The sequence below is a fragment of the Phyllostomus hastatus genome, unplaced genomic scaffold, assembly GCF_019186645.2.
Source record: "Phyllostomus hastatus isolate PE091 unplaced genomic scaffold, TTU_PhHast_1.1 phas_contig_34, whole genome shotgun sequence".
In the NCBI taxonomy this organism is placed as follows: Eukaryota; Metazoa; Chordata; class Mammalia; order Chiroptera; family Phyllostomidae; genus Phyllostomus; species Phyllostomus hastatus.
In genome coordinates, this window is record NW_025333857.1 from 53,945,339 (window position 1) to 54,233,696 (window position 288,358).

General features: G+C 41.2%; 7 protein-coding genes and 2 pseudogenes across 9 annotated transcripts; 4 read left to right on the forward strand and 5 right to left on the reverse strand.

Annotated features, from left to right (window-relative positions):
* Positions 1–945: 945 nt before the first annotated feature.
* LOC123819611 (olfactory receptor 13C8-like) lies at positions 946–1,909 on the forward strand. Its single transcript, XM_045840007.1, is given in 2 exon segments — positions 946–1,473; positions 1,475–1,909. Coding segments are annotated over 2 exon segments (963 nt in total).
* A 16,501-nt stretch (positions 1,910–18,410) lies between these two features.
* Positions 18,411–19,350, forward strand: LOC123819612 (annotated as a pseudogene).
* A 7,706-nt stretch (positions 19,351–27,056) lies between these two features.
* LOC123819613 (olfactory receptor 13F1-like) lies at positions 27,057–28,016 on the reverse strand. The gene has a single exon (XM_045840009.1). The coding sequence runs from the start codon at positions 28,014–28,016 to the stop codon at positions 27,057–27,059; it is 960 nt and encodes a 319-aa protein (XP_045695965.1).
* Positions 28,017–43,072: 15,056 nt separating this feature from the next.
* Positions 43,073–44,035, reverse strand: LOC123820034 (olfactory receptor 13C9). Its single transcript, XM_045840710.1, has one exon. The coding sequence runs from the start codon at positions 44,027–44,029 to the stop codon at positions 43,073–43,075; it is 957 nt and encodes a 318-aa protein (XP_045696666.1). The 5' UTR covers positions 44,030–44,035.
* Positions 44,036–59,690: 15,655 nt separating this feature from the next.
* Positions 59,691–60,653, reverse strand: LOC123820035 (olfactory receptor 13C7-like). Its single transcript, XM_045840711.1, has one exon. The coding sequence runs from the start codon at positions 60,651–60,653 to the stop codon at positions 59,691–59,693; it is 963 nt and encodes a 320-aa protein (XP_045696667.1).
* Positions 60,654–78,927: 18,274 nt separating this feature from the next.
* Positions 78,928–84,016, forward strand: LOC123820103 (olfactory receptor 13D1). The gene is made up of 2 exons (XM_045840815.1): positions 78,928–79,836; positions 84,011–84,016. The coding sequence occupies exons 1-2, from the start codon at positions 78,928–78,930 to the stop codon at positions 84,014–84,016; spliced, it is 915 nt and encodes a 304-aa protein (XP_045696771.1).
* Positions 84,017–93,658: 9,642 nt separating this feature from the next.
* On the forward strand, positions 93,659–103,686 carry LOC123819956 (protein NipSnap homolog 3A). The gene is made up of 6 exons (XM_045840578.1): positions 93,659–93,850; positions 96,819–97,029; positions 98,961–99,119; positions 100,812–100,961; positions 102,705–102,791; positions 102,886–103,686. Exons 1-6 carry the CDS (start codon positions 93,791–93,793, stop codon positions 102,960–102,962), a joined length of 744 nt encoding a protein of 247 aa, XP_045696534.1. The 5' UTR covers positions 93,659–93,790; the 3' UTR covers positions 102,963–103,686.
* A 3,183-nt stretch (positions 103,687–106,869) lies between these two features.
* On the reverse strand, positions 106,870–226,647 carry ABCA1 (ATP binding cassette subfamily A member 1). Of its 3 annotated transcripts, none has more exons than XM_045839983.1 (50): positions 226,417–226,647; positions 205,721–205,884; positions 194,435–194,528; positions 190,477–190,618; positions 188,798–188,916; positions 173,041–173,162; positions 170,876–171,052; positions 164,221–164,313; positions 160,799–161,039; positions 158,897–159,036; positions 158,460–158,576; positions 154,255–154,452; positions 153,314–153,519; positions 152,547–152,723; positions 150,789–151,011; positions 148,624–148,845; positions 147,314–147,518; positions 146,124–146,237; positions 144,131–144,302; positions 142,975–143,106; positions 142,039–142,181; positions 141,677–141,814; positions 140,566–140,786; positions 139,153–139,231; positions 138,230–138,432; positions 137,046–137,094; positions 135,896–136,009; positions 134,672–134,820; positions 132,921–133,045; positions 131,598–131,696; positions 128,949–129,138; positions 127,803–127,897; positions 126,730–126,762; positions 126,317–126,422; positions 125,430–125,504; positions 124,790–124,959; positions 123,334–123,511; positions 121,196–121,311; positions 120,942–121,086; positions 119,309–119,432; positions 118,124–118,253; positions 117,741–117,861; positions 117,207–117,269; positions 116,233–116,339; positions 114,016–114,157; positions 113,501–113,635; positions 112,442–112,545; positions 111,781–111,873; positions 110,906–111,149; positions 106,870–110,306 (listed from the first exon to the last, which is right to left on the reverse strand). In XM_045839983.1, the coding sequence occupies exons 2-50, from the start codon at positions 205,784–205,786 to the stop codon at positions 110,166–110,168; spliced, it is 6,792 nt and encodes a 2,263-aa protein (XP_045695939.1). In that variant the 5' UTR covers positions 205,787–205,884; positions 226,417–226,647; the 3' UTR covers positions 106,870–110,165. The 3 variants fall into 3 exon arrangements, with proteins under 3 accessions (XP_045695939.1, XP_045695942.1, XP_045695940.1); XM_045839986.1 differs by lacking the exon at positions 139,153–139,231 and adding an exon at positions 139,259–139,331; XM_045839984.1 differs by lacking the exon at positions 226,417–226,647 and adding an exon at positions 207,581–207,756.
* LOC123820324 lies at positions 116,526–116,732 on the reverse strand (annotated as a pseudogene).
* Positions 226,648–288,358: the final 61,711 nt, after the last annotated feature.

The following is a 288,358-nucleotide window of genomic DNA, read 5'->3' on the forward strand; positions in this document are numbered from 1 at the left end:
GTATTGCCAGCACACAACACTGAGCTCTAAAACAAAAGGCAACCACACAGGACTGCATTATGATTTTGATGGGTCCTAGAACTTGGCCATTACAGGCCCTTTCCTGCATACAATAATATTACATGTTATATCTGCATTGGCATGAAGATAACTATAGTATCTATTAAAACCTTAAAATTCATCATTTTATTCAGTTTTAAAAAGAAATCAAAACATTGTCATAGTCTCCTAACAGTATGGGAGGCCTACTGTGCCTAGTGGATAAGTCAGCCTGGCAGCCAGGGGCCAAGCATTCAAATACACACAGGATTCTGACAGCTACTAATTGTTACTGGGACCAACTGGCAATAACATGTTAGTATTCATCTCCAGTAGTACACAGACAACAGACAGAGGAGGGTATCCTGGTAGAACAGAGAACATACTTCAAATCCAATGGGTCAGCTGTAACAGAACTCAGTGATAGAAATGGATCCAATGTTTCCAATAACTATAATTTGTTCGAAGATAAGCTAAAAACACAGATTTTATACCATATCTCCTGCTCATACAATGCTGACCTTTAATTTAAATTTAAAGCACAGTGCACCAATCACTGCTAAACAAAGCACATCTGTCTGCTGCATCCTTGCTATAGGACACTGATTTGTGGTCAATGCATTAAGAGGCAGAACCACTAAAATGGCAATAAACTAGTTTGAGATCCAAATAGCCCATAATCAAATGTGTTTTCTCTTAGCCCCAAGAAAATCAGATTAGAATTCTTGCTCTAGTGACATGGGTTTCCAGTATGAAATTTGTCCCAGAGTTATATTGTTGCATCCAAATACAGCAGTACAGTAGCATAGAATATGATTCTTAAGAGAGGAGATGTTATCTCCACTATTTTAACAAGTTTGTATTCTATCACCCACAGAGTGTTGTTGGAAAAAGAGTATATGAAATATGGGAAGGACCAATGATTCCATAGTGACAGAATTTGTCCTGGTTGGACTTTCTTCCCACCCAAAGCTCCAGACAGCTTTCTTTGTGCTAGTTTTGTGGATGTACCTGATGATCCTTCTGGGAAATGGTGTCCTTATCTCAGTAATCATCTATGATTCCCACTTGCACACCCCCATGTATTTCTTCCTCTGTAATCTTTCCTTTCTGGACATTTGCTACACAAGCTCTTCTGTCCCACTAATTCTTAACACCTTTCTGACAGTAAGGAACAGTGTTCCCTTCTCTGGGTGCATGGTGCAAATGTTTCTCTCCTTTGCAATGGGGGCCACAGAATGTGTGCTTCTAGGCATGATGGCACTTGACCGCTATGTGGCCATCTGCTACCCACTGAGATACCCTGTCATCATGACCAAAGCTGTCTACACGCTCATGGCAGCTGGGTCCTGGGTCTCTGGGCTTGTCAATTCAGTGGTACAGACATCTCTCGCAATGCAGTTACCATTCTGCGCTAACAATGTCATTAACCATTTTTGTCTGTGAAATTCTGGCTATCCTAAAACTTGCCTGTGCTGATATTTCAATCAATGTGATCAGCATGGCAGTATCAAATCTGATGTTTCTGGTTATTCCATTGCTAGTAATTTCTATCTCTTACACTTTCATTGTTGCTACTATTCTGAGGATCCCTTCCACTGAAGGAAAACGTAAGGCCTTCTCCAACTGCTCAGCCCACTTGACAGTGGTGACTATATTCTATGGAACAGTTTTCTTCATGTACTCAAAGCCCAAGTCGTCCAGGTCTGTTGGCACAGATAATCAAGACATCATTGAGGCCCTCATCTCCCTCTTCTATGGAGTGGTAACCCCTGCACTCAATCCTCTCATCTACAGTCTGCGGAACAAGGATGTAAAAGCTGCTGTGAAGAACTTGCTGGGCAGGAAAAACTTCTCTGATGGGACATGAATGAATTCTGATTTACTCTGTGTGATTCACCATTCAAAACTGCGCAGACACAAAATTCAAGTAGAGAAAATTACCATGTGAAAACAAATTCACCATGCCATTCAAACCATATTATAGAATATTTCGGCTGCAGTTGTTACTATTAGTTTTTATTCTGGGTGCAGAAAAAAACACACTTTGGTTTTATAAAACAGTTTATGGAATGCAAAATGTTGAAAGTCTCTTGGGAAGGCCCAGCAAAACATAATCATTCTCAAACCTTCAGAAAATAATAAAGGCAAAAGGTGTTCTAAAAAGAACTCAGTAACCTAAAATAAGTGCATTATTTGTCACTTACTCAAAGTGATCGTTAATCAACATATGATATATTACATACTTACTTTTAATTTGTTCATTTATTTACTATTTGTGTCCACCACAAATATAAACTCTATGAGAGTGGGGACTTGTCTCTTTATTACCCTGTAACAACCCAAAGGCCTAGAATAGAACATGACATCTTACAGATGATCAATATATATTTTACAATGAATAAACCAATTATATCATGTATAAAACTAGAAATATATATCTGTCATAACTGAAGTTAAAAAGTTTATCCAAAAATATTTGATCCACCCTGGCTGGTGTGGCTCAGTGGATTGAGTGTTGGTCTGAGAACCAAAGCGTCACTGGTTCAGTTCCCAATCAGGACACAGGCCTGGGTTGCAGGCCAGTTCCACAGTAGGGAGCACACAAGTGCAACCACACATTGATATTTCTCTCCCTCTCTTTCTCCCTCCCTTACTCTTTGTCTAAAAATACATTAATAAAATCTTTTTAAAAAATTGATCCAGTGTAATAGTATCTAATTTACCTGTATTGGCATTCTGGCACATGACACCCTGAATAGTTAAACTGCTACCTCCCTTATACAATATGTATTATGTGATATAGAAGAACAGGTTTTATTTGTAGCTGTTATAACTTTTCTGGATTTGATACACAATGAGACTAAGATAGCTGAAAGTGTCCCTTAGTAATGCACTATAAGTTTTAACCTCATAAAATAGAGGTGACATGGTGCCACAGAACTCTTCTTGGATTCTTGAAAGAAACTGGGCTGTAATGAAGACTTCTTTCCTAGTCTGCATCGAATCACACCATTCCTAAACAGCAGGAGAGCTAGACAGAACTGGTAACTGACAAAAACTGTGATAAGAGGAGTAGAAGTGGCAAAGGACAAAGAGTCAAGTTGTTCAGTAAACTGAAGGCTATAGGGTTCTGGAAGTCCCATGGCCATTAAAGGAACTGAGTCACATCTAGCCCTTTGGGGAATCTACAAGAGTTTAAATTTAGAACATAAATCTAAAATAAAAGACTATAGCTACTTCTAAATTGTGAAAGTAAGCCCATAAAATCTTCCTTTCTTGTCAGCAGGTAATTATTGTTTCTTCATAAGACTGAATAAGTTAATTCATGCATAGCACTAAAAAGTGCCTAAAACATTAAATGTCCAATAAACATTGACTGTTTTCTTATTGTTGTTGTTGGGTGTACTATAATAGGCCATAAAGCTTTGAGTAGGCACAAGACTATCATCCTCACTCTTTATGAGGTAATTTTGATAGGATTAAACTACTGTATCTCGGCTTCCAACCCACTTTTCTATGCTCTGCTTTCTGAGTAAGGATTGGCACCTGGAAACCACATTGCTCCTTTGCTAGCTAGCATCTGTTAAATTCTTCCAAAAGAGTTGCAAGAGAGAGAATTGGAGGTTGGATGAAAATAAGAGACCTCCCTATGCACTTCTTGTTCCTGTCAGCATCATGTCACATATGACCCTTCACCATGACAATGGCAGCTCCTTCATGGCTTACAGTTCTGGTTTTAGTTTTCATTTTTTCTTTTCTATAACATAGAGCCAGCAGCTACCACTGCCACCTCTTCAGAAGTTTGTATGTGTTTCTCAGCTCTTTCTTCTGAAATGAAAAGGCCTGTGAAGTCTGTAGCCTGTCTTGAAGATCTTTCAAAGCAATAACATATGCAATTCTCTGCTTCAGAAGTACAGTGAATTAGATAGAGTATAAGCAACAGATTTCGTTAGATTATCGTTTTCATACACAACTAAATAACAAAAGGTAGTGGGAAGATATTTGTAGTTCTTCAGCTGTTGCTTTCTTGTGTCTAAAAGTAGATAATGAAAGCTTCTTTAGTGTATACTAAAATAACATGATAATAGTCATATAGTCCAATGAAAGGAAAATATTGAGTAATTATACCAGACCCTGAAATAGGAGTGAGAAGGGACAAACTTAGGACCTTGACACAAACATAACCATAACTCTTTTCTTTTATTAATGCATACCTAGCACCTACCTAAGTTCTAGCCCTGGCACAAAGTATGCTATTTCTATAAATATGTTAAATTAATTCATAGGTAAGTAAATAAATGAATGAGAAAACTTCAGAAGGGTACATGTAGTTTCCAAAATAATTTATCAAGCTCATATTATTGGATCCTCATGATAACTGTTCAAGTAGCTAATATTGGCCCAACTTTATATACTATAAAACCTAGTTCCAAAATTACAGAAATAGCTGAAGTCACAAGCAGGACATGGGAAGGAATTCATTTGAACAAAATAATGAACAAGTATAACAACTTAACTATTATAGAATACACATTATATACTCTTCTAAAGCACATATAAAACATGTACAAAAATTAATCTTTTTTTAGATTGAAAGCACAAATCAGCAAATTTTAAAAATTATATTAAACAGTCCATATTCTTCCAATTAAATTACAAGTAACTAATTTTAAAAACCCTATAACCTAAGGTAACTCTTCTAAATAACTAATGAGTAACCATATTCAAAATATCTAGCAATTTCTATGACAAATAATCCAATAAATCAGAATGAATGCCTGCCATAAATAACCAGTGTGGCTATAGTGATATATGCCAGGTAAATTTCAGCTTTGCTTTATACATCAGAGAAAAATTACAAAAAAAATTAAAATCTCATAAATCTAGACCTGACCTCATACCCATTAGTACCACAATGCCTGTTGTTGATAGTGAGTAGTCATGCTGATTGGATGATAAATGTGATATAGTCTTTATAAAAGATATTTTCAATATCAACCCTGCTAAGAAATAAAATATGACTGAATACTGTATATTAACATTCACTAGGTAGAGAAAAAGTAGTTGAGGGAAATTTTCATTTTTAAGTTCTTATAGGAAACAGTTGCATAAAGAAGAGAGAATGAAGGAAACAGAAACAGAAGGATAAGGATAAGAAACTATAGAATTTGAATGCAAAGCCATATGCAAAGCATTGTGCTGTGTATTCACATCTTATTTCCTATGAAATCATCCCTATAATGTTGGAAAGTATATCTCCTTGCTCTTAACTTATAAATGAAGAGACCAAGACTCATAGAAGTTAAGATCATGCAGGTTCTAATTAGTAAAGCTAGTTCCCCAACCATGGTTGTGACTATGAAGACGTGTTATTTCCTCTACTGCCTACTAGTATTAAGGGTAAATATCCCAAAGTCCAGTTGCACATGAATTAGGAAACTAAAGATATGAGAGGGCAAGAAAGTTGAAATAGCCTAAATGAACTTAACCTCAGAATTTCTCCAAACCTATTAACTGGATATATCGGTAAATTCAGGGGACTATGATGACAAACTTCTCAATAATTTTAGCAAAAGCCATGAATAAGAGTGAGTAATACTTTGACTCAGTATTATAACATCCTCCTGAGAAACTCACTGATATCCTTGTGCTTACATATGAGAGACAATAATCACAAGGAATCAAGTGTCTTAACCAAGCAGAAAACTGCTAAATAAACCTAGGGTCATGGTTGTTCAGTGTGATGTACTTTAGGGATGAATTCTTAGGGTTCAAGGATTTTTAGTTTATAGAGAGGCAGAAAACATTACTGGTTAGGAGAATAGACGTGCAATTAACTATTGAGACAAATCTCATCCCCACATCTACCATAATAATCTATAGCCTAGGCAAGCAATTTAACTTCTCTGAATCTCACTTTTCTATTTATTGTAAGGACTAAATATACCAGCTCATTCATCCATACTTTATAGCACTTCTCACACTCTAGAGAAAGGGTCTTAATCTGAAAAACCAAAGAGCCAGAGGAATAAGGAGAGTTCAACTATAACCATGTTTGCTGTGGTATAGTAGGTCACCAGGAAGATGTAGTCTAGCCATTAGAAGAAATGAAAAGTTAAACACTAATGATGAACATTTCATGTGATGCTGTAAACGGTGTGATTTTTTATCCAAATATTATAGGTAATATTCTTGCAGTATATGAGGAAGGCAGAGCAAGAATTACAACTGCATCCACATTTTAGGGAAGAAACAATCCTTTAAAACTGCTGAAAGGAGGAGTAAGTTGGGAGAAAGAGAATGAAGGCATGGATACATAGACTCGCCAAGATCACAAAAGGGGAAGCCTCCAGAACCTTAAAAGGAAATATCCTAACTCTAAGAAAGGAAATTGGAGATACGGGACTGTAGGGAACCAACTGATTTGTTTTAAATTTGACAAATGTGACTCAGCTTTGTATGGAAAACCAACAGGAGTAAAGTGGCAGGCAGGAGCCAGAACTTCAAACTGGGTTTTCTCCTGGGAACCAGGCCTAGAAAATGCAGCCAGACTGTTATGGCTTGCTCTTGCTAAAACTCCCTCACCCTGGTCTGAAACATACATGTGTATTGCCTGTCTTCAAGGTAATCTCCAAAGCTTGTGTCAATTTTCCCAAGGACATAGCATATTCAGCTGCCCATCTTTCCCCTCTGCATTTGTTATTTTCATTTCCTTGGTTGTACCTAATATATAGAAAATAACATTCTATGTAATAGATCATTAATCCTTCTTTGATGTAAGACCCGAGAGAAACAATAAAAGCCTGTCCAGGCAAGGGTCAGGGTGCTCTCCCCTTAAGACAGTGGCCAAGCCACTCCACCCTTGAGAGAAGTGACTGCAGGACTTTCCTCTTAAGAGACTATCTGTACTGTCCCTTTTGCTCCACAGGACTCCTGTAGTCTGTGTGCATTGGTTCTCGTCCTCAGCCACAACACACAGACTCTGCTGGCTGGAGTCTGCCACAATGGGCATTGGCGATACCAGGGATATTAATGTGCAGAAGAGAGACTGTGGCTCAGTTGGGTCAGGAATGGCTCCTTGTAGGGCAGCTGGAGAGACACCACTGTTAAGGCCAAAGGTGTCATAGGATCAGTAGGACCATAAACAAAAATAAAAGAGCAATCATTTTATGGAGCCCAGAGAGAAAATTCTCATGGCTATCTCTGGATAACACCCATGAGGTTTCCCAGAGAAATGGGAAAAGGAAGGAAGAGCCCTCCTCCCTGTTGCAGATGGATTAAAGTCACTGCTTCAGTGACTAAGGTTTCATGGAGCTCAGGGAAGGGAACACGTTAAGCATCACTTCAGTTGCAGATACACTTAATTCTCATGAAACCCTTAAGATATACATAATTTTACATAATAAGGAATGTGGAGTCCTCAAAAGTTATACAAAATGCCCTGGGTCACACAGATAGGAGATGGCACAGGGGAGATTGGAGCACAATTAAACAGACTCCAAAATTCACACATTTCCCATCACCACGTCACATATGTCATTTTTGACTGCTGAAAGACCTTCCTATTCATCTCTTCAGCAAATAGACAAAGAATGATTTGCAGCTTTATGTGACTTCTGATAGAGGAGAACACAATGGGTCCAAAAAGGCCAATCGGCCTAGGAGGACACCATTTCTTTTCTGCTTCTTATCTCGTAACCTGGTAATCTCCTCCCACAGGAACACAAAACACAGTCTGATATTTATAACTAAGCAGAGAACTACATCTCAAAGGACATCATTAAAAGTTGACTGACCTACTTGTCTCTGATATCAAGGTACAAATAAGTTACATAGGGACAGGATCCCATGTGCTTGCAACAGTCTGAAGTCAAGCTTGTTAAAGTGAACTTGTAACTTTTTAACAACACTCTTCCCTCCACAAGTTTTCTGGAGGGAATCCAGGATTTTCCTAGGAGAGTCAATTCTCCACCTTAGTTGCCAACAAAACACAAAAGTAAAGAATGTATGAGGTCATCACATGGAAATTCTGAAAGTGCAATCTGTTTATTCTGTGAATAGAAAGCAGCTCCCTGTGCACTTGCCATCACCATGCCATTCATAAAGTGTAATTACACAGGGTAAATAAGACATTCTAGTGAAAACATTGAGTGGACAGTCTTGATAAACTGGTGGGAAGGGGATAATCTAACATGTACATTCTCTTTAGTCAAAAAGAATTCAAGAGATAGCCACAGTCCTCACCCCTTCACCTTGATTACACTCAACTTGTTTTGCTCAAGTACATTAATGGCACAGCAGTGAAGATACTTGAGTTTCTGACTTCCAAAAGACATAAAATCATGCAGATAGTCCATTTGCATTCTAGGAAATCAATTGAAGGCCCATCTAATTAATGTTGTCATTTTTAAAAAATCATTACAGTTGTTTGGAGGTAGAATACTCTTACTTTTAAAGCAGAGAGGCCTTCTTTTCTCCCATATTCACATAAGCCCAGGACAACCATGGCTCAGGACATTACAAAGGAGAATCTTAACTAGGATTCCTCCTATCCAGAGTAAACTTCAATCAGTATTAAGACTTTTTTTTTCTAACTCTGAATTTAAATAATGCATAATGACATTTAAATATAGTTCAGATCAGGTGCTCAGCACAAGGCCAGTAAGGTAATTAATGGCAAGTAAACAAAAATGGTGATAACTAGTCATACTAATTAGCACACCTTTGTAATAGGACTGTTCATCACATCAATTCAAAATCACTGTGAAATAATCATCACCCTCAAAGAGCAATTGATTCTACTATGGTTCTTTTGGAGGCAGTGAACAAACTATTTGTTCATCTGCATCTAAATATGGGAACATTTATTGCAGAAATTTTAATATATTGTTGCCCAAGGTTTCTAATAGTAGCTATGTGATCAGATATCTTTAAGCTGAGTCATTAAGAATATATTTGTACTGATTATAACACAAATGTAAGTAAGGGCACGAAGGCTGATTAAACCACTTTATCTTTTTTGAGATTTTTTATGATTGCAATCTAATTTTAGAGGACTCAGATTTGAAATGTCTCAAATAAATATGTCATCTTAAACATTACCTAGAACTTATTGCAATTAAAAATCTATCTGTCCTTTTGGCATCTGGCAGCACTGGACATAGACATGTGTGGTGAGAAGGAAACTGGGCCAGACTGATCTGCCAACTCCTGTGTTCCTGTGATACCTTGTTCTTTACCCACCATCAAACCACACAAAGTTCCAAGAAAGTAGGATAAGCTACCCTAGTCTTGGCTACAAATGAAATACCCAAAGATGATCATGGGAATTACACCCTCAATCCTTGAGAGTATAAGCTCTGCTTCTTCCAAATATTTTCTACTTTGTTTTATAAGAACCTGTGAAACATGAGAGTCAGACAGAGCATATTTTCACGTCTTGAGAAAATAAATATTATCTAGAATATAGTCCTCACAAGACATCAAGTTGTGGTCATTTCCCAGTTTACTCTAAGTGTGAAACTTGTCCCTAACAAAAGACAATATGCAAAAAAGTATTCAACAAATAAGGCACAGGCAACAACAAATCACAACAGAAGCACAGCTGGGGAAACATATTAAACTATAAGCAGAGTGGTGGTGATATGTTCTGTATCACATTTTAAGGTGATCCATCATGCTGCTGTTTGAAGAATGTATTGAAGGAAGGCAGAGTGAAAGCCGAGAGACCAGCAGGAAGCTGTTACAGAAATGCCATTTTAAGCAGGAGCTCATGACTTGTCAGAGCTGTACACTACTCAGCTTGGTGTTTCCCACAGCTCTTTGGAATACCAATGTGCCTGCTGAGTTAAGTTGACTTGAATACATATATCCAGAAAAATAAGACTCCTCTAATTTAGATGGAATTATCTTAAAGACTTGCCAAGGCTTTGTATAATCAAATTCAATAAGTTATATAATGTTGTCTCATACAGGCAAACAGTATTTTCTTCAAGTCATTAAGGAACAGACTATATTCTTTGGTGGCAGTGATTCATTTTGATACTCTTCTTACTGATTTTTATAGCTTCATATTGAAGCATAATGATTAAGTCTTTTTTTTACCAGAACAAACTGAGATTATTTATATCATTAACAGTAGGCAAACTATACTCAGACTCACTGATTTGTAATTAAATATAATAATGCTAACTCTCTTTCATGGAGTGCCTATCAAATACCAACAACCAAGTACTCTTGGCAACAAGTACTCTTTATCACATAACAACCCTGTCCACATCTGTAAATACTTGAAAAGATGCCAAGAAAAAGGAGAATATGGAGAATATACTTATTTTTTGTTGTTTGAAATGGAAAGATGAGTTGCATACAAAGAGTTATGCATATAAAGAATATTCTAAAAATGAGAATTGTCCTAACATAACCTGAGTGGCCTCATGAAGTGCTCTAACCATCACTGGGTTTGGGAGCAGAAATAAGATGAATGTCAACCATACTTAGATGTGTTTCTGTCATTTCATAAGTGTTACAAATAGGTTAAGTAAAAGATAAAGATGATTTCCAGCTCTAAGTTCCAATAATTTAGAATGTGACTATTTTACTGGTCTAAGTGTATAAGAGTTTACATTTACCAAGATATCAAAGTTTCCTGTCATTATTTTTTTAAAAAAGGTTTCCAAATTCTTGTTCTTTCTCTTCTAGTTCTGACATGCCCATGATGCAAATGTTGGTATGCTTGAAGTCATCCCAGAGGCTCCATACACTATCCTCATTTTGGGGGGATTCTTTTTTCCCCTTGCTGTTCTGAAGGAAATAGACATAATAAGTCCAGGAAGTACAGAGAGTCCCAGACAAGATAAACCTCAAGAGGCCCACACCAAGACACACCATAACTAAACTATCAAAGGTTAAATACAAAGAGAATCTTAAAAGCAGCATGAGAAAAACAGTTAACTACAAGGGAGCTCCCACAAGACTGTCAGATTTCTCAAAAGAAACTTTTCAGGCAAGACATATTTAAAATGATGAAAAGCAAGGACTTACAACAAAAATTACTCTACACAACAGCATTGTCATTTAGAACAGAAGGACAGTTAAAGAGCTTCCCTGACAAGAAAGCTAAAGTTCATCACCACCACATTAAAGAATGGACTTCTTGAAAAAGAAGAACAACAACAACAAGAACAAGAAGAAAGAGAAGGAGAAAGAGAAGAAGAAGGCAATAAATACATATCTATCAACAATTGAATCTAAAAACAAAATTAACAAACAAGCAGGACAGAAACAAAAATATAGATACAGAGAACATTCTAATGGTTGTCAGATGGGAGGGAGGTCAGGGGGATGGGTAAAAAAGGTGAAAGGATTCTGAAGCACAAATCGGTAGTTACAGAACAATCATGGGGATGTAAGTACTGTATAGAAAATAGAGTAGCCAAAGAGCATATATACATGATCCAAGGACATGGACAACAGTGTGGGGATTGCCTGAGGGAGTGGTGGGGATGTGTGGAGAGAGAGGGACAAGGGGAAAAATGAGACAACTATAATAGCACAAACAATAAGATTTTTAAAGTATTTCTAATAAATTAAAATTAATCAATTTTAAAATTTAGAAGAATGTACACTTAATTATTTTTATCTCCACTTTCATATGGATGGAACAAAAAATCAAATCACAGAAGAAAATACATTCATATTTTTAGTGATTATATGAAAATCTTACCTCAATGGAAATTAAGATAACATGTCAAAAGTAAGGAGGGAATTCACAAGTTGGAAAAGTATTTGCAAAAATATTAGAGTACAAAGTGTATTGAGGGCTTATGCAAATTAAAAGGAAAACTATCCAAATACCAAGAGATAGTTAAGCAAAGGATTGTTAAGCAAGGGATGTGGATAGGCAACAAAAGAGTAAATAAATACGTGTATAAGTAACAAATAAAGATGGAAGAAATGTTCAAATTGACAATCATAGACATGATTGTTAATCACTAAAACAAAGTAATGTTTTACCCAAATAGAAAAGAAAAAAACCTTCTCTGCTTCTAGAAAAAATACAACATTGGGCAAATACATTGATAATAGTGTAAAGTATTAGTTTGGGGACAGTTATTTTACATGGGTACTAAGAATTCTCTCAGTTCACATCCTTCTGTTTTATAATCCTATCTGTAGAAATTTACCTTATTTCCAGTAGAAGTAAAGCAGATAGTGTGATACATACAGAGTAACAGTCACTTTATCAAAATCTCAAAAAATTAGAAATAAATTAAAATATCCAATAATATTAAAATTGCAGGGTAGATTTATAGCAATCACACTTTATGAAATACTTTTCCATCATAAAAAGGGATATTACAAGGACTATGAAAATCACAAAAATTATTGCTATAAAATGGCACATACTAATTAAAATGTATCTGTACAATGATTAAACTGGCTAAAGAAAAATCATATGTGTTGTAAAATTAGCAAAATTATATAAGATTACAAGCTATGAAACAGGTGAAATGACTTATTTAGGATACAGGGGCATTGATGCAGTATTATATTGGAATAAAAAGATAAATTCCTGAAAGACAAATATTATATGATGTACATCATTATATGTGGAATCTACAAAAGCTGAATTTAAGGAAACAGAGAGTAGTGGTGGTTTCTGGGGCTGGAGGAGGAGTAAATGAGTGATGGTGGTCAGATAGTACAAACTTCCAGTTATAAGATTAGTAAGTCTTGGAGACCAAATGTACAGCATGGTGACTATACTTAATATGTATTGCAAACTAGCAAGTTGCTAAGAGAGTAGATTTAAAGTGTTCTCACCACACGCACAAAAAAGCAACAATGTGAGATGATGTGTGGTGTTCACTAAGCTTAATTATGGTAATTATTCTGCAGTATGTACATACATCAAATCACCATGTTGAATAGTGTAAACTTATCATTACATAATATAAATTATATCTCAATAAAGCTGTGGGGGACAAATTCTTGGGGAAGTTTAACTTTTCTCAGAACTTTTGGACATATTCTAATTCCAGGCCCAACTTATACTGAAGTCATAAGTCATAATATGTGATGAATACTCCAAGAAATGTATGGGAGATTTTCTTTAAGTCAAGGTAATTGGGCCTTTGCAATGTGCAGAAGTAAAGTCTTTGTCTGTAGGGAATCCTGAATTTCTGACTCACAGCCTTAGGGACTGAAGAAGATTGTAAAAATACGTGCTCAATTGACTGCCAAAAGAAGTCCAGTCTCTTTCAAGTAGGTGTCAACTTTAGGGCAAGTGATGTAAAACTAGAGTTGCATCATTGATCCTTATTTTTAATATGTTTTATTTCCTTGACACCTCTTAAAAAGATTCAACATTGCCTAACTATGGCGATTCTATCCCATATATTTCCACCCCTAAGGAAGGAGAAGCAACCATCTCTAAAATTGAGAAATTTCTGGTCTCACCTGAAAAATGCAAATAAAATTTAAATTCCTGTGGACTTTTCCTATTACTTAATAGAGTGGATGGTGTGGATGACTTTAAAAGCCCAGTCACAAGGTAAGATAAAGAGATTTTTATTAAAATTATTTCAAAAGAAAAACATTTTGACAACAGATATAAAGATTTTGAGTACAGGTGATGCTTGTTAGTAGGATTTTGAAAATCACATATATACACATATATTTATAGGCATAAATATATACATATATTTAAATACATATGTGTAAAGGAAAAAATGCAAATACATAGACATCATTTTCAAGACCAGAATATTATTTGAATTTATATGTTAATCACAAAATAGTTTATGGAAGAGACTAGGGAGAAAGTCAAAGGTGCTTGCAACATTAACAGACCCTCATAAATAATAGGCCAATGACTACTATATTCAACTATCCAATTCACTAAAATCTTAAGTAAAAATTATCTGCAGCAAGAGCCCATGGTGATTTATATAATATTCAGACATAAAATATGTTCAGTAAGAGTTCAAAAACACATGTAGTGAAAGGTGTTTAGGGGAAAATAGGATTAGAAACAAAAGTATGTAACAGAGGGCAGAAGTAATTACAGCTGTTAGTCTGAATCCCAGGAGGTGAAGCCAAAAGAAAACATTAAAAATGCTTGCATTTTCATTTATTACAAATCAAATTCCACTACCCCCTGCCTTAATTCTCTCCATACTAGTCATGAAAGGAGTTTGGGACATGTTTTCATTGGAATTCATTGTTGTGATACATGTCTTCATAAGAGGAAGACAATGTCTTCAATGTTTTCAAAAGAGGTAAATGTACTTTCTGTCTCATTTGAAAATCTGCCATACATTTCTTGGAGTATTGATCAAATATTTATGACTTCAATATAAATTGGGCCTGGAATTAGAATATGTCCAAAAGTTCTGAGAAAAGTTAAACTTCCCCAAGAATTTGTCCTCCACAGCTTTACTGAGATATAATTTATATTATGTAATGATAAATTTACAGTATTCAACATGATTTGATGTATATACATACTGCATAATTCCCAAATGAATTCTTGATGAAAGTTAATTGTATATGATAAAGTATAATTTTATTTAAAAAATTTATAAATAGTAAACATTGAGGCATAGAGGGGGAAATGGAGATTAGGGGTCATAGAAATAAGGGTTTAAATTTGCTAACCATAAGATATTTATATTGTACTTAACCTTTGAAATCTCAGATTAATTTCCTCATAGTTAAAATAGTAAGAATAATATTTGGGTTACTTTGAAGACTAAATGATAAAAATTATATAAAGTGCATCATACTAGGACCTCACATGTCAATCATTCTTCTTTCATTGAGCTAAAATAGTACACCTTTCCTTGTAGTATATAAATCAAAGATTAGAGTTTTTAAAATCTATAAATTGAGAGTTGGCAAGTCCATTAATCTTTGTGCAGTATCATGAATGGACTGAATTAATCATTTTAAAAGAGTTGGAGAGGATAATAGGATTATTTCCTATAGGGAGAATTTAGAGTACAGATGGCATAAGTTTTTCATTGAAAAATCTTAGCACTTTAAAAGTTAGATCTTTAAGTAGCTAAGTCAATCAAACAAAACAAAAGGGAAAACACAGAAAGTTAGGGGTCCTTCTACAAAGTTAGAGTTTGACTTCTGAGTTGGATAGGAAAAAAGTCACAAACTTTCCTAGGTCCATTCCAACACTGTAACTTCATGTCTGGACCTGCATGAAGTCCCAAAGCATTGAACCAGAGTGGTGATTTCTTATAAAAGACCAGGGCTTGGAAGAGAGGAATTAGAGGGTGGCTAGGATCCAGGCCATTCAGTCTTTACAAACAAGAATTTCATCTTCTAGCAACAAATCTGTTCTAGAAATCAATGGTCTGCAATCTTTTTATAATATATGATTAAGTCAAGAACTCAAGTTGTTTATGTTGGTGTACCTCCTAAAACAATAGACATTCTTACAGGAGGATTTTGAGGGTAAGGATTATAAATGCTCTGGGTCCACCAGAAACAGTGGGTTCCCACTGATACCTGGACACCAACACAACTTGGGCTCACTGTGTAGCCTCTAGATACCTAAGACAATTGGTGTATAATTTATATTGTTTTAATATTTTTCCTGAGTTAATCTTCCTAATACATTGGATAACTACTTCAGTGTTTTTTTATTTTATATTACAATTTTTCTTCATGCACATCTATTTTAGAAATTTGGATAAGTCAGAAAAACAGATAAAAGGTCTGTAAGGTAACCACTAATGTATTGGATATGTCTTTCCAACCTTCGTATTCTGTCTTGATTATCTGGGTGGAGGTTTTGGTTTTGCAAACAATGCTGTGACATCATGTTCATATTTACACAAATTCCCCACAAATGTCATATTAATAAGTATACAATAACCCATAAAATAAGTGTACTATAATTATTTAACAATCACCTTAGTGTTAGCCAAAAATGAAATACTGTTTTACAAAAATAATATCCAGTAATGACAAAGAACTAGGAAAAATTGAATTATCTAATATACAGATCTCATGGAAAGTAATTTATTAGAAATTATCAAGAATCTTAAAACTGTTCATTCCATTGTTCCCAGGAATACATATAGGGAAGTAAACATAAGTGGGAAAAATATTTCAGACACAATGATATTCAACAAAGTGTTTGTTGAGTGCTTCTTAAAAGTTACACTACCACTACAAGAGTAATGAAAATAACTTCTTTTATACTGCCCATTTAAAAGAATTAAAGCAGATTGGTGGTTTCTCTTCTAAAGGCTTGTAAGTGATTTTTTCCCCAGCAACTATCTCAGGGTTGTTAGAAGTCCAAATGCACACCATAATTATTATCTGCAACTTCCAAACAGGAATCAATTTTTAGGAGATGTTTTTAGAAAAGAAAAAGAGAGGACATTTAACCTAATTCTCATCTTTCCTGGAAAAAATTCAGTACAGACCCCAAATGGTTGATGTTCTTTCACATCCTCTATATTATTCCCACATTCAGAGTAGGTTGATATACACACGTACAGGTAATCAATTCACATCTTTCATACTCAATTCATGTATATCCTGGTCTACTCAAGCCTTTCTACCCTCTTTGTAATGTGTGTCTACAAATCAGGGTACAGTTTGAATTGCATGGGAATTCTCCTTTCCATAGCCAACAAATACATAAACATTCTATTATGCTGATTAACATGTCTCACAATTATAAACTAGAATTTTCATAGACAGCAACATGATATGGTGGCAAATGACTCTCACAAAGAGAAATGGCAAATCCTACACCAGAAACACAGCCATTAGTTAAAAATAGTAAGTAGAAACTAATCCATTGAACTTTTTTTTAATCCTCACCTAAGGATGTGTTTTCTGATGTGTGAGAGAGAGACATCAATCAGTTGCTTCCTGTATCTGCCCTGACTAGGAATCAAACCCACAACCTTTTGGTGCATGGCACCACACTTCAACCAACTGAGACAACCAGACAGGGCTCTCTAGAGATATTTTCAAAGCTTCAAAGCTAGGTAGAATACCTTGAGGATGAAGGAGGTGTTTCCAAAATTATGTTTTATAATTTTACTATCAAGAAGAAGGCCAACTACTAATATCTATTCTTTAATTTTTTTCAAATTAAAGTCATTTGTTCCATGCTTTATGGTACATAACTCAGATACTTGAGCTAACCTCCAATTCCTGGTCTGAAAAAATATTGATCCTAATTAAAAACTCAACAAATGACAGAGGGGTGATTTTTACATGGGCAGGAATAAAAAGCAGGCTCTTTTGTATGCACTTTGGTTATTTGATTATCTAAAATCTAAAGGATACAAAATTTCTTGCTATATACTTACACAGAAGTCTCACCTCCAACTCACAAAATGTTCAGTTTTGCATTGTCTACTTTTCAATTCAATTTGACAAACAATCAAAGCACCAATGGTGCTCTCCAAAGGTTTTGAAAAAATATGGTCTAAAAGGCCTTACTATTCATGTGAATTCTGTAGAGAAGCAGCATCAACAGCATCTGGGAACTTGTTAATAAATGAAGATCTTCAAATCCACATCAGACCCACTGACTCAGAATCTTTTACACAGATTCTCTATGTGATTCATCTGTTTACTAAAATTTGGAAATATTCCACTAGACAAGTGGTTCGGTTCCTCAGTTGCACATGAGGATCATCTGGAGAGCACTATTAAAAATATATGACTGATTCCTACCCTTAGACAACTTGCATAATTTTGGGACAGCAATCAGCATGTAATTAAAAAAGGAGGTGGGGTAAAGTAAGAAAATGCAGATTTCAGTGGTACATTTTTATATATATATTTCACTTATTATCTTTTCATATAAATTTCCTCTTTGAATTTTATTTCCTTAGGGAAAATATTGTGGTGATAAAATACATATGATGTGTGAACCCTATTTGTAAAGTATAAAACCCTAAACCAGTGGGATGGTTAATGAGTGGCATGGTATAAAATCAAATAAATATATATTTTAACACATTATGAATGTTCTTTTCAAAATAATAATATTTAAAGTGTGTTCCATGGGTTCACTGAATCAGAAATGACAGCCATTTATTTCAAAATGCATTATAACCTCAGGAATGGAATACAGAAGACACCTGTAGTTTTAATAAGCAACCAATGTAATTATCATATGCCTTCAATCTTCTTCCTTACAAGCTAGAAGGGGAATTTGTAAAGCTAAATTCAAAACTGTTACCACCATTCTGGCTAGTGCTGATTCACTTGATGCCCCTCCTACAACAATCTCCTGCTTCACATCTTAATACTCTACAGACTCATTACATTAACATGCAGTTTTCTCTTTTGGATTAGTCCAGGTATAAAATAATCAAATGGAAAGGACCAACTGGACAGAGATTGAGTTCATTCTGCTGGGACTCTCTGAGTATCCAAGAGTTGAGAAGGTCCTTTTTTGTGGTGTGCTTGGTGATGTACCTGGTGATCCTCCTGGGGAACAGCACCTTGGTCATCCTGACTCTCCTGGATTCCTGCCTCCACATACCCATGTACTTCTTCCTTGGTAATCTTTCCTTCCTAGACATTTGGTATACATCCTCCTTTATCCCCTCAATGTTGATACACTTCCTGTCAAGGAAAAAAACCATCTCCTTCACTAGATGTGTTGTTCAGATGTCTGTCTCCTACATTATGGGGTCCACAGAGTGTGTGCTCCTAGCAGTGATGGCATATGATCGGTTTGTGGCCATTTGCAAGCCTCTGAGATACCCCATCATCATGAGCAAGGCACTGTGCATTCAGATGGCTGCTCTCTCCTGGGTAATGGGCGTTTTCAACTCATTAACAGAAACTATTCTTGCAATACGATTGCCCTTCTGTGGAAAAAATGTCATTAATCATTTTCTTTGTGAAATGTTGGCCTTTGTCAAGCTGGCTTGCACAGATATCTCCTTGAATGAGATTACTATCATGTTGGGTAATGTAATATTTGTGTTTTTTCCATTGCTGTTGATTTGTATCTCCTACATTTTCATCCTTTCTACTGTACTAAGAATCAACTCAGCAGAAGGAAGGAAAAAGGCCTTTTCCACCTGCTCAGCCCACATAACAGTGGTGACTGTGTTTTATGGGACAATCCTTTTCATATATATGAATCCAAAGTCCAAAGATTCTGCTTTTAACAAACTCGCTGCCCTTTTCTATGGAGTAGTCACCCCCATGCTCAACCCTATCATCTACAGTCTGAGGAATAAGGAGGTGCATGGAGCTATGAGAAAACTGATGAGTAGACACTGGTTCTGGAGGAAAGGATAAGAAACTTAATCTTTGGGTTCACTCAAAAATAAGCTCAAATATTGGAGCCAAGTTTTTTTTAATATAACTGCAACAAGAGAAATAAAATTCCTAGGTAGATACACAGAATTTCGGAGTTGGGAATAAATTTCAAGATAATAATCTAACTTTATCTTTTTAGGAAAATGACACAAAAACATAGAGACAATTGGTCTAAGAAGGAAGATTAAACTTTTAAAAGCAAGAAAAATTAAATTAAGTTTTTCCAAGTAAATCCAATACATAAGTCTAAACAATGAGAAAACATGTATTTTTCATTCCCCTTTTTGAGAGAACTATTTCATTCATGTTTTTCTGTTTGCTTATTGTTCATTTTTGTTTTACTCTGACACTTGATTTGGCCCTCACCTAAATTTTCATGTACTTTTGCCCTTTTTCTATTCCTACCCATTTTTCTGCCACCCCCTGTACATATTCTGTGCTTCACTCACTATGTAGTTATTCAATTGCATCAGGTCCTTTCACACCTAAGGTCAATAGCATATGCCATTTCATTCCCATTATCACATTTCCCTTTCTATGGTGACATCTCAGCATGCTCACTAAAGACAATACAAGCATTATATTTTCTGAAAATCCTTCCAAAATTTACCCAGAATTAGTTATGCCCTCCTCTATACTGCCTTGAACTTTATCTCTTTCATAGCAATTTTCCTTTCACTTTAATCATTTGTTAACTTCTAAAAATCTCCCCTAAGGGCAGAATTCACTGTTCTCTTTATGAAGTTCTTCATGTCCTCTTTATGAAATTCAATGTAAAATTGATTAAAAACAGTAGGCAGTAATTAACCATTCAACTAATTAATTAAAAATTTAAAAAAAGAGTAAAACACAGTCTGAGTACTTGGTATAATACAGGGAATAAGAAAACTTGAATTTATGTATTATTTAATTTATCCAATGACAAATCCAAGAGCTAATTTTAAAGACAGATAAAAGATTGAGTAAAACATAGTGAAGAGGTCATTTGGTCTGGATAAGAAAAAGTCATATTGGTGTATATTATCCTCTAATAAGCAACTGTTAAGGAAAAATACATCAAGTGTATAAATCCTTAAAAACACTGACAATTGCACTTTTTCAGAAGCAATAGTAGACTCATTATAAATATTTCCTTTTGCAAAAACTCTCTTTGAAATGTCAAATGAAGAATAGTATATAGTTGTATTTTTGTATAATATCATATCACATATTTCTGTGATATATAGTTGAACTGCCTGGTACAATGTCACAGCCTGAGCTGGATAAACAGAGCATCCTATGCTCAAGTGCCACCTGGCAAAGCTTTTAGTAACCCAACAGTGTGCCGGAGGGCACCTGTGCTTATTCTGCCCAGCATGATGTTCTGAAGCCCTTATGCAGGAAGTGGAATGTCAATGTGGAAGGGAGGCCCAGTGCAGGTTGATGGAACACAAGCAGAATGAAGAGGATGTCCACAGAGCAATTGGCCAGCGCAGGTTGACAGAGCCCAAGCAGGATGAAAGAGGCCTACACAAAGAGGCAGAATATGGATCCCAGCACCTGGTTGAGGATCACATCTGTAAAGGAAGGCTGCCTAGTAGAAGATATCAGAACACACGTAGCACAAGGTAAACCTTGAAAAGCCAGGGGAAGGAGTGGGGCAGGAGGCCCTGAATTAATCATCAGGGCCTAAATGGGTGAGAAAGGCCTCCACAGGCTGATAATTCAGAGCATGGGTGTCCAAGTCTAAGAGGGCTGAGGAGAAAATAAAGACCTCCATGGTGTGAGAAGAGCATACCTGAGGAGGGGGGAAATAGTCAAGTGAGTCAGATGGATTAGCCTCACACAGGCACCCTTAAAGTGAGACAACCTTGCCTGAAGTATTAGGTCTCAATCAACTTAAAAGAATATTAGTGTAGGAACAGTGGGTTGTAGAGAGTAACGTGAAGCAAAAGAAATGGGAGGTCAGTTATTTACAGTGGATAAAACAAGTAACAATTAAACATATTGAGACCAGTTTTCTCACTACCACAGAAGAAGTGACAAATATGGAAAGACAAGAAACTACGATAGAATAAATGATATGGTGTTGGATTAGAATTGGAAACTGTGAACTCATGGCTTTCAACATGTATAGATAGACTGATACGCACGTACATGTGGAAAGATTTAGACAAATGTATAGATGTAGATATATGTATAAAATTAACATGGATGTAAATGTTTGTAAATGTGTGTGTGTGTGTGTATACAGATGTACATACAACTTCATACATTTATTCCCCAAATATGCTCACTGACAGGGCCTGGGAGCAATGGTATGTGAGGAATTATTATTATTATTGTAATTATTATTATATCTGGTACCATAACTTAATTTCTAAAACAGTTTTGCACTAAAAAGGAACCAGATCTGATTCTAGGAATAATGTAGAGAAAAATCTTGATTTTGAAAGACATGTACTTTGGGTGTAAAATTCTAGATAGACAGTTTTTTCTTTCAGTACTTTAATGATATTGCTCCATTGCCTCTGGTTTGTACTATCGAAGGGAAGTCTTATCATGCTTAGAAAGGAACACAGAACTTTTTCAGAACCACAATCTATCTTTTTCTTTCTTTCTTTTCTTAAAGCAACTTAATTATCATGTGCCTTGATTGGTTTTCTTCCTTTCTTATTCTCTTGATTTTTGAATTTCCATCTCTGTATAGTTATTGTTTTCACCAAATGTAGAAAATGTCCATCATTATTTTTTAAGTATTCTTCTGTCAATATTTTCTCTTCTTGGCCTTCTGTTACTTGTGTAACAGACCACTTCAGCTGTCTCACAGCAGCTAATGGTCTAGTCACTTTTTTTAGTTTTTTTATTCTCTGTGTTTCATTTTTAAGTTACTATTGCTCTGATTCCAAGTTTACTAACCTTTTCTTCTGCAGAGTCCAGTTATTTAATTCCACCTAAATGTATTAGGTACACTCCTGTTCAATGTAGTCTTCATTTCTAGATCTTAGATTTTGCCTTTTTTAAAAATCTTCCATATCTCTAAAGTAATCTATGCCTCAAATGACATGAATGAGTTTTTATCTATCTTCTTGACTCTATGGGATATAGTCATAATAACTTTTTAATGCCTTGTCTAGTAATTCTATCAGTCATTTATGTGTCTGTTGTGTGTGTGCGTGCGTGTGCTAGTATTATACCTCCAGTGGTTTTTATGTCTGTTTTTTAAACTTCTTTTTTTTCAGCTTTATTGATATATGATTAACAAATAAAATTGTATCCATTTAGGTTGCACAATGTGACTTCTTTATACGTGTACAATGTGTTGATTTTATTTTCAGCCTTGTGTGAGCTCTAAAAATCATTTCTTTCAATCCTCTTAAATGATTCTTTCCTAGGACTCAGTTAGTTTCCTCATATACTTGCACTAATCAGTACTCAGTTGAAGATTCAACAGCCATCCCCTTAGATCTCCAGAACTCTTCTTCTCTGTAGCTTTCTCCTCTTCAGTATTTTGTTTTTGAAAACTAGCTGCCTTGTTCTCCCTGGATTCTCAACTCCATCCCCTAAACTAATACCGATTCCACACAAGTTCCTCTCTCTATTGCATTACCTAAAAACTTACTCAAGGAAGTAAGCTGGGAAAATTATGGGGCCCAATTAATTTGCTTCTCATTTCTCAGGGCTCATTGCCCTATGTTGCTTGATGTCTGATACCTTAAAATCAGTTTTTCATATTTTCTCTATTTTGTTTTATTGTTACAGGAAGAAAGGTAAATCTGGTCCTTGTTACTTCATGTTGTTCAGAAGCAGACATCTAAATCCTTACCACTTTGATGTTCTACCCCCAGAAACGGGAAAAGCACAATTCCAGGGTGCATATCTATGGAGTAAAGCTGGAAAAACAACAAACAGTTATATTGGGGTATTTTTTGCTTAATCCCTAAGTACTGCCATAGTGATAGGCTTAGACTTGTAATACACTAACAGGTGTTGCTCAATACATTTGAGATCACAGGTAAATTCAAACTACCTGAAGCTAGAGTCTAGCCATGAAAAAGGGATCAAAAACTGTATCAAAGGGATAAGTCCATCATCCCTATTTCATAGGAGAGGATATTGGATATGGATGTTTAAGAAATTGACTAAAATCACTCAGCTTATACAGAACATCCAAATTGCAATTCTTCACTCCAGATCACAAGTGTACTGTTTTTCCCCTATATCATAGCTCTGACCATTCACAGGAAAACATAGGCAATCACTTTATAGACATTTGTCCTAAACTTCTCCCTAGAGTACATCATCCACATCTAGGGCTCAGTTTTCTTCTCTGGACTTTGCAATGTATTGCTTTAGTCCTGACTTCTCTTCTTGACTTCCCTAATCTCTTCACCCAGAAGTCTGGCCATCACTACATAGTCAACCAGTCAACCAGCTGACTGCCTTATTTTCATGAAGTGATCATCTTTAAGCCTCTCCTCTCATCTAACCAATGGTTGCATCAGACTTCTTTACTTAGATCCATGGAGTCATCTTTGGTGACTATCTATCTGAGAAATCCTCCAATCCAGTCCTACAACCCTATAATTCCTATATTCATCCTGTCTTTCCCGTCCCATTGTTTCACTAGTCTTCATTGTCTCCATGGGTGCTGTTGCAATGGGCTTCTAACTCATTCTTAATCAATCCTTCACACTGTCACAAAACCAGTCTTTCTAACCAAACGTTTAATATGATTATGTCAGACAAGTGGGAGAAAATCTGCACTGACTTTCCATTTTCTACCAAGACCAATATACAAGATTATTGAAAATCTGCCCTCATTAAACCATTTCACCTTCATCTCTTAAATGAATGGCAACAGTCTTGAAATAATCTCTCTAAGCCCTTGCCTTTGATAACAAAAATTGAGGCAACTGGGTATGGGTTTGGGATTTATTTTCTCATTTGGTTGTTGCAAACAACCTCATGATACAGGCATTGCTGTGTCCATTTTCCAAATGAAGTAACCAAAGCACAGAGAGGTCATACTCAGTTTTCCTAGGTCACGTAGCTAGGAAGTAGAAAAGTAGGAATTCAATCCTGAGTTCTTTGGTTGTAAAGACCATGGTTTTCCATAATACCACCTCACTACTCCTGTGGCAGCAGTTACTATATTGATAGGTATTGATGTTTTAAGTGAGAAATAGAATTTTTTCCACAAGTTTTTACCTCTTCAACAGGAGTATGTAGATCTTTAGGTAGAATAATATGCTTCTTGATGTTCATTGAGAATCAGGTTATCATATACCTTATTTTATTGTGCTAATGAGGATTCAATGGAAAGGATGATGAACAGGATTTTTTGAGTTATTATCCATTCCCATTCACATCTCTCCTTCCTTTGTTCACACACCTTTTTATTTGCTATGATATGCCCCTTCATCTTCAATGGGGCAATGCCCCATATTGCATCTGCAATTCAGTGTAGTCTATGTGTTAACATTAAAAAGTATTGATTATTTTATATGGAATCTACCAATCTCTCCTTTTCATTGTGAAATGGAAATAAAAGAGAATGCTAACACTACCATGCTATTTAATGTATTAAAATAATATATGAAATATAGAAATACCCAATCATAGGCAATAAAAGAATAAGAGATCCCTGGTAATCAGGTATGTGTGCTACTGAAGTTGATTCAAATCAGGCAGAGCAATTCACAAGACCAATGCCTGTCATCCTATCAAAAACTTTAGGAGGTCTTCACAAAGTGAAGGCATCATCATAAACTTATATATGTTTTGTGAACTCAGGCTCAGAAAAGTATCCATTTGGACTTAGTAAACCCACGGCCAGATAACAGAACAATTTAAAGGGAATGAAAGCTTTACTTAGGAAGGCTCCATATAGAAATAGAGGTTTGTGAGGCTTGGATGCTTTCTATCTACTTATGCAGAGATCATATTCACCCTGCCTTTCTGCAGGGAGTGAAGGCGAAATCTCTGAGGGTAAAATGAGTACCTATGACTAGTTGTATTAATCAGCTTGAACTCATGTTAGCTGTGTTAGCTGTTGCTTATATTTACTGCTACTCTCCTACCTATTACTTCCACTCCCTCCCCTTTCCTTTACACTTTCAATGGCCACAGGTCATTGCCTTCAAGGATTATCATGGGATAACAATTGGTCAGTTCCTTGACCCCAGTATATCTACCTGTACTGAAGTTGTTACACTTTAGACAGAATAGATATATTCTGAGACAATATTCTCACATGCCCTAAAGTTAATCCAAGTTCTTTTCTTGTATCTTCTACACCAATGGGCAGCCTTTAACCTGGATCTAAATCATCACAACAACTGTACTGACTCTCATGACAACTCCATGATAAAGAGCAAATAAATATTGCACATTAACCCCACACTTAATCATCGAGCCCAGAGGAGAATTACAAACACTATAAATGCTGCTGAGTGTACATTTTTAAATTCCTCATATATTGTGTTTACATAATATTTATATAATAAGATATATTCATATGTTTTAATAATTTATATCAATTTAGTGAATTTGGGGTATTATACATTCTATAATACAGATACCGTCTTTTTAAGTGCTAATGTGTCCCTATACACCTGTGGATTTAAGAAAACAGCTGTCAGGAAAAGGCACAGTTAAAAGAAAGAGTACTAGTAGTTTCACTGATACAGTCTGCAGCTTCCCTGAATTTACAAAATAATGTCAGCAGCATGAAGCCAACAGCATACGGCCAAACTCTCTAATACTGTTTTTCCTGCCTGGCACCACTCTCTACTCACTGCTATTCAGGATGTATTTGTGCAGACTTTTTGCATTTGTACACAGACATTCACATCACATACATCTGTCTGCATGCACAAACATATCAACACATGTAAAACACAGCCACACATTTAACAAATATGAAGTGATTTCCATTAAATGTAACCTCTGTTGAAAAGAGGTTGTATTCATGTGCTAACTGCCTGAACAAAATTCCAGAGTTTGAGTGGCTTAAGTAACAAAAATTTATTTGCTCTTAGTTCTGGAGGCCAGAAGTCCAAAATTAAGGCGTGGGTAGGCTGGATTTCTTCTGAGGCCTCTCCTTGGCTTGCAGATGACTGCCTCCTCACTCTGTCCTTTCCTCTGTGTGTGAGCACCCCTGGTAAATCGAAGCATGTTGTAGTTTCTTCTTATGATGACACAACTCAGATTACATGCGGGCCCCCAACAACAGCCTCATTTTAATTTGATCACCTTTCTAAAGACTGTATCTCCAAGTAAAGACACACTCTGTGGTGCTGGGAGGTCAGCACTTCAACCTAAGAGTTCCAGGGAGAAACAAGTCAGCCTGAAATAGAACTTAACCATAAATTAACTTTTAAAAATCTAGACTTATTATATTTGTATATTACATCTCTACCACCTTGCATATCCCTTGTATTAACTTTTAATGTTTATTTTAAAGGTACATTCATATTGTGCAACTCAGAACAAAACTTGAGACTTCAAAGCATGAGACCTATTGGTATAAGATACCATATATAAACTTATATGCAATGTATCTATATTATCTTCGAGTTTCAGAGGTTGGTCAAGGAAGAGACTTAGGAAATCCACACCTCATTTAACATGAGTGTCTTCGCCCACTATCCCAAAGTTCTGGTATACACCAAACACTAAACACCCCTTAACGTTTATTGATATTATTTGCTACTGTGAAAGAGAAGAGTACAAAGAGGGTTCTTAATCAGTAGTTTTTTCACAGCCACTTTCACCTCTTTGTTTCGTAGACTGTAAATGAGAGGATTCAACATGGGAGTTAATCCAGCATATACCAAAGCCATAAATTTATCTATTTCTTGTGAATTGACAGCTGAGGGCTTCAAGTACATGGAGAGAGCCGTCCCATAGAACAAAACCACCACAGTTAGGTGGGCTGCACACGTAGAAAAGGCTTTGCTTCGACCCTCCCCTGAGGTGATTCTTAGGATGTTGGTGAGGATAAACGCATAAGAGATACAAATTAGAAGCATCGGCATAGGAAGAAGAAGTATGCTGACCACCAGCATGATTAACTGCACTTTGGAAGTGTCTACACAAACCAGTTTCAAGACAGCCAGAATTTCACAAGTGAAATGATTGATAATGTTATTTCCACAGAGAGACAGATGCAGCACAGACATAGTTTCCACCAGGGACGTGAGGCAGCCTGTCACCCAGGAGCCAGCTGCAATCTGCACACAAACCCTCTTGTTCATGATGGTGGGGTACCTCAAGGGCTTGCAGATGGCCACATATCGGTCATATGCCATCATGGACAGGAGCACACACTCAGTGGAGCCCATGGCAAGAGAGAAATACATTTGAGAGGCACATCCTGAGAATGAGATGGTGTTTTTGCCTGACACAAAGTTGGCCAGCATTGGAGTGAGAGCAGAAGAGGTGTACCAGATGTCCAGAAAGGAGAGGTTGCTGAGGAAGAAATACATGGGTGTGTGTAGGCGGGAATCCAGGATGGTGATGCAGATCAGAACGATGTTACCCAACAAGGTGACCAGGTACATCAGCAAGCACAGAACAAATATGATGATTTCAACATTGGAGTAGTGAGTAAATCCCAGAAAAACAAAATTTGAAATGACTGTCAAGTTTGTCTTGACCATGTTATTCCTTCTTGTTCATCTGCCATAATGAATAAAAATATCATTGTGTGTACTTAAAAATTTAAACTCTACCAACTGATAAGGGGTTTTTGTTAGGGGTACTTTAAAAGAACCAATATTCTAGCAATACCATTTCATTATTCATCCATTCATTCAACATTTATTGAATATGCTACAAGTCACTGAAGATCCAAAGCTGCTCCCAGGCAACTCATAATAAAATATGAGTAGAGGAATAATGGTGGAGAGGGGAAGGGACTAGTCAAAGAACATGTATGAATGACCCATGGGCATGGACAACAGTGTGGAAATTGATTGTGGGAGTGAGGGGTTGGAAGGATAGAGGAGGGAAAAGTGGAAAAAGTTGGGACAACTGTAATATAATAACAATAAAAAATGATTAAAAAAGAGAAAAACAACAGGCCTAGAGAGAAAAAGAAAAGCAGAAGTTTAGTTGTTGAGCTAGGGAATATTTTAACAAGAATTTGCCTTCTTAATATCTTCTGTTATTTATAAAGATGAAGTGACAATTCAAAAAAAATGAGACACAGTCAAGTAAATAAACAATTATAGTAAAATTATATAAGTATGTCCCAAGGTACTAGGTAAATATGAAGTAAGAATCCTAACTCTATGTTGGGGGCAATTCACAGTAAGAGACTTTGAGAATTAGTTTAATAAAAAAAATGTATTGGACCTACTCAAGTTAAGGATCAGGGGAGGTTTTCCAGGCAAAGAAATTTTTTATAAAAGCTGCAAAAAGAAAATATTTGGTAGCACTTCATGAAACCGCAAATTATGTAATATAACAGATGGATACACCGCACCCTGAAAAATATAAGTAGAAGATACACAAGACTCCAGTCACTATAACACTAACTGGTTTCTGACTTTAAGAAGGCACTTTTTAACGTGGAATAATCATGAACTTGGGCTTTCTTAGAAAATCTCTTTCAAAGTAAGCATTTTATAATGCAAATCAAATTACTTGCAATAGATCTCACAATTCATCACACATGGCACTATGTTTAAAAACTACTGTCCTACAAGGTAGAGTTCAGATGAAATCAATCTCAAACACACAAGCCTCACATTTTCATCATTGCCTACTTCTCCAACCTCATCTCCCAAGACTCCATATTCTAGTTTCAAACAAATAGCCTGTGGTTCCTCATACTTACGATGCCATTTTATATATTTTGTGGCTTTTATTTACAGTTTGTTCACTTAGAGTTGTCCTTCATTCCCAGCTCCAATCTGTTTTTCTTGAATATTTTATCCAGCCATTAAAACTGTTTGCCATTGTCTCAAGTACACTTAGTTATGTGTACACACTTACGTTACCCAAATATATCACACTGACCCACAGTCAGATGTGCACAACCACTGACTCAAGAGCTTATTCCCCACAATACTACCAAAGTAATAATGCACATTTAATATTTTTCATGACACAATGCTGCCTTGAACATGGTAAGTTTTTGATACACGTTAAAATAAGTACATTTTCACTATAGTTCTGTGTCAACATAAAAGCCTGATTTCTCATCCTGTCATCTACATTTGAAATCTTATCTGCAACATTAAAAAAACAAGTTGACATAAGAAATATAGATCTTTAAATATTTGATACACAGTGATGGGGTCAAAACAATGACCACTTGACTCCCAGAGGAGGTAGAAATGTTTTCCAATCACTCTCTGTAGGCAGCTAGAGCACTAGCCTCAGAGTGTCAGGTTTGGGCTCTAAATCCAACCATGCTACTTACCAGTATACAAAATTAGGCAAATCACTTGACCTCTTTGCAACTTGGTTTTCTAACCTATACAACAAGGATGATCATTCCTATCTTTTGCAGATGTCAGAGATCTAGGTCAACTTCTTTTAAATTCTCCTCCCACTACAATTCCACGGCTTCTCTAAAATTTTCCAGAGTCACAAAGGGTTTAGGTTGCACAGTCTCCCTGCTTTCCAGAAACATAACTGCCTGTGTGCTCCTCCAGTCCTGGCCCACATTGATTCACAGGAAATAAATTTGCACCTCTTTAGTATCTAGTAAACTTTCAACCCCCAGTCCATAGGTGAATATGAACCCTTTAGTGATTATTTCCAGGAGGGTGAATGTTAGACATGTCTGGTCTCTGATGTCCACTGACCAGAGCTCAAGTTCATTTTTGTCAGCACACACCCTCTATTTCAACTGAGGGTTTCTCAGTGGGTCTTCACCCAGACAGCATCCAGTCCTCTTGCTCTACCTCTGGCTCCTATCTCCCCTCTCCTTTCACATCTCTCCACCACTCTCTTGTCCTCCCTTTCAGAAACAAAACAATGAAGGCTTCTCTCATGCATATTCAATCCCTACTCATTCCCTTACCCATATCTTACATGTTCTCCAGTCTCACCTATCCCACTTTTTATTTAGATATTTTTTATCTTTATCTGAAAATTCTTCTGATAACAGTGCTAAAATAATTTGATGGTTTCCTAAAAATTCCCCCTTTTTCAAATGTCAGGGCCAGAATAGACTCAGAGAATTTATAATCAAGCCCTCTCACTTTGAAGTTGGCAGATGGCTGGAGAAGTTTAATGCAATGTCTGAGGTGAAGGGCATAACAGTGCTAAAAATTCTATAACAATACTGGGTGCAGCAAAAGTAGGTTCACAGTGGTTCATGTGGAAAATGAAACAATAATTAACAAATAACAACACAAGGACAGACTGTATCGCACACTCACAACTGCAAACGCGCCTTTGCCCCACCCTGTGTATCATGACTTATTTCTTCAACTCAACATTTTCCTTCCAACTGGTACTTCTTTTTAAATAAACCTCTCTGTTCCGGTTTCCTGGCCTAACTGAGACCTGTCAGTAAGTTCTGCTAATCTGAGAATACAATCAGAGGTGCACAATGTCTGCTTCCATTTACCTTAGAATGTAGGATGAACATGTTCCTTTTGGCTAATGTACGTTTCAATGTTTAGGGTTAGTTGTCTTCAGCCAGTCCTTCTTATGAATCTGGTACAGTTCTCAAAAGAGTAAAAGATTCTGAATTTTAAATTACAATAATACCTTATGAAAACTATATTAAACTCAGTTGTGAAGAGGCATTTTTATTCAGAAGTTTGCAGTGAAAACCAACATAGATGGTCTTAGTTTGCAAAAAATCAATTCAACTCTTGCCTAATTCAAAGTCTCAACATGCATAGCTCCTATTAATAAAAATTTTAAAAATAACAAGAGAAATCATGACATGAAGATTTGTTCTGCTACAATCACCACCTATGATCTGCTCAAAAAAACTTCCAAAGGGTTACCCCTGGAACTAAGACTAATAAAGTCTCTTGTTGCCCTTAGGGGCCTTCCAATTCCCTTAACAGTTTTAATGTTTTGATTCAGAAACATAAAGTTAATACATTTCCTATTTCTCAAAGGTATGCTTCTCCAAGTTACATTAACTAATTCAGGACCCCAAAATATTAGGCAAATTTTTAAAATTATTTCAAGTCATTTGGCCCAGTAAAAGACCTGACTTGAAAAGCATTTGAGAGCAATGAGGAAAAAGGCTGGCAACTGTCACTGAACAGCAATCAAAAAGAAAAGAAAACAAAAGCATTTGAGTAAGCAGAACTAGAGAAAACTATTTGCCTATTCTATTCATTCTGTAGATTGCCCAGGAATCATACAGCAAATATTGCAATTAATAGCACTGTGGAAATGCCTTCCCATATGACCTTTGAGCTTATACAGTGATCTATTTATTTTGAGAAATATCTAAAAATAACTCAGTTATCTGAGTAATAGAAGATGAAACATCCTTAGTGAACTTTTAAATCACTGTGAAGTGAAGTGAAAGCATCGATCTATCACATAGTTTATTATTACCAAATGCCCCTTGAATAGACTGGGTCCCTAGTACAGTTTGTGATTTTATAAAGATTATGTAATAATCCCTGATGGTGTAGTCATTAGAATGAGTATTGGACTTAAAGTAAGAGCTATGGATTGAATTTCAGCTCAACTACTAAGTGATCATATACAGTTGTACATTAATTGCAGTAATGACCCCATTTACTCACTTCTTCCTAGACCAGCCTAGTCTGACTTTGGACCTAGGCACATGACCCAATTTGGTCACAGGGGTAGTAGCAAACAGGATGCATGCAGAGACTTGTATAGTTAGGCTAGCCCTATTTCCTCCATCTTTGCTATTGTTATGAGAATATGTCCAAGTTAGTCAACTGGAGGATGAAATGCACATTAAGCAGAATTGAATTTCCCCAGTCCCCACAGTTGAGCCAGGTCTCAGTCAATGCTCAACAAATTAGTGGGTGTCAAAACAAGCCAACTCACAGCTGATTTAAGATGCAAAGATAATCTAGTTAAGATCACTTGGCTCCAGTCCAGATAAACTATTATCTCATAGATTTTAATAAATATTTATGTTGGTATGACATTGAGATTTTATGATTGTTTATTATGTTGCATCATCGTAGCAATGTAACACTGATGTAGCAAGAAGTGCTTTCATTACCTATTCAACATTAACTCACTTTGGACACTTACCCTTCTTAAAAGAATCATGATTGCATTCATTTTTTTGTCCTGTTTTTATCCATAGAAGGTCCTGATTAGCTCAAGCCTCTGACCTTACTTTCTAGAAATCTTACATTTTATCTTTAATATTGACATATAGAATCCATCTGGAATTAATTTTTGTGCATGTATGAAACAAAGGTCAGGAGTTATTTTTTACTATCTGGGTACTATTTGACTCAGCATAACTTAGTGAAAAGATCCCTTCATGACTACATTGTAGTGTTACTTTTCACATAAACTAATTGACTATTTTTGTATGGATCTGTTTTGGGCCTCTTGTTCTGTTCTGCTGGTATATTTTTCTAAATTTGCACTAGTACTACAACATATTGTTAACTGTAGCTCTATAATAAGTCTTGATTTCTGGTCCTCTTAATTTTTTATTCTTTATGGATGGTTGGCTTGTGTTAGCATTCATAATCTTTAGCATATCCTTATCATTTGGCCAGAATTTTGATTGTGATAGCCTTGAACTTTCATGTTAACTAACATCTTTACATTATTGAATCTTGTAATCCATAAGAAAGATATATCTTTCCATTTATTTAGATCTTTAATTTCTTTCAACCATGTGTATTGGTTTTACTTGTATAAATGTCTTGCACATATTATATTAGATTTGTTACATAACTTTATGTTTCTGATGTTATTATAACATGCATTATATTCCATTTTCTACTTTTTGTTGCTGGTATATAATGATTTTTGTATGCCAAACTTGCATTAATCAATCTCGCTAATTCACTTTATTAATTCCAATAGTTTGTAGACTACATGGTAAATAATGACATATTTTTCTGTTTCTCATTTATATCCTTTGTCATTACTTATAGTATGGATTATGACTATCACTACAATAGTGAATGTAAATGATGACATCATGTGTTTTTTTTATTTATTACTTCAGTTATTGTAAATACCTACATATATAAGTACATATATATATGTGTGTGTTCTTATCTAATACTTCACTTTGTTTTCTATTAGTCCCAAATGTCCTATTTTATCCTTTGTCTCTCCTTTCATCCTTCCTTTGAAGCAATTGTCATTTCCCCTTCATTTTTAAAACTTCTTTGGGGGGATACTAACCTTATAGATAAAAATATCTATCCCTGATTTATAAGGTTATAATATATGTAATATCATATATAACATATATGTCAATTATCTCTTTCTAGAAATGAAATCCTTTAACTCCACTTAGCCATTCTTTGTGATTGTTGCTTGTTAAACTTGACAGTCCCTTGGATTGACCCATCTGTTTGTTTCTGAGATAATTTTCTTTTCACTTGAATAGTTATCCCTCTAGAATTTTTTTAAGGCAAGTTGGATAGAGACAAATGTGTGTGTGTGTAGATGAGGATTTAGGGGGCAAGATCTGGAAATGTCTTCATTTTGTTTTTACTTTTGAAGGATATTTCATTGAGTATATAATTATCATTTGGCAATTATTTTTTCAACACTTTTAAAATGCTCTTCTTTATATTCTAATATCCATTGTTTCTGTTGAGAAGTCACATCTTAGTTTTGTTGCTGCTTCTTTGAGGAAAAGTGTCTTTGTTTTAACCTTTGATTGTTTTTTAAATATTTATTTTTACTGTTGGTTTCAGAAATTTTATAATGAAGTTCTTAAATGTTGCTTTCTCTTTAGATATTGTAGATCTCCTTGAGTTTGTGGGTTGACATTTTCTTGAGAAAATCATTCAGTATGTCATATTCTCTAATGCCCCATTTCTTCTTTCTCCCTTCTGTATAAGTGTTCAGTTGTATAAACCTATATATGTTAGAATTTTCCAACAGGTTCCATATAGCTTTTATAGTTCTTCATATATTTTCCTTCTCTTTTCTCTTCCATGCACCAGTATGGATGTTTTCTTCTCATCTATATTCAGTTTGCTAAGCCTTTCTTCAATCTTGTCTAATCTGTTATGAAATTCATCTATGTAGTTCTTAATTCCAGTTGTATTTTTCAGCTTCATAATTCGTCTTTGATTTTTTACATAATTTCTAATTCTTGGTGAACTCTTCATCTGTGTCCAATTTGGATCACTTAAAGGTATTCAATTTGTCTGTTCTTGTCTCTTGATCTCACATTTTAATATACCAGTAATTTTTAAACTTAATGCCAGATTTTGTATATGAAAAAATGCAGAATATCTGGATGATGTTTTATTTATACAGAGAGAATTACTTTATCCTCAGGTAGAAACCTAGAATAGGAGAGATTGTAATACATCAAAGAAAGATTGAGGTAAATTAGTGATGAATTTCAGGTTTCATAAGGTTTAGGCAAAATCTAGATTATCTCCTTTTTAAGATTTACCTATCTAGAGTCTGAATTGAAAACCAGGAGTTTTTATGAAGAATTTTCTCTCTCATGAGTCCAAGATCTCAATGTTTATCTCATAAGTACTGTGGGACTGCTAAAATCTGACCTAATGTCCTTAGTTCCTTTTTGCCCAGTTTATAAGCTTCTTACTGAGCAGCCTAAGAATCAGCAAATGCCTCATGTGGAAAACCAAATGTTCACTGTTTTTCAATTTTCTTTTACATTTTTTTAAAACACGTCTTCTAGAGTACAAGCCCCATTAGAGAAAAAAGTGTCTATCTGTTATTTCACCAATGCATTGTGTGTACCTAGAAGGCTGCTAAGAAAATATTAGGTATGAGAAAATTGAATTGAATATCTTTTGAGGACTCAGTACATGATCTATTGTGAAAGGAAGATTGCTTCCAGCTTATTGCTCTGTAAATGTCTAGTAATTTAAATTATATTATTTGAGGTGGTGAACACACAATATGCAGATGATGTATTATATAGAATTGTGTACCTGAAACCTATATAATTTTATTAACCAATGTCACCCAATACATTCAATTAAAAATAAATAAAATAATAAATAAATTATAATATTGTTTGCTCCCTGTGCTACACTATTCTGTTTACAATAATCATTCTGGGTTAGGAAGAATTTCTTAACCCTGGGTATAATTATTGCAGAGGTCATCAATAGTTACTATTACAGTGAGTATTCAGGGGCTGAGAAAATAAGGTAAAATAAGAGAATTTTATTTGAAAAATTAATTGTTGCCTGAAAATGACTATTAACTATTTAAATCTAGGTTTAATATTCATTAGAACATTAAGATTCCCCTGTAACACAAACAAGCAGATTGCAGATAACAAAATATTTCTTGCTACAAATTATTATAGAAAATATATATCCATCTTTTTACTATCAGGAATAAATGAGCTCCCAGGAATCCTATAAAACATATTTCTAATAATGTCAGTGAGATAAAATCAAAGAAAATGAAAATAAGAAAAAAAAACCTGGTCATTATCTCATGTCTAGTGAGTATAAAGCAAGTTACAAATTTCAAAATAAATTGTGGAAAACATCATTATAATATAGTTTTGGTAGATGTGCTCTGCCAATAGATCTACAGTATGAGCAGATTCTGAAACAGAATGACTTGATCCAAGGTGATGGAGATCCAAGACCTCAGTAGAAACCTTCACATATTTTAGCACAGACCAAAGTCCATATTCCTAAAGATTTTATGTAATAAGCTACTTTCTTCCAGGGGTCCAGATAATGGGCCTGCACATATCATAGAGCTTGTTTAAAAACTTAAGGTGAAAAGAAATGTGCCCAAGAATAAAATTCTTCATTTCCAGAGAAGATGACAAATTCTTCTGATCTATATCAATTGAGTCAATGTTAGTAATTGTAGGCTGATATCCCTTCAAACTGGATCCAAACATTCAAAACTGGGTATACCTATACTCCTCAATAAGTATGAGTCTGCTAATTTATTCAACATTCTAACAAAATTTACCAGCAGCTAAATGGGTAACAAATTTAGGATTCCAATATTCATGGGTATCAGGCAGACTATAGACATCAATTTACATCTGTCCAGAATAACATTCTTTGTGACTTATGAGGAAATTTGTTGGGAAAACATACTAGCTTACTTTTAGCCTTAGTTAATCTGCATTCACTCTGTGTGCAGAGCATGGTTTCCCAGACCCTAAAAGTAACCAAAGAAAGACAGTTAATAGTCCATTCATAGAAACCTGAGAAACTTGTTACTCTTCAGAATCCAAGATATTTCATATGTATGGTAACTCAAGATCACAGTAAATAAGCACATTTTGTTCAGGTTAATCCAGATCCCAGAAACTCATTTCCCCAGTCTAGTGGAGAGTAGGAAGTTTGGTTTTTAGTGTTAGTCTTTTCAGAGTAATGGCAGACACATCTTGATATTTTCAAGTTTCCTCAGAATTAATAAAACCATGAATGATATCTCATTTTTGAACATTCCTTGATATGTAGCTTTTAAAATAATATGAAAGTCAATACAATTGAATAAAATGCAGCAGAAAGAAAGAACTCCTACCCTTTGTGATAGTATGGATGGAACTGGAGAACATTATGCTAAGTGAAATAAGCCATGCAGTGAAAGACAAATACCATATGATCTCACCTGTAAATGGAACCTAATCAATAAAACAAATGAGCAAGCAAAATAGAACCAAAGACATGAAAATAGATAACAAACTGACAGTAACCAGAGGGGATGGAGGAGGGGGATAACAGGCAAAGAAGGGGAAAGGTCACCAAGGAATATGTATAAAGGACCCATGGACTAAGACAAATGGGGGGAGATTAAATGTGAGAGGTGAGGGTGGGTAGGACAGGAGGAGAGTAATGGGGATAAAATGGGAACAACTGTAATTGAATGACAATAAAAGAAAACAAAACAAAACAAAAAAAAAGTCACCTTCCAAACCCTGTCACCTAACAAACAACTCTCCTTTGTTGGAGACGACCAATATTAACAGTTTTTTATGTATCCTTCTGAAGATGTTTTATGCATAAGTTAGCAAAGAGGTTGCAAACTACTGACAGTGATCTGCACCTTGCTTCTTTCACTTAACAAAATTTTAGAGATCATTCTATGATGCGCATACTGGCCGGCAGTATCCATCTCTGCTGCGGATGCTCATTGAAACACGAGAAAAACATACACAGAGACAACCAAGCCCTGTGGGGAAATAGGGACAGAATGGTCACTCTCTCTAGTGGAGAGTGTCATGGCCACTATCTCTAGTAAAGAATGCCCAGTCTCCATTCCCAAGCAGATTTTTATTGAGAATACAAACTTAGTTTGTGGATTCACAGTCTGGCAGAAAAGATCAAAAGAAGTAGATGACTTACAAAGGTGCAGACAGAACCCCCACTGTGATTCTGGGCAGAGCTTGGGGTTTTATCTAACAGGGCTCAAAGGGCTAGATTTGCTTTCCCATCTGTACCTTCAAATTCTAATCTAATAACATCCTCCAGCAAACAGATCTCACAGGATCTTGGATATTCTACGTCCTAGGCCTGATTACCCCGGGGGTTCTGCCATTTCTGGTCTGGGCTGCACCACCCCTGCTATTTCCGCAGGCCTGAGTTAACAGAGAAAACAAAGGCAGCCAGGAGACTTGGATTACTCACTTCTAAGAACAAGGACTCAGGCTTTGACAAAGCTGAGGGGGTAGGGGTTGATGTCCATCACCCCTTCATTTCCACCGCCCCAAGTCTCTTCCCAGAAGCCTCCATGTGATTATGCCTGTCTTCGGCAATTCCCTCCATGGGAAATCTTACCTATCATTGGCTAACTGATCAAGCTTAGGAGGACAGGCATAGAACAGGCAGCGTTCATGCCAGGGAAATAATTTTTGTCTCCTTAGTGGCTCTTGGTCCAGAGGTCTCTCACTCAGCCTAAGTCACGGGGGGTTACAGCTTCCTGAGACCAGGCAGGGTGGTCCCCAACAATTCTACATCAGTGAATAAAAAAACTTTCTCCTTTTAATTAATTAATGTGAAATTCTATTGTAGCCTTAAAAGACCAATAGTAAGAAGAATACTAAGAATGTCTTATAAAAGAATGTCGTTAAGCAATGAAACATACAAATAGAATAAAAGAAAATCTATGTGCACATGTTTAAGCATAAGGCAATTTTAGGTAACTGTTGAGCCCCTAGCAATGGTGGTGAATAGGGAAGTATGTGAAATTGTTCCTATTTGCCTGTAGATATTGCTCCATTAATATGTTAATATTTAATGTTCAAAAATGAGTAATCGGCCAAGGGTTTCAAGCTCAAAATAGACTTCCCATTTATACTCCTCATCTCAAAAGAGGCAAAGACAACAAGAGTGATCTTCTGTGCTAACATTTCCAGTGGGAAAACTGAATTGCTTTGCTTTGGTCCCTCGTATTTTTACTTGTTATCTATCACATAATATTTTAGATGAATTGGTTGCCATTCCTCCATACAAAGAAAAAATCACAAAATTTTAATAAACAGATGATGAAGGTTTATTATCCTTTTACCAGAATAACCACTCTAGTAAATTATTGCTTAAAAGAAAATCTATAGATTCATATAAAGGTTATTATGGGTGAACACTATATAATTTTTCAATAAAATTTAAAATCTAATTTATAGCACATTTGCCAAGTGAATAGTATCTTCTAACTTTCCTTCAAATATCACCAAACTCAATAAAAAACCCACTCACTTAATTTGAAGTATCCCAGGGAGTATCTCACATGTGTCCATTCTGTCCCCCTCGGGACACTGCCATCACAATGTTATGATGTGCTGTTGCTATCACTTCCCTGGAATTTGATGCTCCTCTTGCCCCTAATAGGCCCTACTCGTTAGGGTCATCATGTATTAGATCACCCAAACTAGGATACTTTTGACAATGAAAGGGAGAACTATCACTAATTACACCAGGGATTACCATCACCCAAAAACCGTACTGTTTTGCCCCTGCTGACAGCAACTACTTAAGCTTTGGACTGCACTTCCACAGAAACTAAGTTCATGAAGTCAGGCTGAGGAAAAAATCCTGGACAGATACCAAGCTTTCATGAGACTCAGGACAGCAATACATTTAAGATATAATTCTAATCTGAGGCAGAGCGGACCTTATTAACATAACAGGACACCAGGGGGTAAGGAGAGAGTTGGAAAATAAGTTACCTTTATAAAAGCTTATGTTGGAGTTTAGGAACAGTGAGATCTAATGTCTAATTAGGGTCTTCTTTTTTCCTTTTCAGCATTATCATGCCTTTATACCTTCTCAAATCCTCATTCAATTAGTAAATGGAAAAGCCCTGAGCTTTTCCACTGTAGTTCAAAAAATAAAGGTAAGGTATACCTATGCATGGGATGAAACAAACTGCAGAAAGAGCTGTATCAACAGTGATGACATTAAAGAACAGTCAGCCCCTGGCTGGCGTAGCTCAGCAGATTGAGCGCGGGCTGGGAACCAAAGTGTCCCAGGTTCGATTCCCGGCCAGGGTACATTCCTGGGTTGCAGACCAGAACCCCCAGCAACCACACATTGATGTTTCTCTCTCTCTCTCTCTCTCTCTCTCCCTCCCTTCCCTCTCTAAAAATAAATAAATAAAATCTTTAAAAAAAAAAAGAACAGTCAGAAGTGACTAGCAATAAAACCTACATAGTGATCTGAAACAAGAGGTGATCAGCTACAAACAGGAGGGACTGCATCAAATTAAAAACTTTCGCACAGCAAAGGAAACCATCAACAAAATAAAAAGGGAACCTACTAAATGGGAGAATATATTTGCCAATGATACATCTGATAGGGAGTTGAAATAAAAAATTTATAAAGACTTTGTATAACTTAACACTGAACAAAAACAAACAATCCCATTTAAAAAAGGGTAAAGGACCTGAATAGACACTTCCCCAAAGAGGACATACAGATGGTCAATAGACATATGAAAAGATGCTCAATGTCACTGATCATCAGAGAAATGCAAATTAAAACCACAATAACATGCCACCTCATACCTATTAGAATGGCTACCACCAATAAGTCAACAAACAAGTGTTCACAAGGATGTGGAGAAAAGGGAAACTTTGTATACTTTTGATGGGAATGCAAATTGGAGCAGCCACTGTAGAAAACAGTAATGGAGTTCCCTCAAAAAAATAAAAAATGGAGCTGCCTTATTACCCAGCAATTCCATTTCTGCAAGTATACCTGAAGAAACCCAAAACACTAATTTGAAAGAATATATGTACCTGTATATCATTGCAGAGTTATTAAAAATAGGCAAAATTCAGAAGCAGCCCAAGGGCCCATAAATAGAGCAGTGGATAAATAAATGCTGTGATACAATTATATAATGGAATCCTACTCAGCCATAAAAAAGAAGAAAATCTTACCTTTTGTGACAGTCTGGATGGACCTGAAAGGTATTATGCTAAGTGAAATAAGACAGTCAGTGAAAGACAAATACCATACAATTTTGCTTATATGTAGAATAAATAAACAAAATAAACTAAAAAAGTAGAGATAGACTCAGAGAGAACAGACAGACAGCTGTCAGAGAGGAGGGGTGTTGGGGGGCTGAGAGAAAAACATGAAGGGATTAAGAAAAAAAGAAAAAATACATCTCATAGATACAGAAAACAGTACGGTGATCATCAGAGGAAAAGGCGGGTGAGGGAGATAGAAGAAGATAAATGGGGAGAAATGGTGACAGAAGGAGACTTGACTTTAGGTGGTGAACACACAATACAATATACAGATGATATATTATAGAACTGTAGATTTGAAATCTACATAATTTTATTAACCAATGTCACCTCAATAAATTAAAAAAAAAATTTAAAGCAACCTGTGAACCTGTATACAAAATCTCTACTGTGTTTTGTTAAATCTCTCATGACCTCCTTGGGTATGCTGATAGCTTCTGGTTTGAGACAAATTTTGGCTCAGTTTATCCAAATCTAATAGTTTTATGTATTGGAGAAACTACATCTTAAAACATTTTATCCCTCATATAGTTTAGGAAAGGATACAATTCCATGAAGTCAGTTAGGTCTTTCTTGTGGTTCACTCAAATTTCTTGGGGGACATTCTCAGAAAATAATTAACAGAGCTAAAAGACTATTCAAGGACACAGTGGTAGAAGTAGGATGACAATGAAACAGAAGACCCATTAAACTCTCTACTTCATGGTGTGGTGTTCTATGTAATGCTCCTTGCTGCTTCATTTCTGAACTGTAAGAGGGAAATAATTTAAGCTAAAAGTACTCTTGATACCTATATCATCTTATTAAAGTATTGACAATTTCTAGGGTTGGCAAAAAAGTAAATAAATACAAGATTTTTTTAAGAATCTAAAGGACAAAATATAAAACTAAGAATATTTTAAAATCCAAGTTAAAAAATTAACAATTATATGATGTGGAATTTCAATTAGCATTAAAAAGCTAAAGCAATCAAATAGAAATAAAAGAATAAAACTAAGAATAAAAGCTAAGTTTTCTAAAATTCTAAAACAAATATAAGCTAAACTACATAAAATTTAAAATAAAAAAATTTTGAGGCTAACTTGATAGCAGATAGAGAAGAAGAAAGATGTAACATTAAAATAAGCAGTAAAGTCTAACATAAAAATTTTAAGTGTGAAATTCACTCAAGAGGAAATAAAATGATAAACTTTTTAAAAAGAAGGTTACCATAACAGAGAAAAAAAATATAAATCTTTATAAAAATAAAGTGTAAAAATCATGGAAAAGGGAGATCTAATAACAAGGTAGAGCTAATAAAAATGTATATTAGTATCAAATTCCTCTTGGATCAGCAACATGCTTCATGGATAAAGAGCCAATGGGAGAGGGGAAAAGATGTAGCTCTACTTTTTTCAGTGAATATTTGACACAGAAGTTATTTACATTTAATTTTCAAACAGCTTTAAAGATCAGTTGTTTGGTTCCAAGTCCAAAGTAGTTAGATCCCATGTATCAGAATATCTTTGGAAAAAAGAATACCACAGATATATTAAAAGCAGAAAGCAATAATTTAATGCCTCATAGTTAGAGATGAACAAAAAGTTATAGTATTTTAGAACCCAAAATTTAATAGTATACAGCTACTTAGATATAAGATAATCATCATTACACAATTGAATAGACCTCAAATAAATTAAATTATTTCAGTAAGTACAGTTTTGGAAATTCATAATTTTAACTGAGTTTTAAAAATCTGAAATCAGATTTCATTCTTTGTTGTAAATAAAATGTAAAATTGGTTTTGGAAATAATCATATCAAAAAATTTTAAGGTTTTAATACTAGTGTAACTTTTCATCTAGAAATTTCTCTCCATATTCCACCATCCCTCCACTTGCCCTCACAATCAGGCTCATCATAACAACAGCAAACTACAGTCATTGACTCCACTCTTAAAACACTGATGTTTACTTACTTTCATTGTGCACTGCACCAAAAAAAATATTTTAGAGCTTGAAAGCAGCAAGAGGTAAATTTGACACAATAGCAAGGACCTACGTATTTGACTTGGATTTCCTCATTTCCTCACTGTGATTATAAAAATCACATGTTCCTTTCCCATTTACTTGTTAAAAACTTTTCTTTTAAGTAGGTGTTTTACTGCTTCCTTCACATCTTTGTTTCTGAGACTGTAGATTAAAGGGTTCATCATAGGAGTCATCACCCCATAAAACATGGATACAAGTTTGTCAGTAACATCCAAGTCATCTGAATTGAGTGTCTCTTTAGACTTGGGCTTCATGTACATGAAGAGAATGGTTCCATAGAATATTATCACCACAGTCAGATGGGCTGAGCAAGTAGAGAAAGCTTTGTTTCTCCCCTCTGAAGTGTGGATCTTGAGGATACTGGAAATGATTAATGAGTAAGAGATGACAATCAAGAGCAGGGGCATCAGTGTGAACAATGTCGTGGCCACAAGCATGATGAACTCATTGTCTGAGATGTCATCACAGGCCATCTTCATGACAGCCAGAATTTCACAGGAGAAATGATTGATGACATTGTTCCTACAAAAGGTCAGCTGTACCACAAATGTAGTTTGTACAGCAGAGTTGATAACCCCTGCAAACCAGGACCCAGCTGCCATGGGCAGATAGGAATTCTTGCTCATGATGGCAGGATATCTCAGAGGGTTGCAGATAGCCACATATCGGTCAAAGGCCATCATGCCCAGGAGCACACACTCTGTTGTCCCCATGGCCAAGCCAAGGAACATCTGCACCGTACAGCCAGAGAAAGAGATGGTCTTTCTTTCTGAGAGGAAGCTCACCAGTGTGGAAGGGATGGAGGTGGTAGTGTAGCAGATGTCCAAGAAAGAGAGGTTTCCCAGGAAGAAGTACATAGGGGTGTGAAGGTGGGAGTCCAAGATGCTGATTAAAATAAGGGTGCCATTGCCCAGAAGGATGACCATGTACATTATTAAGATTAGCACAAAAAAGAGTAGCTCAAGACTTGGGTAACCAGAAAGGCCCTTTAAAAAGAATTCCACCAGAATAGTTTGGTTCTCCCATTCCATTTTACTTTTCTCTTTTACCTGTGAATATTCAAATAATTAAAAATAATAATAATTTCTTTAATATGATAACTTCAAGTTCATCAATGTATAAATATAAAAGTTTGCCATGAACCCAATAAGAAGAAGGAAGAGAGAAAATAAGGAAAAGAAAGAAGAGGGAAAAAATGGTGAGGGAGTAAAGAAACAAACAATACAAAGAAGAGTATGAGGGAGCTTTCTAACAATCACTCTTTCTGCACCAGCAAGTTCATGAGGTTTTATTAATACATTACCTCATTTAAACGCCACAATCCTTATCATTTTAAAGATAAGAAATTTTTCTAAATTAACCTAAGAGAGTTTATTTTAGCCTGAAGTTCTAAAATTAACATGTAGCAAAGCCCAGGATCAAACTCCAACTTGACTGTCTTCCATAATTATGGGTTTTTATTAATGAACTATAAAAGCAATACAGAATGAATTACATTAGCGATTGGGTTAATTAACTTGTAAAGACAACCCAGCTCCCAGACCAAGAAAACTCAGCAGTAATGCCCTGCACATTAAAACACTGAAAGACATGTGTCAGTCTGATGAGAGAAGGTCAGCAATAACACCAGGCAGTGTTTATTGACTGATTGCCAAAAACAAAAACAAAAAAGCAGGTAAAATTCATGGAAAGCCCAATAATATGTTGCCTTTTTATTACAATGTTTTATTGCTCTTTAGCTATCAGGCCCTGACTCAGAATAGGCCCTCAGAGTTCTTTGTTATCTATTGTTTGATCCTTACTGCCTGACAATGATTAATGAGCTTTACCTGTATTCTTGTGCAAACAAACTCAATAAAAACCCATTGAGGAAAAGGCTCTTGGCCTTCTCCTTTGAGAGATCAGCCACCTTTCCTCCCCAAGCAGATCTTGTCTTGGTAGACTTATTCTCATTCATGGCAGTGGGGGTGGGGGGTGGGGTGGGATGGGGGGGCAGAAATATTCTTTTTGTGTGGAATATAGAGTAATTTTTTAATTTTTATTTTCTAAATCATCATACAGTAAAATTGATTTTGTTTACTTTGTTATACAGTTCTGTAAATTTTAAAACATGTCTAGATCATGCAACTACTACCATAATCAGGACATGGAACTCTTTGATCACCCTAAAATCCCCATTGGGCTAACCCTTTATAGCCACCGCTTTCATCCACTCATAAATTCTATCAAGGGCTAATTTTTCATCCCTACAGTTTTACCTTTTCCAGAATGTCATATAAATGGAAATATATGAGCCATTGGTGTCTGGTTTCTCTTAGCATAAAGCAGTGAGATTCATTCAAGTTGTTATTGCTGACTAGTATTCCAGTACACAGTTTATTTATTCACCTATTTAAAGACACTTGGGTCATTTCCAAGTTGGGGCAATTATGAATAGAGCTGCTATAAATATTTATGCCCAGATTTTTGTGTTAACAGTTTTCATTTTTCTAAGGTAAATGTCCATGAGCAGAATACTGGATGTTATGAGACATGCATACTTAAGTTTATTAGACACTGCAGTTTTTCAGAATGGCTATGTCATTTTTGCACTCCAACCAAAAATGTATAAGATTTCAACACTTGGCATTGTTAGCATATGTATTTTTTACACATTCTAATATGCATGCTGTGATATTTCTTCAAAATTTAAATTTGCATGTCCCTAATGACTAATGTTTGGGGAATTTTTTTCATTCTTATATTCCTTTTAGTAAAGTGTCATTCATGTTTTTGCCCATTTTTAATTGGGTTGTTTGTTTCCTTATTGTTAAGTTTTGAGAGTTCTTTATTGAAGGTGCTCTGCCCCCCCATCCCACCCCACCCCCCACCCCCACTGCCATGAATGAGAATAAGTCTACCAAGACAAGATCTGCTTGGGGAGGAAAGGTGGCTGATCTCTCAAAGGAGAAGGCCAAGAGCCTTTTCCTCAATGGGTTTTTATTGAGTTTGTTTGCACAAGAATACAGGTAAAGCTCATTAATCATTGTCAGGCAGTAAGGATCAAACAATAGATAACAAAGAACTCTGAGGGCCTATTCTGAGTCAGGGCCTGATAGCTAAAGAGCAATAAAACTTCTGAGGAACAAACTCACTTCTTGCTTGGACCCTTATTTAATTGAGAGCATTCCAAACAAAGCAGGTTTAACAGGATTTTACATATTCTTTCTTAGGCCTGATTGCCTGGGGAACCTGCCCTTTCCAGCACTGGGCTGCCCTCTGTCATTGTTTCAGGCTTGAGTCAGGCAGGGGAAGTAAGGCAGCCAAGAGATTAGGAGACTTCTCGCAAACAGAATGAGGACTCAGGCTTTGTCAAAGCCACGGGGCGAGGGTCCATCACCCCCTTTTGCAGTAGCCCCCCAAGTCCTTCTTTGGGGGCTTCCCACATGATCATGCCTGTGTTAGGTCATTCCCCCCTTGGGGAATGTTACCGATCATTGGCTAATGAGCAAGCATTGGGGGCCAGTTATGGATGAAGTAAAAGGAGCAGGAGCAGTGCTCCTGCAAGGGAGATAAGCTTTGTCTGCTTAGTGGCTTCTGGTCTGAAGGTCGCTCCCTCAGCCTTAGCCTTGCGGGGGCGGGTTACAGCTTCTGAAACCAGGTAGGGCGGTTCCCAACACCTTATATATTCTGGCTATGAATCATTTATCAGATATATCATGCACATATTGTCTACAAGTCTATGACTTGTCTTCTAATTCTCCTAATGCAAACACCTTTAGTTGCCATTTTTATCAGTTGCTTCTTTCCTTTGTAAGATTTTATTTATTTATTTATTTATTTATTTATTAGAGAGAAGAAGGGAAGGAAAAAGAGAGGGAAAGAAACATCAATGTGTGATTGCCTCTCACCCACCCCCCACCAGGGACTTGGCCAGCAACCCAGGCATATGCCCTAGACCAGGAATCAAATCAGCGACCCTTTGATTCACAAGCCTGCACTCAACTACTGAGTCACACCAGCCAGGACTAATTAGTTGCTTCTTAAGTCCAACTGAAAGAAAGATGATGACCAAAAAGACATCTTCCAAAAGTTCACTGACACCTCTTACCTTGAGTGAATACTCAGGGAAATAACTACTGCCATCACTCAGGAATCAGAAAGGGTAGGTTTTTGCATTCAAAGATCTTTACTCATAAAGTCTCAGGCCATTCCTGTTCTTTTTTTTTTCCAAAATAGTGTCTCCCCACACACACACACACTAATTTCCAGCAATATCCTGGTTCAAGGACACAGAATCCATTGAAAGTGCTCTAACCCATTCACAAAACAAATAAGCTCTTAGCGTGTAGACTATTTCTCCTTATTCAGGAAGCTTGGAGGGAATTTTACATCTGAACTGAATACTTTTGACATATTTCAACTAGCTTCTAATTACCTATATTTACCTTTGGTCATTATTAGGATACTTATTTCATTCTATTTTGTCCTTATTCCAATCAATTCTACACTTTTTACTTTGAGATTCTTTTATACCCTAAAGATATATGCTTCTTTTACTCTGAGGCCCAGATCACCTTTGTAAAGCTAGCCACCCAAATCCTAATCCTAGTAAATGATAACTGAAAGGCAATCTCACTGTCTCACAAAGCAAGCTCGCTTTGCCTATTAAAAAGAACCTGAGTTTTTTAAATGAAGTTGAGATTTTTACTGACATGCAGATATGCTTCTGAGCAAATCTTTCTACAGAAAATGTTCTGTAAATGATAGAAAACTTCTAGCATGAAGTCACGGGATGTTAAAACTATTACAGTACAATAAATACAATCGGCTCCTCCACAGCTCCAACCACAGAGAGGAGTAGGCCGCTATCAACTTTGGAGGGGAACATGCTGTGAGATGGCTTTCACAATTAACAGGGAAAAGCTCAAGCACTGCCCAACAAAAGGGCATCGTGCAAGTCTGTGCTGTAGATGGAATCACCCACAGGGGACTCCACCTCCTGTTTCCCCAGCTTTGCTTCTTTCCAGCCCTGTCCTGCCTGGGGGCCTGCATCAGCAAAAAGCTGTAGCTTCAGCCCACATTGCTCCCTTCAGTCCTCACTGAGAGCCCTTGTTCAGGGGATTGGATGAGTGATGACAGGCCTCTGGTTATGCACAGGACACATACTCTATATGCTTTCTATATGAATTAAACCTGCCTATGGCCAGCAATGTCCTCAGGGCTAGGGTCCCTTATCCATGTCCCCACTGCTTGCAAGGCCAGTAGCTAGCTTTGTGACCTTGAGCAATTTGCGTAACTTCTGTATCTCAATATCCTTACATTTAACAGAGGATTTTAATAGCATTATCAAGTGCTCTTGGAAGGGTAAATAAAACAATGCCTGGAAAGCACCTAGCACATGGTAAGCACTGTTTGGTTTCCTTCGTCTTCCCTCAACTTTTTCTTTTTTCAAGGCCTTTTACATTGTGGGTCCCAGTTTCATGCTCTTACAAGAGTACCTTTAAATTTTCACAATCAGACTTATTCCAATATCTGGTCTCTTCTTACCCAACCAACCTACTAATAATTCTCATCACATATGGTATGACATGGGTGCACATTACACCAAACTCTATTCACTTTGCAATGAAGAGCATTATACAAGTACAGTATAGCAGAGGCCAGTGCCACTTAAAACAATGAACTCACAGGTTGGCATTATTTTAAAGAGGGGCTATTTAAATTCATTCATCTAAAAGTTAGAGTTAAAGTGTGACAAATATTATGCCTCAGTTACCATAGAAATACATTACCACCACCACCAATGAAAAGAATTAAACACACTCAAAACAATTTTCAAGACTCATGCATACATAACAGTGAAAGTCAAATTCTTTCCTATTAGCTAAGAACTCATCGCTCTTTTTTATTTCCTTTTTACACTGATCAAAAGACGTATTCAAAAACATGTAATGAAGTTTTCAAACAGCACTCCCAGTGGAGAGGCGCCGGGACAGGGACTGTCTGCTCGTGATTGGTACTGGACAAGCATTTGCTAACTGAACCAAATAGAAATGGATTGGTGCTGTGAGGTAAATTGTTACAGAATCCAAGTTTTGGTGACACCAGCCTACTTTATGTTCTGGATCAAGAGTACAAATCTGCTGCCTATTGTACAGCAACCTCGCTGGACCAGTGAGAAATGACACCATCAGATATGTAGGCACTTGTACTAAGGACCAGTGAACTATATTCTGACTAAATGAACCTTTATTTTCTGTAAGATAAATTCTACACCTATATATCCATCTTTTTTGACATTTAAATTACTTTATATTTCAAATTACTTTTTTGATCATATTTGTTCAATTTTTCTTCATCTTCTAAATATATACAAGAAAATCCACTCAGAAATTTTTTAGTCCTATTCTCTGTAGACTCTCTGCGGTAAGATATATTATATTCCAAAACATATATCCTATATCAACTCAGTTCATTGGCCTGACATCCCTTGGATTTGTGTTATTGGTATGTTTGCAGCAATTACATCTAAATGGAGGGTTCACTCACCTCCTAGGTTGCAACACACAGAAGATTGTTTTGCCTTGTTCTTCTATTTGCAGGCTTTTAAATGAAATTTTCTGTGAGGTTGAACTTCTGAAGGTGTTATCACTGAGAAGACAGTGTCATAGGACTTGTTTTCTGGAAAACATTGATAGCAAAGGTACGATTTCAAAATTTTTTTAAAGCCTATATGGTACTACCAAATATCATTGATTACAAAGGAAGTATACAGTATTTTGGTTATGCTAGTTCAAAGTAAGAGGAAAATGAATATTTGAGAATATGGACAATTTCATTAGCTCTTCAAGCCCAGGTGGAAATATTGCCCCATTCTGAAGACCCAGGAAATGCTCTAAAGAATCTTCTGCAGGCTCAGGAAAGCCATTTAAATATTTCTTGCTCTCAGGGACTTATGCAATTTTGCAAGCCACAACTTTAAATTGCTTCAGGGGAAAGGTGTTCAAAACTTTTGAAAATTTAAGAATAATCCCCTAAAGACTTAATTATACTGGATCCATTACTATATTTCAAATAACCAGTCAGAAGTCTTGAGGATGTATCTTCTATTCTCAGTCTATTATCAGATACTGTTGCAATCCTCAACCCAAACATATTCTAATTGGTTTGTCCAGAATTTTGTTCATTTTACCATACTTTATTGGTAATATAGTAGAAATACTTCATTTACCTATCCTAAGGCTTAGTTATTAGTAAGAAGAATAAGAATAAAAATATATAAGGTTCTAGACTTTGTTTTAAGAATTCTATACATATTGATATTTAATTTTAATTAGTTAAATTAGTGAGAAAAGACAAAAGGGTTTTATTTTACAAAATAATGGAAAATCATTTGACTCAAGCTCAGAATTTATATGTGCTTATGTGAATGAGTGGCATTTTGAAATTCACAATAAATTCAAAATTTTGAAACCATATAATGAAAACATAGAAGGTATCAAAGTATTTGGTTTCCTTATTGTAACTGTACAACCTAATTTGTAACTCAGTCCCACTCCATACTATAGGCATCTCCAAAGAATGCACCTAAACAGACAGACCTATCACCCAGATTAATTGGCATAAAATCACCAAGAGGTAGGATAGTAAGAAGCTAAGAAAGTTCATGGGTAAGTGCAATGGGGAAGCTGAGACAAGAAAATTAAACAAGGCCAAACAGTTTGAGCAACTTATAGACAGTTGTGTGAATCCCAAGAACTTATCTCCCCTAACCAAGGACACTTGAGAGTGAATGGTTTATACCTCTCCTCCCTAACCAGTGATCACCCTGGTCTGGGACATAGAGAACAGAGACCCAATTAATGTCATTTGTGCCAGCTAAACCCAAGGACAGATGAAGTTGGGAACAAATAACAAAAAATCCCATTAAAAACCAGACAGACCCAAGATAAAAGTAAAACCAGACAGACCAAAGATATTCTTTGGTATAACAGACCAAAACATATTTCCAAAACCTATGCACTCATTTTAACACATCAGCATATTAAAAATGTAGCTGGAAAGCTGATGAATATACTGCTGAAACCATCCCCTAAGATTCTAACCTGCAGAAAAAAAAGATAAAAAGCCCTCAGAACAAAGACTCAGTGTGGGCTCACTCTAGAGCATGCCCTTGCCCCTTGTTGGACATGAACTTTTTATATCCTTTTGAACTCTAAGGGTTTTAAGGAGTCTTGCAGCCAAGGGAGCAGTGGGCAGTGGCAGCTGGACCCAGGCTTACCTCCTAATCCTGTCTCCAGGGGGTCAGCTTTTTCTCTGACTTCCAGGTGAGCTAATAGCAGCCCAGTTGTGCTCACTTCTTTCCTATAACTTTTCTAGGGAGCCAAAGTAGCCTCACCTAGGCACTCTCCTTTTATGTCTCCTACCCTAAGTCTTTCCTTTGTTTCACTGTCCCCAGCCTTAATAAATGTATTCTCAAAATCACCTGAACTTGTTCTGTGAAAGCTTTCCTGTATGAAGTCAGGAACCCTGCTACAGCCTGAGGCAGAGCACTCCAGGCCTGTGTCTATCTGGTAACAACGACCTATCTAATTTAAACAATTAGGACATGTGCTCAGTCATATTCTATTTGGCCAACAGTTCTGTTTAGGGGTTTTTTTTCTGTAAAATAAAAGACAAAGTTTTTATTTTCACCAATAACTTTATTGAGTTGGATATTTTGAGTATGCTGGCTATCTCCCACATGGTATAACATTGATTATTCTCAGTTAATGTCTCAGCTTGATTGCTATCAACTTCAACTGGTCTACCTGACTATGGAGCATCGTCCAGTGAGAATATCCAGCATGAAACTTGGCAAACTACTTTTGACATGTTCAATCAGTCACAGCACAAATCTTTCTTTGCATTTCAGTTTTGTTTTTACCTTCCTTGAAATAATAAAGCATAATATACCAAAAATATTGCATATTTTCTTCCATCTTCAATATTAAAATGGCTACACAAAAATTTACCAATTTTGGTAAGTTTTTTTAATGCATGCTGATATAACAGCTGTCACAATACAATCTAACAAAATTGTTTCAAATGAAGTTAAAGACAACTAAGCACTACTTTGGCCAGCCCAATACTTCTACAGGCAGTGCTTGCCTTTTCTTGAACTGCTTCACCCAAGTAATGAATGCAGTTTGTTTACCATAAAACCACTAATCCAGACAAAATAGATTTTTGCTGAAGTCTAAAAGTATGGGGAAAAAATTACAAAATGAATAGGAAACAAGTTAAAACTGGGTGTTTAACATTGTTTCTGAAATTCAGTGACCTGATGACAACGGATTGCTTCTCAGACAGTCTTCTAGGCTTGTTTCCCAAGAGCAGAGCTCTTTACCCATGTCTTCCTTTCTTTACCGTAAGTCACAGGGGATCCTTAAAATCCTTTATCCAGCATTGCATAAGTGAAGCACCCAATTAAATCACATCAGAGCGATGTTTCAAGCAAATGAAATTATTCCTTTACTTTTCTTGGCAGAGAAGTTTTAGTTGCTACTTTTTTCAACCTATTGCATTAATGCTGGAACATGGGTGATAATTTTATAAAGTTAAATAAGGCCCCACACCAAAAATAATTTTTTAAGCTATAGTTATCTGTTATATCATCACCTAGGATATAAAAAATGTTCTAATGGGCATGTAGTTCAACTCAGACCCAATGTGTAATCTCCAGGCCTAAAGAAATTGCTTAAACAATTTATTTTTTCTGTCTTTTTGTTTTATTGTTGTTCAAGTACAGTTGTCTCCACTTTCCCCCAACCACTCCCCCCACTCCAGCCATCTTCACCTCCCACCCTCTATCCTACCCCCCTTTGGCTTTGCCCATGTGTCCTTTATACATGTTCTTTCATGACCCTTCCCCTGCCCCCCCCCATTATTCCCACCCACCTCCCCTCTGGTTACTGTCAGTTTGTTCTTTATTTCAATGTCTCTGATTATATTTTGTTTGCTTGTTTGTTTTGTTGATTAGGTTCCACTTATAGGTGAGATCATATGGTATTTGTCTTTTACTACCTGGCTTATTTCACTTAGCATAAGGCTCTCTAGATCCATCCATGCTGTTGCAAAAGGTAGGAGCTCCTTCTTTCTTTCTCCTGTGTAGTATTCCACTGTGTAAATGTACCATAGTTTCTTTTTTTGATCCACTCATTTACTGATGGGCATTGTGCTGCTTGAACATTGAGGTGCATAGGTTCTTTTGAATTGGTGTTTCAGAATTCTTAGGATATAATCCCAGCAGTGGTATTGCTGGGACAAAAGGCAGTTCCGTTTTTATTTTTCTGAGAAAATTCCATACTGTTTTCCACAGTGGCTGCACCAGTCTGCATTCCCATCAACAGTGTACTAGGGTTCCCTTTTTTCCACAGTCTAGACAGCACTTGTTGTTTGTTGATTTGGTTATAATGGCCATTCTGACCTGTGTGAAGTGGTATCTCATTGTGGTTTTAACTTACATCTCTCTGATGGCTAGTGGTGCTGAGCATTCTTTCATATGTCTATGGGCCCTGTGTAGGTCCGCCTTGGACAGGTGTCTTTCAGACTTTACTTTTTTTTCCACTATGAGTGAACTTTTCTAACACAATTAGGCACCAGCTGATTTTAATATTCAATCAAGCATGAGAACCACTGATCTAGTAGAGAGTCTCTCAAACTTTAGTACATTAATAGATTTTTGTAAGACATTTACTTTAATAAAGCTGGCCTGCAACAGCTATTTTCTTGAATGACAATGTAATAATGTGGGGTAATGTATTATTTTCATTTGGTCCATTATCATTAGTGACCATTTCTGTTTCCTATATTTTCATGATCTGTGCCATACTGAGAATCAATTCAGCTGAAGAGGGGAAAATAAAGCCTCTTCTATGAGCTCAGACCTCATAACAGTGTTGATTCTTCTTTTTGTACATAAAGCTGAAGTCCAAAGACATGACTTCAGACAAACTGATTACCTGGTTCTGTGGGACAGTCATCCCCATGCTCAATTCTATCATCTATAGCCTGAGGAGCAAGGAGGTACATGCCTGGAGCTATGAAAATTAATGAATAGGCCCTGTTTCTGGAGAAAATTTTAAGAAATTGACATCTTTGAGAGTTCAGTTGCATGAAAAAAGCTCACATATTTTGAGACATGGGTTTTAAACATAAACAGAACAAAAGAAGGTCATATGTTGACTCACAGTTTCAGAGTTAGAAGAAATCTCAAGAGCTTGGAGTCCAATTATATCTCTTTCTAAAAATGACTGTAATCTCATAAAAATGTAGGGCTAAGTAGTCTTAAGAAACACAAGTAAACTTATGGGAACAAGACAAAAGAATATTCAAAATTAAGCGTTTCCAAAAACATATGTATAACACATATATATTTATATATATATAAAATATATATATATATATAATTTAATGCTACCTACTCCATGCTACCCTAACCCTTACCTCCTACAGCAATTTTCTTCTATGCTATAACCATGTGTTAGCTTCTGAAATCTCACCAATGGCAAAACCATGACTCATTGTTCTCTGTATGAAAACTGAGTGCCAATTAATAAAAAATACTGGGCAATCATTTTGTTAAATTAATAAATTAATTAAAATGAAAAGGGAACAGTAAAAATCGAGGTCCATATATCTGAAATATGACACAGGGAAACAAGGTAAATATATTTTAAATAATATGTCATCTCTCAAACAAAAATTCCAAATACTTTTGGAAAATAGCAGCTAATCTTTAAATGTAATGGAAGATAAAGGAATGAATAAAAGATACAGAAGAGATCATAAAAACTCCTTTGAATGACTATTGAGTTGTAATATATAGTGGCATTTTTTAAGACATCATTGCTCCTCTGATTTTATATTTCTGCTCCAATTCTGAACTATTAACTCAGATTTTTTTAAAGATTTTATTTATTTATTTTTAGAAAGAGGGGAAGGGAGATACAGAAACATCAATATGTGAGAGACATCAATCAGTTGCCTCTTGCACACCCTCAACTGAGGAGCAGGCTCACAACCCAGGCACTCACTGGAAATCAAACCAGATGCCCTGACTGGGAATCAAACCAGTGACCTTTAGGTTTACAGGTTGGCACTCAATCCACTGAGCCACACCAGCCAAGGCTCAGATTGTACTTTTAAAAACAATTTTAAATTAACTCTACATATATGGTGGTGATTTCTAAAGAATATTGTTGAAATGCTGTGCAAAAGAAAAATTTATTGTTGTTTTGTTTTTTGCCACAAAGGAAATTCAGTTTGTAGCACAAACAAAAATATCCTGATTTAAAATCAAAATTCAAAATCAAAATTGTGATTCTCCTTCAGAAAAATTGTACATCATTAATAGGCAACCTTTTTCTCACTTTTAAAGAATGTATCACCATTTTTCTTGTCCTCCTGAAATATCTCTTGATATTTACCTTACTCCTCAAACATATTATGAAATTTATATAGGAAGCAGAGACAGACAATGGACTTAAGTCTTAGCTGCCATTTATGACCTATGTGACTTTAATATAAGCCTACAATTTCTCGTCTACTTTAAAGGCCATATGGAACTGATCCTTGAGAGTAGGGACAATAGCATACCCAGCACTGAATCTTCAACCCCTAAAAGACACACACACAGTGTTGAAGAAATGCATGAAGTAATCACAAATTTAAAAAAGAAAGGCAACACCTATTAACACTACCTATTATTATAAATTAATAAAAACAATTTTAAAAGATAATATATATGAGACACTTAGCAAACCAGATAGTATTTATCATTATGCATTAATTAAATAATAATGCCTTACCCATGTACAGCCTTCCTCATTTGTTCTCTGATTCTTAAAAATAAGGACACTAAGCAAGAATTCCTGGGTATCTGTATCTAAATGAAATAGTAAGTTACTTTAAAATAGTGTATATATATAATCTCATACTAGTATATATATTTATTACCTTATAAATAGCATGTGTTAATTCTGCATTATTTAAATATTACTTTTTATCTCATCACTTACTTTCCTAATTTGTTCATTGTGGATCCCTGGATGTTTACAATCAAATATGGCACAGGAAAGGAGGGAGCCTTAGCAGGAGGTGATGGAAGAGGATGATGTGGCTAAAGGGGATGAACTCTGGAGGTCAGGCTTCATTCTGTCTGATCAAGGGAGGAATGGACTAGAAGCAGATATTTCAGATATTTTATCTTTTCATTAACCATAGCATGATAAATCCACTGCTTCACTACTATTAATATATTCTAAATTTAGTGTACTCAGCCAATTTTTGTAAATCAATCAACTAAACAAGGTGTGTTATATTTATGGGGCTTGTGTTATAGACCCAAAAACACATAAACTATGGTATAATACTAGAATATAGTGGAACACAGAAGAAATAAAGGATCTAGTCCCTGCTATTAAAAATAAATGAGTGAAGTTATAATTTAATATGTCTCATTTTTCTAATATTTTAAGGTTTTCCACTATGTTTACATAAAGGATCTCACTAGCCTTCCACTTCACATTGACCAAGTGATCCAAGTTGGATTTTAATAATGATGAAACTGAATTTCAGACAATGAGTGAATTTAGGGATTGTCCAAAGTCATATTATTTCACTCCAGGTCTCCTTACATTATATCTATATAATGTAAGGCATATATATTATTATATAATATAATACCTTATTATATAATATAATATATTACATAATATATTACATAATGTAATATAATGTAAGGCATTATATATATATAATGAGGGTATATATATATATGTGTGTGTGTATATATATATGTGTGTGTGTGTGTGTGTGTGTATATATATATATATATATATATATATTTGTGGGCACAAATGAATACATGCAGAGCAATGTGAATACTGAACAGCTAAGGGGAAAATGGTACAGAGTGTTGGGATTAGTCAGTGACATGAGAACATACATTAAGCACCTAAACCTAACTTTAGAAAGAAGGAACAAAAACATAAGGAAAGAATCAAGGAAAAAGCTAACATCCAGCAGTTAAATTGGCTCTCTGCACCACAAGAAGTATTTAAACAATACCACCCTCCACTAACATAAAGTAAAATAGGCTCCCAAGCATTGGAGGCATTTTTTTTTCTCTTAGACTTAGGTGCTGAAAAGATCTTCCACTAAAGAAAAATTACTTGAAGTCCTAGGAAAGATGCAGAGGTGAATATATATAGTCAATATCTATATATCAAAGCCAATTTTGGTAATGCCTAGATTTCCTAATCCTGTAGAATGTTCTCATTCATGTTACTTTCTTTTTATTCTCTGTTGCCTATATTAATTACAGTGAAACTTTAAACCAAAGGATTATGAAAGTTATTTGAGAAACTATTCCACAACCAGTCAGGAAGAAAACAGAAACTCTAAAGAACTGGGTAGGTCTCAGTAACGGAAGCCTACAGGAAGGAAGATAAGATGAAGGCAGTGCCTAGCCAAGAAATATGAAACAGCTCTGGGAACTTATCAGAAAGAGGTATAGCACTTTATCCTCCCCAGTGCCAAAATGATCTTTCTAAAACACCAATCCAAAAGCACCAATTTCTTTCTTATAACTCTTACTGAATTCCATTGCCCACTGTAGTGTTTTAAAACTTTTCCTAGCAACAGAATACTTTTTTCCAAATAAAATATTCTGTGGAACCCTGGGGCATATAAGACAGACAAAAGCAGAGCCAGGTAGAGGGTTAAGGGTATCAGAGATGTGACTTCTTGGAATGTGCTAATCTGTGTGGTAGCCCTGATGCATCCTCCTGAGTCCCAGAGAGTAGAGGGTGACCACTTCAAAACTATATTGAGACATTGACAGCTCAGCATCTGAAGCCCCCACAATTTGGCTCTAGGCTGCCTTTCCAATCTTTTCCCCTATTACTACACCAACAAAACAACCTAAACTCAATCAATCCAAACTCTTAGTATTAGTGCATTCTTAGGGGTAGGGCAATATACATGTTTTATTATCTGTCTGAAAATTTCTTCTGCACAAGAATTTCCTCTGCACCATGGGGAGAATTGTGTTTCCCAGTTCAGTCAAGCAAAAATAGCCCTTTCCCATCCCAGAATTCACCCTTCTAGGGAAAATTTATGTATTCACCTATTATAGTACTTAAGACACTGAATTATAATTGTGACCCACTTAAGTTAACCAATTTTATGGCCAGTGTCAGCATGGTGAGACTGCAAAGCAAACAAAATACATCACCAAATGTCTTAAAAGATGGTACACATCTTTACTCAGATTTTTAAAAGACACCGAGAAAGAATCACCAGCATCAAATCTTCCCAGTTGGCCAATTTTTCTTTTCCTCTATTTTTCCAGTAGCTATTTAGATATCTCCCATATCTACCTTTGAAATCTCTATTATGCAATTCTTTCTTCCTCATTGTATGATCCCCTCTTTCTCATTATCCTCTTTTATTTGTGTCTTAGAGACGGGCCAAGCCCTTTCAGTTTATACCATTTAAACTACTCCAAGTCCATCCATTACTCCGTTCAGCCCAATAAAGACTCGGCATACTATGAAAGCAAAATAGTCAGCTTAGAAGGTAATGGAGAGGAAGATGTTATGAATATCCTTTAATATTTTTGTCCTGAATTAATGTGTCAGTCTGTGCTCCACAAGACTGTGATCTCTTTCATAATGTTTTGGTTTTTGTTTCTATTTTATTTAGTGTTTTGATATCACCAATAGCACATTGCCTGAGACAAAATAGGTAATCAGTAAATACTGGTTGATTGAGTAACTGAAATAAGATATAAACAACTAACTGAATGAATGGAAAGCTAATATTCTATAGGAAATTCACATAACTGAAAAAATATTTAATGTGTGACACTCTAAGCCCATTATCACAATGTTTGTAGAGAACCATGCAACCAATTTCTTTAGAAATCAAGTACTTTTTTTGAATCATTTATCAGTAACAATGTTTTTTCACTCAAAGACACCACAGCTCATCTATTGAAACTCAAGATAGACCAAATTTCCCTATTAGCTGGGTTGTCTGCACCAATTCTCACATTACCTCAGACATCTCTGAACAGAGGTATGCTTGCCAGTTTGTAGCCAAAAGAAAATCAACCCTAGTAAGAAATAGCTTCATTTTGCTACTCTTGTCTCTCTATGACATATACATAGGTCAGGCACCTAACACCCTAAAGCGCTCACCCTTTCCCTCTAAGTGATCAAAGACTACCTCATTATGAATTATTTAATGTTGAGTTCATATAATACTCTGCCCCTTAACAAGGCACTTTCTACTTCTTAAAAAAAAAGATATGAGACTGGAAAACTGATTTACATCGAAAATAAGTTCAGCTAGTAAAATAATATTTCCTTTTACATAAAATTATAGAACTCATCATTCCTGAACTAAAATCTGTTATCCATGGGAAGGTGAGTGGTTTGGATGACAATCCTTTTACCCATAAATTTCTGTCCCCTTTCTCCTTAATCCAGTCATAAAGGGAAAATGTAGGCCCTAGATTTCTCTCACCTTGAAATACCAGGAGCAGAAAAAGAGGTTTCAGGGATTAATGGTACCACTAACATTTATTTTTATTTTGGAGACTTCAGGTAAGAACTAGTCCTGCATTCAGAGTAAAAGAATTTTTTAAAATAAAAATAGCATTCACATTCCCTCTGAGGAGCATTTCCGACACAGTATGTTCTTCACAGCTGCCTTCACATCTTTGTTCCTCAAACTATAGATGAGAGGATTAAGCATAGGTGTTACGACTCCATAGAAGAGAGAGATGATTTTGTCTGTGACTTGGACTTTGTCTGCACCGGAAGAGTCTTTAGCTTTGGGTTTTGCATACATGAACAGGATGGTTCCATAGAATATGATCACCACTGCTAGGTGGGCAGAGCAAGTGGAGAAGGCTTTGCGCCTTCCTTCTGCAGAAGGGATCCTTAGGATGGTGGAGATAATTAAAACATAAGAAACAAAGATGAAAAGTACTGGGACAACAAGAAAAATCATATTAGCAACAACCATGCTAATAACATTTATGGAGATATCAGCACAGGCCAATTTTAAGACAGCCAAGATTTCACAAGTAAAATGATTGATGACATTATCCCCACAGAAAGGAAGCCGCATTGCAAGAGAGGTTTGCAACACAGAATTGACACTCCCTGCAATCCAGGACCCAGCAGCCATGGGCACATATGAAGCCTTGCTCATGATGATGGGGTATCTCAGAGGGTTACAGATGGCCACATAGTGGTCAAATGCCATCATGCTCAGGAGGACACACTCTGTGGCTCCCATAGCAAAGGAAAGAAACATTTGCACTCCACATCCAGAGAAGGAAATGGTTTTCTTTGAAGTTAAGAAGCTGCTGAGAAATAGGGGAATAGAAGAACTGGTGTAGCAAATGTCCAAGAATGACAAGTTACTGAGGAAGAAGTACATGGGAGTGTGCAGGTGGGAGTCACAGACACTGACAACGATGATGATTCCATTTCCCAGCAGGATCACCAGGTACATATAAAGGACCAGAGCAAAGTAAATGGCCTCAAGCTCTGGGTAGCCAGAAAGCCCCAAAAGGACAAATTCTGTTACATAAGACTGATTGGTCTTTCCCATGTTAATATTTTTCTTTCACCAAAAGGAATTCTGCAGCATCCAGAGTACATGTGGATCTGTTAAAGAGGTGTTCATAAGAGTTGTGTCCATTCTTCAGTGGTTTCCCTCTAGGTAATATGGACCTATAACTGGATACACAGATAGAATAAGAATGTTACAATCTTCTAAGCTAAGACCAGTTAGACTTTTAGATCTCATAAAAGAGATTCTAGCTCAAAAAAAAAGTCTGTGTTAAAAAAAGATTCAGAACACACACAACTGGGTTAGAATTAGTATGTTACTTACATTACGAATTTGAAATTATTTTGAATGCGGTGTCACCATAACATTTTGACCAAAAAAATCTAAAATATATAAATTATTATTGGGGATATATATATTTCCTCCACAACTAATATGTTAGCCTTAACAAAAATCACTCGTCTTCAGCATATACATGCACACACAATGGTCTATACAAATCCTGCTTCAATGGTAACAACTTTGGTTTTACAAAAGATTTGTGACTAAGAGAACAATTCAAAAAGATACATATTTAGAAAAAAAAGAACTTTTGGTTATTTCTAATTTGGGGAAAATGTATACCTGCAATATCTTAAGAGCATTAACTAGATGCATCAGTGATGTTTGTAAAAGAAAACATTTTTAGATAAAATTGTTTTTTCTGTACAAATTGGAACATTTAGGTAACTATCCTAGCTCATACATATTAATGAATGACAAGTTGATCACAGAAAAACTCTAATGGATATGTCTCAGTCTAGAGCCAAACCATAAGTTAATGTATAAACTAAGGATTTAAGTGACAGGGAATTTACTCTTTTACTGCCAAGTATGAGAAAGCACGTGTTATCTTCACCTTACACAGAAATCAGCTCCCTCCACTCCAACAGCTGCTCTGCTGACCCTCCTCTCTCTGGATATCCAGATCACCCATGATAAAGCAGGGTAAGTCACTCAAAGTATTATTAGCATTAGCAATGTTATAATTATTTGCATCCCACTTCACTGGAATATAGAATATTTCTATATTAAAATGCCAGAAACAGAAGTCCTACTATTTTATGAGATTGCTAGTCTCATAAATTCCATCCCAATAAGTTCAGTATGATAACTAAAAGAACTATCTGCTTCTTAGTTTTCATTAACATCAAGTAGCTGCCATTACTATTGTTAAAAATAATAATAATTTACCAGTGGTGAAATAGAACAGACTTCCAATAAAGATGAAAGTCGGGCTCTTTACAGTCATTTCACTATGAGAGGCTCCTTTAAAGAACCAGCCAACAGAACACCAAAGCAACTTGAAGTTTTTGCTGCTTTGAGGATGTTCCTAAATCCCAAAAGCAATTTAAAGTTCACAATGTGGATTGAATAGAATTTAGAAACTTTCTAGTACTTTGGGGATGAAATCCCTTAGCAGCAATTAAAACAAAGTTGCTAATACAATTTAATTGAAGTGTAACTCACAAAACAGAAATAATTCTTCTGACTTTACATTCCCTGGGAAGAACAGAGTTAAAACTACAACCCTGGTAAAATGGAATTTCAAGACATGGAAATTAAAATTGACTATATCTGATGGAGAGATGCAATAGTAATCTGTGATACATGAGTGAAAAATGATGCTTTGTTCTTAATAAAATTATTTGCTAATCACCTTTATTTTGATCTCTATATCCTGGAGTCTCAGAACCCATAAGCTTCATTCTGTTATCACTGGTCTCCCTAAAGCAGCCAGAGTCATATGCACAGCCACTTTAACTGTTCTCACTCATGTTCTCTGTTCAAATGGAGGATGTGGCAATAGTAGGTTTACAGTTGTGAGTTCACAAAACAGAGTTAATTCTTGTATTATTATTATTTGTGAATTATTGTATTTTCTATATGAACAACTGTAGACCTAGTTTTGCCCCACCCTGCACACACACAATGCCCCAGGCTTACCCAACCTGTCCTTCAGTCAGGCCCACACTGGCTTGAGACAACACGGAGCAGACCACATCAGTGATTTCCATGGGATGAGCAAACTGTACTTAGAACAATAAAAGAACTTCTGACTTAAAGTGGATAATCCTCATGACCCTTGTCATGACTATCTTTTGAAATCAATGTCAAATCTTGAAGAATTAAATCATTATACAGGGATATTATGAAATACTCTTCAGCATTAAAATAGTCCAAATCATTGTGTGTGCTGTTAAAAAGAATGGAATAAAATTTCACAATAGCACTTGCTATTGTCAGGGGACAACATTTGTCAAAAGTTTTTGAGCAAAAGATGTACCATAATGCTGAACAATAGGAAAGCAACTTATGCCATGAAAAATGGTATTATATGCTTCAACAAATCAAATTTGAAGAGCAATTCTCAGAGTTTCTAACTTTATGCAAATACATTTTCAGTATACTGGCTCGTAATGCAAATGTTGAACATGTTTTCTCCTTAAAGAATGTTCAGTGGACAAAGGAATTAAATAGTTTTGATTTGGCCACAGTAAAGCTATATTACATTGCAAATATAACTGCAAGAAATTTTATGGGCAAATTATGTATAACAAAGAAATGTTAGAGTAGAGCCAAATAATTACAGAAATAAAATTAAAGCAGTACGTGATATAGATACTTATAATTTATTTCAGATAAACAAGTAATTTTTAGTATAAGTATTTCCTATGCAATATTTTCTTTTATCCCAGTGTACATATGCAAAGGCATTTAGGAATAATTCAAATTTAACTGAGTGTCATCTATTTTTATTTGCTTACATGGCAACCCTAACTTGCTGCAACCAGGACTTACATGGACCCCAGTGCAAGCCTGCATTGCCCCACCCAGCATCACTGCTAGTTCTGGCCATTCCCAAAGCCCCAGTGTCTGGGCAGTACTGCTCACAACAACCCCATGAGACAGTACTATTTTAGAATTTTTAAATGAGGAAGAGAGAAGAATATTTAGTGTATTTCCCTAAGCCATTCTAGTAGATACATGATTGTATATTGTTGTCTCAAATGTACCCACCCACCACATAAATATCACCTATAGCTTCAACCTTCTATCCTTTTCTAGGGCAAAAATGGCAAGAAGACACAACTAGGAAGAACTTATTGAGACACATGATTGATTACTGTTCTTCAACATTCCCAAGCCCTAGTCTACTACCTCATCTTCTCCCTTTCTGATTTCATTCACTCAGTTTTTACTAATTGAAACCTTGTTCCAGGAACTATTAACTTTTTAATCTAATCATTCCATAAAAAACTTATTATGAAAGTAATATATTCCCAGTTCTGGAAAGAGCAAACTAACATAATCTTCTGACTTCTTCCTCACTCAAACATGGAAATGCCATAGAGATAAGATTTAAAATGCACCACTCTGAAGAACAGATTGAAGCTAGAAGAGACCCAAGGAAGCAGAACGTAGCCACTGACAAGATATTGATTGAATAGTTTTGAGTCTAATTCTTCTTTATTTACTGCATCGCCATGGGGAAATTACACTTGACCCTCCTCTAACCCTCACTAACTAAGGCAGACAACATAACATGAGAGTAGCACAGAACTAAGAACAGGTAAAGCTCGAACAATTCACTGTAAGGGCACAGAGAGCAGCCTACCCAGAGAGGTCCCTCCTTCTGCCTTATCTCACTGCAAAACCTGGGATATTTTTATCAGTAAAAAAAGGGACTTAGGAAAGAACCATGTCTAGAAAGAGGTGAAGGAATGTACCCTTAGGTGGTGGTTTCCAGGAGAAGAAACAGATTTGCTTATACACAAATAGGAATCCCCAAACCTTGAACCCACCTCGAGTTAGGGCCTGAACTTTTTCCTTTCCTGTGGAAAATGAAGTCCATAAAGACTAATAATGTGAGAAAAACTATAAAAGACAATAAAACGAACAACCCAAGATCATATGAGGTAGAATTCATTGAACAGAGCAAAAATTTTGAATGAGCAAAATAAATACCCTTAATGAGATATGGGAGAGTATTGGTGGCATAAAGCAGTAAGAAGTAATCACCAAAAAAAAAAAAAAAAAAAAAAGAATCACATGGTAAGACTAGATAAAAAACATAGAACTGTCCAAATAAGAAACTCAGTATATGGAGCAGAATGAATACTACAATATACAATGAGTCTTAAAATAAGCCTCAAATACTTTAAAACAATTTAAATAATTTATTGAATGTCTTTGACCATACAGAATTAAGCTAAAACTTTAGAGAAAATATAACTTAAAAAAATCCCTAAATGTTACGAATTTTCATAATGTACTCGTAATAACATACAGTGTGAGGAATAAATCACAACAAATATAAAACTGCTTTGAAATTAATGATAATGAAGACACTAATAAAAACTTAGAGATTTAGCTAAAGCCAGGGAACACAAGAAAATTTATCATCCAAAATACATGTGTTAGAAAATGATCTTTGAATCTGTCTCTAAATTAGAAAAACAACAGAAAATCAAACACTGTTGAAAGCCAGCATGCTACCACCTCTGTTCTGCTGTCGAGCCCATTCACTGAAATTTTTATTCCATCATTGTATTTTGCAGTTCTAAAATTTCCTTTTCATTCTTTTATTGAATTTATTGCAAAAAAAATGCCTGCTATACAGATGGTGAATCTAATTTTTGCTTAGGTGCAAAGAATAGCAGTTATTCAGAAAATTTATGAAGACTAGCCATGGCAAGAGAAATAAGGAGGCAAAAAGATTAGTACCATATTTTGCCATATATAATGCATGTTTTGCCCAAATTTTTGAGGGAAAAATAAGGATGCACATTATACATGGGTATAATGATTATATACCATGGGTATAATATTATCATCTTATTTGTAATGTGCACAAAGATGTGGGTGTATATTATACATGGCAATATATAGGTATTCTTTTGTGACAAAGATAAAATAAATTTTTTCTCCATTTCCAAAATGAACAAAGGGAAAAATACTTATTAACTCCATATGGAATACAAGTTCTAGGAAAAATGATGCAGATTTTGAAAGCACAAATGAATTTTCTGAACCCATTCTTTTATGATTTGATTAACAAAATGTATTGACATATTTTATAAATTGATATATTGTTAGTTTTTCTTTCTTATTATTTTTTTTCATTTAACTCATTTTAATTTTTCAATTGGAGTTGGCATACAATATTATGTTAGTTTCAGGTGTACACCCCAGTGGTTAGACATTATATAACTCACAAAGTGATCATCCTGACAAATCTTATACCCACATATGCACTCATACATTGTTGTTAGAATATTATTGACTATATTCCCTTTGTTGTATTTACACCCCCATGACCATTCTGTAAGGACCAATTTGTACTTCTTAATCCCTTCACCTTTTTCACCTATCCTCCCAACCCCACTCCCATACAGCAACCATCAAAATATTCTCTGTACCTGTGCATTGGTTTCTGTTCTGCTTGTTTATTTTGTTTTTTAGATTCAATTGTTGAGATATGTATATGCGTGTGTGTGTATTTCCATTTTATTGTTCATACTTTTCTTTTTCTTCTTCTTCTTAAAGAAGACTGTTTAACAGTTCATATAACACTGGTTTGGTGATGACAAACTCATTTAGTATTTTCATGTCTGGGAAGCTGTCTGTCCTTTCATTCTAAATGACAGCTTTGCTGAGTAGAATAATCCTGGTTGCAGGCACTTGCTTTTCAACACTTTGAATATTGCTGCAAAGATCCTAGGGAGAAACCAGCTAATAGTCTTATGGGAGCCCAGTTGTAAATAACTAACAGCATTTCTGTTGCTGCTTCTCACATTCTTCTTGTCTTTAACCTTTTGCATTTTAATTATGATGTGTTTTGATGTGGGCCTCTTTGGGTTCATCTTGTTTGGAACCCTGTGCTTCCTGGACTTGTATGCTTATTTCCTTCACCAGGTTAGGGAAGTTTTCTGCCATTATTTTTTTTCAAATAGGTTTTCAATTTCTTGCTCTCTCTTTTCTCCTTCCACAATCCCCATGATGCAAATGTTCGTACACTTGAAGTTGTTCCAGATGCTCCTTATCCTATCTTCATTTCTTTTTTATTCTTTTTTTCTTTCTGCTGTTCTTTTCAGGTGTTTTTTGCTTCCTTATATTCCAAATCCCTGATTTGTCATCTTCATCTATTCTACTGTTCATTCCCTGTAAATTATTATTTGTTTTGGTTAGTGTAATCTTAATTTTTGGCTGGTTCTTTTTCATGGTCTTGAAGTTCTCACTGAGTTTACCAAGTATCCTCATAAAGAGTGTTTTGAACTCTGCATCTAGTAGATTGATTGTCTCCATTTTGTTTAGTATTTTTTTCTGGAATTTTGTTCTGTTCTTTCATTAGGGACGTGTTTCTTTGTCTCTTCATTTTGGCAGCTTCCCTGTCTTTGTTTTTATGTATTAGGTAGAGCTGCCACATCTCTTGGGCTTGGTAGAGTGGCCTAATGTTGTAGGTGTCCTGTAGGATCCAATGGCATAGTCTGCCCCTTCACCTGAGCTGGGCACCTTCTGTGCACCTGCCCAAGGTAAGCTGTGTATACCTCCCTACAGTACTTAAGCTTTGATTACTGTTGGCACATCAGTCGGAGGGATTTACCTCCAGGTCAATTAGCTGCAAAGACTGGGTGCAACCACCAACTACCTTGAAGAATCAGCTGTGCAGGGGCCCACCCTATAGAGCAGGATTTATTTCAACAGAGCTCTGGTGCCTGCTGAGTTTGTCCTTACATGTGTCAATTGTGGAGGTGATTGGGTGGTGCTTCAATGTGGTCTGAAGCTATCTTCTGGGTACACTGACTCTGGCACCTCCTGGGAGGTATGAGCCAAGGTCAGTGACCTCCTGTGTTCTGCCCAGGGCCACGTGTCATGAGCTAGCTACAAAGCAATCTGCAGATGGCTGCAACTTTTGCTGGGCTTAGAGGTGCCTAGGTGAGGCCAAACTGTAAACCAAGGATGGTTGCTACTAGTGCCAGGCCTGGGGCCACTTAGCAAGAGGAACAGGGCACACCAAGGGCAGATGTTGCTTGTTTGACCAATTTTTAGAAAATCTGAAGCATGAACCAAGACAAGCCATTCGTATGGAAAAGCCATAGGAAACAGTTTGGGTGGGCCCACAGTTGGGTGGGCAGGGCCTCAAAGAATCACCAGGGTGGGACAAACAGTGTGAGCCAGGTTGATGGAACCTCAGTTATGGCACCCACCTACTGGCTCTGTTGGGACAGGACTCATCAAAAGAACTTCTGCCAGCACTGCTGTCTGACAGACAGTTGTCCCCCCAGCTTTCACCCTAATGCCAAAGATTTTAGTTCCTCCCTGTATTCTCCTGGTGCCTTTCAAGATGCTGTCCCAGTGCTGGAGCACAGAGGGAGTGAGTCAGAGTAAGTCCCAGTGTCACCCTTGAAGAGGAACTGCCTGGGACTCCAGAAGCTTCTGTCTCACTTAGCCATAATCCCTGCTGGGTTTTACAGCCAGAAGTTATAGAAACTTCTCTTCCTGGCACCAAAACCCTGGGCTTGGGCCCTGGTGTGGGGTGGGACTCCTCACTCCTCAGGATGTCCCATGCAGCCAAGATATCCCTCTCAATTTTTATCTGCCGCAGGTGGGTGTGGGACCAGCCTGTTCCTTGTCTGTGCCTCTCCTACCGATCTCAATATAGCTTCTTCTTTAAATTCCTAGTTGTAGGACTTCCATTCAGCTAGGTTTCAGGTGGTTCTGAATGGCAGTTTTTCTATAGTTCAGTTTTAATAATTTTGATGTGGTTGTTGGTGGATGTGAGCACTGCATTTACTTATGCTACCATCTTGAACAGTCTCCCTTTCATTCTTATTTATATTTTCTATATATTTTCTGAGAGTTTATCTGTTTATGCCTCCCATTTTCTCATTTGCTTCAAGTGTGTGCAAAATTGCTCACTGAAGTATTTCACAATGGCTGCTCTAAATTCCTTGTCAAATAACTCCAACAACTGTTCATCTTTTTGTTGCATAAAAGAGATTGTCTTTTATCATTCAAATTACCATAAGATGCTCAAATCTTTGTATGATGAATAATATTCATCTGTACATTTTTTATTTTAGAACAATGCAAATCTGAATCTTCTTCAAATATTCCATTTTAGCAGGCCTCCTCTAAAATCATGATGCCCTTTAGGAAAGGGAGCCACTACCTCATTCACTCCAAATGGGATGGAAGTCTAGGCTCCATCCCATATGATCTTCATGGCACAGTAGTGGGAAGATTAATTATCACTGGACTATGGTGAAAGCCCTGACTTACCACTATTCCTCTTCTGAAACCCTGTCTGGAGCTGAAAGAGTGGGAGAGGAGGTAGGGTTGTAGTATTTTTCTCTGGTGTTTATCTGAAATAGGGCAACTATTGCCATAAGACTTTCTGTCTTGCTAAACCACTCCTTTTCTGGCCCTAGAACTCGAGAGAGAAAGGTATTCTGGGTCCTTCTTTTGTTTCCATTAGTTAATTTCCAAGCTGTTGGCTTACCTAGTACTCAGTCTGGAATATAAAGAAGGCAGAAAAAAAAAAAACAAGGAGACCACTCCCTTATGGTTCCTTAGGTCCCAAAGTCCCCTGCTGGTCTTTTTTTACCCTCCATGTTTCAGAGTCTTCTCATGGTTTTATATGTATATAAGATGTCTGGACTTTTAGCTGTATTTAATAGAATAAGGAGAAGTATCTATGCCATCTTGGAATAAGACATGCTACGTACTATGTGTGAAAAATATGCCTCAGAATTCAATCTGACAAAGAAAACCACAAGTAATATTTTGGTATGGTTTCCTTCATATATATATACAATTGTGATGCCACAAAACTTGCTTTTATCACATATTATATTATGAGCATTTTTCCTTATCCTTAACTCTTCTCCAAGATCACAATTTTTAGGGCTATAACAAATGAATTTGTTTTCTCATATATTGTAGCATGTTCCACCACCACATATGAGATGTTCAGCATTCTAGAAAAAAATTACAATGATCCATCACTTGGATATTTCAGAAAAAAGTAATATTAAATAATTATGATGACAATGTTAATAAAGAATCTTTGACTGACTTTTAGGGAAATTCCTGCAGAGTGTCATAATTTAAAAAGCATGCCCATTTTAAGAAATGCAGAAAGTCCAGCTGATATTAATAAATTCAATACAGATTTATAATTTTTTGAATCTTAGCAAATTATAACAGAAGGGGACTTCTTCAACCTGCTAAAGGATACCTATCAAAAATCTACAGCAAGTACCATACTTAATGATGAAATATTAAACATATATTCCTTTTAGTGTTCAAAATAAGATAAAAAATGTGGTTTTACTTCTATCAACATTGGACTGGATGACTAGTCCAACTCCTACAACTCCTACCAAGAGAAATTAAAAATAAATTTTAATGATCCCTATGAAACTTAATTTTCTATACTCATCTATAGTCAGGGTTTTAATTGTTATTCTTGGGAGATGGATACAAGAAAAGGACAAGTGAGCAAAGAAATGTATCAGAAGATTTACAACAATCAAATTCTAAAATAATGAGGGAAAAAAGGAAACAGCAAACTTCTTTGGCAGACTATGTTATCTAGAAAATTCTTTCACCTATTTTTAGCTATTTCTGAGGGGACTACTGGTTCCCCAGTGCATGTCAAATTGCATGCACCTTAGCAATAGAAGTTTGGTGCTTCCAAAAACATTTATTCTTTAATTAAAGTTTGTAAATGGCCCTAAGTCTATGAAGAGGTTTTTGATGATGCTATTCCTCTATATTAGAGTTTCTCAACCTTGGCACTATTGATATTTTGGGCTGGATAATTCTCCTTGGGCATTGCAGGACATGTGGTGGTAACCCTGGCCCGACACACTAGACACCAGTAGCTCCCTCCACCAGTTAGAAGATATCAGTTGATATTATGGAGAATTGCATCAACATATTTTGCTAAATATGATCTTCCATCCCAGCAGTAAATTTAACTAACCAATTATATTCTATTTATAAGAAAAGTTTCTAAAATGTGATACAGAAAGTTGGAAAGTGTATGCCACACAAATCGCAATCAAAAGAAAGTTCTGTTTTAATTAAATTAGGCTAAAAGACCTTGAGGCAAAAAGCATTACCAGAGAATTTGCCAGTAAAAAAAAAATGTCCTTATAAACCTTACATCTCAGCTTCAATACAAACATGCTAAATGTTGACAGAATTACAAGAAAAAGACAAATCTATAATAAAATGGGAAAATTTAATATATCTGTTTCAAACAGGTGAATAAACACACACATACACACAACTTTGCATTGAAACATAAAAGATATTTTTAAACCCAAATGAAATATTTATAAAAACATTAGCAGAGAAGGCAAGTCTCAATAAGTACCAAAGAATCAGTATCATGCAAACCTCAACTCTAGCCACAACACAAAAGTATTAAAAATAAATATTGGAAATATAATCCCTCAATAGTCTTTTAAATCTGGAAATTTAAAACAGACTAAAAATAATAAGTTAGAAATAAACTGAAAAAATCCAAAATATTGAAAAATTAATGATAATAAAATTACTATTACATGTGAAATTGTTAAAGGACATTAAAAAACACAAGTGAAGTCCTGACCAGGAAGCTCAGTTGGTTACAGCATCATCCTCATATGCCAAGGTTGTGGATTCAATCTCCCTCCAGGGCACATTCAAAAAACAACTAATGAATACATAGATGAGTGGAACAAAAAATTAATGTTTCCCTTTCTCTCTTTCTCTCTTTCTCTCAAATTAAAAAATAATAACAATAACCCAAGTAAATTGTGAAGCTCTATTTTGTTCATGTTAGGAAATTAAAAATAAATATATTAATTTGCCCCAATTTTTAAAAATTCAGTGTAATTCCCAGATGATCTCACTTGTATGTGGAATCTAATGAACAAAATAAACTGAAGAACAAAATAGAAACAGAGGCATGGATACATGGAACAGAATGACAGCTGTTAGAGGGGAGAAGGGAAGGGGAAACTGGATGAAAGGAGGGGAAGGGATTAGCTGAAGAACATACATGCATGACACACAGACACAGACAAACAGTGTGGTGATGGCCAGAGGGAAGGAGGAGTGGGGGCTGGGCTGAGATGGGCAAAGAGAGAGGGAATGGGGACATCTGTAATACTGTTAACAATAAAAATAAAGTTTAAAAATTCAATGTAATTACAAACAAAATAAGATAGGATATTTTGCATTTGTTAAGTTGATCCTACAATTCCTAAAAAAGGAAAGGGCCAACAATAGCCATGAAAATGCAGTAGAATAAATGTATACTCAGTATACCAGATATCAACACATAAAGCTGTAGAATTTCAGATAGTGTGCTACCAGTAAAGGCAGATATATGAAAGGAACAGAGTAAAGAATTCAGAAATACCATGGGCACATATGAAAGTTTATCCTAAATAAATTTGGTATTTGAATTAAAATGGCATTAGTAATCAGTAAAAAAATGAATGAACTATTTAATAAATGGCACACGGGTATTAGACATTGCATTGATGTTTTTTTTTCTCTCTCTCTCTCTTTGTCCCTCCCTTTCCCTAAAAATAAAATAAATAAAATATTTTTAAAATAATCAATATATCAACATATTATATCTGAAATTATGAGTGACTTTAATTTTCTCCATTGGGCTTCTCTGAATTTCACACATTTCCTACAATGAATATATATTATTTCATTATACATACAATCTGGGAAAAATTATTTCAAAGGAGAAAAATTGCCTTTTAATAAATAAGGTACAATTTAGGTCTTTAAGGCATTATTTCTAATACATCTAAAAGTTACTATCTTCAGCAAGATTTAAAAGTTCTACTTTAAATCACTTCTGAGATAACAGAGTCTCTTAGAAGAAAGCAGAAGTGTTTAAATTGGCTATCAGAACCACTGGTGTGCACTCTAGAAATGTTCAGGGCCCAGAGGTTAGAGAATACTTATTTGGCAGACAGACTTACTATTGATGTAAAATTATAACATGACTGCCTATTTGGGATGAACACTTTATTTTTGGTCTCTTCCCCTCAGCAGCACTAGCAGTTATCTGGAATTGTGGATATTTGCCTGTGGGCCCTAATATGATGACTATAGATTAAAGAGAAGATAGCTAAGATTTAAACTCATCTAAGAAGGAATACCCATAGAAACTTCCATATATAGAAAGAAAAAGTTACTGAAACACTAAAGAAAAGGAATACTGAATAAAGATACTCATGCTTGTGTCTAAATGGCTTCCTTGTTTTGAGGTTGGTATTCCCAGTAAACCAAGCTACCCATTGTGAGAATTTGAAGATCACACAATGATGCTTGAATGAGACAGACTTCAGCAGATTTGGGCAGAATTATTTTAAGAAAGAAGAGAAGATATGGCAACAAGGAATTCCAAATGTTTTTATTTTAAAAGTTTTGAATAAAAGAGTGAAAAATCATGGAAAATGAGGATTGTTGGGTGAAGAAAACACAAGTATTTATAAATGTTACTTTGTATTAGTCATTTTTCTTTACCATGGAAAAGGAAAAAACGATAGCTCAGGAGTTCAGATTAAACTAACATTGTGCACTCCCCTCTCTACCCACATCTGCCAGGGATGTTATGTTCATCCTCACAACAACCCTACAAAGCAAGTGCTGTACCCCATTTTACATCATACTCATGTTAAGTGTCTGACTCAAGGCTGGTACAGCTACCAAGCCGCAGACCCAAGCCTGAACTCTGGGTCCCCTGACTCCAGCACAACTGTTCTTTCAATTAAAACAGCACGTGTCTATAAAGATAACTTACTGGCAATAAGCACAAAGAAGTGAGGGTTGGGACAGAGCTCCTATGGCACAGCCCCAGAAGTGAGGAAAGTGCATTTTCTAATCAGTCCCAGATGTGAGCCTATTGCTCAAACAGAGGCTCCTATAAGAGCTACAAGACATAAAATATCAGTGGTGTTCCCAGTAACAAAGAATTGCACTGGGTGCCCATACAACAATGTTAGAGAAAAACAAACCTCAGAATAATTCTCAAAACCATGTAGAAAAAGGAGACAAAGACCTATTTCTGACTCATCCAGTATTGCTTATTATCAACTTCTTTTCTTTTAAACCTTCTGGAGGGTCATTTACTTGAAAAAGCATTCTGGATCATTTATATTATGACAAGTGCTTTCTGTATAAGCAGTAGGAAAAAGTGGATGAAGCGGAATATAGGATGCAATATTTAGTGCTGAACATTTCCTCTTGAGGAAATCTTCTAGGGTGAGTGTGCTATATCCTGCTTCAAAAACTTTCTTGGGAGTAAAAGGGAGAAAACTGTACTTGAACAATGATTAAAATAAAATTAAAAAAAAACTTTCTTGGGTTAAAATCAGGGAGTCTGGATGAGTGCAAGTGCTTTACAAACGACTATTCTCTCTAGTTAATAAGCACAGGGTGGGGGTTCAGGGCTGGGGGAAAGAAGGGTGAATGCCTCATGATCCAAAGTCCTCAAACAGAGTTTGCTTTCTTTCCATAGGTGATGCCCAGTGGTAAGGACCAAGCTAAGAACTGAGCCTCTGAAGAGAGGTGAACAAAACCTGGAGAATGAAGAAACTGAAATTTTACTCCTTTATAGCAGAAAAGAAAAGCATAGGTAAAAGAAGTTCCTGATGTTTGCCCATGCTTCCTCCTACCCACCAGGTAGGTATCTCCTTTGTCTTTCTCTTTTCTTGTATGACACTGTTGGGTGCTTTACAGTGCATCCTATCTGCACTACTAAGCTTGGTCACATTCTAAGTGGTAAGTTCTAGAATCCTTTTGCGACAATTGAGGCTCTGTCAATATGTCTGATGATGGTGGACAGATGTGTGAGATTGATTGGCAGAACTCAGAGCACTGCATTAAATTAGTCTATGTAATATAAAGCAACAACTGCCTACCCCCTTCCAGCCACCTGTCCATTGACTGTTTTATTTCCTACTTGAGTTTTAAAGATAATAAGGGCCAAAGTTATGGATGTCCTAGCCATTATTCCCTCCCAAGAAAAATTTGAAAATAGTATTTTTGACATTTATAATCATAAAATACAGAATAACTAAAATTATTTGGAAATATATAAAAATATAGATAGAATTACTAATGCCTCAAATCCCATATTCCAGAGAAACCAAGAGTAATTATTTTGGAGTAGTTTCTTCAGAAACTATAGTGTGTGTGCATATATATATGAAATATATTTACAAATATATATATATTTGCAAACATTATTAGAGCTTCCCTTTTTTGTGTAATATCATATCATGAGCATTATACTTTGTCCTTAACTCTTCTCCAAGACTACAATTTGCACTGGTAATATTACATGTGATATTGTCTTTTCACGTGTATACCATAATCATTACATGCTAGAATTTCAGCATCCTTGAGGAAAAAATCTTACAGCATCTATTGAAACATGACTGAACTTGATATATATTACTTGCAATGTCACTTATTTCTGTTTTTCTCTTCTATTGGATCTTTTAGGAAAAAGTGTAAAATAATAATAATAATCCACCTACAAATGACTTTTAGGAAAATTATCTCCAGCATCTTACCATTTAGAATTATGTTGACCAATAGTTTGAAAGAGATACACATTTCCATCTTAATGATTTATCCTCCTAGCTATAGATTACTAAGAGGTTTTATCAAGAATTAATGTTGTATTCTATCATTGCTTTGGGGCATCTAGTTAGATAACAATGTATTTTATTTTGTTACAAATTTGTTTTGTATATTATATTGATAGATTTCCAAGCATTAATTTAGAATTCCATGCATTAATAAAAACAAATAACATTATTTTAGTATCCAATTTGGATGTACTTTGTATTCTTTGCACATGCATTCATAAGTGGGATTGAACATAGTTTTATTCTTTCTTTGACAGTATGGGTTTTAAAAGGGAAATTTTAGTTGGATAAAATAATTTACAAAGTGTTCTAAAGCTTTTTCACATTGGAACATGTTATATAGCACATACATTATTTGTTTCTTAAAATATAAAATAACTCTCATAAGCATTCTGCATCCAGTGTCCATTCTGAAAGCCTAGCAGTTACAGTGGATCCCTATCATACATCACAGTACATGTGCCATAGTATATGTTGAGTAAAAGAGTAAATGAAGGAGGAGAGCAGAAAGTGCAGGGCTTCAATGATAACACATAGCAGGGGCATCCTAGTTAGACAAAGAGGGAATAAATTGTTCTACAAAAAATAATCCCTAAGTTGAGAGAAGCCCTTTCTGCTTAAGATAACAACATGTACAAGCGCATAAAGACATAATGTAGCACTTAGGGGAGACCAGAAGAAATTCAGCATGGCTATTTTAGGGAATCGAGGGTATCAGTAGTGTCTTCACAATTTCCACGTTAGAGGGGCTTGGGGTGACAGTGTGGTTGGAGAAGTGGCTAGAGGACTTTACTTAAAGTTGTGTTGCACAGCGCGCACCCAGTTTTTTCTTAGCCTGTATTTCTCTGTTAGGATAACTTTTGTTGGGAGTCAGATGATTCTTGGGGAGTAAACCCACTCAATAATTTCTTCCTTGACTCTATTAGGAGAGGAGCAATGGCTGAAGTGGGCAGAGAGGAAACTGAGGGGAATTGATAGGCTTTCTGTGATAGATTAATTGTCCTTGGTAAAATCACTGTTTTTGTTTTCTCTTATTCACCCTGTATTTCGGAAAAATATTCTTCTTCACTAGAAATCTTTTTTGAACAGTGAGAAAGACAATCATTCCTCCTTCACCTGAACCATCCCACTCCCAGGATACAAATTTTTAGTTTACTGCATTTTCTTTAACAGTAAATATTAGCTCTTTTTCCTCCTTTCTCTTCTGCCTCATTCTCTTCCCCTCTCTATTTCTCTTCCTTCATAAGTATCTTCAGAAAATTAAACCTTCTGCCTTATCTGATTTCTTTGTGTAAATTATTCCAATGTGACAAGAGACAGGAAAGGAAATACACAAAGAAGGGAATATTTTCCAACATACTAAGACGTTGGTGCCATCATCGGTTTCTTTCATCTTACCAAAATCACTGTCTAGGTCATACATTCCAAGAGGAAGGAAAGTGATAGGTAGAGGGAGTGGAGAGGAAATACATTGAGAAGCTCTGTCATTATGACTAGCCAAGGAGTAAGCCTCTCATCCATGTCTTCAAACCCTCATCCATGTCTTCAAACTCTCTGGATACAAAAAAGTCAAAGAGGATGTGTGGTTGTTGGGTAAAGGTATGATCAGCAGTATTTTCATCCTACCACCTACTAAACACAAGCTATGTCAGTAGCATAATAATGTGTGGTAGTATACTACAGTATAACATAGTGCTTTATATAAGTCTATAATCATGTTTGGCCATCATAGAGTAAACATAAAACAATTGAAACAAAGCTGGGTTTTTAATATTGTGAAGTTGTTAGATGGCAGGGCTTAGCAAAAGATGACTTTGATTTTTAAAAGGCATAAAAGGCAAGAACTAGGGCAATTACAGGTCTTAAAGTACATACTAATTTACAGAATAAAGACCAAAGTTAAAGGATTCCAGACGTGTGACTGGTAGAAACAACTGTAATGCTAAGGAATCTCACATCACTATTCTTAATTATGCTAACTCTCGTAATTGTGAGAAAACGATGTAGAAAACTATAGACATATAGTTGTGAGATGTTGAAAACTATGGACACCACACTCCAAAGGCTACAGGAAAAAGGCTGTGATCCAGGCTTTAGAGTTCCCCCTCACATCACTTATAATCAGAAATAACATAGGCAAGAAATGCTTGCTATTTCAGTTAAACACAGCAGAGGAACTTTTTTTTAATAGTCTTCTCTTGCTTTGAATCAGTGTCAGAATATGTGAGAGGTAGTCTAGTGGTTAAGAGGGCTGGCTTTGGTGCCAGACAACTGGATATTGGATTTTATCTTTAGCATTTATCTCTGTGACCTTGTGCACATTACTGAAGTTTTGTCTTAGTATCTCCTCCTGAACAGTGGGAGTAAAAGAAGTTATCTAGAGTTATGTTGAAGATTAAATGAGTTAATGAATTCCATATAATGAGCTTACAACACTGTAATGTGCTTACAACAAAGTGCTCCATAAAAAATAGCTATTATCAATCAGACACATGTAGAACATTCATGGACAAAACTTAAAATAATATGGAAGACCTGTATATGTATTCCAAAGTATCAAATATACAAATTGAGGAAAAGTATATATTAAAAAGTACTTATAAAATGATATAAATTTGCCTGGAAAAACATAAAATATACATCTAAGAGGTAAGTGGTAAAGAAAGAATGGGGGGGAGGAAAGCATTGGAAAATCACAAAAGTTAGGAAGAAATGTTATGTGAAGTGACTTATATTAAAGTACAGCAGATTCCAGGCCCTGACTCCCAGACTTTTAACTGGAGAGATGTCCCCTGATTCTGGATCAGATTATTTCTTGAATCAGAAAATATTCACATTCCATTAACTATGGCCTGAAACCTCAATCCCCTTGCCCTAAATTTTTTAAGCAAATTTTTCTTTCCCAGTCAGTCAAGTAGACTTAAAAGTTATAATTTAAAATATGTATTAATGTATACTTAACAGTGTCATAGTGTATTATATACTTTATTGTATTCCATGTTATGTGTAATTTTAGATGACATGTTGTAATCACCTACTATGCCTGTCATTTAATAGATGTTATCTAATTTAGTTCTCACAACAAACTGCCAGAATTATAGCTTTGTCCTGCCCCTCAACCTATTTTACTAGCTAAAATTAGTAGCTGGGGTAGTTGAGACTGAAAAAAAAAAGTAACTTAAAATAGCCATACAGAAGATAAGTGGCATGGTACTGAATATATATACTTTAAATTGGATCTAGCTTTATTAGAATTCAGTTATACTTCAAAATATTCATTAATGAAGAGATTCCTATATATCCACATTTGAAAGTAATTTGTCCCTATATTTTATTTAACTGGAAGGCTGGAACTTTTTTTCAGCACAATTTCCAGCTTCTGCTGTTACATGAGCCTCAGCAGTATGGCTCTCTCAGTGCCTGCTCCATCATTAATAAAATTACTTAATATCCCTATTCTTGCTGATTCCAGGCTCTGTTCTAAGAATAAAAAATTAATGTAAGTGAAAGTCATGTGATACATCTACATTTAAAAAACCAAAATTCCCTGAATCTTCTCCTTTTCTAAGCCTGCCAGGTGACATGGACACATGGAGATAGGGAATTACTCAGCTGTGACCGAATTCTTTCTGGTGGGACTTTCCCAATATCCAGAGCTCCAGCTCTTTCTGTTTGCACTCTGTCTCATCATGTATGTGATAATCCTCCTGGGAAATAGCCTCCTCATTATCATCAGTATCCTCGATTCTCGCCTTCACACTCCTATGTATTTCTTCCTTGGGAACCTCTCATTCTTGGACATCTGCTACACATCATCATCTGTTCCTCCAATGCTCATCATATTTAGGTCTGAGAGAAAATCCATCTCCTTCATTGGCTGTGCTCTGCAGATGGTTGTCTCTCTTGGTTTGGGCTCCACTGAGTGTGTCCTCCTGGCTGTGATGGCCTATGACCGGTATGTGGCTATCTGCAACCCATTGAGGTACCCCATCATCATGAACAGGGTGCTTTATGTGCACATGGCTGCCTGGTCTTGGATCATAGGCTATCTAAACTCCTTAGTACAAACCATCCTAACAATGGTATTGCCCTTCTGTGGGAATAACATCATTGACCACCTTACCTGTGAGATTCTGGCTCTTCTTAAACTCATATGTGCAGACATCTCCATAAATGTGCTTATCATGACAGTGGCAAATATTGTTTTATTGATGATTCCTCTACTGTTAATTTTTATCTCCTATGTTTTCATCCTCTCTTCCATCCTAAGAATTAATTCTGCTGAAGGGAGAACAAAAGCCTTTTCTACCTGTTCAGCCCACCTGACTGTAGTCATCTTATTCTATGGTTCTGCCCTTTTTATGTACATGAAGCCCAAGTCAAAGGACACAAAAGCATCTGATGAAATCATTGGACTGTCTTATGGAGTAATAACCCCAATGTTGAACCCTATCATCTACAGCCTGAGGAATAAAGAAGTAAAAGAAGCAGTGAAGAAAGTCCTGAGCAGATACCTGCATTTTTTGAAACCATGAAAGGACTTGAGACATGTGATATCCTCAGTGTGGGACCAGATCAAATCTTTTACATTCACAAGTGAAGTCATGAACACAGTCTGCTTGTAAACCTAAATGTGGGTCTCCCTTCTTCACAACACAGAACAATCATGTAAAACCTTCTGAACAGTGTCTTGTCTGAGGTATCTAAGTGTAGGTAGTTTTGCGCACTGGTGCCATGTAGGGCACATGGCTTATCCTCAAGATGAATCTCTCTCCTGTCTGCGGTCTCCTTTCTCCTCTTTCTCGTTTTCCTCTCTTTTCTTCTCCATTTCCTCCTTCTTGTCTTTCTACTCCTCCATCTACTTCCTTTCTCTTCCTTGTTTTCCTGGTCTCCTTTTCTCAGTCACTTTGAATTGCACATCTCTTGTTTTATGGTCCAGCATCCCCTCTTCTGGTAAAAGAATGCATGTTTTTTTCTTTGATAATTAAACAGTCAGTCCCTGTAGGTCTGTGTGGTGCTAGATGGGACTGACCCTAACCTCTGGAAATAGTGATAAGTGTGGAACAAAAGCTTAGGCAATTAAAGAAGCAAATCCCTGCAGTCACAGTGATTCATTTAGCATAGCAAGTGAGTCCGCCAGGCTAATTAAACTCAACCCAAGGATGTTGTCTCGGTATGAGAACAGAGGCATTCTTTCTGCTAGAGTTGCTAAACTGGTCAAGTGTAAACCTTAAGGCAATCTTTACCAACATGTGGGGAGAGTCTGGGAGACAAAGAGGTATTGAAAGATGGAGGGAAAGTGTGTCTGATCCTATAACTCCTTGATCCAGTTGAGTCTAAAGTCAAATTCACAATTATTCTTTTTAGTTATATGAGTCGATAAATTACCTTTTTATAAAACACTAATTTTGAATTACATTTTCATCACATAATCAATCATATAGTCCTAAATAAAATATTCTTTTGTGCCCTCTCTCTTTTCACATTTTTGAGGTAAAACAAAAAACATGAGGATATATTACCTAGGTGGTCCCTAGATCTCTAGCCTTTAGGGGCTCCCCTACTTTTTAACAACTAAATAATCTAATTTCCAATCTACAGGTCCTTCGATCATTTCCTTAATAATTTCTAAAGAGTGTTTACATTTTCCTAGTTTCTGGTTTTCTTTTCTATACCACACTACTGTTCTAAATTTTTCCATAATTCCTCTCTGGTAATCCTGTATACCTCAGTGTCATGTAAGCTCCAACAGTACCTTTTATCCACAAAGACATAAGTTTCTTAAGTATTCACATTCAAAGGGCCACTATGTGTAACACCTTTCCTTAGGCTTGAAAATAAAAAAAAAGGATTATTATCAGTAAGAAAAATAAACCAATATTAAATACATTAAATATCACTGTTCTTGATATCTTTTAGCCACTCCCATTTACATGGGCCCTCTGAAGTCCATTTTCCTCTATAGCCCCTGTTCTGCTACAAGAATGATAATGCCTATTCATTTCCTTCTTCCATAAAAATCAGCACTTGTACCAACAAAAAAGAACAGACACTGACTCAAAGCATTCAACATGGTCCTTTCCAAAAGAAATAGAGAATTTACCCTCAAAACAGATTGCAGCTTCTACTTCTGGAGCTACAGGAAAGAAATTCAGAAAATTTTAAAAGGAATGTTTGTAATAGATCAGGCAAAGTCCAACAAACCCAGTTATACATATGTATAGTAACCTAATTTGTTGAGTTTATATGTATAACCAACCCTGAGAGAGAATCTGATAGGCATTTTAAATATAACATGTTCGAAACAGAATCCTTGAATTTTCTCATCCCAAACTACTTCTTATCAAGGCTTCCCCATCTCAGGAAGTGGCAGTGCCATGTACCCACATCCAGCCCACCAGAAAATTCTATCAAACTCTAGTTTACTCTGACTCTGAGCACTCCCATTGCTACCATCCCAGTCCAAACCACTGTCATGTCACCTAGGCTACTGAAGTGGCTTCCCGAATCACATCCCTGATTCCACTTTTGTTCTCCTATAATTTATTCTCCGCACAGCAACCAGACTGTTGTTTTAGAAAAGCACATACTGAAGTTTTTGAACCAATAAAAATTAAAACAGTGACTGCCTGTGTCAGGGAGGGGATAGAGGAAGTACAAACTAGGTTGAGGCATAAGGGAACTACTCTTATGTTATTTTTATGTTCTGTATCTTGATAGAATTTGAGGACACAGGTATGCACTCATCAAAACTATGCATATTACATTAAGATTTGTTAATGATATACATGCTGAAGTATTTATGGAAAAGGGTAATGATATCTACAATTTACTTTGAAATGCATCAAAAATGACATGATTTAATGAGGGAATAAAGAGATGAGTAAACACATAGACATGAGATAAGCAAATCTACTAAAATGTTAATGGTAGAGCCTAGTTGCTGAGTGTATGCTGTTCAATGTAAAATTCTTTTAATTTTGCTTTATGTTTGAAATTTTTCATAATACATTGTTGGACAAAATTATACAAAGCCTGTCAGGAATATAGCTCTTGAATAAATGTTGTTACCAATGAATGAGGAAAGCACAGAAATTGAATAAAAATAAAACCATTATAAATTCTCTTAAAACTAATTTAGGTAAAAATTCTGCTATTATAAAGGCAAAACTTTTTAATAGGCTATGTATGTCTCTTTACAGAAAAGAAATTAAAAATAGTGTTAATGGTCCCTGTGAAACTTAATTTCCTTTACTGAACTCTCTTGTCAGGGTTTCAGTTGCTATTCCTGGCAGATGGGTAAAAAGACAAGAGAAAAAAGGGAAGAAATGTATCAGAAGACTTACCAGAATCAGGTTCTAATGCAATAAGGAAAAAAGAAAAACAGCAAACTTTTCAGTATGATGTGTTGTTTGTCATATTCCTTCATGTGTTTTTGGCTGTTACTAAAGGGACTACTGATTCCCCAGGAACATCAGATTGTATAGACCTTAGGAAAAGAAATTTTGTTTGTTCCATAGCATTTATTTTGCAATTCCTCCTCTTCTTTTTTTTTTTTGGTAATTTTTTATTGTTTATGCTGTTAGAGTTGTCCCAATTTTTCCCCCTTTCCCACCCCCTGTGCCCAGCCCACACCCCTACCTCCACAGTTAATCCCTACACCATTGTCATGTCCACGGGTCCTTCATATGTGTACTTTGACTAGTCTCTTCACCTTCTTACAGCAGCAATTATTCCTTTCCAATATCATTAAGGCCATAAGTTTCCTATGCCATTCCTATATATTCACATGATAATAACCTTTATATCTTGTAATGTTGCTATTCTTAAAACAATCAAGTTGCATAATAACTAACATTTCCCAGGGCCTTTTCTGATCTGAAACTTTGCTAAAAATTAAGAAGTTAAAGTTCAAATGATTAACCTGTAAAATGACTAACCTATTTCTTTTCTATGCTATTTATATTTTCATGTCAGATGTAGGACAAATAATGATTACAAATGTGAGGCATTATAGGTTAAAGATAAAATACACTAACAGTAGTTGTGTTATAATAATGATTCAGGTGACTACAGAATATAAATGTTAATATGTATGTTACAATGCATAAATATTTCAAAATGGAGAATGAGACATTACTCAATATAATAAATTCTACTGGTATTAGTGATAAAAGGTCTGTTGACAGTAAACTGTATGCTTCTGATCAAAAGGTTTAAATTCCAAAGCATTTTGAAAGATAGCATATGTGCACAACTAGGTGACTGAGGAACAAATGAAAAAGAGAGAGAGGATGTAGAAGAGAAAGGATGAGGAAGAAAAGGGGGAGTGAAAAGTGGAGAGATAAATGGAGGTAAAGGGAGAAGACAAAGCGAGAGAGAAAAAGGAAAGGAGAGAGGAAAAGAGGAATAAGAAAGAGAGAAGAAAAGGGAAAAATAAGAAAGAGGGAAAGAAAAAACAAGGGAGTGAGTATGGAAGGAAGGGAAGGAGAAGTGTAAAGATTAGAAAAGGAGAAACAAAACTGTCATTATTGCCTGCAAATAAGGTTGTCTACATAGAAAATGAGAAAAATATCTATAAAAGAAAATCAAAATTTAAATTAATAAGAAATTCTAGAAAGGCTGCTAAATACAAAATCAATACACAAAATTTAATAGTATTTATTGCAGCAGTTATAACTAATGAGAAAATGTACTTCAAAAAGCCTATCTCACCACCCATCAACAAAAGTTAAAAATTTCCACGAAAAAATATAAAAGCTGCATAAGGAATTTTTTGAAGAAAAGTATGTCTTCATTAAAATGCATAAAACAAAACCCTTCACTAATTGAGGAGCTATATTTTGTTCATGTTACAAAATGTTCAAAATGATACTGAAATTTTTTTAATTTTAGAATTTGACCCCAAAATTCATATTGAATAGTAAAAACTAAAAATAGCCAAGAAAAATATGAAAATAAGATGAATGAGAAAGCTATAATAATTCAGATAGCATGGTACTGGTGTAGGTAAAGATATATACATCAATGAAATAGAATGGAGAAGTCAGAAATAGTCTGGGAATATGTGAATGTTTATATCCTAAATAAATGGTATTTGATATAAAATGACATTGCAAATCACTAGGGAATAGATGAAGTATTTAATAAATTAAACTTTGATAACAGACAACCAAAATGGAAAAAAAAATCAAATTAAACCTCACTCTGTGACCAAAATAAATTTGAGACAGATTCAAATACCTAAATGCAAAAAATCATAACTGTAAACATCTAGAGGAAAAGATAGGGGAATGTCTTCATTCTGATAATTCAAATTCAGAAAGATCTATATGGCAAAAATATGCATCACTAAGAAGGTTTAAATAATAGCATAAATGTAAAACTATATCAGTAACAAGTACAGCCAAAAAAGAGAATAATATCAGAATATTTTCTAAATCAGTCAAATTCATAAGAAAGATATGAACAACATAACAGAAGAGTGGGCAACAGATATAAACAGGGACCTCAAAGAAAAGGAAAACAGAATGGCCTATAAAATTATTTTTAATATTCAATAGACATGAAATCCAAGAAATGTAAATTAAATCAGTGAAATTTCTCAGCCCTAAGATATAAGAAATACTAAACTCCCATAAGAATTGTCAAAAATATGGAGAACAAAGAAATCCCATTCACTGCCAGTGAAATGTGAAGTAAATTCACTAATTCCATTTATAGGTATATGCCCAAGGAAATATTTACAGTTATTCACTGAAGCATTATTTAAAAACTAAGCATATGGGAATATTTAAATACCAACATGGGGAAGAATAAGGTACAGTATACACAAACACTGGATTACAAAATAATTAAATGAGGAAGTTCTAACTTCATTTTGTTACCCTTCAATAGTCACTTAGCTTCTTTGAGCTTCATATGTGCTGTCTTTATTTTAATCTGCAAAATGGAAATATCAACTTCACCAGGTGAATGAACAAGAGAAAAAGGATTAAGTAAAAGACAATATCCATGACATCTACATTCTGTCAGGCATGAGAATCTGCTGTCCTCTTGTCTGTGAAATAGGTATTATTCACATTCTGAGAGAAACAGCAATAGAAATAGGATATATGATTTGAGAATTTTAAGTGAATATTTATCAAAAACCTCTTTAAAATGAGAGCACAGCTAAATAGGAATGGAGAAAAGCTCAAAATATCAAATAAGGGCCTCTTATTAAAGAAGTAATCATAAAAAAAGACTCAAGTAGCATGAATCTACCAACATGCCTCAATCCAAAAACGTACAGGCTCAGGACCAGTTAACAATCTATGAAAAATACCATGAAATAGTATTTATACTGAGGCAGCTTGTCAACTTATGACTTTTTACTAACTATTTTCAGTTTCTGGGCTGTGCTGAGAGCTTCAGATGACTCCAAAGGAGTAGGGAAATTGGGAACTATATTTTTCAATATCCAGTGGCTTTATATAAGAAGAAAATCATCTTGAAAATGAAGCCTACTTCTCAGAGAACTATTAAGCTATCTTGAGACATAAACTTAGAATGTTTTTCAGAGGGAATTTTAATCAGTGTAATGTTGATTTACCATAAAATATGTGTCTGTCAGCCTTCATAAGAGACAGAGGGACATTTGAACATGGATCATAACATGTGTTTGGGAAAATCCTAGGTGACATCCTGCAGGACCTACCAAAGGGCAAAAGAGACCACAGACCCACTGTATTTGGACACAGCCTACAAACCCCTTGTATTATTGCCCAGGTCCTCAATACAACATTGAGAATAAATAAAACAACAAAGTATAAAGATGCTGCAAAAGCAATCCATGGTGGTCAAGAGGGCCTAAACAAATGAAAAAGTGAATTGATTACTCACCCAGGAGGTATCTGGGACAACTTGTGGAGGTGGAAAGAGCATTGGATAATTGGATAATTGTTCATTTCAGAGAGGAACTCATGAAAAAAAAAAATGTTACAAATTAAGTGCACCAACGTTTAAAGCAAAAGGTGTCTCAAATTATACCTAGGAAAGAAACCATCCATATTTAGTAATAAAAATATAAAACAAATTGCACAGACCCAGAAATACTTTTCCCAAAACATTTTTTTCCCTAACTTCAGTTTCAAGGAATAAGAATTATTCAAAACAACAGATTTGCAAAGCCTATTTGGGAAAATAAGTCCACTTATTAAAGAGAAGTTTTAAAATATCATTGGCACTAAATTTACTTTCAAATGCAAAACATAAAGAAGTTAATGTAAGATATCTAATGTACTTGAACAACTATTAAAATAAAATTTTTTTAAAAGATATCTAAAAGGTGATATCACGGACACATCTTAAACTCCTAGGTTCATGAGTTTTAGTGATAAAAAAAATTTGATTTGTTGATAGAAACATTACACACATTCTGCTACACTTAATATTAAGCTGCTCACAAACCTTTCCTGCTGTGTGTTGTAATAAGACTCACAGCAAAGAGGCTGATACTGAAACTTCAAGACATGTTGACAAGCTCAAGAAAAGGCATCCAGGTTTTTTTCCTTCCCTGCAGCATTTAATTCAATACTCAACACACAACAAGAGCTTCCACAAATATCCATTTACGTGAGTAGAAAACTTTTTAAAGAACATTGAATGAAAACTGAATTATTTTTATTACCAATTACTTTTATGAGTAACAAAAAGAAACAATCCTACATAGATGATGATAGTAATTTGCTTTTACTGAAAATGTTTCCAATACATAATCCTGTAGCACATGTGCAAAAAAAGTAAAAGGAACTGTAAGCTGACTCCACTCTAAATAACTGATTTCAGTTTTAGATAATCAAAAATAACAAAAATAGACCTGAGCACAATTCGAGACCTAATTAAGGAAAAACTAATCTATACCACCACCTAGTGGTCTCAGAATACAACACTGAGGAAGCACTTAACCCAGGAATGTGCTACTGAAATACAAGCATCTGGAGCTTACACCCAGAGCAACTGCCCTCCTACTCAGTTGGGCCAGCATTGGGTCCCCTTCTTTTGCTTCCTTCTGCAGATCTGCAGATCTGAGCAGAGCCTGACTTATGGACAAGACCACGCAGAAACACCATTAGGTGGATCATTGCCTACGCACGTGATATAATTTCCTCCACCCTTTAATTGATACCTATTTGTTACATGAGGTATAAAAACACATATTTATCCTCATCAAACCAAATAGGCAATAATAAAAAATTGGTCTAAAAAACCTTATCCACTGTTATTAAGGGTATAAATTTATAAGATGATTTGGCACAATTTAGTAACAATGAATATGTACTCAATATATGCCTCATGACCCAGAAATTCCACTCCTAGGCACATACACTAGAGCAGTGTTTGGTAACCTCCAGTACACAGATCCCCAGGGGGTCTACGGACAGAATTCAGAGGGTCTGGAACCTTGGATGGGAAAAAGTTACATCTTTATTGTCATCAACTTCTAACTGAAAATAAGCATTTCCTTTGAATATAAAATATAAGCAATGAATCACAATATTATTAACAGGTCCTTTGTGGCCAATAAACAACATAAATAATGTCAAATTCAATTTAGAATTGTTGCAAATATCTAAAAAAAAATTTTATATCATCACTACTTCAATATTATGATAGCTGTTATTTTAAGAAGCATGCCTATTTCTTTGTCAGAAAGAATTTAGTTGTATATGTTGATGATTCTAAATCAATACAATCTGCTTTCTTTGTAAACCTGTGCATTTGCTAAGCATATAAAACTTTTAGGGTTCCACAGGCTCACAAAATTTTAAAGGGTTTTATTGCACACAAAAAAGTTAAGAATCCTTGCCCTAGATAAGTTCTTAATATGAAAACAAGAAATATCTACTAAAAATTCAAAATAACTTTTTCTATAATAGTCAAATGGACAAATAAAGATATATCCATACAATTGAGTAAAGCAGAGAAATATATTAATTACTGAGACTGTAACAAAATACATAATTTTCAAAAACCTGTGTCAAACCTAAGAATCAAGTGACAGAATATACGCAAACCAAAGCAATATATTTTACAGCTATAGAAAAATGTATTTGAATCTTTAAAAAATGAATGAAGTGATTAACATAAAATGTGGAGTCAAAACTAACTGAAGGAGGCCGGGGAGGGTATCACAGGGAAGAGCATGTGACCAGGAAGGAACATGTATTGGGTTTCTAAGTTACTGACAATATTTTTCTTAAGCTTGGTGGCAGAGGTGCAGGTATTCACTCTACTATTCTTTTTTTAATATTTTATTTAATTGTTTTTATAGAGCGGGGAAGGGAAGGAGCAAGAGAAGGACAGAAACATCAATGTGTGACTGCCTCTCATACAGCCCCCTACCAGAGACCTGGCCTGCAACCCAGGCATGTACCCTGACTGGGAATCGAACTGGCAATCCCCTGGTTTACAGGCCCACACTCAATCCACTGAGCTACACTAACCAAGGCACTCTATTATTCTTCTTAAAAGTGTACAGATACATTATGTACACTTTTGTACCTATGATACATGTTTCCTGTTACCTTCTTACATAGGCAACCTTAGTCCACCCAATCTAAAATAACTCTCCTATTGCTCTATACCATCACATTATGCCGTTTTAATAATGCAGGTTTATCTAAGCTTTGGACTACCTGTCCTTTGATCAGTTGTCAGAAATTTAGGATATACACAGTAATTTTCAAAATGCTTACTCTATGTATATTCTAGGCAGTTTAGGGATTATTTTTGTCACAAACATTTCTTTTTAAATGCTGGTTAAAGGCAATTTTCCACCACAATCTAAACTTACCTAAAAGATTACACACCTTTTAAAAACAAATGGTACATGAGACAGGTTTTACAAACTAGCTTTAAACCCTGGATGTGTCACTTAGCAACACTGAACCTGAGGAAATTATGTCTCAGAACATCATCTTTCTCACCTGGAGATAAAGCTTAACTCAAAGAGTTTGACTATTAAAACCTGTGAGATAGTGAATATGAGTTTGTCTTAGACACCTAGCAGCATTTACTAACATTTTCCCACTCTAAGTTGCAGTCGTGAATTCTAATCTTCAGTATCTGTTAAGTTTTTTCATCTTAAAAATTCTCTCTACCGTCCTGGTGGCTAGATGTGGTTGATGGTGGGGAACCATGAAAGCAAAGCCACAGGGTAGAAGAAACCTGGGGATTCCTCAATTCACCACGTATAAAAGAGCTGTCTGCCAATGAGGAAAACACGTTTTAGATTCTTAAGGAATAAGAAATAAAATCCTATTGTGTTTGAGACATGATTCATTTTGGTATATATTTGTTACAACAGCTGAGCCTATCCTATTTCATACATTCCTAAAAAGTTGAACCACATTCATGAATGCTAGATATAGCTAAAGGGGTTAGACCCAGTCATGAACATATACATAAAGTGAATGGCTGCCCACAAAACACTGAGATATCAGTCTTCCTCCCTCCTCAGTTATAGGAAACTGGCAATAAGGCTTATAACTCACAGATGGGACCCTGCAAGTTTCCTGACAGGGGTAACTGACTAGACTATGAGAAATGATTTACAGATGGTAACAGACAGGAACATTTCCCTTCAATGAAATAGCCCAGTTAGATAATTCCACAGTGATGACCACTATTTGACAGGCTCCCCCCACACTGAAAGAGTTTTCTATTTTTTGTCTCACTTCAAAACATAGCCAAGGATCACAACAAAAAATATTTTAGGAAAAACATTAGTTATCTAGGCAGAAAACAGATCAAATGGTAGAAAACATAATAAAACATAAATGAAACAATGCAGAAGACCTAATACATTAATCAAAAAGCAAAATAGAATTATGTTCTCAGAGATAGAAATATTGAGCCCATGAAACAAAAAGAGGATATCATTTCTAAAAAGAGAGTGAGAAATAAAGAAATCATCTGGGAAAGGGAATCTCTAAAAAGAAGCTACTGAAAATAAATATTGTGAAAGTAGAAGTTTAAAATTCAATAGATAAGTTTGAAAATAAAATTGTACTTTACCCAAAAAAACTTAGACCAAAAAAAGGAGAGGTGCCAAATGGTAGAGGAAAGGAAATTAGATCTAGTGGAAGCACAATGTTTGAACAACAGAGGTTCCAGAGATTGACAAGAAAAAAAATCTAAGAAACACAAAATTCTCAGAATTGAAAAGTGTCCATATTAAGAGGGTACACTAAGTGAGGAACAATGGATGGGGAAAAAATACTTCAACTAACACTGTTATGAAATTTCAGAACACTAGACAAAGAGAAAAACATAAAGGGCTCCAGAGACAGAGAAAAAAATCCTAAGTCACAAACAAAGAATAAGATTCAGAATGGCATAAATGTCTTGCAAGAAGCTATAACAAAATGGAGAATTGCCTTTAAAAATATGAGGAAAATTATTTCTAATGTAGAATTCTATTCCCACCCAAAATATGAACCAAGACAGCTGGCAGAAAAAAAATATTCCTAGAGATGCAAGCCTCAAAAGTCTAATTTTCATATACCCCCTCCCAAAATTAGGAGTAAAACAAAAAGATACAAAATCTTAGATATTGAAGGTCCAACATAAGACAAATGAGATTCCCCAGGTCTGTGAAAGGGGGTCCCAGAGAACTACCATGCCATCTTAGAGAACTAGTCCACACTGGAGCCAGAGAACAAAGGACTCCCCTAAGATATCTCTAGATGAAACTGTGAGCTAATAAATGGATTTAATTGTATTGAGAGGATAGGTATTCTTTTGGCAAAAAAAAAAAAATGTGATTAATAAATGATAGGCCTAAAGAAAACAAAGCAAAAAAAGGTGAAAAAAGAAGATGAAAAAGGAATAGTCCCCCCACAGTTGATTAAGATTATAGGTCTAAACCACACAGCAGTGACTTCAACTAGAAGATGATTTCTCATGCAGAAGTACAGAGATGGGCCGAGTCCAGGGCTCCTGGTGTGGTGTTCCATGGTGTCAGAACCTAGGCTGCTTCTCTCTTATTGTTCTGCTATCTCCAGCACGTGGCTTCTACTTCATAATTCAAGAATTCAAGCCACTACATCCACATTCCAGCAAGCAGAAATAAGAGACAAAAAGGGGAATGAAGCCTCAACACTTCTTTAAGATCACTTGCTGCGGGCAGGTCATACATATACTAACACGTCCCAAAGGCCAGGACTTAGTCACATGGCTGCATGGACCTACATAGGTTCTACTACTAATTTTTTTTAAAGGAGGGGAATAATTGATACTGGAAAATGGCTTGCAGTCTCCACTCCCTCCCTCCAGCACTTTCTGTTTTCCATTTTCTACTTTGTTTTTCCTCATAGTATTTCTTATTCTCTGATATATTTTCTTTTCATTTGTTTATCTGTTCCTCCCAACTTGTAAGATCCAAAAGGACAGGGACTTTGTCTTTTGTTCAACTCTGTACCTGTTTCTGGAAGAGTGCTGCAAGCATAGAAAGGATTTAATAAATATGGGTTGAATGAGAGAATGAATTAACTCCACTGTTGTCTACAAAAATAAATTTAAACAAAGATCCTGTCTGAGCACAGATGATGCTCTGTTTTGTGTTGCTTAGTAGAAATGGATGCCCATCAACTGGGAAAACTGAATTACCCGCTCTGAGAATTACTATTGGGTTGGCCAAATGTCCCTTTAGTTTTTTCCGTAAAAGACACATTTTTCATTTTCACCAATAACTTTATTGATTTGGATATTTTGAATATGTCCACTATCTCCCAGGTGGTATAACCTTGATTGTTCTCAATTACTGTCTTGATTTGATTGCTATCAACTTCAGCTGGTCTACCCAACCATGGAGCATTGTCCAGAGAGAAATCTCCAGCACAAAACTCCACAAACCACTATTGATACCTTTGATCAGTTACAGCACCTTCTCCATACACTGCATAAATCTTTTCTGCGTTTCAGTTGCATTTTTACCTTTTTTGAAATAATAAAGCATCATATGCCAAAAAAGTTGTTTATTTTCTTCCATCTTCAGTATTAAAATGGCTATACAAAAATTCACCAGTTTTGATACTTTTTTAATGCACGCTGATATGACAGCTGTCACAATACAGTAACAAAATTGTTTCAAATGAAGTTAAAGACGTTGTCTTTAAAAACTAAGATGGCTATAGCCATCTTACAGAAAAAAACAAACACACTTTTTGGCCAGCCCATAATTTTAGAAAGCCTCCGTTCCTCTGAAAAGATGATGCCAAAGCCTGCACAAGGCAGCACACACAGGTGATATCCATGTAATAAATCACCAGTCTTAATAGTGTAAGCAGCATTATTTCAATGTAAGCTGCTACACCAGGTAACTATTGTGTATAATTTTGTGTTTAATTATGTATTGTGTGTAACAATATAATGAGTAAGAAAATGTGAATATTAATGTAAATTAATGTGATGATTAACTGTTCTTAATGTGAACACTATCAGATGTGGGAAGAGAAGTGTATTTGGAGGGCGTGGTAGGTAAGAGACCTAAATCCTCATTTTCCAAGCAACACATATATCTATAACGGAAAATATCAAGAAATACCAGAAAATGCCTACAATTTAGGGGAAAAAAGGAAACAAGTCTTAAAAGAAACAGATGAAATGTTCAAAGTAGTTACTCTGGGGACCAATGATCAGGGATAGAGAAGCAACATCATAGGTCTCGCGTTTTGCTTGACGCTAAAAAACAAAACATTCTCTTTCCAACTACATGTTAAATTTGACTTTTTCCTGTCTGGTTCGGTGCCTCCCGTTCCTCTGAGCTCCTGAGAAGTACAATCTAAATCATTATTAGGAGCCTCACAAGGTCATGGTGGAAGGGGCGATAGAAGAGTGCACGTCAAGAAAAGATGAAGGCTCCCCCCGTCGACTTTCTGTCCATCACACCGAATAAAACTTAACCAGGAAATAACCCCCACGATTTTAATTGCAAAGCATTACACACGCACGCGCCCTTACTTCCTTGTCAGCGGAATGTACGAGTCAAATTTAAGCCCCCTAACATTTAGGAAACGTATGCAACTGCGCCTAGGTGACGAAGTGACGGGCCCGAAGGGTGGAACAGGAACGACTTCGTTCAGCATTTGGCTACTCCCAACGTTACCTCTCAGGTTTGGGGCTAGAATGTTTGAGGAAACAACGCGGCGCCCCCCAACGGTGCGCGCTGACACCAAACGCGAACGTGCCAGGGGCTGTAGGGTCGGGCCTGCCGCGACGCCTGTAGGACTGGACCCGACTCCGGCCGCGCCTCCCGGGGCGGGAGGCGGAGCTCCCGCTGCCGAGCCCCGCCCCGAGCCTGCGTCCTGCCAGTTGTCCTGCTAGTCGCTTCCCTAAGCCGCGAAGCTGTAGGAAGAGGAATCTAGTAAAGAATATATTTGCCTTTCTCAGCGCTCCAAGCCGAGCACCATGCTTGTTTTCCGAAGTGTCCTGACTAAGGCTCTGGCCGCGCGGACATTGACGCCTCAGGTATCAGCCGGGGGTTGAGGGGAGGGGGAGGGGAGGGGAGGGGAGGGAAAGGCTCCCTAGTTGTTCGCTGGAGGAGGGAGGGGTGTCTTCCAAAAGCTTTGGAACCCGCACATGCGCCCACCCGCTGGCGCGCCCCGACCGGAGATCCTCGCGCATGCGTCCATCCAACTCCCATGCTCAGACTGCCAGCTACGTGCTTCCTTCCTCGTCCAAGCTAGGGGTCAGGAACCTCTAGCAAGTGCAGCATGGGGCAAAGGTAGGTTTACAGTTGTTTATGTGGGGAGTAATACAGTAATTCATAAGTAATAATACTCTGTCGCATACTCACAACTGTAAATCTACTTTTGCCACAACTTGTGCGATGATAAACTCATTTAACCTTAGGTGAGGAATGTACAAAATGATTCGTGATTCAGCCTTAACTGTTGGAAATTGGTCTAGTCTGTAAATCTAACCAGAGATACTTTTCTTCTTAACGTCTAGGCTTTTCTCCTTACTCTATGGCCAGGCTCGGAAGGGTTTAACCTAGGGAATGACTTTCTGGTGATAGCTAAAGATGAGCCAGTAATGGCCCACTCACCCAATATTAGCGGTACAGTCTTTATTTTGCCGATTCTCAATCCACTGGGGCAGGGCCAAGAATTTTCCTTACAACTTTATTCTTAACTTTATTAAATGTCTACCCAGTGTTCTCTTATACGTGAATTAGAAGGTATTGCTGCAGAAGATGAGCCGGAATTTGGAAAATAAGGGAGCCTGAATCCTTCCCCAGCATAGTTCTACCATCTGGCATGCCACAAAAATCACCTCCTCTCAAGCACACACACACACTTCTCACTGCTGTTTAGCCTTTCACTGGGTTTCCACTGTTACTGTTTCTCCTGCAAAAGGTAAAAATATGCACCTGTTACAGAACAGAAAGTTTTTTCTGCCCGGTGCTAGCAAAGCCAAAAATTGCAGTGGAGAAATATTTATTTTATTATGAATGGTGCCACTGGGGAGAATGGGAAGCTAATAAGGCTCAAAAGCTCCAACTCTCTGATAGCTTGTAAAGCAAAATCACAAGACATTATGGTTTGAGGGGTCGGGGTGGTTCTGGGAGCTTGTTGGGCAGAGGTGAGGTAAAGCTAATGAGTCCTTTCTTCAGGTCTTGAGGTTAGCTTTCTGGTCGGTCTAGTGGGAGAGTAGCCAGGGAATGGTACCACTTTAAAGATAAGGAAATAAAACAAAACTTAGGTCAAGATGTTATCTAGGACCATTAGTCAGGTCTGGGCTATTGTCTTCTGCTCTCTCGGGAGTTGCTGATTATCTGGTGGAAAGGCTAGGTCTTGGAGTGGTAGATACCGAGAGAGAGATTATTTTTAGAGTAGGATTTAAAACCGTATCTAACTAAAGTCATAAGGACCCTCGCTTTCATACCTTTGACCACATATTTGTTTCCAAGTACAAATGCCTTGAGAATCTAAACCTAAAGAGTAGTTGTTACAAATACCCTCGCTGTCCCATTTTGTGATATACTTTATAATTATTTTTAAACTGTAATACTAGGCAGTTTATTTGCATAACATTGTCTTATTAGAATTTAGTTAAAATGGCACAAAAAGCTTGTCATCCAAAAGTAGGAGCAGTTGCAGTTGTTTTTGGTGGGAACACCTGCTTTCCAGAGAAGTTTAGACACTTGGGCAACAGGAACATAACTTTTGTAGACATGGACTGAAACAGATCATTAGAATTATAACATTTTACAGAATTAAATAAATACAAAGATGCTTGTGTGTGTTTTAACCAAAAGTATGTCGGAGAAAGTAGTCTACTGATTTCATCTGACATACTAAGTAGTCAATATAATTTTTGCATAACTTTGTACCAAAGCTTTTAATAGGTAATTCTGATTAATCAGCTTCAGAACATTGACAGATGATAACAAACTTACAATAAGATGGGTTTGTAAATACAAATGCCATGTGCGTGTGTATGCACACACACACAGATATAAATACACAGGATAATTTCTGGCAGGACATTTCCTACCTAAAGTTAAATTCGCTCAGATTTAGGGGAACTAAATTAAAATAAAATTTATGTAGTGAGCATGCAAGTAATACAGAAAGAACTAATGGTTTTTAAGGTATATTTTCATCAATGGGGTAAAATCAGATGTATTAAATACCCTTCTTCAGATTCATCTGTAATTAAACCCAATAATCATTCAGACAGTTCCGACCTGTTGATTTTTTCTTTACATTATTCATAAAGAGTTTTCTGCTAGGAAACACATTTTCATCATGCCTCCCAGAACACCTGCATATTTTATAAAGTTCACTTAAACACGTAACTGTAACATGTATAGTATCTACTAAACATAGACTATTGGCTAACTAAGGTAAAAAACATTTGTAAACTTATTAGAGCCCTAATTGTAGTTCTTGTGTAAAGGACGCTGATTCAGACCCCATTGCCTCCTTATGATTAACCTCTTGTCAAAAGGTAGCTAATGGTGGCCCTCTGCCCGGAAACAGTAGCTATTCAGCATACTTAAGACGAGTTACCTTAGCCCTGGCTGGCGTAGCTCAGTGGATTGAGCGCGGGCTGGGAACCAAAGTGTCCCAGTGTTCGATTCCCAGCCAGGGTACATTCCTGGGTTGCAGGCCAGAACCCCCAGCAACCACACATTGGTGTCTCCCTCTCTCTCTCTCTCTCCCCGACCTTTCCCTCTCTAAAAATAAATAAATAAAATCTTTAAAAAATTGTATGTGTACTAAAAAATAAATTTCTAAAAAAAAAAAAGACTAGTTACCTTTATTGACCTATCTCTAAACAAAGGTCCAAAGAGAGATGACAGCAGAGGTACAAACATAGACTATGAGTCCAATGAGTGTCCCTTATTTCCAAATTCAGGTTCAGGTATAACACAATATTATGAACCATACCTTTCCCAAATACTTGAATTTGCCTTCTCTCTCTTCAGGTGTGCTCATCTTTTGCTACAGGACCTAGACAATGGGATGGAACATTCTATGAATTCCGTACCTATTATCTTAAGCCTTCAAAGATGAATGAGTTTCTGGAAAATTTTAAGAAAAACGTACATCTTCGGACAGCTCACTCTGAACTGGTTGGATACTGGAGTGTTGAATTTGGAGGCAGAATGAATAAAGTGTTTCATATTTGGAAGTATGGTATGAATCATAGGCTTAAATATTCAGTGCAGATTTCATCCTGGTAGATGTTACATGTGACTTAGTTCTTGGATCTATAAATACTATATAGGTTTACTATAGTATTAATACACATCACTATAAATACAGGCTTTCTAAAAGCAGAACAACAAAAATCCCTTGATTACTCCTCCCAGTGCTAGGTATACCTCTAACAACCCCTCCCTCGAATCCTTATGTTATGGAAAATGGCATCTAGCATCTCACATCATAAAATTGTGGGCTAGATTTTAATTCTCAGAAAAAAATTTAAAATAGATTACTATAAAGATGCTTTGAGAAAAATCTAAAGCAGTAATTGTAAGAGCCCAAGTGTGCTATGATCCTAAAAGGAGGGGAGAGTTCTTTTTATTCATTGTTGAAGCTACAGCTGAGGATCATCAGGATTTCAGCGGCAGCAGTTGAGACCTAGGAGCTTGAGGGCGGTAGAGGTTGACAGGGATGATAGTTAACTTCTAGGCAGCACTCAGCTCTGAGATTTAATAATTCGTTATGCATAGGGAACCACTTTTGTCTGACTTGTGCACCCCAGGGTTTCAGGAAATTCACCTTTGTTATGCTGCTCTAGGGAAGTGAGGCAAAGGAATCAGCATTGTCCCCCTACTGAAACTGACCTACCCCTGGCCAGCTTCCTGTAGTAGGGTCCAGGAAGAATGAGTTACTCTAGTGTCAAATCTTTGTGAAGTCCACATCAGGACTTGATGATATCCAAAGCACTTTTAATAATTTGTAGTGATTGGTCATGTAAAGTACTTATATGCCATAATATGAAAGGTGCTTATTCTCCACTTACCATGGCCACAGTTTAGGAATTTTCACTGTTGTAACAGAACAAACCCAATTAAAAACAGTCTATGCTGTAAAATGTACAACTGTGTCCCATTTAAAAATTATTAGTAAGGTCCTGGTTTAACTGAGTTAAGCTCTGATGTGAATGTTATTCCTCATCTACAGCATAAATGATGGAAAACTTTTATGATCAGTCTTTTGGGGCCCTAATGTAAACATAGTGCTAGGCCCACATGTTAGTAAATACATATACCTGTTTGGGTAACAAACAGAAGAGAGATAGTACCGAGCATAAAAGAATGGATGACAGTAAGTACAAGAATCAGCACTGTTTCTTTGGAAGCTGTTTGTTTAAGGAAGATGAGGCCATAACCACACATCTTAATTTCACTGATGTGAAATTTAACTCAAAGTCTACCTCGACCTGACCACCACCACCATCACAACCACCAAAAGAAAATAGTCTTCCCAAACTGCAGTATAAATGTCTCAATTAAAGTAACAGGAACAGTTCACATATGCTGAGTACTAACTAGCTGCCAAAACACTGTTCTCAGCTCCTTTCACATACTAATTCATTTTGTCCTCACGACAACCCTGGAGGTATAGATGATGTATCATTATCCCCATTTCACAGTGAGAAACAGACACAGATTCGATAACTTACCCAAGTCACACAATTACCTACTAAATGGTAGAAGCTATAACATCCACTCATGGCATTATCATTAGCTGTTTACATTTCTACACCCCTTTTAGGCCATGAGAAATATGGGGACATATGTCACATCTGTTTTGGGTGCAGAGGGGTGGTATCTCAACATGGCCTTGATGAACATTTGCTGAATTAAGTGAAACCCAGAAAAGGTCTGTCAGGGATGTCCAACCTTTTGGCACCTCTGGGCTACACTGGAAGAAGAAGAGTTGTCTTGGGCCACACACTAACCACACACACACTGATGAAAACTGGTGAGCTAAAAATAGATGTTAAGTAAATTGACGATTTTGTGCCTCATGCTGCCCGCGGGCCACAGGTTGGACACTCCTGGCACTGATGGTAAAATAGAAAATTTTGACTTTTCTTACTCTTTTTCCTCCCATAGATAATTACACTCATCGAACTAAAGTTCGGAAAGCCTTAGCCAAAGATAAGGAATGGCAAGAACAATTTCTTATTCCGAATTTGGCTCTGATTGATAAACAAGAGAGTGAGATTACTTACCTGGTGCCGTGGTGCAAGTTAGAAAAGCCTCCAAAAGAAGGTAAGTCCTTCTTCCCTCCTGGCCACTTGGAGTCTTGATAAATTACTAAAGATTTCAAACGATAAAAACTAAAGTTTCATTGAAAAAAATATAGCAGTCCTTTTGTCTTAGGAATATACTGTGATTATATACATAAAATGAATTTGAGCTCTTTGCTTCTCATTCAGACAATATGCATTAGAAGCGTTTTTCCAGTTTTTGAAAAGCTCTTAAAGTTTAGGTATGAATATAAAAAGTTGACATGGGTCGAGGAGTAAAGGTTGAGGAATTGGGGATTTACCTCAGAGAAAATATATATATAAGTAGGTGAAGGATAATGTATGAAATTTTGTTGTAATTTGGTGATTTGGTGTAATTATAGTTAATCTTAAAACGTTAAGTATATCTTGGCTTATAAGACTGGGGGAATGAATTAATTTAAACAATTAAGTTCTATTACTTTATTTTATTTTAACTTTTCTGCTTTCTTCTTTCTTAGTTCTCAGTTTGAAAATAATTGCTAAAGGTCTGTCTTCTTGCTGATTTCACTTTCTTGCTGACTTTAAGGAAATACTTACCTCAACCTAGTTTTTAAAAAAGGTCAGATTTTTAAAAAGCATAAACTAATCTGAACATTGTTGTATTTCTCCCGTAACACAAATCTTGTAGTGTTACTTTAGTCTCATTTTGATCCTTGTGCACCCAGGCCTCCCCTCAGCTTTCAGCACTGTCCAAAGAACTGAGTGGCTTCTAGAACAGTGTCAAGTCTTGGTTCTCTTCCTATTTGTTGTTCATAATTCTCTAGTATTTTTACACTTTTTTCTTTTACTTCTCAAATCTATTTGTCCCTTAGTTTCTTTCTCTTTTATCTGCTCCATCCTTCTTACTGGAGGTAAAAGTGTTTTTCAAGTGTTTATCTGGATATTTAGGAATAATAAACCTATCTCCCTCAGTTTTTTAGGGCTGTTTCCCTCAAAATCTCAGATATCACTTTGGGTCCATTGTTTGCTTGCTGTTCCTCTTAGAAATGGAGTCCTATAGAGGGAAATTATACAAACAGAAAGTATTTTCTCTCAGAATTAGAAGAAAGAAATATAGATCAGGAAATTCTTTTCTGCTCTGGCTGGTGTGAATTAGCGGATTGAGTAGCAGCCTGTGAACCAAAGGGTTGCCAGTTCTATTCTCAGTCAGGGCACATGCCTGAGTTTTGGGCCAGGTCCCCAGTAGGGGGCATGTGAGAGGCAACCTCACATTTATATTTTTCTCTCTTTTTCTCCCTCCTTTCCTCTCTGTCTAAAAATAAAAGAAATAAAATCTTTTTAAAAAAAGAAAATTGTTTTCTTACTCATTTCTTACCTTAAAGTGTAGACTTGGGCAGCTCAAAAATCCTAATCCTATTACAAATTCTCAATATTTGTTTTATTGACAAATTTTATAGATTAAAAATATTTCAGATAATAGCATGACATAGCTTCCTTTCTGTTTTGCATAATAAACTTAACAATTGACCCTTAACATGGACAAGGACTTTCTAAACATGAAAGCAAGGAAAAATAATGCAACGAATTCATAAATATGTCCACATAAACATGGATACATGTATGATCCTCCAACTTTGTATATGTATGTTAGCCTTCCACTGGAACCATACTAACCTGATTAGAAATTTCTTGAATATCTTCTGTAAAATAATGATTTTTCTCCCCACTCTAGGAGTCTACGAACTGGTTACTTTTCAGATGAAACCAGGCGGGCCAGCTCTGTGGGGTGATGCCTTTAAAAGGGCAGTTATGGCCCATGTCAATCTAGGCTACTCAAAACTAGTCGGAGTTTTCCACACAGAATATGGAGCACTCAACAGAGGTACAGTTGCCCATTTCTTTTATGAAACTGCAAAAGATATTGGTGAGCTTCTAAGTTCCTTGGGTCAATTTGTCTCTTTTCATTATGGCATATATTTTGATTTTTATTGCCAAATTTTCAGGGGTTTTTTGTAATTTTAAGGGTTGAAAAAACCCGTTTTACTCTTACTATTTAGAATGCTAACACCTTATGAAGCCTGTTTCAAAGCCAAATGTTGTTTTCCATGATACAGATAAATGATAAAATTAAAGTCTGCAAGGAGCCTCAAGAAAATGTCTATTCTTTTTATCCTATAGCCCCCTGAATATACTTTTTTTGATTTTTTAAAAGAATATAACTTGAAGTAGGCCTACATCCTTGTCAGTCACTTGGGGTAGAAAAAAGGAACAGAATTACAAAAATAAAATATAGATGAATTTATTTAACAACAGGACAAGAACTATATTTCTAAGCCAAAAAGCAAATGAAGAAGTGATGCAGGGAAACACATACACCTGCGGACAGCTCACTCTGAGCTGGTTGGATACTGGCACGTAGACTTTGGAGGCAGAATGAATAAAGTGTTTCATATTTGGAAGTATGGTATGAGTCATCGGCTTAAATATTCAGTGCAGATTTCATCCTGGTAGATGTTACATGTGACTTAGTTCTTGGATCTATAAATACTATATAGGTTTACTATAGCATTAATACACATCACTATAATACAGGCTTTCTAAAAGCAGAACAACAAAAATCCCTTGATTACTCCTCCCAGTGCTAGGTATACCTCTAACAACCCCTCCCTCAAATCCTTATGTTATGGAAAATGGCATCTAGCATCTCACATCATAAAATTGTGGGCTAGATTTCAATTCTCAGAAAAAAATTTAAAATAGATTACTATAAAGATGCTTTGTGAAAAATCTAAAGCAGTAATTGTAAGAGCCCAAGTGTGTTATGATCCTAAAAGGAGGGGAGAGTTCTTTTTATTCATTGTTGAAGCTACAGCTGAGGATCATCAGGATTTCAGCGGCAGCAGTTGAGACCTAGGAGCTTGAGGGCGGTAGAGGTTGACGGGGATGATAGTTAACTTCTAGGCAGCACTCAGCTCTGAGATTTAATAATTCGTTATGCATAGGGAACCACTTTTGTCTGACTTGTGCACCCCAGGGTTTCAGGAAATTCACCTTTGTTATGCTGCTCTAGGGAATAAAGGCAAAGGAATCAGAGTGTATATATATATAATATATACCTGTAACACACAAACAGACATACATGTCCATCATATGCATCATCTATCTGTAAGACCTCATTTTATTTTGCTTATATTTTTTAAAGAAAATACACTAAATATTAATAGAAGCTTTCCTTGGGCAGTTAAAATTATGCTTTTTATTCTTTACATCCAAATTTTCAGCAATACAAAATTTTCTTATGATCTTGCTTTTTTCAAAAATAAAATGGAGTAGGAAAAAATGACACCTGGGTCTAGTCTTGATTATCCATGTCTTTTGTTGTATTACCTTACCTCTCCTGTCCAGCTTTCTGTTGTGTCTGTAAAACCAGTTTATTATTCAATTCATCAATATTGCTCCCTCATCTCTTAACCCACCTCAAATCTTACCACTGACACACTTGGTTTTACTTTCTTGATACTATTTTGATTTAAAGAGTAAGAGTGAACATATCTGATTAATTTTTCTGTATTTATTTTTAGTAATGCTGTAGACTTGAGACTCTGTTTTGGGTTTCTTTCTGCAGTTCATGCTCTTTGGTGGAATGAGAATGCAGACAGCCGTGCAGCTGGGAGACACCAGTCTCATGAGGATCCCAGGGTCGTGGCAGCTGGTAAGCTATGTCACTAGGCATGAGCTGCTCTTAGGACAAATTTGATTTAGTCAATAACTTGATATGCCTCTTAATACAATGTTTTGTTTTCCAGTTCGGGAAAGTGTCAATTACCTAGTGTCTCAACAGAATATGCTTCTGATCCCTACATCATTTTCACCACTGAAATAGTTTCCCACCAAAGTACAAAGCATTTTCATTAAATGTCTTAAGATGCATCTGCTAATGGTACTTCAGTTCTCCCAAGCGAATCTCACTTTTATTTGAAGAAGGTGGTAAGTTATTTTGCTACGTCTCTGTATTTTTAAAGCCACCTCTGTTCTTTGTCGTTACCACCTCAGAAAACAGTCCTGTTCATTTTCCCCATGGCATTTCAGTAGCTATTTTACATTAGAAGTAGTTGCAATTATTCATGATCTTTAGTTTTCATTTCTTTCAGGTTATCTCTTATTCTCTATTTTGATGACCCTTGGCTTTATAGCATTTTCTTGTATTTAAGTGATGTTTTTACATTTTTGTGCCTGACAGTACATGCAATGTCTATATTTTCAACATGCCTGTTTTTTTGTGAGATTTAAAATAACTTTTTGCCCAGTAAAGTTTATTTTGTAATATAAGAATATTGGAAAAAATGTGTTTCTTTACCTTGGCAAAGTACAGTAACACCTGTGTCATCTGTATCAATTATGGTTTTCACGTTAATTATTAGTCAATTAGGTCTCTGTTTAAAAAAAAAACTTCAGAAGACTTGTGTCATATGCTGAAATGTGTTCATTTAATTTTATTAATTTTTGTTCATTTTGGATCACTAACAAAGACTCTTGAAACATCAATTTGTTTTTAAAGAGATCTTATGGTTCTGGGAATGCTGCCCTAATAAATGCCTCTGTAGTCATTCTGGGTTTTTCAATTTGCATTTTATAATGGTATTATCTTCCTGAGAGCTTTCACTGTGTTGCTGTCGGGTAACAACACAGTAATAACTTACCAACATAATTGAGAACATTAAGTTACGCTGAGAGACCACTGGTAGTCTCGCCAGGAGAGTGTCTTTAGTGCCACCACAGGCTGCCGGGGCTTTCCCGGAAACACTCGCAGTTTCCATTCCTGAGTGCCCCTCTGCTTTCTGAACTTAGGTTTGGTGCTTCCAAGCACTCTTGATAGTCTGTGTTTACAGTGATATTATTTTACATTTCTAAGACATATTAGAAATAAATAAAATAGTAATTATGAATGAGCTAAGGGAAATCTGGACAACATTCAGTGTGTAAGGTTTCTCATAGGAGAAATGGCTAAAGAACTAAAAAACAAACGAAAAACAATCAGAAAGGCGAGATATTGCTCAGTTGCAGCCTATATTATTATAACAGACAAGAATCCAAATAATCCAGCTGTTCTCATGTTTTCTGCTTCCCTTCAATGCAAGACTGTAGAGTTGAGTATATTCACCATCTTCCCCTCCTTACCTCTTATTCTTCCAAGTCCCTCAAGCCTACATCCTTGTCAGTCTCTGAAATGACACTTCTGAGGGTCACTAGGACCTTTGTCTTTCCAAATTCAATGGCCTCTCACCACGTGTAGCTGGCTCATCTTCTCAGCAGTGTTGGACACAATTGACCACTTCTGCCTTCCTGAAACACTTGATTCTGAGCATCCATCTCTGGTGTCATACTGTTAGATTTTCTTCCTCTTCACCTGTCCCTACATGTCCCTCTGTTTCCTTCTGGCTTCTCTTCTAAACATGGTAGGGCCTCAGAGCTCAGGATAAGCTCATTCAGTCCCCAGGTTTAAATACCACATAATGTGCTCATGATTCAAGCATTTTTATCTTCTTTCCTATCACATCCTCTGAGCTCCAGTCTGAAATACAAATGCCTTTTTAACACAACCACCTACCTAGTTTTTGGGTTACAAAGTAAAAAGTCTTCTTGACAGCTTTCTCCCTCGTCACATCCATGCAGCCTGTCAGACCCTGAATATTCCTGTTCTTCCCTGTCGTGACTACCCTCCACCACCGTTACCTTACTTAGCCTCCCTACTGTCCTTTCTCCCCATACAGCCAGCATTCTTTCTGAAAACAGAGATTAGGTCAAACAGCCACCTTGTTTAAAACTCCCCAGTGGCGCCTCACTGCACTGACAATACAATCCAGGTAGCTTACCACGGTTCTGCCTCTCTGAGTCCCTCCCTCCCACTCCGGAGACATTGTGGTTCTCTCCCCTGCTCCCCAACTTGCCAAGCGTTTTCTCCCTTGGGGGTTTTGCACCAGGTGCTCTTTCTTCCAGAAATGTTCTCCTTGCCCACCTTCAAATGCTGGCACCTTCTGCTCATTTTATTCAGATCTGAGCTTAAATGTCACTCCTCCATTGGGCCATCTCAGATTCCTCTGCATCATTATCCCATTACCATGTTTCATCTTCTTGGTATTTACTGCTGTCTAAATTCACTGTATTTGTTTGTCCATATATCCATTGTGAGTGTGAATGTAATTTCTCCACTGAAATTTAAGTTCATTGGAGCAGGAGTTCTGTCTTCTTTTAACACTGTATCCCCAGAACCTAGCAAAGTATCTGGCACATAACAGAGGTCATTAAATACAGTATAATGATACCGTACTGGTCAGGATAATTTTAACTGATACCCGACTTCACCAAAAAGAACCCTCTGGCTCTGACCAGCATGGCTCAGTTGGTTGGGCATCATCCCACAAAGCAAAAGGTTGCTGGTTTGATTCCCAGTCAGGGCACATGCCCAGGTTTCAGGTTATTTCTCCCTCACCTCAATGTTTCTCTCCCTCTCTTTCTTCTTCCCTTCCCCCTCTGAAAAATACTTAATTTAAAAAAGAAAAAGAAGCACTCTCTTCCAGTTACTAGCTGTATAATTTTAGACAATTCCTTATCTTCTGAGCCACAATTTACTATTTGTCAAATGGTGCTACTTACCTCATAGGGCAGGTATAAATTGAAGATTAAATGAGGTGCCTGGCAACTCAATAAACACTTGGAAAAGATAGCTAATTTTCTGTTACGCTTTTCTATATTTAATGTATTCATTAGTATTCCAAACTTTCCAGATTTTTTTTTAAATCTGTAAATGTTTATATTGGCTCTTCTCTAAATAAGAGAAAGTTTTGGTCAAGACTCATGGGTAACATTTTCATCTAAATTAACTCTTCATTTTTCAATGATTTTGTTCCTCTCCCTCAGTTGTCATTTTTTTGCAAAGAAATACAGTTTTCAATCAATTTCACTGAAGACACTGTCACGTGAACGTTGAGGGGGGAAAGACAAAGGGGTGATGCTGATGCTGAGTGGTCTGCCAGGCGCAATCCAAGTTCAGATCCGCACCTTAGGCAAAGGACTGCCCCTTCCACAACACCATAGCTGTGCAGAAAAGGTCACAGATACAGCCACGGCTCCACCATGCTGCCTAATATGGGGTGTTTGATGGTTGTTCTTCCAGTACCAAAATAAACAGACATCATTTCTGAGACTGTAATTGCTTATTAGCTATGAAAAATACATCCGCACGCCTCAACAGAGCGCTACATAATCTCGGTGTCGACTGCACAGCACTTTCTACTGGAGAAAGGGAAGGCGTCTCTGATGTTAGTATCACTTTTCTGCCCACACTCTCCTTTCCCTGTGTGCTCACCCTTCCACCACGCCCAGCACCTGGCCATACACTTGCCACCCTGTGTCCTTGTGTTTTTGGCTGAACAATCAAAAGAGCACTATAGGCTGCATTTGTAGCTTCCTTACTATCAAGTGAAGAAATGAGGTTTTTATTAAATAGTATTAGCTACAGAGGATTTTCAGAAATCTCCACAGCTTCATAATCATTAAGCAGAGTAAGTTTAACTAAAAACCGTCTAAACTTACTTAATCTGTTACTTTCTTAACTGAATCATGAAAGTAAAAAAAAAAACAAAAAACGCCTTTTTTAAAATTGCCAAGTAATCCTTTCAGTTCTCTTTTGTGATTGACAGGACATTTAGCCTTTGCTAAAATTTCTACTTTTGAGCCAAACTGCTTTAACAGTAGGTGGTGCTACGAATGCACACACACACACAAATGCATCTAGACCAACAGAAGCGTCACAGCTTTATTTTGTGACTCATTACAACATAGAAATACACCTTTAATACTTCATATAAAGTTACAGACAAATGCAATGTTTTTCTCTGTTTTTCCCTTTTAATGAAAATGATTTAACTTAGAAATCTATTGTGAAACTTTTGTCTAGTTTTGCAGTTCTCAGATATTCCAGTGCAAAAATAGATCCCATTACAGACAACATAAAGTGCTTGGAATGAAGGGCCAATGACAAAGAAAAAGCACAAAAACATAGCTTCATCCTGGGGTATCAGAAGAAAGAATACTTAATCCTTATGTAAATATAAACATTCTATAAAAGGGATGCAACAATTTTAATGAGAATTAGAACAATATTATTATAGTACTATATTATTACTAGTAAATAGTAACAAGGGTACAAATTAATTATTATCAAAGTGGTTCAATATTCTATGACACATGGCTCTTTGGGAAGAAAAATTCCTGATATTTACAACCACAAAAAGAAAACATAGACAAATCCCTTTAGTCAATAGCTACTATACAGTGAATGAATGATGTGCAACATTTAATAGTCACAATGCATTGCTTTCAGTACAGGTACTGAAATACAGTAGTTTGAGGTTTGGTTTAAAAAAAACAAACAATGAACTGTGCTGGGCATTTAGGTATAGAGGGCTTTGTTATTGTTTTCTTTTGTATGTTTTATATTCACAGTTGTTACTAAGGTTTCCAAGATGTCCAAAAGAAGCAAAAGCAGAAATCTTTGAACACTCGGGAATGTCTGAAACTCACATAGTTATATTTCCACAGGGAATATATAGAAATTTTACTTGAGTATAGAGTTGGTAAAAATTTCCACTATACTTACGTTTACACAGGAAAATTTAAAAGATTACTATTTAAATAGTCTAAAAAGTAACAGTATTAATGAAGTTATGTGTAATTGTAGATTGTTTCTAGCTTCAGAAGAGATCCTTTTAAATCTATATTGAAACATTGTATATTTTTCAAAATAGTTCACAGTGTCTTTTGAATTTTTTTTTTAAATATGGCCTTGATATCAGAGTAATTAAAGCAAGAATCTGTTGTTGGATTTGATATAGTAGAAAATTCAAACGTGATTCTAATGAAATGGGAAAACAAGTTTAATTTTGAAAAATACTGAACAAGGAGAAACTAATTATTCTATGAATTTTATATCATCTTAGCATAAAATAAAATGATCTCTAGTGTTTGGAACTACGCCTTCATTACTTGCTTATCATTTTAGAAAACAATTTTGGCATTAATTTCTAAAAGTCATTTTCTTTTCCAATCAATGAGTTATGTAATAACATTCTGTAAATTTTTAAAAAAAACTAAAAATTCATTTAAAATAGATTTGAAATTATACATCCTTAGAGTTAATAAATTTTAGAAAACAAGTAATGAAAGATCACTTGAACTTCACCAAATGGTAGTTCCCTCATATGTTTGTTGTCTCAAGACAGGTAACATTAAGCATTAGTAAAATAATATTTTTAAAGTGTTTACTTACTAAAAATATAGGACTGGGTTGGAAAAACCTGAAATATACTTCATTTTTTTTCCATGATAGGTTAGTGATTTTACAGATGAAAAATGTGGGATTGTGTGAATGCAATATCAAGACCTTCAAAGACAAGTATTTGAAGTTACTAAAAGCCATAAGCACAAATTGTCTTGCTTAACAACTTTTAAAACTAGCTGTCTTCTCTATGTAAAAATATTCATTGTTGAAGTCGTGTGACCCTTAGGACATTTAAACACTCTTGACTTTTGCATTGCTGCTATTTTCAAGAAGCGGGCGGTCCAATTCTCTCTCATTTGGACCCCACGACCACAGCGGAACACCCTGTATTGGCAAACCAGTTAGCTAAACAACATGGCACAAGAAGTCTGAATCTTAATTCCTCCCCACCCCATCCATCCACTCACACTCACTCAGCTATAACACAAACTCAAGAAACAAACTTGATTAATGAACTGAGATGAAAAGTATTTGAAATGATCTTAAAGGAACTTAAATACAATGTCACGACAGCTTGACCATCACACTGTTTTCTAGTCACAAGGCACTAGTCAGACAATCCATCTGGGAACCTACATGGGGAAACACGGCTGGCAGGGCAGTGTGGCCATGCTCCCCTCTGCCACAGGCTTCCACAGAGAGGCCATTCTAAGGTTTCAGAAGTCAACGATAGAACTTAAAATCTCAAACAACAGTACAAGTACAAAGATTTTTGTCAAAATACGACTCCACCTTTTCGTATGCTAGATTAATTCAAAAAGCCAGAAATGAAACTATACTGTGGCAGATGAGATCTTGAGATGCAGTGTACCGTGTTGGCGGACAATCGGGACAAGTGAACACCAGCGACACAGGCCTGGCCAGGGGTGAACACACCATCTCTTTAATCCCGTGCCCTGGCCACAGCAGCTCACAGCCCCAGCAACTTGGCTGCTGGTTCTTTGCTTCTTACCAGGACGTAAGTGCATTGAAAGAGTCCCAGAAAAGATGGCCCTGGAGACCCATGGCTCCAAGCGAGGGACAATGTAACAAAGACACCAAGTCTCACTTGTCCAGAGCCACCCGCAATTTGCATGTGGCCACCACCAGAGCAGCTCATTGGCGAGGGGATCCAAGCAGGACTTTGCCCCCACACATGGCACCATTTTGTCACCTGATATTTGATGATGTCGATAGACTCTGAGTAGAACTGCTTCCACCAAAGTGTGCGTGACACACCAGGGTGCTTCAGGCTTTCTGAGCACAACTTGGCACTAGTAATTCTGGTGCACTCATTGCCATCAACAGAGGTGTCACCAGGAAACCAGTCTCCTGGCATGGCACGGCTTAATGAGTGACGACGTGCACGCATGCCTTTGGGTTTGGGTAAATGATCACTGGCCACAATTACTTGATGAATTATTGTTGCAACCCCAGTGAGAATGCAAAGGAAAAAAAAAGTATGATCTCAAACCCAAATGTCCACTGGGTTCCCATACTAGAGTTTTACATAGGCATAAGGTAATAAACTAAATTCAAGTCTTTTTTCACTCGAGAGCCATACGACATCGGCTACAAAGGCACTGCCCCTGTTGTGGAATTTTGTTTTCATTGCATTGAATTGCATTGCATTGAATAGTATCAGTACAGTATCCAGTTTACTTCTTCCCACGGAAACTTCCAGCTCTTTCCTCCGGACTCTTCATCTGATGCGAAGGAAGGGCAAGTTCCTCCTTTCTTTGAGCCACGCTGTGTGACCAGGATTGTTCACACATAACTTTCTTTCACTTTCTCGTCCTTCAGGAAAGATGTGAGAACAGCAACGTCCACTACTGTCTGGTTTTTGTGTAATGACAGGTCCTTTAAGTGGTCATCGTCACTTTGGTCCTTGGCAAAGTTTACAAATACCTATCAAGAGAAAGAAAGATGACCTTTATAAAGACCCCCACGATTTTCTCTTTCTTTATTTTAGTTGTGTTTTTCCCTATGTGGACATTAGGTCGGATAGGAAAATACAAGATAGCATAGATTATCTAGAAAATTGTGTGAGAGAGGGGAATACTTGAAAAAGCACAAACCATTTAAAAATTAAAAACCTATACCAACTCCCAAATCAGCAACTGCTCAATCATCTATTCACTTTGGCTTACACAGGTTTGATTAAAGGGAAGGGGGGCGAACACTAACATTTACTGACTACCCACTAACTGCAGAGATCTGTTTGCTGTTACTTAAATGGGCTGAGGCACCTGGCAAAATGGTGCGTGGTAGGTGCTCAATAAATGGTAGTTATTAAGATGATTATAACAGTCTCTTCTCAAAATAACCCTATAAACTAGACAACATCATCTCCCTTTTCAGATTCAGAGACAGTTAGTAAAACACGCAGCTAGTAGAAGATGGGAATTCAAGCTCAGGTAGTCTACCCTGCTCGGGGGCCCATGATGGCGTGAGGAAGAGAGCAGAACTCCTCACCCTGGAATGTAAACCTATTATCTAAAGCTTACTTGGTCAAGTGTTGTCTGAGAAACAGAGTAGTCCTCTATGTGGAGTCGCTTTTTGCTCTGGGAAAGCACGCTGAATATGCGGGCCAGGGAAGACAGCGAGGACGGGAGCTGGTACTGCAGCATGTTCCGGTGCTTCTCCTTGAGGACGCTTCCCGGAAAGGCGAGCCCGAAGAACTCCTGGACTGGCTTCAGGTCAGGGTTGGACCCTGCTATTCGTACCACTATTGTATAACCGTCTCCAAACCTGAAAGCAGGAAAACAAAGTCCCGGAGGAAGATCCTCAGGACGCTTTTCAAAAGACTAAGAGAGGTCCCTGGTCCCTGATAGACCCAGAATTACGCATCAGAGAGAAGGAACTTGATATCATTGACTGAACACCTGCTCTAGGAGAGGCGCCATGCTGAGGGCCTCAGACTCATGATTCACTGAATGCGCACCTGACCCCGCAAAGCCCGGCAGATGTTAGAAAATCTGAAGCCTGGGGACTGGGTCCCTTGCCCACGGAACAGAGCTCGTAAGGGGCAGGGCCAGGGTATGCCCCTGTCTACGTTTGACTCCGAAGCCCATGCTCTAACCATCCCGGCATGGACAAATTTTTCTATTTCATCTCCATAGCAAAGCTGAGAGTAAATATTCCTTAGGAAACGGCCTCTCAGAGATGTTAAGTGATGTGCCCAAGGGCACACACCGGTCAGAGGTAAAGACAGAATTGGAATGCAGCTGTTTGACCTCCAAGCCCTCCTTCTTACCATTCTACCATTTTGTTCCATTTATTTCCCACTCGTTTAGAGCCACCATTTATATGCACAAAAAAAGAAAGAAAGAAATACAAGCTTTCTCAGTATGTGCTATCCCAAGGAAATGATCTCTGTTACCTATTTTTCAGATGTTGGACGCTACCAAGACACCTGAACTTCCCGTTGACCATAATTGCCATCCTAGTGCAAAGAGCTTCGCACTCTTCCATACTGTGGGAAAACAGAATGAGGTGTAAGCTTTAGAGAGATGCTCCTACACCCTTTAGGACATCACCATGACATCTGACATTTCAAAGAAACACTCCCAGCTTCCTAAGGTATAACTGCATCCTCTTACAAACACTGTTCACTGCAGTGCTGTTTATAGTCGAGACAAAGCTGGAAACAATCTGAGCATCTACAAAAAGTAGAATTAAATAAATCGGGAGCATATCCAAATGGACTACTATCCAGCTATAAGAAATGACTGACTTGAAATAACATTCACGGTACACTGTTAAATGAAAAAGAGTAGTATTACACCAAGCTTCCATTTTTGTTTAAAAATCACACACACAGACTACACACACTTATGTATTTAGATTTGCATAAGAAACAGCGAACATATTGTTGCCCAATATTAGTAATAGTTATCTACAGGTGATGCAATTCAGACAATTATAATTGTTTTTCTCTTTGCCTTCTTGTATTTTCTAGTTTTTACATGATGACCATTTATATCGGTTGGAAATTTTAAAACCACACCCTAAGGAAGCCAAGCCAGGTCCTTACTACAGACCTGTGAGATGTAAGCACTACTGATCGGCCCTCCTTGACGACACTTAGGGCACAATTCCACAGGAATCGCCGGGCTTTGGGATCCATGCCGGTAGTCGGCTCGTCCTGTAATTAGAAGAAAATAAGTCCTATTATTTGCTGGGGGGGGGAATAAAACATCAAACACAGATTTGGTTTCAGATGCAGAAGCATCTCTGGAAGAGCCTACATTTTAACACAACCATCCTAGTTATTTATTGATGGACCAGAGAACCAGACCATACATAACAAGAACCAGTTCACTCTCACAAATGTCTCACTGAAGCAGGAAGCTCAGCTTACATTTTTATGAAATTAAATTTCTCCAAATAAACAGAAATGGAAGGGAAAAGAAGCCATTTAGTTTCAGTCGTCTTTTCGTGACAAGTATGCACTAAAAATTCTTTTTGTCTGAAATCTCTACAGAGGTCAGTATAAGGTTTTGATAAAATTCTGTCTCCTGTTCTTCCAGCTCACTCCAGCTTAACCTGTCTTATTGTGCTTGCCAGTCTTAAATTCCAGTCCAAAGAGCCTGGCTAACATTAAAACCTCAGCCAAGGCTTCTTCCTGTAGTGACTTCAGTGCTTGTCTCCACAGAAGGAAAGGGGTCAAAGGCCACCATCCCATCTAATCTTCCATCTTCCTATCAGCACATGAGGACTATGGCCCAGGGGCTACTTCAGGGATCCTGAAGCTGTGTCCACACTCTCCATATACAGGGATGAACACAGAGATGGTAAAAAAAAAATGTCTCAGAGAAAAGGCAAACCACACACCCAGCCTAAGCACACTTGTTGGGGTTCTCCATGCCACAGAAATGAAGTCCCTGGAGCATCTCCCTTTTGAAGCCTCAGAGGGCACGGCAAAGCCACCCTGGGGTGTGTCAGGGACAGGCCAAAGGGGGCTTCCCTCTGGCTCTCTGAGGCTGCTCAGATGTTCCCGGTCAGGGGAGGGGTGCGTGTCACAGGCCAGCCAGTCATGCAATGTCCTGGATGTACAGGAGTTTAGAAAAGTGCTGTTTTCCATTTACAGACACACTCACCAGAAACACCACGGGAGGCTCGCCGATCAAAGCCATGGCTGTCGAAAGCTTGCGCTTGTTACCTCCACTGTAGTTGCCAGCGTATTTCTCACCGTACTTCACAAGGCCCAGTTTCCGAATTGCCCACTCACCGACCTAGAGCAATGAAAAGCACCTTGACGTCCATCTGGTTTGGCAACTTTATCATGCTTTCCTACACTTTTCATAGGAAAATTCTTTCACCGAGTAAGACCAAATTCTAGAATCATGGTCTGGCAACTGCCACAGAGCCAAACACAGGGAGAATGGCCCTTCCTCTCTGCCCTTCATTGTGTCCCTGCCCACAGCTCCCCACCCCACTGCCGCCGCCACCACCGAGTCCCACCCTGCAAGTGGGGGCAAAAAGCCAGCATTTCACACTGCTGCATCCATGAAGAAAAACAGCCTGAAGCTGACGGTCATGTGAAAGTCAAAGCCATAAGGTATACTGTCAGGATGCCATGGGAGGCAGGCTAGCTTGCTGGTACCCACAGTACCTTGCCCACTTCTTTCTCTGGGACTCCTCTCAAGAGAGCAAAGAACTCCACATGTTCTCTCCCGGTCATCAGCTCTGTGATGGCATCGAACTGAGGGCAATAGCCCATGTTTTGATGAACTTCGTGGATATTTGATAAGATACTGCAAAGAAAAACAAAACTGGTCAGGTTTGGGGCATTTGGAGATACTCCGATCAGACAGTCTTGCCTAATGTTTCTATAAAGTATGCCTGTATGTGACAAAAAATACCAGTGAGCAAACTTGCTGTAGGAACAGCCTTTCTGCCCCTGGATGCCAGCCGCTCCTGGCAGTCAGGGTTCCTGCCTCTCTCCTGCCCAGTCTTGGCATCTAGTTTCTCCCAACACTTCAATCTGTAGGCTCAGTCCCATTTTCGAATTCCTGAGTCCACCCCAAGCATAGCAGTGTATTTACCAATAATCCCACTCATACAGTTCTGGGTTGTAACACGACTTCTACCCCAGACTTGACTCTGTGATCCAATCATATGCACCAAGTGCCCGGCTGCTCTGAAGTCTCCTTCCTGGCAGTTCAGATCCAGAGCAGGCCCAGCAACTCTGGGTGTGACTTCCCTCTGCACACTGCTGCCCACACACGGACTCAGCCACAGCAAGTTCCAACCGCCCACCCCTGGTCCTGCTAAAGATCCAACCAAGGCACCCTCCTGGTTTTAAAGGGGACAGGAAAAAATACACCTATAAACACAATTTTACATACATTGGTGGGGTGGCTTTTAGGCACAATAAAACCAATCTCAGGTTAAGAACCCCGGATGTGGGAGAAGCTCAGGGCCCACATCCAATCTGAGGGCTGCACTTCAGCCACCACCACTGGACAGCCCTGAGTTTGGCCTCTCAGCGGTATTCGTGCCTCTCTGCCTATCTGATCAGTACTCCCAGATCCACCCTTTTCCAGAATTATGACTGAGGTGCCCATGGACACGGCCTGGCTCTCATGGCTACACTGCCCAGGCCAGCCCTTACAGCCGTTGTTTGGGCCACTTACTGGCCTTCACGGGTGGTGCCCCAGGAGCCTGCTGTTCTAGACTTCTGTTCTCTTAAACCTCCTTTACAGTGCTCCTGAGAAAACTGCTTACAGACATAGGAGGAGATTCATAAGCACATTAAGTTCCTTATTCTCTTCAATGTTACTGGTTAGTACCCACCCCCATCCCATCCATTGTTCAAACTGTGAGTCACTGGCCATTAGTGGCTTCTGAAATAAATTTATTGGGTCACAATCAGTAATTTTAAACAATGTGGGGTAGAGAATAGAGTAAGAAATGTCAGAGTGCCCTACAAGTAGCAGGAGTAGGAACTGTTTTACAACGCTTTATTATATACTTGTGTATGTCTTTGTATTTACTGGGTTTAGATGTAAAATGTATTTGCTAGTATGGGGGTCAGAAAAGTTCAAAAGCCACCGCCTTGTACCTGCACTTTGGACACCTGTAAGCGTACAGGCTGTGCCCCTAGCGATCAGATTGCTAGTGACCTGTGCCTTCTTAGGTGATAGCCTCATATACTGATACAACCTGCAGAAAGGGCAACTTGCAAGTGCACACCCTTTACCTTGTAGGAATTTTCCCTGAGGAAATAATCACAGATGGGTACAAGGACATACTTTCATAGTACAAAACAGAAACTAATAAATGTCCAACAATAGGAAATTGATAGAATAAACTATACATATCGGAAATAAGGAAATTTTATGCAGAATATAAAATTCTACATCGTAGAATATGTAAACTTCTGGGAAATGATAATATATTCATAAACAATGAAAACTAATTTTAAAAACAGTGATACTGTATGATTCAATTTTTATAATATATTTATATATACATACAAAATAAATTTAGGGTGATGGGAATGTTTCAAACTGGATTGTGGTGATGGCTGCAAAACTCTGTGAACTTACTAAAAACCCTGTTGTACTCTCACAACAAGAAGACTGTATGGTATGTGAATCATACCTGAATGAAGCTGTCACAAAACAGTAAGACTGAAAGGAAATATACACAGTTGTTATCTCTCGGTAGTGAAATTATGGATGATGCTGGTTTTCTTCTTTACACTTTACTGTGTTTCACCATTTTTGTAAACTCTATATGGTACTGGGTGATCATTAAAAGGACAATTTACTTAAATAAGTAATAAAGGTCTTTGTAACAAAACACAGACCACCTCTTTTCCTACCTGTTCTTGTTGAGGAAAGCATCTCCTCTGGTCACAGTGGTGTCTCCAGTCAGCATCTTGAAAGTGGATGACTTCCCAGCCCCGTTAACTCCCAGGAGCCCAAAGCACTGAAAAGGATTAGGTAAGTGGTTTAAGCAAATTACGAAAAATCTGAATATAAATGACCATTATGAAATAGTTACCTCAGCTTAGTTTTTATATAACATGGTCCTAAAACATCCTTCTCAAATATCAATGAAGAGTCAAATATTTTCTTTGTCTTCAGGAATCACATGGGCATTTTATATTTCTTTTTGGGGTGCACTGTTCCTGGAAGCACTGCAGGACAGTACTTCTAGGAAGTACAGGTCGATGCGTGGAGTGGATGGAGCAAGCCCCTATTCCATCTCCTAGTTCCAAAACTCCATTTAGTATATTGTCCTCAGATAGAGGACAAATCAGATATTAAACTGAAAAGGACAGATATACACCAGATCTTAGCCAAAAGGCCAAGAAGCTACCACATGGGCATTTAAACAGATATTTTATAATGAATGGGACCACTTTAAGTACTGTTGTATTTTGTAATGTTATCGAGTTCTTAACTGGAGGCCAAAGTTAATGAGTGAAAAATAGTAATGAGAGCCAACTGGTCAAATTTCACTATGTAATCTGGCTAAAGGGCCTGAAAGAAAACAAACATGAAGGAGAAAAGAGGAATTCTCATTTTAAAAATCTATTTGAATTTCATCATCTTGAACAGATCACAAAATCACATGTTGGGCATGCATAGTCTTCTTACACTGCCTGAGATTATCCAAAATCATTCTCTTGACATACAGGGTCACCAATCTCTCTCAATGACTGATTGCTTCACATAGACACAAATAAAGAAGCCTTTAAAAGCCACTTTTACCCCCTTACAAACACCATTGTTTGGGTAGACACAGCGTGAATTAATAGGGACAAATGCAATGTAGGGAAAGAGCCTTCACCTCGCCAGGAGGAATGCCAACACAAATCCTGTCAACAGCAGGCTTCCTCTTCCTTCTGTATATCTGCAACAGACAAAATGCACAAGTTCATGAGCCACAGAGATTCACAGCTATCCCAGGCAGCCATGAAGAAAGCATTACAGCCCAAACATCGCAAAATAAGACCAATCGATAAGACTAAGCCACATGTTAGAATGTGCTAAGAGCCTTGGCCTTTGGTCTGTCTCTGTGGTAACGGGTTTCTGTATAACTCTGAAGGTCAAAATACAAGTGGATTTCTTCTAATTTTAAATCTAGCATCAACCTTTTACAAAATGTACTGGTCATCAAGGTCTACATAATTTTTCACGTACTTAATATATAAAGATACTATAGATTTTTAAAAATAACTAAATTGACAAAGCTTGGTGTAGGGACACATTTTGAGAAGCATGCTCTTTTTAGTAAGCTGAAGTCAGCCAAATGCTAGTTTGCAACATATCAATCTGGAAAGAACTAAAGACACATTGTTACAGCCCATGTTCACTGCCTCACCTTAGTCAACTCCTTGATTTCCAAAATGTCATTCTGTCCTCCGCCATCGAGAATCCTCTGTCTTTCCCGCCTGACATCTTCATCCTCATCATTCAGAGGAGGAAGCTTTGCCTTTACAGGTCTGAGGGAGACAAATTTAAGAAAAGTCAACCTTTAAAGCTGTTTTTCAAGAGAGAAAGATCATTTCTAAAGCAGCCCTATAAAACCCACTATCCACGGTGTCCGGGACTGGTAGTGTTGAGGCCTGTACTCCCCATTAGGAATACAGTTGAATTATCTGCTTGGAGCTCTATTCAGTCCCCATGCCATTGACAAGTAGGCCCATGTGCTTCTGCTCTGTGGCCCCCAAGCAGGTGCTCCACGACTTCTCAGAAAAAGCTCACCTGGGCCTGATGAAGAATCTGTACTGGATCAAAACAGTGATGAGGAAGAACACCACTCCTTCCACAGCCATAGCAAAGAGGTTTCGTCCCACCAGGTCCCAAGAGAGTGGCGAGACGAAGCGATTCTCCCCTGGTAGACACAATGCAGAGGTCCAGTCAGAATAGTAGCAAAACAGGATAGCCCTTCCTCAAGTTCAGGTTCCAATGCACCTCTCTTCCTGGAAACACCAGTGGTCATCACCCATGAGAAGGAGAAAAAATGTAAGGGAGTGACCACTGTCCAAGTCTGACGCAGGTAAGGTTTTGAGAAAACACGCTGTGATTCAGTTTCAATCAGAATTTCAGAGCCAACATGCATTAGTTCTGTAACGTCATCTAAGATATGTAATGTCTCCTTTTTAATGAGATGCCAAGATCCTTTGTAAAAAGGCAACAATCCAGGGCAATTTTTAGTGTCAGTATTTTAACAAATTATAAGTTGCACTAAGATTAGAGAGCACTTTAAAAACATACCCCATCAGTAGCATGTAATTTAACCTAGTGACTCAATCAAATCACCTGGTTTTATGTAAATATTCCTTTAAATTCCTTATGCATCTCCTTTGTACCTTCAAATTAAAAAAAAAAAGTCTCTGCCCTGTGTCCCTTGAATAACAATGCCCATCTAACTTATATGAGCCAGTGGATAAAGAGCAGTGATGTGGCCACAGGAGAAATACTTCTAAAGAGTATGAAGGGAGAAAGCTGCAGTAAATTACCTTTTACAGACCATGTAAAAGATGATATATGGCCACGTCTGCAGACCCATGATTTTCCTAATGAGCCAAGGTTTGCACCTTTCCTTCTGATTCTCCAGCCTGAATCTAACTCTCAAAGCTGTGGTTTGACTTTTGCAATGACCTTGACTTTCCCAACCGCTGGCATTCGGCACTGGATTCAAGCTAAAGGCGGTATTTTCCTTACCTCCAAAACTGCCCTATCTCTTTTCTCACTGCTGTCCCGGGCAACTGGCTGTGTCCCATGACCCATGCCACAACCAGCTATGTTGTCATCGGTCCTATCAGTGGCGGGGAAGCCTGTGCCCAGTCACCAGCGTCTTTGCAAAACAAAGGCCAGGGTGGCAAGGCCCATGCACACAGCCATCTCACCTAAAACACCCCCCATCCGACCACTGCTGTCACTCACCAAACCTTTCCAGGGCATCGGCCATCGCCTGGTTTTTCACCATGTCAATGAGCCCCCGTCCCAGGCAAAAATGTGGGAAGATCAAGAACACAGACTTCAGGATATCATTGATGTTATTCAGCTTCTGAAAACAAACAAGACAGAGGGAGGCTGAATGTCTTTCGTGGTTGAAGCTAAAAATTTATCAAAGTCTGAGGTATGGGAGTGGAGAGAAAAATGTGATACCAAGCTGAACCTCTGAGTTTAGAGACCACTAAAATAGCAGCAGCCATAGCTGATAATATACAACGTAATAAAAATTTGGCTCTTTAGAAAATTTGGAATGATACTATAAATATGGAGAAATAGGAGCAAAGTTTATACACATGGTTACGTTTAACCACAAGCAAATCCATCAAAACATCTGCTTAGCATTGTAAAAGCAAATTGCTCCTGTCTGGGTCAATATTTCAGTTTCAGGGTTTTATGGAAATTTAAGTAATTCTTTTTAAATATATTAAGTCAGCAGCAGCCAAATATCCAATAACTGAGTAGGTTGCTGGATACTGGATGCATCGTGCTAGGGAACAGGTGAGGCGAAGGTTAACCTCTGTTTTGAGGGAGAGTGGCATGGACACAGGGGATTATGATACCACTGGGTATGTGTTGAAAGGAGGCGTGAACTGAGGGCTCTGGGAGCACAGGGGAAAGGGAGAGCTCCTCCCAGCAGGCAGGAAAGGAAAGCTTCCCATTAGAGCTCAACCTTTAAGGGTCAGACACTAGCAAGACCCTGTGATAGAGGAAGGGCATTACAGCAAGGCCTACAGGAGCGTGGTGGGTTTAAGGGACCATTCAGCTGAAGATTACAGCCTCTGGGGAAAGGTGGGTTATGATGGGAACAGGCCAGGAAAGGCTGTGCCCCTCTAGAAGGCCTTACATGCCAAGTTAAGGTGTTTGGCCCAAGGCAATGACAACAGGAATGGACAGGGCCCCTTGACTGAGATCTGTACTTGCAAGATCTGACAAGGTAACCAGTGGAATGTGGGAAATGAACAAAAGCAAAGCACATAAGATGACTCAGACGCTGCAGCTTGGGGGGCTGGGTGGATGGGAATGCACCCAGGAAAGTGTGGCAGGGAAGGCAGGAGAAATGTCAGGTTCTGGGGGGGAAGATAATTAGGACGTGTCGAGTCTGGGGTACCTGTAAATTATTCAAATGGGGTTATGCACTAGGCAAGTGAGAATAGGAGACTACAGTTCAAAGGACCCATCAGGGCTAATGGCATAGAATTAAGGGAGAACAACATAAGACACCGAGAGAGGTGGTAGGAAGAGCCTCCGGAATGAATGGTGCCACCCAGAGATAGCATTGGCAATGGAAAGCAAAGATGACAGATGAGAAAATACTGGAAAAGCAACACTTACACAGAAAGAAGTCAAAGAGAACTTGTCCAAGGAAACAGAAAGGTCTGACTGATGACACATAAGGAAAAGAGGGAGACAGATACTACACAAGCCCGAGGAAGAGAGAGTTGGAAAAAGGACCGCGTGGTGGGTGGTGCCAGTCCCACAGACAAGGGGCACAAGGCCGTGAGTGAACACTGTCCTCCCCGATGCTCCTCCCAGCTGGAGCTGCTGTTCCTGCAGAACTCACATTGTCGGTGAAGAGCTCCAGCACAAACGTGGCCACACTGCCATTGATCCCGATGAAGAGGTTCACGCTGGTCAGGACCACGTAGGCGGTGCTGGGGATCTTGAACACGAAGGAGGCTGGGTACATGAGAGGTGTGATCGACCACCTGGTGAGGCACAAAGACAAATGTCCACTGGGTGTCCCCAGCCTTCCCACTGACACTGGACACCACTACATGCCTCCCCTACTGACATCACCACCCAGAGGTGCCTTACCCATACAGCAAAAGCAGGAGGGCCAGCACAGGCAGGTTGGTGGAGGACACATAGGACTTCTGCTGGAAGCAGATGAAGATGATAATGACCAGCGTGGCGGGGACCACATAGTTGCACTGAAAGTGAGACAAGGAAACAAGGTTCACCCCTACATCAAAGACACAAACACCTCCCAAGTCTTCACCCTCGTTGGACAGGAAAGGGCAGATAAACGTATTGGAGCATAACTGTGAATTAATGAAGCCACATAAAGCATTAATCAATATGCTGGACAATACATTTTGACAAGCATTTTACCCTTGGCTGGTTTTATAAACTGAATGCCCTTTCTGTCTCTCCAACAGCTGAGCCAAGGTGTCACGCTCAGTAAACTTACTGAACGATGGATTCCCACCCAGAGACATTTCAATTTCACAGACAGCAAATAAGCTTTCATTATTCTTCCCAAAGATGACTGTGTCTGTTTCATCATTAACGCTATATTATAGTCTGCCCAAGCTCAATCTCATGTGTAATCTATTTATGAGGTAAGCGCTTATAATATGAATGTCACAATTGTTCCATCACACTGAGAATAATTTTAAAGTCTGTCCTGACAAGAATGTCAAGAATTAAAATGCACAAATAGGGTGCATTTGAGATCTTGCTCCACAGCATATGTCATCTGTTTGGCTCCAATAAAGTCTTACACAAACTCTCTAAAAATACAAATTGTAAAAAAAGTGCACGAGTAAAGACCTGAGCATGAGACAATTATGAGAATTCACTGCTGGCAGAACAAAGCACAGGCAGGGACGTGACAGTCCCTTTGCCAGCTCCAGGCCACAGGGCTCTGCTTCTGTCTCATGCTGCTCAATGTGTTTATCAGCAACTCAGATGAAGACATGATGATAGCAAACTTCAGAGGCTCTGAAGCATGGGAGGGACAGATATTAGACAGAAGGATAAGTGATATTCCTGCATTAGGGATTTGACCTTTCATCTCTGAATGTCCTACGCCTGGCAGAAGCAGACACATGGGGGGCATGTGTTCACTGAATAAAGTAATTACTGAATCAAGATAGAAGCAAACGGACACTAACAAAATGCAGTTTAACAGGGATAAATATAACATTTAGGCTCAAAAATAGTCAACTGCATTAGTAAAGAGTGAAAGAGACCCATTTACCTGTCAAAGAGAGATTTCACCTCACTACCAAATTGCCAACAAGACAGTGCTACTTCCAAAATGCAGTGCCCCTGGGCTGAGTAACAGAAGTACAGGATAAAGATCAGCTCCCTCCAGACTGGTAACTATTCAGACCGCAGCCTGAATACAAGGTTAATTCTGGGTTTTGCTCTTCAAAAGGGACATTAACAATATAGAGCATGGCCATACAAAGGCACCCGGATCCGAAGAGTGGCATGTCTGAGAGGCATGCCAGAATCAGCAGACACCATCATCATCATCGTCACTCACATGTGTACTGTGCTCCAGAGATTACACAATGTGGTCTCATATATCATCTTATCTGGGGAAGACTTAGGTTAAATTGAAAGCTGTCCTCAATATCTGAGGGGCTATCCAGAGGGAGAAGAATGAAATTTGCTCTGTATGGCTTACAATTAATGAAATTCACAGGGAGATATATTTCAGCTCCGTTTTACAAAAATTAGAACTTCAGGATTCTTGGAAGTCCTCCATATTGGTCTGAACAAAAGCAATACCTTGTAGCTGGCATGAAAACTTATTTGCAATAGATGAATAAGCTTCTGGTAAAATGGGTCATGTTTTCAAATGAATGATGGATTTCCTAGCGAGACAAAGAACAGCCTGGCTCTGGAGGTTAAAAACTATCAGACAAGTTTAAGTCTTCTACTTCAATGTTTTTTTGAACAGTTTTCCATTAGGAAATTAGCTAGTGGTGGTAGCATTAATTCCAGTCAGTATGGACAGATATTTTTTTCTCTCTTGTGTGAGCTGAGCTCTGTACTTGATACCATGTTTGGTGACATGAATGTATACAACTGCCTCAGTCTTTTCCCTTCTCATTCATCTTTAGACTAGCTAGAACACTTCTGCAAGGGCCAGGGGCCCTTCCACCCAATCCATAGCCCTGATGCAGATGTACACGGCAGCAGCAGACCGGCGCTCGTACCATATCCCAGACAAAATTGGACAGCCAGTAGATGACGGGCTTTACTCCGCTGATGAACTGCAGGTGCTTCGCTTTGCTGACCCGCTCCTGGATCAGGAACACGACAAAGCTTGCGGGAACGAAGGACATCGCAAAGATAACACAGATGGACACAAGGACATCCACTGATGTGGTCATCCTGAAAATTAAAAACAGGCTGTGAGGATATGAGGGGCCACTAATGCAAATGAAGACTCGATCAGGAAGACACACACACACACACACACACACACACACACAGGTGTGAAGCGCAGCCCAGGGAAAAATAACCTGTTCACCGAATACATTTTTTTCAGTGTTATAAATTATTATTTTCAAGTAAAAACAGAATAAAACAAAAAAAAACAAATCTGACCATTCAAATGCAAAACTGATTCAACTAAGGTTAAAAAAGTCCACTGTCATAATGAAATGATTGTAAAAGTCTGAGAGTGGCCTGATGGCATTCACTTTGTTCCACTGTTCTTGACCGTGCCAGAGCAGTAAGTTGTAAATTTTTACACACAAAAGACTAGTGTAGCTCGAAAACTACATAAAGCAGAAATATCAGTGTGAAACTATTCAAATGAGTTCATTTCTGGCCATAAATAAATCTGAATACACCAGCATGTGGCATACTGACCCAACACATACAATCTAACACATCTATCAGATGCTTATAAGAACAGTTTTATAAGCCCAACAATAAGGTTTAATATAAACCACATACATAATTTTTGTAAGTTTGGTATAAAGATCCCAGTGACACATATTGACATTTTATACACGTCAAGTGAAAGAAATAACTGCGCCATGCCCCATATCCAGGAAAAGAACCCGACATGTGTTGAATGCCAACTACGTACCAAGTGCTACACTTGGCAATTTACATGAACTGCCTCACTTAACACCACACATCTACAAAGTTTAGAAACCAGGTTCAAACCCAGCTCTTCAAGATTCCAAAGGCTATCTACACTTTGCCTATTTCATATTGGTTTTAACTTTGCACACTCGCATGCATGCATACACACACAATTCCGGACTTAAAAACACAAGCTGATAAAAGTATGTTTCACCAAGTTTAAAACCAGTGGTATAAAAACAAACAAAACTGACTTTTTTATTAAACATTATATTGATAGCGAGTTAAAATATTTTTAGGATTTTATTAGCAATTTACCTTACCTTATATGAATTCCCTGAATGCAATGGTTATTACATATTTGAACCATTTATCTACTGCACTTTAATCCCTGCCAGTCAATTCCTAAACTGATCACTTTCTATCCAGAGCCAGGACCAAGCCAAACACACCATAATGTGTTTCCCCAGCTGTCACTCTACCACCAGCTTCATGGTGCCTTCCCCCACTCCGAGATTACCCCAAACACCCTCTCCATCCCAACCTGATCCATTCAGACATAGCTACACTTACAGAGCCACCTCCGAGAGCTGCTGCTTGGTGAGATTCAGAGGGTGATTGAAAGCAGTAATCCCGTACTGGCTAGGGTTCGCTCCTTTCTGCAGGTTGGCCCGCAGAATGGCATTGTTGATGACATTCAAGAAAGAGCTGACTGCATGCCACCCCTTGTTATTGAACCACACCTGAAACACAACAAGGTAACATTTCCAAATCCTGCTCCTGAGGTGGGTGCACACACACACAAAACATGTCTATAAATTTCAGAAATTCCAGTCACGCACCAAGACAAAACGTTATAGTCAGAGAACAGGGCAAAGTGGTAACAGCAACAAAGATGGACTGAGCACTGTGCCCAGGCACAGAGCCAACTGCCTTATCCCTTAACTCGTCTGCTTTGCCACAGCTTTGAGGGAGTCAGGATTACTGTCTCCGTTCTAGAGATTAGGAAACTGAGGCTTAGAAGATTAAGTCATTTGGTCAAAGTCTCAAAATTTATCTGCTGTACCCCATGGCAAATCAATTCTCTTAATCATTGTACATCCTCACTGGTAAACCTACTAGGCTTCCCTCTTCTGTCACGACTGCTAAAAAGGACTTCGGGGAACATAAGGATTATTGTTCATCAAGCAGCTCCTAGAACAAAGGGCTTTACCTTAACGTTGTTTTTTGTGTCCAGTCCTTTCATGAAACTGCCCAAGCTGCTGAGAAATCGATCCGAAGAACTGTCCTGTGAACAACGGAAACCTGCCTCAGTCGAGATGGTTCACGGGAACAACACAGCCCTGGGGAGGGTACCACGACCACCTTGTTCATGAAAGTGAAATCTGGAGCCACTGAGCAGCAAGTGACCAGAAATCTACAGTACCGAGGTTGCCACAAGTCTTGAAGAAATCACACAGAAGCCCTGTGATTCAAAGTCCCAAGACACCAGTGTCTCTCTATAACTGTTGGGTGGTAAGGATTCTTCAAAATGCTCCCCTGGCATCATCCTAAGACCCAAGACTACACTCAACGTGCAGATGTGTCAGACTCATGGGGCCGGTGCCTCCAGAGCAGAGATACAGACTCTAGGAATATCGCTCCTCTCTGTGACCCCAGCGTCCACATCATCTGACCCCCTCAACTCTTACTTAAAAATAGGAAAACACAGATACAGAGAAATGATCAGTGTGTACTGGGTCCTAAAACCTCATGAAAATGTAAAGAACATGATTCATTTCTTGTTTAACCAGTGATTGTTTTAAAAACATATGCTTGATGCTAAGTTTATTTACCTACTGGCTAAATTAATAAATTTAAGTTATTGCGAGAGATTTCCAACCTCTGCATTTGTTTCTGGTCTACACTTTCAGATATTAAGTGGTCGCTGAGTCCTGGCTCGGTCTTGGCTGGCACAATACACTACGAGCCGGTAATGACTTTGTACTCACAAGTCTTAAAACAGTTAAGGTGGTGGGTGATCAGGTTTACCTGCCAACTGCTCCCACGCACCAGCGACTATGGACCCATTTCTGACATGTCTTGGAATAGATACTGTACCTTGGCCAGATTCAAGATTTTCTTTATCTGCTTGATGGCATCATTAACTTCTTGACTTGAAGGAAGTGACTGAGAATTTCTGGCACCCAGGGAGAACCCGCCGTACCTAGAAGGACAGCCTGACATTAAAACACAGGCAGCACAGTGCCCAGTATCACTTGGCAACAGACCCCACCTGGATGTATACACCCATCATGTAGATGAATTGCTTATTCAAAGCAGAACTGAAGTTAGACTCGGGGCAAGTTACAACCTGGCCTTCTCTAATGGATTTGATAGCCTCTTTCTTTACCCTTATGGTTCCTCCCCATGTAGGAAGGATCTGAGACTGATTATAAACAGAAAAAATGCCCATTAATATCCAGGAAGCTTCTCCCACCCTAGTTATTCAGGCCTGAACTTGGGTCACTTACCTAAACTCATTCACCCAGATCTTGTTCTTCAAGCTGCAGAAGCCAAAGACAAACCAAAAATCAGTTCAAAGAAATACTGATCCTGTGCCCGATGATACAAAAGGAGTAAATATCTACCTGAGAATACAATGAAGGGGCAGAAATAAACCTGTGATCAGGCTGGTGGTGTAGGAAAGAAGCCCTAATTGGCATGTTGGTTCTTCTCCCATTCTTAAAAACTTACGTGAATGAAAATTGTGCCTTGGATTACACCAATTCAGAAACCCACTTATAGACAAAGATGTGATCAAACTAGAAACTTTTTAAATTTAAAGGAATACATCAATCATGGATGGCATATGGAAAGGTAATGCCTCTTTCTTGGAAACTCACGGTAACTGTCATTCAAGTATACCCTTGTCATGTAAAGTCACTGGGAACTCCCGAGAAGCCCAACTAATGAAATCAATGGTAAGGAAAACAGAGCAAGTATCTTCTGTGCATCAGCGAACTATTTAACATTACACCACAATGCCCAGGGAGCGACATGGCTATTTCCAAGGCTCCACAGCCAAGGCTCTCATGCATTCCATCCATGACAGGTATTCATATACCATATTTTGCCATGTATGATGCACACACATGTTTTTGTGCACATTATACACAGGATTATTATCCCCATGGTATGTAATCATTATACCCATGTATAGTATGCATCCTTTTTTCCCCCCTCAAAATTTGGGCACATTACACACAGCAAAATACAGTATGTCATTCATTTAACCCTCACAACAGACCCATAAGAGCAATGTTACTTTCCCATTTTACACAAACTAAGGCTTTAAAAGGATCACAGGCTACCCCTGGTCAAAGAGCTAGTACGTGGCAGCATCAGCATTTGAGTCCAGATTGCTTTTCATTCTGGAACCAGGCAGACTCAACCTTGAAGCTGACAACCGAATGTTCGTAATAGTTCTCACTCGTCATCAGGCCAAAATCTGATGTTTCCCCCAGTACGCGGTCTACTGTTTTTAGGTCTCACATTCCTCTGATCAGCAACGATAAGGCAAAGACCAAGTATAGGAAATAATGACCTTTTGGCTATGATCTGCACATAGGTCTTCACCAGATAATCCGAGATGTTTCTTCCCGTCAGGTTCTGAAGGATGTCCTCAGTGTTCTGCTTTCTCTGTTATCACAGAAAAACCAAGCACATGTGTTTGTATGGGCCGGAAGTGAGACAGAAAGCAAATCACAGGGACTACACTGACACATGTCCCTCACACGTGTACCACAGTGTGACCAGACCCTGCTCACAAGGCCCAGGCAGCAGCAAGCCAACCACCAAAGCGCAGTTCACTGTGCCCTTGGCTTTGGCCATATACTTAAGCCAAGCCAAGAAGTTCCCCAGGAAATTATTCTGGACAACTCAACAAACTGTAAAATAGGGTTCTTCATAGTCACAAAAGGTTTTTAGGGAGCAGCATCATGGACTATGCCTAGTGAATTCTTTTGTTTAATGTGTTATACTGAGGAATAGATTAGCTATTATTTTAACGAACTATAGAATGATCTCTGAAAGTACAGTCTTGGATTAGCTACTGAGAGGGAACCAGAACAAAAGTTCACACACGCACTTAAAGTTGCTTCTCCTCGCCCTGCAACCTGGATGCTGACAAGGCAGCACAGAGCTATCACCAGCAAGCCTCGTCCTGAAACTGTTCTCAGAAAAAAATGACTCAGAACTGCATCCCACACTCAGACAGACTCTCAGAGAATTTGTCAGCATTGATAAGACCCACAGAACTATCAAGGGCCAGCCTCCCTAACTCGGAGGTGAGGAAACAGGCCCAGGGCCTCAGAGCGGCCTGTCCCAGGTCACCAGCACATTGGTAGCAAAGCCTGGGATGAAGCTGCATCGGTCACAGTCTGTCCTGTGACACCACCACTCTGGGAGAGGCCTCGGTGTGTCTTCCACAGCCCACTGATCCAGAATGCAGTGCTCTGATTTTAACTCAAGTAACCCAGGCTAACCTTTCAAAATAAAGAAATAGGCTAAGCTCCCTCAGATGCAGGAATGATGTGGTTGAAGCCCCCTCCCCTCAAAACGCACGTGTTTTTCCCTATGACAAGAATTTAAGATCAAGACTAATACAGACCCTCCAGATGTATCACCCATTCCTTTTTCCCTAACCCACCCTGCACCCTGTCTGCTCAGTTACACCTTGTGAGGGACTCACCTGTGGAGGAGGCAGCCCCCCAGCCCCCAGGGGACACACAGGCAGCATCTTCTTGATTCTGTCATTGCTACACTCGCAGGTGGGTGAGGGGTTCTCCATCGTCCAGTTCCCATTCTGGAAGAGGTCCACAATGGTCTGGGGAACTGGTGCAGTGGTCCACTCCTCCTCCCCGACCAAGCAGGGCCTGTCTCTGCAAAAGGTGACAGCAAGGGTAGGGTCACTGGAGAGGGCTTGGCCTTTCCTGTTGCCTCCAGAGCAGGGGATCCACCAGTAACAGCTGCAGACAGGCTTCCACCCACTCATTGTTGGGTTATTCCACCTCTCCATAGACTTGTAAGTAGCAAACTCACTTCACAGATAACACCAGTGGAATGCAAAGAGGGCCTAAATGCTCACATCCTGAACCCCAGTCCATCTAATCCACCAGCGTTCAATCACTCACCCATGTGCTCACTCCACAATAGTCACTGAGTGTCAGCTCTACTGCCAGACACTCTTCTGCCTATCTCAGATATGAGTGAACAAGATAAACTCCCTGCTTCATGGAGCTGGTGTTCCCAACAAAGAGTTAGATAGCAATTAAATAATACAATCTTGGATGACCACAAATGTAGCAAAATAAAGGCAGAGTGAGTGGTAAGAAAGGAGCCACTTGAAGAGGTGATATACTTTGGCCAAAACATAAACAATGAGGGAGAACAGTCAGGCAGACATTGGAGGGGAAGAACATTATAAGCAGAAGAAGCAAGAAGTGCAGGTGCAAAGGCCCTGAGTTGTCTGTCTAAGGAACAACAGGAAGGCAGTGTGGCTGGAATGCGATGAGCCATGAGGAAGAGAAGGAGGCAGAAGCCAGATGACAGAGGCCTGGGAAGGAGTCTCAATTTTATGCTTAATGTGCTGATAATCTGGTAGAGACTGTCAAGATTCCCTTGATGTTTCAAAGCAAGTAGAGAATTTGGGTTGAATGGAGGTGAGAGCCATTGGTACAGCTTGTCTGTGCACCAGCCCCCAGGGGACAAAAGACAAAGCCTTTATGCTGGACTTGAACTCTGAATTACTGTGAGATCATCAAGTCCCTTGCCTTCTCACCACTTATTTCCTCCCCCAGTAAAAGTACAGAAGGAATCAACAAGTCATTTCTAGTATCTCTTCCAGTCCCCAAATTCTACAGTTTAAAGCAGGGCCACAGTCTTTAAATTATTCTTGTAGCAAATGAACAGTTTCATGGATGGCTCTCTAGTTCTCTGTAAAGTGCCCCAGCACAATGGAAACTTCTAAGACATGGTGCCCTCCTCAACCTCACATTCTACAACCTTCACCAAATGATTGGCTGAGAGCAAGTTATACGCCACAGGGAAATGTCCCAGTCAAACTTCCCTTCGTGCCACTAGTTTCTGAAAAACCTGAAAGTTTCCAGAGTGGGACCCCTACATCCAACTGCCCTGAACACATGTTCAGTGGTGCTGGGCCTCAAAGCTGGGAACCCTCTGATGCCAGGGTCCTGCTGGGCTGGCATGAATCTAGGCATCCACACTGTTCAGCTGGCATGTGATGAATCCATCTAACTCTATTTCAGCTCGTCTCATTCTTCCATCTCGCCTACAAAACTTCCAGGTGGATTCTCATCAAAAATCTTATAAAATCCAGACAGGATGTCTCCTTGTCCCTCTCCACTTTAGTCATCTTGTCCTTTAGGAACTGCTATTGGCTGCTAGGAGTTACTATCCATTAAATATTAACTTCTAACAAACATTCAGTAAGTATCCAATTAATAAGAGATAAGTGCATAATAGCTGTCCATTCAGAAATCTGCTCCACAACCTTGCATACACAGGTACCATGCGCACGGGTCTGGGACTCTGGCAGGGGCAGTATCTTCCCTTTAAAGCCTGGAATGTGTTAGCCCTTTCCCAATATGTCTGTACCTTCCTACACTTTCCTTAACTCCTCCATTTGTGGTTAATGACCTCAACTGCAAGCTCTGCCTGAGCCTGGAAATTTGGACCTCCCTCTACCATCGTTGGGCTCTCGATGGAGCTCACCTCTCTCCGCTGTCTTTACTCACAGAAATCTCTTGGATATACCTTCCCCGTATACTACTTCATCTATGGGTATGTAACTGAATTTATTTACACACTGCCTCCTTTTTAAAAAAAGAGGATCTAGAAGAATACAATAAAAATATAGAACTCTAAAACAAGAAAATGTCTACTTTTATAAAAACAAACTACGTCATTTTTTCAGGCTGTTAAAGAAGCTGATAAGCAAAACCGCAAATCATATATAATGGCAGCCTATCTCTGCACCGAGGTGGAGGGGTTGCGGGGGAAGGGAAGAAGGGAAAAGCATCTGTTCAGTAAGTATAAAGTGCTATTTAAATTAAGCATTAATTTCTAAAGCAGGAAACAAGCATCTAGAGCAATTTGCTTTGCAGGATGTTAGAATACTCTCCTAGTCTGTTACCTCTGTTTCTAGATGGTCTTATTAGATTCCTGTATCAGCTTTTTAAACATAAAAAATGGTTTGACAGGCAAATGATGGCAGTCGCAGTGTGGTATACAACTGACAAACACAGGGTATTCAAGACCGAACCAGGCAACAAGCACAAGAAGCCAGTGGGGAGGGTACCATCACAGAAGTGGTACTCACGGGATTGGGTTTCCTTCCATGCAGCGTGTCCCGAAGCCCGGCTCTCTGGTGAGGGCGTTCAAGAGTTCCTGGGTGCCCGCGTCCTCCGGGGCATCATTACTGTGGGTACATGAGAGGAGGCCAGCTCAGCAAGTCATTAAAACCATAAATTTGGAGGAGGAAATGTTTTTTGAAAATAAATGCCTTTTTATTAAGTACTTCCTGTGGGCCAAGCTCAAAACAGAAATGAATAAAACAGCCCACCCACAAGGAGTTCAGATGCAGACCATATATTTGGTATCACATTAACATACAGCATCCCAAAATGGAGCTGTGTAGTAAGTTATATGTACGGAGATGTGTGTGTATTTACATACACGTATTTATACACAATGACTTACACATTTTAACATGATCTAAATGAATTCATTAAGGATAAGTATTTCAAAAATACTTTCACATTGCCCTTTAGGCACAAACAACCAGGATATCATTCCAGGAAAGGCAGATTTCATTGGCTGCGTGTTCGCATGACCACTGGAACACACAGACAATACAGGGCTCAGGTTACAAACACAAAGCAAGCCCATGTTCCACAGCCCTGGACAATACGGGGTCAGCTTCTGGGGAAGGAAAGAATGAAGTGAACCTGCACTAAATAGGAAGGAAGGGTTGGGTTAGAGAAACAGAGACCAATTCACATGCTCACGTATTGTTTTTCTGTGTGCTTTTTTTTTTTTAACTTTTCTTTTACATCTCTGAAACATTTCCCAGATCTAAAGGTCTACAAATACCATAGGACTGAAGAAAACTCCTGGGTAATGAGATGAAAAAATTCCTTTGTCCTTTTGTTTGATGTGCTGGATTGTTATGGAGGAGCTGGTATTTTTGTCTAAAGCACACACATTGGCTAATATCTACAACTTAAAAGACTAGATAACAAAAAGACAGATTGTACTGTGCAAAAAATAAGAATGTTGACACTGTCTGGAAGCCTGGTGTTAAACCACAAAATCCAGCTATATTGTGGCTCAACCATAAATTTTGTTTGTTTTTGTCAAGGGCAGATTATTTACATAGAACACACATGCCTGTCCCTGACACCAGTACAAAGAGGAGGAAAGGAGCTCAAAAGTGGCAACAGAAGACTGGCCTACTCCCTCAGGTTTTGTTCACCGATGCTCTCTGCATAATATTAGTTTGTGCAGGGACTTTAGCCCCAGGTGGTAAAATCCACTCCATTGTGTATTTTTGAGTCCCCTTTCTGTTGGCCCTCAGCATAGCAAACACCCTTGGTTTGCCAGAGCTCTCCTCTTTGCTTAGGCATAGAAGGCAAATACATACCTGACAAATGTATACTGTTCGTTGTACATCCAGGGCTGAAGTTCCAGGCTGGGGTACTTGCCAAAGGGGGGCACAATCAAGCTGAACACCAGGGCAATGCAGACAAACACTGCTGGCAGGACGATCTATAGTCAGAGGGGAGAAGGGGAAGGGAAATCGTAGAAAGTTAGAAAGGCGGCCATGGGACAGTCCCCTGTGAGTCCAGCCAGCCTCCCAGACCAGCCTGCACGCAGATGAGGAGTGCAAGGCCCATGGCCAAAGTCCACCAAGGCACTGTCGGCAGGCTGGAAGGATGGAGCCTGAAAATTAAAGCTCTTCCCTCCAGGGCATATCTGGAAGCTGGATGCACAGGGCTAGAGGCTATGGCCACCTGGCAGAGGCACCAAGCTGACAGTGAACAGCGATCACATGTCACAGTGATCTGGAACATTGGGTCCTGCCCTCTTGCCCTTGAAAATCTGAGAAAGACCAAGCTGTGACATGAACCCAACTCAGCTCAGAGGAAGGCTGAGACAACAAGCCCTGGACTGGGAGCCAGAGGACCCGAGCTTGGTTCTGTCTCTATAAGTAAGTCACTTCCAGTTTTCTCATTTATATTTTGTAGGCTGAGACTAGCTGGCCCATTCAGATATCATATTGTGATAAAACCACTCTGCAGCAACATCTCCATTGAAAGGGAATAGCTGCCATTGTCTCCCCCGGGGCCTCAAAAGGTATAGTTACCTGCATCCTTATTAAACCACCTCAAACTTCACACTCCTACCTTCTCTGAAAACGATTACTTGTACATACTTTGTATGTAAACTCTAAGCTCTCTCCACTTAATTCCTGAGAAATTTATCCTTAAAAAATCTTAAAGATTTAAATGATACCCCCGGTTCTAATGTTCTGGGTTTCAATGCTGAAAATTATGACTGAGTGATTAGTTCAATGGAAAAGTACTGTTAAGAGAATTCTCTTATTTAATGATCACTGCAACCCTAAGTAGTAGTATCATGTTCACCAATCAGCAAACAAATTGAGGCTCAGAGAGACTAAGTAACTTGTCCCAGTTGGCACAGCCAGCCAATAAGTAGCAGAACCAGAATTCAAATCCAGGTCTGTATGCTCCAAGTTCACATCCTCTGCATTACCCACACAGTCTGCAGGGAAGAACCCCTGCAGATTCTTTCTCTACACTTCCTGATTTTCTGGAGAGGAGTAATTTTTCCCCTTCTAACCTAGTGAGCTAGCGTGCAAACATTGTCATGCAGGCAATACGGTGGTGAGTCTTCTCTGTTAATATTTTCTGACCTCTCTGGTTATCTTTATCAGTTTGCAGTTAAACAGCATTTAGAGAAAAATCAAGTTTCCAATATGTTGACATGTCAAGTGCATCTGGTCATATCATCTTTCAAGTTATGGAAGTTGAATTTTCCCAGCCAGTCTTTCCAAACTAAGTCCTCATTCTGCTCTTCTCTCCCATAAGTACACATACACAGCAATTACTAATGTGAGGTCCACTCCAAGTACTTTCTCATTTTAATTTTCATAACAACTACATGTCATAGGTACAATTATTATCCCCATTTTACAGATAAGGAGATCGAGGCACCGAGAGGTAACTTGCCAGCAGCTACATGAGTGAGATTGAAATACAATCTGGCTCCAGCATCCATCTCATAACCACGATGCCATCATGCCTAATGGGTCACTGGTCAGGAAGCCTGCAGCCCACCACTGAGTCCTTAGCCTGGAACAGCACTTCTTACCTGAGCAAAGAATCCCTTCCGACTCCGCCTGGCAATCAGCAGCCGCTTCCACAGAAGGGCCACAAACTGTTGCTGTGTGAGTTTCCAGCCCTTCACCTGGTAGGAGCCTTTGCCATCCATCCCACTGAGCAGATCTGTTTCTCTGGATTCTGCAAGAAGCCAACACTGAAGGTCACATACTATTTTAAGCACTTTCACATCACCACGTCCCTCCCTCCAGCATCTTCAGCACCATCTTGGAGGCTGAGGTTGAAGGTAAAAGCATCTCAGGAGTCAAGGTCTTTCACATCCAAGAAAATGTTAGGACTGTAAATGTGCAACCGCAACAGGCTCTGCCTTCTGGCCCTTGTCTGAGGAGTGCAGAAAATGCAGGTGCCTTGATCCAACTGAAGAGATGTGTCCACACCCAACCCAGTGTTACATCCAGTCATTCAGATGAATCTAGCCATCCTCAATTCCCTATGGAATGTTCTATGAAACAGACCGTGTGCATGGGCTGACATGCTTGAGAACATGCAATGACAATTTACCTCCCATCTATTATATTTTGAGTTAAAGGCAGACACAGTCACGTAATCTAACTGTAGACAGTGGCTGAAGTCAGGGAGAACAGGCGAGCCACACACGCACATGAGCAGGGAGAGCCAGAAAGGCTTTCTATTCCTAAAAATTTACTATAGAAATCTTCACCTTAAACAAACAATTCCTAGTTGTAGGGCTTTGGCATCTTACCAGTATGTGCTTCATTTCTTGCCTCCCTTTCTCCATCCCAAACACACAGGGAGACAGACACATGCATCCAAAATATCTAAGCCTAGGGTGCAGTTAAGTCTAAATGCGAATTCACACTCAATGGCTCTTTCAAAATCATCCATACATTCAAAGAATATTTAGTCCACAATTTAACACCTAATGTATGCAAGAAACTGGGGCTCCAACAGAAAAGATAATAAACAGATTCTAAGGACTGAGGGACTGCCCTCTGATGTGTATCTAGAGAGAAATCTCAGTGCGTGGGAAAGTGATGAGGATGGGCTCTTTCAGGTTTGACCGTATGCCCGACACTGGGAAAGGAGAAGCAGCTTCTCTCATTTTCTCACTTCCCTTTGGACCCTGCAGGCATCTATCACTCTGGTTCAAGGCCAAGAAAAGATAACACCATAGAAGAACATAAGAGAGAAAGTCGCTTTCAAGTGACGGAACGCAGATCTTGCCCAGACGGACCTGGGTCTATGTCGGAATCGTTTGTATCAACAGCATCGTCTTCGGTGAATGGGCGCAGACAGCTCTGCTTGTCCCCGAAGACCCGTCTGTTTCGTCTCGCTGGCAAAGTGCCATCTGAAAGCAAAGGGAAAGAATCCCCACATTTTCTTTTATTTATAACAAAAGAAACTCTCCACATCTGTAACAAACTTGTACACTACAAATAAGGATGTAATAAAACAATTAGAAGGAAAAGGCCTAACACCAGTGAGCTGTTGGGAACCGCCCTGCCTGGTATCAGAAGCTATAACCCCGCCTAGGCTAAGGGTAAGGGAATGCCCTTGGAACCATAAACCAGCAAGGAGACAAAAGCTTATCTCCCTGGCAGGAGCACTGCTTCTGCTGCTTCATTCATAACTGAACCCCAAAAAGCTTGGTCGGTTAGCCAAAGACAGGTAAGATTCCCCAAGGGGGAAACGACCTAAGACAGGCACGATCACATGGGAGGCCCCCAAAAGAAGGACTTTGGGGGCTACAGCAAAAAGGGGTGATGGACCCTCACTCCTCGGCTTCGACACAGCCTGAGTCCTCATCATCTGGGAGAAAATCTCCTTGTCTCTTGGTTGCCTCACTTCCCTTGCTCCACCTAAGCCTGAAATAATGACAGGGTGGTGCAGCTCTGTGCTGAAAAGGGCGGATTCCCCAGGTGATCAGGCCTAAGAAAAAATATGTAAATTCCTGCGAAACCTTCTTTGTTTAGAATGCTCTCAGTTGAATGAGAAGGGTCCAAGGAGGAAGTTAGTTTGTTCCTTAAAAGTCTTACAGCTCTTTGACCCTGACTCAAAATAGACCCTCAGAGTTCCTTGTTATCTATTGTTTGATCCTTACTTCCTCATAATGAGTAATGTGCTTTACCTGAATTCTTATGCAAAACGAGCCCAATAAAAGCAGGTTTGGACAGTAAATCGGCGCACTCCCCACTAGAGGGGGTGGCCATCCCGTCCCTACTTCTCCACAGAAACTAGTCTGTCTCTGTGCATGTTTTTTCTCGAGTTTTCGATGAGCCATCTGCAGTGTTCCGTGATCACTGCTGGCCGGTGACCCACACATCAGTGAGCTAAGACAGCCTGCAGGAGGCACAGCCCAGAGTGAGCAGCCCCCAGAGGGTTACCTGAGGTCTCAGCATCCACCCCACTCTCTTCAGCCACTTTGAGAAATATCTGAAAAATATGAGTAATTGAGAACATTATATGCATCATGTTATGACAGTACTCAATGCCGCTGTGATTATTACATTATTAGGTGGTATGCTAGGCCCTAAAGACAAAAAGTAGAAGCTTCATTTATTAAAACCACTTTGTCAGAGTCACTTAGAAGAGAAGCTATACATTTTTTTTTTTATCAAAGAACATATCCTCAGTGCTGAGGCTATCAATCCAGACAATCATTTTCACATTAATGCTAAGGCATCAGGACAACCACGGCAGCAGATGCTTGTTCCGAACCTACGGAAAATGAGCCAAGTGGCTTCTTCCAGGTGCATGACCCCAAATCTCTGCATGGGCTGGCACCGTGATACACTGTCCAGGACAGAATAATCAGGAGACGATGGGTGCCCCATCACTGGAAACGTGCTGGCAGGGATCCAAAGATCAGAAGAGAATCTGAACTAGATTTCTGTGATGATTTCCAGACTCTGATCTACAGCCCACTGCCTGGGAAGCACGCAATAAAAGCACTGACTTTGAGGCCTTACCCCCAGAAATTCTCCTTTGGAGACCCTGGAGCTGAGCCTTGGAATTTTTACTGTCAATAATATCCGCGGCTGATACTGCTGCACAGTCAAGCTTGGGGACCACTGTGCCCAACAACCTTTATATCCCTTCCGGCCCTCAAGGCCTGTGATGTGTCTCTAAAGGGAGGTGTTTCTGCACAGTAAAGAGATTGTGGGCTCTGAAACCCAAAATCCCTGATTCAAACCCCAGCTCAGCATCCCTGAGTATCCACTTTCTCATCTCATTACGAGGATTAATTGAAGTTATCATGATTTAAAAAAAAAAAGACACTAAGCTTAGCACTTGGCACAGATGGATTTTCCATAAATGGGGGCCATCTCCTAGGTGTGGCCAAGACACAGTCACACCAGGGAGCAATCCTAATACTTCTTTCCTACTATCTCCCACTACAACCCTAAAGGGTTAACCAGGACCAATACTACCCAGATGCTAAAGACCTAAGGACTCAACGGCCAGTTCCATGGGAATCCTGTTTGCAGTGGCAATGTAGGCTGCATGTCCTGTCCAGCCTTCGGACCGCTGGCCCTGCTGTATTCTGACAACCGGTCACCGAACTTACCTCTTCCAGGGTAGTCTCTGAGATGCCATAACTGGAGATGCCCAGGTCTGAGAGCCGGTCATCAATCTCATGGAAGAGTTCCACGAAGGCTCCCTCTTTGGCAGCTTCATAGGGCAGCACGTAGGTCAGCTCATGCCCAATGTCTTCTACCAGCCGGGCCTCGGCCACGTGCTTCTGGATGAGGTTGGAGATGGCGGACACATCTGTAGGGACCCAAGCATGAAGATGGCTCAGCCAGCTCAGTGGCGCCACACGCAGGGCGAGCCATTCCCTGCCTCTCCCTTTGCCCACTCCTCTGAAGCCCACTGGCCATACGCTACACGTGTCCCAGACATGTAAGTCACTCCACAGGTTCACCTCTGGCCTGAGTTCCTGAGGACAAGGACTATGTCTTTATATCACCAACACCAGGTGCACTGTAGGTTGAAAGCTGGTGTGTATTGCCTACACTCAGATTCTTCAACAGAAAACTTGACTAAACAGACTTTAAAAGATTCTTCCCCCTTCCCTAACCTCTAAATAAGTTTCCTTCTAGTTACCTCAGTAGAAGGCTAACCAAGCAGTTCATGGATAGAGCATAAGTCTTCCTGGAAAATGCTGGCTACTAGGACTGGGCAGAGATGACTGTCTCCAGAGCAAAACCCAGCAGGCTACTGCTGACCTCCTGGGCTCTCACCATCCTTAGGTCCTAAGCTCTAGTCCCTCCCCGCTGGCTTGGCCCTAAGCTACGCATCCCTGGTCTCCAGTGCCCAGCCAGATGCATCCCCTCTAAGGCATCTCCTCAACCCTAATCATCTCAGCTCTCTGGGACACTGCCTGTCAGTTCCCAGGCCAAGCCCCAGGCTTCCCAGCAAGTGTTAGGCCAACCTGCCACCAAGCTGCACCCTCTCCCACAGCCGCCCAGCCCCAGCCCCACGGCAAACCTTGAGTCAGCGCCACCAGCCTCTGCACCTCTCCTCCTCTGCCTCCACTCTGCCCAGCTGGGGGAAGCTCAGGCACCACCTGAATAAGAAACCCCAGAATCCTTACCGATGGTCAGCGTGTCACTTTCATGGTCGCTGCCCAGGCCAGCATCAGAACTGCTCTGAGAAACACTGTCCTCCTGATGGCAAAGAAGGAGGTGAGAATGGGTCAGGGACCAAGCAAGGCACAGCCACCACCACCTTTGCCAGGAAGGGCTTCTGAGAGGCTCTGTTGTGTGAGACCCAGAGCATAAGGCTTCTCCGGAGAGGCATGCAACGGGGCAGCCTCACTTCCTGAAGTGGGAAGTCAGCAAGCAGAGCTAACCAAACTGTGGCCTGCCCATGACCGCCCTAAGCAGGCATTCGCCAACCGTCTGAGGCACGGGATTTACCTGGCTAGCTGTCTAGTTCAGTGCTTCTCAGGCTTTCATGGACATTTCATCACCAGGGCCCCTTGCTAAAATGCAGATTCTGAGCAGGTCTGAGTTGGGCCCAAGTTTCTGCATTTCTAGCAAGCTCCCAAGTGATCCCCAATGTGGCTGGTCCTCAGACTACACCTGGGGTAACCCAGTACTAGTGAAAAAAGGTTAAGTAAGAGATCAGGAGTTCAAGGTCTCGGATGTGAACAGTTTAGGTGAGGTGCCACTGGTTTCAGCACACAAATAAATCTCAGGCACGGACTGTGGTACAGAGGAAAACATACCCAGCTATTGCTTTCAGGTCCCACCTACATTATTTACCTGCTGAGTGAACTGGAATAAACTTAGCAAATCACTACAAGCCTCACATCCCTCATCTGGGACAGTAATTACAGTACCTTCTTCCCAGGGTTACTCTTCTGCACTTTGAGATGATGTTTAAAAAAAAAAATGTGTAAGTAACAACGAACACTACAAAGAATTAATTATTATCATTATTTTCTTTTATGTCCAGAGTCTGCTGGAGTGAGTGCCTGGCATGAAATCAGCGCTCAGTAAATGTCTGCTGCTTTGCAGTTTAAAAGGTAAAGTCAATGACATCTCAAGGTAATGAGCAGAAACAGCAGGGCATTCTGCAGCCAAGGCTCTTAACTCTTAACAAGTCTCCTCTCTCTTCAGCATAATAAAGTTCTCGAAGGACCTTCTCCATCACTCATCCTCTGCGCTGCCACAGGAACAAGCACATGGGATTCAATGGGGCTGGCACGATGGGTACAGAAGTCTCCTGAGCTTCCTACATGTGCAGTCTGATGTGATGAGTTGCAAAGGGACCACAGCGCAGAGAGATGGTGGTGTCACCGTGCCAGAGAGGGGAGCAGGCAGACCAGCCACTCGCAGCCCACGAGTCCTGACTCCCCCGCCCCGGCACCAGCCCGGCGCAGAGACTGCAACTCACCTTTTTCAGGTATGACACAGTGCTACTGCTGTTTCTGCAGGAACTGAGGGAGGATTCCACATCCTTCTTGACCAGGGTCAGGTAGTAGCCTGTTCCCAGCTGGTTCTTCAGAAACAGAGAGGAGCCTACACAGCACAGCTTCCCATGGGAAATGATGGCAATCCTGTCACCCAGGATGTCTGCTTCGTCCATGTGGTGCGTGGAGAGGATGATGGTGCGGCCTGCCGGGCACAGACACAAGGACATGGGACAGGTGAGACCTGTGAACTCTCACCAACTACAGTGGCTAGAACTAAAGGAAGATTAGCTGGAGTAAGCATGGAAGAAGGGCCTAGAAGCCTGCATGACCATGACCCCTACAGTGGCAAAGCTGTTGAGTGAGTACAGCTACTGCATCCTCACAAAAATAAAACCAGGAACATTTGGGAACTACCACCTGCCAAGCAGTGTGCTAAGTGGTCTACACACATTCTTACTTAACAGAATCCTCTATGAGGTCGGCATTACTATAAAGAAACTGAGAAAAGTTAAATGACTTTTCCTAGGTCTCGAGGCCAGCCAGAGCTGGTTCCAAAGCCTGTACACCTCACTCTGTTACCATAAGGTGGTAACCTTACATACCTTCTGTGTCTCCATGCAGACTGCCAATCATGGTGCTCCTGACCTCCCCCACCCACTCGTTTACTCAGCCACTCCCACAGACATGAATTTAATGCACCGTGTTGGGGACCGAAATGAACAAAGGCATGGCCTGTGCCCTAGAAAGCCTCAGTCCATAGGACACATGGTTATAAGACACAAGGCTAAGTTCTTTGCTAGAGATGGTGCTGGAGGCTGGGAGGGGGCCCTGAGGAGATGACCTTTATCCCTGTTTCCCTTCTCCTTGTGGGCCCCTAGGTAATTGAAGCATCAACTCTAAGCATCGGATAAACCAGGACTCCCACCTCCACACAAGGCTGAGCACAGAGCTTTAAGGAAACAAGTTCTGCATTTTCTCTGAGAGGCAATTCTGTTGCTCTAGCAAGAACATCCACCAGCTACTGCCATACTTCTCAGGCTTCTCCCTCCCGCCCTCCCAGCCCATGACACAGAACAAATACACATCATTTACCTTGTCGATATTTCAGCAGGAGCTCCCATATTCCCCGGCGGGAGTAAGGATCCACGCCGGCTGTGGGCTCATCCAGAATGACAACCTTGGATCCACCAACAAAGGCCAAGGCCACAGACAGCTTTCTCTGCATTCCACCTGTAAGGAAGAGAGAGGGAGGCTGAGGACCAGCACCAGACAATGAGTTAAGGCAGAAGTGGCGAGAGAAGGATAGAGGCACCCAGACCATCTGGGGACAAGCCAGGGACATGTTTCTGACCCCCTCCCAGCAGGGGACCCTGGGGCAACTGTTGTTTGGGGGTCGGGGGGCAGGGGGAGTAGGAGAAGGGGAGAGGGGAGGGGAAGGCAGCTCTGAGCCTCACCTGACAGCTGACTTGTTTTGCTCTTTAGTTTGCTGGGTGGCAAACCAACATCCAGGGCCATCTGCTCCATCTCCGCTTTCACAGTCTTCTCTGGGAGCCCCTTCAGGCGGGCATAGAACCAGATGTGTTCTTCAACAGTCAGCCTGGGAACAGAGGGGCAGGTCAGCACTGGGCCCCGCAGGATGCACGGGAATGCAGTACCTCCTGATCCAGGAGAAAAGCAAATGGGCACATTTTTCTTTCCCCCACCCTTTTTAACTTAATCAACTTCTGAGAAATACATTTCAGGAAGGATTCCAGGGAGAACAGCAGTAAGGAACCAGATGAGCTGCTTCAGAAGGCAAAGCTGAGACACGACAGGTCACTTCCAACCTTTCTGAGCAGGGCATCGAGCAACTGCAGGTCCTCAAAGGGCCCCCAACTGAGAAGCTGGCCATGCACTAACCTGGAGCAGCCTCCCTGAACTTCAAAGGACCTCAGATCCTGAGAGAAGGGTGACATACCCTGCGGAGGTTATGAGCTTGAGCGGCTCACTTTACAATGAAGGAAATTGGGGCTCAGAAGGACAAAAGTCCTTGGCCAAGGTTACAGAGCTCAGGTATTTCTCTGCCCCACCCCGAGGGTCCCTGGGCCCCTTGCTTGCTGATGGGGCAAGCCAGCATCAAAAAAGCATGAGGCAGGAGAAAGGGTGGGCCAACGGACCCTCCTGGAGGACAATACTGGAGAGCATCACCTCCCAAGCCCCCATCCACTGACTGAATGGATGCAACCTCTCCCATCCAACAGTTACTTCCTCCTTGTCCTAAAATCTGAGGACAACTAGGTCTCAAAGTGTCCAGGTGAAGCCTGCTATGACCAAAGAATATAAAACACTTAAGTCTTACTCTGCCCCCGACTCTGGACACACACGCCCAGAGAGGTCCTGCTGGTACTCACATGTCAAACAGCACGTTGTGCTGGGGACAGACTCCCAGGTTCTGCCGGATGGTACTCATCTCAGTGCGAATGTCCTTCCCCAGGATGTAGGCGGTGCCCGAGGTGGGAGGGAACAGCCCCGTCAGGATGGACCTGAGGACAAAAATTTTTGAGCACAGGAGTCAGCGTTAACCCTGCCTCCCCAGAAATGCTCCATTCCAGGCACACACAGCAGAGGCATCAAGCCTCCCAACACACCCCGTTCCCTCCTTCCAGACTCAGACACCCCCACAAAGCAAAGAAGCCTCCACTCCAGTGCATAACTAGGAGTGGGCCCATGTGCTGAAAATGACCATCTCAGTATAAGCATTTTTAAGTGAATTCCAAGTTGCAGTGGAAAGTACACTTTAAGGCATACATTTCGTATGCCTAAGATCACATCCACATAAAATGGATAAACAGTAAGAAATTATTCAAAGATAAAAAGCACTTTGTTTGGGTTAAGTGGTAGGACTTTTGTACACCTTTTTAATATTTTCTGTGATGTTCTTAATATGTTGGTTTTTCATTTAAAAAAAAAGATAAAATAGGAAAATAAGGTCACCCCCCAATGACACATCCTTTGCAGTGGTTGAGGGACCACACTGAAAGCCACTGAGACTAATTCTGGTGTTTCTCTAACCCGTGCACCCTTCTGAAACTGCCCGCCACAAGGCCCTTGTAGGTCCCAGGGAAGACAATCATATAGCCAGCTGCCCAGCTGTTTCTCACATCTGCTCAGACACAGAGTTCCTGGAAATCACTACCTCCCTCCAACATGTCTAACCTTTCTTTCCACATCCTGGCCTCATCATTCTGAGCAAATCAGCTCCAAAGAAGAACCCTTCTCAGAGCTGCCTCAGCTTTGGGTTCTGACAACACTCCCAAATTCTGAGATCTGAATGGGAATGGTCACAAAAAGACCCCCAGACTATTTTAGGTGCAATAAATAATATATAGCAAAAACCAGCCTTTGGAAAGCACTGGCATGATTAGATAATAATTGTACACTCTTTAACTCCTCACGTGTTCGGCCCTCGCCCCAGTAACCAACACTATGTTCTTAGGTTTGAATTTCTAACTGTACTAAAGAGCCTTCCTGGGGCTGATTCTGAGAGAGCTGCACCCTCTTCCTTACATGGTGGTGGTCTTCCCGGCTCCGTTGTGGCCCAGGAAGGAGGTGATCTGGCCCTCATAGAAGTTCAGGGTCAGGCCGTCCACAGCCACCTTCATGCCGTCTCGGTACACCTTCATCAGGCTCTGAATGGACACACCCAGTTTCAGGTGGGTGGGCTCCTCCTCCATGCAGACTGAGAGGAGAGAGAAAGCAGGAATGAAGCCACAGAAGGCAACGACAAGTGGAGTGTGAAGACATGACAGCTGTGCCTGAAATTGATTCAATATCAATTCTCTCTCCTGGCTACTTCAGGTTTCTCATGAAGGAAGGCAGGCTAGAAATACAGTGATGGGCAAAAGTAGGTTAATAATAATAAATAACACAATAATTAATAAATAAGTAGTAATACAAGAATAAACTGTTTTGCATACTCACAACCATAAACCTACTTTTGCCCCACCTGTATTTCTTTAGGGCCTATGTGGGCACTGGCGCTGGTGATGAGAATGCAAGGAGAATTCAGTCTAGCAGGGGGAGAAGACTTGGCAAACAAGTCAAATAGAAGGTGCTAAAAGTGGTTCAGAAAACACACTTAAAGTGCCGCGGAACTTGTGGCACACAGCCATTATGTGGAACCCTACCAGGCAATGAAAAAGAATGAACTGCTGATAGATACACATCACAACTTGGATGGAACTCAAGAGAATTACGCTGAATAAAAACCCAGTCTGAAAAGATTACATACTGTATGGTTCCATATACATAGCATTATGGAAATAATAAAATTATAGAAGTGGAGGACAGATTCTTGGTTGATGGGGTCGGGGAATGGGGAGGAGGGGTGGAGGCTATGGCTACTAAGGGGCAGCATGAGGGGGCTTGTGGGATGAAGCAGTTCTGCATCTTGACTAAACCAGTGATGACACAAATCTCTACATGTGACAAAACTACACAGAACAGGTACACACACACACACACACAACTGCATGTAACACTGGTGAAATCTGAAGATCTGTGAAGTGTACCAATGTCAATGTCATGGTTTTGAGATTGTCACTATTGGAGGAAACTGGGTGAAAGGTACAAGTTTTTTGCAACTTCCTGTGACTCTACAATTACTTTAAAATAAAAGGGTTTGGGGGTGTTTTTTAATTCTATGAAATTTCAGAGAAGGAAGTGACTGACTATGGGGGAAGCCAGGAGGACGGCTCAGGGGAAGGGATGTTGCAGTAGGTCTTGAAGAGCAAGCAGGAATTTAAAAGGCAAATTGGAGAGCGTTCTCCCGTGAGAGAAAACTGCACTCAAGGCAGGGAGGTGTGGAAGGTCATGACATGTTCCAGCAGCTCTGAGCAGTATTGGTGACTGATACAGAAGCTGGATAGAGAGTTGAGGCTGGGCAGGAAGAGCATACTAAGTGACCAATGGTGACCGGGAGGAGGGCGAAAAAGGGATCAGCAGAAGGGGGAGTTACTAGCTACTGAGAAGGCCACAATGAAGCCACAAAGAGAGGGTTTCCCCCCTAGAACCTGAGCAAAGAGTCCAGGAGGCGGAGCCTTTGCTGAACCACAGGCACCACCACCTGTGGGTCCAGGGCCAAGACAAGGTTAGGGCTTTGGGCAGTGAAGGGTGAGAACCTTAAGAAGCACAGGCTGAGCTCAGCGGCCACCATCTGGTGGCAGCCCACACTGCTTCTACATCTACAACCATGGACAAAGCAGGCTGAGGTTATCGTTCCACAATCACAGTTTTCTTTATCTCTTCCTTCCAGCTATTAGTAGAGCATGAAAGTGGGGGTGGGAGGAGTGGGAGGGATGGAGGGGAAGTTCTACAGTCACCTTTCAAGAAGCCAAGAAAACATCCCTCAGGGACTCAGATGGTGACTCCTTGATAAGCCAACAGCACTAGACCTGACAGCATGGGAGAATTTGCAAAGGGACACTGCATGTAGTTTCCCTGGCCCTGGAATGGTTTTAGACTCTTGCCCCCAACAATCAGAGGGGGCAGCAGCACTTACTTTCAGATACTCCCTTCTGGCTGGAACCAGGATGGCTCTTCGCATCACTTTCCTCACCTAACCAGTAGGACTTGGTGCAGGGGAAATACCAGGGCCTGGGAATTCCATACTGGCCTGAAAGCAAAGCACAGGTATGAATCAAGCTTGTCCACTTGCAGCATTCCAAAGATATCTCAGCCAGACCCACTCTCTCCTTCATGCTGCCTTGGAGATAAGACAGACTGGAACAAAAGTGGGGGAAGAGGGAGCCAACATTTGGCAGACCTGCCATATACGACATAAGTTCTGCACCTCTCTGAATCTCCCAGCAACCCCATGAAGCAGCCGTATGCCCATTTCAGAGACGAGGAAACTGGGGGATAAGTACTTGACCCAAGATCACTCAGCCAGTAAGTGGAGGATTCAGCATTTGGGTCTGGATCTGCATAATATGAAATTGCATATCCTCTGCAGGAGTTCAGGTAGAGATAAACAAACATTCCATATACAGCCCGCCCCCCGCTTTAGAGGAAAATTAGAAGGTGAACCAGAAAGAGTTAAACCTTACTCTCTCAGAATTTGATCTGACATAAAAATGCATCCAAGGCAGGTCTTGGTCAAGGAGATTTATTAGGGAAGTATCAAATAAATTTTTACAAATACTAATTCAATTAAACCACAGGCCAGGGCTTAGAGCCAACATACTTATTATTCACAATCCGTGCTGAAGAAACAGAACCACCATGGGTGGCAATTCTGCAGACGCAGAATCAGAGAACTGGGTCAGCACTGGGAGGCATTTCCTGGGCCAGCTGACCCAGGATAGCCCAGTATCCCCTTCAAGCGCCAAGGCTTACCAGCTGTGTGGCCACAGGCAATTCCTTAACCTCTTCAAGTCACAATTCTCTCATTTGTAAACACATCAGAGTAGTCGTATGAGGACTTTAAATGAACCAAAGTATATAAAACACTTTGTCCAGTGCCTGGCACACAGTGCTCAAGAAATATGAGCTATATCAGTGGTGAGAGTTGTACTTTTAGCACCAGCTGCTTCTCTTTGGTCTATGTGTTTGCTGTAGATCTAAAGGCCTAGCTACCTTCCATGGAGCCCCAGGCCCTACAGAAATTGCAGCAGGAAGGCAAAACAGCTCTGCTCCTAAAACTCCTATTTCCCTAGCAGACAGCCAAAGCCGTGTGGGAGCTCAGGGTACCTGGGAAGACAGCCTCGATGTACCACGTCATCACACCATACAGGAAGGTGTCAAACAGCATCATAGAGACCGAGGTGGTGAGGTTGAAGCCATCTTCCTCCACAGGGCTCTCAAAGAGGTTGTCCCACTGCACCCCGATGCCCTGCTCCTCGAAAAGGGCGAAGTACTCACAGCCAAACCCAAAAGCCACAGGGGACAGCAGGCTCTGTGAGAAAGAGGCAAAAGTCACCTATCCAGCTCCTGTCTCATTTTTCTAATACTTCTAATGTAAATTTCACCTGGAGAAATTTGAATTTGCAAAATGGATCAATTACAAGACATGGAAGCACTCACCTACAGAGTCCCTTTAGGGGAGTGGGCTCCATGGCAGCATATGAAATGATTCTATTTATAACCACCCATTATGCATACACATTTCAGAAATGCATGTAAGATGAAGTATGAACCTTTTGAACCTTAGAATTTTTTGCTTCCAAAGGCGCCCCAAGGGCTCCATAGTCCTGTGCCTCTCTCTCTCTCTCTCTCTCTCTCTCTCTCTCTCTCTCTCTCTCTCTCACACACACACACACACACACACACACACACACTCTTACATCCCTCAACATCCTGCTCAGCTAGTGATGGCTCAAGTCAGAGGAGCCTGCTGGGGACTGCTGATATTTAAGGCGTCCAGACTGAGGCACCTGCAGCACCTTGTGAGTGACTCTTACAAGTGAACCAGGGAACACCTGGCAGCTTGCCCTGATTCATACAGGACTGCACACCCCCTTGAAGGTCCCGCCTCCTACATATGAGGGGAAGGAAGTGTTGAAGTCAGTGGTCTGTGGGGAGATGGGGCACCTGCTCCTCACTCTTTTTCAGTTCAGAAAACATTACTCAAGCGAGACCCCATCCTGGACACTAAGAAGACAAGGCTCGAGAAGGGGCCAGCTGTGACCTCAAGAGCTTTCATTTCTATTTGTAGCTGCGACTTATGGTGAGCTTAACATGGTCAATGTAGGTGAAGACGGCATCTACTGTCTAAAGGGGGCGCCCAATGCCATATAGCCCCAGCTGCACTTATGGGACATTATGGCTCTCTGAAAAATTCCGCCCAACTCATCTCAACCAGCATTCACTGACAGGACTAATGATAAACATTTTAATGAGACACAACCCCTGACTTTTAGAAGCTTACAATCTAGCACTAATGTTCACATCTCATGGGAAAGAGACTCCCATCCCCCATCTCAGCTGGAACTGTAATATGGAGCTGAAACACAGGGGGTGGCTGTGATAGCAGCTACTGCAGAAAGGCCAGAATCACTCACCGCGAAGATCTTGAGTGTGAAGCCCACATAGTCTTGCCACGCCACACACAGGACGTAAGGCAGGTACAGCATAAAGTAGATGATGCCCCCACAGGCCGCCGCCAGGTTGGCTCTGGAGAAGAGCGTGCTGATGAGGAAGCACTGCAGGATGGTCACCACGGCGAACACGGACAGAAAGACAAACACCACGCTGGGGTCGCTGTACGGCAGTAGGTTTCCGAACTGGGAAGGAAGAAACTCAATAAATATGCTGCCCTGACAAGCGAGCACATCCTCACATGGTCTACAGGAAGAAGCTGGGCTTATTCCCACTCATCTTAGAGACAGTACTGAGGAACAGTGCTATTCATTTTTCAGATGAGGAGACTGAAAGCTAGAGGAAGGGAAATGACTAGACTAAGACCACACAGCAAAACCATAGTCAAGTCAGGACTGGAACAGAGTCCAGGGTTGATATTCATCGAGGTTCATCTCAACGATTTCATTCTTTGTTTCTCAAAGAAATATTACCTGGTTTCTTCTTTTATAAGGACTATGAGTCTTGGCACCAAGAAAGAGTTGTGAGAGACAGTAACTCACGTGACTTCTCCCTCCAAAAGCCAAGGCCATCTTAATATCCCCCTTGATCACCTGTCCTGGATTCTGCATTCCCACAGTCAGCTAAACTCTTACAGGACTTTTAAGCTGATCTCTAGCAGTTGGGTATACCTGAGCAGGACCTGCCAGCATGCACTGTCCCAGAGCAGCTCTCATGCACCTGCCACAGGACCACCATGCCCACCCCAGAGCTCCATCCCCTGCAGTCAGATATCAGAGCATGAGAGGGGGGTTGATTTTAGCAAGAATTGCTCTGCCGAAATGTAAATGGCCTCAGTGAAGTCGGTAACCCTCCTGGGCCTCATTTCCTTGTATGTTAAATGGGTAATTTAGTGAGCACATACTAAGACAGCACATACAATGTGCTTTAAACAGTGCTTGGCAACCAATATAATTGCTCATTTGTAATGAACAGTAAGTAATATTACATTAAATGTTAGTTCCTATCCCATTGCACTCTCTCCTCTTTAAATTTTGTTCTTTCATTGATTCTAGAGAGAGGGAAAGAGAGGGGAAAAAGAGAGGGAGAGAATCATCGATGTGAGAGAGAAACATCAATCTGCTGCCTCTTGCCTGCACCCTGACTGGGGACCAACCCCCCAACCCATTCATGTGTCCTGATCAGGAACTGAACGGGCAACCTTTTGGCTCACAGATGACACCCAACCAACTGAACCACACCAGCCAGGGTCTGTGCTCCCCGCTCTTTAAAAACATTTATGTTTATCTGATGCATCCTTCAATGAAATGATTGTGGGGAAAGAAAACTGGCATATAAACTTACTAACGTATGTGGTGAACACAGAACCTCGCCCACAGTCCCCTTCTGGGGGCTTGTCCAGCTGTCAGTAGGCAGCCTCCAGGTATCAACTCCCCTGGGTTTGTCACGGCTGCAGAGAGCCCCCTGGCCCTGGGGAACACACGCTTTCAGTGACTGACTGAGGTGCCCAGGGCCTGGGAAGTCAGGGAGGGAAGCCTTGGGGGAACCTAAAGAGCTGAAAGTTTCAACTCTATAAGGGACAACTCTGAGAAGCTGTATACGCTCCTAAGTGCCATGGGGTTGGCCCTGCATTGCAGTTCAGCTCTCTCTGCTCAATCCTCCATCCTCTCCATTCCTTCTGGAGATGCAGATCCCTAATAAAGATTCACGTGCCAAGCTCTGTTTCAGACTCTGCTTCCAGAAAACCTAACCTGCAACAATATGTATCCTTCTGACTGCAGTTTCTAGATATTCCAGAAGAATCACTGCCCAATATGAGTAAGGCAATGAATAGCTCTCAGATGCTACCATGAACCTCTGCCAATGGCACAATTAAGTGTGTGCGTACCTGGGAAGTGAGCATCCTGCCTTTTAATCTTGGTTAGCTGCTAACCAGCTGGGCTGACCTTGGGGAAGTCACTGTCACTCTCTGGGCCTTAATTTTCCTGACTATAAAATGAGGGTACTGCACGAGATGGAACATTGGACCCCTTCCCTCCCAAAGAATATTTGCTTTGCTTTTCCTCACACAACCCAAGTTGGGCTACTCAGGAGGTCCCAGCAGGGAGGGGCCAGTGAGGCAGCTTACTTTCAGGATGACCACCAGCAGACCGGCGCTCACGAGCAAAGGGATGAGGCTACTGATGAACCAGCTGAACCAGAGGATGCCGTTGTCCAGGCCCATGATGCGCATGGTCTCCTTCAGCCGCGCCTCCTTCTCGTACACTATGCCTTTGATGATCACAGCCACAGAGTAAATCCAGGCGAGTGTCATGAAGAGGGGCATTGACCGGCTCATCACCCGCAGGAAGCTGGAGGCCCCAGGGAGAGAGTGGGGAGAATTAAAGACATGTGTGAGCCAGACACAGGGGCCAATGCCTCCAGGCCTACATGCAAGTGAAAGCACCACGACTGAGCCAAAGATGGCAAGCCCTCTGGATGCTGACACGTCCAGGTTATTTTATCAAATGCTTCATGGGCAGTGCATTGCAGTGATAAAAATTAAACTAACCAAGTACTGCCAAAATAAGCCTCTTTGGGGGCCTGCTTTAGTAACCAGGTAACTGTGGGATGTCATTAAGCTAAATGAGGGTGATTTCAAAGTACTAAAATAGAAAAACCAAAAAAACAACTCATTCTCTCACGATAAAATTCAACATCTCCAAGGTCATCTCATCTCATTACTAAGCTGTCTTGCATAACCATTGTAACAAAAAGTGCAGAAACACACATCAGGCAGCTCTTGTCGGGAACATTTCCCAACTAGAACTGGAAGTGCAGTGAAGTAAATGGGACACAGAATCTGGATCCTAAAACTCAAGCCTCAAGTTCCAACTCTACCACTTCTGCACTTACTGCCACGTGATGATGCCTCTGAGCCCCCGCCATGTGCTCATCCTAGATATCCTTTCCACAGTAAATCTGGGCTTAGGGGGTCTTTGGAAAAGTCTCCCTTTGGAAAATTCTGGCTAATCTTTCTGAAGATAAAAATCGAGATAATTCTGGGTGATGCGGAAAAGCTAGAGCGAGCCATACAAGGAAAAAGATTATTAAACACCAAGCAGAGAGCAAACACAGGGAGAGGAGCCCTGCCCTTCCACGCTCTGATCTGTGCCTGCACAAACACACGTGCACACACACACACACACACACACACACACGCCAACAACAATAGAGAAGAGAGAATTTCCAATCTGAAGGCGACATTACGTATTTCAGATGCCTGCAATAATTCTACCTCTCCACATTTCCTCTTACTAGAAATCATTACACCTAAAGACACATCTCACACAATGAGAACTTGGAAGCCTGGTACTAAGCACTGAAAGATCATCTTAACAGTCTAAGATAAAAAAGGCCTTGTTCAGTTTTATGTGGACTGTTTCAAAATGTAATGTACCATTTATAGAGCAGGAGGAGACAAATTTGCATGCAGTCAGCTTTTACAGGTCCAGAAGGCTGTCTCAGTGTTTGGGGAAGGTGTGTGTTTGTGCATGTGCTTGCATGTGCTTGTCGTGACACAGTGGGAAATTTTGGCTCAAAGAGTGTAAAAAAAAAAAGAAGAAAGAAAGAAAAGCTCTGGTAACCGTGAACGAGAAAGGAAGGAGGATCACCAGTGCGTGCATGGGGTTGTCTCTGATGTGGCTCCAACTGTCAACTACCTACATCTGGCATCTCATTTCCTGAAATCTTCACTGCATTTCAAAAACAATATTTGACCAGTATCAACAGCCATGTAAAGTAAGTTAGACAGAAGCAGTGTCTCCTCCCATGGGGTGTGCATGTGTCTGTACTCCCTGGGGACAGGGTTAGCCAGCTAAAGAAAGACGGTGGCTTACTGACTTACATGTCATCGACGTAACAGGGGTAGGGCATCTGCTGCACGTAGACACCTGTGTTTTTCTCGGTGCCCGTCAGCACCCTGATGATTGCCTGCTCCACCACATCCTGCAGGTAGGCGAAGCCCCCCCAGACGTACCGCATGTCCTCAAAGGGGTCAGCCCGAGGGCCAGGGTCCCAGTACCTGGAAGCAATCCACAGGTGATCAAACACTCCTTAGAACCATACAATAAAAATATCCAATCACCCACAATCCATCACCACTCCTGAGCCACTATTTTTGTCTTTGTATCTTACCTTCTGGTGTCGGTTGCGATGTACATGTATTTTTAAATAGATATCAGAAAAAGCATATCATTTATTAGTTGGGTTTTTTCCCCTCCTTTGAATACCTAACACTGCATCAAGCAGACATACCAAAATTTACCTAACTACTCCCTTTCATACTGATCATTTGCCCCTTTTTATAAAAGTGGACAACGCTAACACAGGGAATCTGAAGTCTTTTTTTCTTCTTTTTCCTGTTGATTTAATTCCTTGGGATTAATACCCTCGTGTGAGAACACTCAATCAAAAGATAACAGTATTTTTATAAAAAGATATTTTATGACCTTTGAAATAACTGTCTCCACCCAAAAAAATGTGGACGTTTCACCAAAATCATGCCACCCACTGGAGTTTCTACCCAAGGAGTCAATACAATTAAGTACCTGCCGTCACCTTAGCTGCTCTTCACTTCCCCAAGGCTGGCTGATGTGATGGGATTCGACTTACCCATCTTTGATCTTATTCGTCCTCTCCACATTGTCAATGTCCATTCGGATCTTGTACTTGACATGACGGGGCAGCGTGACACTGCCGGGGCTAATTCCAGTAAACACGATGCCAGCCCAGAACTTCCTGTCGTCCAGCAGCTCCATGGATTTGTTGATGAGCCAAACTTCTGTTGCTATTGGTTCCAGCTTGTTCAGGTTGACACACTGAAGGAAAAACAGGCACCGTGAGAACTCTGGGGACCAGACCAACAAGGGGTGGCCCAGGCAGACCCTACCCTACGAGTCACTGTGTGACTTTTTATGCTCACTCTACAAATGTTCCCAGAAGTCATTTTCCAATATTCAACAAAAATGGGTCCTATTTCTTAACTGAAATTTAGAGGTAAGTTACCCATACTGACTACTTTCGTGGTAAGAAGGAAGTTCAAACAATGACCACATCTCCTTTTCCTCTTTGTTTTCTTAGCAATTTTGAGTCATTAAGAACTAATCAAATCAATAGAGAAAATAATAAAACCTTTTTATTCTTCCCTATTAAGTGACATAATTTTTAAAACTCCGTTTTTTAAAAAGTAGCCTGCCTGATCAGATTTTAGAAGGGTTTCACAAACAATGCCTGGAGGGACTGCTTTGTTGCCATTTGGTATTGAAATATCGGCACATAAGAAAACCCAGCAGACAACGGATAGAAACACTCTCGAGTCAGACAGATTAAAGTTTGAGTTAGGTTTGTTTATTTACTCATTCGATCCTTCAACTGACATTTATCGAGTGGCTTTTGTACACCGACTCCTGTGTCAGGTTTGAGGAATGCTACTGTAAATAAGTCTGCGCATTATTTCTAAACATTCTTCCAGTCTGACTTATTGCACCATCTCAGGCGGGGGATGGCAGGGAACACCGTGGCCTTTTCTACTGATCTAGAGAACAGATCCTCACCTCCATGAAGCGAGATATGGTCTGCACTGCCCGGCTGGTCTCATTGAAAGCTTCTCTCCAGGTGTACACAGAGCCGTTGTCTGACTGGACATCCTCTGGGTACTTGGCCAGGAATGCCAAAATATCTTTGGCGGTCCAATCTAAGCCAGCCAATCGCTGTTCCCAGAAGCGGTCATTGCCTCTGCTGTTCAAGAGCGCCTGCCATGTCAAGGAGAAATCACAAGTAGTAGACACCAACTAAGACGTGATAAGCATATGACTTGCAAAAACCCTTCACATATGTGGTCTCCTTTTTCTTTTTATCTTCACAGGAAACTGTGAGGTAAACATGTCCCCATTTTAAAGATGAAAACACTGGGGTTGAAAAATAAGTGAATATGATTTTAACTAAGGCCGAGGTATAACCACGGAGCTGAGACCCAAAAGTCAGACCAGTCTGACCCAGAGTCCCCACATTTTTCCACTGTACCAAACAAGCTAGCTTAACAGTATTCACTACAGTAACAACAGTACTCTGCACAATTACTTACTCTGCACACAATAACTACACTGAATTATTTATATGCTTTACCTCACACAACTCCACAAGGAAGGTATCTTTAATAGCTTCCATTTTAAAGATGGGAAAACTGACATTCAGAGTGGTCAAGTCCCTAACATAAGGTCACACAGCTAAGAAGTGGCAAAGCCAGAATATGAAACATGGGCTCTCTGATTCTACCACACCTTCCCACTGCATCGTATTTCCTTCTTCTCTTTAGACATGGTCCGATGGCTCCTCGTAAAGACCCTATCCCTAGACCGAATGAAGACAAACCTGCCTTTGCTATTTAGTCTGGGAAAACAATGTTGTTATGAAACCAAGTAAAAGATGATCTTTCCCAACTGCAGGGCACATAGGTCATGAGGCAAAGGAGGCCATTCTGCCATTTCTTGCTCCCTAGCTGGTCGGCCTTCAGGTGGGTCCATATGGAAAAAAGGGACAAGCCCATCTGGTGCTCAGCCAATAGGCGCAGAGGGCTGGGGCAGAGGCCTGCTCGGATGTGCCACCAAAACAATGGTCAGCTTCAACCTCAGCTCACGGAAAGGGAGCAGCAGCTGTCGCTCCTGTCACAACTTCGAGGGGGACAGTGAAACCCTCGCTCTGCTGAAATGGAATCTCTAAGGGACCAAATACGGCTGCTTTTTAAATCAGTCTTATTTCCAGTAACATAAGCTTCTTTCCCCAGGTGGCTTCATATTTATTATTTTAATGGAAGCATAACGATTTCATAGCTTATATACACTATAATTTCATTGACTACTCTCATACTGCTAAGCATTTAGCCCATTTCTAATTTCTCACAATAACAATTATTATAGCAATAACATTTTCTGTCCTACAGTGACTTCTTTCTTTAAAATTATTTCTGTAGGATACACCCCTGCGGGTGTGTGGAATGGAGGTAAACAGGATAGCACATATTTTATGGTTCTTGCAATTTTCATCCCAAATTGCTTTCCAATAGGGAAAAACAATTTATACTGTCATCAGTAAGATATGTACTTTTGCTAACATAAATAGATACAAAATTGCAGCTCACGGAGGTTCACAGGAGTACGGGTTAGCAATTCTGAAATGACTTTATTCGGAAACCGAAAGTGAATGAATGAGAGCTGAGTGAAGACATGTGGTGTCTGGAGCAAGACAGGCCCTGCCCAGCGTGGGTTTTGAGTAAAATGACCAAGGAAACAAGACCAGAGAGATGAGCCTAGTGAAATCCCCGATCACATGGCCATTCTAGGGTACCTGCGGGGACCAGGGGGCCTAATTTCACCCTTAGGAGTGGTAGCCAGGGAGAAAGCTGGGCCTTGAGATGAAGAAGGCAAAGAATAGCTAGAAATCAGAACCATTTAGTATCAGTGGGTTCCATAATGCAATAGAGAAGTGATTTCCGATCTGTAGGGTGATGCAGTGGGGGTAGACAGACCACAGACAAAAGTAAGATAAGAGCTGTCACAGAGTAGAATGGCAATTGCCAGGGGCTGCAGGTGGGGAAAATGGGGAGATCAAAGGTACAGTCTGGTGACTATACTAACAAGACCATACTCTCTACTTGAAATCTGCTAAGCAGGAGCTATGTGATAGGATGCATGTTAATAATAGTGGTTATCATTTTATACTGTATATGTATATCAAAATATCAAGTTGTTCAACTTAAATATATACAATTTCTATCTGTCAACTGCACCTAATAAAGCTAAAAGAAGGGAGGGATGGGGGTAGGAAGAGAGAGAGAGAGAACCACCCCAACAGAAGCAGAAACCTTAAGCATGGCCTTGTGTACCAGACACAAGGCTGTAGCAGGTACAGAGTACCAAGAAGCCCAAGCTTGTGGTGTGAAGTAAACATTCCTTAACAGAGAAAGGAAAGTTGGAGGAGGCTCCTTCAATTTCCACCCACAGGCCAGTAAGTCCTTAGTCAGTGTCTCCAGCGTAACCACCCCCTGCTCTCCAGGCCCCAATATCTATCAGCCTATGGGACATCCCCACCATCCACCAGCTAGAAATCAAAAATCCTCCTAAAGCCTCCCTTTCATCATCCCACAATCAAGCAGTCAGCACACTTCACCTCCTGCCTACGCCTTGGCCACCCACTGGGATGGCTTCCATCCTGGTCTCTGCCTTCCATCTGTACCTCCCCTCCCCCCACAACCCCTTCCTGTAATCCACTCATGACACTGTAACGTATCTACATCTGCCCTCGCTTAAAACCCTTTCATGGTCCCCTAGAGCTTAAAGTAAAGGGCCTAAAACCACATGCCGTGCCTTTCTCCCCAGCCCCAGCTCCTACATCTCCTATTGCATATCCTGGCTTCACGGGGCAGGATTCCTGATGAATCCCACAGCCGTATTTACAAGGTTCTGTCCCAAAGAACTGAGAGCCTATGAGCGGTTGGAACATCCAAGCCAAACTCTCCATTTCAGAGTAGGGAAAGCATCTCTCTGCCTATAGATCCAACCTCGTGGAATCCCTCCAAACTCATGGAATCCTCTGAGACTCAGAAGGCGAGACATCTAACAGGGAGAGATGCAGATTCCAAGGAGAGGACCAGGAAGAAGAGGCCTGAGATCACACCTAGGTCTAGGCCGCTGTCCATGGCTGGACCACGAGAGTCCCGCTGCAGAGAACAGACTGGAGCCAGACAGAGACCCATCCTTGAAGGGCATGAGTTGCCATTAATATTAGTCAGGAATGATTCAGTAAATCCACAAAAATCATTGCTCCTGTTCTTACAAAAGCCCCTTGGTTTTTAAAGGCCCGGATTTAAGAGTCCCACGTTTGTACAAGGACTACTACAAGGGTGACTTCAGCTTTCCCATCAATGGAGGGGCCCCTGGGGATGTCCCCTCCCAGGGGATTGGGCCAGTCCTAAGCCTGAGGGAGTACCTTCCAGATAGGAATTGCCTCTAAAACCCAGCTGCCCCTCTGATGAATGAGGTATCAAAGACAAGAAACCTGACCAAACCCGTTCCTGGTTCTTAATGGCAGCAGTCACAACAGGACACCGCCTCCCTCACCATGGAGATAGGAAACAGTTTAATGATTCTCTGACTCAGCCTAAGGCAGGGATGATGTGATTAAATGGCACTCGGGCTCAAGCAAAGGAGACATTCTGTTCTTGCTGCTCTGCTTTTGAATCCAATTGTCTCTGGAGTACTAAACCCTTTCAAGTGATTCTGAGGGACTAAGTGCGTGCAATTCCCCTCCATGTGGTAACGGCAGCTCGGGCACTCGGTGACTTTGGAGTATCTCACACCAGTCTATGGGTCAGACCAGCCCTTTGCTCCCCACACCTCTGTCCAAGTTCTACTGAAGCACAGAAAGCCTAAACAAGATGCTGTGGTTGGCTCAAGAGACAGAAATGAAAATAGCCAGGGTCCTACAATCACCAGTCTCTTGCTCCAAATACCAGCCCTCACTCACTTCCTTAGAAAACTGACTTTTGACCACCAGATGCATTGATGACGATGTGCATGAAAACAGTGTTCTCTGTGTACCGTCACCTATTGCTCTACAAAGGGGACAGCCTGTGGCTGGAGCTCTGCTCAGTACGTCTAAGCTGGTTAAACGTAAAGAATTCTCACCTCAGTTACGTCTGGGGAGGTGACCAGAAACCCACCTCTCCGGCATCACGCAGGCACATAGTAGTCAGGACACTCACCCGGACAAGGTCCATCTCTGTGCTGCTCTCCATGAAGGTCCAGATCTTGGGGCTGAGTTCCTCCCACATGCCTTTTATATCATGAAACACAGCCAGTTCCTGGAAAGTCTTATTCACCTGGAGTCAGGAAAGGAGCCAGGGGGAGCAGGAAGGAAAAGGAGAGGCAGAGACATGAGAAAGGCAGCGGCTCCATCACAGCAGCCCTTTCCCAGTCTCCCCATCCCCGAGAGGTGGTGCCGCCTGTAGCTCCAACACCCAAGGTTGGAGAGCCGACCTCTGCAGTCAGCTCTGGCCTGGGTCGGGCTCAAGGCTCTCACTCTGGAAATCCCAGAAGGGCCAGGAGCTTGTTCACTATACTCCATCTGGAACTGCTTTTACTGTTTTGCTTGTAATTCTACTAGGATTCTGGACAGGAATTCCTGGGCCTGGCAGCTTACCTCAGCCATAACCTGCCTTGTGGCTGGAGTGTCAGGTGTATACAGGATCTTCCCAACAAGCAGAGGTTTGAGAGCTTTCCATATGATGCGGGAAAGAGGGCTGGACTCCAAATTCTTCATCAGATCATTGCAATACGGAGCTATGAAGACGAAAGACAAATATTCATATACGTGGTGATATACTTGTGGGAACTAACAGGGCTTTAGAGCCAGCGACACAGTCTTAGGTTCAAATCCCAGCTCTACCACTTAATAGCTATGGAATAAATAACTTCATCAGTCTGAGTCTCAGTTTGCTTCCCTGTCAAAATAAAGTTAATGACATCTACGTAGCCGACATGTGAGGAGGATGAACTGAGATATTACCTGTAGAGCCCTTAGAACAATGGCTGATAAATAATCAGAGCTTACTGTAACACTGACGATGGAAAGCTCACAACTGAGACGATGCAGAAAATGCTTTCACTATGCGCACACCTGCACATCTCTACCTCCATGCTCCATATGCTCACCACTCTGTTTTCACTGAAAACACTGGGCTGGACTCAGACTTTAGTTTTCAAGGAAAAACTGAATAATTCCCTTTAATGAATAGGTGACATCACAAGTACATGCAATAAATGTAATAATAATCCTAAAGTGAGAAATCCAAAGTTAAAGCAGACCAATAGGATTTGATTTTCCAAAAGGATTACTGATTTTTTTAAAAATTTCATTCTGGGTTCTTATAGATACACCAAGTATTCTCTACATGCTGCAAAGGCAATGTAATTTTTTTTTTAAAAAACACAGAATTTGCTCACATTTACATCTGTTGGAAAAATGAAGGCTCCCTTGGGTTGACTTGCAAAGCAAGGGCATGGAGGGGATGGCATTTCAGAAAACTGCCCGTAACGCCATCCCCTCAGGCTTGCAAAGCAAGCTGCGATGTCTGGAGTGCTTTACTCCAGAGAAAAATAAAAGGTTCTTGTGTTACAGTAATGCACAAAAAGCTGCCTCACTCAGTGTCTGAAAGACACACCTGCGGTCGGAAATGGAGAAAGGCTCGCTTGCATCAAGTTTTCAAGGAAAACGATGCCATTGTCTGAAACTGTAACACTGGCTCCCCGCTACCACCAGGCACAGGACACACACGCCCGCAAGGCAGCCCAGGTGTGGGCAGATATGGGGTTACAAGGCTCTTTAACAGGGCCTCACGGCTAAGAACCGAAAACAAACAGCTGATCAAATGCTCCAGTCTGATGGTAGACACACGCCACCACGAACAGGTATTTCAGAGGCTGTGTGGTTGTGTGGTTTGGGGGGGTAGGGGGGAAGGGAAGCACAGAGCCAGGAGCATCTGGGTTTAATCTTGACTCTTGTGGATTGGCTGTGTTGTGGTTTTGAACAAGTTACTTAACCTCTCTGAACCTATAAAATGTGGGTCAATGAAACCTTCCTTGAAGGGTTATGGTAAGGGTTAAATAAGATAACAAACAGAATGCATAGCAAATGTTCCCTAAAGGTTGACTTTTAAGTTATGATTATTACTGTTATTGTTTTCATTTTAAGGCATACCTCAAGGCAGGGGAGGAAAGGAAGGGGGAAAAGAAGAGCCTTGATTACTTTGGGAACCACTTTCCTATGTCCTCCAGAAAACTGGGAGATTGGCTTTCAATCATTCATTCGACAAACACACTGTGTACCAGAGATGTGCCAGGCCCCATTCAAAGAAGCAGAGACAGGTAGCTACTCGGGAAAAGGTGCTCTCCTCTAGGGGCTTGGCCCGGTGAGCAGACGTATGAACATCCAATGCTGCTACAGAGGATGAGGGTACGCACGAGGGCAGAGGTGACACAGGACTGACTGAGTCACCCTCTAGGGTGGGCTGGGGCCAGGGCTCTGGTCTGCACAGACACTCACTTGTAGAATTGTCATAGAAGGTGCCAGCATCCTCCTCGGTGCCATTGCCTCCAAAGAGGGCTTTGTAGTTGTTGTCCTCATACCAGTTGAGGGACTTGATCTTCAGGCCCCCGCCCTCAGGATGGCCACAGACGATGCGGGAGACAGCCTGGTATATCTGAGTGGAGGAGCCGGAGCTGTTCACGTTGGTCAGAAACATCACCTCCTGCCGCATGTCACTCCAGCTCCTCATGCTCAACAGCTGAGGCCAGGCATCAGGAGGAAAAGGAGAGGGAAGAGAAGAAAGGGGTAGAGCAAGGGGTGGAGACAAAGAAGAAAGAAACATCTTATTTTCTCAGCCTCACCAAGGCCACATCCCAGAACCTGTCTTGTATGACATCATCTCCTCAAAGGCTCGTGATAGGGATGCCTGAACCATGCCCGGTACGGTCCAGGGACTACCAATAGCAGAATCTGAGAGGTTTGAAGTGCAGAGTCTGAACCGTCAATCTGCAATTCAAACCTACATTTTCACAAGATGCTTATGCACACTAAAGATGAAGAAATACAACTTGGCAGCTAGTAGGGCCCCTGGTGATGGGCTTTATTTTATTCCAATTATCTTCTGGTTGATAGGAGAGAATGCTCTCTCTGAACAGTGATTTGTTCAATATGCACACATCAGGAACTGCTCACGCCCTCGATCGCTGATGCATTTCTAAAACACCTCCAACTCCAGTGTGGAAACGGAGGGACCCTCTGCCCCTTGGGAGAAGAGCTACTGTGTGCGACCTCAGTTAGGTGTGCGCAATGGAACAAGCATAAGATCAGAGAGTATGAATCCCAGCTACGTCTCTCATTAGCATACAGCCTTAGAAAGGTCACTCTTCTAAGGCCCAATGTATCATCAAGACGATGACAGAGTGTGGCGGTGAGGAATACATCACATGATATACGAGAGGGGCCCTGCACAGAGCGGGCCCTTGCAGCGATGAGTCAGACTCTCCAGGCAGCCCGCGCTGGGTCTGACTTCCACTCGACAAGCGCTTTGTCTCCCATGCAAATGTACTCCAGCACCTTGTGGAGTTCTTGGCCCAATGGCTATTGTAATTAAATATTTATAGAGCACTTTGTATTTCCACACATTTCACAATAAATCATTAACGGATCCCTACGTCCCTTGAAAAGTCACTGCACGTTCTCACCACGTGGAAGACCGAACCGTGAAGAGTGGAGGGCAGAGGCTGTGGGACCCTGCGCACACCTTCGAGAAGGCCTAGAATCAGACTCCGTGTGCCCTGACTCACAGAGTATGACAGGGAGTATGGTCCTGGATGCTGTAGAATCTGACTGCCCTCGGCCTCCAGAGGGGAACTAGACACTCTTGGGGTGGTCAGATGTCCCAAACATCTGTCCCTCCAGAGAGGGGACATCTAACACATAACACTAGAACACAATTAGGTGGCCAGCTTTTCCTTACTTTATCTTTTCAGAGCCTGTATGAGGTAGGTACATAGACAGGGAAAAAAGAGATGGCCAGACCACCTTTCCTTTGGTCGGTGGGTGAAACAGCCCTGGAGGTTGTTAACTAAAAGTGAGTAAAAGCCACTCACTTCTCTTCCCACAGGCGGCCTCACCACCACCATGCCGCCATGCCCCAACCAAAATAATAAATTTCTTCCCACATAAAACAAGCACATCTTGGGACAGAGGCACCACAAATGGTAGAGTTACTCCAAACTGTTGGCTCTTCCCAGCACCTATCTTAGGGGCAAATGCTTACTCATTCTTCTGCTCCTCAGCTCATGCTCCGCACTTCCTTCATGTGGAGCACATATTTAGTTATCTTCTCCCACTCGCCCCAGAGAAATAGCAAGGGAGACAATGAGTAGCATGGGGTCAAAGTGACTTGAGGGTTTTACATTGAGAGACCAGATGGCCCCTGCTTGCCCTGGACCAGGGAACAAGCAGTACACACGGAAGCAGCTGCCAAGAAAAATGTATACTGCGCAGTTGGAGAGTTTCCGCCACATCAGCAGTGGGAACATCACATGCTTTTACTTATTTTTTTTTAACCCCAGACCAAAGGCAGGCCGGTGATGGAAGAGGAAATGGCTGCACCCAGGCCCTGAGGCTGGAGGCAGCCTCCCGTGTCACTGTCCCTGCTCCGCGCTCTCTAAGGCTGGGAGAGGACCGGGCAGAGCGGTCAGTGCAGGGCCGTCCACGTCAGCTAACAGGACCCCACAGAAATGGTGATGGGCCTGCAGGGCACTTCCTGTGTCTCTTTCTGCCTCCTGGAAGAGCCCCAGGTGACCCAGCTTCACCACCTCCTGAACTGTCACCAGCATTCACAACTGAATTATTTATTTAGCAAATGGCAGGCTGGGAGAGGGCTTTTATTTTCCTGAAAGGGATGCAAGATCCAGGCTTCTTTAGCCAGACACATGGGCATACGTAAAAGTTTTTTTTCTTTTTGGGAAAACCAAAAATGATAGACTGAAGTATCAATTGTTTAATCTTGGTGTTTTCTATATTTTCTAAACATTTTGCATTTTTCACAGTGAACAACATACAATACTTTCACTCCCAGAAAACAAAGTAAATTTTGATATTTGAGAAAAATGATACCAACACCAAAAAAATGTGTTCGAGAAGCAACTAAAATCAGGCTGGGCCAAGGCTGAGAAAATTCCCCCACACTTCAGTCCTAGCCAATGTCCTACACATTAAGGCCCGCCTTGTTCTGATCACAGCACCCTACACGCTGGGCCCCAGACAGTCCCTCCTTCCCAAGTCTAATGTGAAACAAGGCTGGGTGTCGGAAGGTGAAGTACACCCTGGCCTGGAGGTAAAGGAGAGGTGAACTGCTTTTGTAAGCACCTACAGGCCCACTGATCCTATGACAAAGGTTATTCTGATACATTTGTCAACATGGGGACCTCAAAGACAAACTCACCTTAGGGTTCCTCAAAAGACTTTATTCCCAAAGTCGAACCCCAGAGGCCAGGTGTACACAAGGGAAAGATGTGGATTAGTTAGCAAACAAGTGTTTTGGTAAAAAGATTCTCTGGCCTTGCAGCTAAAGAAGAAATGTGCAGAACTTGCTTGAAGACAAACACAGCACATGGAGCATGGCGGGGATCAGGGGAAATACCTTCTTTCCAAATGAGTTATGAGCTAGGGGTGGAATAAAAATGGGAGAATGTTCTAGACTAGATATCGGGCCTTAAGCTACTAATTAGCTCTGAGACATCTATGAGTCTGTTCCTTCTTCTCTAACGTAAGGAGATCAAACCATATCATTTTTAAGATCACTGATGCCTCTACTATTGATTGCACATTTCATATGATATACAAATCGAATGAATGCTGTTAATCAAACTTAGGGTCAAAAAAGTGACAGTGGACGGTCTGCCTTCTGGTGATGGAGAGTTGGAACGTACCTCTTGGGCCAGAGTCCCGAGACTATCCAGCAAAGCTTTTGTGCCTTCGGACAGCTCCCTGTTCAGGATGGGTGATACAGTGCCTATTCCTGTCTGCAATGAAAAAAAAATACTTTGTTTTTTAAAGCTCAAATATAAACCTGAAATCTCTATTGAAAATAAAAAAGTGAATTAAAACCATTCACAACCTTGAGTTTAAATGCACACACAAAAGACACACTCCTAACCAAAATAAGACACTAAAATTATTCTGTTTGCAGGTTGTTTATTTAAGAATAAGTAATTCTTTGATGAATGCTTTCTAATAGTACAGAAACACATATTAAAAACTAGTTAATACGTAACAGGTAAAAATATCTCGCACATGGGGTATGTGTGCATCCAAATGCAACCCTGACCACAAATTCCCAACTCTGTCTAGGGTTCTGCCAGACGGGACCACGGAAATAGCCTTGAAAACCAAGCTGGTGATAGCTCAATGAGAAAGGGAAAAACTATGACTTTCAAAGCTACCAAAAGCTTGGAAAGAAGGAATTCTCTTTCATGCTGCCAAAGTCAGCACTTTTTTGTGTACAGCCCCTCATGCACATAAATTTACCAAGTGCCAAAGACCAGGTTTCTCTAACTCCAGACCCATCACCGGCACCCGTCATCGTTAGCAGTCATCTCTCCCCTGAAGGGTACAAATCAATGAGCAAGCAGTTCATGCTGTTCTTAGAATGTCTTTGCCATCTGAACGAATTTAAATCTGCACAAGTAATGTTTTTTCCTTCAGGTTTTTTAACTTGCATATCTTAACTGTGGGGCAAGTTTATTCTTCCTATTTTAAAAGCTACACAACTCAGCAAAACTCCACACACACAGCAGGGCCTCCTGCGTGACTGTTTAACCTACAAGTGCAACCTCGTGACACTTACTGTGGCTCTCTGACCCCCATGCTATACCGTACCTTACTACGTGACTTTGTTGTCAACAATGTGAGCCTTGGTATATTTGTTAAATTTACTGATTTAGGTTTTGGTTTCAGGGGAATCGGCTAAACCCATCCATAAGCAATAGGTTGAAGAGTCAATGCCATTTCTAGGATCTTGTTTACACTAATCATTTGAGATAAATGATCAGTATTCTTTAACAGTATTGGCGGCCTGCAGTCAATACAAATTTCCATTTTCAAAGAGGTGCTGCCTAGAGTCACACACACAAGTGCAGGCTGACATCACAGGGTTAAAAAAAAGACACACACACAATTCAAATTCAGACTAAGTTTAAAACATACATTATCTACTGAGCTATTATTTTGCTCAAGACTTCATTTTACTTTTCTGTGCTTGGACATTATGAAAATACAAAGAGAAGGCTGATGCAAACTGTCAAACTTAATATTAAAAATTAGTGGGGAAAGGATGGGTTATTCAATTACTGTTGCTAGAACAGCTAGCTATTCATGCAAGAAAAATTAATAAACTTTCCATCTCACACCACTATGTAAAATTAAATTTGGGGTAGATTCGATAAAGAGCTAAAAGTAAAAATGAAAGTTTCAAAAATATAGAAGAAAATATACTTGTGAACTTGGGGTAGGAAAATCCCTCTTAAACAAAATATAAAAAGCCCAAACCAAATGGGGCAAAAAACACCCCTCCAACTTTCAAAAGTAAAAACTGTGCACCAAAAGACACCGTAAACAATGTTGGGTGGGCAGGGGGGAGGCAAAGGCTGGAAGAATATATCTTTTTTCACATGTTTGTATAAAAATGGAATACCATGCAGCAGTTACAATTAACCAGATGCCACATGTATCAACATTGATAAATCTCAAAAATCTAATGCTGAGTGAAAAAAGACAAGGTGTAGATGGATATGCACATTTATACAAGGTAAACAACATGCAAAACAACACAGCATGATGTTATTAACAGAATGCAAATACATATACGGTTGTACAGAACAGTGGCTATCGCTGATGGGAGAGAGAGGAGTACCACAGGTGCCATCAACTGTATCTGTAACGCTTTATTTCTTGCAAAGACCCAAAGCAAGTATGATCAAATGGTGGCTGGTGGTACAGGGTGTTCTTTGTGGTATTCTCTGTACCTTTTTTGTATATTTTAACTATTTCATTTCTTTTTCATTCAATGAAAAATAAGCAAGAGGGGGAGGAAGGGCAAAGAAAGTATGCTGGCTAGAGTAAATATTGCATCTGAAAGATGCAACTTCCTTGAACAACATCAACCCCAGGAAACATGCTTTGAAACTAGGCCACAAAACGTCTGAGAACCATGTGCTTGCAGTACTGTTAACTGTGGTCTCCTGCTCATTCTTGACAAAGGCCAGCAAACCCTGCCAGATCCTTTGTCCATGGAGCTGCAGTAAACAATTCAGTTTGGAATTCTATTATTTTTCCTAACCAAAAACATTCCCTTGGCTATGAACTCATATAGGTCCCTATTGACCACTGGAAGCAAGTGATTTTCTTGTTTGAAGGAAAGGAGGGGAAAGAGGGAAAATATAACCTTTAGTGAAGGACTGTACATTCTGTGTTGAGCTAACAGGAATTCATGTATTATTCAATATTTTTAGATCACAACTAAATACTACAGTATCAGTGGAGGAAGAATCCACAAATGCTTATTGTATTACTCAAAGGCTCCCACCCACTTCTGCTAAATGTGTGAATCACAACACAGTAACATTTCCTAAAAGCATAGCATTCTGTGCCGCTGAACCCAGAATGACAAAGGCCATTGTGCCCCATCCTTCTGAGTTTAACAGACAACACCATTCTTTTTTCCTTTTCTCACTAGCTTAATAGTTAAATTATAAAAGACTGAAAATTTAAAAGGCAATTTCAACTCTAATTTCTGAGCTGGTGTTTTATTTCAGCTCAGTGTTCAGCCCCGTTCCTGGCACATAATAACCAGATGCCCAGTAAATGTCTGCAGAAGGAAAATCAAAAGAAAGGGAGAACAACCCTGGCTTGTGTGGCTCAGTGGATTCAGTGCTGGCCTACAAACTAAAAGAAAGGGAGAACAGCACAGTAGGAAGGCTAGATGGACTGGTGTGAGTCCTACTTCAAAGGTCACTCATATTCACAGATTTCCTCTGTTCTGTTTTCACCTCATCAAGTCATTCCACCCTCTAGAGTCTTTTGGTAGCTCCCCTTGCTCTAAGGGTGATGCCCAATAGCCTAACAGGTTCATGACCAGCTAACCTTTGCCCACCTCCACAGCATCATATCTTACATTCCTCCTCCCATCAAACTCCCCATAAGGACATCCACTCCACCCTGAGCTACTCAATCAGGGACGGTTCCCCTAAGTTCCACCTCCTCCTCTCCCCCCATCCCGCCAAATGCATGCACATCCCTTATCCTCTGCCTAGAACATGCCTCTCCTGTTCTTTTCCTGGCTCAGCTCCATTGTTTGGTTTCAGCTTAGAGGATGCTTCTTTCCTGATCCTCCAAGACCAGGTTAAGAGGCCCCATTGGGGCCTACATGACCCCTAGCAGAGGGGCTGTCCCTCTGCACAGTATCTGCTCCTTGCTTGGTCTGTCCCATCTACTCCACCACCAGCAGGGAAGCTCAGAGAAAAGCAGTACCTTGCTCACCGCCACCTCCCTGGACCAGTACATAGCACAGATCAGGGTTTAATAAGTATTTACTGAATGAACGTGGTTGTTTATAGATGACCACTATACAAAATAGAGGCTGGGAAGCATTACTACTAATGCATTAGAAGTCACAGCCAACTAGAAATAGAAGACAGAACAGCTGTGAAATAAAAATGTAATTGAAAACTCTCTTCAATTTATGAATGTCTTACCCACACAGACATTTTCCTGGGACCCTACTAGGAAATAAAGTGAAATGTGGATGTATTTCCAATATAATACGCCATTTCGTTTTCTTTCTGCCAACGCATGTTACCATGTGTTTATTGGGACATTGCAAACTCCCCCTAAATACTCTCATAAAGCAGACTAAACCCACTACTTCAGTTTGCCCATATTCAGAAACTCCAGCTCAGGACCAGGACTTACATTGTAGTTCAGGGTGAAAATAAAGCACATGCCAGCGTCAATGACCATCACCACCCAGGAGCAATCACTGTCTCTTTCCCATGAATTACCTCACAATAAAGCTTTCCTTTGAAGAACATTTCAACATTTTTAAATCAAAATAGGAAACTATAAAACTCATGCCTGAAGGTACTAATTGTTTGAAAACAATTCAACAATTTGAGTATTAACTTTTAAACTTGCTATGTTTACTGCATTAAAATACTTCCCCTTTTTCTGTTTTTAAACACATTTAAATAAACCTACTACCACATAGCTCAGGATCAAAAAAAAAAAATCAAACCTCTAAGAAATGACAGTACTTTTCAAGGAAGAGACAATATAATGGAGGCAAAAATGTCCAGATGGGGTTGAGTGGTCATATGAACACACTGCTAAATTCACCAAATATTTATCCCCAGTTCTGTGGTCCCCTTTTCCCAGGCGAATTAGGTGAACACAGAGTCTGAAGAGTAAATCCATGAAGCATGTCTCTCTACCATTTACCAAATGATGAGGATTGCAGTTGCTTACTGAGCGAAAGCATATGTTGTAAACAGGTGGGCAATGAAGTTAAACCAACCCAAACAAAATCGGATACTTCACACAAATGTCTGAATTTCAGGAAGAAGAAAAAAAGCAAGTGTTTTCTCCTGCAAAAGAGGCCACACATGTTCTTTAAAGACTGTACGTGGCAAGTTGAAGTATCTAGCCCCAGAACGCCACAAGCCAAGCCCCATCCGGAGTCCTGGTCTAAAAGTCAAAAAGGCAGCAAACAAAGACCCTTCCAGACAAGGGTGACTTTGCTAACCCTCCTCCATCTGCTCCCTCGGTGTATACACAGCCCTGCTGTGCGAGCACTGGCCTTCCGGGGACCTCAAGGCACTACTCACTGCACCTTCTTTGTCCCATAGACAGAGGTCCGCCTTTGCAAGAATGTGCTGTATGAATCAGAAGACATGTGAACAGAACTCTCTGTTCCACAGATGCAGAACTTTCCCTCTTAGGGTGAAGGTACCATGAGAGGTCAAGACAGTATCTAGTCCCATGGATGTGCAATCCAAGCTGTTAGTGAAATGGAGGTAAATCTGTATGTGTATCCTTGCTAACTCAAGACTCAGACTCTATCTCCTCACCTCAAGGACCTGACACCACCTTCACATCACTGAGACAATGGGGAGCCAAGACGAGAGGCCAAGCCTAGCTAACCCCACATTCTTTTCACTGTGGCTCACAGTGTCCCGTGCTGGCCAAGGCTGTTGTCAGGGAGTTCTTGGCAGGTCATCAGTGAAAATGGGATGGAAGAGCAAGCCTTGCTCTACAGGCCCCAGCACTTGCAAGAAATTCTTCAAGTTACCCATCTCAGCCTTAAAATTGGCATCATCCTGGATTATCTGGATGGGTCCAATCTAATCACATGAGCCCTGAAAGGCAGTGAACTTTCCCTGGCTAGAGGCAGAGAGATGTGGCAGAAAGGGAAGTCAGAGAGATTAAGCACCCCCAGGGGGACCTGTCTCTCTATAAAAAAATTATGTACACCCGGGCTGGCGTAGCTCAGTGGATGGAGCGTGGGCTGCGAACCAAAGTGTCGCAGGTTCGATTCCCAGTCAAGGTACATGCCTGGGTTGCAGGCCATGGCCCCCAGCAACCACACATTGATGTTTCTTTCTCTCTATTTGCCTCCCTTCCCTCTCTAAAAATAAATAAATAAAATCTTTAAAAAAAATTACGTGTCACAAAGTCCCAGAGGACTCCAACTTCTTTTTATTTATAATAAGGAACATCTCTTTCCAGGCACATCTTCCTTCCAGACCTCTTTCCCTGGTTTTAAGAGAAACTACTGACAAACCCGAGTACTATCTGGTGAGTAAAAAATCAGAACACTGGGTGCTAAATGGTTGGTTGTTGGAGGGGGGCATTTCACCAGAGGTCTTGCAAAACTCCCCCAAATGCACCTGTTCTGGAACTACATACAACAACAATACTCCTATGACCCAAATGCTCAGGTTCACCCCCATTCTTTGAATAAGAATGAACATGTATTCTCATGGACTGCTTCTCCAAACTACCGATTCCTAGACTAATCAGACTTTGTTGGCATTTTTTGTGTGTGTAAATGCCGTTTTGTCATTGATTAAGTTAATTATTGAGTGTGCTTCCATCCAATTCTAAGGTTTTCCCACTGTGACAGCTCATGTCTGCTTTCTGATGGGCTTTTTAAAATGAATAGGTATCTATCTTTTCATCAGTGGTTTTGAGACTTTTTTTTAAACTGGAAAACTCTTCTTCAAATGAACTCTTATAATCTCAAATTATAATTAAAAAAAAAAAAAAACAGGCCTTCTCTGATTGAAACAGGCACAAGGGAGCTTGGGCTTAGACTCAAAGCCACACCCAACTCATTCTCCCTCCATCAACTCTTTGGGAGACAGCCCAAAAGTTTGCAAGAACAGTTAGAATACCATTGAGCTATATTACATCTCAAACTCTCGGCCAGCTCCATGTTTCTACAAAAACAAAGTCACGTTGTCCAAGAAAATATTTCACATTCCAAAAGAATTAGTGCTTGAAGCTTCTCCCCACAGCACGCCTACTCACCAGGATGGGCTTCAGGATGTCCACGTTGGAACGCAGAACTTGCTCAGCTGCCTCCAGCTTCTCCGGTGGCAGACTGCAGAGCGTGGAAACTTCGTGGTCATCAAGGTGGATCACCTCTTTTAACTTGGATCCATTGCACAGATCAGCCAAATGTAACTGGTAGCCTTGCAGAAACACCTGGAAACATTTCATACAAAGAGAGACAGGCAAAACTGGATTACAAAGATGGGAAGCGGGGTCCTTGAAGCCTTTTGGGGGTCTTCACATCAACACAGCTTTGAAGAGTGGACACCACTTCAATGAACTTCGGAATGTATCAAGGCATGACCAGACAGGACATTTGAAACCTGAAGGTTGTGTTTGACTCGTCATCTCCCACTCTCTTGTCCTTGAGAAGGAAAGTCCTGAGTGCAACTCTTTTCTCAAAAGTGGAACACGTGATTCAGTGACTAGGGATCTAGAGTATGAACTCCTGAAACCACTTCTATTAGGGAAAAACATTCTCATTATTTTGTAACTTGTAATATGTCAAACCGGGGTTGGACTGAATCATAGGAATAGAGCATTTATACTATTTATTTGTAGGTACGGATATTTAACTGATGTAGAGAACTATTCAAGCAATTTTAGAATGTGGAGCTATTCATTTTACATGCCCCAGAGCGGAGTACCCCCAGCCAAGCTTCTCATTTCACTGGCAAGCCAATGCTGGGTTACTCTTCTCTATTCATTATAGCAACCCTTGCCCCACAAGAGAGCCTCTGCTTGACCTTGTTTTGCTTACTTGATTAGCTTTTCTGGGCCTAAACAAACAGAACCTCATGTACAGTCCTTACTATTCATTAGACAGCAAGTTCAGGAAGATGAGGGGCCTTGCTTTTCCTACTCACTTTGTGTCCACAGTGCTGGAACACTACAAACAGGAAATATTTGTGGAATAATGAGTGGTTGATGCAGACTCTTTACTACCCCATTACTACTTCTCCTATTGTTTTAAATTAGTGCATCCTGACCTGCTTGTAGTACAGCCTTTTGTGTATGATGAGACAAGAGCTTCACAAAACCCAGGCAGCTTTCTAACACCACAGAGCGTCTGGCCTGCCACACTTTCCATGAGGTTCTCACCTACTGCCCGATACTGAACCGTCCTTTGGTTTGACTCAGGCTGTCAGCTTACCTTTACCATCTGTGCTTAAGAGCAGTGACAATACAGAGAACCTACATACCACTCAAGGACCATCTCCATCCCTAGGATACCCCTTACTTTAACCTGATCACGTGTGACAGATATGAATTTGGCAGGGGGCAATGGAAATCACGCTAAACGCAACTATTTTCATATGCCTGCTGCCTTGGGCCCGTCTCCCAACCACATAGTTGCTAAACACAAGGCATATTTCTCCCTAGTTTCACAAGAGCGAGCAATAAGCACATTTTTCTAATTTTGAAAGTTCTACAGCATGTACAGCAAAGATCTTATTTTTAGGCATAAGCATTTCCTCTACTTCTGCTTATTGAGAAGACAAGCTGGTGTGTAGACATGAGACAGGTTAAGGAAGCAGTTCCTCTTCCTGCCAGAGAATAAGCTTGAGAAGCTTCTGTGAAAATCAATAAACCACGCAAGTTGGGTCTACTACCCACTACACAGGAGCTGTACGACTTCTGACGATGCCAGAGGAAGTTTCCTAAGAATGTAAGGTTAACATTCTTTAGAAACACTAATATCACTTCCTGGTTATATAAACAAGAAAAACAAAACATTTTCTCCATACATATCTTTCTTTATAGGAAACATTAAGTTTTTCCATCTACTGCCAGAGCTGTTCCAGTTCAATAATCCTAAATCCTGGTTATTATCTCAACATTGTGAAATTTTACAGAAAATGTTTAATTGATCGTAACTTAAATTCATGCCCCTTTTAGGAGGAACTTAGGAACACATGCCCGTTGACAGGCAGGAAATCAGTTTTATTTCAGCCAGCTGGCCCAGGACGGCAGGCTGCCATTGTCTCTAGATGGTGGCAATGCCAGCCTGAGCAGGGAAGTCAAACTAGGTGAACTTCAGCACCGTTACAAAGATAGGGGTTTACTCTTTTCTTTCCAGGCACTCTCCAGCAATGCCACTGCCATCCGCCCCACCAAGGAAGCTGCAGGTCACAGCTTACCTTGCGAAGACTGACGTCAGCCCCCAGTATATTGTCCACAGTAGACCTAGGCAGAGAGAGGTTGTGATTCAGGAATCCTGAGAAGGTCTCGTTGTCCACCAGGAAATTCTGAAGAGTCAAACCTGCCAAGAAATAGCATTTTATTTTCATTTAATAAGTAACTCCAAAAAAAAAGTCAGCACAACTGTGCAAGTGGAGAAAAATATCATAATATTGATCACTTTGTTTTAAACCAATTGACAACCACAGGCTTCGGGCTTAAGCACATAGAGAAACAAGGCTCGGGAGCTTCACCGTATTGGGAGCGATGTGTAAAGGTTGCTTTCTGAAGACGTGGAGAGCCACACTCAGCAAGCGCTCCTAGATTCGAACAGCGCGATGGTCCTGTACACACACACTTCCCTTGCTTCTCGAGGAAAAGGCCAAACCTTAAATGATCTCACCCAGGGACCTGAGAGTTGTGACACTAACCCCACTGCTCCTGCCTCCCTGCTGCCATATCAGACAGCTAAAGTCGCAGGTATGTGAAGGCTTATTCCCAAAAGCCCCAGGGCCAATTTCCTCTTCAAGAACAATGGCTCTCCAGCTTGAGCAGGCAGCAGAATTCTCTGCAGGTCCCGTTTAAAAGACCGTTTAAAAGACTGCTGGCCGCCACCCCAGAGTTTCTGAGTCAGGGGTCCTGGGATGAGACTGGAGAAGTTGCATTTCTAACAAGCTTCCAGATGGTGCTGATGCTGCGGGTCCAGGGGCCCCAGTTTGAAAACCTATCAACTTGCTTCCACAGACATGGTCTCATTTTATTTCTAAACACAAAGCTCCAAAATCCAGGTGTGCCAGGCTTTCAGAAAACAGAGTATATATTTAAAAATCACCCCTACTAATGGAGTGCTGCAGGGTTCTATCAAGACCCCTTTAAAAAAATAAGCCCTCCAGGTGTATTTAGAAAAGGTTCCTATCCAATGTAGTAAAGTAGAAGCAGCACTGGCCAGAAACCCAGAACTTCGGTCCCTAGGGCCGGAGGCTGTGCATATGGTGTCTCTGGGTATTTCCTATCATCTTCCTGACCCTCAGCTTCCTCATCTCCAAACTGAGAGGTTTCTGAGCAGATCAGTCCCCAGACTTTAAAATGCCATCGTCTCCCCTGCCCTGTTTCCGCTGACTATCCACTTCTCCCCTGCTCTGCTCTCTGAGTAACCCACCTGCTTCCAATAAAGAGAAAATCAGCTACTCGTGAGCACATGGCTGAGCGGTCAATGCCTGCAGACTGCAGCCCACAGGCCCAGGCCCTACCTGACCTCTAGGGGGCAAACCCTGCAAACCCAAACCTTTGAACTGAAGACAAATAAAGGTTAGATCTGAAAACAGGGCTACAATATGAGGCTTAAAGAGGACAGGAGTTAAACCTGGAGCTAAGGGGTCATGTGCAGAGATACAGCAGGAGACCCCACAGCCCCTGTGCACTGGCATCAGTGCTGCCCGACCCAAGCACACTCTGCTTAAGCAGAAACAAGGAACAGAGTCACAGAAAGGAGTTCAGCACAGTTCACATCTCTAGAGAAGTGATTCTCTGGCTACATCTAGTTATTCCTTGTGACACCTTGGGGTAGCTGCTGTTCCTTGCTCAGCTGGTATTCCTCCTCAGAACAGATACTCCTGCAGACGGCCACTCTGCGGTGCTCACCATCACATATGACATCGTCCTGTTACTAGGGCTCAGTGCTGCAGTTGTCAAACCTCAGAGCACCTCAGATTCACTTAGGAAGCATGCTAAAATGCAAGTGCTTGGGCCACATCCCCAGAGATCCTGCAACAGCAGATACAGAAGGAGGACCTAAGAATCTCTAGTTTAATAAGCACCCCTTATACCTCTAATGCAGCAGTTCTGGGGGCCATACTTCTAGGAATGTTGCTTTATGTGTATACTATATACACTGGACTATGCCTCTGAGACATGGAATATGTGTTTTATTTTTGCATCATCGTGTCCAGATCAGGGCCTGCCAAAGAACTGTTGGTCCGTGAATGATGGTTGAATAATAAATATTAGGAGGTGGGATTAGGACAAGGAAGATTCCAGAAGATCTGAGCAGCATCACAGGAGACTTCCTTTCAGCTGACAAGGTCCAACAAGGGCCCAGGAGTCTCAGGATAACCCCCACCCCCAGCACTAAAAAGTATCTCCAGTTGCTAGTATTATACTCCCAGGGACACGAAGTGACATGTGGGGTGTCCCAGTGTCCCTTTGGTAGCAGAAACGGGAAGGAACATAGGAAAGTGGGCGGCTTCAGCTGGGGCCCAGCATGAAAAGCCAGACACTAAGCACTGTGGAACAAAGGAAAAAGCACCACACAGAGGGTCAGACCTTTCTGCGCCCCAACAGAACAGCATAAGCACATGAGCTAACTCTCACTGACTGGGTGGCCATCAATCCCTCCTGAGGGTGAAAAGCCAGAACAGCGTGTGGACATCGTGTTGGGGAGCTTTAGAGCAGCCACCTCCCTCCAGAGCAGGGCTGCTAACATGTGGGAGGGCCGGCACTGGCTGCACTTGCAACAGGTCTAGGTCATGAGCAACACTCTCCAGACCAGCAACTGTGCTCAGTGTGTTTACAAGACTCTTCTGCTATGTCAACAGGCTCTGAGGATGAGAACAGCTGGATGTGATCAAACTCCAACCACCTATCAGTGAATTCCCCTGGATGAGACATAAGAACCAAGAAACTGATGATACAGTCAAGGACCCTCGGCAGTGCACGTGCAGAGGTGGTGAGGTCATGGGGTGGGGAAGCAGCGCAGAGGCCAAAGGCTCCTGGCTACAAAGAACTTGTATTCTGGTCACGTGGACACCACACATGTGGACACTTAGATTCACACACCACCACCAGCAGCTGCAGCCAGTGTGGATGCAGAAAGGCAACGTGGTGCAGTGCACAAGTTCTCAACCTTGGCTCCTATTAGACTCACACGGGGAACTTCACATAAATCCCAATGCCAAGGCCACGAACCCAACCACTAATCAGAACTGGGGCTGAGACCCAGGTATTAGAATTTTATAAAACTCCCCAGGTGATTCCAGACAATAAATAATATGGTAGAAAGATCGGGGGCATGGGAACCTAAATTTGATGCTAGACTATGTTGTTTATTAATGGTGTGGCTTTCAAGAATTCATTTTGCTTTCCTGAGCCCAAGTTTTCTTACCTAAGAGGTAAGGCCAACAGTGTCCACCTTTCAAAGATATGAGAATTAGAGATCTTCATATATAAAGCATAAAGTGAGCAACTGACTCATGTTAGGTGCTTGATACATGGTGATTTGTAATTTTGAAAAGGGTTTTTCACTCATCTTTACCAATGTGCCACTATGGAGTACAGAGAAAAAATAAGAACACAGACCCTGCCCTCAGGGAATGCCCAAGGCGGATAAAGGAGATGAACAGGTAGATCAATAAAACAGAAGGCAGGATGAGAAAGCCCAAGGAAGACAGTTCCTGGAAGCGCTTGACCAAGATGAGGTTTATCTGCAAGGGTTCTGTGCGGGGAGTCAGCCAGACGCCGAGTTCTGGAAGAGGGCAGAGAGCCACACTTCTCTAGAGGCTGTGGCTGGTGAGAAGAGGGCCAGGCCTCTCAGGAGGCAGGGCCTAGACGCCCTCTCGTCATAGTGCTGTGCACAGAATAGGCTCTCAGAAAAGGTTTTCAAATGAATAAATTATCAACAAGCAGATAAACATAGAGAGGAGATTCCTCAAAACCTAAGAAATGAGGGTCAAAAGAAGAGGAAGGAATGCGTATGAGGCCAGGGTGGGGGTGGGGGTAGGGGGAGGCTGTGTATTTCTGGTCTCCATTTTCTCCCTTATGTGGCTGGCAGAAAAATGAGTGGAGAAGCCAAGAATTGTGATAAAGCCAGATGTCTGACACAGTCCTAACTCCTACCCTTCTTTTATGACTTAGGCCATGATTCACCTCCTCCAGGAAGCCTGCCCTGACTTTGCCACTCACAAGCTGAGTTAGGCCCTTCCGCTGTGCCCTCACAACATCCTATGTTTCCCTCGAGCACCGCACAGATCAAGGTGCAGTTGTCTGAGCACACAGCTTCCTCCCCAGAAGAACAGAAGGGCCTTGCGGACCTGGACTTTGCAACTCCGAGTGCAGCCGTGCCTGGCAGGCAGCAATAGACAGTAAATGGAGAATGAATGAACACAAATGCATTAACCAATGAACTGAGATGATCTGGAAAATGGCCAATTATGGAGAAGTTAATTCACCCTACAGTGGTTAGGGAAGAGTGGGCAGGGCATGAAGGCAAAACAAACCAGATCAAGATAGCCTGAAGTTTCTCTGAGCTCGTTGGGCTGCATCAGGGCGTGGGGAAGTGTCAACAGAACACATGGGGATGACAATGGCATCTATCTCCCAGGGCTGAGGACCTAGTGGTTAAATGAGAAAATGTACCTGAAGTCCCAGTATAATGCCAGGCATGGAGAAAGGGACTCAATAAAGAGCACTACTATCATCATCACTTTCAGGAAAGACTGGTTTCATTAGCTTCCTGGCAAACTGTCCCTAAAGCATATGCTTTTAGAATACTTTAAAACACAGAAGGGACTTTGCCAACTAAATGAAGAAGCTGAACGTATGATCTAAGAGGGTGTGTGTCTCCATGCACGCGTGTTTGTCTGTGTTATGTATTTGCCTGGCCAAATTCCTGAGTTCGACAGAATTACTGAATTCTTTCTGCTGATGCTGTCTATAAGATAAAGAAAAGGTTGAAGTTTACTGATTTGTCTATTCAGAACTTTATAGAATAAATACAACTAGCATTTTACAGAGAATCAATGGGAAAGATCACATCTACGAGATCGCTACAAGGATTAGCATCGGTGGAGGATGACCAGTGAGAAAGACCAGTTATTAGAGGTAAGACAGGAACACTATGTGGAAAAGATAGGTACTTAGCTATTTAACTTTGCCCAAGTGAGCTGACATGACTTTAGTTTTCTTATCCATGAAAGGTAGGATGAGAAGATAACCCCAGGGGATCTTCTCATCCATGGTAATGAAAGGTACACTTGGAATAAAAGGGAATGAGCACTGGATATAATGTCAGAAGATCTGAATTCGAGTCCCAGCTCTGCTGTTCCTTAACTGTGTGACCATGAACCTCACTCTTCCTCTTTTCTTCATCTCCACGGGCCTCAGTTTTCTTAAACATAAAAAAGGGCTATTAACACTCAGAGGTTGCTGTAAAAACCAAGATCAAGGGTGCGAAAGGGGCCTTTTATAGAGAAAGAGCTGAGGAACCCCAAGAGCTGCCTCGGTAACTGAGAAGGTATGAATGCTGACACAGAACACGGCCATCAGGGAGCCAGACTGGTCACTACATCGCGAGTCCCCGCTGCCTGCGGAAGACCGAAAGTCCAGCAAAAGGCCGAGAGTGCTTTCCTACTGCAGTCACTCCAAGACGGTCCAAAATGCCTGGTCCGCTGAGCTCGGCCTCCTTCGTTTCGCCTGGAGGAGCAAAGGGTGGCCTGTCCCATTCCCAAGAGCTTTCTTTGGGTGCGGTGAGGTGGGGCAAAGGAAAGGAGGAAAACAAAACAAAAAAAACTAGGACCTTGGAGTCTAAAGAGCAAAACAAGTGAAGTGTGTATTTTGTGGGCTGAGGAAAAACAGGACAGAATCTTATTTCTTGCCAGTTCTCTGGGCCAGACCTCTCCGACCAATCTAAGGACACACTTCCAGAGCAGGTAGACGGGTGTGGCGGGAGAGGCCCTGAGCCTGGGGGATGCTTTCACAGCCACTTAGTGTTCCTCTGATTCTTTCCAGCCTGACTGAGCACGGCAGCAGAGAAGCACGAGGGAAGGAGGCAAGAGGGGAAGGAGGGAGAAGGGAGGGCAGAGGCAGGAAGGCGGAGGAGGGAAGCCCTCAGCCAGAGAGCTGGGGTTACTGTCGGTCAGCGCCCTCCAGTCCTCAGCTCAGATTTCAAGATCGCTTGTAGTCTCTTTTGTTCAACATGAAAAGGAACCACAGCAATCAGCTGCTTGAGAAGTGGGCGGAGAAGGCAAATGAAAAAAGGAGAAGTGGAGAAGGGGATCATGTCAGCATCCAAGGCCCAGATACTCTTCTGAAAAGGACCCCAGGAGGGTCTCCCAGCCCCTGCCCTATCAAAAGGCCTTGAGAGAGCTGGGCCAAACTCTAACCAGCCTGAGCTTGTCTGACTTTATAAACAAGACCAACATTTCTCTGCTATAAAAGGGCTAGTAACAAACACACTCAAGTGTCTTCTTGGGTTTTTTTTTCCTTATTGTTGTTTTTGATTGTTCTCCCGATGCTAGGATGCTAGGGCTGTATTTTTCTTCTTCAAGAATAGGTACTACCTGTTTCACTGAGATGGCTGGACCCTCCTCTGGGAAGACCAGGGTTCTTCTGGGGAGTTCAGGGCTTTGGAGAAGCAGGGAAAGCAGCATGACCTGGCTGTTCCCTGGGGGGACCCCTTGGCAGGTAAAAGAAGGCCAGGATCCTGGGGTGCACAGAGCTCCTCCCTACTGGGTTCCCAACCCAGGAGAGGTTTCCTTCTCTACAGGGAAGGCTTGCTGAGGGACACTGAGACATGACGAAAAGATCTCAGGTTCTAGAGTCTGGCTGACCTGGCTCAGATCTCGGTTTCAGATTTTTCCAGTTATGTGGCCTTGGAGAGGTCCCTTAGGCTGGCTCTCTGAGCCTGCATTTCTCCATTGGACGAAGGTCTATCCCACTAGGGGTGGGGGTTAGGTAAGCACTAGTGACACTACGTATGTAAAGTACCCTGAACACTGACTCATTATGTATGAGAAAACAGACGCTGAAAGTTAAACAAGTTCAAAATAAATACTGATAAAGTCCTGATAAAAATTATGCAAAGGGTCCCCAAGAGAAACCAGAAAATTTAGGGTTATGCTCCCTGAACTCTTTGAAGCATGTCCTAGGGAAGCTAGAACCTTCTCCTGAAACCAAGGGGGGTTCTATAATTCTAGGAGTCACATAGTCCTTAAAGTATTTTACATGTAATGTGAACTTGCATTCATTGAACAAACGTTTCTGAATCCCAAACACTTAGTACTGTTGTTCAAAGCAGCAACGTTTCTTTGTGCCACTTGAAGGCAGGAGCCTGTAACAAAAGAGATGCTACGTGAAGACATGATCCCTCCGCTGCCTCCCAAGAGGACATGGAGGCTCACAGCTCTGTCATGAACAGAGCTGTGAGCCTCCAGCCCCCTCTGCCACTCCAGAATCAGCCCTTGCTGAAATCGGGAGCTGGAGAGAGACACTACACGCCTGCCCCCAGATCCATCTACTGAAGCAATAGCATACTCATGTCTCTCTGGGAAGTGGCCAAGGTGAGAGAGGCGGCAGGTAGCCCCTGGAATGAGGACTCGCATCGACTGATAAGCACCTGAACAGTCACCAGGTCCTCGAAGAGCCAGTGGAAACTGTAGCTCATAGGACAAGGGTGAGTTGCTCACACTGGCCAGGATGCGGGGAGGGGGCAGTGGGGTAGCAGGCACAGCAGGGCTGGCTTGGGGAGCCCAGAAGGAAATGAAGGTTAACACTGAGGAGACAGCTTTGGCCCAAAAGAGTTCTGGAACTAAAAGGAAAATGAGTTCATGAGCTAGGGGCTAAGAAGGGAGCCTTTCCAGGACTGGATGAAGGAAGAAGTGTTTATATATATATATATATATATATATATATATATATATATATATATATATATATAACACATAAATAACTTTGTTTTTCTTATTTTAAAGTTGATGAAGTATATGAAAGGACAAGGTAGTGATCTGTGGCCAGAGGAAGGTGATTAGTATTTACTGATCATCAGCCACGTTATATGTGTTATTTTTTAAAATCCCTAAAATAAATTTACAAGAAATGTATTATTCCCTTCTTTCAAATGTGAAAACAGACCCAGAGAGGTTAACATCCTGCCTAAGGTTACAGAGCAAGCAAATGGTAAATTTGAACCCAAACAGCTCTGGCTACAAAGCTTTGGCTCTTTCTACTATCTCGGGGATTAAGTAAATCTCTTTATACTCTAAAAAATGCTCCAGCATGACTTTGGCAGCAAAAGCTAATGATGCCACCCCTACTTCTCAGTCCTAGAATAAAAATGAGAGCATGGTGTGGTGGGGAGATGCTGAGTTTCGGGGTCAGACAAACTTGGATTCAATTCACAGCTTTATGACCTCGGGCAGCAGACATAAGCCTTTCCAGCTATAGTTTCCTCGTCAATAAAATGGGGATGACAACATCAACCTGCTAGCGCCAGTGTAAGTCATGAAGGGCACAAGATATTAAAAGGTGAAATGGCATCATTACCTGGTGGACACCTTTGTCTGCTGGACCACAAGTCACTCTGACGCTGCCCTTTTGTGCCTGAGACAACAGCGATCAGAGGGCCAGAAGCGGGAAGCTCTCCCCTAGAAACAAACTGGACTCCCAAGCAGCTCTTTGTCACCCAAGACTATACATAGAATCTTAAGTTTATAAGGTTGGAAATAAATCTTAAGCTGGAAACACAAGTTACAAAATATTGGGTGTTTGTTTTTTTTCCAATACTGTTCTTGATGATAACCATCCCAATGCCGGAAGGCAGTCCGATACTGTGGGGTACATGCTGTCCTGTGGTCGAGTGCACTTGTGCTTTCTATTCTCGCCTGGGTAAAGCTGACCTTTGATCTGACTCAGTTCAAGCAATATTTCAACACAGCGCTGCGGCCTGGCAGCCACCTGATTACGGCCTGGCTGGGAGCAGCCCCTGTCCTGGATGAAAACCAGTGGCCTGGGCTCTGGGGTCCAGCCTGGCTGGGACAGGTCTGGAAAAACGCTCTCACGTTAGGCGGGAAGGTTTCAAAATATAAAACCCTATGACCCTGAATCAGAACTTTTGACACGTACGTACAGGAAATGAACTGCAATCACCCAAAGACTTAAAGCAATTTCCAGTTCGATGATGTAATATTGATACATGTCATCAGCTCTTCCAACGAGATGGCACACAAGGGGCCCACACAGGCAAAAAACAAAGCCGGGGCTGCAGCCTCAACGTCAGCGGCTGCTTGGCGGGGTGGGGGGAGACAGGGTTCGGGCAAGGAGGGAGATGTGGCTGTGAGTCACAGGACATTCATTCTGGACGGGCCTCGGGGAACGTTCCACCCATGCCTGTTGCCCACGAAGCCCGGAAGTGGAGCAAGCCTGGCATTTCTCTTTGGGAAGCCCCCTTGTCTCCTTTCTGATTCCCTCCCATCCTGTAACCCTGGAGAAGCTTCTGGCCGCAGTGGGGCTTCTGGCCCCTCTTTAGGACGTGGCAATAGCAGAGTATGAAAGACTGAAGTTGTAGCCCTCTTCCTGCCTCTTGCCAGCTGTGCTACCTTAGGCAAGTTACTTAGCCTCTCTGAACGTCAGCTCCTTCAGGTGCATCAAAAGGAACAAAATTCCCTACTTCACACGATGCTCATAAAAATACAGTGAACTAAAGTACAAGCCTGGTACATCTTATGTGCCAGACACCGTACTAAATGCTTTATCATCATTAGCGTGCCCATTCCCCACAATATGTCTGAGAGGTTCTGTTAATAATATCTCCACTTCGAGGAAACCGAGAGACAGAAATGCTACGGAAGGACCTGCTGGGAGGCGGCAGGGCAAGGTTTGAACCAAGGCAGTTTGGCTGCCAAGTCTGGTCAAAGTCAACACTAATTCGTGCTGCCCGGTGGATGTTTACAAGATGGTAATTTTACATCTCCTTCCCTCAACACCCCGCCACAGCCAGTGACACCGCCATGTCACTGGAGCCTGCCCTGCCCTCTGGGGATCATGCTTTTTGATTGTCAAAGATCAAGGCAGAATCGAAGGTCCGCAGTTAGTTCTCAGTATTGCCAGTAATCCAACAGCCAGGAAGTTATGACCCTTTCCCCTAAATAAATTCCAGCATAACCCTCAGGACTTATTTCACAAAAGTCTTACAGAGCACAGGCCAAACAAGCCAGATCTGAACCATGAAAACACAGAAAATGTCAGGCACGCCACTGACATGCAGAAACCCAGCCAAAGGGATGGGAAAGCTCAAGACCCCAGCCAGCACGTCAGGATGCACGCGGCGCTGCCCTGGATGTCTCCTCCAGTCCCTCCCCTTTCCAACCTTGACCTCAGTGATGTGGGATGTCCTCCAAAGGGACAGCACCAGCCAAGGCACAAAATGCCCTAAGTTCTTCCTTGTTCTTTCCTGGCTAAGTTATTATAAGCTTCAGAGGACCCTACATCCTAGACAGAAAGTGTTTCAGGAAGCCCTATTTGGGGGCTATGGGAGGCCAGTTGTAACCCTAGTCCTCAGTGCAGGAGGCTGAGATAAAGTCCTTTAGGTCACGGCAAAAAGCCACGTCGGCTGTGCACTACCTGACTTCAGAAGCACCATTCTCATGGGAAGTGCCATTCACCTGGAACATGATGCACATGGAAGGACCAAATTGTATAATGTGGCAGCCTTGCGTACAGCCTGAAAGCCATCCCTCCTCACCTAGCTGGCCTGGCCTCATTTAGCAGGCCTGGAAAATCATCTCCTGAATTCCCACAGAGCATGTACAGGGTTTCTGTTAAAAGGTATTGGTGTGGCTATAATTTGGGACAGGGCCTGACACCTGGAGAGCTAAAATCATGGCTGAGGATGGAAGCTGCTGAGGTCCCTGCACAGGGAAGACTGGGGATCTGCATTCTGGCCCCACCACAGAACCCACGGCTCTGCCTGCTGGGCCAGGCCCCAGCTGATGAAGACAGAGAATGCTCACAGCACCCTCGCACACCCAGGAATTGTCCCTGGCCAGCCTAAGCAACAGCGATGTTTAGGGAACAGCCACAGGATGCCACAGTGGACAAGAGCCCAGCTACCCTGGGAATGGGGAACAGAGGGGGAGTTGGGGAACTCCATAGAGGAGATGTGCTGCATGGTCCACCCAATGATGGCAAGAGGCTCAGCCCCATGACATAGCCTTCCCACTTCCAGCCAATAGGAAGCCCTGACCACTACATATGGTGCAAACTCGGGAGGGGCTCGGGCCCGTGGTACCGCCTGGAGATGAAGGATTTGGGAAGGAAGCAAGGCACTGGGGCAAAGCGGATGTCTGAGCAGAATGTTCAGGCTAATGAGCTTGTCAGGTAACACAAAGTGATGCAGTCAAGTAGCTCAAAAGGAAAAGCAGTAAAAACAAAGAAGCAAAGGGACACCTCCTTCTCCAGCCCAGTCCTGACCAAGTGACACCAGCCCCATCTGGGAGGCCTTAGCTCCGGCTAGTCTGCCAGATTCAGCACCGTGGGGTCAGGCGGGTTGGGTGGTGAGAGGCTGAGGGGCAGAGCAGAGGAGGAGGGTGAAGAAGGAAGCAGTTCTCTCTCTCTCTCTCTCTCTCTCTCTCTCTCCAGTACCTCTGGCAGGCGCAGATTTGGGGGGCTCGCTTTAAGAAAAAGAATAGTTTTTAAAATCCTACTTTGGCAACTTTTGATTGCTAAGAACCCTACGAGGGCCTTGGAAGTGGCTATGAATGGGAATCTTTTTTCACTTCTCAGTAAATCCGCTTCAGACCTCTGGGTTCATGGCCACCCTTCCAATAAAGTTCTGGAAAATAAACCTTGTGAAAAAAAGAAAGCCATGCCTGTTTTAAGAACTTCTGTCATTATTATTAATTTAGAGTCCTATTGATGCAGGTTCACACAAGGGAAACTTGAAAACTACACACAGTAGGATTTTATACTTTTTGCAGCACTTTCACTTGACCCTCAAAATCTCTGTGAAAGGCAGGCAGGCATCTTCATTCTTTTTTAAAGATTTGTTTATTTATTTTTAGAGAGAAGAGAAGGGAGGGAGAATGAAAGGGGGAGAAACACCGACATGTGAGAGAAACATCCATTGGTTGCCTCTTGCATACCCTCAACTGAGGACCTGGCTCACATGTGCGCTGACCAGAATCGAACCAGCGACCTTTCAGTCTGCAGGACGACTCCCAACCCACTGAACTATACCACCAGTCAGGGCAGGGCAGGTATCTTCTCTCACTAGCATTCCACAAAGATTCGCCGACTGCTTAGTCCATGCCTGCTACTGTGCTGATGCTTGGGAGAGAGTCAGGAATGAGGGTCAGTCCCACCCTCGGGGGTCCCAGTACAGGGGATACCCCACATCACCATGTGCTCCCCCGTCCAAGTACTGATCAACGTTCCGAGACAAAACATTTTCGGCTTGTCTTGCCAGAGCCCCAATGTGGAGGCAAGGAAAGTTGAGGCCCACAGAGGTCAGACAAATTGGAGAAGCCAAAGAGTCAGCCAGGAAGGGAAGGAATGGGGAACCCACTCAGATTTACGGCCTGTCAACGAGGTGCCACGCCCCCATGCTCCATCAGTCATGGAGCAGACTCCATCCAGTGTTCTGCTCAATGACCCTCGGGGCAGCGAACCCACACTCTCAGGGGAACAGAAGGACAGAAAGAATCAAAACAAGCCCAAGGTTCACACATAAGGAGGCTGGATTTAATCCCAAAATGAATCTTAACACAAAGCCCAAATATCTTTCCCCTAAACCAGCGTTTTCCAATCTCCAGCCACTTACAAACTATGCTCAGTTTTACCATACCCACATAAAATGTCTTCTTTAAATCAACTTTTTTTTTGCTATTTTACATCCTTTTAAGCAGCAATACCCGTGACATTGCAACTGATATGGGTTAAAGTTAAAGCCTGCCATCTGTGTGCTGCCTGAAATCACACAAAACTTACTCGGAGAAACACCCCTTAGCAGTCTGCATCGCACGGCAACAAAATCCAGACCTGTCACTTTTCCTCGAGTTTCTGGAAACCTGCATGATTTTTATATGTCTGTTGGGTTGCGGCAATGAGAGGGACGGATGAAGGATGACTGCTCCTCACACGGACTCCCGAGCATTGAGTCAGCCCCTGCCCAACCTGCCTGTTTATAGGTTTACAAAGAAAATAATAAAATGTCCGAAAATTTCCAGAGGTGAGAAAACTCAGTAAGGTCCCTCGGGAAGGCTTTCTATGCAGATTTCTCATTAGGATGACTTCAAGGATAGTTAGACTTGTCTATGATTCAACTGCAGAACTGAGAGGCCTTCCCACTTAGAAGACGAGCAGGCCAGCACAAGGGAGCGCTGGTGGAAGTGAACCACAGGTTTGATGTAGGTTCACACAAGGGAATCGACTTGAAAATTACATGGGAGTGTTCCCACTCCCAGGACATCCCTCCTGTGGCTGCAAAAACCAGGAAAATCCCTGCCCTCTTCTTGTCTAGAATGGAAGTTCCACAGGGACAGGGGCAGGTTTGATTTGTGCCCCACTGAGCCCAGCACCTTGGGTTGAATGACTGAATCAAGCAGCCCATTTATCTATAAAATGAACTGATGGCCTCTAAAATTTCGTCCAGTAAGTTAAAGCAACGCTCTAGCCCAGGAAACTACGGACTAAAAGAGAAAGTTTGAGCAGGGAACCGCCCCCATCCCCATATGCACAAATTATCTGTGGACAGCCCAAAGGATTCAGCAGATGCAAACTGAAGGAAAGAACCAGGCAAGTTCTCCAACTGGGTCACAGAAGCAAGAGCTCAGCAGCCGAACATTGATGACAATGTAGGCTGGTGCATCTATAAGACACTGAGTGGGAGTGTCCAAAGGGGCTGTTAGTCTCCAGTGGACTGACCCAAACCGCAAGCCTTGGTCCCACAGTCATCACTGACTTGGTTGAGAACAGAAAGAGCTATTTATCAAAAACCTAGGTGACAGGAAACAACAAGACGCAGCAAATAGAGTGCGCGGCGAAACTGAAATCTAAAACAGGGTTGGTAGGATGAGATGACATAGAGGTTCTAAAAATGAAACATAGCAAAGAGAGAGGTATTTTCCTTAGTTTCCACACAATTCAGAAAAGGAGAACGAGTAACTTGCAACAGTGAGTGTTTCAAAGACTCCGCAGTTTTGGTTGCCGCACGTGGACTCTGAGTCAACAGCGGGACGTGCGTGCCCAAACGTCTGCCGCGATCTCAGGCCGTGTAAACAGAAATGCAGGGCGCAGGACAAAGGAGGCAAAAGTTCCCTTTACTCTGTGCCGGAATGCAGCTGTGATTTCTGATAAACTTCAAGACAGACACAGGCACACTGAAACCCAACCAGAGGGAAGACAGAAATTGGACGTTAGATGCTATTTCAACATTTAAGCAATTAAATGTTATATCTCATTTATTCCTCAAACAAATCACATGGGGTAGGTTCTTCTGCTGTCCCCATTTCATAGATAAGAAGCCAAAAGGGCCTAAGTGACTTATTCACAAAGCCACAAAACCACCAAGTAAAATATCATAACACTCTCTCCTCTTTCCTCTGGGCCACACTGTCTCTCTGTAGTCGAAGAAATTATCTAGGCTCTGCCTCTTCAGTGCCAGGCAGGTGCTCTTCGGTAGATGAGGAAAGACTGATGCTTTGCTTGGTGTTTGCTCCCACTCTGTGTCCTGCGCTGGGACAGACACACATGTGCAGGGCAAGGAAGCAGCATCCAGACGGCCTGGCCATGCAGCCAAAAGCGGTCCAGCTGAGGACACCTCACATCTGACCCTAAGCACCACCACACCTCTCTCTGATGTGAAGCAATACCTCCTCCGTGCCAGCATTCACACAGCTTTCCTTCCCTTTGTTCCCAGGCCCCACACTGCCCACTGCCTCTTTTCCAGGCCGGAAAAAGGACAGTTCTGTCTGACCAAGAGAGAGCTCCAATCCAAATCTGGTTTAAACACTAACACTTTTCACCATTTCCTATTTTGCCAAGTGGATCAAAAACTGGGAGGCCTTTCAGAGAAGGCCAGCTCACCCCAGCCCTCCCAACACCAAACTGAGAAGAAATTTGTACCTTCCTGGGGCAGTGACAACAGCTGGCAGTGACAGCAGCTGGGGAGTAATTTATCACTGACATGGTTTACAACCACCGATGCACAGTGATGACAGAATGTAGACTGACTTTTGTGGGCCTCATTATTGCTTTTAAATTCTCTACAGACCATGCACAGCATCACTGTCTGCACCCAGGGGACCGTTCCCACGCCCCTGGCCCCTGGGAGGCCACTGCGTGGGAGGCTGCTCCTTGACTTCTTCAGCCAGCACCTCCGTCAGCAAACTGCCTGCTCCCCAGACACTTCCTTAATGGCATTCCTGGCACTCATCAGATTAGAGATCAAGAGTTCACTTTTTAAAGACCAGAGTTCAACTGTCCATCAGACTAAATCAAATGTCTAGAAGGAAGATGAATTGTATTTTCCTTTTGGAAAGAAATGTTTACTTTCACTTTGTCCATACCAAATTGCAACTTCATTGCTCTTCCATATGCAGAAGTATCCCCGTCTATAAATCTGCTCGTTCACTGCAACCATATGGCCAACTCCAAAGGAAAGATGTTGGAAGCAACCTGCACCACCATCCCTAACTGTCCTAGCCCTGAGCCTGTGCCATTCCTCTCTGGGGGGTTTTCTCCTGTCACCCAAAAGGAGGCCAGCACACTCATTGTCTTCCCAGTTTCTTCTCAAACGCCTCCTGCAGAAAGGTCTTACAGCCCAGCCTCAGAGGAAGATGGGCCAGTAGGGAAGAGCTAAAAGGCACAAGCACCAGGCTGCCCGAGTTGCTCTCTCAATGGTACAGCTCAATTTCCAATCACAAACCAATACACAGCAAGGCTTTTGCTTACCCGAGCTGTTACTCTCGATCTTCTGTAATGTTCTCAGGACACTGTGTATGTCCTTCATGCTGGTGTCTTTCTGGCTATATAAAAGAAGCCGCTGAGCATCTGAGAACAGGCGAGACACACTGCAGGGAGGACAGGAAAAGCACAAAAGCTCTAGTTAGGCCAGCTGCTTCTCCCACACGAAGAAAGTACCGGCCTGGTACACACACCCAGCCCGTCTGCCCGGTCCTCCTCTCCAGCTGCTCCCCAGGCTCCGCTTCACTGACACCCTACACTTCCAAACTGCCACCCACCAGCCCTGCCCCAAACACTCTTTTCCCACATGTCCACCAGATCCTACCACCTCCTTCAAGGCCCAGCCCACGTGCTTCCTCCCCAGGAAGCCCTCCCTCACACACACACTCACAAACACACACTCCCCCAAGTCCAACTTATCCATGAGACACAGTGGGCACAGTACCTAGGGCTCAGGACACACCCTAGGTACTTGGGGTCCACAAAAATATTTTAATTTCTCTTAAATTCAGAATAAAAACCCAAATTCAAGATATGTATAAGATGGGCCCAACCTGGATTATATTCATCTTTAGACTGGTACACTTAAACAAGAAAGTTTACAATAGTTCTGCATGGAAGAAGGGGCCCACAAAAGCTACAAAGCCCCAGGTCCATGTAATGTGGCCCTGCCTGCCCTAGCTGCGACTTCCTCAGAATTGTCCTGAGCCCTGACTGGTGCGACTCAGTGGACTGAGCATCGTCCTACAAACTGAAAGGGCACTGGTCAATTCCCAGTCAGGACACGTGCCTGAGTTGCTGGCCAGGCCCCCCGGGTGGGGGCATGCGAGAGGCAACCAATCCATGTTTCTCCCACACATTGATGTTTCCCTCCCTCCCTCCCTCCCTCTCTCCCTTTCTTCCTGACTTTCTCTAAAAATAAATCAAATCTTTTCTTTTAAAAAAAGAACTGTCTTGATATGTTTCCTACAGTCCATTCTAGCTCATACCACAGTTCTGTGCATTCTAAGAATCTTCGATGGCGCATTCGACCAACGCTTACTAAAGCCCATACTTGTATCTGGCATTGAAGTCGGGAGCCAGGAATACAAAAATGAAGGAAGCGGCATCCTGACCCTCAGGAAGCTCACACCAGGGAAGAGAGAGACCAGACAGTGGGACGCTGCAGTGTGAGAGGCCCCCACAGAGCAAGAGAGCTGATCTGAGAACAAAGAAGGCCTTGGCCGTGAGCTCCTGGAAGGCAGGCCCCTGCCTGTGCACACAACTTGTTACCCAGCCCTCCCCCGGCCCCCAGGCCAGGCGGTTCACATGCACACTGACTGTCTGCTGCATGAGTGCGCTGACAATGGAGCAGATGTCTCCCCAGGAGGCCAGCACACTCCTTGTCTTCCCTTCCCAACTCATCTGCCAGTTTTTGGAAGAATGCCCCACCCCTTCAACCCAGCCACATGGCTTTTCGCTACACACCATTACTCCTGAAATGTACGAAAGGAAGATCTGAAATCTGACAGCAATTCTCCCTACCCTCCTTCTACAGACTTCATACACAAACCTTCCCGAAAGCAACTTCACTCAAATCCAACCATTCAAAATTCACCAGAGATTGAGAAGGGGAGGAAAAGAACTAACTAGCAAATAGAGGAAAGAGAACCTGATCTGGTACTTACATGGATTTGTTAAAGTTTCCAACAACTCCGGGCGCCTCACCGGGAGTCGGGTAACGGAAGCATGGGTTGTTGGCATTACAGATAATCCCCTGAATCCAGGGAAGTGTTCCCGCAGAGGGCATGGCTTTGTTTGGAAAGTGGCCTGTTAACATCGAGGAGAAGAAAAACATTAGTTCTTTGAAGCAGTTTTGGGACTTGATCTTTATCTCTGCTGGTTCCATACACTCTCCAGCCCAACTCTTCCTGTCCCGCTCCCCGTACCGCAGAGACCTGCCACCTCTGACTGCTCCGACCTGAGTCGGAGACTTGGCACCAGAGAGCGATTCTTAATTTACCTGACATCATCTGTAGAATGGGATTCCTGGTGCAAACCTTGGAGAAGTGGCGAGAGGGGTGGATTAGACCATACACAGAAAGGGCCTGGTATATTAGTTTGTCTTCCACGGCCCACCTCACTTTCCAGAGACACAGAGGGGCCCTGAGGATGATCTAAGCCAATTCAATTCCTTCCTTCTCTAAGGAGCAAACTTCGGCAAGAAACCATGGTCTGTGGCAGGAATCAGTGGGCAGGACTAGGGTAGAACCCATTTTTCCGTGATCTAAATCCATCTCCTTCCCTCCTACTAGTGGTCCCCTTCATACCTGAGCCCTTCTCCGACCCCTCTACTGTCCTCTGCCAGCCAAACCTACATTAGTGTCACCTCCTTTGCCAGCTCACGAGCCCTTCAAAGGCATCTGATAAACATGCTAACATGGGGTCAGATGTCCTCTGCGAAGCCACATTTGTTGTTGCTATTGCAACACTCACTGAAACTGTGAGTCCCCTTCAACAGGTCGTCTGCTCACTCTCCTTTGCCTTCATCACGGAGGAGCTTCTGACAAAGAGCATGACTGAGTGTGTTTGGCTAGTCCAAAGTGTCAAAGGCACATTTTGGCTTGTGGCAGTCTGCCTTGGGTGCTGCTTCTGAGGATACCAAGACAAATGTGCCATGTGCCCTGGAACAGGAGCTCTTAACCTAAGGACCAAGCATGTGTGAATTCCTTCGGACAGAAAGGCCATGGCTGCAGCTTTCATCGTGTTCTCCGGGCTGTCTGTGACCCCAGAGAGGTTAACGACCATTGAGAACCACGGCTCTCTGGGTGGCAAAGAGCGCTGGAGCTCCATGGGCTCTGGGGTCAGACCACCTGGGATTCACATCCAGTCTCCACAACACACTAAGCACAGACTTTGGCCAGGTCGCTGAACCTGTAATTCTCAGTTTCCTCACCTGTAAAATGGTGATAAAAATACAGTCTACTTCATAGAGCTGCTCTGACAGGCAAAGTGTGACAAAGAGTGCCTAGCAGAGTGGAAAGGCTCAAGGAATAGGCCTGTGAGGGATATGGAGGCACTGAGGTGGCTCTGTCTGCTGCTCACTCTGCTACGGTCCTGCAGAGATTTGGAGGGACACTCCAAATCTCACAGCTATACCCTTCTGCCAAAGCAGGAACCCTGTTTTACTCATCTTACTACTTTCATGCAAATATGCTAATAGAGCTGCCCCAGAACTTAACCCAGACCCGGGACCTGCTACACAGCATTTCGGTATTGCAGCACTTCAATCTATCTTTTTCTTCTATCCATATTCAAAGCAGAGAGGCAACATCCAAAGTAAGGATGCAACAAGATCTGATCACTGAGGCCACTCTGCAGGGACTCTGGCCTGTTTAACATTTACTCAGTTAACCTCCTTATCTCCCTGTTTATAGTTCAAGGAAAACCAAACAAGGTCCCATGCCTAAGTCAGCTGCTCTTCATACAGGGAAGATTTTTGTAACCCAACCAAGTACCGAAGGACAAAGGACCACGGGAGTCTCCCCCTTAATCTCCCAGAGATTCTGGCACCAAGGACAGGGTGGTGGTGGTCTAGGCAGCACAGGACAATAGCAGGTGAAGGTATTTCAGGCTATACCTTCGTGGCCGAAGTGACGACCCTTCCCTATGTGTTGTGACCACCTTATGTGCAAGGAAAAGGACTTGGCATGGGTGCAGAGGGTGACAGTCAAATAGCATAATGGAATCCCAGGAGCTAGGAAAGTAATGGGGATCTTGATGGCTCTGGGTCAAGCTGGGAAAGATTATGGGAACAAATTATGCACCATTCTTTTATTTCCAGAGACAAGACCCCTCTGCAAGATTCACCTTAGCAATCCACCTTCCAGCTAGGTCCCTAAAGATAGTGAGCACAGGAGGCAAGGTTGCAAGAAGTGCATAGGTGGAAGGCGGAAATCTTATCTGCCTTCTATAGGTATAGCAATTGCACATTTCCAAGAATCTATGGTCTAGAGTCAGAGAACTATGGGTTAAAATTCAAGAGCTTATTCGAGATAACAGCCTAGGCAAGTGTCAGAGACAGAGACGAGGAAACTCCAATTTGTCTGATCCAATGTCTGCCTGTTTCGACTATGCCACATTCCTACCTGTGATCATTCCAAAGAGAGAATAGCTGAGCAGATGAAAAAAACAAGTTTTTCCTGAAACATGCACATCAGTGGGGCTTAGATGAATTCTTAAATAAAATCAAATATGCATTTGCTCATTCATCTTTGGGGTTCCAAAAGGGTAGAGAGAATTATCTCCTGGGCCCACAAATTGAGAGTGTATTTTATTTTATATTCTTTCCCTATTTGGTAAAATCTGAAAATCACTTCTGGTAGAATGTCCCAGAGGTTTTGTGAGGTTTTTAAAGACTTGAATATAGAGGGGTGGACAAAAGTAGATATACAGTTGTAATATTAATAAATAATACAAGAATAAGCTCAGTGTTTTGCATACTCACAAGTGTAAACCTACTTTTGCACACCTCTGAACAGAATGCACACTAGCAAACTAGCAGGTAAATAACTGCCTCTATGGGCTGTTGACCAGACCAAGAACAGAATCAAGAAGTGACCCTGGAGTCATCTCTTTCATGAAGAATAGTATCCTATAAATCTATGAGGCTGGCAGGATGTGGGTGGAGCTGGTTAATGGTGGGGAAAGTTACCAGGGCAATAGAACAGAGGTTCCTGCTAAACCTCCTACATGAATATTGATCATTCAGACTGGGACATTTCTGCAGTGTCAATCCTTTCAGCGAGCAGAGCCAGCAGAGGAAGATGTGACTATGGGTTAATGACAGTAACAGAACATAGGTTTTACTATATAGAGATGAGGTACCAAGAAGCTAAGTCACTCGCCCAGTGTGATATACCTAGTAATGGCTGAAGCCAGGATGCAAACCCAAGTAACCTGACATCTCTAGCGTGCGTTCTTGGCCACTGCTCTATTTTCCATACATACTCGCTGTAAAGGCTGCTATCAAAACACGGGACTGGCAGGCAGAGGGTCCAGGCTTGACTTCATCTCTGTCACCACTTATTAATGTGTGACCCTGTGCAAGTCCCTACCCTTCTCTGAGCCCCAGTTTACTTAAAAAGGAAATGATGATAAGTCTGAGATGTAAGTTTGTTATAAGAATCCAATCAAATAATAGCAAGTCAATCTGAGAATTTCTACATAAATGCTGCTTAAAATTATGTGTTCCATAAGATTTGCACCTGTGTAACCAAGACAGAACGCACATGGAAAAGACTGGCAGGGACCAGATGACAGTGGCAGGAAGGGACTGCCCAAAGGGCCTTTTTGAATCACCACTTTCTAAACTATCTGTAAGGTTATTTTACCTTAATGGTTTACAATGTATGACACAGACATTGGCTATTATTACAGTTACTATTATAACCATTCACAAGGACTGAAAGTAGTTTTCTGAGTTCACGCCTTATCAAAAACTTGGAAGCCTAGCTTGCCTATTCCAAACCATTTTACCATGTTTCCTAAAGGCAGCATCTTGGGAAAGGTCAAATTTAGCCCATGCCCACTGCCTGGATGTGACTTGCCAGTGGTGAGTCTCGGGCAGGATGTTCAGACACTCACATTCATGTTGTTCATAGGGCGGGTAGCTCAGCCGAACGGAGATCAGGATCAGGAAGATGAAGAGGGGCCAGGCCACTTCCAGCAACAACTGGCACTGAATGGGAAATAAGACAGGGCAAGGTGAAGTTAAATAGCAACATGGGTGTCTGATGTTACTGAGCTTTGGGAAAGCCACAGAAAAGTTAAACAACTGAGCACCTCTCCAGCCCCTGCCACCACTCTCTAAGCTCTCCTAACCCTTTCCTGTTGACAGTTCTCACCTTGTAACATACTCTTCCATATCTCTGTGTTTTCCATAACAAAGGGACGATGCTTCCTATCCTGCCCCATCCGGTCATTTCTGCCCATTCTTAAGACTCAACCAGGCAAAACTTCCTTTACTAAAATCTCAGACTGAGCTAGAAGCCCTTCTCCTGTGCTGCTCCCACAGTAGCCGAGCCCTTGAACTCATCTGTTTCTGTCACTGGCTTCCTCACTGCAGTACGAGCACCCTGAAGGCAAGCACTGGGTCCCAGTCATCTCTGCATCCCCAGCTTTGGCACGGTTTCAGGTATGTAATGACCATTTATCGAGAGAGGAGGGCCAGGGCAACTGGGCCCTGCTGTGCTAAATACACACCAGCCCTGCTCCCCCAAATGCACACACAGTTGCCCCTGAGTGGCTGAGAAGAGGGCTCCAAAGAAGGATGGAAATTCGCATAGAATTCTGACCTCCACACAACCAGGACTGGGAATTGCTGGGAAGAGTGCAAGTCCTCCTTCACCCAGCAAGGCCTGGTCACCATCTGGTTGGTTAGAAAATCATTTAGCTTTTAAGTAAGCACGATCCACTGGGTAAAGCAATGAGGTTTCTCTAAAGGAAAATCCTGCCTCAATGATTTAAAAGGGGATAAATAATCACAGGGACAGGATGGAAATCATAAGATATAATTTAATTGAACCAGAGGTGTTCAGACAACTACAGATGCTCGTCTCCATACAATGGAGTTACGTCAACTTCCAAATCTACTGTTAGTTGAAAATACAGAAGTCAAAAATGCATTTAATACACCGAACTTAGTGAACATCATAGTTTGGCCTAGCCTGCCTTAAAACATGCTCAGAACACTCACATCCACCTATCACTGTGCAGAATGATCTCCCACAATGAACACACTGTAGAGTAGGGGCCAGTGCCCCTCATGATCGTGTGCTGGACTGGGAGCTGTGGCCCACGGCTGCCGCCCGTCCACCAACACAGGAGAACACCAGATGGCATCTTGCTGGCCCAGAAAAAGATCAAAATTCAAACTACAGTTTCTACCACATGAATATCATTTTCCCACCACTGTAAAGTCAAAAATTTATAAGACAAACGATCATAAGTCGTAGACCGTCTGTAGTTATACTGCCTGGAGTCCTTCATCTCTTTCTCCTTTCATTCTTATGCTCCAAAATTCTAATTAGGATGAACACCAACGAGTCCAAAAGAGTCGTGGGGCCTTGGGGTTATGAAATCACAACTGAGGCCTCAGAGCCCTAAAGCCAAGAGAACACCAATATGAAATCTCCCCCTTTTCTTTTAACAGAATTCCTTTCTTGATCCAGAAGTCCATACATATTTTTTGTAGAAAAATTGAAATTAAAAAAATAGATATAAATCACCCCTAATACTACTTTACAAGGTGAACCCCTAGGAAAGTGAACTAACAAAATAGTTCTGTTAATATTTTTGTCTCTTATTCTAAGTATATATAAATATTTTTTCCTTACAAAATTGAGATTATACGTCATATATAGTTTTGTATTTTGCTTTTTCACTTAGTATCAAACTGGGAGTGTTTTCTATGATATAAATATTCTCCTAAAATATGGATTTTAATGACCACTTAATACTCCACACTGGGAATGGATCCTAATTAAGTTAACCTTTCTGCTACTGCTGGTGCTTTCAATTGTTTTGAGGTTTCTTTTTACTATTTGTTGTTGGATTTTTAGAATTTTAAACAGTTTTTAATTTCCAAATGCCTTTGATACGGTTCCACATTAACCTCTTTTTTCAAAAACCCTCCTTTTGCAAGGTTTTTATATCATATATCGTCTATATATTTATAGATGATAACAGTGGATGTCCTGAAGTGATAAGAAAATGAGTGGTTTTTTAAATACTGTCTTGTGTTTCCTAAATTTTCCAGCACTAAAAACTACTGTTGCCATATAACTATGAAGAACGGTTTGCTATAGATAGCACACCAAGCAAAAACAGAAGACAAATACCGTACGTCCCTCTCTGAAAGAAGACACACTATCACTAGGGTCTCAAAGACCAAAGATGGGACTGGGCTTGCTCAGTATTTCTATCAATAATTCCAAAGAGGCGGCAATGCACATGAAATCCCCAGGCTCTCCAACGACACTGCCCCCCCTCCCCCACTGAGTGGCAGTCCCTCCTGGGCGGAGCTCCCCAGGCACTCCCCGCCTTCATCCGCACTTGGCACAGCAGGGGCCCTATGTACACAGGAGCTTCTCCCCTTGTTCCCTGTCTTCTCTCTAAGCCTATTATTGTACTATGAGGGCTTAAAAAACGCTGGCTGAGTAAGAGAATAAGCTGAAGTTTATAAAATAATGAAGATGGAAATCATTTGAGCCCTCTGGGAAAGCAATCTGGCCACATGTAGCAACAGACATGTTCATCCCCTTTAACCAAGTAGTATCACAGGGAATATACCTCCAAAACTAAATTCAAAATATCGAAAGCTACACATATGAAATTACTTGTTCTGTGAAACACTATAATTGAAAAACACTGGAAACAGTTGCACAGCAATTGGGAAATGATTAAATTATCATACATCTACTCAACAATGTAGAAGGCAGTCATCCCAACAATGTTTATGAAACACAGACCCTATTAACCATATAATACTAAGTGAAAAAAGAACACAAAATTGTATCCATTCACAGCTTACAGCTAAATAAAATCACAAACATTAACAGACAGGAATAAAACTTGTTTAAAATGGCATAACTGTGGATGAATTCAGAAAAGAATAATACCCTCAGAAAAAACAATTAAATGAAGAGTGTGAGTAAGATCGACACCAACCTTGACGCTCTGAAGCTACGATTTGTACTTTTAGGATAAATAGGAGCTCCCATTCATTTCAAGGCCAATATGTAGTAGGCACGTTACATATGGATTATTTCATTAAAGCCCCTGTGATGTGGGGACCATTGTTGTCTCCCTTTCATATGTGTCAAGGCCAAATCTTCAAGGACGGGGGGTCACAGAGCTAGTCGGTGGCAGGGCTGAGATTAGTGGCCAGTTCCTTTCAACCCCAGAGGCCACATAAAATTCTATCTGATACAGTATGAGGTCCAGGTAGGAAATGACTCTACTAGGTGGCATGGTCAAAAACCATCAGCGTGTTCCATACAGGTAAAATGTTCTCATGGCCAACAGATTTGTTAGAGTCACAGCCAATACTGAGCACCTACTGTGTACCAGGAATGTTTTATATCTCATCTCTGATATTTAGTTCTCACAATAACTCTATGAGGTAGTTTGTATCATTACCATTTCAAAAGTAAAGAAACTAAGGTTCTACGAGGTTCTGAGCCCTAGTCTGGTAGGAGAGCCCACCAGCACTGGGAATCAGATCTACTGACCCCTAAATGTATCCTTTTGCATTCATGTTTTTTAGTTTTATTATTTTTGTTTTGTTTATTGTCGTTCTATTACAGTTGTCCCAATTCCCCCCACTGTTGCTCTCCCCTGCCCCACCTCCCCGCCCTCCTCCACCAGTCAATCCCCACCCTGTTGTCCGCGTCCATGGGTCATGGTCATTTATACTTGTTCTTTAACTAGACCCTCCCCCTTCTTTCCTCCTTCACCCCCCTCTGCACCCCACTCTCGTTGTCCCTGTCAGCCTGTTCCTTGTTCCCAGAGCCTGTCCATGGCTCTGCTTCCATTTTATTCGTTTGTCTGTTTTGTTCATTAGGTTCCTATTATAGGTGAGATCATATGGTATTTGTCTTTCACCACCTGGCTTACTTCACGTAGCATAATATTCTCCAGTTTCTGACAGAACCATGTTTAGGACATACAACTTTTAAGATGGCCACTTAGTCTGTCACTCACTAGCCCTCCTGGGCACTGATCTGACCCAATGAATTAAGCCTTATAGACCTGGCCACCTCTGCAGCCCCCACATCTAGGACCCTGTAGGGCAAGAGATGCTCAAAATATGTTGGCTGACTGAAAAAAGTGAATGCATTTTCCCCATGGCACCGACAGCAAAGGGAACAAAGAAAATCATACAAATCATTTTCAGCTTCTGAAGCGAGTGGGCAGAAGCAAATCAGGAAAAGAGGTAAGAAAAAGGATGATGATAATACGAATGCCTAACACTTAAACAGGTCTTACTATTATTATATTCATTTTACAGATGAGATAACTGAGGCTTAAAGAGGTAATAAATTGCCCAAAGCTATAAGGTTGGGAAGTGGCAGAGGCAGGATTCAAAGCTAGTCAGATTCAAGGGCCCCTACTCTGCTCTTAGCCACTATCCACCCAAACCTCCTTATGCCCCCTGCACTGTCACCAGAGTATTTAGGTTACTGATCTTGGAAAGCCCTTGTTAACCCGAGTCACTAACATGTATGAATGCATGAAGGGACTGCCTCCGAGGCTCACGCCCCCAAAAGCTAAAAACTCTTGAGACACAAAATTGAGTTCTTGCCCTTTTACACTGTACCTCTACAGTGACTTCCATCATTGAACACAAAATTCACCTTCCAACCTCAGGGGGATAATCTAGCGTTTCTCATCCTCCTGGCCTCCCTATAGGAACCAAACTCGACTACTGCCAGGCCTGCCATGCTGGCTCCACTCATTAAACAAAGAAGATTTCTCCCCTGTCCCTAAACTTGGCACTTTTCCTTCACCGAGGCCCTCATAAAGAGTTTGGAAGTAAAACTGATGCTTTACTCTTACAAACCCCTATAGAAAACTCTTCCAAATCTTGTTTTGGTACCTACCCACCCACCTCCCCATCTCTCCTCCAGAAGGATGGAGACATGGAGAGAGGAACACTGTTTCCAACAGGTGTTTCTCACCAAAATCAGAAACTGGGGAGCCTTCCTGTACTGTTGGGTATTAAAGTAATGATTCTGATGCTTAAGTGAACGGCTATGCCGAGCTGCTCTGGGGAGCACCGAAGCACCACTTCGGACGTCCGTCTCATCCTTCCTCAGCTGTCTCGTGAGATAATCCGAGCATGCAGGATTCCTCAAGGGCAGCACTACTGACACTTCGGACAGGTCACTGCTGTCAGGGACTCTCCTACAAACTGTAGGATGTTTGCAGCATCCCTGTTCCCTGCCCACTAGATACCAGCCACACCGACCACACCTGCCCAGGATAGTGACAAGCAAAAGATATTTGCACACATCACCAAATGGCCCTGGGGCATTAGAGTAGAGAAGGGATACTTTTTGGAACTTGACAAGGTAATAAGATTCAATGGGAAAAATAAACAAATGAAACTATCAAAGTATATTCTGAGACAAAAAAGGAAGTGTGATCTTTTTTTACGTTTACTTTTTTATTGTATTTTTTCCAATTACCATTTAGTTCCCTTATACCCCACCCCCACAGACACCGCTGTCGTCCACATCCTTGAGTCCTTTATCATGTCTGCTCAACCCCTTCCCGCCCACCCACCCTCCCCTTAGCTGTCAGCCTGCTCTCTATCCATGAGTCTGTCTCTATTTTACTTGTTAGTTCTGTTTGTTCATTAGGTTCCACACGAGTGAAATCATACTTTATTTGTCTTTTTCTGACTGGCTTATTTCACTTAGTGTAATGTTCTCCAAGTCCACCCATATTGTCACAAAGAGTAAAACTGGGACAATGAGTTACCCCAGATCTCAGCGTGTTCAAAGTAATAGCACACTCTGTGCTGTATCAGCATCAAAATAAAAAATACTTAGCAAATGACCAAATAAATAACCTCCAAACAGCTCCCGAAAGACATAAGATTTTGATAAATGTTCCCAAAATAACTAGAAAAGGAATCACTGTTTAATAAAAGCTGCTGGAAAGACATGGTATGAATGAAAGAAAAATTAGTTTTGGGCCTATCCCTGAAACTATACACTTTAATTAGGTCTGTATAAATTGAAGTGAAATCTTGAAGCTCAGACCAGAGAAATGCTAGAGAGAAAAAGCGATTTTTAAAATCAGACCTGCCCTCCCCCTAAAACTATATAATCATGCATTGATGGTAGTTTTTTAAATTAGTTTAATCCTTTGGAAGGACATCTCATCACAGACTTCAGGGGCCATTTCCCTTTGACCTAATAATTGTACTCCTGAGATTTTGGCTTAAGGAAGTAATACAAAAGGATGAAAAGGCTAGATGTATAAAATCTTTATGGTAATTTATTTGTAACAGCAAACACTGGAAACAATCTACATGTTGGCAACAAGAGTATGAACTTATAAAATAAAAACTATACTGATGGATTACTATAAAGCTACCAATAATGTCAATGGAATCAGCCCAGAGTAAATTTGGGACCAAAAGATTCAGCACTTCCTCTAACCTAACTACCTTACTAAGCTATAAAACTCTCTTCACTGGGAGACAGGAACGGCAGTGCACACCTCTCAGGATTGCCATGAAAATCAAGATAATGGATACAAAAGTACTCTCAAAACTACAAAATGCAGCCTATATACCGAGAATCATCATTATGAATATGACGATTATTTGGAAATATGGGAACAGACACACCAAATAATGTTAAATGAAAGAAGGAAACAGCACAAAATGGAACCCATGAAGGTAATGAGTTCAAGTTGTCTCCTTAGGCTATCCTCACTCAAGTCCTCTCAGTGCCAAGGACCACACACAATCTGACCACCAGAGGCGCCTTCTGCACAGAAAAGAAAACGCAACTGCCCTTCTCCAAACACAAAGCCCTGGACGATCTGGACCTGCCTGCGTACAGTGCCCTTGATCTCTGGGCTCCTGATATTCCCCTGCCTAAACTGCTGCTGGAACTTCAGGGTTCACGGCTAGAATGTCATGACCCTCCATTCTAAATTAAGTCCCTATCCACAGCCTGGTAGTACCTAACACAGTACCACAGCTGGTCTGGGTTATTTTTCTTCATGACACATCACAATATGTTATTATTTTTACTTGTGTGATCATGTGGTTCATATCTGCTTCTCTCACTAAACTGCAAGTCCTGTAAGGGCAGGAATCATATGTCTACCTGGTTCACCTGGTTCGCTATGTACTCAGATGACTGCCCCACAGGCAGTGATGCTCAGTCAATATTGACCCAAATGAAACAATAAATGGCTACTTGTTCTAATGTTCTTCAGTCCATAGAAGAGGAAACTAACACCTAGGAGAAGGGTGTTTCCCTGAATCCGATGGCATATGGTGGCCAACCTGGAGTTAGAAGTGAATTAGAATTCGATAATAATTAGAATTATTATCTGGATTTGAACCATCACTGCCAGGCCAGGACTAAGAACAGGGAAGAAGTGTGTCAGGGGAAAATGGAAATGGGGAGGGGAGAGGGAAGTTTTCATCTATTCTGTAAAACTCTACAATGGCTCTTAAAGACTTTTAATTTTTGACAGCTTATTCCTGTCATTAAACAATGCCCAAATACCAATACTCTAATTTATGCAAAAAAAAAAAATAGAATTATCTATTTTCCCAGCCTTATGGCTCAGATCTAATTGAGAAAATATTTAACAGCAAAGGGAAAAACAAGTGATCTAGCCGCACTCTGTTCCATCGGTTCCACAGGGACCTTGGCCTCTGGCTCATCCTAAAACCAGGTGAGGATCCTGAAACTCTGAAGCCCCTCGCCCTTCCTGTCCTGTTTGTGCTGAATAAGTGCCACCCACACTAGTTAACTGTTACTTTGGACCCAAACTGAGCTTTGCACCCAACTTTCGCAACTCAGTTTCAATGAATTCTTTGCCCAACAAGAACAGCGGAAAGTTAATCCTGGCTGATGGTCCCCGTGAGCCTGCGCAGTGTGGGCACCAGAGAGGGGTCCCCAGGATTCACGAGCAAACAAGGATACACAGTGAAAGGCCAAGCAGCCCCCTTTCAATGGGGTTGCTCTGGCTTTTACATATTCTCTTTGTTCTTCCTGGCTCCTGAGCAAGGAAGCCTCCTTGAGACCTGCAAACTAATAGGCTCATTTAATGCATTCACCTCTCATTCAGCAAATACTTATTTAGCATATCCCAGACGCCAGGCTCTGGGGCCACGTACAGACTCCGGGGTCTCAGAAGAAGGGAAACGAGCAATGATTTTCTGTACATTGACTGGTTCTGACTATGTGAGCTAACAAAGTGGCACCAAAACCCTTAACAGGTTCCACTGTTCAACAACATAATCCAGAAACCCACACCAGTTGCATTGGGAAGCAGCTACTAGTCAGAACTTAGGGTCCAGAGACATTAAACCTTTAGAGCAGACAAAGCAAAGCTTGCTAAGAAGGGCCTGTGCCTGTAAGGCCACCAGAAAATTCATTCTAGTGCTACTTCCACGAATGATCCACTCTGGACCCTTGTCCCCTACCCCAAACCCCAGTTCAGTCAACGGTAAGGGGGGCAGGCCAGATCTTTCCGACTCTGACAATCTAGGCACCAGCAACCTGAAATAAACCACCTTTCTCGTTCAGCAAAATACATTTCCTTTAGAAATCAGGAAGGGAGGTCCCCAGGACAAGCTAGCAGGCAGTTGACATATCATCTAGAAAAGTCCTTTGGTGTCAGGAAATTGTGTCCCTACTTCCACCTTCAACAGAAACTCTGCCACAAGACAATTGCCTTTGGCCAAGCCTGCCTGTCTCTCCAATCTTAACTCTTTGCAAACCCATGAGCTATAATGAGCAAGAAGCAACAAGCTCAAGAACAGTGGAGACTGACCCAACCAGAATGGCCCAACCCCCACATCCTGTTCCAGGACCAATTTCTTGGCTGACCCTGGGGAAATTTCTTCTCTGCTTTGTGCCTCAGTATCCTTATCTGTAAAATGAGAGGCTCTGGACTGTCCTGCTCTTAAGGTCTCTATCATTGCCAAGATGATATGGTTCTTTCCACTACTCATTGGTCAACGGACACACCACAGCAGGAATGTTTTCCTACCATATGGGCTGTTATAACCAGGATGAGAAGAGGCAGGAGACCTGGACCACATGGTAGCTAAGAAATGAGGATGGGAGATGAATTTGGACTCGGGACACCAGAACCTGGGAAAAGCCATGGAAAGCAGGAGAAAGAATGAAGAAGTCAGAAACTTCAAGATCTTGAGACAAAGAATTAAAAAAAAAAAAAAGCACTGAAAAGCAATTTGACATAGTGGTTTAGAATACCAACTCTAGAGTCAGATGGTCTGCATTTGAACCCTACATGTGCTTCGGTGGACCCCAGACAAACTACTTGACCGCCCCAGCTATAACAAGGTAATGAGTACTTCATGGAGTCAGAAAAAGATTAATTCAGTTAATATCGCACTATTTAGTGCCTAGCACATGGAAGTTCATTCTAGGTGTTTGCTTTCCTTATATAATGTCAGGTTTTATATTTTGCCATTATTATTATTACTAAGACAGGTAGGATGTTAGATACCTAGATTCTAGTTCCTGCTCTCTCATTAATGATCTTGGGATTCAGGCCCCCACGAGTAACATGAAGGGCTGAACAAAATACTGTCTCTCAAACTGGAATCTATGTGTGTGTGTGTTTGGGTGCATGCGTATGTATTCCTGATGGATTACATGACCTCCTTGTGAGCACCTTAACCATTCTGTGTTTTCACTTCAATGGTCATCTACACAAATCAGAATCAACATATCTGGATTTTCTAAATGCCTACTTCATAACAAGTTTTGGCACAAGATTTCAAAGCCTAAGTTTCTATTTGTGCTTGATTGTGTTGGCACCAAGGTAACTGTGGCAGACTAATGAGAAAGGAACACATGCAGACGTGATTTATGAATGATGAGACCGGTGGTCCAAGCGAAAGTGAAATGGTATCACATGAAGGTCACGGGAAAAACGGTTGGAGAACCGAATGCTTAGAACACAGACTGTCCAAACGCAGAAGGATGGCACCTCAGCACCCACTGCCATGTTCATGTTATTGCTTGGATTTGGTTTTAGCTACACAGTGTGAGCTGTCTTACTACAATCATTTGAATTGTATTGATTTTGCAATCTTGTTTGCATTAAATTTATAAGCACTATGAATCATATGGTTATATAATAGCATTAACAATCAGAAGTTTGTATCTAGTTTCACATACATAGATTAAGTAACATTATAATAAAAAGATTATTTGGTGAATACAAAGGGACATTTGCATTCTTTGAACATTTCTGTTCCTTTAAAAAAGGTCCAAACATTACTATAATTTGAGAAACACTAAATTAATTTCTCTCCGAGGTCCCTTATAGCTCTTTGAGTCTAAGAAAAAAATGATCATTTTTGACTACAAATATGTTAAGCTTTGTTAAGACAGCCAAGTGGGGATGCAGGCTCAGAATTAAGGAAAAAAGGAAGGGCGGCAAACAGATTCAGCAGCCAGCTACAGAGAGGCACAGCTGAACTCGGGAGACTAGATGTGATTTCTAGGAGAGTTCAGAGATAGAGAAGCAAAGAGCTGGCATCTGAGCTTCCAGAAGTTCACCGTGCCTTACAGCCTCCAACGAAAAATACCATTCATTTACCTGCGCATTTTAAAGATGATTTTCTCGGGATTACCCCAAGAATTCCCGTGCCATACAGGGAGTGAATGGCTTAAAACCCTCCACAGAAATAAAAACAAGTCTCTGGCTTATTTTCCTCCAGGCTTGCAGTCTGAGCTGAGAGAGTCCACACTGACACTAAAAGATTCTGTCTTTCTATAAGCCGGGCGATTAGCTCGCTTCATTCCCATGCCCCCAGACATACAGGGGCCCAGTAGGTGCTCTCAGAGAGCCCGATGGCCCCTGCGGCTGCAGGGAAAGGAGCCGGTGGGATGGTCAGGGGCGTCTGCACCAGATTCTGGAGGTCAGAACGTAGCACAAACCAAAGCTAACATTTCTGCCTGGTTGCAAACCTGCCTTCAGTGATAAGTGAGAGAGCCACCAGAGCCACGTTCATTCCATCGCGTTGAGAAAACCAAGATGATTTTCTTTCCTCCCTCCTCCAATCCCCAACTCAAAACCATGAAGAAACACATGGGAGAACCCCCGCCCCACCCCCGAGAAACCCAAGCTTACTGTTTGCCTTCTTCTGAAAGTGAGGTTCTTCCACAGCAGCAGCCTCAGCTGAGGCCAGCAAGCCATGTTCCCTCAGCTGGTGCCCACAGCAACCTGAGTGTAACTGGGAATCCGTGGAGGCAGTGGCCGGAGCTCACAGCAGGGACGCTGTGGCTGGTCATTAACTGAAAGATAAAGCAGGAAGAGAGAGAGCTGTCAGTTACTGCTGCAAAGCCAGACACACACCAATGAGGGCTGTGGCTCCAGCCCCCTCACCTGAGACCTCGATCCCAGGTCTGCATCATGACTGCTTCTCAACAGGCATGAGTCCTAGACTTCCAGCCTCAGCCTTCTCCAGTCAACAGGGATTCATTTTAGCTCCATTGCTGTGACCATTTGGGAATGAAAAATACCTTTACAAAAACAGCTTTAAGTGAGTGAGGTGAGGTGGTCAAGACGCTGAGGTTGGAAGTGGTATACTAGAATCCCAGAGGCCTGCCTCCCTTCTCTGAAAAAATGCCTCCCCTCACATAAAATATCAGCAGCATTCACAGATCTGGCCTCAAACTTGGAGTCATTTTTGCTATTCCCTGAAATTCTCTGCAGACCATGTTATCACCTGGCTGCAAAGTTGAGTTGCTCACATGATAAACGGCACCCCAGGAAAGCAGTCTCCCAATCTGGAAAGCCACTGTGTGCCTTAGATGACTGGGGATAACCACCAAGGAAATGCTAAGACACCTGGCTCCTAGGTTTTGAGGACAACCCCAGTGATGTGTGTCTGTGGAAAGAAAACAGCGTCCCATGGAGAAACAAGTCAGCAGAGGCAGGTGGGGAGCATCACCTGTGAAACTGACAAGCTCCCACTGTCCAGACATCTGCACCCTCTGGCCTTGCTCCATCTGCACCTGCACAGAGGGGCCAGCTGCTTCTTGTCAGGTGTCACAGGTGCCTCCTTGGAGGACTGTTCAGCCACGCTACGAACAGGGGAATACGACATTTCTATGCGTCCTCACTGCCTACTCCACAGCTGTATTTATTTAATACTGGAATAATTCCAAGTAGTCATACGAAAGTTAAAGTTGGGGGGAGGGGTAGAAAAATGGAAAGTGGAAGAGAAAGGGAGGGATACACAGGTTAAAGCAAGGCCCTGCTGGCACTTGGTAGTCATGAACCCTCAGCAGAAACCGGAAACCAGCTTTACTTCTAAAATGGCTCAGTACACCATCGTGCTCTGTAGTGAAGCAGAGGTGGGAATGGGGCATTCATTGCATGTGAGGAACAGACAGAAAAAATAGCTAAGAATGTAGCGACCACTTGTGGATACAAAACAAAGCAGCAGACTGAAAGCCCATGCATCCAAATCAGATCTTGGTGCAAGGTCAAGTTTAGTAGGATCTTACCCTTTTTTCCTTCACCCAACAAGGACTTGGATTAAAGTCTTCTAGGGAGAAAAAGAGAATGGAGGGAATTTGCAGAATCTGGGGAGAAGGAATGACCCATTCATTCATTATGTATTCAGATTCATTCCTTGACAATCCAACAAACCACGGATTCCTCTGAAGTACTCAAGACTTAGGATATATTCATTCAGCAAACCTACAGAAAGACATAGACCCACAAAGGTCTCGCTCCAAAACAAGGAAGAGTTCAACTGGCACAAAGTCACTTTGTAATTTGGTGTTTACAGGATCACTGGCCTCTGAGCCCGGAGAGCCAGAATGCCATTGTGTCTGTAATCCCAAAATGTTTTCAAGTGGCCTAGGACATGACTTGCATTCCAGTAACAGGGAAAGAAACAATTAGCTACAAATATGTTTCCAACACAGTACACAGTACATTAAAAGTGCCAAAGAAATTAGTTCCTTTCTCCTAACTTACCGTTCTCGGTTCTGTCAGTACCCCCTGGCACAGAAATGGCTCTGTGATGTCCAATGGATTTCTAGCAAATCCACTGTGAGTGTCGGGAAAGGTAGGAAGGGCAGAGGAGGAAGGGCAAAATCTGAATAGCCTAGGGGTGGAGTCCCCGGGGTATTGCCTCTGCTAAATTTGAGCGGAAAATCTCAGAGGAAGGAAAGACATACCTCCAAAGAAGGTACATGAGACGAGAAAAATCAGGAGGAGATTTCAGGGAGGGTATTTTCCTAAAATTTGAGTTTCTGGGTCTCCAGCTACCAGTTCTGACCCCAGGGACCCACCAGGAGACACACAGAGAAGGTGGGCAAAAAGGAGCCCAGAGCAGCAGGAGGAGGCTTGCTCTGGTTTTGCTGGGTGCAAACGGCCCAGCTTTTTGCCCCAGTTCCCCCACCCACCTTGGCATGTCCCCGGCTGCCTGCGTAACCCCCTACTCCCACTTCACTACGCAGGGATCACTGGGAGGAGCCATGCCAGGCGGAGGAAGGTTTGATAAAGGCCAAACCCCTCTGCTAGGTAACTGGAGCCAAAGGGACATTTCTACATCAGTTTTCCAAAAGAGTGAGCAAACAAACCACAACTAAAAAGAAGGCAGGACTATGAACTAGGTTTCCCAATGTTCCAAAGCAAGGGGCACACTCACTTCTGCCCCTCTGCACATTTCCAGTCACTGGCTGGAAAGGGTCCCACTTCTCAGTCACTGCCAGTCGATAGAACACTCTCATCCCACATCAGCCACCTCGCTGGCCCCCCAATCTTGCCCTGTTCCATCCATTCATCACAGGGCCACCAACGTTCTTCAGCTAAACCAAGTATCCAGTAGTGCCACTCCCCCACTTAAAACCACCCCCTGAGGATAAAGCCCAGCCCTCACTATACTTCACCTGGCATCCCTGGGAACTCCAGTCTCCCCTCCCCCCACTCCCCACCTCCTGATGCCCCGAAAACCACTTACAGGGTCTGAATGGGCCACACCTCTCCTGTCACTGGGACTTCCTGGTGTGTCCCTTGTCCTGTCAGCCTGGCTAACTCTTCCTCCACCTTAGGTCTCCATGTAGCTGTCTTTTACTCAGGATCCTCCTCTGATCACCTCCCTGCACTGTCATCTCGGTTAGGAGCCCCTCCGTGGAACTCCCTGGACAGCCTGGTTCCCCTTGCTGCCCTTCTCCCCACATTCTGAGTCCAGGCAGGGACCATTCCTGTCCCTGGCATGAAAAAAACGGTACTGGGCATGTAGTAAACACTTAAGAGAATGTTTGCTTAATTAATTAATGAAAAGATGGACATGAGAAATAGGGTTATGGGATATAAGGGTGGTGGCATTTCTGGGCCTGTGGTAACCGATTTCTCCAGCTTGATTAACTAATTCAGACAAACTGTCCCCAGAGAGGGAGCTCTGTGTTCAACGGGCTTCCACCACACACTCCTGACGGCCACAGAGGACTGCCGAGCCTCCCCGGTGACTCCTGGGGCATCCGGGAAACTCTAATTGAATCTCGGTCTGCTTCCCACTATCGGCGGGTATAGCTTAGCACGGAGCAGGCCCTCCCAAGGCCAGGGGAGCCACGAACTATGCTTTTGGCCAAGCTTCACGTTCAAGTCCTGTGCACACTCTTTCCAGGTCTTGTTATTGGTCACCCAGATGGACCCACCCCTTGTCCAAATTCAACAGATGGTTAGTTTCCAAACCCTAGCTTTCTCTTGTACAGTGTGGGCCTGGAAGGAGTGGCTGTTCAAACTTTGGCCAATTTTTTTAAAGAAATTTTCACTTTAAATGCCACTGGCATTTTAATGTTATTCATATCTAGGAAATACAACAGACTGCTAAAATATGACCTTCTAAAATAAATAAAGATGTTCAACATCATTAGTTGCAGAGTATTACTTGTGCAAAAAACCAATGAAATCCTATCCTTTGCGACAGCATGGATGGACCGAGAAGGTATTATGGTCAGTGAAATAAGTCACTCAGGGGAAGAAAAATACCATATGATTTCACTTACACGTGGAATCTAAAGAACAAAATACACGAACAAACAAAACTGAAACAGACTCACAGTAACACAGAACAGACTGATGCTTGCCAGAGGGGAGGGGTTTGGGGGAACTGGGTGAAAAATGTGAAGGGATTAAGAAGTACAAATTGGTGGTTACAAAATGGTCACGAATGTCAAGTGCAACGCAGGGAATGTACTCAATAATATTGCGATAACTGTGTGGTGCCAGGGGGATACTGGAAATATCGGGGGGGCAGAACGCTTTGTAAAATATGATTGCCTAACACCCGAAACTAATACAAAATAATATTGAAGGTAAACTGTAATTGAAAACTAAGTTAAAAGAAAGAAAGAAAGAGCAGCCAAAATCTTCACTACACTTGTTATTGCTGTTGCAACAGACCTATAGATTTTACTTAGGCTAAAAGGAGAACACCCAATCAAAACCAGGTTTAGTTGTAGTTTAAAAAAAAAATCAATTCAATTTGTAAAAACTCCAATGAACCACTACCACAAACCCACTAGAACTACTAAAATTTTTTAAATTTTAACATGTTAGAATGTGAAGCAACGGGCACACTCATATACTGCTTATGGGAATGCGAACTGGAACAGCAACTTTGCAGAACAGTCTGGCGACATCTTGTCACTACACACACACTGATGACACAGCCCAGTCGCCCCATCCCACGTGTAAGAGCACCCCCTTTATCGTCCGGTGTGGGCACCTGAAACCACAGAGGGCACCAAAGCCTACATACATGTTTTTCCCCATACACACACCCCTATCATGAAGTTTAATTTATAAATTAGGCAGAGGAAAAGATTAACAACAGGAACTAATATAAAGTAGGGCAATCACAACAATGTAGTCGTGAAAGTTATGTGACTGTGGCACTATGAAGTAAAATGAGGGTGACTTGAACCAGGCACCACAAACGATGACAGTCGAACTGATCGTGGAGATGGCAAAGTGGCCCACAGGCGGGCAGGGAACACACCACGCAAGCACACGCTTGAGAAAGGGATAACGCACGTGCCAGGCGGGACAGAACAAGGTGGTGTGACATGTCATCACGCTCATCAGAATGGCACACAGTTTAAAACTTATGAATTGTTTTGTTACGGAGTTTTCCATTTAATATTTTTGGACTGCAGTTGACTGCAGGTAACAAACCATGGAAAATGAAACCACAGATGAAGGGAAACTACTGGGTTTACCCAAAAGAAATGACAGCAGATGTTCACATAATGGCACGTGAATATTTTTACAGAAGTCCTATACAGAAGAGCCCGAATTGAAAACAACCCAAATGTCCATCAACTAGTGAATAAATTACAGTGGAACACTACTCAGCATTAAAAAGGAACAAATTACTGACATATACCACAGAATGGATAAATCTCAAAAGCCTTATGCTGAGAGAAATAACCCAGATAAAAAAAATTACATCCTGTATGACTCCACTCATATTTCACATTCTGCAACAGTGAAACAACAGGGACAGAAACCCATCAGTGGTGGCCCGAGGTTATGGGAGCGGGGAGGACAGACCGTAAAAGAGCTCTAAGTGAGCTCTAAACTGTTTGAAACAGTTTACATCACGATTTGGTAGGGTAGTAATTATATCACTACTTACCTATATAAAAATTCATCAAACCATACACTTAAAGAAGAAAAACCTATCTGTATGTAAATTATATGTCAATAGCCTGACTTCCCCACCCCCACCAAAATAAAAACTTGCCTTCTATTATAACAACTAACATAGTCCCATCGTACCTGGGACCACCTAAGAACTGCCGAGTGTAAAGCTTGATCATTATGTGATTCCCCAGGAAGGCTGACTAGTGAATAAGATATTCTCCACCTATTCATTCAACCAACAACAGCAACCTTACCTTTCCAGGGCACCTGTTCACCACAACAAATATTCGCTGAGTTCCGATTATGTGTCAGCTGCTGTTCTAGACACTGGCGATTCAGCAGTGAACAGAAGTAGCAAACAAAGTTCCTGCTCTCGAGGAACTTCTATTCTAGCAAGCAAGTGGGAAGCAGACGAGTAATGCAGGTTGTGAAGGCAGAGGAGGTAGTAGTAATGAAGAAAGAAAAGCAAAGCAGAGTAAGGGGACAGTCATGGGGGTGGCTCACTCCTTTCTGGTGAAGTGTCTTGGTGACAGTGAAATGCAAGGGTAGGCCATACGCTATTTGTAAAAGGACCACAAAATGATGGCTGAGATTGTGGATTTTTAACTTTTCTCTACACAAAACCAGAAATGCTGGACAGACTCAGTGATGCCGACAAAAGGCAAACACATGGGCTCATGGCAAGCTGGGACAAAAGGGAAATGAATACCCCCATCAGCACCTACCGCACTGCCCCCTTCCCCCTTCCCACCCAAACATCTGGCCCTTCTGAACTTCACAAGTCAAAGAGAAATAAGAAATATAAAAATGACAAGAGAAAGGAAGACATGCCAAAAACATGGTAGGAGGGGTTGGGGGATTTTTTTTCCCCACTTAGCAAAGCACCCCCCCCAAAAAAATTCAGGAGCTACTTCTTGTGACTGCCTTTTCTTTGTAGTGTGTCTTCCCTAGATGGACGTTCAACCCTGAAGCTGGAGGGCACGGCCTCACGCACTCCCAGTGTTCTTGCAAGAAGGAAAAGTCCAGCTCACCCTTTTCTTACTGCACAAACTGAGAGTTTCTGGAAGCAGTGCAAACACGAGCATTTTTTTTCTTATTACATTCCCTTAGACACTAAATCTTATATTAGCAGATAGAAAGAATTTGATGGGGCTTTGGAGACCCACTCTCACCACACACCTGCTCAAATCTTCTAGAGAAGCTGAAGCCCCCCAAAAGCAAGTGACTTGCCCAGAGTCACCCCCAGGTTTTTCACAAAATAACTTTCCAACAACTGTTAGATGCCCTTTCCCACTGTGATATCTTGCCTACAATAGATTGTTCTTCTGAAGAGTTCACGTACCCAGAATGTTCGGTCAGCAACTAATTTTCATCCACCAAAAGAGTGGTTTTATGACAGCTATTTCTCTAAACTTGATATTAATAAGTTGTGTGTGTGTGTGTGTGTGTGTGTGTGTGTGTGTGTTCTTCTTTGCCAGGCAAATTTCCACATGGTTACCAAAAAAGAAGTTGGTATTTCTGAAATCTATCACACGAAATTGTTTCTAGATGTCTTACATCAATAAACAGCTAGCCAGAAACCTACAATGCAAGAGGTAGATATAAGTCAGGATTTAACTACATCACATATGAACTGAAAACTTGTTGGTGCTACAGCTCAACTGATTGCCTATTCATGAGATGTAGATGCAAAAGCAAGAATTACACATGTTTATGCATCTCCTCTCCAGAGAGATGCAGAGGGTCCCGTAGAATTAGAATAGGAAACCTGCAAACCCAACAGAACACACTTGCTTTGCAAAGTTTATTCTTTAATTGCCCCTGAGCACAGGTCCCTAGATCAGTAGCCACATTCGGGAAAAAGGCTTACTCACGAGGTTACTGAAAGCCAGAAAACCAGGCTGGAAGAGTCTCAGTGCAGACACGACTGAAGACAGGACACCCATGACTGAAGATGTGGCTATTGTGGTGGTAAAGGGGGACTGTGAGTCATCGTGTGATTTCTCCCAGGCTGACTCAGCAACTCCTGAAGCAGCTCAGCCTGAAGCTGATTCAACTGCCTCAGTTTAACTTTTCTGGCCTCCAGTTGCTTTTGAGCAATCTCCCCTTAAGGCTCTCTTTGCTAACCCTTAAATTCTGCCCCACATGCTCCCCACGATTTCAGTGAAACTGCCCTTAGTTGCCATTAGGCCCTTAGAGGCCTGCAGAAAGACCATAGGCTGGTACTCAGTCACGCACAAAATTTTGTTCTACTTAAACTGTAACATTTAAGTATTCAAATTTGAGGAGGCAATAGGTGTAAGAAGTCCTCCAAGAACAAAATGAAACCATTCTCCCATTCTAGAATTCTATCATTTTAAAAGATTCTCTGCTATTGCACTAACCAGTCAAATAATATGGACCCAGTGAATTTTATCAATTCCAGCAATCTGTAATTTAGTGGGACTGTTTTGAAATTAGCAAAGGTATCACATTTGCTTGGTTATTAGTAGCAATAAGTTTATAGATAACTTCATACTCTTTTTTTCCCCCTGGAATACATTATTTAATTTCCTGGACAAAATTGTTTGCTGATGGCTAATTGTCAAAATGAGGGCTATGAAATAAACACATAAAATCTAAAAATTAGAAGAGATCCACAAATACTGTACAAATCTGTAACTGGCCTTTGAGAAGCATAATTTCTTGGGCATCAGCAATTCTATTTTAGCCCTGGCCAGGTAGCTCAGTTGGTTAGAGTGTTGTCCCAATACACCAAGGTTGCAGGTTCAATCCCTGGTCAGGGCACATAATAAGATCAACCAATAAATGCATAAAATAAGTGGAACAACAAATTGAGTTTTCTCTCTCTCTTTTTCTCTACCTTCCTCTCTCTCTCTACAAGTCAATAAAAAAGTTTTTAATTCTATGTTTGTTAAAGGAAACTTAAAAGATTTAAATCTGTTTCTATCATGTCACTGATACTTGTACAACCAAAGATCCTACCTAACACTCAACATTCCAGTCTCTACCAGCCAAAACAGTCTCAGGACTTCTAACGTTGTCAAGAGTGAAGGTTTCTGAAAGCAAATCTGTCCTGTAGCCAAGTTCTTGTTGCAGTGGTAGAATTATGGAGAAGTTCTAACAAAATGTTATAAGAGTCAGCCCTTCTTCCCCTGCTGATTTTTGCTAAACACACACAGAGCAACCTTCAAAGGAAGACTTCATCAAACAATACAACTGTTTGCCTTTTCCCTGGTTGGGGGTAGGCAGAACATAGGGAAAAGAACCTTTCCCCTAGAAAAGTCAACCTGTCATAGAAAAAAAAAATCAAAATTCTTCAACCACAATCAAAATGCCAAAATAAGTGGGACCTGCAGGGGAGAAACTACTGAAATCCTAAACACCCTGAGCTATAGAAACAAGCAAACAAACCTCCACAAACAGTCCTTTATCTGCAACAACAAAAAAAAACAAACAAACAAACAAAAAAATTGATTGGATAATGTTCCATGTTGTAGGAGGGTTTTCCAAGAGAATTTTAAGATAAAAGGCTTAGTGACTGTATCAGCAAAAACCATTTTGTTTGGCTTACATCTCTAACCGGTCAACATCTTCAGACATTCGTCTCCTAGCCTAAAGGGTCTGTTTTCATAAAAGGGCCCAAAGGATCTGAGAGACAGGCAAACCCACATCCCTCCACGGAGCTCCCCTTCCTTTCGCCCTGCGCAGCCATGAAGCAAATGCCCCCAAACCTCCTTAACTCTTTTTATTTTCTTGAATTAATCGGCCCAGGAGAAATAAAGAAGGTTTTGGAGTCAGAGAAAACTGTCTTTGAATCCTGACTGCTACTCACCAGCTCTGGGACCCTAGGGACTCTGAGCCCCTGTAACCTTTCCATTAAAATAGAGCTAGCAATGTATGCAAAACATTGTTCCCGTTCCTGGAACCAAGCAGGTATCCAGTAAATGGTAGCTATTATGATCAGTGTAACGGATTTCACAAGGTAAAGCACTCATCAAGGGTGGGGCACAGAGTGGACAAGTCTCTCCTCTTCTCCTTTGTCCACAGGTACTATTCCTCCTAACCCTCCAAAGGCCTTTCCAGAACAAACTGAAGAAAACCTCTCTCATGCCCAACTCAGTGGAAGATGTGAAAAGGTTACTGGGGTATTGTGGTACCACTTCTGCCACTGTTTTACCATAAAATCCCTTTTGGGGGTGGGGGGGGTGGGGGGCCACCACTCACATTATTCCATACAGGCACACTGCCCCTTTCTTCAAGTCTTCAGTACCTGGCTCGGTTTCCCTCTCCACCCTACTTCCTCCAGCCTCCTTGACAATTAATTATTTGCAATCTGGGCCTTGCAATTCCTCCATCTTTCCAGCTGTCCCTACAATCTTTCCCAGAGTACCAATTTATCAGGTGCTACCTGTAAGTCATGCGCAGCAAGCTAATTAATGCATCTCAGCATCTTCTTACTCCCTGCCACACTGAGCCCAGTGCCCAGAATGACTTGGTGCCTGGTAAACATTTGTAGAATGAGGCCCTCTGAAGCCAGACCCCAGGGATGGAAAAAAAAAAGAGTTAAAACAGGCTCACTACAGCAACAAATGAGAAATTTCATTAAGAGTAAAGGTTCGGGTAGCCTAAAACCATAACAAATTTTCCAGCTGTGTTCAAAGAAACACAAGTTAAGCAGGAGTGCATTTAATCTGGCTTTCCTCAAAGCCGCTCTCATTTGTTTGAAAGGACATTCGTTTTCATTGACTTCGTGTGAGCAAAGGAGAACCTGTAATTCGCTAGACAGGGGCTCGAGAACCATTGTAAACATGTCCCTGCCCCCAGGGGCTCCATCCAAAAACCAGAACTGTCAGCATTGGTCAGGAACGGTGAACTCTAAAGTCATAGGCTCAAGAACTTGCTTAATAAAGCATATCTATACCTGAATACAATTCTTCTAACCTCAACACTTTATTTCCTTTACTTTGGCCAAAACCAGCTGTCTAATCTCTGGGCTTTTGTCCAATTCTAGCTCACAGAGTACATGACCCAACCCAGCAACCTTCTTCAGAAAGTCGTCTTTCACCAGCCAGGCCTTCAGGCAGTGCGGGCATGTCATGTGTCCCAGACACCTCTGCTTCCGCAGCCTGGCCAGGACCCATTAGCAAGGCAGCTGGGGACCTAGTCAGGGTTCCAGAGCAGTCAGGGAGGCCAGGGACCGAAGCCTTGCTCTCCCCAATGGACAACTGATCTTCTCTACGATAACCAAAACAAAGCACTTTGCTAGCTGCCTTGCTAAATTAAGATAAGAATAATAAAATCACAAGCTTGAATCCACATGCTTGTGATTCTGAGAAACAAAAACTGAAGGCTGTTAGTTTAAAAAAATATATATATATATTGGCACCATGAACTCCATTATTTGAGGTCTGGGAGGATTCTCCCAGAGGAAACAGATCTGTATGATGCCAATATTACCATGATTCTGAGACTTCCTTCTAGAAAGCACTACTTTCACGAATCAAACATTTTCTGTGCCAGGTGAGGAACTGTTCAAGGGAAAATGAAACTAAAACTATGGGGTGGAAGTCCTGTCAGCCTCTTCCTTCCGACTGTGGTTTTACAGTGGCATTTAAAAGTTCAAATCATTCATTCTCCCAAGGGACCGTGTGCTAAGTGTCTTCATCAGGTGAGCACCAGGGAGTGTCCAGATGGAGCTCCAGCTAAGGACAGAGAGTCTAGCTGGTCTCTGCAGTCTCCAGGGCACACACGCCCCTTCATGAAGGCCCTCTGAACCAAGTGTCAGACAACCCTCCCGCTGCTCAGCAGAGGAGAAAGCCACGCTGTGATCCTGGGACGTGTGGCTAGCATCAGGAACTGGAAAATGGTACTAATTCTCCTAAGTCTGCAAATCCTGCAACAGGACTGACAACTGAATAAACTACTCGACAAAAGGCTTTCTTTTTCTTGAATTCAAGATCCTTACTATGATTAACACAAAAATTTAAAAAAAGAAAAAAGAAGCAAATCTTGCCTTGAATCCCAATTAATCTTACCTGGCCAAAGTTAGCACAGGGTTTTGTACTTTTTTGTGTCAAGGAAACAGTTCCTAGAAAAGACTCAACCTTCAGGACGTCTGTGGAGATGTCCTTCCAATTCCAATCTACAACCAAAGAGTAATTTTTATTTTCTTTCCTTTGCAGGGAAGAAAAGAAGTCCAGTTGAAAAACCCCTTAAGACTCAGATTGCACCAACGGAAAGAATAAATAAACAAGGCCAGTCCATATTCAAGGCTTCAGGGTCCATTTTAAGCTAAGAAGGATAGACTTCTGTAGACACAATCTCTTCTCACCTAGAAGGACCGTGTAAATATTACCCAGAATTCTGCTATAAACAAGCGTGGATTAAAAAGGCAAGAGGTCAAGATACTAACTTCCAGTCAGTGGCCGCTGGGGAGCGCATTTGGGCAACCCGCTCTACTGCTTTGAGCCACAGGACAGCAAACACGTCCATGTGATGAGGAGGCTGCACGAGATGATCACCTGAGTCCAAGAAAACTGCCTGGAGCTTGGATATCAGACCCTAGTTTGAATCCCCGGCTCTGCCCAAACGTGTAAACCACGAGCATGTTATTCAACTTCTCTCTGTATCAGGTGCGCCATCTGAGAAAAGGGGCCAAGTCAGTCTATTTCCCCACAGCGGGGAGAGTTACACAAGATGAACTTAAGCAGTGCTTAGATTTTAGGAAAGTGGACAGGCACGATATTAAACACTGGATCACCTAATGAGAAAATTATGTTCTCTTCAGCACTTCTTTAGCCTTCATAAAAATTTTATTATGTGAAAGAGAACGTTTTTTGCTTGGTCTTCTCTTCAACACCTCTTTAACACCCGTTAATTTCCCTTTTGAACAAAGTAGGAGCAACTCTCAGAGGCACTAGGGCCTTCGGAAGGCAATTTTATTTTACAAGACAGAGTTTAAAAAATAGGTGTTTTTTATTTTAATTCTTTTTAAAATGACCTTCCATTTCAGACAACTGACACTGGTTTCCAATTTAGATGCCCAAAGGAAGGTGAACTTTTAAAAATACATCGGTGATTACAAAAATGGGAGTCAGTTTAAATAACTCGAGTGGCCTATACGCTGCCTATCTCGGGGCTACAGTGGCAACTCAACAAGGAAACGCAGGGAAGGCCCAGTCCATGCTGTGCTCTCATCGAGCCATGGCGGAAGGATACAAGGTCAGCCAGGAGGAACGTGAACAGAAGGTAGTGTGCAAACAAAAGCAACCGCAGAGGATAGACGTGAGTTTCCAAAACAAGGAGCCCAGAAACAGCAAGAAGGTATTCTGAGCATAGACGTCAGAGAAAACCTGTAAAGGGAGATTCAGTTAACCAGTTATTGAGCCATACAATGTGCTAATCACTGGTGAGAAAACCAGGTGCAGTTCCTTCGAGTATGCCTCCTATAATCTGGGACAAAGCTAGCAAAAACGGTCAGTCTTATTTCAGAGCCTTGAATGCCAAGCTAAAGGTTGTTATGGTGGCAGATCCTTAAAAGTCTTGACATTGGCTCAGCACCTAGTACTTTAACGTAGTGTTTGGAAAATTCAATGGTATTCCTTGAATATTAACACATTTCATTTATATATTTAATATATTTTAAATATATTTAATATAAATATACTATAAACAACATTTTTATATTTTCAATAGTCTTATCTTCCTCTTCCCTCCCTTTTCCAATACCAGAGATCATGCCTCACCCCACCAGAGATACACTTCACCTCCATCACAAGGACCTACCTCTGGGAGTGGAGAAGTGTCTGCACTTCAATCTAAACTCATTAGTCCGAGTCTTCACCTTCTCTCTGCCTTTCCAAAGAGGGCTTCTCCCTCCATCAGCGGTCTCTTTATGTCAAATTTGTATCATCTAAATACCAGACAGAATCAATCTCAAGCTGCCATACCCTCGGAAACTTGCTTCTTAAAGAAAACAAACTTGGTTGGATTATGGGCATAAACAATTATTCCCAACCTGGCATCCTACAGGAATTCTGCAAAACAAGTGTAAATAAGGATATGAAACGCAAACAACTTAGCAGCTCCTTTCTCTTCCACCCCTGAAACCTCTTGCTTCTTTCTCTCCCTTCTTCTTCCTTCTACTCCTAACTTATTATTTCTGAAACAACAAGTTTATGACCATGCTTTTAGAAAGCTTTCTGTCTTGCCCATCTACCCCCAGTGAGTCTTCTGAGATATGAAGAAATATCCTTATAAGGTTAGTCCAGTTCTCTAGGACAGTGATCTTCAACTGGTGTGCCACAAGAATTTTTTAAAGCATGCAATACCTATTTAGTCAGGAGCACTGACCTCTTTTCCCTTAGATTGTCAAATAAAAAAATGAGAACAGCTAACACAACAATTGCCATCCATTGTGAATGAACCAAAATTGAATCTATTTTTTGGGTCAGATTGGCAAAAAAAATATGTATTTTTGGTGTGTTACAAAAGTTTAGTAATTAGTTTCTGTGTGCCAAGACATGAAAAAGGTTGAAAATCACTGCTCTAGGATGAACATTAACATTCCTTTCTTAAAAGAGGAATGAGGCCCTGGCTGGTGTAGCTCAGTGGATTGAGCACAGGCTGCTAACCAGGCATCGCAGGTTCAATTCCCAGTCAGGGCACATGCCTAGGTTGCAGGCCATGGCCCCCAGCAACCGCGCATTGATGTTTCTCTTTCTCTTTCTCCCTCCCTTCCCTCTCTAAAAATAAATAAATAAAATCTTTAAAAATATATCAGTAAAAAAAATTTTTAAAAGAGGAATGAGTCTTAGGTTAAGCCCTTCTTTTTATCACATATTGGCTTAACAGGACTGCAACTTAAGTATAAGTAAAACCTACACCCAAAATGGAGATGTCCAGGATGGAGAGTCCAAAAGAAGAATGTGTTCCAGACAGATTCTCCAGATGGGGAGTCAAAGATAAGAATAACGTCTTACAGCGTCTCACTACATCATGCTTGTTCTATTGAAATTTATTGAGATGAACTAACCCCTTTGCATTTCAGATGTGAATTTCCTTCTGGTTGTACTGATTGAGGTCTTGGTCCACCTGATGCATAAATAGGCAATTTCAGCAGCTTTCTTTCCTTCTTCCTCTCCTCCCATCCTCTTCCTTTCTTCCATCATTATTCTCCTTGGGAGCCCTCCAGTGCTTTCCTGGTGTTCCCCCTCTAAGTCTCAAACCCTGTTACACTACTCTCCCTCAAGACACAATGCTGGGAAGCTCCAATCAAAGGGTCAGCATCCTTTTTCCTAAGTACAGACCTAGAGTTAGAAGACATCAGAGCTTGAAGGGATCCTTAAAAGTACTTCAGCCTCTTATTTCACAAACCAAGGACCTAAATCTCAGAAAAGTAAAATGACTTGCCTAAGGTTACATGTATGGCTCCTCAGTAAGTTACCAATATTATATGCAAAATATACTTACATGTAAAATTGTTAATTATATGTAAAATTTGGAGTGTACAAGCCTATGTGTATTTTTTCTGGAAAATCCATAGCTTTCATCATATTCTCAAGGCAGTCAAAAATCTTCACCTAATAAATATAACCAGTGATTGGTTTTACATATAAGAATTATATGTATATATACATACACACACACACACACAAGGAGAGAGAGTGACAGAGAGAGGGAGAGAATGAATAAAAGGTCATATGCATAAAAGGCTCTTGGGGGAGGGGTTGGCCGCTTTATATTGGGGCGATATTGGTTCATAGGGTAATACAGGTTTCAGGTGTACATTTCTCTGAAACATGGTCTGTACATTGCATTGTATGCCCACCACCCAAAGCCAAATCTTCCATCACCAAATATTTGGATCCCTTTACCCTATTCTATTCCCCCTCCTCCTTCCCTCAGGTAGTCACTGTGCTGTTATTTGTCTGTGTCTATAAGTTTCACTTTTATATCCCACATGAGTGAAGTCATATGGTTCTTAGCTTTTTATGACTGACTTACTTCACTTAGCATAATATTCTATGCAGAAAAATTATTTTGGTTTTTAAAAAGTATTTAAATTGTAAATTACTTTGTAAATTATCTCATTCTTATGTTAAAAATAAACTAATGTGCAAACCAAAGTACATGAGTGTGAAATGTCACCGACTACAGCATCTTCTCAAAATCGCAGCTGCCTCAAAAAGAGAAGTGAAACTGAATGGAATCAGATTTGTTTGTTCCACAAAGTTAGGTGGCCTGGATAATTTAAGTAAGTACTAAAATTTCTCAATCATAAAACCTTAACTATACTTACTTCTCAAATAATTCTATTTCTAATAGTCTTCTATAATCACCCCATTATTTTATGTACGATACAGAAAACAAACATCAGTATCCCATTCTCTTTGTTTGAGTTGTTTGAGTCAGCATTTATTGAACACATTCCACATCAAAGGGGTTGAACTAAGGGCTGGGGGAATAAATCAAAGACCTCCTGGAGGAGGATATACTCTAGAGGAAGACAAATAAATGTCACAATACCAAAACACAATTAAATACATGACATGAATAGCGCTGTAATCCAATCTTACTGGAGGAAAAAAAAAAGGGGATGGTTCATTTTAACTCTGTGTTGGCATGGAACAGTGAATCCATACGAGTTTATCATAAGGATGGCATTTAAATCAGGTCTTAAAGTAGGCTTTCGAAATGGCAAAAGGCAGGATCTCAAAGTTCCCTTTGTTTCAGGATCCAAGTCTCACAAGTCTGCACGCGTCGTTAGAGTAAATCCTCTTTGATACAGTTTAGCATCTTGATAGAATGCAGAATAACAGAAGGTTCTCTCTGAAAACCATTTTGAATACGAGATTTTTATTCTCTGGATTCACATATTTCTAAAACGTACCTCTCCAACAACATCTAGGGGGGCTACCTACTCTGGCAGCTATTTTCAGGTAAATAAAAAAAAAAAACAATGCACAGGGTATGTTCACTCTTTGCCTCTTGTTGATACTTCAGTTGTCAGAACCTTGATGTCCATAGGTCCTTACCCTGATACTGGTAAATTCACGGAAACCAAACTGCCTGGGATGCAGCCTCAGTCCCATTACTTACACACTCTGTGATCAGGCTACCTAGCCTGTCCATCCCTCAAAGGACGGTCACAGTAGCCACCCCATGTGGTTCTCCTGAGAATGAACTGAATTATTACATGTAGAATGCTTAAAACACCCTGCATACAGTAAATCAACAATGCGACTGTTTTTTTACCAAGAAGAAATGCTTTCTAAGAGTTTATTTCTAATTTGCTACACCCATTTAATAAGAAGTATAGTTTCCATCCAATTTCACTTTTATAAAGCAGACTTTGAAACTGTTTTACTTTCAGAGAAAAATGCCTTAAGAAAAGGCTAAATCTGGTTCCTAGACAGTAAGGGCAATAAGAGAAATAGCTTATTTCAAAAGGTCCAAAACAGCCCTGGCCAGGTGGCTCAGTTAGCTGGAGTGTGGCGTAATCCCATGCACCAAAAAGCTGTGGGTTCAATCCCTGGTCAGGGGACATACCTAGGTTATAGGTTTTGCTCACTTGTAAAACATTGATGTTTTTCTCTCTGTCTCTCTTTCTGCCCCACCTCCATCCCTCCACTCCATCTTTCTTTCTCTCTAATATCAATAAATGTATACTTAAGTGATGATTTAAAAATAAAAATTTTTTTAAAGACCCACAACACATATAAGGATAAAACAGGCAGGAATCATCTTGTATAACCAAAAAAAATTTTTTTCACCAAAGTTAGGTTTGTCAGTTAAACTGATAGTTCTTTCTTTTATTCCTTACACTCTGATAGCCAAATATTCTGTCATTCCATCTTCTGCGTATCGCACAGGGAAACATTTTGAGATGGTATACCTCCTCACAAATACTTGGCTAAAGCAACAGTTCATTCTTCATTTCAAACCAAGAATTTGAGTTGGACATATCTTACTGTCTGTTCTTTCCATGGTGTTGCAATCCCTAGCCAACCAATGTCCCAACGAGCTGGAAGAGAGCTTGGCTGGCCCCCTCAGAAACAAGGGAAATATGATACAGGCTGTAGATTCTGATAAGGACTCAGCCGCTGAACATACCAGAACATAGTGAGCATCCCTGGAAAGTCCTCTGCCAGCAGCAGCTGAAACTGCCTCATGCTACCCTCACCGCTCAGCATGAGAGTTAACGACCCTGGCACGGTTCACATCTTAGCTCTGCCACTTGAAAGATGTGTGGTCAGGGACAAGTTAGTTAACCTCTCAGTTCTTTAATCTACAAAACAGGAATAATAAATCAGTTTGATGCAAAGATTAAATTCGTGTCTGAAAGGCATTTGGAATAGTACTTTGGCACACAGTGGCATTTAACAGTGTTTATGAGATAAACACTGCAATAACATGGGCATTTAAGATTACCACCACCTGCAGATATGAAGAGGGTCTCAGGTTTTAGTATAAGCCCTCCCCCAGGAGAGTTAAATAAAACAAGGTTTCATAAAGATCATTTAAAAGTTGATGCCAGAGTAAAGGACTATATGGATGGAGTATTATATATCTATTATCTCTCAAGTATCCAGATAAGTAAATAAAAATGTATTTGGATTTAAGACTATTGTAGAAATGCAAAAACATGTCTACTGGTATTTGCTAGATATCCAAAAGGTTCATAACTAAAGAGTCTAAGACAGTGTCCACTTAATTATTTTAGGAGCTAAAAATTGAAACCATGAAGGTATTAACAATTTGTGGTCACTACAAATACAGCAAAAGCAACTTGCTTTATGGGAGGGAAGATGCCCAAAAAACAAACTTTGAGAAAATACTACAACTTCTCTCTATATAAAATAAATACTATGGAAGATAATAAAAAGCTGTCATTGTTTCATTCAGTTTCATTAATTTTTAATAATGAAACATTGAGACTTCCTAGAGCAAAGATTTAAAACAACCAAGTCCCCCAATCACCCTTTTCCTATCCTAGACTAATCATTGTCTTACATGAGCTATACCTATGCCCTAAGTCAAAATCTGTCCAGTATCTATCCCAGGCCTCTATTCATATGTAAACCAAAATACGGGTAAGGGTTGAGATTTCAAATGCACATCTGGAGGGGAGACACGTATCACAGGTGTCTCCTTCACAAACGCATCCTTCTAGAAGGCACGGCTTGTCCTTAAAAGGTTACTTGTGAATTACTGGTATGCTGACTACCTACGTGGCCTGTGGTCATCACGAAGGCTGGTCACTCTGACTCTACTGCTTTTGCTCAAGTAGATAATGATTGGCTCTGTGAATCCAATGTCTCCCAAATTCTCCCTGTCACGCATTATGTTAATGCTTGCTTTAGAGGAGCATTTGGGAAACCGGTTGACAATGGAAACTTTGTACTTGTAAATTATTCTACTGTCTGAAGAGGTTCTACTCCGGAACATTCTCCAAACTTTCACGCTTTCTTTGCTTTGAGAGAAGTGTCTCACCAGTATGATATGAACAACAGAAAGCTTCCATTGCTTGTGTGGGAGATACGAGAAAAACGGGCTGAAATGAAAGGGGAGATGAAAAATTAAGCACTTTTTTGTTGACACTTAAGTTTTGTGTGAAAAGATCAAAACTTAGGTTTTTGTCCCCAATTAAAAGAAACAGGGAAACTTTTGAACTTGGAAAATTCTGTGACGTGTTCCTTTGGACGAGGGGCAGCAGGGAGCGAGAATCAGGCCTTTGATAGTGACTTTTTTAAAGTATCATATTTGTCCTCTATTATATGAATGTACATACCACCCACGCGCTTTGTGAGATATCACAAAAAAAGCCTTGGGTTTTATAAATAATGCAAAAGATAAGGGTCTATTACTTTCAGCGCCAGAAGTTTCTCTCCGCCCCACCCCCACCCCTTTTTTAAAATCTTATTTCGTTCTAATAAATGCTGCAAAGAGGCACCTACACACAATCCTGCAGTAGCCCACACCCCAAGAATCTTCAGAAATAGCAATGGCTGGGAGTGAGGAAACACTCTAACAAAAAACAACCACAATTCGCCTGATCTCCCAGGTTTCCTTCTTCACAGGATTTCCATTGGAACCCGCGAGCGACAACGCCTTGAAGAGCCAGGCCCGCTCCGGCCACCGGGCCGATTCCCAAGCCACTGGGCCAGGAGGCGCTGCGGACTAGTCCCCCCGGGGCCACCGACAGCCGGAGCCCAGCCCTCGCCACCCCCACCGCTGAGCCCAGCCCAGCCGCGGAGCTCAGCTCTGCACCGCCCGCCGGGGTTACTCTCGGTCATTCCGCTGCACCAACTCGCCCCAGCTTCTCCATCCGTGTGCCCTGCCTTAGGCTGCCCCAAGAGACAAGCAGCAAAGGGCAGGAAGAATTGGGGTGGAGGCGGGGAGGGAATGAGCACCTCAGCTCCAGATTTCCGAAGGCTCTCCAAGTCGTGTTTTTAAAATAACAAAACTCGTCCACCCCGCGGCGCCTGGGGCGCCTGGGACGCCAGCTCCGGTGAGCACAAGGAGACCAGAAGCAGGACCCCAAGTCAAACAAAAGCCCCTGAGGCTTCAAGTGAGCAATACAGCCATGGACCCCATTTGGGACACCTCCCAGTCGCGTTCTTAGAAAACAAGAACGCGCCGCTCCAGTCCGAGGGCGCACGGGGCGGATCCCCAGATCAGAGTCCAACTCAGACTAGCTATTTAAGAAAGGAGTGGGGAGAAGATGTGGGCATTCATCCCGGTGGGTGCCCGTCGACCCACAGCTAGAGGGGTTTCTAGCCGGCTCAGGCGCTTCCAAACAATGGGAAGTGCTCAGTGCAGGACCTGCCAGTCTTCCCACTCCAGCAGCAGCGCCCCCAACACGACCAAGAGCCCCCCAGCCCACTGCGCCCGAGGTATTGCGCCCGGGTCTCCACGCCCACAGATGCGCCCGGGCTCCACCGCAGGGCAATCCAGGAGCGCAGCAGCACCGTGTCTCTGGGTCGCCAGAGCCTGTCCTAGGACGTCCTCTCCGCATTATGCCATCCCCGTACCATTTACTACATTGCAAGAGGTGAAGGTTCAGACTCAAGTCCCCCAAACCCAGCGCTTCCCCAAACCTCCTCAATCCCAAAATAAAACAGTAACGTCTAAGTCACTGCAGAGCGTCTTACCTGTTTTCCACTTTTGTGTTTTCGTCTCTTTTCCCCACCCTTTGAAAAACCCTTCCGAAGAAGGGAGGGGAATACGGGGGAAAGAAGCGAAGCGCCCCAAGAAATTGGCTCTGGTGGCCCTCGTCCTGCGGCGCCCCCTGCCCTCCCTGCCTTGCGCCCGGGGAGAGAAGTGTCAGCTCGGCTCTGCGGGTCCCTGCCCCACTCACTCTCCCTCGGAATTACCGGGCTTTTGCCGGGACTAGTTCCTTTTATAGATTCGGCTGCGCTGAGAGCAGAGGTTACTATCGGTCAAAGCCTGTTCTCTCACTCCCTCCTTCCCCGCCCCCTTCCCCTGCCTCTGTTTTTGTAGCTCAGTCACTCAGCAGAAAGCACGTGGAGCCGCGCCCCGCCCCTTAAACGGGCGATGTCCCGCAGCTCCCGGCGGGGCTGCTGGTGTAAGGTAGGGGGGATGGGGGTGCTGCGGGCAGTGTCCGCTCTTCCGACTGCGCCCTCTGACCCGGCCTGAGCGGGAAACAAGGGGCTTGGGACTGAGCCGGAGACTGTCTCATCCATGTTCTTGAGAGCCAACGGCACTAGTAAAAATCGCTTCCTCTAAACTCCTGCTTTCAGCAATTTTTTTCTTTTGTTTGTCAGTTTACTCAGTAATTGGGAACCCGAGGCTGAAAACCATCCCGACGCCACCCCTTTAGTCTTTGTTTCCAAATGCCTGGGGTGTGGAGGAAGGCAGACAGCCCTCTGGATAATTGGCTGGTTGTTTTATTTATTTACTTTTCACCACAAACCCCGACTTTGGTAATCAATAGGCAACTTACTGCCTTTGGGATTTCCAGCCTGGGCCTCCCAGGTCCCTGGGTGGGCCAACAAAAAGCATCTTGCTCCTTCTCTTCATAAACTGGGGGAAGGAGAGAGGCCCAAATGACAGGTCCATGTGGCCCAGTCCCCTTTTATTTTCAATGTATTGATCAGCGTCCCAGTGATAAATGCAAAAGGCTTGCATTTTTGCTTCTATAGATGTGCAAAGTGCAGCTAGAGAATTGTAATTGTGTAAAATCATATAACCATCCCAGATCTCCAACTTCTTCCTCTAGCTTTGGCTTTGACAGCCAGGAGGAAGACTACCCATAAAAATTGGCAAACAGAGATAAGTTTTCAAATAGAGGCCCACACACTTATGTCTAAATATTTGAGTTATAAATCCAAGCCAACTAACTGCAAAATAAATGTCCTCTGCCTTGACAAAGATACCTTGGAAGCAATCTGGAAGAGCCAGTTCACATTCAAACTCCTTATAGTTTGACCTGAGTTTTGGCAAGAGCCAAATGTGGTGAAATGGGAGAGCCTGCCCCAGACCCCTTCTCTTCCCACCTCCAGCTCCATCATAATCCAGAAGAACCTCCACTGTGTGCACATAGACCCCCGGCTGCACAAGCTTCCTCCAGGCACACAGTCACAGCCACAACTTGAGCTCAGGTGCGTACACCAGTGAGGAGACCCATGCAGACCCTAGAAAGTGCACTAAGAGACCTTAGATCCAGGAATTCTGGGATTCCAGACCTCTGGTGTCATGGTCCCTTGGCCCTGTGGACTGCTCTCACTTAGGAAGGGGTGGAGTTTGCAGAGGGCCAGAGCCAAGCCTTCTGAAGCTCAGGTTGCAGGAGAGAGGTCCTTCTTGCTTAGGTCAAAGGACAACCCTGGCCAAAAGACTGGGTTCTGGGGTCAAATTTGACTGAACCACATGATCTACAACGTTCTGCCTCCATTTCTTCTTCTGTAAAAAGGGAGAAAATTTGTATTCTCTCCCTGACTCACCAGGGTTTTCTGAAAGTGAGTTTTGTTCATTTAGGCTTCTTGAAAGAATGGCATTGTGTAGAAAGAGGATGTTATTAGGTGGCTATTAATGTCATTTTCAGGTACCAGCCTATGGCCTATAAAGTTTTTCCCATGCCAAATTTTTAAAACTCCAGGTCTAGCAAAAGTTAAAAGTAACTTCTCTGACCCTCTAGATATAAAGGAAAGCTCCCCCACGTATGATTTGGGGGAACTATTAGGTCTCCCTGACTTTCCACCCACTCTACCAACCCCACCCCTACTGCCACCCCTACTGCCACTTATCACAGTGCTTAAAATCCAACCAGATTATTCCTCGTGGAATTTTGAAAGCTATTGTTCCCAAGAGCACCCTACTAAAAGTAATCCCTTAGATTACGCTACTGGGGAATCAACAACAAGTCCTGCACAAATAGCACAAAGATAGGATGCTGGAGAAAGAAGGTAAGCCCAAGAAGAAGAAGGAAGCCCCAGACAGAGGACAGCCATTGATTCTAATTACATATGTCAATGTCCTCAAAGCCAAACTTAATCATTTTTAACTAAGAACAATCTGTCATGTTACCTCTACAATGAAACATGCACACACTGTAATGTTGGAGACCTGTTTATGAGTCTCGTTGATTTTGAGCAATAAAAGAGCCCGCGCCTCCATAGAGGCTAAGTGATTTGGCCAGGTGATGCAGGGACATAAGTCTGATGACACCAAACCAACTCTTTGCAAGTGTGACAAATTCATATGACAAAAAGACTGAACTACGAAAGTTAGAGCCTAAGAAAGGATGTCCCTTGAGAAAGTGAATTCTCTCCCTTGAATGTCATGGGTTGATTTGTTCCTGAGTAAACCATAGTGAACTTTCCTCCAAGTCTTCAGATTCCTGCTAATGCCACCGCCAGAACTCCAGTTCTCCACCCCATACGTGCCTCTCCAAGTAAGAAGGAAGACCCTTCTCTGTTGCTGTTACTCTGGAGAAGCTGATTTCTGTAAATGTAGCCCAGGTGGCCTGAGGTTCTGTTCTGAGATTACCCCGGCGGCGTGTCCTAATCACAGAATTGCCCTTCGGGCAGCTGTGACTTTGGAGACCCTGCTAGAAGTCATGGAGCTACAGAGAAGCTCGATTTTATCATTCCATTGAGACTTTTCCATTAGAGATTACCGAAAAGGCTTTCTTGGAGGTTGCTTAATACGTAATATCTGTTAACCGCTGTGCATAAATGTACATACACACATTGTTTAAAATATAAATAAATGATTTTCACCACACATGTAGTTTGGTTGGTGTGTATTCTGTTTGGTCCCAGGAAACTCTGAAAATAAAAACTGAGTATTACAGGCAGTCAATGAAGAATACAAACTAAAGTGTTCTAAATTCAAGTTGAATTTGTTACAATAAAAAAGACCTAATAGCTGGATTTTTTAAACATTCCTGGATAATGGGGAGTGCCTCAAAAAATTTTAAAAAATAGGTAATCCTTCTTTTATATTGTGTAAGGAGCAATAAAAGCAGCTACAGTTCATATTTGAGTCAGTTTAATTCCAATAGATGGTTAGACACTTAAACAAATCACCACACAATCAATGTTCAAACAAATAAAAATGTGAGAAGTCACCATTATTTGTGAAGTAAGCCACGTGTCCTATAGACTCTCCAAACCTACAAATTCAATTTAACTGGACCAATGTAATCCCCTTCTGTATTGATGTGCCTCCCATCGGCATCTAAACAAGATTCAAAACCATTACTGCTTCTGGACTTTATTAAGACGGTTGTTCTGCTTATCATTGGGACCAACAAATTAGCCTGAATTACAGATGGATAGAGTCCCTGAGTTACTAATTCATCAATGAGTTACAACTCTTTTTTCAAAGCCATCCTTTCAAGCTGCCTCCCTTCACACTCGTCTTCCCTTAAGAGCCAACTGCTAAAAAGATTTCATCTCTACCCCTTCCATTCATTCCTTCTCCAGCCCCTTTCAGGCAAACTCTTGCCCCCACCCCTGAGTCTGTGCTGTCCAAATTCATTAATGACCTCCTTAAAAAGAGAGCGGGGAAAGGCTAAGTGCTTTCTTTTTTATCATTATTTAAAAAACACCTGCTTAATTGGCATTGCCGATGACCTCCTTTAAGTCCCTAGGCCACCTGATCTCTGGTATCTGACACGGCTGACCACACCTTCCTTCCTGAAACTAGTTCTCTTGTTTTGCATGAATCTGGTTCTCTGCTGACTCTCCTGCCTGTCAGTTAATGTTCTTTTCCAGACTCCTCTTTCCATATACGTCCCCTGATACTGGTTTTCTTTTTTTCTTTCTATGTGCTCCGCTCCAGTGGCTTCACTTAAACCCTGTATCACCAGCTATCATCTCCTTGCTGAGCTACAGGCGTAGAGTAGCCAGCAGGACCTGTGACATGCTCACTCCAACTCGGAAGAGCTGAATGTGTATATCTCTTCTCACCTCAGCAATAAGTGACTTCCCCTGGGCTACTTTAAAACCCGCCAGTGGTGGGAATATTTACGAGGTTGGAAATCCGATACAGTCAGGGCTCCCTTTTCTTTTCTTCTGCAGGAAAGCCAGTTGTTGACCGTTACCAGCACAACACTGAATAGGACATTCTACAAGTAAACCCCAAGTCAATTTTCTAATCTTCCCTTTAATTTTCCCTCCTCCACCTGCATTTTAGATTTTATTCCACTTAATGGCATCCACATCCACACATCCACTAGAGGAAATCATTGTCATGCTTGCTTAGTTTGTCATCGCTCTGTCTCTATCTTTCTCTTCTTATTCTAAAAAGCACCGAAGTCGGGTCAATCAAACCTAAATATCTCTGAAATCTATCCCTTCATCTTCACCCCCACTGCCTAAGTCCAAGGCATATATCTGGGCTTCTGTATTGCAGTAACCTCCAGACTCCTGTTCCTGCCTGCTTTTAGCTTCTTCCTCTTCCTATTTATCTTCCCTACCACATGGGAGTCATTTTTGCTTGGGGGGAAAAATTAAGCAAACCAACACAAAACTATCTAATTGTATTTTTTCCTCCTCAAAGTTTTCTACTGTTCTCCATCGCTTACAAAGGGGAAAAACTCTCCAACTTCCTTTTTAAAAGAAAACCTACAAAGACTTTTGAAAACATGACACTTGGAGGCCTATGAAGCCTAGTTGTAGTCCCTCCTTCCCTGTCTCATCTCTACCCATCCCCCTTCCACAAACTTTCTGTTTCTCCACTCCTGTAGTTTCCCATTGCTTGGGAATCCTTCTCATTTTCACCCCTGTCCTTCTATGTAAGAGTACATATTGAAAGAGATGGATAGAAATAACTAACTAACTCTACTGTACTAGTACTCTACAAGCAGGAGGCAAAAGGAACAGAGAACACATATAGAAACCACTTCCCCTATTAGATGGAAAGCTTGGGGTAGAGGGTAGATGAGACAGAAATATTACTCAAATTAACAGACAAATAATACCCTTGGCTCAGATCCATTTGTAAGTGTAACAGTAGATTTAGAGGGGAGAGAGTACCCTTACGTTGGAAAAGAAAATAATTGGACTTTGTGGATTAAAAGAAACCGTGCACGTATTATAAGAGAAGTGATGTATCTGCATTCTTCTCTCCTTATTCAGAGCACTTTTTTGACACTTGTTAGGAATCCATATTCCTGGCTGTGATTTCTGGGATAATAGACTGTTTTATTTCTTAGCCAGGAGCTTTCCTTCTCTCCAGCATATTAATAAGATAATAAATCACTTTAAAAAAAAAGAAATCCTAGAAAATGTTCCAAATTTCCCTTATCTCTTAGGTCCAAGCCTCTCTTTTCCCCTGCAGCAGTTCGGGGACCATTCCTTCAGAAGCGGCAGGGTCTTCCCTTTCTTGTGCCCCTCAGTGGTCTTGTGCTGGGTCTTTGACCTGTCTTTGTAACAGTACCCTTCATGGCTTCTGCAGTTTGTCTGGAGAAAATGAGTGTTTCATCTCCTCAAAGACTGGCTACCCAGATAATGTGCTGTGACCACACCATGGAAGAAGGCCTTTATCTCCCTTTCTTGCTGCCATGCTCCTGGTGACTGACGTTGTCCAGTGAAGTGTGAGCAATTTCTTAGGTGGTTACCTGTCCTAGAAACCTACGCGTGCAGTATCATTCCCAAGTACGTAAATTGGTGGAGAATGGGCCCCATTCCCAGAGGCCAGGGGCTTTGCACAGAGCTGACCCTAAAGCTGGTTTCCTCGTGATTGACTCCATTACCAAGCAGAGCTCAGCCGGAAGTCCCCACGTCTGTCTACTTCCCACTGGGAGGAGGCAGTCCTGAACACACTACTACAATGAGAAAGAAAGTTAAATTGAGGGTCTAGTCCTAAGACATCTAAGGGAATAAAATCAGAGGTTAAAGAAAGAGGAAAATCATGTAAAAATGAAGATCATAAAATCTGAGGGTGCCAGTGACTTGGTCCAATGTTCAGATGGGCAACTTAGCAATGCACATGAAGAGGCTTTGACCCATTACTTCTCCCTGGGGGAATTTATCCTAAGGAAGGAACCAAATATATGGTCAGTGATTTATGTGCAACATGTTTGTCACTATGTCATCTGCAAAAGTGAACATTTAAAAGATATTTCATCATCTAATGTCATGAAAACTTTAAAATAAACTCTGATGAACCCATATGATAAAATTCCATGTAGTCATTAAAATAATGTTTTTAAAGGCAGGGATATGGGAAACTGCTCATGATAAACGTTCATTGAAACAAGAAAAGCTATAGTTATGTGTACATATGATTTACATTTGGTAAAAATAGTTAGTAGTATATTTCTACTTGTTTTCATAGAAATGTATGTGCATAGGAAAGAATGGAAAGAATGCCAGCTAAAGTTAATAGCTATTTTCTGTGGATGGTGGGATTAGAAGCAAATTTTTTATACATGTCTATATTTTACAAATTTTGTAGGGTAAACATATTCTATTTTTTAGCTAAGAAATATGGCATTAAGAACAGAGTTTGTAGATGGGTAGTGGGAGGAGATACATTTACAACTGCAGAAAGGCAAACCAAAAATTACCACATGGTAACAGTAAATCCTAAAATATTTTGGAAGAATGTATACACAGTAATGAAAAACAGAAGAAAATGTGGAGAGATAAAAATGGTTCAGGCAGCTAAAACTTGTTGGTGAGTAGTTTTACAAACGGTTAAAAAGTAAATAAATAAAATGAGCGGATTTTAAACACGTACTAGGGGTCCACTGCTAAGTGAGAATTCCTTATTTGTGCAACATACCTGTGTGTCCCTGGGCAAGTTGCTTCACCTTTCTGAGTCTCGGTTGGCTCATCTATCAGAGGGAAGTAATAGCAGAATCTACCCTGTGAGTATTAAATGAGTTAGTACACGTGAAGTGCAGGTACTATGCCTAGCATATGGTAAGTGCTCAACCAATGACAGCCATGGTTATTATTATTACGGTTTTTTATCGTTACTATTATTATCCCAAACAACAATGTAACTATTCCTCAATGCCCAACAATAACTTAATAAATGTGACTCCTTTCCAAAATGTCGATTTTTTAATTAGATAAACAAATATAACCTACTTCATCAGCCTGGAGTTCAAATATAAATATGGTCATATCCCTTTTTAATCTTTTATTTAATTACTCAAATCCCCACTTGCCTATGAGCAGGAAGTTCAATATCTCTTTCTTGAGATTTCCCTCTCTCTCTCTCTAGAAAAGCCTAAGAGTCCTGGAGACTTCCAGGGAGAACTCATTATTACCAAGCAGTTGCTCTGTCACTAGCACACGGTAGTGCCACTGAAAACAGGGGCTTGAAGTTCACTGCTGGGCTTACATCCTGACCTCAGAACAGCTTTCATCGTCCCCTACTTTTGGATTCCTGAAGTGTATGCACTTTAGTTTGTATCAGAATTTGTACACTGGCAGCCCACGGCCACATCCAGCAGTCTGACACATGGTTTGGATTAAAGTATATTGATATTTTATTTGAAATAGTTGACAAGCTTGGAAATATCACACAAAAATCTTTCTGGCTTATATGGAAAAGGTGGAGGGCCTGACCACAGGAGGCCTGTTCCTACATAGTAACAATTATCTGACACTGAAAAGAGATTCTCTCTAGATGGAATATGTCATTTGCACTTGGCCCAAGTCCCCAGTGATACCTATATGTCTTAAATATTCTGACGTGCCTAAATGTTGGTGAAATTTAAATCTAGCTGAGAGTCCCTTTACAATGTAGCTGAACTCCCATCTCTGCATTCATAAGAATCGCATCTTTCTTTAAAGATTGTAAGTTTGAATTTGATTTTTTGCTAAGTTTGCTAGTTTGCTAGTGCGAATTTGATTTTTTCAAGGCATACAATTATGATTGGAACTGAACACAACTTGAGTCACAAAGCAGCAAAAGGCATCACCACCTCCACCAAAAGGGATACTACTTCCTCAAAAATCTCACCCTTCTCTAGTATCAAAGGCCTAGTCAAATCAGCAGGGAAGGGTCAAAGAGGTCAGAAGCAACACTCTCCTCTGGTAAGTAAACATGAGACCAAAAATACATCCAAACTCTCAAGAGTTCAAAGTTGCATCCAAGAGTCTTTGTTTATTGACTTAAACCCTGGAGATAAATGAAAGAAGCAAGACTGAAAAAACAGGCAGCACTCCACTGGGGGTGGGCAGTAAGGCAAAGGTGGACAAGAGAAGGATCAGAAAAACAGGCAAGCAGCTGAGAAGACAAAAGCACCCCCCAAATGAATCTCCAGTGTGTGAGAGAATTTCCAATGATCTAAGATTCGATGAGATAATGGCAGTTACTTCTTCTGCAGACCATTTGTGGGTCGCCTTTCATTTCTGTGAAATTACCAGTGTGTCATGTAACATGTGATACAGTGAACACTAACTTTGCACTTTCACACTCTCCTTTATGTAAAGCCATGCAAAGGCAGACAGAAATGTGAGACTTCGAGACTTCAAGGAAACTGTAGAGTCATAGTAATTTGATTCTAAACACAGATGCTTGACAAGAAGTTATATTTAAATCAACCATCAAATCTATCAGGACATAATTTCTAAATTTAGTAATAGATAACCTTTCCATTTTATCCTCGCAATCACCATGGGCATAAAGCCATACTTTATGCTAAACAAGGTGCATTATTTGATGTTTAAACCTATAAACATCTTCAGGTTATATTCCTTCAGCCCAAGAATTATATTTTAAATATCAAAGACAGCTCCTCAAAAATGAGGAAGTGTTAAGAAACAACACATACTGGAGGTGAAACATTAAACAATGGAAATAATATTGTTGGTCTCGGCAGTCCTAGAAATATACTTTTGGGGTGTGCGTGACACTTGAATAAACCTGACTTGAGAATATTTTTTGACTTGAGAACATTTTTTCATAGTCTAAAACACAAACCTTCAGACTTTGCATGGGTTTTTTGTTTAAAAAGATAAATTTTTAAAACATATAAGTAATACATGCTCATAGTCAAATGTTAACACTATAACCAAAGTATAAAGAAAAAAGGGTATGAAAAACATATAAAGAAAAGGGAGAATCACTATAAGCCCATGACCGAGAGCTGACTTCTGTCACTGTGTCTCATGTACATTCTTCCAGAAGTTTTTCTATAAATAAATATATATATTTACACATATACTTCCTCCCATTCTTAAATCAAGTGCATTCCATATATGCTATTTATAAACTATCATTTCACTGCATATCATGGAAAATTTTCCATGTAAGCAAGTATAGATTTGTATCATTTTAAATGCATGGATAATATTCCACTGTATCATGACTTGAAAGCAAATCCCCATAGATAGATAGATGTATAGTCTTAGCTCTTTTTAATACCATAAAAGATATAACCATGAACATCTTTGTACAATCTTTGCACAGATGCAAAGATTCCTTAGAGTATTTTTGCAAATTTGGCATTGTCAAGTAATAGAATAGACATACTTTACATTTCGATATATATAAGTAAATTACTCTCCATAAAGTTGGCACCAGTGTATGAAAAGGGTATTAGAATGCCTACTTTACTTATTATTATCATAAAGTAAAATTTACTTTTTTCTTTTGCTATAAAATTCTATGAATTTTAACACATATATAGTTTTGTTACCACCACTATAATCAGAATATAAAATCATTTCATCTCTCCAAAATCTTCCTCAATCTATTTCTTTACAGACACACCTCTCCCTCCCCTCACATTTAAACCCTTGGCAACCACTGATCTATTGTCTGTCCCTATAATTTTATGTTTCCAAAAATATCATATCAATGGAATCATATATTATGCAATCTTTTGAAATTGACCTCTCTCTCAGCATAATGCTGAGCTTCATCCAGGTTGTGCATGTATCAATAGTTCCAGTGGGATTTTTTTTTAATTGCTAAGTAGTATTTCATTATGTGGATATATCACAGTTTGTTTCCCCATTCGTCCACTGAAGGATATTTTTTTCCCAGCTTCTGGCATTTATGAATAAAGCTACAATAAACATTTGCATACAGTTTGTATGCGTGTGTATCTGAATATAAGTTTTTTATTTCTGTAGCATAAATACCCAGGAGTGAGAGCACGAGGTCAAATAGTAGGTGTATGCTTGCAAGGAACTGCCAAGCTTTCTGCAGGATGACTGTTCCATTTTGCATTCTCACCAGATACGTGAGTTGCAATTGCTCTCCATCCTTGTCAGCACTTCATATTGTCAGCATTGTTTTACCTTAGATATTCCAATAGGTGTATATTGGTATAAATATGTCTAAATTTTTCACCCTCTTATTAACATTTTATCAGTCTTTTGATTATGTCCAATCTAACTTATTTTTTGTTCTGATTACTAGTAAGAATGAATATCTAGCCCTGGCTGGCATAGCTCAGTAGATTGAACGCAGGCTGCAAACCAAAGTGTCACAGGTTCGATTCCCAATCAGAGTACATGCCTGGGTTGCAGGCCATGACCCCCAGCAACCACACATTGATGTTTCTTCTCTCTCTCTCTCTCTCTCTCTCTCTCTCTCTCTCTCTCTCTCCCTCTCCCTCCCTCCCTTCCCTCTCTAAAAAAATAAATACATAAAATCTTTTAAAAAAAGAATGAACATCTTTTCATGTGTTTATTGACTTTTTTTATCCAAGTGTTTACCTTTTCCTGATTTATTTGTTGAGCACTATTTGTTGAAACCAAGTGTTTTAACCCATTGACTGTTACATGTGTTTTAATATTTTTCCCAGATTGCCATCTTTCCTTTTTTTTTTTTAACTTTGTTAAGTCTATCAATCTTTTCTTTTAAGGCTTTAAGGGTCGTAGATCCTTCTTCATTTCAGGATTATAGAAATATTCAATAAGATTTTGTCAAGCATTTGCATGAATTAGCAAACACTGAATTTTATTGTTACTCGCTGCTTCCACCATAGCCCAGGGTGGGAGGCTCAGAAACAGGGTAAGGGTCAGGGTAGTCAGCTTATTCTCATTGTTTGAAAATTAAAACCTTTTTTCAAATCTGTTTCTCTATCAGCAGGGATCAGTTTTATACAACCAGATGAAAACATTATGTAAAATGTTCTGCTGAGCTTTTAAGTGAATAAGCCAAGATATTTCATGGGTAGGGAGATTGTTCTGAGGAAGGATATAAGTGACAGTGGAGAAAGACTCTCCCTGCTGCAACTTTGCCAAGAATTCCATCTCTTTCCCCCAGAGACTGAGAAAATGACCTCTGGAAAAACCAAGTGTTAACTACTAGAAGTCCTGATTTAAACTCCACACACCCCAAAGAACATCTTTAGTGAGTAAGTAGGATTAATGCTGAGCTAAGCAGGGGCTGCCCAAAGGTGAGCTGAAGGACAAAGGTAGCGGCAGAGGCTCTGAGATCCTAGTCAAGTGCTGAGGAGAACCAAGGAAACAAACCACAAAAGAGAAAAAATTAATATGCAAGAGAGTAAATCACGCATGGGGAAGAAAACATAGTACAGAGGCACTATGGGTAAGAAAGGAGTCTGTAAGGATCTGCAGCAAAGCAAATGATTAGATGTTAATGCATTGTAGCAGGAGATGGCTCGCTCCATGGCAAAGGCAGAAACAAGGGAAAAGAAGTTGAGGGGACCGAGCCACACTGAGCCAGGAACCCTTGCCAAGGTCAGCAACTGTTTAGGGAAAGAGGGGAGCCATGCTGGGAGCAAAGGCAGAATTTATAATCAGTTGTAATTTTCACTGTCTAGTAAAATCAGCTGACGATTTGCCTACACTTTATTAACAAATTATTCTCAAACAAATTCCATTTTTATAGACTGTTTAAAAACCTCTGACGCTCGTTAGTTATGTCAGACATTCTAAACTCCTGTCACGTCCAGAAGTTTCCACCCGCACACCTGCCTACCTGGTAGAATGAAAAGGGAGGGTTTCATGACTGGCCCTGGATATGAGGGTGTAACTTGTATATACAGGGTGGGATGAAAGTAGATTCACAGTTCTGAATACACAAACCAGACTTTATTCTTCTATTATTATTTATTAATTACTGTATTGTTTTCCACGCAAACAACTGTGAACCTACTTTGCCCCACCCTATATGTTTTATTGTCACCTACATCATCATTAGAGTGGTCACTTAATTCACATGTTAGTATCATCTCATCACCAGCCAAGTACATATAAATGTCAACAATTGATGCAAACAAGTCAAAATAACTGAATGGATTGAGAAAAATGATTAAGATAATTAGGGCCAAATCTAAAGTTCTTTACATAAGCTTGAAGACAGAATCTCTGCATACCCATAATTGTCTGATGGTGCTACCACTTGCTGTAGGCATTTTTTCCAGTAAGCATTCATGGAGGACCAGCTCTGTGCCACACACTGTGCCAGGTGCTACCAGGCTTTGAAGGAGTTCACAGCTTAGTGAGGAGAGAGAGAGCAATTCCAATGCTACGTGAAGCAAGCTACAGTGAAGGGATAAGCCAGGTGTTGAGGAAGCATGAAGGAGCAACAACCCAGCCTGCAAGGTCTGAGAAAGCTTCAAGGAGGAGCTGCCATTAGAGCCAAGTCTAAAAACCTGAGGATTTCCCCACACTTAGATGGAAAGGTATGTAAAGGCATGAAAGCACAGGGAGTTGAGCAAATCAAGATAGGTGCAAATAAAGTTGCCTATTGCAGCTGGAGCCAAGGCGTGTCGTTCAGTGGGCGGTGGCAGCATACAAGGTAGAAGGTTGGCCCAGGCCATCTGGGGAAGGGCAGGGGAACCATGCCAGAAGCTTAGATTCACTGTGGCCCTCCGCTTCTTTTCTTTTTTCCCATTAGTGTTACTGAGATATAACTGGCCCACAGCCCTTGATGAGAGTAAGATGTACAGCGTGATGACTTGACTTACATGTGTTGTGAAGTGATTGCCACAAGTTTAGTGAACCTCCATTATCTCATACAAAATTTTTTAAGTGTCTTTTTTTCTTATGTCTCCTCCACTTCTGACTTGGCCTGAAATATGCTTACAGTTGATGCTCTTTTCTTCATTTGCCTTGTGGATGGAAGCAGTAGAGTGATTAAGTGTGAACACTCTGAAAGCATATGGTCTGGTTTCAGATCCCAGCCTTGACCCTTCAGTAGCTGAGTGACCTTGGCCAAATTATATACCATCTCTGTGCATTGGTTTTTTCATTTATAATGTGAGGATAATAGTAACTACCCCACAGATTTGTGATGAGGATTACCGAGTTAATATATACAGAAATGCTTTGAACATAGCTGATAGTCAATATTCAATAAATATTAGATAGTGTTATTATGAGATTGTACCAGCATATTCAGAAGTTAATAATATGCTTTTAAAATTTTCTTTTCCATTATGTACTTTCCCACTCACCCTGATATTAGAGCACATGTGATTTTTGCTTTCTTTCAATAGTCCTGCTGGGTGCCCCACCTTTCCCCCACCCTTCCTTGAACAACATCCTTCCTTAAAAATTACTTCTGAAGCAGAGCACCGTTTGCTATTATCAGATTGGTCTTGTGTGATCACTGTCCAGCCTGGCTGCTAATCAAAAATGAATGGACAGTTCACAGCCAGTTAAGCTTGCCCCGCAGAGTGCAGCCTGGGCTGGGAGGGGCCACTAACAGAGAAGTCTCAGCCCTCAGACCCCAGAGTATTGCACTGTGGAAATGGACTTTCTACTCTCCAAAGCAGGGACCACCATGATTATCACACCTCCACTGGAGACATTCCATTTAACTTTCTAAAACAGCAATCTGCCAAGTCTGTGGGAAGTAAAATAATAAAAAGGTGTCAGTTATAAAGTGAGGGAGAGAAACCAGAGGCCAGGCAGAAAATAAGCAGACAGCTCCAAGAATTACTTTCGGTTTCATTCCAAACCAACCACAAAATGAGTGCAGTTGGTTGCCAGTTTAGCAAACTTGTGTTTCATGCTTAAATTTATGATCTACAAAGGACTCAACAAAGGCACGGTGGCCCAAGGACAATGAAACATCGGTTGGAGCATTGTGTCCCAAACATTTAAGACAAAGCCTCAAAGTAGACATTCAAGCAAAAGCTGTGTCTTGACACCGTTCTTCAATTGCACAGTGTCTGGTCATAACCTGGTACTTTATCCAAGAGAAAGAGGGTTCCAGGCCACCGCGACTTTCTGAACTCCAAGGCAGGTGCAATAGGGCGGGACATTCTCTAGGCTTCCATGTGTCCACCAATACTTTCCGGAGAAAGAACTCGTTAACATAACGTTAGAAAGAACCTCGGTTTTCATCTTGCCCGATGAGGTCACTGTAAGACGAAAAAATCTGAAGCACAGAAAAGTCAAGTGACTTGCCCAAGGTTAGTGTTAGTGACAGGGCTAGAGGCCCGGATAATTGACTGCCAGGCTTCTTGCTTGACAGGTTGTTTAAATCATGTGGATGCCAGCAAGCTTATGGCAATCGCATAGCTGAAAATAGCCCAGGTTTTACCTGCCTGTGAGTACAAAGTAGGTCACATGAACAGTCTCCTAAACTTTATCAGTTCAGTGCCTCTGCCTGCTCATTCAGGAACTTATCCCTATCCCAAAGTCGCCCCTCGCCAGGGTCTTTGCTTTGTCCTGCACAGGCACGAACTGTAGCCCACCAGCCCCTTACAGGGAGGTCCAGCTGCCCTGCCCCAGTCTTCCCCGCCCTGGATCTTCCCTGATGCTCCAGTGAGGTCTGCACATTTCTGCAGACCGGCCTGTGACCCAGGATGAGCACTGCAGTCTGGGGGCCAGGGCTGAGGCCAAGGTGTGAAAGGACTGCATGGGACATGTTGTGTGCTGCCTTTAGCTACCTTGGTCCCAAAGCAGGACTGCATGTACCTTAAGCTTTCTGTCTCTTTCATAAACACAAACTCTGTTACTTGCTCTGGCGCCATGCCCCTCCCACAGGGGCTCACAACCAGGCCCTCAAGCCATGAAACCAAAGTAAGGGAAAAGTTATGGGCGATTACCTAGGCAATTCTTGCCTTCCTATCCTTCCTTGGTCTTTATCTGCCCTCACATCATCCTCGAATGCCTCTCCAAAAAATAATAATAAAAAAAATCAGGAGCAACAACATATAACAACTCCTTCCTCAATCACCCAAAAAAACAAAAAGTGCCCATGTGTGTTTCTCTGCAAGGAAGTCACTGCCTAACCCTGGGTTCCAGAGGCGTCTGAGTCCCAGCTCTGCCTCAGAGAAGATGTGCCTATACAAAGATGGGAATCATATTGCAAAGTGGTCATAAGCTTAAATACATTGCCTCTGGGATGGGGTAGGCAGAGAGGATACATCATTTCTAAGCAATGCCTGCCCTAGTTTACCAGAAGTAGAAGCTGAGAAGGAAATGGGGGCAAGTACTGAATTTGAAAGACAATCCCAGGATGCACCAGTGAGAGAGTAGGGTAAGTGAGATAAGAAAAGGAGAGACATCAGTGAAGGGTGTGGTAAACACAAGTTATTAACTATAAGCTACTAGGGCTCATGTGAGGAAGTTGCATCAAAATCAGAGCCAAGACCAGAGTGGGGTGCATGAGGTAACCAGGGTGCAAAATTTAAGGGGGCACTCACTCCCAAGGTCTGCCAAGTTCAAGTCATGCAAAACAGTCAGCCCTGCTCAGAATCACTCCATGGAGGATGAGAAAAGTGGAGTATTTATTCACCAACATCCGCCTCCCATTGGTTGATAATTATCCCCTGTCCCAGGGGTGCTGATGGCTCTGCACTTCTTTGCTGAGCCTGTTTGAGCCTCTGCAAGTTTTTCATAGTGCCAGGAAAGCCCCAAGGCAGAGAAAAACAGATGCATGTGCTTGGAATGGAAAGCTGTCCATGCTCTGGATACTACCTACAGCAGCTGCCAATGAGCACGGGTGCACAGAGGGGACAGGGCAGAGTGTGAGCTGCATCAGCTACATGCCCTGCAAGTACCAACAGTTTACTGAGACACATCAAAATTGTAAAACTCATGTGCAGACCCCAGTGTTTCTAAATGCTGGGGCCTCCCGTGACTCAGTCAATCACTCAAAACTCAAATCAGGCTGAAGGCAAAAACGTTTTGCACTTAGAAGTACAGAATTTAAATGGCTAGAGCTAAGATTTCAGAAATATAAACTTAAAAAATTAACACAGCTTGCAGCATTATTTGGGTCTTGGTAAGTTCTCTGGAAGAAAGGTTTGTTTGTTTGTTTTGTTTTTTGTTTTTTTTCTATTTCCTTCTTTCCAGGGCTTTGGCACTCAAAGTGGGTCTCGCTGCATCTTAAAGGACAGGTAAACACTTAACCTATTTTATGAAAAAGTCACAGCTAGCAAGAGAAATCCCTTTATCCTCCTTCTTTGTGTTCCTCTTTCAAATCAGACCTCTGCCTCAAAAAAAGGAAGGCTTAATAGAAATGCAAAGAGAAGCAAAACAAAGATTGTTCATTCTATTTTTTCCTTCCAAATTCAACTGTAGTGTATGGGCACTCTGTGAGTGAGTGAACTAAGAAATTAATTAAAGGAATCTTGGAAGAAGGGATTCGTGTCAGGGTGGTCAGTGATGCTGGCCGTGAAAGAATTCACAAACAGAAGAAAGTGTAGAGAGTACAGTTTTATTCTCTCTCCGAGAAAGGAGAGAGACACCAGCATTGTGGGGGGCGGGGGGGTTGCACTTGTATTGGATTACAATTGGACTAAAAGGGTGGGGGGATTGCTGTTGTGTGGCCCTGGGCTGTTGGCTGTGTAACTTGAGGCTGCAGTTTGTTCCAGTGTTATCTTCTGCCTGAGGCTGTAGGGAGTGATTACGTTCTGTTCTCGCTTTCCAGTAATTTCCAGTCGTGGGGACAGAAGCTCAGAAGAGTGCAATGGCAGTCCTGTTTAACAAGGTCACAGGCCTGCTCTGCAAATGGTGCCAGGATAGCAAATGGCGCTGGCTTTGTCCTTTCAATTTAAACATTAGTAAGATGATTGTGTAAGGGTTAGGATTTCACATTTGCAAGGCTGGGGCAAGACGAAAGGGTGGGGTGGGAAAGAATTGATGATTGCAGAGGGGAGCCTCTGATATGTCCTGGGTGTTACTTCATGGGTGGCCTCTGAATAAAGAGACTCACATCTGTCCCATACTGGGTCACTTCACCCAGCTCTTTCTTGTTTCTCTCTGTCTCTGTCTCTGTCTCTCTTTAGTAGAACACATCCTCCAGTTGCTTCTTGGGAAAGGTCACATTGGAAGAAAATTTTTAAAATCTTGCCTATCTTTATTCCATATTTTATTGGTAGAATTGTTTGCATGTAGCATTTAAGGTTGGGAAACATTTTCCCTAAGAATTTTGAAAACATTGCATCATAGTTTGCTGAAGTCTAGGTCGCTATTGAGAGAATGTTTCATGTGCGATCACTTTCTGATTCTCTCTCCCCTGCCTTTCTCACTGGGAGGTTTTGGGATTTCCTCTTCGGTCCAGTGTTCTGAAATTTCACAAAAAGTGTGCCACTCACTGTGTCGGATGCTCAGTGGACCCTGTCATTCTGGAAACGTGGACTTTGATCCTGGGATATTATCTTCTATTTGATAAATGTCCTTTTCCTCCTCCTCTTTTTTTTTTATTCTTCTTTTTATTCTTCTGGAAGTTGTTTTTACTCAGATTTGGATTTCCTAGATTGATCTTCCCATTTTCTTGCTTATTTTTCCCTCCTGTTTTTTTTTTATCTCATTGACTTTTTAGTTTATTTTAATGGATATTTCCACAATCATAATCAACAAACTTCTACGTAATTTTTTAAATTTCTGCCTTCGTATTTTTAATTTCCAAAAGATTTTCGTTGTTTCATGGCTTTTTCTTTTTTTAGGAAATCTTATTTTTGTTTCATGGTTGTAAAACTACTCTTATTTCTCTGAGCCTGCTAACTAAACTGTTTATATTTATGACCCACCAATTTCACTTCTGGGAATATATCTGAGGAAGCCCAAAACACTAATTTGAAAAAATGTATGAGCCCCTATGTTCACTGCAGCATTATTTACAATAGCCAAGATTTGGAAGCAGCCCAAGTGTCCATCAGTAGATGGGTGGATAAAAAAGCTGTGATACATTTACACAATGTAATATTACTTGGCAATAAAAAAAGAAGCAAATCTTATCCTTTGCAATTGCATGGATGAACCTGGAATCTAATGAACAGCGTAGACTCATAGATTCAGAGAACACACTGACAGCTGTCAGAGGGGAGGAGGGTTCGGAAGGCTGGGTGAAAAAGGTGAAGAGATTAAGCCAAGAAAGTAAAAACAAACAAACTCACAGACACAGGCAACAGTATGGTGATTACCAGAGGGAAAGGGGGAAAGGAGAGGTAGAGGAGGGTAAAGGGGACTAAATGGTGATAGAAGGAGACTTGACTGGGGGGGGTGAACACTCAATACAATATACAGATGATGTATTACAGAATCGTACACCTGAAACCTATGTAATTTTATTAACCAATGTCACCCCAATAAATTTAATAAATATAAAAAACAAGAAAAATAACAACAAATAAAAGGTAAGTAAAATTCTGTTATTTACCAAATTTAGATTAGTAATGTGCTTTTTAATTTCATCATATTCAGCAATAAATATAATTTGAGACCAGAAAATCCTTGTGGAAAGAAATAAAAATAATTAAAAATTGGAAAAACAAAAAATAAACCAACAAAAAGTTTATATTTAAATGTTCCTCCTGCTGTTGTGTTCTTTCTCTTTTCCTTTGAGTTATGTTTATGTCTTTTGTTTGTCCGTTTCTCTTAGAGCTTTAGCATATGGACTGGTGAATTTCAGTATATGATGACTAGACCTGGCCCTAAGGTTTGTGTTGGGGGGACTCCAGCTGATAGCAGAGTTAGTTATTTTCTTTGGGTTTTCTAGGGAACCCCAAAGCTGGGTAGAACAGTTTCTCTAGAGAAGAATTCTTTAGTCTCTTATCTGGGGAGATATAAACCTGGCATCTGACATTCTGAGACCCTTTGTTAAGGAGAGGGCTGCTAGTTTGCCAGCAATTGGGGGAGTAATGCTCACCACTTTGCAGACTTACAGTGTAATTGCCCTCTCCCTGTGCCCCGTGTTTCCAAGATTGGTATCTCCAGACTCCTTCCAGGATGATAGGAGAGGTAGTTCCCCTGCATTCTTTTGATGAAATGAGGAATCTAGTGATCTACTGCTTTTCATTCATGTAGACTTTTCAACCCATTTCAGCCCTAACCCAGTGCTTCCTGCCTCTAACTCTTCAGCCTTTTGAAGACTGCGCAACTCCAAATGGCTTCCTTCCTGTTGGCTAGTTCCTCTGTTCACATCTAGGTTTTATCTTTCTCCTCTGTAAAGCTGTTCCTTTTCATGCACCGACTTTCCAGCTTTGAGAATTTTGTTGACGTCTCTCCCCTGCTACCATCTTACCTCTTTTTCCTTGTGAACTTCTGCCTCTTTTATTTTACAGTTATGTTAGTTTAGGATCTTTAAGAAGCAGATGTCAAAATTATATTAGATTAGATTAGATTTCTACGAGTTGTTTGGGGGGAAAGGGAGAAGCATAGACTTCTACCTGCCATGCAGATAGGATGCTTGTGGAAGGAAGGAGGGAAGGAGTTAAGGATTGAGTAGGAAGAGCCCAGGATTAACACTGTGGTTCCAAGAAAGATTTGACCAGGCTAGTGAGGAGCGTTTTCACCAATGTCTCCCTCTGAAGGAAACACATCTCACACTGATGGGCTTGCACCATCAAGAACAGCCAGCAGAAAGCCTGCCCTTGGCAGAGAGGCAGTGGTGGATCTAGAGGAGTAGCAACTGAGGCCATAGGTGCATTAGCTCTCAAGAACAGGAAGTCTGAAGAGCTCATTTGTAAGAAAGCCACAGCTGTCATTTTAGTGGGGTTTGAAAAGGGAATGGAGATAAATGAGTATGTTTAATCAAACATGTTTAACAAAGAAGTCTAATTTATTCTCCACAGTGATAATGTGTTCTCCATCCCAACCACTACATTAAAATTGTTCTTGGCCTAGTTGCCAAACTAGTTACTAAATGTAACTGTTATATTTTTCAAAACTGTTTATTATTAATGGCTCCATGAAAAGCAAAGGGGTGATAAAAGACAAAAGTTGGGGGAATCTTGTACTAAAAAGCTGAAGAAAGAGGCTTGTGCATAGAGAAGAGCGAGAGGAGAAAAAAGAAGGTAAATCTTGGAGAAAGAAAAAAAGATGGGTAAAAGGATCTTCCTGAAGTTGTGCTAGGTGGTATGCAATTATATCTCTACCTCCCCGCAAAATCTTCAATAAAATTCCACATTATTCAGTGATAATATTGGAGTCAACTTTGACAGCTATTTGGGTTACCCCAATGCTCTGAGCTTAGCCTCTAGAGGGTGCAGGGAAAACCATACAATGTGAAGGGGCCAATTGTCTCCATTACCCACAAGCCTCTTCAGTTCTCAAGTTATTCGCCTTTCCCACAGCCTCCATTTGTTCACCATTCTCTTCTTGAAACAATTTTCCCTTGGCTTTCATGATGCCACAATTGCTGGCTTTCTGTCTACATTGTTGATGTAATTTAACATGTGTGTTATGGGGTTCTCTTCTATTTCCCCATGCTTTAAATAGTGGTGAAACTCTCAGGTTTCTTCCTGCTTTCTTTTTAACTCTGTTCACCCAACTCTGCAATTGCCATCTATAAATTCATGTTGATGACTCTCCAGTTTTTTTCAAAGCTCATGCATCCTACATGAGTTCTAGTCACATATCTCACAGCTCGCTGAAAAGCTCCATTTGAAAGTCCCACAAGTACTCCAGACTCCAAACAGAATTCATCAGTATCCCATTATTTCATCCCCACAAACGGTTCCTCTTCTTGGGTCCCACGTGATAGTGAGGGATATCACCGGGTTTCTCAGAGCAGAAATTTTGTCCTTTCCCTTGACTCTTTTTTCTCCTTCCCACCAACCCCAGGCCCATCAATTCTAACTCTTAAGATCTCCTGATTTGATCATTTTCTTTCTACCTCCATCAACACTACCTTAACCCCCTCCATCATCATTTCCTATTTGGTTTACTCCAACAGCCTTTGAACTGGTTGCTTACCGCCGGTCTTACCCCCATCCCTTCTCTGTACTAAGTTCTCCACGCTACAGCCACAGTGCTTTCTATAAAGTGCAAATTTGATCATGTCACCCCCTGTTTAAAATGATTTCAATGACTCTGCCAAGGCCTGCAGGATAAAGTCCAGACCCCTATAACAAATGACAAGGTCTTCCATAGTCACCTTTCCAGGCTCATATCCTGTCACTCTTACTCATACCCTATATCTGGCTCTACCGAATTACTTGTACTTCTGTAAACTTCCTTGATTCTTTCTTACTTTCCTCCGTAGGTACCGTTCTTCCCACCACACTGCCCCTATTCTCCTGAATAATCCCAACTCACCCTTCACAAATTAAATTATGTATATATATATTTTAGGGAGCCTTTTCTGCCCCCCAGCATGGAGTTCGGTTCTAGTCCTAGGTCCTCCCCAAACCCTAGTGCTTATCCTTTCTTCTTAGCACTGTCCCATTGCACGCAAAGGTCTATTTTTTTCTTGGGGTAGTTTTAAAACATGTGTGTGTATTGATATTATTCAACAAAGAGTTGGAGCCTGCTTCCCCTCCCCTCGAACATGAGTGGGCTTTTGTCACTGCCTAGAGGAATGGAATACACAGAAGTGATGCTGTGTCACTTCTAAAGCAAGGTCAGAAAAGGTCATGCAGTCTTTGCTGGTTTCTCTTGGGTTACTCGTTGTAGGAACCCAATCACCAAGAAGTGAAGAAGTGGAAAGACTACACAGACAGACCACATTTAGGTGCTGTGGGCACAGCCCCAGCTAAGATGTCAGCCCACAGCCAGCTTCAACCTCCGGACAGGTTGCTGAGCCAGTGGTCAGGTGAATCCAACCCCCAGCCTTTGAACTTGTTCACAGACGTGGAACAGAGATGAGCTGGTGCTCTGAACCCTGCCAAAATTACAGATTTATGAGCACAATATATTATTGGTTTTTGTTGTCAACATTAAATTCAGGTGGCTTTTTAGGCAGCAATACGTACTGGGAACACTTGCCCATTCTCCCAGTAAATGTTTGAAGATGAGCACAGTGGCTGGTTAACTAATAGGCCTGCAGAACCTGGCCTAGGATAGGTGCTCTATATGTACTGAATCTGGATTAAAAAATAAAATATGCTTGTTCCAGCTTTTGAAAAAAGTGAGTTCTGAAGAATGAGCTTCACTGAAAAGACAGCAGCCATCTTTGAGATTTGGGACTTGTTCTGAGGAAAACAGGTACTATGGACCTAAGTCCCATAACTTAAAAATGGACTTCTGCTGCCTGCACTACTTCCGTCCATGGGAAAAGAAACCATGTGCCCATTCCTACGCTTGGCTAAAGGTTCGTCTCAGGGTGCTTAGCTATGGAACTTGGTTGCCCAGAATGAGGAAAATTACATCCTCTTATAAAGTCATGGTCTCAGAATGTACGAATATGAGTCTGAGGAACAATACATAAAATATTCCATCTCCTCTACATAAAGGGGGAAACCTTCAAAAGACTGTATAAAATTTAAGGGTTATGAATTACTAATCAAAAGCAGGATCTTTAACCACTTCCCTAGTTTTTTTAGGGTCTTTCTTTTGCTTTCTTGGGATAACTTATAACTCATTGCCTGTCAACTCCCTTCCAAGAACATCACCCCTCCCCCCTTTTGGTCTATACATAGCATCTCCGCTCTCATTTTAACGATAGGCTCTGTCCATGACCATGTCAGTGGTTATTTGTGTGAGTGTGCATGGTGTATGTGTGTAGCTTTACCAGTTAACACTTTTCGTAGAGGTTGAAAAAGCAGCCTCTCCGTGCACTATCGTGTCACGTTATCTTTATGTCACAGCCAAGAGGCACCTTCTCTGAGGAGAGCAACGACATCCGGCTTTCAATCTGGCTAAGCCCAAGCCAGACAGTCATGGATCAATTGGTTCCTGAGCGCCTCTGGGGTGTCTGGATGCTTCCAGCCCACACTCAGAAATGGCTACAGGAATCCTAAAGACTTCAGATTTGCCTGAAAGTCTGACCAGAGAGAATAACGACTGTTGCTAATTGGAATTCACAAGGGTAGCTGTTCAGTGAGTCAGTGCATCACAGGAAAGGAAATTGGTTACAGATCCCTCCTCTGAGACATATCTTTGGCAGGATTCTATTATTATTTATGACTTAGATTCCAGGATTCACTAAGAAGGGACAAGAGACTGGGTTTTCACAGATGGAAGAAACGAGACTGCTTCAGAACCAAATGTTCAGCTCTTCTCTGACACCAATCAATATGTAATTTAATTGCTATAATTTCTGCTAATGCAGTGCTATATTTATATATAGAGTGGATAAGAATTAAATAAGGTTTTAGGATTTTATTTTGCCTTCCATAATCAGTCAGAAGATCTGTTCTGGGATCAATTAATGCATTATTTTAATTCCTTCTTCATGTGTTCAGCAAAAATTTGGAATGCCCATATGTGCTATGCTTTGTCATTCATTTGAGAAACAAAAATAAGTAAGGCCACATTCTTGCCCTCAGGGAGTTTGAAGTCTTATGAAAAAAATCTAAACCTCCAAGGGAAAGTCTTAGGGTGGTTTAGAAGCACATAGAACTTTTGCTTATATGGTATTTCAATAAATCGCTAAATAAATAGATTTCATAGTCTTTACAAGCACACTTTAGGTACACAACAAAAGCATTTCTTTACTTACATCAAGCACTTCACAACACCTTTTGGCGACTGTTTCTATCCTCTGTGGGCTGGGGGTGTGGCTCAGCACTCAGCAGTAGCAGAACCCTTTCTTCCCGGTAATTCATATGTTCGCAAATAGAATAGAAGTGGAGCTGCTCTGGTAGACGTGTGAGTCAGGAGGGACCCTGAACATCTTTTGACTCCATCTCCCCTCGCACACATAGCAACCTTTCTGGAAGCTTTGGACAAGCCCTAGGATTCCACAAGGCACAGTTGGAAAACCATGAGCTGAGCAGACGTGCAAAATTCCCTCCAGCTCTGAAAGTCCATGAAGAGGACGCTTGGTCACTTCACTGGCCGCTGAGTGACTCTACACTATGAGTGAATCTAGACTCCTGCCTTTACTGCTAGGGCCGCTTTGCAAGCCCAGTGCCCATTTCCCCCCTGTAGACTGTGAGCTCATTTTGTGTAGCATCTGGGTTTATTCATCCTTGCTCTCCAGTTCCTACCATGAGGCCTGGGACTAGGTAAGTGACAAGAATAAACACGGGATGATGAAATATGTGTCTGAAGAGAAATAGGATTCTCCTGGGGGAAGCCACTATGGGAGAAGGGGGAGCAGGAGTGTACACTGTTATGGTCTTAATAGACGTGTACCCCTCAAATTCATATGTTGAAATCTTAACCCGCTACGTCAAGGTGTTAGGAGGTGGGGCCTTTGGAAGGTGATTAGGTCGTGAGGGTGGAACTCTCATGAATGGGATCAGTGCTCTTATTAAAGAGACCCCAGACCGTTTTCTCATCCTCTTTCTGTCGTGTGAGGATACAACAAAAAGCTGGTTCTGCAGCGTGGAAGAGGGTCCTCACCAGAACCACATTGGCACCTCGACTATAACCCTCTAGCCTGCAGAACAGGGAGAAATGCATTTCTGTTGTTTTCAAGCCACCTGTTCTGTGGTAGTCTGTTCTAGCAGCCCAGTCCGACTAAAACACACATTCTGATCATCTCCTAGCTACATACCTATATGGACACACAACACACACATACATGTGTGCACACACATGCAAACACACACACACACACACACACAACTCTCACCCTTACTCAGGGCAAGAGAGTAACAGCTGTAGAATGCAGTTAACTATTTCCCTACTCCAAATAACTGTGTTCCAGGGTTGCTTCCTACACATCTGCTTATTATAAACCTCTTGGAAGCTGACCTATTCTTATTCCGTCCTCCTTTCTACTTCCAGCCCTGTCTCCTTCTCTCTTAGGCTCAAAGCAGACATGCGGTGCATGCCGATGCTTTCCCCCATTCTTCCCGTCATGGGATCTTCACAGCCTCACCAGCCGCGTCAGACCCTCTGGATCTGCTCCAGTGTGTTAATGTCTTTCTTAAAATTAAATGTGTAGTTCTAGAAACAGTACGACTATGGGTGTGAACTTAGAAAGTACAATGGGATGGGTATTTCCATATGATATGGATACTATTCTTCCATCATTCAGCAACCATTTTAGACAGTTGACTCACATTACATTTAAAATGGACTAAAATAGCCATGCCTTCTTATCATGAACCAACAAGAAGTCAGTTCTCCCCCATCCTCAACTTGTGCATTTTTTAAGACACAGGCTTAGGACTTTATATTTGTCTTCATTAAAAGTCATTTATTGCCCTGCCCGGTGTGGCTCAGTTGGTTGGGCATCGCCCCACAGAGTGTAAGTTCACCGGTGTGATTCCCAGTCAGGGCATGTGCCTGTGTGGCTGGTTCGGCCCCTGGTCAGGGCGCAGATGGGAGGCAATCAATAGATATTTCTCCCTCACATGGGTGTTTCTCACCTTCTCTTTCTCCCTCCCTCCGTCCCTCCCTCTCTCTCTAAAAATAAAATAAACTTTTAAAAAATCATTTATTAATTTGGTGTGTTATTTCAGTTTACCATTTTTTCTGATTCTAAAAAAATCCTTGATTTTTATATTCTTTGTCTTCAGTATCTCTCAAAATGTCAAGTAAACGCATTTACCAATTTCACTGCAGTTATTGACAAAACTGGAGAACAATTAAGAGTCCGACATGCCTGTATATGTTTCCCTCAAGGTTGCCCTTGGCCCGTTAGCTACTTGTTTACCACATTCGGGTGAGTTTCTTCCATCTTGCCCTCAAGGAAACAGTTTAATCTTATTGAAATCAAGATACACTGATTTTAAGGAATTGCTCCTTTCTGTGGGCATCAACCCAACCACCAGCGAGGAGAAGGTGAGTTTGGCATTGCTTGCTGTCGGTAAACTCATGCCGTTTCCTTTGCTATGTGCTTAAAACCCATCTGTTCCACCACCTGATGCCAGTGATGGTACATCAAACCCACCAGTTCCATGAATAGAAGTTAGATAAACTGCATGCGGGACTGATTTTATTTTGGTTTTATTAATTAGGCATAACAGATTTGGGTAAGACTTTCTACACAATACATTCACAAATAAAAATATATATTAATGCCTCACCAAGGCCCCGACTTTATCATAACTTGAAAGTTGAGAAAAATGGGTATCATATGCCTGTGCTGCCCCCCGGGTCACCACGCCACTATCTTCATTATATTGTGTTTCTCTAGTGTTTTCTTCAGCGCCCTTCACTGCTCCTTTGTCTATGACAGGTGATGAGCACAAAGGCAGCGCCCACACCAGCAGGCCTACTCAGTGGTTTGACACAGATGGCCGAGCAATTGGTAGGGAAACCCAGGTGACATACTAGAAAGAAAATAACTGCACTATGACGGCACCAGCCAAGCAGCAGCTGCCCCAGTCCAGTATGGGTGTACGATGAACCCCACCCGTGAGGATGGAGAAGGCAGGACGCAGCCTGCATCCTCCCCCATCCTTACCGCCCACAGGTACCTGTTATCAATCCCATACTTCTCAGAATGGAACAGAACAAGCCCACATTCCCAAGTCCACTTTTTATAAAGCAATAATAGCCAAAGAAAACGAAAGGTAAAATTCAGCTCTTGTGCCGTTTGTTTTTATATTTCAGGTTGTGGATCGGGAAGAGCAGGAGCAGAAAGGGTGATGAGGAAGGTAAGGAAACCAATTCACGCTGTACCCACAGCTGGTCTAGTGGATGCGTGGAGTTCGTGCGAGCATCCACCCAAACTCACGAGCACTGGTTTTCCTTCGCATGCCTCAGGATTTCGTGTTGCAGGAACTTTATATTCCTAGATGTAGGAAGATGACCTTTGTAAATGAGAGCCCTGAGAGTCTTTCTAACTTGTATGTGCCAAGCTGTGCTTCCCACACCCTTCTTGCCTGCTCTCTTGCAGGAAAATCCTAATTGAGCTCCATGGAATGAGTTTGCTGTGATTCAGACTTCATTTATAATTTTTTTTAGAAAAAAACACACACAATACTGCCTGTCTCTCAGACAGAATGTCACAAAGCAAGTGTCCTCTGTACAGTTGAACTCACTAGCATCACCACACAGGAAACAATTGCAAAGCTACCCCCAACCACGTTCTTAAGCAATCAAGGGTAATGACCAAAAGAAAGAGAAACAAAAGTTGCTTCAATCAAGAAAAATATTTTGAGAAGCATTAGGAAGATGTGAATTATCTGGCTCAGTAAATTTTTCTCAGCTAGAATATCGGGAAATGAGCTCTGTTTTTTTGTGTGTGTTTGTTTGTTTCTTACTGTATTATTCCATTTGCATGTCATTCTGGAAAAGACAAGACTAAAGGGACAGTGACTGGGTCACTGGTTTTTAGGGATTCAAAGTGGGAGGAAGGATTGACTACAAAGGGGCATATCAGGTACTTTGGGGGTGATAGAACTATTCTGTGTCTTAATTTTGGTGACAGTTGCATGACCCTGTGTTTTTAAAAACCCACAGAACACTACAAAGAGTACATTTTGCCTCATATAAAAACAAATGAATGTAAAATCTTAGGTTGTCCTGAGATGTCGCAGGAAGGCCACTGGACTGGGATTCAGGTGACATACATTGTTCGTCTGCTAACTCCATCCCCCTTTCTAGCACTACAAGGCAAAAGTTATTTTTTTGCTTCTGTTCTTATCACCAGCAATCTTTCTGAAATGATTCTAGGGGTCCGCCAGCCCTGCGTGAAGAGCAGAGCAGGCCCAATCTTTCCCTCCCGGCACAGCCTCAGCCAGGTCACGGTTTGGTAAGAAAACGGAACAGTGGCACCCAGAGCTCCTGCGGCGCTGCAGTGGGGTGGACCAGAGTTCAAGCACAGATGAAGATCTGATACTGATTTCACACCGCTGTTCAACGTGAGCATTGCAGAAAAACGAAGAACTCAGAAACAAACCATGAGCTCAAAAACAGCTGCAAAAACAGAACTAAAAATTGAAAGACCTTGGAACACAATTCCAACAACATCAAACCAAGGAATATGGATTCGTGGATTGCTCGTAAATTCCAGGATCGTCTTCACTTCATCCACAGGCAGGTGGAGGGCCATCTCCACCACCAGCAGCTCTACCAGCACCGTCTCTACCCGCAGGAATTGCTCCTCTTCCCCCAGCTGCCTTACCCCAACTAAGTGGCAGAGCAATCCACCACTATCGCCTCTGTTCAGGGATCTCTGGCTCCAGGATCACCACCCACCCTAACTCAGGAAATGAAGCAATAACAAATGTATAAACCTGAAGAAAACTAAATTAAAAAAATGATTCTGGAAGACGTGCCTGCCTTACAAAGCAGAGCATACATGGAGAAGATGTCAACTGTGTCATGTTTTGAAGTCTTTGAGACCTACACATCCAAGCATACAGGAGGGAGCAACCAGCATAGCACCACAGCTCTTCCCAGCTGAACACTCTCGCTTCCTGGGCTTCCTCTGGTGCCTTACATCTCCATGAGACATCCTATTTTAATACATTTTACTAAAGTATTAATGTATTTATTTATTCATACATTTCATTGTAAGCACAATTAACAATTAGGTTCTTAGATGGGCTAATGAGTTCAGTCAGCAGGCTCTTGAGGGACCAACATATGGCTATTTGTAACGAGATTTAGTGACACAGAGAGGTCCATACTAGTCGTCCTTCTATACATGTTCTCTGCCACTTTGGGCTCTGCTTGTGTCCCCTGGACAAGCGCTGGTCGGGTCTCAGGCAGAGGCTCCAGAGAAATCCTTCCATCATAACAGTCTTAAGTGTCTATTTTTAGCTACTGCATTAAAGTGCTCTTTATAATAACAAATATTTGTTTTTACGCTTTTCCAGATGTGTTCATGATTTGCCCTCAGGATTTCTGTGTGATTCATCCTGGGGCATTTTCATGAGTCTCGGGTCCGATGCCTTCTCTCTTCCATCAGTGGTCTCTGTCTTTAGAGTTGGTTTCCTGGACTATCTGATTGTTTTGTATTTCATTAGTTTTTCTTATGTGATTTTTGGGGGTTCAAACATTTATTTGAAAGTATACAGTTCGGCCACTTAAGCTTCTTATAACTTTTTAATATGTAAACTGCTCTATAACCACTGCGCAGTAGCATAGTGGTTGACTGTCCTTTTTAAGTGAAAACTTGCCAGATGGAACTGTGCGGCCGCATGTCCAAGCATTAGAAGTACAGGGTTCGGCAGAAGTGACACCTGCATGAGTGTGGCTGGTAAGGTAATAATATGGGTGTAATAGTTTACAGTTTTCATCTGAACATTTCACCTAAAATGTCATATGGTGTGCTTGACTGTGATATTGTTATGTTACAGAATTACATGCTTATGATTTTTGTAATAAAAGATTTTGTAATAAAAAAGGGGGGCGTTATTTGTGCCCATCCCCGCTGTATATGTATGAAGATTGCTGTATTTTTCACATTTTGTTTGTTTCAAGAGGAACTCAAGTTCTATAGTGTCTGGCAGGGACTGTAGATCTCTGCAAAATTTGGCAGGGGTGGCGGTGGGGGGCAGGGGGCAGGGGGTTGGCTCCCACTCAGGATTTATCCTTGGGTCTCTGTTTATCATCCTTCACCTCCTACTGGTTGTCAACTTCCTCATCTCTCTGCCTTACTCTTGATCTCCAAGGCCCTGCCCTTAAATAAGTCTCCACTCTTTCAACTCCTGGACCACAGCCATGGTCTAAGGAGCTTGGTGCCTACAGAGTACTCAGTAAATATTGGATGGATGGATGGATGGATGGATGATGGATGATGGAAGGATAGATGAATGGATGGATGAATGAGTGGGAAGGAAGAAGGAGAAGGAGAGAGAGAAAAATGGAAAGAAAATAGTTCTTCTTGATATCATGTGGATGGAGTACTTGAAAATTAGAAATGACTATATGGTGACACACTTCTAATTTCCCAGTTAAGTGGGAGAATGAATCCCGACATCCATTCTCCCCTCCCACGTTGACAAAGGGTTCCACTATTATGTGGAGAGCATTCATGTGATGATTAATAATACATTACATTGTTCCACCAACAAAAGGTAAAGAAACAAAGAGTATTTGTTTCCTCCTGGAAAGGTGATGAAGCATCCAATGCCTTTTGCTGACAGCCCCTCTCCACCCCCAATACGCTCGGCTCCACAAGTCACCACTACCCTCAGTAACAGTCACCTGACTGCCTGCTCTGCACTGGAGAGCCTCACCACACACTTCTCCAGGAGAGCTAAGGCCTTCTCCTCACCTCCCTGGGAGTCGGCAACCCCTGCCTTGGAGAGCCGTGCTGTCCAAGAGAGGGGCAGCCTGGGTCCTAAACTGATAAACTGACTGAAAAACAAGCTGGAAGACAGAAACCACTCTTACAACCATCACTGTTTTTTGGTGGAAATTGACTCTTCACGTTGAACTGTGTTGATCATATCTCTGTTGACCGAGAAATTGTGTGTGTGTGTGTGTGTGTGTGTTTCTAAACTGCTGCATTTATTTCTATGGTATTATGCTAGAACTTTATCATGTTTATGCAGGTGAATGCTTTTTGGCCTTACCACGTATGGGAAAAAGTCCAATAAAATGAACTCAAGTGTGTATGTGGGTGGGTGTTATGAGCTTTGGGTATTGCCTTGGTGACTTTTGCTTGGTGAAGCGCGATACTGCAGTTGAAATGTGGACTGCTTTCTCTTCCCCGGGTGCAGCTCTGTGGAAACAAATTAGGTCCGTTTTTTTTGCCCATAGAAAACCAAGTGTTTAAAACAAACTGAGACGGTAAAAGCCAATTGCTTGAGGCAGAAATTTAGGAGACTTTCCCTAAAGACAGAGAAACACTTCACCCAAAATGTTTCTACCATTCACTACCATCTCTAGCCCAAGTGTGTGGTGAATGCTGGCTGCATGGCTGGGCGATGGGAGTTGAGGGTGGATACCCCACTGTTGGGGGCTCAAATGGCCTCCGGCCATCTGGAGGTGACAAAGGGCTGAGCAGTGACCAAGTAGCCAAAGAAGACTGAACAGCCCTGAACAACTGGGAGGACTTCAGTCTATAAATTCTATGGGGCAGAGACAATGTCTCTTTAAAACTTATTTATTAGGTGCTGTATAGAGTACTGTGCGAATGTGGGTGCCTAATGAATAAACCTTGTTTGCTGATAAGTGGGGAAGCATTCCAAGGCTATGCACATCACTTGAGAATCCAGGAGGACCTGTGTTTCAGGGTATAAAGGTGAAGATAGTAAAGAGCCAATAAGCCCTCTGAAGTGCTCATTCCAAGTGCTCTTGTTTTTTCTGGGCGGGGGAGGGTGGAAATTGGATACATTTTTTTTTTCAATAGCCAATTACGGTAGTGACTCTGTACTATCAAAATAATAAGAAAACAAGGATTGAAATTTGAAAAGCCAAACAGAATTTTCACAATTAAGTATCTTTAGTTTACTAAAGATATAATATGTTCTCTGCAGGTGGATGTCTTGCCATTGCAATCATTTAAAATTACCTTTGTTAAGAAATCGAGATATAATTGACATAAACATTATATTAGTTCAGATGTATAATGTAATTGTCGTCAGTGGAAATGGAACCCTTTCATGGAGTCGCGAGAAAAGCTTTTCCAGGGACGGACGTACTGGAGAAGGACACAGCGCAGTGGTGAGATTGAAGTAAAAGACAGCCCCCAGGATCCTGTATCTCATCTCTGTCCTACTGCGGAAAACGCCCAGCCCTTGTCTTCGTCAGGCCCAGAAATATGGTCAGTATCCCGAAATACTGTGCCATGCCAAAGCTAAGCTCAGTTCAACCTCTGTCCCTGTCTGGCCAGCACAGTCTCTGTTCCTGGCTGCGCTCCCGCTGTGGTTGCAAGAAAGGGAGGGGGAAGGGGAGGGGGGGAGGGGAGGGGAGGGGGAGGGGGAGGGGGGAGGGGGGAGGGGGAGGGGGAGGGGAGGGGGAGGGGGAGGGGAGGGGGGAGGGAGGGGAGGAGGAGGGGGGAGGGGGAGGGGGAGGGGAGGGAGGGGGGAGGGGAGGGGAGGGGAGGGGAGGGGGGAGGGGGGGGGAGGGGAGGGGGAGAGAGAAAGTTTATCTTTGTTAGACTGATTATATTACCTCCACCTTAAGAAAAACCAGGTGCTTTTCAAACAAACCAGTTAACTTCCCAATTCTTTGTGGGCTGCTGTGGGGCCCACCCCGCAATCCATCCGTTTTCTGGATTTTCTGGGGTTCCGTGTTCCTTATCCCATGTGATCCTTTCCCCAGACTAGGCTCCGCCCCTTACAGTTGCCAGTCTAGTTCCTACTGCACATGAGCTTACCTCCCCCTGTGCCATCTTGGCTTCTACTGGGCGTGCACCCAGCAGAGGAATTTTCTTTTCTTTTCTTTTCTTTTTTTATTCCTACCCCCCACCACTTAGTCCGGGAGAATAGAACAGTTGTACTTGGGGAAGATTGGAAAGCTAGTCCTTCCTCCTAAATAGGGAAGTAAACGTGTTAATCCCTTTGGTGGGGCAATGCTGCAATCCCCTGGGGAACCTGTGGATGCTGCAACTTCCTAGTGAAGCAGGCTTATTGGCTGATTCAGCTCGCTAGTTAATTAGGTTTGATATCTGATTCTCTTTGTTCTCTTCCTTTTTACTATTTAGCTACCACCCTGGCTGGCGTAGCTCAGTGGATTGAGCCTGGGCTGCGAACCAAAGTGTCGCAGGTTCGATTCCCAGTCAGGGTACATGCCTGGGTTGCAGGCCATGACCCCCAGCAACCACACACTGATGTTTCTCTCTCTCTCTTTCTCCCTCCCTTCCCTCTCTAAAAGTAAATAAATAAAATCTTTTAAAAAAGATTTTTTAAAAATTTAAAAAACATATTTAGCTACCTATACTAACATAGTGATTCTATATATGCACATATTATGAAATGATCACCATAATAAGTTAACATCCACCACCATACATAGTTACAAAAACTTTTTTGCTGTGTTAAGTTTTAAGATCTAGTCTCAGCAACTTTCAAATATACAAAACAGTATTATTAACTATAGCATTTATTTTATAACTGGAAATTTGTACCTTTTGACCACCGTCATCCATTTTGCCCACCCCTAAAAGTATCTTTCCTAAAACTGAAAAACAACTGCTGAGGGGAAAAAGGGAAAACTCATTTAAAGATTTGGCTCAATTGCCACCCCACTAGGATCTTGGACTCCAATAGGTTAACTTGCCCATTTTGACTGGGAGATTGCTCATGGAAAAATGAGTTCAACTGCTTAAAATTACAGCTTCTATCTGCATCCACCTCAGGTCAGGAGCAGAGAGCCGTGTTCTTAGCTCGCACCTGTGCTGCCCCTTGCGTGAGGATTCTCAGCCAGATTTCAGTGCCTCTGTGCCAGGTAACCATGTTGTCTCTACCAGGCCCGCTGTGCTGTAGGGGTGTGGAGCCAGAAAGCTAGGCAGATGGCTGTCAGCAAGACCCCTGCCTGCCTTATCTCTCAGAGCCAAGGGGTCCTATGGAGAGCGGTGACTCACTGGATTGAATAATAAGGGAAACTCCAAGTTATCTGAAAATGCAAGTGAAACTTTAGTTCACCGAATGGATGAGCCAATCTGTTCCTTTCAAATGGCTAATTTCAAGAAATAAAGAAATGCAATGTTAGCGCCATTTGAAGCTCCCTCCAATTTTATTTTCTTCCTTCCCATTGAATTTGGTGTTTATTAATCCTATACTGTGTTTATACGTTCTCTATGTATGAAAGTGTCCATAATCAATAACTAGTATGTTTTGTATGTTCCAAACTTTATTAGTGGTATTATACTGGCATTGCACATGTCATACTGTAATTTGTTTTCTTGCACAATTTATGTGTTTGAGATTTATACATGTTGACAATGCAGTTCTAGGTCATTCATTTTCACTGCTTTATGGTACTTCACTGCTTCACTGCTTTACTTTAAGAGTAAAATTGATTTACTCTTCTCTTGAGAAACATTCTCATCACTTTCTATGTTTAGCTGTGATCAGTGCTACTATGAATATTTCCAACACGTCACTTTATGTATATGCAGCAAGAGTGTCTCTAGACTGTATGCCCAAGGTGGACTGCTTTAGGATCTTAACTTTTGTGATATTGTCAAACTGAACGAATTTGCACTAACTTTAGCAGTAGACAAGAGTTTCTGTTGCTCAGTATCTTTGACACCACTGTATATTATTGGTCTTATTAAATTCTCCCATCAGATAAATGTGAAAAAATGTCTTCTTGTTGTTTTAATTAGTATTTCCCTTATGACCAGAAAGACTGAGTATCTTCTCACAATTAGCGAGTCTTCCTCTCCTCTTCTCATAATTGCCAAGTCCTACCTTTGTTCATTATTATATTATATTGTTACCTTGTATCAGTACTGTTTTATTGATTTGTAGTAAATGTTCTCAATGTTAATCTTTTGTAAATGTCTTTCCAGTGTGTGCTTTGACTTTTCATTTCTTTTCTGATGTCCAGAAGTTTTGTCTGCTTTCTTGTTTACTTGTTTTTTAATACGGTCAGATTTACGCATCTTTTCCTTCATTGTCTCAGATTTCCGTGACTTGTTTAAGAAATCCTTCCCTAGATAGCGTTCACAAAGATATGTAGGAAAACATCTAAAACTTTTAAAGTTTTTCTTTTTATATTTAATTCTTTAATTCATCTAGAATTTATTTATTTGTTTCTGTATGTTGAGAAAGAGAAAGATCGTGTGTGTGTGTGTGTGTGTGCGCGCGCAGTTAGTCAGTTATTCCAAGCACCTTTGACTGAAGAGCCCATCTTCTCCCAATGAGCTACCACCTAAGTAAGTCCCTGTGTGAGCACAGGCCCTGTCCTGCTCCCTGTTTGCCTGTTCCAGCAACAATACCACAGTGTCTGATCGCTACAGTTTTACAAGATGTCTTGAGATCTATTAGGGCTCCCACCTTATTCATTAAAATATAAATTTTATTTAATAAGCTTGACACTCACATAACCTCTAAATACACTAAATATTTATTTTGTGAATGTAAACATACATACACTAAAAACAATATTGCAAGGTTGATTTAGGTTGCATTAACTTTATAGATTTGAGGGGAGTCGATAGTTTCATAAAAGAGTCCTTTCAGCCATGCATGTGATATATCCCTCCATTTATTTAAATGCTTTTCAATAAAGTTTTATACTTCCTGTCATTAAAATTTTGCACTTTTTTAGATTTATCCTTGGTTCCTGATGGTTTTTGTTGTTACTCTAAGTGGTACGTTTTGTCAAATTGATGTTTGTCCTTCGTTGATGGTGAAAGGAATAAATTTGATTACTATATATTGCACTCATTTTCTGCTGCCCTCTCTTAAAAGCATTAATAATTTGTAGGTTCTCTTAAAATTCCCTTGTACACAACAATATTTTCTTATATCTTATCTTTCTTGTCTGCTTTCTTGTCGTACTCTGCTGGCTAAGATTTGATAAACTGAATGTTTTGTAGAAGAGTTGATGGCCAGAAAAGTTGTTCTGTTCATGACTATAAACAGAACACTTGAGAATTTGGGGAAAATTTCAATATTACCAAATATCACAAGCACTGCTTTCACCCTTTTAAATGCCTCAGAATGTATGGAGGGTTTGTTCAGAGCACAATAGCTGCTTCAATAACCTCAAACATCACCATACATCAACTATTATTTCCAGCCTATTGCTGCTTACCCCCACACAATTAACAAATTAAAAAATTATACGTCTTGTTAATTTTTTGCAAAGTTGGCCAGTTTCATATTATCTGTCAAATGTCACACTAAACAGACTGAATGCATACATAGTCATAAAATTCAACAGGCTGAAGCTGAGACATCCAAAAAGAAAGGAAAAAAAAAATCTAACTCTTAAAGTATTCTGCATTCCAGTTCTGAACTGATTCCCTTCGAGGCCTTTAAAATGTACTTGTTTGCAAAAAACAAAAGGAGTTCATTGTTAGAATATGGAGGTGGTTTATTAGTGCCTGTAAGAAATCAGGGTTAGGAAGAAAGCAGGGAAGTTCTTCAGTTTTAGTGTCTTAAACCAATAAAATCTTAAATCAGTTTTTTTTGTTGTTGTTCGTTTTTTTAATCACAATATCTATGTAACAGAGCAAGACACTCTCTCTCTCTTTGACTGCATTTCTCCTGTGGCCTTCAGGCGAATAGTTCCTGCTATAGATGTGCTATTTATTAGAGGAATTCTGCTTGAGGCTTGAGCTTTCCGCAAAGATTTGCAGGAGCCTTAAGGCTGGACTCAGATCAGCAGGGGTCAACAGACTGGGGGAAAAAGAGATTTAGAGATTCAGGCTCTTCCTTTGATTGCTACCAGAGCTGAGACATCACAAACTTCTTGCCCCATCCATCCTCCCTTCTCTTGACATAAAAGAAGCCTGAATTCTGGGCTTTCTTAAGATGGATTTAAGGAAGGTTTAAGGCCCCCTCATCCTCTCAAGTTGGTGCCTTCTCTGTCAATAGACTTTTTCTTACTCCTAACTGATGTTTTCTTTCTTGTTGTTTTTTTTTTAACTTAAATAATTTTTATTTTCAAACTCTGAACTTTTTATTATTGGCCTTTTGAAGCATCGACACACAATCCTTGATTCAGTAAGAACTACTCTTGTTCAAGAAACCCACTCTAATGGGGAAGGCCTACAACAGACTCTACTGGCACTATTCTGGTAGCTATTTCTCAAGCCATCTAAGAACCTCACTTTCCCCCCTAAAGCAGGAAGCATAAAGTAGCAGTTTTAAACTTCACCCCTCTGCATCTTATTCAAAGATAAGGTTACAATTAAATGTAGATTTTTAAAAAAATATATATCTTAAAACAGGATTTTAAGTGTGCTACATTTTAAAGACACTGTATTACAAAAGTTAAAACTTAGCAAATTAAAATAGAAAATTTATCAAATCAGTAAATAAGCTTTTTTTTCCCCCCAGGATAATTTACTGCAAGATTCCTTTCAACAGACTTCCCTCCTTCATTTATTGTGTAGAGAAAATAAGTGAGACTATAAACCTAAGTCAATCAAAAAAGAAAATAAAGGCGCTCCGACGAAATAGGGAAAATAATTCATCTTTACAGAAATTTAACTCACAAGCTGTTTTTCAGCTTCTCATTTGCTAAATATACAGTTTGGGATTTGTGAAGGAGGAGCAACAAGCCGCTGAACCTGAGAGAAACGTCTAAACCTGCTTCAGTTTTGTTTGTGTTGGCCTGTTTGCTAGTTCAGGCACACACTGGCAAACGGAAAGATGCGACCATTGCCCCACTCTGCCCAGCTGACAACAGAAAGCCCTGGCTCGGTGGCCACGGGTCCCAGGGCCCCGCAGAGACCTCGCCGCTTTAAGCCGCAGGGAGCCCTGGACCCGCCCACAAGGAGGAGGGGCCTGCGCTCTGTCCGCTGGGAGTTGTAGTTCTAGGCCCATGCGCTTCCTGACGCGCTTCTTCCAGGTTTCTCTGCATCGAACTCTGAAGCTGCTGTACATTGAGCACCAGACACAACAACAGACAAAAGGAGAAAATCGGAGCGCCGTGGATGACTGTCTAAAGAGTGTTTAGTGGCAGCACAATTGGCGCGCATGCGCGAGTAACCGGGAGGCCCCGGCTCCACTCGCGATTCTCAGGGACGCTGGGGGCGGGCCACAAAGGAAGGGCACCTGTCAAGTTTGAGACAGTATCGCCTTCAGGTCGTTTTTGTGAGCGGGGAGATGGGGGGAGGGTTCTCCTGTCCTGCCTCATCCCGCCTCTCGGGGACTCTCCCACCTCCTACCCTTTCCCGGTGTGCCGAATTGCTGCTTTGTTACCCTCCTCCAACTCTCCCACCCCACCCCCTACCCCAGGCGTCTCTCCGTAGGAAGCCTTGAGTTGCTGCGTTGTGAAATCTGCCAGAGCTTCTCAGCCAAGGCCTTTTAGCCCGCCTGGAATTCAAACTGCCCCCTCCCTGCCAGATCCAGGTCACGGGAGACAGCGAAAGGACTGAGGCACAAACCCTGCAAAGCAAGGCCCTGCAAAACAATGCTCTCATCGGTTCTCTTAAATTTATGGTTACCCTGCCCTATTCTTCCCCTGCAAAGCTGGGACCAGCTCGGGGCATAGATTAGATGGATGGATAAATACTGTCCTTAAATTTGCAAATGACTTTTATAGCTTCTTTTGCTCTGGGAGGGGGCATCAGTATATGAAAGGACAGCATGTGCCTGGCTGAAGAACTCAGGAATGTAAAACATCCCGTATATCTCAGACCACAGCTTCAGGCACAGTTCGTTGTGGATTTCTTGACTGTCTGCCTTTCCTGAGAGTCTGAGGTACTGTTTGGTTCACCATTGTGTCTGCAGTACTAACACATGGTGGCCTCTTAGTGAACGTCAAATGGCGAAATACATGCATCCATTGTCTGCCCTTCAGGTCTGCACCCAATATCTCCTGGGAGAGGTGGAAATGAAAATAGAAATGCAGCTTTATATAAGGGTTTGGGACAGGAAGAAGCACATAACTGCCTGGAGAAGTTCCTGAAGCCTACCTGCATGGAGGAAGCAGTATCTGCTAAGCTTTGGAACTGTCCCTCTTTGAATTAGCAAATAGGAAGTTATCATGCCAAAGCCTCCATGTGAGTTTTGTCTGAGAGGGAAAGGGGCTGATTAGGGGCTGAGCAGGACAGGAATACAGATGCTATCCTTTTCCAGGTGATCATCTGCAGAAGCCGCAGTTTCCTGGGACCCTGGCTTTCTTCAAACATCTTTGGAATGTTCTTTGTGGAAATACTTTTCCAGCTTACACCACATCCTTCTATGACTCCTTGGCAGTGGAACATCTTGTCCTTTGGAGATTTGCTATTTGGGAACAGGCAGAAGTCATTTTGGATGTAGGTCTAGAGGATGAGGAAGATGATCATGCTGCATAATAGCTGAAATTTGGGGAAGTGTGTGTGTGTGTGTGTGTGTGTGTGTGTGTGTGTGTGTTTTATATAGGGCAGGGATTCTCCTCCTGGAATGTGTGGAAGTTTTGACTGTAAATGTATTTTTCTGATGGGTCATGTCTTTAGCATGTATCAGATTGCCCAAGGACTTCATGATTCAGAAAAAGTTTAACAACTACCATAAAGTTATGAGATCATTTCTTCTGTGGCTTGTGAGCTGCCTCTGAAAGAGAATTTTGTGTTAGAAGAGAAGAGGGCAAGTTTCAGCTTTTCTTGTCATTTAATGTGCGGTTTCTGTGGATTCTAAAGCTCCCAGACCTCGGTGTCTCCACATACAAAGTGTAAGGTAGAACTGGGGAGGGGCAAGAGAGGGGAACGAAGCCCAGTGGTCACCTTTGGATTGGAGCCTCAAGGCCCATTGTCACAGGGCCCTCAAGCCAAGTAGCAGTCACTATTGAGCTGGAGGCCTTAAAAGCAAGTCTGGTCTCCCAACTTAAAAAAATCACCCCCAAAACTCTGAATATCCAAGACTCACACTTAAAGAAGAGAAAGGAGTGTATGGAAGACATCCCTGCAATGTTAATTTGTGCAGTGGTCAAAGTTGGGCAGACACAGAGTGAACCAAAATAACCAAAATTCTGCTTCCATAGGTTTTTCACTACTGTTCAGTATGTGTGTGTGTGTGTGTGTGTGTGTGTGAGAGAGAGAGAGAGAGAGAGAGAGAGAGAGAGAGATGTAAAGAGAGAGAGAGTGCTGGGCTTTGGCTCAAACTGTTTTCTCTTTCTGGAATTCCCTCCCTCCATTATTTGCATCTATCAACATCCAAGAAGAGGGAACTACTTCCTGAGGAATGCTGTTTTTTCTCTAATTGCATTCTTTTATTTTCCTGGTCTCCTAGCACATTCCTAAACATCATTTAAGACTCTTGGACACCTGCTCCACTGTGCCTTTCCCTGACATTCCCTCTAGGCCCTCCTGGGCTGTTGTGCACCTGGTGCAGGTGAGTACAAGAAGTTATTGCTCCTTGACATTCCATTTTTTTCATGTGAGGGCTTAACAGCCCTCTACAATCTGGCCTCTGTCTTGAGTATGTCTCCACTCTTGTTTCTTATTCGTGTAGTACATTGTGTTCCCCTCAGAAGCCTTCCCTGATGCCAGAAAAAATTAACTGCCCCTTCAACCTCCACCTTGTGACTGTAATTTTTCACATACCTATTATAACACCTAGTATATTCTGTTGAAACTTTTTGTTTATGTATTTATCTGCTAAAGTATACTATGGATTCTTTTACAACAGGGACCATGTTTATTTCATCCTTGGGCTTAGAACTCAACAGACACTCAAATGTTGAATAAATAAGTGAATGGACAAATTATATAGTTCTTTTACATATATGTCCTTCCCACTTTATTGTTAAGTCTTTGAGGTTAGTAAAGTTGGTTCATTTATCTCCTGTACTTAATAGCTAGCTTAGTGCCTATCTTATAATATGCACCCAATAAATACTTCTCACTGAATGAATGAGTGGATTAAATGAGTGAATAGTCTTTTTATAACATCTCCAACCTGATATATCTTTTCCCTTATTTGAAACCTGGAGCACTTTCCCTGTGTTTATCCTGTGGCATTTTCTTCCACTTGTACTGTTCTCAGTTTCTGATCCCCCTACTCTGTGGTCAGCTCCTTGCAGGCAGGAGCTAAGCCCTACTTCCCTTGGAGTCCCCTGCAGTATCCACTGCATTGCTGGGCATATGGCAGATGCTCCAAGTTGAGCTTTCCCGATACAGATGGGACACCAAGGAGCTCTGAATGATAACCTTTCATTCAGCGCTCCTGTTCCAGCAGTGAAATGCCCAAGTACATGAGCTACACATGTCAACTCTCTTACCCCAGCACTTCACCTCATGCGTGTTCAGTGTTGCCAACTCCTGGGCAATAGGAAGGCAAAGTTGATCATGTTGTTTCACATTTATGTTAACTGTAATACTCTATATTAGCAGGTGCCCAGGAAATGTAATTTTCAGATTAATAAGGATATGAGCCCAGCAAGAATGAGTGTGCCCAAAGCTACAAAAGGGCAGATGAAAGACAAAAATCACATTAATCAGTAAGTAATCGAAAGGCAGACCAGCACATTCTCCCTCAAGGAAACAACTGAAAAAGAATTAAAAAGAGCCCTGGCCAGGTGGCTCAGCTGGTTGGAGTATATCATTCATGCACCTTAAGGTTGTGGGTTCAATTCCTGGTCAGGGCACATACATAGCTTGTGAGTTCAATTCCCAGTCAGGATGTGTGTGGGAGGCAACCAACTGATGTTTCTCTCACATTGATTTTTCTCTTTCTCTTTCCATTTCTCTTTCTCTAGAATCAGTGAACATATTATCAGGTCAGGACTTAAAGAAAAATTGAAAGCATCTTTACCAGAAATGATGGAGTGCAACATACGCATTTCACCTTCAAAATATTAGAAAGTCTGCCTTGGCTGGTGTGGCTCAGCTGGTTGGAACCTGTCCTGTAACCAAAAGGTCAAAGGTCACCAGTTTGATTCCCAGTCAGGGCACATGCAGGAGGCAACCTATGTTTCTCTTTCACATCAATGTTTCTCTCTCTCTCCCATCCCCTCTCTCTTGAATGAGAATAACATAAATCTTCCTTAAAAATGTTAAAAAGTTCGTCTAACTTCTCCATAGCTAAACAGAGAACAGTAGTCTTCAAGTGTAGAATCTATTAACAGTTGTGAAAATTTTTCATCCATTTGCTTTTTATGTTAGCTTCTCTTCCTTCCTCTCTTTCTTCTTTATTTCTTTCTTTTTCTTTCCTTCAATATCTATTTATGAGCATTAAGTATGTGCTAGGTACTCATTCTTCTAAGTGCTTTATACTCATAATTTCTCATTGCCCTCCTAACAACTCTGTGATGTAAGTCTTAGTATCTTCATTTAAAATATGATAAAACCCAGGCTGCAATTCAAGAAGTTCCCTAAGACCTCACAGTAAGTGTTGGAGTCATAATTTGAACCCAGGTCTCATAAACTCTGTAGCTTATATGTTGTTGCTTACTTCCTACATTATAATGCCTCCCTATACAGTCCAAGGGTTCTAGTCTCACACAGCTTACAAAAGGCCAGCTATGTGGGGTGGGGGAGAGTAGGAGGATCAGCAATGGCTTTTCTGGGGAAGGATCACTTGAGTTGAGACCTGAAGGATAAGTAGGAGTTGCTAGATTAAGCCAGGGACATCATGTAGCCGAGGTATAGCAAGTACAATGGCCTGAGGGTGGGGAGTAGCCCAGTATACACAAGGAATTGGATATAAGTGTTTCTATGGCTAAATATCTTAGTAATTTTGTTTTCAAAGCTTTTTAGAAATAGTTCACAGTGGCTAATTATCTTTGCTCTGTCTAAAACTGCTAAAGTGTAAGGGTGAGTGGTCATTGACATGCATTAAGGTTTTCATGCTGCTTTCAAATGTTCTTGAGGGGACCAGTGCATTCTGATGTTCAAATGATGCAGTGAAGTGGCCGATGTCATGGCCCTGCTGCCCCGTGAAATCAGACAGCTGTGAAAGTACACCAGGATTTTTTCAGGACTAAAAAGTCTAAAACGGGAAGGCTCCTATCATGTTTTTTAAAAAAGGAATTTTCCTTTATCATGTCCACAGGATACATAGATGTAAATCATTTAAATCTTATGTCAGTTCACTAGTCACTCCAAACACTCAAATTATATTAAGATCCAAGGTAATAGGTTCATGGGGATCCATTATACTATTCTGTATAATTTTGTATACTTTTGATGTTGTTAAACAAAACAAATTAACTTTCACAGCTGAAAGTCTTTTTAAAAGAAAGAGTTTCTTAGGCTATTGCTAGCAAAAAAAGAAGGCTGGTCTTGGAGCACAGAGTCTAAACCACCATCAGCGTGGCTAGGTGGGATAGATGTGTTCATCGTCCCAGAGTTTCACACGTGATTTTATACGTCAGGGAGGGGGGAGAAAGACATAAGCTGTTCTGAAAGGATTTGCATTAGCTATAGACAGACGGGATGGGAGGAGCTAAAGTGGAGCTTGTTCTGGGAAAGACGCAGAGTCTGCAGCAGAGTCCATAGTAGTAGAGTTGCTAAAGCTCACATGCAAACGGGGAGTGGAGGCTCCTGGAGTACCACGGTGCCTGGTTAAAATAACCTGGGAATAGCCAACTGGAAATTAACCCAAATCACAACAGATATACAGGAATGTGAGCAGACTTTTGTCAGGGCTGGTCTGCAGCTATTAACAGGCTAACCGTTCTCTCTTATTCTCACTCTCCAGCTGCTATGAATTCAATTTAGAACATTACGAATTTCCTCCTTGCCAATGTTTTCTATAATATTTTTAAATTTTTAAAATAGACTTCATTTTTTTAAAGCAATTTTAGGTTCACAGAAATCGAGTTGAAAGTACAGAGTTCTCATACTCCCTGCCCCCACACAGGCACACAGTCCCTCCTACACTCAACACCCTGCACCAGAATGGTTTTTATTAATCTAGTCTTTAAATAAGAAGTACTATAGATGCTTTGTTTATTTATCAAACATATAGTGAGCATTTCACCATTTGCTAGGCATTTTGCTCTGTCTTTGCTAAATAGGCATAGTCTTTGCTGTTATGTTGTTTACGGTCTAGTGGGAGAGAGTTCCATTAAAGAAATAATTTTACAAAAAAAAACTAGTTACAAACTGTGATGAGGAGAGGCAGAGGATGCTACAACTATGCATACTACGAGATCTCCCTTAGTGCGGGTGGTCAAGGAAGGCTTTCCCAGAGAAATCAACAGCTAAACTGAGATCTGAAGGATATGAAAGAATGACAGAGGCAAAGATAACAGGGGAAGGGTTTTAGGGAAACAAAGTAACTGCCTGCAAAGACCTTAAGGCAAGAGGGAACCTGACATTTGAGGAGCTGAAGGTTGGTGGACACGGACAGAGATGGAGAGTCAGGTGGAAGCCAGACATGTGGGTGCTGCAAGCTGTGTTAATTTGTCTTCACCCTGAGTGATGGGAAACAGTGGATGGGTTGTTACCTAGGAGGTGACATGAATGGATTTTGTTTTAAAACGAAGGCACTGAGTGCGTTCTGAGGAATGGACGGGAGTAGAGGAAGAGTGGAACTAGGGAGACTTGCTAGGAAACTCCTGGAATAGACCCAGAGATGAGGGGAGTGTAAAGTGGAGAGACAGAGACACGGACCTGTGCCACGAACGTTTAGGAGGTGGCATCAATGAAAGGTGGTGTTTGCTTGGAAAGGGTAGGAGGGTGCTGGGTTTCTAGGCTTATAAAACTGGATAGATTCTGGTGCATTCACTGAGGTTGCATTTACTGAAAACTTAGATTCTGGAGAAGGGGTAAAGAGAAGATCAAGAATTTGCATGGGCTTTACAGCTATTTTTTCCTATTCCAAGTAATTACCCTGCGCTAGGCACCATGCTAGGTGATTCACATTCAGTGTCACAGAAGTACTTTTATCAGATTCAGTAGGGACTGTCAGCAGGTTGATCCCCGTACCACCACAGTTCAATGAACCTTAGGAGACTGTATGTACTGTCCTCTGTTATCATTTCAAGTGCATGTCATTTATTACCTATGTACGGCCACTGGCACATGGATATGTGAAGCTCTAAGCATTATTTCCAACTGCCCAATTATTTTCTCATGTGACTCACTGGCCAACTCCCACACCTCCCTCCCCCTCTCCAATCCTATACCTATTTCATGGTAACTTGTTTAACAGGTTTATCTAGACATCTTCCACGCCCCACCCCCACCCCAGTCAGTTTAAAGTCCTCTTGATCAGAGCCAGTGGTCACTGGACAAACGTTCTCCAACCATACATGGTAGAAGTTCATCTTTGATCCATTCCCCCATCCTCCATCCCTCTGAGCATTACAGTTGTATTCTTCCCTGGCCTCACTTCCCTTCCTAAGGCACTGCAGTAACTTGCCCACTGTTACTGGGAGCAATCCCCAAATTCTCAGCTTCCATTTCAGCGCCTGTATCAGAACAGACTATGGCATTATTTCCATCTTCTCCTTATCCTAGACAGACTCCTCTATTTTTCTGAGGCCCTTCTGTTATTGGTTCTCTTTAATTGCAACCAAGAGTGTACAGGATGTTTTCACATATGTTGTGCCATTCAGTCCCACACCACGTCTCCCTAGTTCCTTTCCCCATGCCTTGCCTATAGTAACCATCTAAGTATGGGTTGAATTAATGAATGAACCATGTTGCTGGGAAAACAAAGAATGCCTTATTGGAGAGAGATCAGACCCTGTTTTTAAAATGAATTTTAATGTTTTCTTAAGTTTTCATAAAGAACAGTTCATTTATAACCTATTTCCAATTTTGAACAATTAATTCGGTTATATTAGTATAGTTCACTCTGTATGAATAACTGTACTACATGAACCTGATACTCTCAAATGAATTAGTGTTTGAATTACAGGTAAAATTGTACCAAAATACCACTACAAAGTAGCAACTAAAAAAGGAAACACTAACAGTATTATTTCACGATGCCTCCCAAACAGACATTCAGATTTTAGCTTTGGCTGTCCAATGAACATAGCTAGCTGGCTGTTTCCTAATACTTCAGTACCTCTTCTAGGGTTGCATTGAACAGCACGCTTCAGTCTGAATGGTATCATATTATTGTTTTGCACATTTTGGTGGCACTTTACATTTCCAAAGTGCAGGACAATCATACTCATTAGTATTTCTGCAAGGCCCTCCTGTACAGTAGCTCAGCATTACTGAAGCCAAGCAAAAAATAAGTGCACACTTATCGGAAAGATGCTGATAGGATCCAAATGAAATGTCAATGAACACTAAAGCACAATACTCGAAATGTTAGTTTTGCTAGATACATTTCAGCAAAATTAGCAAAACCTCTTTCCATACCATTTAGGTTTCTAACCCCAGAAATAAACCCTAATTTTGAAGGAAATAAGTGATTATTATATCAGATCTTACTGTAAATGTTAGGGTTTGTTACTATTTCAGACTTAAGTACACAGAAGTATATGTTTATGAAGGTAATGTTTAAGGCAGTATTTGCCATATGATAATTTATTTGCATTCTTGGAAGAGCAATTTTTTAACAGTCAGATTAAGGTGAAAAAAATAGATGCTCTTGTGGCAGAGAATCTGAATTATTTGATTAAGTGGATGGGATTGCTTCAAATTGCCTGGAAATTACCATTTTAAAGATCCAGTGGTAGTGCATTAGCCCCAAAGAGCCGCCTGTCCTCACTTATATTCAGTACTGTACTCACTTATATTATATTGGCACACTCTAAGAACCCGTTCTAGTGGCAGAGAGAGCTCCAGTATGTAAAGGGCTCAAAGGAGGAGGCCAACATGAGTACTCAGGTTCCCCTGTCTTTTGCTTCATCAAAGTCACATGTGGCCTCAATCCCATGGTTCAGTGTGGGGGCTCTACCTCTAGCCTCTCATCCTTGTTTCAGACAAAAAAAGATAAAGAGGAGTGGGGGCAGGCGGCGGAAGAGGGACCAGCGCAGGTAACAGGAAAACAAGATTTTTCAGTGACTGTCCAGCAGACTCCCCAGCAAGCCATGTAGCCTCTCCCACCCCTACCCCTCACCCAGCAGCATGGGAGATAAGGGAAGAGAGTAATGTGTTTGTCTGTTTTTTAAACTGGGCATACTGCCATTCCAAATAAAGCTGACATTCTGGTAATAATGAAAAAAAAAAGAACAAATGGATATGAGTGGAGGTAGGAGCAAGCAATATCCACCATCCCAATTGTTTTCAACGTGAATTACGGAGACACATGAACATGTGGTGCAGAAAAAAAGAACACGCCGAGTGGTGGCCAGAACAACTGGAGGAAGAAGAGCTGGTGCTAGAAAGCTTTCCACGTAGCCTCTCAGGGTTTTAAGGTTTTAAGGTGGAACCGCATATGTAAAGGGCCCTGTATAATTGTGATGATGGTGATCAACACCACACACAGTGATTTTAAATTCCTCCCAGTGTGCACAGGGAGGTAACTTCAAGAATATTCATCCCAGAATTAATTTTAACAGCCAAAATTTGGGAAAAAGCCTAAATGTCCATCAACAGAAAAATAGATCAATTTTGGTTAATTCATATAGTGCGGAATTCTTTACAACATTTAAAATAAGTAAAATTTGACAAAGCTAGGTGATAGGTACTAAAGTATTTGTTATACTGCTCATTTTGTTTCTCTGTGTCATTGAAACATTTCATAATTTTATAAATTAGCAAAACAAAACAGAACCTGGGCAGCGTTTCCTCAAATGTGGTCCACAAACCACCTGCATCAAAATCACTGAAGATGTATGTTAAAATGCAGATCCCTGAGGCCCCTCCCAGGCCTAGTACCAGAACCTGCAGACTTGGGCCCAGCAGTCCACATTTCAAACAAGGCCACCAGCTGATTCCTAGGGGACCACTGGCACAGGGTTTGTGTGGGGAAATGAGTTTAGTGGAAAACAGAAGTTGAGAAGACCTCTGGGCTGGACAAATGAGTTTCAGTGGGTGAAGGCTGGAGGAGGGCTGAACTATTGTGTATCCCAGAGGCTGGGGCGGAGCACACAGGCTGCCACTGCGTGACACATGTAAAAAGGGAGTTTGGTGGAGAGCAGGATTAAACTGTGAGAAATGGAGAACTCAAATATCAGCAGTTTAACCAAGCAAGACTTGCATTTCCTGCTCATATGGAAGAAGTCTGGAGGTAGCCAGCTGGCCACAGTATCAGGAATTCAGGTTTGTTCTGTACCCGTGCTTAGCATGCCATGCCCCACTTATGGCCTAAGAGCTTCATCCGCCATGACTTGCAACCAACAGGAAAGAGGAAAAGGCCTCATCCCAAAAGGATACTTCCCAAAAGCAGCACAAACCACTTTGGCTCACATCCAGACTGTAGTCTTCTGGCCATACATAGCTATTGTAGAGCAGAGACTAGAACAGGTCTTTATTCCAGGTGGCCAGGTAACCAGCTAACATTGGGAAGGGGAGGCTCTGTCACGACAGAGAAAGGAGTGGAATGGACCGAGGAGCCTCTCTCATGGAGGGCTGCAGGTTAATAGCCTATGAGAAGCTGCAAAGACCCAGGAAGCTGCTGTGTAGACTCCAGGATCAGAGCTGTGCTGGTCCTGGGGTAGCACATAGACTAGATTCTCGCTTTTCCAAATGCGGTCCTGAGCCAACATAACCTGCATCACCCGGAGCCTGTTAGAAATGCACATTTAGGCCCCACCCCATTTCTCCTGAATCAAGACCTGCATTTTGACACAATCCCCAGGACCAGGCTAGACAGAAAAAGGCTGGAAACTGAGGAGGCTTGTAGCACAGAACAGGGACAAGAGGTGAGAGTATTGTGGGTAAGGTGGTAGTTGGGCTCCTGAGAGTCAGCAAAGCTCCCTGTGGAAATAAATACAGTCAGGCCAGAGAGCTGAGGGTTCAGACCTGACTTGGGGAGGTAAGTGGATGAGACTACCAGCAAAGGAGAAGCAGCAAGAAGAGAAACAGACACAAAAACCTTGAAAAGAACATGGCCTTGAAAACACACTTTAAATGAGTGTCAGTGAAATACAGATTTTATTGCCCTGTATTGCGGACTAAGCCATACCTAATCCTCACCACACCCCTGAGTGGTAGGAATTAAGTGATTCCCCTTGCAGGTGATGAAACAGGTTCAGAGATGTTAACTTGCTGAGGTCGCACAGCTGGATATTAACATAGCTTACAAGAATGCTTAGAGCAATTTGGCCAGTTTTCAAGGCACTATTATATTCATCATCTAATTTAGTCCTCACAATAACTCGATGAAGTAAACAGAAAGTGGCTATTGTAATTTTGCACCTAAGGAATTCCAGGACTTTTGCTTCTTGGTCCAAGTTTTTTCCTAATTTCCTGACACATTATGATAATGAAAAAAGGATGGGGGTGGGGGGTTTCCCTGAATCTGAAGTCAACTGTGAGAGTCTAGCCCTGTCACAGGCCTAGAGAAGACCCTCTAATGTAACTGATACTGGCGTTATCATCACAACAAACGGTTTTGTTCAAGAGGAAAGTAATACAACGGTAGCTTATTGGAATGAGGAATACAGAAGCCAGATATGGAAGGGAAGACTGAAGATACTGTGTCAGCAACTAGGGAAGGCCTTCTAAACAATGCTGCAGAGCACTGGAGCCGGACAAGCTGAGTCTACTTGTCAGTACTGCTACTTAAGAAAATGCTGATGTTGGGTCCTGGCTGGGGTGCTCTGTGGGAACGTCATCCTGAACACCGAAAGGCTGTAGGTTCAACCCGTGGTCAGCGCGTGTACGGGAGGCAACCAACTGATGTTTCTCTCTCACACCGATGTTTCCCTCTCTTTCTCTCCCCCCACCCCCCTACTGCTTCCCTTCCTCTCTCTCTAAAAATCAATAAATATATCTTTGGGTGAGGATTTTAAAAAATAGTGATGTTGGGCAAATTACTTAACATCCCCTGAATGCCACATCCTCTTTCTCAAAGTTGAAATAAATAGAACTTTATTGGGTAGTATTATGAGGGTTAAACAAGATAAAGTATATAGGATGGTAAGCCCAGTGCTCAGAAGAAAATGAATGTTCAATAATTACATCTATTCTTAAATCTGGTTATGGATGGAAGAGTCAAATGAGGCAGAAGTTAAAGCAGTAGTAGTTTCAAGTGGTCACTAAGGTGATGGATACAATAACCCCCGTAACTGCTTCGGGTGTTTATCAGTTTATAGACTTAATATCGGCTTTAAATTTGAAAAAGGATACTCCCTCTTCCTCCGGCTCAGAGACTTTTTACGCACTGATTACCATTATTTGCTTTCAGATGATGCTAGATTTATGACTGACCCTTCCAATTTATATATTTTCAAACCCTGTATTTCTCACAAATGTATCTGGTGATTCTGAAGTCAGCAAATGACTAGGAAACAAGTAGTCATATTTCTTTACCCTAAATGTCCATGAAGTGGAAGATGTCAAGGGAAAATGGCAATGAACTCTTATTGTCTCGTGTATGAGAAACTTTGGCACAGTGAATGAAGGTGACAGGCGTTCTGCTGCCTAGAACCTTTTGGTTCCACCCTTAAAAAAATCTATATTTTTCTTTAGTATATTGACTTCTGCAGTAGAGCAGGACTGGCTATCAAATATCTTTATTTGGGAGCTATGGGTGCCAGAATGAGAGGGCAAATGCATCAGTACTTAAAGGAAAGTTGATGGGATGGGGGAAAAGGACTGGAGAGAATGAGGTAGTCTATATCTGGGAAATTATTTACAATTTTGCTGAAAGACAGAAAGACTTGCCAGAGGGAAAATAGAGGATGCAAATGAAAAAAGCATCCAGTCACAGGTACACCCTTTGATGGATGAGAAAGAGACTTTAATAGATGAGAAAGCACTTTCTCTCGTGGCCAGCTGGCTCACCTCATCTCTCTTTTGGCTTGTAGCACAGTGGAAAGATTCCATGTGACACACTGTGGAATATATAATAGTAAACTAGCTGATACAAACTAATAACAAATGGAAGTGTTCTTTTCTGTTTCGATGAGAGGCTACTGATTTCTCATTTGGGTGAGGTTGGATCTTCGCTACCAAAATAGCTAGAGATTGAGTTGATTATTGATGAACAATGTCCCCAAACCCACTTTTGTCAGCAACAAAAATAACATTTATGTGGTATGTTTATAGTGTCAAAGCATGCTCACCTGCATCATCTCACTTTACCGCACAAATAACCTTGTGAGGTAAGTGTCATTATCCACATTTTATACTTGAGAAAACTTAAGTTTAGAGAAGGTAACTGACAGCCTTATCCATGCACGGCTGTGTCTTACCACCTATCTCTCTTTGGCTCCTCCAATAAAAGTCCACCTATGGCTGTAGTTCCCACAATGGGCTTTCTGGGGACCCATCTCTGCCAAACAGACACTAGGTTTCAATAATGCATCTCCCTTCAGGCCAATTCCATGGCCCTGACATCTCGCACACGCCTTAAGGGCCCATCTGAGCCCACTTGAGGTCATATGGGGGACCTGGAATGAGGGTGAGTGCTAGGAATGGGACAGGACAGTGCAGTTTTACCAGGAACTAAGCTGCAGCTTCCCTGGGCTTCTGAGGACTCTGTGTCCTTGGTGCCTCACTTTCCTCTGCAGCCAATGCTTCCTGCAGCCCCCTCTCACATGTCTCCCTAGAGCTCCCGGGCTGCCCTTTAGCCATCCTATGCATCCCAGCCCTCAAAAGGCCCTCTTACTTCTATCTCCCTCTGGACACCTCAGCCAGCAATTAGGAGAGCAATCCCCTGCTGCAAATTACTATCTCCTTGAGAGAATTTCCAACATGGGGAACAAACAGCCTGGGGAAAGGGGGTAATAACCCCTTAACCACACCAACAGATACTCCTTCACCCGTGAGCAGAAAGCCTCCAGATGAAGTTGCTTCTCCACTTCCACCTCCTCTGATAACGTTCTGGCCTGAAGACACCTCTTCTATTATCAGTTCCCAATGAGCTTAGAATTGTGCCTATGTCCGGAGAAGAGGGAGCTCCCTTGCCTACTTTTGGCAGTGCAAAGTAATGCCAAATACAGCTAAGTAGACCATAAGAGTTACTAGCTGGTAACGATTTGCCTCTATTTGAGTTCAGGCAGCACCACGTGCTAGCTGTGGTAGCTTGGGCAAATCGCTTACCATCTTTTTGCCTTATGTATACATCTTTAAATAGGGTAATAGTAGTACATATGGAGTGGGAATGAGAATTAAAAGTGCTACATATATAAAGTATTTAGAACAGTTCCTAGCACTCAGAAAAGCTATGTAAGGGTTAAACTGAACTTTCAAAACTACCTACTTTTTAAAAATATATATTTTATTAATTTATTTTTAGACAGAGGGGAAAGGAAGGAGAAAGAGAGGGAGAAAAACATAAATGTGTGGTTGCCTCTCACGCGTCCCCTACCAAGGACCTGGCCTGCAACCCAGGTATGTGCCCTGACTGGGAATCAAACCAGCAACTCTGGTTCACAGGCCAGTGCTCAATCCACTAAGCCATACCACTCAGGGCTAAAACTACCTACTTCTAAAACTGCCAGTTCTGTCCTAGGTTATTTACATCTGAAATTCAGGGGGAGTTGCCCTGACCCTTCAGATGCAGATACATGCCTTAGCGCGCCCTTTCCATGGATGTGCAAAAACCTAATAATCTCCCCCAAGAATTCTTTGAATTCCCAAGTGTATTTTACATTTCTTGATTAGCTCAGGCTTTACATGCCAGCTCCTTTAGAAGTCTTCCGTGTGGGGGTTGTTTTGTTGTCACACACATTGTGTCCCATGAAAGCTTAACTCAAAGTAATATCCACGCAAAATTCATTCAGGTGCTCACGTGTGTAGCAAACTTGACCGAACCTTTCAGGAAAGGAACGGTTACCGTGCAACAACCCAATCCACTTTAGAGTCCGCATCCGTCATCTCTGTTCTTTATAAGGCCTTTGGTCATGTCCACCTCTTAGGATCCAGCCTCCTGCCAGGCTCCTTACTCCCCCTCTCTCATCCTTTGCCCACATACCTCTCGTCCTCAAGCCTTTACTCTCAGATCGCCTGACACTCCCAATTCTTCTGGTTCCATTGTACAAGGAAATCCTTTGAACTCTCCCCAGCCCACTACATTAAAAAACAACAACAACAACAAAAAATAAATATGTAAACCTTTAAAGGCCACAGCTTCAGCATGACCTTGGTGATAATTTGAGATGATCCTTTTTAAGGACTTCATTAAATCAGTGGCAAACATTAAACTCATCCTTGCTCTATATTTGTATGGGGGAGGGAAATGGGCAGAGGATGGCTACCTAACACGTAATAACTCAATTAGTTCTCACAGCAATGCTGCAAGGTAGGTCTGATTCTCTCCATTTTATAACTGGGAAAACTGGGGCTCAGGGAAGTTAAGAGTATACCCAAGATCATCTAGCTAGGAAGGGTTGAACAGAGTCAAGGTCATGAGGGTCTGGGTCAGAATCCTTCACTATTTTCATTGTACCACACTGCACCATACATTGTGCTTGGCCTTGGAACTCGACTGTCCCAAGGTGGTGGAAGAGACCAAAGGAGCCAAATGCAGCTACACCCTGGGCCCTTCATCTTGGACAGATCCTAGCTGTGCTCTTGGCCTCCATCTTTAGTGTCCATTTCTTAATATACGGTGCCCAGACCTGGGCCCAGCCTTCCAAGTAGGATCCAGCCAGCACACAGGAGAGCAGTATCCTCCACTGCATTCTTTACTCTGGACTTCTAGTCACACACTCTGAGGTCACTTTGGTTCCTTGAACCCACATTTCATTGCTGATTCATCCTGAGTTTCCAGCCAACGGAAACCTCTAAAACAAAGTCCCTCTTTGAAGTCTGGAGTCAGTCCCAGGGTCAATCCTTGCTTCCCCACTTCCTGTGAGACTTGGACAACTCACCTTTCTTTTTTAGGCCACAGTTTTCCTGGATGACCTATTAGAGATGATAGTATTATTTACCTTATAAGACTGTTAGAAAAATTACATGAAGGAATGCACACAAGGTGCTAACCTAGTACCTGGAACATTATAAAGTTCAAGAAATATTAGCTGTAATAACAATTATTTCTATAAATGCCCATCTTCTCCCCTGCCTCCACACAAATCTGATCTCTCTGCTTCTCCATTCCCCCACCTCCACATGAGCCTGCGTGCATGTGTGCCCACACACAAACCCATTATCGGGAGGCACACTCCCAAAGAAGGAGGCTTGGCCTTAGAAACCTTGGATTCAGTTTTATCACATTCCAGCTATGTGACCTTGGGCCAGATGTCCAACCTCTTTTAGCCTCGGTTTCTTCCTCTGAAAAACAGAAACTATAATTTTGTACTCTTAACTCACAGCAATATCGGAAGGATTACATAAGGTAGAAACGTAAAGAGGCTCTGTATTTACTGTTACCTTATTTCCATTCCACAAATAAATTATGTTAGTAGATTTTTTAAACTAAGTTAAAGACTTTATACTAATCTCTGGTAAAAAGTACAGATTCATTTAGGATTTATCAGACTGACATGGTTCTAAATGGTTTCTCTGTGTTCAGCCTTCACATTTTTCTCATATGACACATTTATCTGCTCATGAACTTTGAAAATTTCTTCATAATAAAATGAGAGTCTAGGAACCCTACCCCCCCTCCCAGTCATAAATTTTCTTTTGTTGATTAAGAATGAATTCGCACCGATTGGCTGCGTTGCATTCTGTGCTGGGGCAATGGCAGAGTAAAGAAATGTAACTCAGGGTGGGTGGCCCCCTATTAGCACATTGGTGAAATGACCTACATGCTTATAAATGTCAATGTCTTGAGACAGTTATGCAACCTCTCAAAGAAACCTAGAAAACTTCAAAATGTCCAATCCTGGAACAAACTTGTCACATGGATGGTCCTTCTCTTTAACGGCATTCCCTGCTGGGCCTGTCTGAAATGGAGAAGACGTGACATCATGGAACTGAAAATTTCAGGTTGCATCACCTAACTTGAATGCTAAAGGACCTGGAGTATCATCCAGACTACCCCCTACATCTTGCAGGGGAAGATAATGATCCTGAAGAGAGAAGGACTTAATCCAAATCACTCCAGTGGCAGAGCCCAGGCACTCGGCTCGGCAGGAACCAGAGGTAGGAAAGAGGGGGACAGGCCACAGAAAGAAGAGGTTTACTTTGCATATATCTATGGGGTTTTTTTCCCCATAAAAAAAAACTAATACTCATGTTTTACATTTTAATTCACACCATCTTTATATTAATTTTAAAGCCTTTTAAGCATGTATCTTCCATGGAAATTTTCTATAAACATAAAATACATATATATCTATTTGCCCTCTTCTCCCCTTCTATTATGTGAGGGATGTTGCTCTACAGAGATATTTTCCAAAAGACCACATATCACCACCAGACTGGAGAACAGTATCTTGTATGCACATATTTAGTTCTTATAACTTATCCTAAACCATGTTTCCTACCCCTAAATCAGAGGGATGTCAGCAGATAGAGGTCCCCCGTGAGCAGAAGAGATAACAAGGACCCCTGAAAACCATCGTTGGGGGTTGTGCGGTAGGGAGCTCAAAACCTCACCAAATGATTTTTTTTTTTTTAAGCATTCTGTGAATGCGGTTTTTGAGGACGGGGAAGCCTTCCCTCCCCCAGAGCGCCCCGCCCCGTGCCCGGCAGTAACCCCGGGACGCGCTCAAGCTGTCTTCAACTAGCCAGTTTGGGAAGAGAAAAACAGAATGTGCTCCTTTCCCCTTCAAACCTGGTCATTAGGTCGGGGCCCCTCCCGGGCAGAAATGGGAACAGGAACTTTGCGTCCACGTGGCTTTTCCGCGGGCGTGTGCTCCCTTCGGAAGCCTGGGGCTCCATCCCTTAACTGCCTTTTTGGGAAGAAGATATGAGGAGGTAGCAGAGCTGAATAGGGGCCAGCTATGGGTGACGGGACAATGCAGAGACAACCGATGGGGGAAAGGGAAATAGAAGTAACGGGGTGTCCGGGCCAAGGGGAACGTGTGGGGGTGACGGCCTGAGATTGTGTCCAGCCCGTCAAACTCAGAAATTAGGGCAGATCGCAAAGCCTACACCGTTTATTTCAGAAGGAAACAGAAACTACATACAAAAAATAAAAATAAAAAAAGACAATGTGAAAGCTCAGCCGCGGAGGTGAGCGAGCTGCGCGCAGGCGCGTAGGGCTCACGTCTGCCCTCGAGTTACCCCGCGCCGCTAGCCGGGCGAAGTAGGTGAAAGGTAACTAGCAGGCAAGGCACTGGGCGATCGCTTCGGCGCGCTGGTGCTGGCAGGCGGGCTCTGGCCTGAGAGGCTGGTTGAGTCCTCCCCAAGTTTCCTCAAGTCTGTATTTCATCCTGCTGTAGTTGTGGCAGGGGTCATGCATGAGGCAATGGGAGGTTGGGGGTGGGTGTGGGGGGCATTGTGCAGACCAGGAAAATTCTTGTCATTTAACCTTCAATGGGGAAACTAAGTCCAGGACTGGTGCAGGGTAAAAAACAGAAAACAAAAAACACGTACTGAAGGCCATGGGATGCCCCACACCGTGCTGGGCGTGTGAATGCACTGTTTTAATTCTCACAACACTATGAGGGAGGCAATGTGACCTATTTACGAAAGAGGAAACTGAGACGCAATGAGTTCATGCAACTTGCCCAAGGTCATCCAATCAACAAAGGGCAGTTTCTACAAATGGCCCCCAATTCAAGATGTTTTGTTTGGGGTTTTTGTTTGTTTGTTTTGGTTTTTGCTTTTTAGCCCTAGTGCTGATACACTTGTTGCAAGGCACCCCGGTAGGCATCACTCATTCCATCCTTACCTGAAACCTCTGATGTGGGAATTATTAATGTCCCCCTTTTGCAGTTGGGGGAACTGAGACTCAAGAAAGAGACCTACCCCAGAGACCTTTGGAGAATATGAGGGATTTAAGCTCTGTGGGATGAGTTGCCTAGGCCATGAAGAAAATAAAAAGTTTCCATGTTGGAAGTTTCCTTTGAGTGCAGGTTTCCATTACAGAATTATGTAGAGACCTCCCCTTCCAAGAGATAGTTGAGTTGTTAGCTCACTGAGAATAGAGACAGAATGCACTGCTCACGGTTTATTGGGCTTGGTGTTTGCTGGGTGAGTTTATAATGGAATGAACACATTTACAACTCAGACTGCCCTAGAGGGAAGCTTCAGTAGTGTGTGGCAGTGGTAAAATGATAGCTTGTGTGTGTGTGACTTTTCCTGGATTAGGGCTCTTGCATTCATTCAGCAAACGTGCTTAGCATCTACTCTGCTGTGCACACAGGATGGGAGCGGGAAAATAGGATGGGAGCTTCAAAGGGCAGGATTGCCTTGCTCCTCCTGACTCTGGGAGTTTGCCCCCAACCCACTCCCCACCCCCATGCACGTGGAAGCCATAGAATTTCGAGGTGGGAAGGGACACAGGACCAAATAATACCCCTCCCACCCCCACCTGCCCCTCAGTGCCCCAGCTGTTCCTCAGAGTCACAAAAACAAAAGCAGCTCTACCCCTCTCCTGGGGAGGCCTTGGAAACGTGGAGGCAGAAAAGCTTCAGAGTGGCTGGTCAGCCCCCTCCCACCCTCATCTCTTTCCAAGAATCCCCTCCCTTGAGTCAGGGAATAGGAATTTCATTGCCTTGTGACCCAAAACTGTGTTCTGCTCAAGCTGAAAGAGACAAAGGCTGCAATTGGACTGACTGTGTTTTGCCCTAATGTAACCCTGCCTTGCAGCCTCTCCAAGGTCCTGGGAGGACTGGGAGGACTGGGGGAGATCATGTGCTGCCCAGCACTCTCAAGATGCCTCTGAGCTGCCTGCCTGGTGGTACTGGCAGGAAGAAAGCTGCTTGGAGACTTACATCATCACCCTGCTGAGAGTTTTGTATGCTGAGAACTCTGGGCAAACAGGGCCCTTTGCTAGACACTTTCACTTGGACTCCCTTACATCCTCCACAGCCCTATCCAGTAAGTGGTGTGACCCCCAGGTCGCAGAGGCTAAAACTGAGGCTCTGAGGGGATAAGTGATTTCCCCACAACACACAACCAGTAAAAGGCATGGCTAAAACTCAACACTTTTCACTGTCCTGTGCATCTGGACCCAACACCCCTTATAGGACAAGTACTAGGGATGGTTGGTTTCTATCTTCCACCCTAATTATCCTAGAGATATTTTAATTAAAATACAGAACAAGTGAAATTCCATACCTTACATACAGTTAAGTAATGAGTGACTTCATAGAGGAATGAATGAATGGATGGATGCAGATAGAGAAGAAGATGGAATGAAGTACCTAGAATTGTGCCTGGCACCAATTCTGGTAATAAATACATCCCAAATGAATTAATAAAGGAGGAAGAAGTCAAAGTATAAAGTATGGAAGAATTTCAATGTCAGGTGCAAATATTTTAGGGAAATAGTCTCCCAAACTGAAGCTCACAGATGATGTTTGTAGTCATGCTGGAATTTGAAATTCTCTTTTGAATTACAGGTGAAAGGTTTACTGGTGCCCGGAGGTTATCAGTAGAGATACAGAAAGTAAATACAGTCAAGCCCTGGTCCACACTCCCCATCCTATTGAACTGCCTCTTGTGGTGCTTCTTGCGTGTGGTTTATGCTACTGGCCTCTATCAACAGGAAAGGCCTTTCATTCCATTCAGTAAGAGACAGTACTCTTTATGAAGCATGACATAGGTTATAAAGTGCATCAGGTATGGTCCTTGCTCCCCAGTGGAGAAAACATGATGTTCGGAGCCAAACGTCTCAGATTTGAGCCTCTATTCTTGAGCATACTATCTAACCTTAGTAACCCTTGGTTTTCCCATAGCGAAATGGGTGCAACATTACCTCACAGGGTAATTTAAATTTAATAATATAAATATGTAAAAGGGGAGGGGTTGATAAGTGATAAATGCTATTAATTTTGTTCAGAGCAAATATGGGGAGTGTTGTCCCAGGCACCAAGCCTAGCTCCTCCCCAAGGAAAACAATGGAGAGCTGTACACTTGACATCCAAGGATTCTAGGCTGGAGAGTTTCCATGCAGCACAGAGCATGAAGAACATGGCAGCACAGGGCCGAGTCACACTGCCCAGGAGCAGTGTGGGAGCTAAGCAGTGCCTCTGGGCCTTGTGTCTGAGCCTCCGGCTTGCCTTCCTCTTCCCTGCAGAGATCCGGGCTTGTGGCTTGAATCCAGTGGCTACAGGAGGAAGGAGCATCCTGGAGCAGCTGAATGTGCGGGAACTCTGCTGTCTCACTGGTCACCATGCCGCTGCCCTGCTCTGTTCAGCCTGATTTCATAGCAGCTGGCATTTACTGAGCCTTTCCTGGATGCCAGAACCTGAAAACTCAGGGCAAGCCTGATGCAAATATAGAACGTGTAAACACAGGATTACCTGAAGGTTAAGAGGGGAGAAACTGAACCCACAGGGTAATGAGAAATTCCCAAGAGGTGGCCTTTGCCTGAGATATAAAGATGGAGCCTATTTTTTCTGAGATAGAAAGCAAAATGCTTCACACCTTTTGGCAAACAAACAAACAAACAAACAAACAAACATATAGAATTGCATTTTGGCCATACCAAATTCTTCCTTTGATTTACCCAGAGATTTTAGAGGGCTGAAAGAAAAAACACTAGAAATAGATCTTGGTCATCTTTGAATGAAAGTGAGCAGCTAAAACCTTACAATCAAAGAGATACAGTAAGTAAATAAATTTCACTTTACCAGCTCCATTGCCTTGGCCAGTCACCCTCTGAATATCCAGTTTCCTTGTCCATAAAATAAGGACTTTCATACCTAATTCAGAGCATTGTGGTGGGCGGACTGGATGAGATGATGAAGGCAAGGTATCCACTATGATCAGGGGTGTGGTAAGTTCTGGATAAATGGTAGCTTCTTTCTTTTGCCCCACCAGATGGAAGGTCGAAACTCAATAGGGCTAAGCTCATTCATTTGCATTACCTCCCATGCTCTTTTTAAATTATAGGTCCAAGAAAGATATCTGAACATCCTCCTAGACTCAGAAATGTCTGCTTTCTTCCTTCTTATCCATAGAAGAACTTGTGCCAGTGTTGACCCCTTGGGAAAGAAGCAACTCTTTTAATTAAGCATAACCCTATTTCTGTCTGAAGACTGTAATTACCTTCTGTGTAGTTATCTTGCCTTGAGATTTCCCCTGCTCCCCAGGGGGAACTTTCAGAGCCCAGCCTCCTTAGGGTGAAGATGCAGAAGAGCTGGGATCTTCAAATCCATCCAAGAAGGATGAACTGTGATCCCCATGGAAGGCTGTTGTAAATAATTTCTTTGCTTAGCCTCATGGCAATTCCAAGGACAACAACACAGAGGAAAGCCAACTCTCGGAGGTATTTCTCAGAAAATCCAGAGTGCTCAAGTGTCAAGAAATTTCCCCGCACAGCATCCAAGTCTAACCCATTCTGTTCTTTGTCCCATTTCACACTTGAATACACTAGTCATTACAGAAAATATTAATTCCTATAGAGTTTTTTTCCCTCAGAGTTAACTGTCACTGGGAAAAACTGTCAAGGCTAAAAAAAAAGGAAACAAGAAGTTTGAATTCAAGCTAATCTCATCTCAATGGCTCCTCTGGGGAAACCAGCAACTCGTCATTTTGAGAGATTGGAAGGGGAACCAGGCTATTGGAATCCTCACTCAGTTTCTACCTCAACACAACATGCAGCCTCAGCTGAACCATTTCCCTTCTCTGAGCCTCGATTTCTGCACTTGTGAACTTAGAGGTTTGGATGAGTATATCCTTAGGTTTCTTCCTAGTTATCAATCACCTCTGGTATGTATTTGAAGTTGTGCTACCTGCCTCCAAAACTCTATCTGAAGGGAGAGTTTTGGAACTAGAAGTAAATATTTCAGAAACCCCATGGAAAAAAAGGACCTCTAAAACATGAAATGTATTAAAATTCAAGCGCAAACACCAACCAGAAACCACTAACAAAGTCCACTTCAGGAAAATATGTACTGGAGAACAATGGAAGTATTATTTAGTTCTTTGCCAAAAGTTAAACTAAATTTAACTCTTTTGTTTGCTAAATTTATTTATTTTGCTAGGTATTGAGTATATTTTTTTAAAGAAAGCAAGCATATTTTATTAAAAGATAATACTGTATCAACTCTTATTAACTGGGGGAAACAATGAATTGATTTGCTTACCTTTCTGCACATACTTGTATGTTAGATAAGGAATGAGGAAATTTAGCATCAATAGTTAGGAATGCCAATGAACATATTTATGAATTACCTTTTTTTAATGAATAAAACCGGGAAACGGTTGAGACAGCGTAGTGGACACTGTTGGGCCCTGTTGGTGCCTCTCTATCCACCAGTTGCTAGGAGTGCTCACTGCTGATGGCTTGTAGAAATTGCCCTCTGTAGAATGGGAGCTGATTCTCCCAGGAGGTATTCTCTCCTCACCCTCAGCCTGCAGCCAAATATTGAGTGATATAGGGTTGAAATACCTGGGTGGACCAACCCTGTGGTGTGAGTTATGCTTCAGAGTTCCCCTTGGCTCAGGCCAAGGCTAGACTATTCCTAAAGCAACATCTTGATGGCCTCCTGGCCCTGTCCAGCCTGCTTCCTCACTCCCCTACAATTTCTACGGTGAGCATTTCCTCGGTAAATCGCTCAAACCCAAATTCCTGTCTCAGGCTCTGCTTCTAACACAGTGGACTTGAGAATGTGCTGTTGCCCTGGCAGGCCGGCTCAGTAGGTTGGAGTGTCATCTAGGGCACCAAAAGTTTGCAGGTTTGAGTCCCTGTCAGGGCACATACCTAGGTTTTGGGTTTGGTCCCTGATAGGGGCACATACAGGAGGCAACCGATCGATGTTTCTCTCTCTCTCCCGCCCTCCCCCCTCCCTCTCTAAAGTCAATAAATATATGCTTGGGTGAGGATTTTTTAAAAAGTGCTGTTATTGTGAGTGG

What these genes read in the sequence shown, in the direction of transcription:
- LOC123820035 (XM_045840711.1), bottom strand. Translation starts at nt 60,653, where the DNA reads ATGGGAAAGACCAATCAGTCTTATGTAACAGAATTTGTCCTTTTGGGG.
- ABCA1 (XM_045839983.1), bottom strand. Translation starts at nt 205,786, where the DNA reads ATGGCTTGCTGGCCTCAGCTGAGGCTGCTGCTGTGGAAGAACCTCACT. An exon ending in ACGAATAAGATCAAAGATGG is followed by an intron (nt 152,724 to 153,313) that starts GTAAGTCGAATC and finishes GATTGCTTCCAG; the next exon opens with GTACTGGGACCCTGGCCCTC. An exon ending in ATCTGGGTGAATGAGTTTAG is followed by an intron (nt 126,423 to 126,729) that starts GTAAGTGACCCA and finishes CTGTCCTTCTAG; the next exon opens with GTACGGCGGGTTCTCCCTGG.
- LOC123820034 (XM_045840710.1), bottom strand. Translation starts at nt 44,029, where the DNA reads ATGGAATGGGAGAACCAAACTATTCTGGTGGAATTCTTTTTAAAGGGC.
- LOC123819613 (XM_045840009.1), bottom strand. Translation starts at nt 28,016, where the DNA reads ATGGTCAAGACAAACTTGACAGTCATTTCAAATTTTGTTTTTCTGGGA.
- LOC123819956 (XM_045840578.1), top strand. Translation starts at nt 93,791, where the DNA reads ATGCTTGTTTTCCGAAGTGTCCTGACTAAGGCTCTGGCCGCGCGGACA. An exon ending in AGAAAAGCCTCCAAAAGAAG is followed by an intron (nt 99,120 to 100,811) that starts GTAAGTCCTTCT and finishes TCCCCACTCTAG; the next exon opens with GAGTCTACGAACTGGTTACT. An exon ending in TCCCAGGGTCGTGGCAGCTG is followed by an intron (nt 102,792 to 102,885) that starts GTAAGCTATGTC and finishes TTTGTTTTCCAG; the next exon opens with TTCGGGAAAGTGTCAATTAC.
- LOC123820103 (XM_045840815.1), top strand. Translation starts at nt 78,928, where the DNA reads ATGGAGATAGGGAATTACTCAGCTGTGACCGAATTCTTTCTGGTGGGA.